Below are 267303 nucleotides of genomic sequence, written 5' to 3' on the forward strand. Positions count from 1 at the left end.
ATTTTTCTTGGACATTTCTTCCCTAACCTTAGCCTGTTCCCTGAAAACTTCGACCGTGCCCGAGCCGCGCGGCCTTGGCATCCTTTTTGACGGGAGGTCACTTTCCGTTGCCATGGCGACAGCTTGAAAGAATCGGCTGTTCATAAGTATGCGCTTTTCGAGCTGAGTTCTAGCGAGATCATTTTTACTTCTTTTCTAGTTGCTTGTTCGAATTTTCTATTCCAACCCTACTAAAAGGGAGCATGACTGAGCTTAAAATCTCCAATTTCAATCCTAGTCCTTGCCGATCGAAAAACGAGAACTGTGCTTCGGTGCACCAGATTTTGACTGTAACGTGAAGCAGCTCAGAATCGCTTTGTGTTTTGAAACCTTGTGGCATATTATAGTACAGCTATCATGGTTTCCGGCCTTCGACTCTATTCTTGGTTATCTTCCCCAAAAATGTCGTACTGCTTTGCCCGACCTGCCGGGAAATACTTATGTTTAATGTGTGCGGAATCATTAGACGACTGCGCCTCGGAATATCCGCACCAGTGTTAAAAGTTATGCGCTAACGGTTTTCTTCGGTTTAGGTTTCTATAAGCCCATTACCCTTTTCGCCGTTGTATCCTCTCGTTGGCAGCCGCCAACCCCTTTGTGCAACGCTCCAAAGCGTTAGTGATTGATAAAGAAGTCATGTGTTTGCCAGAAGTCTTCAGAAAGTGTTCGGGATGGGATTTCACTATTTTACGAGCGGTGAATCGCAGCACAATGTTTGAGAACTAAATATCGCCGTTTCGGTCTTTGCCAAGGCCGTGTGTTTTTCTTTCAGGGTTCTCAAGCATTTGAGGTGCACTGTTGAATCTGTTAACACTAAAATGATCGTTTAAACGTTTGTCTTTCAGGCATCGAACATAGCATGGAAAATGTCGCAAGCAATCGAAGATGGCTTCGATTTTTTTTCTCAGGGTTGAGAGGAACAAAAGGCTGTATGCAGGTTTCAACTATATGTTCTCAAGCTAGCTGCCTATCGTATGTTAATATCTCTCAAGTGGCAATATTAAGATTTTATAAAATGGCGATGCCTCTTGCTATCGAAAAGTTTTGTTTTTAATCTGCTCTCTGAAGCTGTTCAAGTTGAAACCTAGCTAAAAAAAAATGTTTAATGTTATGGCTTCTGTTAATTACTGTCTTTGTGACAATTGAAATCCACCGCACTGTGTTTTATTTACTGAAGCAAGACACTTCAGTTCTGCAACGTTCTCTAAGGATAGTTAAAAAAAGACCGGTTTAATCGTACAATCCTCGCGATGTGCGACATCTGAAATCAATTCGTGACTGTCATGAATCTTTGACTTTTTTTTTTTTTTTGGGGGGGGGGGGGGGCGGGGGGAGGCAGGGAACCAGCCTACCTGCTCATTCGCTGCACTTACCAATTAATCAGGGCTTTTGTTTCAGCTACACGGTAGAGCCAGATTCGTTGGGTACTGAACATTTAAAATGGAATCCAAAGGAAAAAAAATGTCCTTTTTTTAAGGTGAGCTTAGGAGTGGTGTCCGGAGGAATGGGTCAAAGGAGACGGATCTATAAATAAACTAACAATATAGCCACATAACAAGCCAGTATTGGCTAAATTGGCTAATATAAACATTGTGTAATCAATAGTCAAAAGTCATAAGCCGATCCTGAAAGGTCGTAAATCAATCCAGAACTCCAAAATCCAATCCAGTAGCCACATAACGAGCCAATATTGACTAAATTGCCTAAGTTATCTAAACATTGCGTAATCAAATGCCAAATCCCACACAAAAATTGAAAATAAAAATGAGGATCAAAAATGAAAGGTTTAACAAAAATCAATTAAAAAGAAAAATATGAAAAGAAGTAAAGCTATGAAAGTAATTATGAAAAATAAAGGAAAAGGCTTTCGCCTTACGGCACCTAACCAGTCTTAAGTGCCCGCAAAGTATGTTCTTTCCCGTGGTGTGGCTGCCTCCTATATTTTTATTTTTTTTACGGGTCAGACCGTGATGATTCGACGGGCAGCGTATGTGCAAAAATTGCTTTCTCACAACTTTAGAACATTTTTCTTAGGTGTGTGTGTGTGTGTGTGTGTGTGTGTGTGTGTGTGTGTGTGTGTGTGTGTGTGTGTGTGTGTGTGTGTGTGTGTGTGTGTGTGTGTGTGTGTGTGTGTGTGTGTGTGTGTGTGTGTGTGTGTGTGTGTGTGTGTGTGTGTGTGTCGAGGGGGGGGGTGCATTGCCCTATCACGTCCTTCGGATTGACGGTTGGATTGGACGGCGAAAATGTCCAATCTCCGTGCCCCAAACCTCGGGGCACGCACCTCGGCTGTCGGGGTCCCGCTTGGCGGTGATCAGTCACCGTTGCATATCCCCGGATCAGGGCCGTGTGTCTGGCTGCCTTTGCCTCTCACTCCCGAGGAGCTCCTCTCGCACAGACTGTGCCGATATCGCGCTCTAATAGTCCCGCCCGCGATGCCTCTTCCCGAGCCAAAGCCGCTGCTGCCCTGCGCTTCTTCCAGCTTTGCAAGAAGTTGGTGAAGCGAGCGTGGTTGCAATTTGCTTCCGGTTCGGTCGCAGTGCTGGCATCCCTTGTCCGCGAAACTTTATAGACCGCTTCCGCTGGCTGTGAGACGTGCTCTTTGGATATTCTGGGCAGATGAGTACTTAGGGTCGCGTTTTCTTTTTTCTTTTTTTGAAGGATATCTTAGCAGTAGTATAGTTTGGGGAAGGACTTCGTAAGTGCCGTTAGCGTAGCATGTCGTAATCAAAAGCTCCTCCTATACTATATAGCTCTATATCCCCTTTTTCCTCTCAACCTCCGATCTTTCCTTCTCCACACATTCCCTTTCGCCGGGGTGGCGCAGTGGTTACGGTGCTCGACATTTGTTCCTAAGGACGCGGGGTCGAATCCCGTCCTCGGCGGCCACTTTTCAGTGGAGGCGAAAAGTGAGGCGACCTTGTGCTGTGCGTTGTCGAACCCCAGGTGGTCGAAATTTCCGGATTCCTCTATTACGGCGTTTCTCATAGCCTGAGTCGCTTTGGGACGTTAAACCTCAGAAACCAAACCAAGCCAGACCTTTATTTCCTTCTTTCGACTCCTCCATCTTCACATATCCCCTCTTCCTTTCCATGGGTTAATAGCAGCCAACGGAAATCCTCGTCCCGCATTTCCTGCATCTCTTTCTCTCTCTCTCTATCCGAGCTAATCTTCGGCGATTAGTGAGTATTGTCGAGCATGTGCCCTTTCCGTCACCATGCAGTCCACAAGAGCTTGGTATATAGTGCAGTAGGAGAGAAAATATGTGAAGAGGTCGCGCCTTGCGCACTTTTGTTGTTTGGTTTGTGGGGTTTAACGTCCCAAAGCAACTCAGGCTATGAGAGACGCCGTAGTGGAGGACTCAGGAAATTTCGACCACCTGGGATTCTTTAACGTGCAATGACATCGCACAGCACACGGGTGCCTTGCTTTTCGCCTCCATCGAAAAGCTGCCGCCGAGGCCGGGATTTTCTTCTCATTAAGACTGTTTCTGACTCGGTCGACGTTCGTCCGACAGCAGTATAAACAACTGTTTCGGCAAAATTCCATTTAAAGTTTCCCGCGGCTCGATTCAGCACTCCGAAATTGCCGTTTGGAGCTGAACAGTGCATTAACGTTCAAAGTACCATCGACCATGTGAGTCACCGTAGGGGAGGGTTTCGCATTCATCGACCAAGCTGCGGCAGTTTAACGTGCACGTGCATCGCAAAGTACGCCGGTTCTTTGCTTTCGCTGCGTTCGAGAACGAACCTGTATTCTCGGCATGCGGTCGACTGAGCTGCCGCGCGGTGGGACTAACACATAGTGCGATTTATCTCGACGTTACTCCAAATGGCTCTGCGGAGTGAAAGTGGACATGAGCCACGGTTGTCGCCTCTGCCTTGTCGAAGAATGTGCTTGCACTTTTCCCGCGGTTTATTTAATTTAGTGAAGGCGATTGCGTCTTGTCAAGTTAGTACGTTGTAAGCGAAAACTTCGGGCGACCCTGCAGTCTAGCCGCCGTTATCGTGCCTTGCGTTCTTTCTACTGGCGGCGTTGTTACGGGGCGGCACAACCCATATATTTGCGGCGATAATCGGCCGATACGTCGGGGAACACGGCTCATTTGGTCGGCGAGACACGCGGGTCGAAGCGCGTAGCCACCACGGTTGACCGACCAGCCGACCAACAAGCGGAGGGGAGGCAAGGGGAAGAAACTGGGGGCATTTATTGACTCTCATCGAGCGACGGGCGCGCGGTCGCAGGGGGGCCTTCTGCCATCGGTCGCGGTGGTCTCTCGTTTGCGGCCCAGCAGCTTTCCCACATTGTGCGGGAAGGTGAAATGAGCACTGAAAGGGGATAAAGGGGGAATACGGGAGTAGGTAGGGGGATCGGGTCGGTTACAGAGGGCGAACACCTAGTGCATCTCAGCGGCGACCGAGTCGCGTTTCCGCATTCGTTGCGCGCACATGACCGCGCCGGTGTTCATGGTCGAGGGGAGAACCGCGATAAGTGTTTATGTTTCCCTCGAAAGCGCCCCTGTCCACTCCACTGGACCCGCAAACTTGGCTGCTTGCGGGTAGACTGATGCTGGTGGTCTTCGCTGCTTATACCGAGGTCGGGGCTTCGAGATTCGTGCTGGTCACGGACTGTTGTTCCGTCGCTGAAAACTACGAAAAAAACAAGGTATCACGCCGGTAGAATATTCGCGTTTACCTCGTAAACGCCGGCCCAGGCTTTCGCGGAGAACAGAATAAAGGAATGCAGAGCCCGACAGCTACAAGCTTGTTGACGCTGAGTCTGGGCTATAATTCGTAGCGCTGTTCCGTTTGACTCTCAGCCGTGCATTTTCTTGTGCCAAAGAAAGGGGGAACAAAAAAAAAATCGGCAGACACACTTAAATCTGATAAATGCTGGTAATGTGGTAGGTGTGTGTGCGTGTATACAAACTCGCTGCACATTGCAAAGGAATAAGAACACTTCCGCCACCCCATGCAACGCTGACCAGACACCAGCAAGTTATATAGAGACAGCTACAGACGGGGACCCTCCCCAAACCAAACTACATATCAAAATTCATAAAGATATGAATCCCTTCTGCAACGTTTGCGGCGTAAAGGACAACTTCGGCCTTATGATCTCGGCGGGCAGAGCCCATAAGCCTCCCACAGAACTCTTGCCTGATTCCTCTAATGAAGCTTGTGATAAGCTAAGGACCAACGATGACCCTGACATTCAGTTCAAGGCCGTCGAATGGGTCGGCATCGCCAAAAGTCTCCACGGCCTGCGGCACGCTAGCTAACTTCCCTCAATCCTTCACACTTATTTTCAATATAGTTTATCTGCATCAGCCAGCGTTTTCGGCTTAGGTTTAGGTTAATACACGTTCCCACGTGCCGCGCGGTTTGAAGGCACACAGTTGAGGGTGCATCTGTCGTCAGCTAGCTTCCAACATAACTAGCATATATATGCTGTATGCTATGAGAAATCGTGGAACACCACCCGGAGCGCTGTTCGGCAGACGCTTGCATCACAATCTCGATACGAAAATCGAAATATCTGGCGCCACATTGAGACTGACCACTGTCACGTTTATCAGACGCCGTGTATAGGACTGTCTGAAGTGGTGGTGGCGTCGGTCGCAGTTGGGTCTCAATGCATCGTGGTTGCTGAGCTTGCTATGCGCGTCACACAGCTGATGGATGACGTCATTCATTTTTCTTGCCACTTTTCTTGCTGTGCAGCTGCTGATGACGCATTGTTTAGCCATCCCACGTGCACTAACGCAGCCGGCTTTTCGCGTAATGGGAGAAGGAATGATTCCGCTTCAAAATGGCTCCCAGGCTTCTCGCAGTCTCAGAGTCAAAGAATCGGCCGGGGGATCGTTTTATCGTACCTACTCCTGTATGCATGAGTGTTCGCTCCGAAGCCTGATTACCGGGGATGAACAAGAGATGGCTCGTTCACTTGCACTGTTAATTCACGATCGAGTGAACGCAAGAGTTTTTGGTCTTTATACACTTCGACGATCGATACGGTAGCGCCATTTGGTTCACATAATGTTTCGCACGCAGCAGCCGCTGCAGAACATTTTCTAAATACTGCTGTGCTGCGCTGTACTTTGATCGTAGATATAGAATGGTTGCTCAGCTGTCGTTGAATTAATGCGCGGATTTTCTTTGCGATAAGAGCGTTTCGTTTTGCGTTGGTACTGTAATAAGTTATTGCTGCAAATTTTCGATTAACCTTCTGGCATTTTGAAACAGCTGCGCGGAAACTGAAAGTTCGCTCGTGTCTCTTGGCAGCAGTGGGTAGGGCTTTTGCTGGCCTATTAAAAAAAAAAAAAGAAAAAAAAAACAGAAAACTGTTTACATTGTAGCTACTACAACAGTTCTGATGGTGGTTATAGTGGTGATGCTTACAACATCTATATCCAGCACAACAGACAAGTGCGACTTTTTCCCTAAATGCATGACCTAGATAGAGCCGTCCCGTTATCCGAGTGGGCCTCGCTCTCTTGGCCTTCGTGAAGTAAAATCACGTAGGGCTCTGTTTACTCAAGCTGCTTCTGTCATTTCTGGTCATATTCGCTTCCTGTGCATAGCCGAGCCGGAAGAAATATGACCCTGTCGCTCTCGGAGACTTTGTTGAAGGACATAAACGGCAGTGTCTACTTCGCTAGTGGAAGTTTAGCACCATCAACCGCGTAGCACCCACACATGGAGGAAACAAGACCAAGAAAAATGGCGGCCCGGCGCTGGCAGTAAAGCGTCTAAACGGAGTGAGATAAGCCAGCGACAGTCGGACGACGGCGAATGCCCAGCCAAAGCGAACGTACCCGACGAACCCCAGCTATCAGCGACGACAGCATAGGCACGATGCCCTCGCAGACAAGTAGGCGCAGGAAACGAGAAAACCGCCTTGGCCAATTTGCATGGTGTCCGCCCAGCAACTGCTGATCGAGAGAGAGAGAAGTGCTCGCTGATCTCGGAAGCCCCCTCCCTAATTCGCTGCTGCTTGCTGCAGCTGCTCCTTTCCTCTGCCCCGCTGGCCTACGCGTTTGCTTTCTATTTTCCTTTTTCCTTTATTTGCTTCCTTCATAATCCTTGTTGCATTGTTTTGTTCATCTCTATTTTCCCTTTTTGTTCCCTTTTTATTCCCTCATTTCTTAGTTTACCCGCCGAGACGGCAGGCGAGACTCTCGGGTTCTTGTTCGGAGCTCCCTAGCTTTTCCCGAGCTCGCAAATCCCGGGGCGCACATTTATATTGGGGCGACTCGCTAGCGAGTCGCCGTTCTGCTTCTTCTCTTTTTTTTTTTTTTTTTAACTCCCTGCTCATTGCTGTTTGTTTCTCTGCAGCAGATGCGCAAGGGAAAAGTCGCTAGCTTCGCGGTGCCCTTTTTCCCCAAATGCTTCCCGTTAAAACGAACGCACGTACGAACACCGGCACTGGAACGCGCGCGAAAGCCGGGGCGCACGTGTGGAAGTCGTCGGCAGTTTCCAACGCCTCTTCTTCCTGTGTCTGCTTTGTCCTGTACTGGAAACGCAGAGAAAGTTGGGCCGCCACGCGTTGGCAGGCGGCAGTAAGGAATAAAAAGGAAGCGTGGAGGCGACGTATTGTTAGGGACTGTATAGTGGAACTGTCAGTGTCTGTTGCCGGAATCTCTCTCGTTGGAACGTAGAGAAAGCGCCCGCGCGACCGTGTTCGGGCCTTTGGGATCTCGGGAGTGAGGAGTAACGGAGCGATTCTCGCCTTCTCCTCCACGGAAGCAGCGCGCACAAAGGTGACCGTTCTTTGGGAACTGCCTTTTACCCTGACTACCTAGGATATCAGGTATCGTTGCGCCTAATTAATGGCGTAAACAACGGGAACGAGTGCTCTGCGAGCTATTTCTCCTCTCTTTACTGCTGTGCTCTCTTTTTCGTGGAAATCTGACAGGAACCGGCACCTGTTTAATGTATAACTTTCCCCAGAATAAACGCCGTGTTAATTTTCCACGCAGCTGTTACCATCTTTTGTTAACAGGAGAGCTGGGTGCTTAAGAGGTTTCGGGAAGGGCGGAGGATTTTCAGAGGTATGTTTTATTCATTGTGTAGTGTTTTAACCGGATCGAGATAGCGAATAAAAATCTAACTGCATACCTCGCTTATCCCTGGCAGGAGTGCGTTTCGTGAATATTTGTTCGCTTCCGCTTCATCGATTAACTGGCGCAGCCATTGGCCCATTGATCAGACGTTTCGCCCCTACTTCGCTGCAACCGCCTCAGCCTCACCGCGGCGAAGAAGAAGGGGGAAAAGCAAGCACCACTGGAGATGGCAAACTCGCAAGTCACGGGCGAATGACGGTAGATTGGCATTGCAGGATGGCCTAGCCGTATTCTCGGGACGGCGAAGCCTGGGAGTCTGACGTGGAAATATGGGAGGGAATACATCATGGCCTTCTGCCCGCGCGTGCGTCTCTCGGGCAAAAGAGGAAACGGGCTGCAGTGCTGTAGACAACAAGCAATAACAAGTGCGAGCACTTTGGAAAGTTTCGTTGGGCGCTAGACGTCCGGTTCCGCTCTGTGGTGGCGGCGCTGCGCTCGCCGGTCCCAGCCTGTCAGGCATGTCGAAATGGAGGTTAAATGGGGGCGCATAAAGCACGTCGCCGACTGGGTTTTGAAACCGAGCAAGGAAAAGAAAGCAGAGAAAGGGGGGGACGGAATGTCTGACAGCAGTTTTCCAAAAGGTTTTGAAACCTCCGCGAGTTTGATGGGTTCCGCCCTGTGGAGGCAGTCAAGCGATGTCGCGTTTTTATTTCTTTACACCTTTTTAATTTGTTTAGTACGCATCAGCGTCGTAGCTTGTATACCCCAAACTTTCTGCGGCTTGGCTGCGAAGGCGAAAACATACCGAGATAAAAGGCTGCACCTGTTCCAGTGATGGTAGTACATGGGGAGGAAAAGAAAGGAGGGAGCCGGAGTCGCTTAGAAATCTACGAGATATATAGACGGCAGACACTGGCGCCGCTTGTGCTACGGGAGAAAAGGTCATAAGTTTCAGCCTATAGAAAGGCCGTGCGACTTTCACTTTTGGACGCTGAGCGGTTTGTGACGGCCACAAAAAGATACGCTTTCCTTAAATTGGACAACCAATAAAAAGTTCTCTTTCTCTCCCTCCCGCTTTCGCTGTCAGCTATTCAGGGCACAGCTCGACTGTGCAAGCTTTTCGGTGCTCGGGCAATGTGGGACGTTACCGTCGCACCGACTGAAATTGAATTTGACTCGCCGAAGGTTGCACCCCCATATCGGTTACAATAGTTGTGTCGTGGAAGCCTTGAGAGCGCGGGATTTTCACAATCGCGGGGTGGCAGGCGACTACGCGCTTTGTGTAATCGCAGCTTTGTAACGCTACAGCTGTCATAAATAGCTACAGCCTGAAGAACCGTCTGTACTTTGTGTGAGCGATGCGCAGAGAAGACGATTCTGGGGAAACGAAAAACAGCTGTAATTAAATTTATGAAGAAATGCGCAAATACAGTTTGAGTAAACTGTGCGGGAAGTTGGCTCTTTGTATCGTCTTCGTGTTTTTTTTTTTTTGTTTATTTTGGTTGTTGTTTTTGTTTGCCGTCTCTCTCTCTCGTGTTCTTTCAGCACGACTTACGTCGGTGTTCACTAGCCAGCCTACTTGAAATCACTCTGTTCTACACTGCATCTTTAATGTCCTCAACAACAAGGAAATGTCACCCTGTTTCACATCTTCAGCGAACTGTCATGAAACTCGAAGCGAGAACGCTGCGTAAGCGGTTGTTTTTTTTTTTTTCTTTTTTTTTTATGTCGCAGCTTCGCACATGAAATGTTTCCATAGTGTTTGGTTTGGTTTGTGGGGTTTAACGTCCCAAAGCGACTCAGACTATGAGAGACGCCGTAGTGGAGGACTCCGGAAATTTCGACCACCTGGGGTTCTTTAACGTGCACTGACATCGCACAGCACACGGGCGCCTTGCTTTTCGCCTCTACCGAAAAGTAGCCGCCGAGGCCGGGATTCGATCCCGCGTCCTTGGGCGCAGTAGTCGAGCGCCGTAACCACTGCGCCACCCTGGCGGGGTTGTTTCCATAGTGTGGATGGGGGTGAGAAAGGGAGGGGAGGAGAGGTGGGTAAGTAAGTAAAGAGGGAGGTGGGTGGAAGGTGGCGGCAGTTACATAGGTAGTTGTGTAGCTAGAGAGTAAAACTGGGAGATGGCTTATAGGTACGGCTTCTGTAGTGTACAGCAGGCCACTGCCTTCTGGGATTTCATTTCACGTGTCGTCGCTATTTCTGCTGCCTCATGGGCATGCATGTAGGCTTTGTGGAAGGTGTAGTAGATGGGTAGCTGGTGCTGCTAGAGGCGAGTTAGGTTAGTGGGATTGTGGTGTGAACTGCTTTTGAAGGGTGAGGTCGGGAGCGGGTGAGGAGGGGAATCGTCGTGGCGGTGGATTGATGTAAATCCCCATAGCCAAGACAGAGTGGCGGTCAGGTGGCTTGCGCTTCCGAAGGGTGGATGCTCCGCCACCCTAGGGTACAATTTTCACATTGTGGCGCTGGCACGCCTTTTGCAGAGTATACGCGAATGATAATAATCGGAGGTGATGAGGATAACCGTGCTGTCATTTAACCTGCTGGGCTGGTTGCTATACACTTGGGCAAAAGTTTCAACCTGTCGTATTCGCACTTTCTGAGCGCGGTCGCTAATGTATTGTACCCTACAAAGAAAAAAAAAACGAAAAAAAAAAGAAACTGGAAACGTGCACAGCTGAGAGTCCTGCTTTGTCACAGCACTTATGAGTCTTTGAATTAGCGTTACGCCTACACGGAGCTGTCAGTTGTATTCCTAACAGTGCCTCTCATTCGTAAATATGGATTTTAGTTCCCTTTCGTTACCGTGTCTTCAAACCGCCGATGTATTTCTTTCTTTTTTTTTCTTTTGCGGCTTGCAACAAACGGGCGGCCATGCCGTAATACTGGAAAGCAGCACGCGACGTCGTCGATCGCTTTTCGGAACAGAGTTCGTTAAGGAAATGAAAGAAATAAAAATTCGCTCGGATCGTAAATGTGCCGAGGGAGCCAGTTGTGGCATATATAGTAGCCGAGCCCCCATTGGCTGCAGAGTAGGGCTACTCTAGAAATGAGTCTGTGCACGAAAATCTAATAAACTGGAAGGAGGTGGTGGAGAAATTAGATTGGACGAAAAACTTCAAGAGGCATAACGTACACAGCCACCAGACTGTATGGACGGCGGAGCGCATTTTTGACAAACGGAGGGGGCTGGAAAACGAAGCATCGTGTCGAGACGGGAAATGGCAGTCGCTGGGAGAGGTGTAAGAAGAATAGCAAAGAGACGACAAAAAAAAAAAAAAAAAAAAAAGGAAGCCCGCGGTAGACGGCAAATGGGTGCCCTGATCGTGGCGTGCAGATTCTACGGTGCAGAAAGGATGGGAGTTTTTCCGGCTCATTGAATTATGGCCATCTCTCCATTTTATTCTTCTCATCTCTTCCTATCCTTTTTCTTCATGTTTGCATTCATTTCCCTCGCTGGAAATATTTTTTTTTTCTTTCGGCTTCTTTGCAAAGTACGATCGACCGATAATATTCCACGACTGCTTTGGGTGTTTGCCTTTTGTGAGAAGCCATCCTCACCCCCCCCCCCCCCTTCCCCCTTCCCTCTTTATTTTTTTGTCACCATATCTCTCTGTTTGCTCGTTTTATTTTCCCACTGTATCCTACTGACGACGCCATTCGTTTGAATTACGAAGAATTACAAATTTTCCTTCTCTTTTCATCGCTTATTTTCGCGTGTTTTTTTCTACAATTCTTCAGTTTGTTCCCTTTTCTCAATCAACGAGTGTCGTGCTGTTCTCAGTCCTGCACTTTGTCCAAGTTCTTCTTTCCCGTGTTTTCCTTTTTGTCACTATTTTCTTTTTCTCAACATTTCCTCCCATCATTCAGTCGTTTGTTCTCTCGTCTCCGCTCGCGACTGACAAAACTTCTTTCATCTATTCATATTTTTTTCGTTTTCTTCCGTCGTCATCCGCGCTCTTTGCATCCTCCTCTTGGCATAGTTGGCATATCGACGCTGGGCATGTGTATAGCGCTGCTTCTTTTTGGTTTCGTTCATATTTTCATGCATTCTTTTTCCGTACATCCCACCTCGAATGCACGGCACAAAATCAAACGGACCCCGGTATAACTGCGAACAAGTATGCCTTTGAAATTCCATCGGCATATCCACGGCAGCATTTTGAGGAAGGCGGTGATGACAATGGCTGGTTTGTTTTTGTTTTCCCAACTATCGCTTTCGGCAAACGTTTTGAGAGAAAGAGACAGTGTTCTGATAAGTGAAGAGCGGTATACGTGTTGCATACAGCCAGGTTCCGAGGCACATCTTTTCGAAAGCGGGCGTCGTACGTCCACAGCTCGATGAGTTGATTATGAAAGATGCCGCTCCTTTTCGCCATTGTGGTACTGAGGCAAGTATTCTTTTTATTTATTTTTTTTTTCGAACCCGCCTGACCGGCTGCCTTTCGCTTTCTTTTTGGGAACGTCTTACTCGAAGCCACTTTCTTCTGCGTGACAGGAATAGTTTAGGCTTACTGAGAGTGTCGTTTGGAATTTCGGGGCCGCGAAAGAAGGCCTACGCGATGCTTCTGTAACACAGGCGTCGCGGAAAAGGGATGATTCGACAGAGGAAATGCGCGACTCACGCACTTTGAACGCGTTATCGTGCAAAAAAAAAAAGAAAAAAAACCATAAGAGAAAGAGAGAGAGAGAAATAGCCCCTCCCGCGAGTCAACAAAGTAACCAATCTGAAATGGCTGTTGAATCTTTCCATGTGCGCATCGAAAATATATATACTTCGAAAATAATTGCAATATTTTTCAGCAGTGCAATATAATGCCGTTACTGTTTACCTACAGTAATCGAAGACGTAATCAAATTAAAATTTCGTAGTATCCAATAAGTAGCTAGCAACGTAATGTAATTACTATCCAAACGTAACTTTCATACGTGTGTCTGGAATATAAATGGTTTGAAAGGCCGACTTTTGTTAACTCTCGCTATGCCTCGTCTGTAGGCAAGGCTTGCTTCACGCCGATCGTAAAGGATATAAGCAACCGCAAAGCCGTGCTTAATAAGGTTTCAATGCACCAAACAATAAGGCGGAAAGAAAGGGGGTTTTGGTTTCACGTTTATCTCATTATACGCGGCACAAAGGCCCGCTTCTAGCTCAACCTTACACATGGGGTAATATGTAGCCTGGATCCAATTTCTACTCCTATTAGACTACCCTGCCATCCGAAAGGGAAACAAACCAAAACAAAAAGAGGTAATATAGACGGTGCTTTCTTTCCATGCGTCATTAACTCTCTGCTTAATTATACATACCGCATTCGGGCTTGCATGTGGATGAACCAAAATTAAGGCATTAAGCCGTCTAAGGGCATAGGGTGGTGAACGGCCGGCTGGGCTGCTAGAAAACAACAACAAAATAATAGTGGTTAAGCTCAAAAAAACAACCGCGCCGCTTGACCGCGCACCGCAGCGCGCCTCGACGCCCTCCGTCCTCGGTTTGCTGCGTCCCGACGCTTTATACATGTTGCAACAATGGCGGTGCCAGCTGCGGGGCATTGAGGGGACCAATGGCAATGTTCGATGCGCCACGCGCTTGCCACAGCCGAAAGCAGTCACGTCTGCCACGAAAAAGAATTAAGGATAAGGCTCCTCAAACTGCCTTCCTAAGCCTAATATATATATGTCTGCGTTTGCTTTTGTCTCTCATCAACCATAGCAGCATGCATGGCGTAAACGAACGTACAACGCTTCTATTGGCATGTTTGCCTGAACTATAGCTGTTCACAAGAGCTTCGTCTGAAAAGTGAAGTAATTAGAAACGGCTGATTTCCGTGACGGCACCGGGTCCGCTCGTATGTTGTTTAACGCGCACACTGCGCGCGTGGATTTACACCTGATCTGCGGCTTAAAACCTTGGCCTGAGGGTTTTTTTACTATCGTGTGTTGTTAAACGCGCTTGCAGCACACGTTGACTTACGCCATGCTCTTCGGCTTAAAATATTGGCCGCAGGGTTTTGCGCCAGCAGCATTTAACGCCAGCGCAGCATGTTTTCGAAGTTGCGGCTGCTGTATACCCTACAATTGTGGTAGAACGCAGACAAGGATGGTAGATTAAAGGCGCGTGCAAGGCAGATGGATTAGGAAGCGCCGCAAGGTGTTTAAAGATTAAATGTCACAAAAATATGCAGCACTGCACAAAGTAAATTATATATTAAATGTTTACTCAGTAACCAGCATATATTATTTTTCCTGTACCTAAACGCGAATAATAGCCGAATCTTCAGAAAATTCATGATGATGCGCCGGTATTACTTGAAATGCTTCCATGTCGAAATATGAGACAGGAATGACCAGTGATTTGTTAACGCCAACTGAACTCGAATAGTATGCTCTAGGTTGTATTGCTTGCCGAGCTGGAACAAGTGAGTACAATCCCCAGCGCATTTTTTTATAGCTTCCGAATATTTCCCCAAGGAAAATCTATCGCTGGAGATGTCCCGTAGCACCGCTGTGGTGGCACACTGGTTACGGCGCTCGGCTACTGTGCTCAAGGATGCGGGATCGAATCCTGGCCGTGGTGGCCGCCTTTCCACTGAGACGAAAAGCTAGGCGCCCGTAGGCTGTGCGATGTCAGTGCACGTTAAAGAACCCCGGGTGGTCGAAATTTCTGGAGCCCTCCACTACGGCGTCCCTCATAGCCTGAGTCGCCTCGGGACGTTAAACCCCATAAACCAATCCAAACCTGATGCTCCGTAGTTTGTGTCACAGTGCATTGACAGCGGATGCTGTTTATGCAATGATGCCTGCGCCGCGGGAAAACGAATTCATGACGCGAAGACTGCATAAAAACACACGGCTAGCAGACGAAGCGACCGGCTCCGCTCCCGGATTTACTTTCAACTCCGCCACCAGTGGCGTGGCCGTCGCTTTGCACGGGGCGCATAGTGGAGAGGAAAGCGATACACCAAAATGGTGTTTAGAAGTTAATTTTTCTATTGCATGCCTATGAATCGCCTCAGGGCAGTGTGAGCTGAAAAACATAATAGGCCTAATGTAATAAAGCTTAGCAGAAACTACACTACGGAGAAACTTGACCCTGCGCGTTAGTTAAGTAGGCTAATGGAGTAATGGAGTTATACGAACCAAGGGACGTATAAGCTCGTATAATTAGTCGACAGGTTGACTTCTTAACGAAACTTTGTTACCGGCTTGATGTTTTTTTCTGCAACGTAATGTAATTTTCCTCGAGACCTGTTTTTACGACAATCGCGGCGCGCATTAAGATGCGATAAACAACAAGCTGCCGGAGAGAGAGGCGTCTAACATGAACGAAAAGAGGTGAAATAAAAATACTTTTAAAAAAAGTAAGCCTCCCAGTTAAGAAACTTCATATTCGAACCGGAACGACGCGAAGGACCATTTTTCTTAACGGCACGCGCCCGAAAACTTACCGTGTCGCAGCCCCTTGCATCGCTTCGTTTTCCCTTCATTGAGACATTCATATATAAAGCCGTAACTTTTACGACCGATAAGGAAGGCCACTTGCGAGAATCGCTACGTGACATAAAGACATTAGCGAAGCCAATGGTTTAAGGCACACGTTCATTTTTTTTTTTTTTTTCAGCTCTCGTAATTGCTGGCTCCCTTCATTGCATGCCTTTAGAGCGAGAAAATTGCGCCTATCGTTTCCATCGTTTATTTCTTTTTTTTTTTTTCATTTAGGGAATACGTAGTTTACCTCCTGCCCCTAAATGGCGGTGTATTTATGTACATTCGAGGGTTGGAACGTTTTCCCTCGTTTTGTTTGGTTCGAGACGCGGCGTTGCATAATTTTAAAACGCTGAGTGCACAGATAACATCAGTCGCAAGTACTCGTGAAGGACGCTGCCCATGTTTTTTTTTTTTGTTTTTTTTTTCTCTCCTAATTTTTGTTGGGGACGATGTAAAGAACTAGCGGCGTGGCAGCCTGGCGAGGAGTAAATTGAAGAAAATTCGATATAAGGGCGCTGCGTTGTTTATCGCGGTGGAAAAGCACTACTTGCGCGTGTGTGGAGGCCGTAAATCTCGCGTTTAAAAATATCGCCAATCGCGTATCGGCCCAAGTCGAACCCCCTGTAAATTTTTTTTCCAAGTCAAGCTTGTGCGTGGGGACGCTTACTGGCTGTCGTGAAGCTGGCCTGAAGTCGTACGGGGACAGAAAGCAAAAACGTATTTAATATGTTGTTTTCAAATGTGGCTTGAGCCTCGAGTGTTCTAGAACTCCTCGTTACTCATTTTGAGCTTGCTTGCACCGGTGGGCTATAGTGAACAAGCAATTACTCGCATCACCAGAATCGTCCGAACACCTTGTGACACAAGCACAAATGGGGAAGCTTGCTTGTTTATGTGCACGCGAGTGGAGGGGCGTGTACAGAGAGAGAGAGAGAGAGAGAGAGAGAAATAAAAGATGAACTTTAGCCACTATTTAATCTTAATTTTGCCACACGCTTCATGACTCTTGAACTAAGGAATCTAGAAACCACACTTTCCGCGACTTTTGCTAACATGCTACTAATTGTTTACTACCCCTAACACAGTGCAGGTAGTAACCGATATATGAAGACATTCAGGCAACGTTTCGGCAACATTTTTTACAAGTCAAAATCTAGTTCTTATTACTTAAGCTCGCCTGGATAGGTTAGTTACAGGGCTATCTTTTTGAACTAGTAACGGTTACTACCACTCCATTTACTAAACTTTAATTTCTAAGAATCTAGAAACATATTTGACAAGCACTTGCTAGGTTTGCCTTAGTAAGTAGCACGATCATTTTTTTTTTTTTTTTAAGAGTATAGATGTAGGGTACAGCGTATGCGAAGTTTCTTGACGCAGCACATGGTACTTCGAGATACCGCATTAAGAAACGGGGAAGCCAGAGAGGAGGCACGGCAAATCGGGAAAGGAAAAGACGAAACTTGTAGAGATTTAAGAGGCCGCTCGTCGCCTGCTCGGTCAACCAGCGAGATAACTGTGAACAGGATGTTTCTAATTCGCTCAGAGCCTTTGGCTTGGGTGGTCATAAACACCAAGGACATCCTCATGTATTCACTTTCCCGTGACGTGTCAATACGCCGTGGTGCACGCATTGAATGCTTTTGGCGCCTGGTGACTTCAGCTCGCCAAAATGCCACCGCAGCCCGTCTATACTAGACCACCCGTGATGTGGAGGCACGTTGCCTCCACATCACGGGTTGCCTGTAACCGTTCGACGAAGACAATATATTTCGTGTTCAGACACAAGCGGGCCCAACGTTTTGCTGAGTCGCCTTTCCAACCGCAGGTTTGGGCGCATTCGTGTCACTTTTTTCCCTGCACTTGTTTTCCGTCTCCTGTTTGTACAAGCGTTCCCCGAAACCATCGTCTCTAGCCTCCGCTTCGTTCCCGATGTTTTGTTTAAAAAAAAAAAAAAAGAGAGAGAGGGATATAAAGCACAACCACCATCCATCGCCCTCACGCTCGGGTTTTCCTTGCTGTTCTTTTTTTTCTTATCATTCGGCGAGAGGTCGGAAAGTGGGTGAGGTATCGTCGGAGCCTGCAGCGGGGACGCTTTTACGGCTTTTCCTTTTCTCATCCATCCTTTCGAGGCAAACGGAAAGCTGAGCCTCTCCTGCTGTTGCTGACCTGCGCGCACGTCGGCAATTCCGCATGCGCATCGCATATGAGGGCTATTTCGTTGCGTATTCCACGCTTGGCGCGTCGCAGTGCGCGGGTCGCGCTTTGTGGCGAACATTAAAAATTTAACGCGCTCGCCCTCTGGCGTCGTCGCATTTTGATGGCCGCCGCCTGTGTTCTTTCTCTCTTCATATCTTTTCCTTCTTCCTTTTGCTTATTTCCCGTGTTGTTGTTTTTTTTTTTTGTTTTGTTTTTTGGTCTGTCTAGACCTTTGTTTTAGCGCTCTGTTTGTTTTTTTACCTCAAACTGTTCGTCTTTGCGGTACGATTCCATTATGTCTCCCTGCTGTACCTTTCAGAATTGTTCCGCTTTCTTGTTGTCTTTTAGCTTTTTTCTTGACCGCTTCGTTTTCTTTATCTTTGATTTTATAATGCGAGTCTAGGCGCTTTGGATATGTGTATAATCTATTTACTTATTTTGTTCCTGAGATGTATCGCGCGCGAATGTGAGCTGGGCGCCGTTTGCTCTCGGCCGCCACGCCCCGACCGAGGTCTTCGCTGCTTGAAAAGCAGCGGCGGAAAGTGAACGACGTCGCGGCTACCTCACTGGTGTGGCAAAGAGCAGTCATGCGTGAATAGGATGGTGACGGCAATTTATTCGATTTGTCGCTGGAAACAAATTGAGGCTTGGGAAGAGAGGGTAGCGCTGCGAAATGCTGCCACGAAGTAATCCAAATGCAGCTGTCGTTTTGTTTTCTTTTTTTCTTTGTGGACGAGAAGGTAAAGCCATGCTTTTCCAATTCCTTCGTGGAATTCGGTAGCGTCAGAACCCATGTCTTCATCGCTTGCTGCGCTACCTTGTATAAAGTATAGTTGCGGCAAGTCGGTCCTCTATGTCATCTGTGTTGCCTGCTCTGCCTGTTGCAAACGGCGACAACGTGGAGGTCGAGACAGGGCTGGAAGCGGAAATAAGGCGGATACTATAGTCTGTACCACAAGATTTTTGCAGCATACGAAAAGCAGGGGAGCCCTGGCCCATTCAACATCATGCTCACTATAATAGGTAGTTGTGCCCCTAAGTGCCTCCTGCTACTGGGCTCCATAATAGATAATAGTGTTATTACTGTCGCCGCACCAATTCTTGCGGCGAGAGGCGCATATGAGCGCAGTTACCTGTTGTAGTGCGCATAACCCTGATTGGACCAGGTCTTCCCTGCCTTTCCCAGTGCTAAACAGCTTGTGAGACGAAATATATGCATGAGACTTTTCCACAGATCCAGCGAGAAGTTCAAGCACATTTATGCATGGCGGCAGTCTTTCATGAAGACTAATGGTTTGGTTTGGTTTGGTTTGTGGGGTTTTACGTCCCAAAGCGACTCAGGCTATGAGAGAAGCCGTAGTGGAGGACTCCGGAAATTTCGACCACCTGGGGTTCTTTAACGTGCACTGACATCGCTCAGCACACGGGCGCCTTGCTTTTCGCCTCCATCGAAAAGCGGCCGCCGAGGCCGGGATTCGATCCCGCGTCCTTGGGAACAGTAGTCGAGCGCCGTAACCACTGCGCCACCCCGGCGGGGCTCATGAAGACTAATTTTAATGCGTTAGATGATGTGATTGTCTCAGTTTGCTTGTTTTTGTTTGTTTCTTTAAGACGCGGTGCTCGCCCCACCGATGAAAGCTAGGAAGTTATCGCTTTTTCACTGTATTTCCCCTTCGCACGCATCACTTAATACTTCTCTAGAGTCGGCACTGTCGTTGCAGTTAAGGTAGTAAAAGTCGAAGCAGTCTAGGTGTCTTCGAAGCTTCTTTGCCGCGCCTGATGGAGTCAATAGCTCTCTTGTCTTCCGTGGAAGGCTTACCCGAACAGTCCTTATTTTGTGACAGCATCATTAGCCTAACTACCCACTTACAGATGTTCCGCCTACGACGGACAGAGAACAGGGGTGCCTTTGATTTTCAAATAGAGCGGCATACCTGTACGGCGCCTCCAGAACGCTAGCTTTAGGCGGTTATTCCTCTTTCTCTTGACGTCAGACGAATGCATCTCCCTCTTCTGGGACGTTCTGTGTAAGGGCCTATTTGAGTTTTGATGTCTATTCGCTGTTTCGTTTCGAGTAAGATCAGCGTCACGACAGAGCCGGACGAAAGCAAATTGCAAGCAATCACAGAAATCAAAAGGTAGCGGGTCCAGCCGTCGAGGTAACCATCGCCACCCGCCGTAGGCATTGGCTGATTACTGGCTTCTCCATGCATACGAAGCTGGAGTTCTGTCGCCAGTAAGTCACTGACGACGTCGCTTCACACGGACGCTTGAAGTCCGCGGCTTCGTCACCCTGGTATACAGTGACTTGTGCCGGAAAACCAATTGATCCTTAAGGAAGGATGGAGAATGAATAATGAATCATTTTAGAATACGTATCAAGTTCCTGCATCTCACAATGGAAATAGATTTGGGTCTTCCGGTATACTTGTGCAGAAAAAAAAACAAAAAAACTGAGAGGCATCAAATCGGCACGCTAGGCGTTGCTTTGATGGCTTCTAATCTATATACCATAGCGTTCGTTGGCGTCCTGTTTATTCGGTAGGGCAGGACCAAAAAATCTTACCTGTAGGTGATTTCGAAGGCTGTGAATGCATTAGGAACCACACGGTGTGTGTGGGTCAGAACCGAACCCCTTGGGATCTAAACTTTTGAAAAAGGCTGTACACGCCGGTGTTTGTGGACACACGGGCTGATTTGGGTAAATGCGTGGCGGACGCCAGGGAAATCAACTCAGGCGGGCTTTTATAGGAGTGCGCGCGCCTAACAATGCATGTAGCGGCATCGCCCGGGTAGACCATAGCCTCCTTTGTAGACACGCTTTCAGCGTGCAATCTAAGCGCTCCTTCGTGAGCGCGTAGATTGCGCCGAGGTGGCTGACGCCCTTGCTTGCTTGATTAGAAGGCGGCGACTTTAAATCCCATTCGAAACGTTGCGGTGAAAAGCAAAGCCTCGTAATAACGAGTTTTGAGTCGCTAATCTCTTCGCGCAAAAGCATGAGTAATGGGCTTCGACTCGAGTCGAGAAAAGCGCGCTTTGCGTGCCCTCCTCCTATCGCTCGTTTGCTTTTTTTTTTTTTTTTTTCCACGCTTTCGACAAAGTGCTTCAGTGTGGCAACTATGCGCAGTTCGGTTCTTTAAACCACGATTTGCGTGACTTCGCTCACTCCATCCCAGAGTGCTGTCAAATTTGTCATTCCATCTTTTCCGTCGAGAACCGTTTTTTCCATCCCAATAAAAGTTTTATTCGTTCATGTTTCCACCGGCTTTCGCCCACTATGCTGATCTGTGCAGAATGGTGCGCATCAGTATTTTCTTGGTTGCAATAATTAACGAATATTTCTGGAGTTCTGCTATCACGTTTCTTGTTTAGGCGAGAACGAAAAAAAAAAAAGCCGCCCTGCCGATGTCGGTGCGGTTTTCTTAATGAGAGCTTCGCCCACCGCAGTAATGTAGGGAATTACAGGAGCTTCTACTTTGGCTCAATTATGTACAGCGTTCGGCTGAAAATGTTGATTCGGCTACAATAATGAAATATTGCGCCGCTACGGGGTTTTATAATATTAATAAAATGCAGAAAGTGCGCTACTCCGTGTATATTTCTCTCCCTCTCAATTCTAACAAGGTAAGGCGTTTATATTTTCGCATTTTCACATGTCTCCTGGCAGAAAGTCTATATTTCGTCTCACAAGATGTTTTAAGCACTGGGAAATGCAGAGGCGCCTCGGTCCAATCAGGATCACGCGCATTACAATAGGCAATTGGGCTCCTACGCGCCTAAAGCCCCTCAAATTGGCGGTGGTAACAGTAGGAGCACAAGTATAGTACGCAGGGGCGAGAGGCACTTAGGAGAACAATTACAAGGGCTCTTCTACGTTTCGCAGTGCTGCAGATATCTTGTGAGACGAAGTATAAGTATCGCCGAGTCTGTATTTAGCTGTTTCGAATCGCACATCTTTCACTCCAGTGCATTTCGAGGGTGTAAACGCGTGGTGTTTTTTCGTGCTCTGAATTGATGAAGCGCTATCGAAGCTTGATTCACGTTTCGTGCAAAGTACTAGATAGGTCTAATACAAATCACGCGCTTAAATAACAATAATAGTGCTAAGCACCGACGCGCCGGCAAGCGTACGCTTCGCACATTAACAATCGAGATTTCCGCGTCCTTGGGTTTTAACGAGGTCGGATCATTACCGGGCTCAAATTATACGGTTTAATGTTTTCTCCTTCTTCGCTACTTAAACCTCGCCCTTGAATGCCGTGGTTCGAACAGAACTGTTGATGAAGAGGCGTTACAGTTTTCTATTTTTCCGAGTCGGAACAATCATGGTCCGTGTCGCTCGTTTTGTTCCGAAGTTCTACCGTGCCTTCCTCAGACTTCATCTTTTCTAAGAAGCTGAAGGGAGGACATGACCTGGAAAGACGTTCGATGCTTTACGGATTAGTTGATTACTAATCCGCTGGCAGGCGTGGCAGTTATTCTGCGTTGCGATTCGATTTCCCCTCACCAGGAAGTCCTCAAGGCTGGAATTGTTTTGCCTTGGGCACACAGGAAAAGGCACACAGGAGTGGAAAGTCTTGTAGTATTTGATTATCCGCCTATGACAGAGTTGGGACGTTGTTGATTGATGGCTCATCGATCACTGGAGTAAATTGCAAGGCTCGCGCAGATCACCGCTTACTGCGATTTTTTTTAATGTAATTTAGACAAAAATAGATTTGCTGCGCGTGTCCCGAGGTATGGAAATTAGCTGCACCGCAGAAAACGTGTTGGTTTAGCTTAGCCTTGTCTCACTGTATGTTATTTCCACACGCTGCGATGCTGTCGTGCGTAATGGCTGAAGTGGGCTAACGATATCCAAACATACATTACGGACCTAAGTGCACATTTTTACGCAATGCAAAAAGTAACAAGCAACGAAGAATGCTATGCGATCAATGATTTCTCTGAACTTGTGCAGGGCAGGCTGGCTCTTTTTGTCTAAGTTTTAATTTTTCTTAATTCGCTTGCTTCTTCTCTGTAGATCGCGAGTTCTTGCAGTTTACATCTCTCTCATGCCACAAGAGAATGTCACATTCGTTTTCGCATTAAACGGTTTTAACACAAGAGAGAGGAATGGTGCATACATGAACCCTACAGTTACCGACTAAGTCGAATTGTGGCGTAGGAAACCTCTTACTGGGTTCATGTAAGCCCCGCCGAGTCGGGTTGAGGGGTCGAGTCGGAGGTTGGCCGAAAACTGTTATTTTTATTGCGAAAGCAATACTACGCCAGTTCTAACCGCTTGTCGCTGTGTGCCGTGTCCGTGGTCCCCGATCCGGCGCTGCGGCTAACAGAAGATGATGATGACAATGATGATGATGATGATGAAGAACGCTCGGTCACCCGCTGCTAATGCTTTCGCTCCATATTCGGTTCCGCAGCGTTGAACCCTTCTCATTTTGTTTTCGTCTTCATCACTCTAATGGATAGAGAAGTGAGAAGAGATGGCGCACGGGACAGAGCGTTGACGGGAGTTGGGCGTCTTTATGCCATGTTCTACACATCTGGGACTCGTTTAACGCAACGGTTCTGGGTGTTGTCTGTAGGTGCTTCTCTAGTGCCTGACTTGCGTCATCTGCACATCTGCTTTATATTGCTGCTGACTGCCTTTCATAGTGGGCGAGTCACATCTGAAAGAAAAAACACCGCGTAGCTTTTATTTTCTCATTTATTCATTCATTCCAAATGCCTGCAGTGAACCAGAGGGCATTGCTTAGGATGGTGAATTTCTTTAACAGAAGCTACAAGGAGAATTCATCAGCAAAGCAATCTTAACTAAGTAAAGGAAAATATTAGTAACAATCCTAGCATATCTATATATATATATATATATATATATATATATATATATATATATATATATATATATATATATATCAAGTGCAGCAAAAAAGACTTGGAAATTTAAAAGCCATTAACCCAGAGAAATGTTAACAAACTTTCAGTGTATACTGCAGTTTTCTGTGCAAGGCTGCACCCGAATCCCACTCTGATAACAGTGGTGATCGGATTGACGCATTTTTTAGCAGCCTTGAAGTTCGTGCTTGCGAATATTTCATTACTAAACAACGGATTAATTCGAATTGGGGAATGTTGCTGGAGGTAGTCTTCATTGGTTCTATCTTATTTAATCTTATTTGTTGGAGCTGTGCGGTTTTATCTTTTTTTTTTTTTTTCACTCGGCGTTTGAACCTGTCGTGGTCCCCGTTTGTCCTATTTAATCCCTTTGTTCTTTCCTGTTCTTTTATTATATTAAATATTTATCGATCCTATGCTGTGTTGTTATTCCTCCTTCGAATGGTGGAATAAGCAAAGCTTCTTTCACAGTATTGCTTTCCTCATACGTCGCTTACAATCCGACAAGCTCGTGTATGCAGCAGAATTTGAATCCCCTTTATTCCTATCTGGTCTCTATAAATATGTACCCTGCTACCTTAACTGTCCTTCATTCGGCGCTGATATGGAACGCTGCCCTTCGCCCCATCGCTCTCACTTTCCAGCACTTTCCCCTTTCCCTACCTCGTGGTCCGCCTGGTCATTGCTTCCGAATTAGGGTATCCACGTTATTTTTGTAGCGATTTATACCAGATCCTTTGGTGCTGAATAGCGGTTACAAGCACCTCATACTCACCTGCAGGACCAAAAGTTAAAGGAGAACATCATCGACAGAAGTCTGTCTGGTTGAGTAAAAAAAAAAAAAAAACCCTCAAGGGTAATGAAAAGGGCAACGAACCGAGCTCTGGAAAGGGAAATGGGAAAGGTAGCGCTCAGAGCGCGAAAAGAGCAGTTTGGTTGGGAGAAATAGCTGAACCGAGTGTTGTCTCACTGGGAAAGAAGACTTGAAGACTTTGGACAAGAGATGTTAATCTGAGGTGGTGACCTCATTGGATAAATGACGACCTAGACGTCAGTGCGCCACTTGCAGAAAGCAGGTTAGTAAATTTGTTTGAATACGGTGATCCGACTGGCAGTAGACGTGCCCTGCCAGGTCATGACACAGCGGGCATTCGGGGATGTGCGCTCGACCCAGTGCGCCTCACCGGAAAGCAGCGACTCCGCACACGGACTCGTCGTATCATCGTGTAGTGCATATTTGTACTCCTTGCATGCTTCGGCGACGCCTCTCATAGCGCCAGGTTCGAGACCAAATGGTGCGCAAGAAAGGGAAACGGAGCATCGAGAGGAAAAGAAACATAGCGCTCGAGCAAACAGCCTGTAGCACGGGGTGACTCCTGTGGGGATCGGTTTGCTTCACTTCCCTATTTGCTCGTCAGGGGAGGCTGATGCACGTACTGCGAGCTGGGAGCGTATGCCCGGCGCATCAACATAGCCAAGACGGTATATCCAACTCTTGAAACACGAGCGGCAAAAGAAGCGCGGGAAGGGAGACGGAAGGAGTGAGTTCGGAGCGTTTCGGGTTCTTTGTGCTGGTCGTTTCCAGGGAAGCTCTAATGCTGAACCAAGGAAGGAAGCTCGGCTTGGCGCGCCCGGCCGGAGCCGGCAGCAGTCGCGCTGGTCTTTCCTGCCATGTTTGATCGGCTTCTCCACTAGGCTCTCTCTCTCTCTCTCTCTCGCAGCGTTTGATCTGGCGCTGCTGCATTCTTCTGATTGCTGTTCGCTCTCAGGCCCCCCACTAAATGTGTGCACTGCTGTCGGAGTTTGAACTTATGTCAAACCAGTTCGTGAACCGGATTCGCGAACTCTTGTTGGCTATTCTTGGCTGGCCCTTGCCACTTCGCTAGCCCGTCGCATTTAGACGGCGGCACGATATACCTGACGTTGGCCCTATGTAGGTTCCAGCCTCCGCTATTGTACGAGGGCTGCCTGTGTGTCTCCTAATTGATCGCGGCTCTCGCGTAAACAAGCAGCTCATACATTTCGTTTATCTTTCGTGGTTCTGCTGCCAAAGAAGGATGTATGTCGCTTTATTCGCATTTGATTCTCACCCTGAAACCGCCTATCCGTCTTCTAAATGGGCTTTTGTTTTGGCGCCGATACTGTTTATTCGTCCAGCGATGCGGCTGTGCGGATCGCACGAGAGCTGCTTATTCTTCTTCTCATACACTCTCCTGCCTGTTACCTCCTCTATCTTCCCCAAACCTTTGCATGTCCAGTTGATCCGGACGCTATGTTAATCATAACCATTCCTTGTCCTCTTGGCGTGTTGTCACTCAATTTCCTTATTACCCATACCCGACGTGTCTCCCGACGTGACGGGCCAGCTGACGTACTATCTGGTATTGGTGATCCTGTCTAGGTATGTTCTCGACGCTTGGCGCTGCGTCTTGATAAGGTTTTCGCGCCAAAGTAGCTGACAGACGCCGCATCCGCATGACGCAGCTGTGCACGCTTTCTCGGCAAACGGGACGCATATACCCCAACGTTATCTTGTGTCTCTGTTCCGTTGTTACTGCGGAGACTGCGCTGATTCGTTTACGTCTTCCTCTTCGATCTCACTGTAGCTGCGGATCTCTTGTACCCCGCTGTGCGAGCTCAATCAAGTTTCTGCCAGGCGCACTGTACGCCAGCGTGTGGCACCGCGTCGCGTTTGTTTGCGAGTCAGCTGAGCCGGCCCGATGAACTAGGGGAGTGGGACGGCGCTGCCGGCTTGGGGCTATATCTAAAAACGCTGCTGTTGCCGTTGGGGCGGGGAATGTAGACTCCTGGCGATGGGGCCGCGCTTCCAACTCGCGTGTGATTCACGGAAAGTCTGCTCCGCTCCGGTGATTCACTTTCCCGAGCGACGCCGGCTGTGCTCAAATCTGGTGCCCGTCTTCGCGTGCGTCTTAAGCAAACGCCTTGTGTAGAGCGCAAAAAAAGAAAACTTTAGGGAAAAGAGGAGAGTCTCGTGGACGCCAATCTCAAGTCGCCTGCGAAAAAAGAAAGAAACAAAGGAGATGTAAGAAGAACGTTTGGTGTCCTGGGGCTGAAAAAAAAAAATGTAAGAAATAAACGAGAAATGAGTGATAGACGAAAGGAGAGGAGGCGGAAAAGGGGTGAAAAGCAGCAGTGGAGCCGCCGCGCTTGGAGGGCGCAACGCAATCGGAAGCCAAGTCGACCTCAATTCCGCCCCGAGTTCCGCTCAATTGTTTCTGCTTCCGGGCTCCGGGAAAACGGTGTCCCTGATGCAATTTGCAGCTTCCCCTCGCAACGGGGAGAAGGGCTGAGCTTTAACAGCTCCGGGCCCGTCCTTTTTTCACCTTCTCTCTCTCTCTCTCTGTTTTGGTCTCCACTTGTCTGGTTTGCTCATTCATGCCCTCAATGCTTTTGTCATTCAATGTTTTATTCACATTTCGCTCCCTGGTTATACACCGTTCCATATTTATTCCATCCGCGTGCTCTGTCTGCTGCTTCATGTCTCTCCTGCATTTATGCGTTCTTCGTGTCATTGTTGTTTTTATTTATTTCATTTTTATCTGCGTTTATAGTTTACGCTCTCATGCGTGCCGCGCCTCCGGGAGCTACAGCTCTCTGCTGCAGCTGCGTCGTTCACGCTCATATGTTTCGCTTTTTTTTTTTTTTTTTCGGAGCTTTCTTGGATGTTCTCAGCGTGTGTGTGTGCGATTCCCCGGGGCTGCTTTCTGAGGAGGACAACAAACCTTCAGGCTGGGGTGAGGCGACTTCGTCATGCGTTGCTGTTGGGTTACACGAGGCGCCGCTGACTTGGTTAGCAGCATCGAGATCACATACGGGTCGTCGGCGAATACGTCTTCATCGCGAGATCCTCGTCTTCACCGGTGCCAGCCTGAAATTTCTTTTTTTTTTTTTTTTTTTTTTTTTTTTTTTTTTTCAGTGTTTGCCGTTTTTACAGGCCGTTTCCTGATATTCGGCGTAGCCTCGGTAAAATACGGCTGTATCCAGGTTCTGAAGACAAAAAACGTGGCAAGGATAAAGAGAGTCCGGTATTCAGGCGCGAATAAGGATGAAATAGGTAATTCGCGCAGACAAATACAACTGACAGGTTTTTATCGATTTACCATTTACAGTATATATATATATATATATATTTTTTTTTTTTTTTTTTTTTGTCTTCAAACACGTTTCCGCTGTGCTTCCTTGCTTTCATGTTTGTATTTTTCTTGAATTCATTTTGTAATTCTGCATGATTGCGGTTTTCTTCACTGCGAACAGCGGTTCTTTTTTTATTTGGAAACGATGTGACGCCAGTCTCACCAGGATAAGCCGGCAATGTGTTTTGCTTTGGTTGTATGCGCTTCTGCTGGTTTGCGCATCTGTCAGAGAGGGACGAATTACTGAAGACTCCACATGTAACTCATCTACTCAACTAGCTTCAAACCATACAGATGCGTGGCTTAGTAGCGGCGAGATATATTCGACCGAACGGCGCCTAGCTCCTTGCACGCCTGCACGAAGCATGCCGATGGGCTTCCAGGGTTATATACTTATGTGTCCTTTGCGTTATTCATCATCGTCCTCGGACTAATCCGGAGCTCTTCACTACAGCGCCTCTCATAAGCCATGTGCACATCTGGGAGGCTATGCCCCACAAACCAATCCTGCCTCAGCACACTATTTCTTGTTTTCCCTTTTTAGATCCACTCTGTCCCTCATAGCCAGAGGTATTCCTCTTTTCGGCACTCTTCCTGCATTTCGGGTCACTGATTCTCAAGATATTTCATTTTTCTAGCTCTTTAGCTGCTATAATAGCTGGCAGTTCACTTTCACGCGGTTGTCTGCCCCGCGCTACCTGCCAAGGTTGGTAGGTGATGCGGCTGAGAACGCGTCCATCTCTCTGCCACCTGCCTAAGGTGGCAGGTGGCCGAGAGATGGACGCGTTCTCAGTAGCGTTAGGCAGTCACTTCGAAAGCCCCCTGCTGAGCAAGAATGGGTACAAACGTCCTCCGAGTTTTTAGGCCCAAACCCAATTTCAGTAACTTGAGCCTGCAAACGTGTTTGATGTTACGGTATTTACATGGGAGTTCCATTTAGTGCGCTCTAACCAGCGGGGCTAAACAGATGTACAGGTGAACTGCCAGTGCTGTAAGCAGTCTTTCCCGAGCAGTTCACTTCAGACTACACTGCAGACAGGCGATTCCGTATTCATTTCCGGCTGTTTGACGTTTGCTGAAAAAAAAAAAAAATTAATTCTATGAAATATTGTTTGCTGCATCACCGCAGCCAACGCCCAAGCGTCCACGTTATATGTTCATAACCCTCCTGCAGTATTCTTTTTTATTCCGATGACAGTGGATAGCTCCCATATTACAAATCGCTTTGTCGTTGCTTTTTCTAAAGTGGATTAACTAAGCTTGTTGGTATGAAGAAACAGCGCAGGAAGGAAAAACGCGGAGGCACCACTCGTGTCGTCGTGTTGTTTCCTTCGCCCGTGCATTTCCTAGGCTACGCCTTCGCCCTGCTTTCGACCGGGACGCCTTTCTTCGCAGACTCGCAGTTTAGCCACTGTTCTTTCTTTTTCTTGTGAAAAACATTTTCCCGAGTTCCCGTTTAGCAAACCAGCCGTACCGAAAGGCTTTATTGATTCTACGGACTCGCATGTTTCGAGACCCGCTCGTTATTCGTTGTCTGCAGGCTCGTCTTCTTGTTTTTGTTTTTATCGTCTCCTCACATTTGCTTTGTCCTGCAAACCGCCAGCAAATTTGTTAGTCCGTTTGTAAATCGTTGCGATGGAAATGTTTTTCTATTACAGTCCATCGCACTCCAATCTTTTAGGTCGGTCGTGAGACGGCCCATCGCGCATCTGAGGCCAATATCGTCCCGCGCGAGATATATTGATTTATTTGTCACGCGAAAATCGCATCCCTGTCCGTCACTTTGTTGAAGACGCATTTTGTTTGTTTGTTTATTTGAAGGTTGGCTGTGTCGCGGACTTGTCAGGCTTCAGTGCACTTTCGTTGATGTTGTCGCATTGTATATGCAATGATTCTACTAGGCGATTTAGGTGGGTTTTAAGGCTTACGTCTGAAGATTTTATCACGAGTTGCGCTACAGTGGTTGAAGTGAAAAGATTTTTCTTTTTTTTTTTTTTTTTTTTTGATGAAGCGGCTTCGAAAAATCGTTATGGGACGTTTGTGGAGCGAGGCTTCGCTGTGTAGCCGAGATTTGAGGCTCTCTATGCGCCTTAGCGCATCGGCTTTTCCTGGGTAACCGTCTTCCTTCGTTTAAAAGCGGCAACCGCACGTGCTGAGAGGCCACTGCACACTGCCACGCCCGAAACGGAGCCCATCCACACGTCTTAGCGTCTTCCCAACGCCAAGACTGATATCTCTTCTTAGACCACATGTGACCGTGTCTTGTGTGTTTATTTCCCTCCCTGTGGACTTGAGGCATCGCATCGAGAAGAGAAAGGAATAGAAAGAGATAGAAGGGGGGGGGGGGGGTGCTGCTCCTTGCTTCAATCAATAGATAAGCGTGCGAAGTGGGGGAAGTGGAAGGAACTCTTGTTGCCCCCTCAATCGATATTGCGTGCGACCGCCGGCAACGACTTTGCGGTGCAGCTTTACGCCGTCGGCTGAATGCTCGACTGGACCAATCTTCTTTCCGCCGAGAGGACATCCTTCCACCCTCTTCATTTACGCCCTTCTCCTCCTTTTGGTGCATGTCTTCTCTTCTTCCTCGCGGATGGCGACAGCGCTATTGTTTCAGCGATGTCGCGTTGGGCCGGACATCGATTGAATCGGTGCCGATAGTGCTCGGCCCGTGAGGGACGGATGACTAATGGTGCACCCCTCTTTATCTTGTCCGTTGATGCGGCCCGGCCGACGGGCTGTATGTTCTTAGATCTACACACACCCCGCCCCCCTGTGCTTCCTCCCTGAAGCCCCAGCAGCCGCACCGTTGCCTCGTTTCCGGCCTTGAATGGTGGCATTCGGTAATGAGAAAGTCGCCACGTTATCCTATCTTGCTGTGTAGCGCTGCGTTGTACGTCCCCCTGCCTTGTCGGGCATGCTGCGGCTTGATGGCTTCATATAAGAGAGCCGTTCCGGTCGGGAAAGCGCTACTGCCATGCTTCTCGTTGTTGATGGCCTGGCAACGTTTCCATTCCGGCAACGTGTCTTGGATATTTAGCACGCATCTAAGTTCGTTTATTGATGCACTATATGCGTTGCGGGGTCGCGTAGCTCCTTCCCTGTCCTTCCTGCCCACTCCTGCTGCAAGGTTCATGCGGAACGGGCCGCCTGAATGTCGTGGCCAGACGAGACATACTGGTTCACGGGTGGTGTTCCCACTGTCATGGCTGCCGTTTTAAGCGATGAAGTTGACTTCTTTTGTGCAATGGAAAAGAAAACGCAAAATTGCGATAGACGGTCTTCACGGATGCTCTTTGCTATTACATTTAAAAAAGAAACATAGCCGTGGCTTAACTCAGTTGAAACCGATTAAGACTTGCGAACAAACTGTTATGGGCACTGTTTGGCATGGTTTAGCTTCGCGGATTAGCATTGAGAGGCTGCCACAGCATTTAGCAAGTTGTGCCTTCGGCCTGTCGCGGTGTCTCCGTGGTTAGGGCATTCGACTTCTGAACCCAGGGACACGGGATCGAATCCCGGCCGCGGCGGCAGCGTTTCGATGGAGCCGAGAAAGCGTCCGTGTGCTGTGCGCTGTGAGAACCCCAGGCGGTCTATATTTCCGGAGCCCTCCACTACGGCGTCTCTCATAGCCTAAGTCACTTTGGGTCGTTAAACCGCATAAACCCTAAAACATCATGAGCAACAAAGTGTGCCTTCCCCGGAATGAAGATTGGTTGATGGAGGCGAAACGAAGAGGCGTCCATGTGCTGTGCGATGTCAGCGCTCGTTAAAGATCCCCAGATGGTCGAAATTACTCCGTAGCCCTCCACTACGTCCACCTTCCTCCCTTCCCTTAAAGCGGCGTTGTGGTGTCCACCAGAGAAGTGTGTGACATATACTGCGCCTTTCCCTTCCCGTGAACCAATTATTATTATTATTATTATTTTTTTTTTTTTCATTACAAGTAAATGCGTACATTTTGAGGTTTTGTCGGTTCGAATCCCAACTTTATTACAAATCGAAACTAAATGGTATGACGCCACCCCGAACGCACAGCAATACGCGGTTGCATCACAATTTCAATACGGAATGGCATGGCATCTGCTTGTTGCCACTTCCTGCGTGCATATTCTCCGAGCAACACGCATGTGCCAACTAAGGCTTTCGCCTTATTACAGTACGTATAGCCCTAACTCACTTCTCAATGCATGTTAGAAAAATAAAAGCGGGACACTGAAGCTTCGCCGTAACAGTAAACGCGATAGCGCCTTTAAAAACCATCTTTTCATTTTGCGAATTTCTAATGACACTGCTGTTAACAGCATATAATAGGCGCTCTTTTTAAAATACTCCCAGCACACATCTGTACCGCAGAAGCGCAATATGATAGCGGGTTTTCCTGTGGGCGCCGCATGCTGGCGCTGATATTTCGCGTTACAACAATTGACCATATTATACTCGAATGTAATGGTATCCATCCGGAAATTGGTGCAGGCGCAATCACTGTTCCTGAAGCTCTGGGGTTTAGAGATAACAGTGGCCGGGTAAATAAACCGGCGGTGGAAACTAGCAAAAAACGACTGGAAGATTGGTGGCTTAAAAGCAGAAAAGTGACATAATGTTAGTAATGTAGGAATAAAATTTAATAAACAGAATGCTGGTTTAGTTAACCATTCTAAATCAATAATTAAGATATAGGGAGAAAAATGAGCATGATAGCTACTGCTACCACCCCACCCCGTTTCAAAGGGGACGCTCCTATATTCCATCCATTCCATCCATCCACAACAACGGAGAACAAAACGCCCACAACGGCTTTCCTGCGACACGGGCCCCTTAACGTTATCGCGTTAAAAACTGACAAACGGTTTAGCATGGAATATTGTGCTGTATGTAGCACAGTGGAACCCTTCGTAAGAGCTACCGCGCTCTTCGTGCCGAGTCGTCGTCGAACCCGTGTGGCCTTCATGCTAACTAGTGGAAGGAAGCACAACCTCTGCAGACACGTGTAGGTTGCAGTATGACGCTTGTTTGTAAAAGACGGCTATCAATAGAGCCGGAAAACTCCGGCCGTTCATACAGCAAGCGTCTGCATGAGACGCCAACGTCGTCCTCTTCATGCTCCACCTGAAAGCCAGGTGTCAAAATACAGATACGCAATAATTATTAATACCACCTATTTCGGGCTTTTTCGCAACTTTGTCAAAGGGGTGAGGACAACGGCTACCGAAGTCATGCAGAGTTCTAGAGCAGTGACCAGTGAAGCTGATTTGTTTGCAAACACTCGCCTTTTGGCTCAAACACTCGGTGGGAAGAACGAAAATGCGGGCTTTAAAATGCCGACGCTTCATAGTAGGTTTAAAGGACTGACCATCCGTATTTGGGCCCTGCCGTAGAGGTTCTCGAGGCGGCGGTGTTCTTTGAACCCCCGTTTCTGTTCCTCAGATAACATTCGTTCTCCGGCAGTCCTACATACAAACACACACGCAAAAAAATCTAAGGGGTACTTTGAATCACTAAACTGCGATGAGGCGAAAGCCATACCGCGCGGTGGTCCGAAGCCCTCCGCTACAGTACCTCTTTCTCTCTGTTTTCACTCCCTACTTTGGCAATTACGCGATAGCGAAAGCTACCAGCCAACATATAAAGCCCCGCTTTAACCGAGCCGTATGAACGTGCCTGCGTGGCCTAGGGATAACGTGAATGCAAGGGTTTTGGCAGGCTGATTGTGATATCACTCTCTCGTATGAAAGGAGAGACACGAGTTGGCAGCTCCTGCCAAACGTAATGTCAAGAAGCCCTACGTCCAGTTAGTGCTCAGCCATGTCCGCTGCCAGCTACCGCCACCCACGTAACGAAAGCATTACGGACGGGCGGACGGACGGACGGACACGATCCGCGAGCATGAACCACTAAAGGCCTTAAATCAACTAAAACGCGTGAGTGCATTAATTATATAAAAAAAAAGAAAATGAAAGAGAGTGCGCAGCACATGCCAAAAAGAAAGGAAAATGAAAAATCGGGGCGTCCCGTCCTCGGGCACGTTTGTAGCAAGCTAAGCCCATCCGTCCAAACCGACCGTGCCGATAAGGAACCAAATTGCGTTTCCCACAATATCTCCCCTAAATTCGCGACGACACACGTCAGTCGAACATCGCGCCAGAGAGGAGGCAAGCGAACGAGATGAAGCACTGCCGATAACGTCGTCCCAGTTTCCACTCGTGCCGCTGAAACCCTTCGATCGGGATGAACAACAAGATAAAAACATAAGCAGAAAAGTATCCCAACCTCGAAGTAGGAGGTGCCGCACGTACGCACGCGATGGGCTATGTTCCAAAAAACCGACGACGAGCCAGCCATCTGCCGCGGCTGCTTGCTTCTCCCGCGTACGGCCCTAAAGTTGATGCCTTGTCGATTCCGGCGAGCGGAGCGAAATCAGAATTGTCAAACCGTCCGGAAATGCTCAAAAAGAGCGCTGCTTATCCCCTTAAAACTCCGCCCTTCCGCTCGTGCTTCATTCTCTCTCTCTCTCTCTCTCTCTCTCTCTCTCTCTCTCTCTCTCTCTCTCTCTCTCTCTCTCTCTCTCTCTCTCTCTCTCTCTCTCTCTCTCTCTCTCTCTCTCTCTCTCTCTCTCTCAATATGTTTTTCTTCCTCTTTTTTCCTCTTTTCTTCGCAAAGCATGCAGAGCTGCAAACTGAATTGTGCGTTGCGGGTAAGGCGGTCGTGGCGTTCAGAGCGCGCAGGGCGAGATGAGGGGGTACGCATGTCAGCGGACGCCTGCTCGTCTTCGGCTATCAAAACCTGCGCCCGGATATTGGCTGCCGGCGTATACCTGAAAGTAAACAGATGGAAACAGAGGGCAGCGTCGTTTCTGTTCAGCTTTCCATCGTTTGAAGCGGCCGCACGTGCCGCTCCAGGCGCATGTGTTCGCGGTGAGCAAAGTTTTGACGCCCTGCGGTCAGGAAAACGGTGAGTAGGTGTGTAGAGAAAAAAAAAAACGGAAAAAAGAAAGACAGAGATAGTGACTGGGAGAAAATGGGGCTTGAGATGGGTGAGGGAGTGGCTGGAGAGCACGAGCAGTAACGTCGGTGGGTATCAGCGCGTTCGGAAAACTGCCACCACGAATCCAATCAAAACTGCCGTTGCCGCGCTGGCAGCGTTGGAGGTGGCGGTATTATCCGGTAGCTTCCTCTCTTATCGCAACGGTCTCGTTGAGTGTGTTTCCCATCCGACCGTAATCTTTTAGTATTCCCTTTCGTTTTTTTTTTCCGCCACTGCTCTTCATGCGGTCGCTTTTTATTCCTCCCAGAGAGCTCATTTGCTATATGCCCTTATTCGTCTCCTAGTAATCGCCGTGTAGGCTTCATTACTCTGTTTCGGAGGAACCTTCCTTTATTCGGCGTGTCTTTTTTTCTCTCTCTCTGTCTCTCTTTCTCTCTTCGCGCTTCATCTTCCCGTGTTTGGTGAGGCGTAATGCACTGCTCTTTCGATTACTGTTTTGCGCGCTCATAGGGGCGTTAAAATCAATTGGCGGTTTGGTTTAGTAGGACGCGTTAGTCTAGTGACACTACATGGATTTGGGGGATGACTGACTGAGTGTGACCTATGTGACGAGGTATAAATACATTTGTTCCGTGCGTGCGAAGCTTGTGCACGCAGTACGCCCGCATTTCGGAGGTGGTGCGCGATATCCGCCATGACTGTTCGTTACATGTAGCCATCATCTTGGTCGTTATCACCTACATGAAGTCGAAAATCGTTCGTCGTCACTTATTGGCTGTTGTAATTTCCACCGTTGATCGTTGGAACTTCACCATCGGGAGCGCATTTGTACAGCGTCTGTCGAAAAACGCTGGCTGGAACTTTTGTTCGATAGACCCACGTCCTGCAAGCGACTGGAGACGCAGGCCCAGCCTGACAACTATTATTGCAACTGTTAATACGCGGGATGTGGTTGTTCTCGGAAAGGAGAATGGGAGGTGTATTTGCTTCATGACACACTACACCGGTAAGAGCTAAATGCAGAGAGGTAGACAGCATCACGAACACAGGTTCCGTTCTAGCTAGCGGCGCGCTGACTTCCTCGCCGTTGTGATACGAGCTCCCGTCACAATATTTCGCTCGGAAGTCGCAGGCTAGCCCTTCTGAAAACCATTATAGAACGCGCGACGTGCGAGACTCGCACGTAACCGTTTGGAAGGGTTTGATACTTATCGTTGAGCCAATAAGATAACTTATCTGCCAGATGCACAGAACCCAGATCCTGCGCATGGTAAGGGAGGGCAGTATAGGTATGCGTGTTGTTCAGGACATGACAACGAGTTCTCGGGTGCGAGACGAGCCTAATTTTTCAGTCACCATCGCTCAATTCCATTCGTTCCACTAAATCGATCACGCATGCTCATTCCTACTTCGTTATCCCTTTAGTAAACTGATATCACCTCACCGCGCAGAAGTTCTTCCCGTTAAAGCGCATACCGCAGACTTTTGTCTATGTCTGAATACCGTCCCATCAACGTATCGCCGTCACCACCGCGGGCAATAGCAAACCCGACCAGTTTCTTAGCCGGCAAACGTGACGGCCACATTTGCTGTGGTTCTAGGCGTTACATAGGGCCTAACCTGTGAAAAGTCCGAGCAAAGGCTCGCCAAACCTCTTCTGACCTCCCGGCAAGTTTTATCCGCGCATGAGCACAGAAAATTCGGCCGTCTCTGCACGCCAGCTGATGTGTTTACCTGTACATTTTTAGCGAGCGCTTTTAAAACAAGACGGCGTGTCTAGTTTCCTCCCTTATGCAGGTTAAACCTGTCAGCGTCGGCCTGCAGCAGTATCGAAACGTTGCATCGCCTGTTCTACGCACTTTAGCGATGTCATTTTAACGCTAAGGTTCGGCTCCTTACTTTATCGTTCTTGTAGATTTCTTTCTTTTTATGAGGGGAGTCCTTCCTCGCCTGGCCGAAACTTTTCTCTCTTTTTTTCTGGGCGCGTTTAGTCTTCATTTTTGGTCCTAAATGTCATCTTGCAACAGCGCCCACTTCCCATATGGCCGCCCGTGAAACAAAAATCTCCGGGGAAGTTGCCGCGCTCGGGGTGCCATAAACCAGGCGCCAGCTCGACGCTCGTTTCCTCTGCTCTAAAGAGTCACGAGTGCTTCAGACGGAGGAGAAATGCATTAACGTGGCTTATAAAAAGAACTCTTGAACGACTCGCTGTGGTGCCGTCGCTTTGTTCCGCGCCATCGGTAGCCTCATTGATTGATGGTGTCGCGCCGTTAACTATAGGTCTCAGTTTTATCTGTTGGTGCAATACGGTGCAGATGTTTCAAACCCGTAAGAAAAAAAAAAAAAAAAAAAAAAGCCGTCGTCGTTTCTCGTCTCCACTACCGAAAACCTGATGGTTACGTACAGATAACTATCGGCAGCCTTGTCTATTGGTACATCTCGAATGTTTTACATTCACAGAGTAGTATAACTCTTGCAGTGATTCACACTATCGGTTTTTGTATGACGGCGCATTTCTAATGCCTGTTGGCTTGCTGGTCGCTTTCGTGTACGTGTACATGTGCGTTCAGGGGTGTGAGAGATGGTAAGAGGAGGGGGGGGGGGGGGGGGGGGGCACTGGTTAGCGCTGAGCCTCTGTCTTCAAGTTATGTACACTGAGTAATGCATTTCAACTTTGAATAGGCTGCTTTTATAAAACGGCAACAGTCGCAGTCCGCAAATATTTAAAGTAGTGGTGATGTGCGCGCAGCGATACCATCCCATTGCCGCTGCTGATTTTCCCCCTGAGAAGCATGCTTTTCTGCAATAAGACCACTGGTGCGGGGGAACAGGATATACAGGGGCGGTAGCAAGTCAGTCGGAACACAATCACTTAGTCCTTCCATCTCTACTTCCTCCCTCCTTCTCTCCTTCCGGTGGGTTGGGGCTTGTATTTTATTTATATTCCTTCAGCGCATTTTCCTTGTTCTTCGCTGCTATGACGACCTACTTCTAAACTGTTTTGTGAGGAGCAAATTTGAAAAGCTTGCTTTTCTTTCTCTAAGATTTAGGCGCCTTTCAATATATTACCTTAGAGTGGCGATAGCGGGCCGCGCGCGTTTTCCCGCGGCTTCATCGCTGCATCGAATTTTCGCGGTGCCGCAGTCGTTATCCGCCGCAGTGGTTTTGCAGACCTCAGACCACCAAAAGCGCGTTCGATCGATTAACGGAAAAGAGGCGCCCTATTGTGCAATCTATCCCCACCATGCTAGGATGGCGACGACTGCTACTTGGTGGCTAGAATGCTTTGCCGTCATTGTTTTCTCTCATCGCTCTCTCTCTCTCTCTCTCTAAAAGAAAAAAAGTAAACCTTATTAGTTTGTTCCTGTCCTGACATTTTCCTTGTCTGAGTGCACTTCCCTTTACTTGTATGTTCTCACTCACCATTAGTTTTTTTTTTTTTTTTTTTTTTGTAGCAGTTCGAGGAAAGAGGACCGTGTTCTTTATTTTTCTTTCGCCATCTTTTTCTTTCTCTTTTCTTCGTCTTTGTTTGCGGAGGGGGAATTGGGGGGTGCGTCTTTTCGCTTCCGCTAGTGAATAGCAGTCGTCAGGGGCTCTAAACAAAGCCTGCGCTGTTTTTGCCCGCTTGTTTATTTTCGCGCGTCACTTGTGCTCTTGCTTCTTAGCGTGCGCATCAGGCAGCCAGGATTAAATATCCTCAGCTTGTGCTTCTCCATTCTTCTTTTGTTCCTCTCCGTCTTCTGCCTCGCTGGCCGCCTGTTTCTTCCTTTTACTTTTCCTTATCGCATACGACATCTGCCGTTGACGGACCGTGTTCGGAAGGGCTTGCGAGGGAAATTTTGTTTCATTTTGTTCTTCTTATTAGTGGAAAAAATGATTTATCTTGCTCCCGTCTGGACTCGAATTGGTGTAGCATCAATAACCGTCAAGATAACTTACTGTTTGTGTCACAATGTACGAGAGGTCGCTTTTATTTTCTAGTGCTTCCGCTGTGCAACTGCCAAGACAGCCGTGTTGCACTTCAAGATTAATGGGATGCTGGACACAAGAAAAGAACGCCGCAGCTCTTCAAACGCTGGAACGTAAAATAATCCAACTAAACTACGATCTTGGTTGGGACAGCATTGCATCAGCTATTTCATTCGTTACCGCCTTTCTGCGCATCCTTGCAAAGCGCAAGTTCAGCAGCAAAGACAGTATTCACATCGTCTCTGCGAGCTCAGACTGTATTGTCTCTGTAATAACATTTTTAATGACGACAAACGCATGACGTATACAGCGTCAAGCATCGAGCAGCAACATATAATAACTAAAGGGTCGCTGTTGGGCCAAAATACGATCACTAATGCGCCGCTGGGCAGGGTTACAAGTATCTTTTCTACGTTCCTGGTGGACCATCGGTCGCGACTACCGAGAGCGAAGATCCGTACTCGACACCTCTTGCAACAGAGCCTCTTTAGAGCGAATGTACAACCTACTTTCGCCTGGGTCTGGCTCATTGACAACGTATGAACAGCGCGTATGGAGTGACTGAATGTTAGAGCAAGCACCCCCTTCCAAAAATTCAGGGTGCACTTTGATGATCTAACGTGCGCAGAGGCGAAAACCCATTGCGAAATTGTGACGTCATTGTGCGTGTGCAGTTGTGGTGGCTACTAGGTGTTGGTTGAGGTTTGCGCACGAGAACACTGCGCATGGGCAATGTGTGCATTTAAGATGTCTCAGAGCTTCCTAATTAACTAATTATCATTAACCATCTAGTTATCATTCACTGATTAACCTATTAGTTTGACTAATTAACTTATTACCGTGAACTAATGTTCATACAGCTACTGCTACACTGATTGATTAACTATCAGTACTGAAACCATCCTAATACTTCTGAAGATGATTGACAGCTGCTCCGGACGCACGGACACGCCAGCAACTCATGAGCCATAATAGGCTTTCGCCTTAAAATAGCGATGTATGAGCCTTAAAATAGCGATGTATGAAAATAGCGATGTTCGAGGTTATATGACTTTCATATAACCTCGAACATGGATTGCAGCTATTGCAATGACGTCGCACTGACGTACCACGGAGATTGTTCATATGATTACGATGCCTGTGAAAAGTCAAAGTGTGCGGGGTGCCGTCATTGCACTCGCCGCTTCTTCGGTGGCGAGCTACGGCTGTTGCGATACGCATCTCTTTCTCTCCTCTCAATCCTCCTCTGTCCACACGAGACAGCGGCGGTGGCTCAGCTAGAGCCAGTTAGCAGGCCCGTGCTGCATCTTCCCCTCTTTCTTGCGGTCGCGGCAACAATAGCACACTGGTATACGTTCTGATAAGCCATTGAAGAAGAGCGCGCTGCTAAGTCGCCGAGGCTTCCATCGCACAGAAGCGAGTGTCGGAAACGCTAGGCCTCTTCCGATGGTCCAGCGGATTTTGCGCGCCGTCGGGAAGCTCTCGCTAAGTATTGGGAACGCGACCGTACTTTCCTGGGCAGACTGCTAAAACGGCTGAACAGCGAGAAGCCAGATTGGCGGCTAAAAGCGATGCTTACCGTGCGCGAAAGCGCGCCAAAATCGAAGCGGCTTTACAAAAGAAAGTGTAACAGAGCTCTCCCTCGTTATAACCTGGTTTTAAGTATTGTTAAAGCTCCTCCGTTTTTCTGCACCTATTTCTGTAAGTTGCTTCGCGTGGCCTGTGGAAAAGGCCCCGCCCTCGCTTTTTCCGAATGCACCTGTCGGATACAGGCAGCCTTCGCGTCGCTAAGCACGTTTCCAGTTAGGTCTTCTGGGTTCGGTTGCTGCGGATCATTCTAGCTTGAAAAAACGCGGGGCTGCACAGGTCATCGGTCCTCCGTTTCTTTGTTTTCGTTTAATGTTGCTGTTTGTTTATATCGGCTCAGTGTGGGATGCTAAGAACAAAATAAAATTGTTTTAAAGAAGAGGATCATATGAACAGCGCGTATTGAGTGACTGGAGGTCAACGAAACGCGAGATGTTTGCGCGAGGGACAGGATTAGTATAACTAAGCCCCTGGTAGCGGGGAGACATTCCGGCGTTTCAGATTCCGCGCGTGCGCTTTGGAGGAGAAAGACCCAGAAGATTTCGCCCGAAGTCCCGGGTAGGGGGAGCTCAAAATGGAAAAAACAAACTGGTTCGTGTGACGGCGCCGCACGGCCTGGGAACGAAAAGAGGAAGACGGGGGATGAGGTATTACGAAAGGAGCTGATCCCCTGGAGGGACCTTCTGCTGGGCTCTGTTCCTAACGAGATGCGAATTGCTTATTATTTCTGGATCGACTGCTGGCGTCTGGCCGAGAAACGCGAAACGACTAGGCTGAAGGCCACGCCAGCGTGAAGTCTCTAAATCGCTTAAGGCGCTGCCTGCGTATGAAGGGAGATCTTATATTGCTCAACGCTACAGACCAATGGGGTGAGGCAGGGCAGAAGGAAAACAAAACAAAAATTTAGATGGGCTCAACGGTGCTGTACCGTATGTCGAGCGATATCCCTGTTTATATAAGGCACAGGGTATAGTTTCAATGTTTATTTCATTGTTCTCTTTCACACTGTAACAATTACGAACAGATCTTTGTGATCACTGTAGTAAACTGCCGCTATTTCAATGTTTATAAGGTAAATAATTGTAAATTTCTCTGAAAGGAAGGAAATGCGCAGTATATGTCACTCTGCTGTGTGGACACCTGAAACCACCTGAAGTTTAAATCAACCCGAAACCCTTCCACCGGTACGCCATGGCGCATCGCACAGAGCCTTTCTTTATCGCAAAAAAAAAAAAGAAAAAAATTGTTTTTATCCTGAGCCACAGCTTCGCGTTGGTAATCTCGCCAAACTCCACCAGAACAGCCCTTTCGTGGTACTCTCTTTTTGCTCCCTTACAAGCTTATTTGTGTTTAGAGTGTAATCTCGTCCAACTCCACCAGAAGGGCCCTTTCGTTGCAGTGGATGCGTGCACGTCGGTCGGCGCTCTGTCCACGCTTCTGCGTACCGGACACATTCGCCCATCTAGACCCCGAGGCTACGCATTTCGGTCTCGCTGCTTGCACTCCTCCCCTCTTTCTTCCTCTCACCCGCTCGTTCGGAAAACGCTTAGCGGACGAGAGCACAACGATTATGCACCAGCAGCACCGGAACGCGTGAGCTCCACTGGCGCAAAAGCGTCTGTTGTCCCTGTCTCTCTCGCTTTCAGCAATCGCTGTAGTTATTTCGGCGCGGCTTTGAGCGGGAGAGGAGGAAGGAGAGTGTGGGGAATGCCGCGCTCGCGGTCGGATTATGCATTCAGCCTTAGCACGCGTGAGCTTCGATTGTGCCGAGCTGAAGGCGCCTCTGGCGCTGGACGCTCATTAATTACGTCGTCGTTCCGCTCGCTGCATTGCGAGGGGGGTGGGCTTTCGCTCGCTGGAGCATCTCTGAAATGCGGGTGCCATCTTCCCCGACGACCGGGAGATGGATGGAGCTGCAAGAAAATGAGCTCGACGCCGAAGTTACGCTCGGGCATCCTCGCGGTTCTGGTCTGTTGCGAATGGCTCTGCCAGCTGGCTCTGCGCACTGGCTGCGCGTGGTGTCTCGAAGTTGAAACTCTGGCCTACGACTGAAAAGTGGGTGGGTGGTGGGGTGGAGCCGAATTGAGTATCTCCATTTTTGCGTCTTTCATGAGCTTCAGTGAAGCTGCGTGAATGGTTTTGGAACTAACGATGCGTCCCGTCGTGCTTGTGATTCATGGCGACGATGATGATGACGATGACAGTCGGCTGTTCGCAAAAGTGCGCAGAGAAGTTGTAAAGCGCATCCGCGGTCGCAGTAGGTCGAAATTAAGAACATTCAAAGGCACGCAACTTCGCGAATATTTCTTCAGCCAAGTTGGCTCGCTGATATTGGCTGAATCTTCTTGCATCAACGTATCAGTGAAACTTGCTCGACGCTGATGTGTATATTTGATGAAATGATGTTTGTCAAACTAGATTCCGCAGGCATGAGCACGAAACCGTGAGGGACACCGCGGCAACTGCTAGATAGATGGATTTATTGAAAGGAAAGGCAGAGAGGTTGGCCGGAATGATTAAAATGTGGTCTGATACTCTGCACTGGAGAAGGGGAAGGGGCGAAAAAAGAAGGTCATGATGGGTGACGATTTGGGAGAAGGCATGTGAAATATATATACAGGCACAGTAGCTTGCTTTACAAGCGCGAATCAAGTCTGGTGGTGCACAAAAAAAAACGGCAAAGAGCCCGCACTGCCTGGACACCCTTCCCCTTGTCCTGCCAAGCGCCCAGCAGCTGTTCCTCCGACAGAGGCCTCTTGTCCAAACGCTTCAAGGAAGCGGCTAGCACACTTCTTTCACACGCATACGCTGGGCACACGAATAATATATGATTCACAGTCTCAGGGATGCCACAAGTTGAACATTCCTGGTGAATCCACCTGTCCATTTAAATGCAAGTACCTGCGCGTGAAAGCCACGTTTAAACAACTGCAATCTGTATACAGTGCGTACATTTAAGAAAAAAAAACGCCATGGCGTTTGCGAGCATGGTAGATGAAGGTCAACTCTTTGCAGTTTACTCTGGTCTTCACCTAAATGTCGAAACATTTTGGTATTGCTTTCGACTCTAACTCGCTGTGCGCCTGTTAACGTTACCGCTGTGCGTTCTCTAGACTCTTTTCTATAGCTGCTCGCACTCTCTTCAGTTATATCTACCAAATGCCGTTTCGGAAAATTTCGGAGGTCAGTTAATCCATAATTCGACAGCACGCTTCTAGAGCGCGCACTCTTTCTCTCATGGTCAGTCACTCTCCTGAAAGCAGCCCATCGTTCAGCTCAGTCTGCGATGCAGACGTTATTATCGCCTCCAGCTGCTGCAAGCGTGTTGCGATGCAACGCATGAAAATATAAGTGGGAAGAAAGGGTTTGTTAACGAAGTCTGCGACGTGTAAGCAACTGTAATTCCCCTACTACATGAACAGCAGCAGCTGGTACTTTTTTTTTTTTTTTTTTTTTTGTCTCGCGGAATATTGCGGCGTATGCCATGGGAAATTGCCCGTTCTCCCCTAACGAAGCACCCTGCGGTTGTTGCAGCTCGATCATCTGCGAACTTAATCGCGTTGTCCTGGTTGCGTACCTTGGTGGCTGGAGGGCATCGCTTCTCTTTGCACGGCCGAGGCCGATGCAGTGATCACTCATGCGCACCAGCCTCGATGCTTTCCGGCCATCACGTCGAATGCGAGCTTCGTGGGCAAATTTGTGGGGTCGTGGGCTAACACTCGTTGATTATCATGGTAATGCAAGACTAAAACAGACTGGCGCAGCGTACTGTAACAATCCATGCGTGTACACTGTGTGTTTTTAGGTTTATGGAAGATGTTCTTGAGGGGGAAGGAAGGGACTTGGGGGGGACATAATGTGTGTTTTTTAATTGTCTGGGAAATAGGAATCAAAGCTTTTTTTTCTCGTGCCAAATTTTTTTTCTTGCACGGACATGGCGACCAAAGTAACAACAACAAAAAATATATCCAACTTTTTAATTTCCTTCCCAGAACGAACCAGTAACGATGATTATCGCACTGCTCGGAACATAGGGGTGCCAGGCCTAGGAAATATATCTTGGTAGTGTAGCTTGGTTGAAATTGCATGGGAACAGGTGGGCTTGCGACAACAGTTGAGGTACAAACATGATTAAGGTAGTGGTGTTCGTTACCACCGCTGCTGGTTCATGATTCTATATAAACAATATGAAAGAGAGTTTCGTGAAAGCAGTCAAAGTAATCTCTAGTACGAATTAGGGGGAATGGTCATAGAACTGCTGCTTTCGGGTTTATAATACGCTGCAGGTAGTGTGCTTTTAGCTGACAGCCAGACAGATTTACTAATTCTAGTGAATACCTAAGGATGCGAAGGTAACGCAGTAGGCTTTACTCCCAGTGCACTTAACTCACACTTTATTGCATTCAACGGTTGCAGTAATCAGCTCCCACACTTAAAGGCCGTAAGGTACCCAGGCTGACAGAATACAAAGATTTTGAGTTATATGTGAACGAAGGAAAGGTATACGTGTGTAAAGCAGTGAACGACTGTTGAGGCTGAAGTGCGAAGAAATGCTATGATACACTATGTTCTATACATGGCGCCAGTTTCACCGGCGAGGAACTATAGTAACCGCGGAGAGAATAACGTGCAGGACGATCAAGCAGAGTGGTCGAACTATTTTGCGAAATGACAATCACCGAGACTTGGCCCCCCTTCCTCGCCTTCCGTTCATAGGCAGGAAACGCTGTCGCTGAATATATCTGGTTCTCTTTGCAGCAGCGTGCTCGAGATAGATGGCTCGCGGTAGGAATGCGGTGTGTGAGAACAAGTCACAGCTAAGGTTCGCTAGCCCTGTAGCCTTGCCGTGTGTCGTCCGCATCGTGCAAATCATTGTGGCTTCTGAATGTGTCAATATAACGAAGAAGAAGAAGAAGAAGAAGAAGAACACCTAGCGCAGTGTAGCTTTCGCTATAAAATTTCTAGGTGTTACCTTTGATAACGATCTTTCATGGGCCTCACTCGTTCAACACTATACGATCAAAGTCTCCTCATACGTGTCTATAGTTTGTATGCTCTCAAGAACCAGATAAGGCTGATCTACAGATTCTTTATTAAGACTTGGAGGGCTACGGAGTAATGTCGACCACCTGGGGATCTTTAACGTGCGCTGACATCGCACAGCGCACGGACGCCTCTTCGTTTCGCCTCCATCGAAACGCAGCTTCCAAGGTCGGGTTCGAACCCGGGCATTCCGGACAGTAGTCGGGCGTCTTACCACTGTACCACCCCGGCGGGGCTGGCTTCTGAAAAGAAAATTTTTTTATGCCTTGGGAATCGACGAGCAACAGTAAAACTGCCAATGCGTTTGGGAGCTCTGGAGCATGGTATTCCTGAGAAGTGAGCGAGCAGTTTTGGGCAGTGCTGACTTCAATGAACTATACGCTTGCCCATCGAAGGCTGCTGTGTTCTTGGAAATCATATTATGGTTGCGTTGTTGGACATCGCATTAGCGGTTCTCTGGCACTCGTGTTGAGCGGCGAAGGCTTGGAGGCCCACTTGCGATCTCCGAGGCCTTCTCAGTGAATTCCTCGTCGCTTTTCAATTGGTTTCTCAATACCAATTGTTGCGGCACTGAACGGAAGAAAAAAGCGCAATATGTAGATAAAATTGTTTAATTTATTTGTTTTGACGCGTCGCTAATTCACACGAGGCTGCGTATGCAAACAAGCACAGTGTCGTAGAATGCAAACCGGGTTTCTTTCTTCTTGTCTGCCGCAGGTTGCCTGTCCATCCTCGAGCACGTTGCCGAGCCGCCTCTGGTGTCCAACTGCTCGGCGGCCGTGCTACGCTGCCGCCTGGACACCGCGGGCCCCAACATCGAAGTCTGGTGGACGTTCCACGGGGAGAACGCCTCCAAACTACCCAACGTCGTCCTTGTGCCGCCGCCCAGCCGCGAAGCCAAGGCGGCCTCACTCCACTCCTCGACTTCCGTCGCGCCTCCGCTGACGACGACACCGCTGACGACCACAGCGGCGCCAGTAACGAGCACACCGTCCAACGCGACAACAGCATCCGCGGCGGCGTCCAACGCTACCACTTCGGTTGCGCCGCACAACTCGACATCTTCCCCGCCTCCTAACGGGACTTCGACCGAACCGCCTTTGCTGCTGACAACGCCGGCTGGTGGCGACGTCTTCTCGGGGGAAGAGGCCGAGAACGTCACGACCGCGCCGGCGGGGACCACGCTGTCCGGCAGCAGCGGCGAAGCGGCGTCGTCTTCCGAGGTCGAGGCTTCGTCTCCGTCGACAGTCGAGGACGAGGAGCAGTCCTCTGTGTGGACGCTGCAGCTCAACTGTCCCACGCTCGAGCACGCCGGAAGCTACGCCTGCTACGCGCTCTCGCGAAACGCCAGCGAGTTCATCTACAAGAAGGAAGCGTCCCTCGACGTCTATGGTGAGTCCTGTCTCCCTATCTTCGTTCCTCCTCAACAGCGTAGGTTTGCTTAAAAGGTGACGGCGTATTCTGAAGTGTCTTGAAGCGAAAGCTTCACTACGCCACCTATGGTCAAGGTCAGCGGGGGCTTCCATTTGGCCTTCATTTGACCCTCAAGGAGCAGGAGGACACGAGCTGTTGGAGGTTTAAATGTCCACGGAGGAAAATATGACTGATACTATAACATTTCCTTTCCTTATAAACCAACACATAACCGTCAGCGGGAGCTAGCCTTTGACCTTCATGAAGCCACATGGAAGTTTGGCTTTAAATACTTTCTCCTCCTATCCCCAAAATATCGGCCGCTTGACCTTCAAAAAGGTGACGTGACCTTCACCTGATAAATTGTGGGTGTCCATCTAAAAGTATACTGCGCCTTCCTTTTTCCAAAACCTGGATTATAGAAAAAAAATTCATTTCGATGGAGGCGAAACGAAGTGGCGTCCGTGTTCTGTGCGATGTCAGCGCACGTTAAAGATCCCCAGGTGGTCGAAATTACTCCGTAGCCCTCCACTACGGCTCCTCTTTCTCTCTTTCCACTTTCATTCCCACCTTCCTTCCTTCCCTTACGGCGCGGTTCGGGTGTCCACAGAGCAAGTGTGACAGTTACTGCGCCTTTTTCTTCCTGTGAACCAATTTATTTAGAAAAAAAATTCAGGGGGAGCACTTCAAGGGGCCTTTTTGGCCGCCACGCTGCGATCTTTGGAATGCCACTGATTCCTTGAGAGAGAAAAGAGAGACTGCCGGACACAATTGCATTGCCATCATTGTCACTTTCATCACTGTCACTATCCTCATCATCACTAAATGCCTTTAACCGTCTCTGCGAAACATTTAAGAAAAATAGTGATAGTCAGAGACAAACCGCGCAGAAGACACACACTGGCAAGCACTTGTGTCTGTGTCGTCTTTCTCGTGGTTAGTGTGCGCACAAACGTTTTACGAGATCGAGATGTACCAATTCGTTCGAAGAGAATCTTCAGTGCCAGCGTAATTAGGCAGATTCACATTCCAGAAGGCTTGTGCAACTCGTAGTTGGCTCGAGCTAATTGATTAAGGGTAAATGTACCTCGTGGAGGCATGTGCGCAGTTGTCTCAGTGCGGAAACGCTTCTTCGAGGGGGTGGGGTTGCTGTGGGACCACGAAAGTAACTATAAAAGTGTTGACAATGGACAAGCGGTATATCGTTGAACGTTGCGGCTTTCCGGGCCAAACTGCTTTCCACTCCTTCTTCAAACTTTCTCCTGCGCCATCCATCCCGCTTTTTCTATAGATATGTGTTGTGGCATTGGCATCGAAGCTGATAATGTTTCGATAGACCTCCTTATTTCGCTCTCGGGATGGCGAACGTGACACATTTTCATATACAACCTCCATGACATAGGAAGAGTGCACTGAAAAATTTACTGCTGCAGCAAGGCATCATCATCATCAGCCTGACTATACCCAGTGCAGGGCGAAGGCCTCTCCCACATTTCTCCAATTAACCCGGTTCTGTGCTAGCTGCATCTACTTGACCCCTGTGAACTTCTTAACCTCATCCGCCCACCTAACTTTCTGCCGCCCCCTGCTACACTTTCCTTCCATTGGAATCCAGTTTATTGCCCTAAGCGACCATCGGTTATCCTCTCTTGGCACTACATGTCCTGCACATGCCCATTTCTTCTTCTTGATTTCCACTAGAATATCAGTAACTTGAGTTATTTCTCTGACCACTCTGCACGCGTCCTATCTCTTAATGTTACCCCTGCCATTTTTCGTTCCATAGCCTTTTGGGTTATCCTCAACTTAAGTAGAACCCTCTTGGTTAGCCTCCACGTTTCAGCCCCATAGGTGAGTACAGGCAAGACGCAACTGTTGTATACTTTCCTCTTGAGCGATGCCGGTAAGCAGATCTAGGCATAGCAGCTAGGCATAGCCTGTATCAATACTAAGGCCAATACCGCGAATTTGCTGTTGTTGTTTTTTCGTTTGCACCCTTCACTGTTCCTATTCTTACTGACACGCCGGTGCAGTGGCGGTAACACTAGAGAGCACTTAGGCCACGTCATTGGCGATATGTTTACGACAGGCTCGAGAACGGGAAGGCCTCGCCGAACTTGTATACGCGCTGTCCGCTGTCACCTAATTCTGGAGATACAGAACTCAAGAAGCGTGCACTCTTGGCACCTGCGAACAGGCTGAAGGAGTGCAGTCTGAACACGCATGAAACAGGCACAGGCCCGAGGGAATGCTGCCGCATAATATATACGCCCGCATGACGGCGCTGCTTCATGACGTGCGGCGAGTCGCAATTACCTCTCGTAAGTGCTTTGCGCAACTGCCTGCACGCATGCTTTCATATTTGCCCCTAACTCTCTGCCCCTTCACCGCAACCTGCGCGAGAAACTTGCTTGCGGGTGTTAAGGCCGGCGTGGAAGAGCAGAGGGCGGGAAGATGCTCACGTTAGCGGCCGTCGGTGTCGGTCCAGCCACCAAACCCGACGACGTCGTCTCCGACGGCCCCCCGCGCCCAACAGCACCCTTGGGGATCGTTGGTGCCCCGGAGTCCGTTGGCGCCTCGGCGCCTTCTGTCCTTCCTCGTCCTCAACAGCCCCTCCTCTTCCTCTCGTTCCCCTCTTCTTCCCGTCCCTACCGTGTGGCGCCACAGCACTTGCGCGCAGTGTTCTCTCATTGCAGCGCTTCAGGGGAGCTGTACGGTTTGTGTGGTTGGCTTTCGTCATGCGTGCTTATACGTTGGGGTAGAGGTATTCGAGTCAAAGGAAGGCGGGAGAGAACACTTTATTAGCGCGCTGTCGATGAATACTGCTAAGTATGTCAGAGAAGCGTGCTTTGAGTTTCTTTCTAAATAGATATTTAAATGCGCGCTCGATCCTGTTTATTGCTATTCTAAAAAAACCCGCTACAGAAATAAAGGTAAACATCATCCCCGAGCGTTTTCAGTTAATCATTTCATTTTTCGGTTTTGTACCTCGTTGTTGGCGCCTAATGGGAAGTATTATAAACAGCCAGACGACGTTGGCTATCTTATGTTAAGTGCATGTCTCATACTTGAAGTAAAAAAAAAAATGGCGATGAAAAAGAGAACTTGTGTCTGTTGTAAATGGTTACGTCGAATGACATGAATTGAAAAGTTAATAAAACTGTGCATAATAAAATATGGAAAACAAACAGGGTCACGCATGCGCCCTCGTTCCATTATCTTGCAGAGGAACCAGTGCGACCGAAAAAGCTGTTGTTGGAATGGCCAGAACTCGAGAGTTCCGGTCGATTCTGGACATCCGAGCAACCTGCAGCTTTTTTGCTCGCATTATTTTGCAATATGCCGGAACGCGGGCGCGTCGTGACCCACCTTGTTCCTAATTTCTCGCTCTGTGTAGTTTCATTAACTTTTCAGTTCGCGTCAGGGGACGTGGTCGCTTATAGTCTGACTAAGCTTGGTGCCGTCCTTGGCAAGACTGACGCACTACACAGGACTGCATCAGCCTTGCCAAGGATGGCACCAGGCTTAGTCGGCCTTTGTGAACTATGGAATGAGCGCACGGGAAATTATGCATGTTTTAGCTTCTCTGTAGGTATATGCATGTTTCAGCTTATCTGCACTGCAGTCATGCTGCGAAGTAAAACAGAATTGTAACGCCTTGCCCATTCAGCCTTACACAGATGTGTAAGCGAAAGCTCTTAAACAGTGCTGAGATTGCCTCGCTGGGACATTGCAAGATTACTAGGGGCGAGCGATACGAAGAGAGTATGTTTATTTGCATGAGTCCTTTGTGACAAGCTACCATTCTAATTTGTCATACAACCTAACGCCTCGCAAGGGTTCCAGGTATACGCAATCTGAATTCATCCACCCTTGTTTCATATGTGGCCACTTTTTAGCATAGGCCTTATTGAATTGTCTTTCATTAAGCTGCAGATGAGCGAGGAAGTATTCTGCTACGATTTACTTTACGACCGGGACGTAGTTTCGCCCCCTTGGAACAGTGCCCGTATGAAAACATGTTTTGTTTAAATTTGCTCGGGCGACTCTACGTCTGGAGTGCTCGCTCGTCGGCGCCATTCTTAACGCCCAGGGCCTCAGAGATCACCGACGTCTTGTCATCTACTATACACCCTATTACATAACTGAACAGTAGATGCACAGGAATTGCTTTTGGTCTCTGTCAAAAAAAAAAAAAATATATATGCTTATATTGTTCGAAGTATTCACCTGAATGCTTGACGTTATTAACACACATGGCCTCAGAAATCACCGACGTCTTGCCATCCACTATACGCGCTGCTACACAACTGAACGAAATATGCGCCGGAATCGCTCTCCGTCTGTCTCAATAAATAAAACAAAATTATTCCTATAATATTCGATTTATTCACCTGAATGCTTAACTTTATTAAACTGATGCCATTCCTTACGCGCACGAGTTCCCCTTCGCAGGCAGCTATCTTTTTGTGGCATATCTGCCTTTTAGTCGGCGTTGACGCCTCGGCTGTTCTGCGCATGCGCTTAACCAGGGAGGAGATTTTGGTACCAGCGGACCTAGGGCGCAGCTCTTCAACGCGCGCCACACATACCACCAGGAATCTGTGACCTTGTTGCTAAAATGCGCCTCGTCTGTGCGAAAAATAGAGACTTGCTGAATCATTAATACTTTTTCACTCTACACGCTCGACTTTAACAAATTTTCGCTTTCTTTACGACACCCCGCGCACATTCGTCCCCCACGCCTTGCCGACATCTCATGGTGGAAGGACCGCTTGTTTCTCTTGGTGCTCTTGCAGTTGTTGGTTGCGCCTTGTGTTCCAAACTTCGTGGAGAGTTTTCTTCGTGAACAGAAGCTATCAGAGGACCGTGCCGTAGCCTCGACTGCGCTGCACGGGTGTTTTGAGACGGGAGCGTCGGGAGGGCGGGTGCGCGCGCACGTGGGGAGACGGGTCATTCTGGCTGGCGATACCACGCCATATTTATGGGCCCCGGGTGGTGTGGCTACGGTGTAAATCTCGTGCGCGTGCTTAGCAGGGCACCCTCTAGGGAAAAGCCGTCCGTAAGCCTCGATGCGTTCGCCCATCGCCCTAGATCACCCGCTGACAGCGTCGGGTCTTCTTCCAGAAGCGAAGACTAAAGCAGAAGCGCCTTTTAATTTCAACCCATCTCGCGCGCTTGGTAACGTACAACGCGGTACTTGGCACTTGGGTCGTCCGGTCAGAGGCACAGAGCGCCCTGTGTTTTAAGGGGAACGGCAGATTAAACGGGACAAAGACTTTAAGTTGACGAAATGCTGCATCAGTTGATAGAAATAAGTCAGAGACAGTGAGGGCTATAGTGAGTATTCTAAACAGCTCAGATAAGATTAAATAACGGGAATAATTTAAAGATTTCCTAACATATATTTTTTACCTTCCTCTCATCCTCTTGAGTGGCTAACGGGTTGAAACAAAGGGACTCACAATACAAGTGAATGCCGTTTACCACCTCCTCTGTGCACTGGTGAGGCCGTCTTGTGAATGACACCCGCATGTAGCCTTGTATCTACACACAATAGTCTAGAAGCTCTCTTTTGACGCGGACGTGAACGCGCGCGCGTAAGTGCGCGAGCAAGCGTGTGATATAGGAAATGGGTCCCAAGTGGAAGCGCAGTTTTCTCCACCAGTCTGCCGCGTGTTGCACGCGCCATGGTGCAGTAAGCGAGATGGGAAGCAAAACGCCCACGCGAGAAGACGTGAAAGAAACGGCGCTGTTGCGAGATAGTGAGCCGTGCGTAGCGACGTCTTTTCCACACAGCGCATTTCCCCTTTTCCCTCCCTTTGTATATGCATATGAAATGTGCGCAACGGTACCGTAAACCGGTACCGTATATCCAGCAGAAAAACAGTTTTCGCCCATAAAGGATGAGCGCCGCCGCTGACTGTAATCAAGATGAGTGTTGCCGTCTCGCCGTCTCCGGAACTCCGCGTTTTCGCCTTTCGTTCGCGGCTCTATCTGTATATATATTTTTTTTTCTTCTGTTCAACTATCTGGTTAGCATCATCCTGGCGTAGCGCAACTTGGCGGTTTGCGGAGACAGGCTCGGCCCAGTGCGGATTCAGCCAGCCGTCTCGCGCGCTCCGTCGTTCCCGTCTGTTTCCTCTAAACGTCCCCGTTCTCCTCCCGCTCCATCGGTCTACTCCAGCGAGCAAAAAGACCCCCCCCCCCCCCCCCCCCCCCCCCCGAGGCAGACTGGAGCACAGCGCCATCTGGCGGTGACTAACCAAGAAGAGGCGCTCGTTGAAAAAATGGGCTACCCCGCTCATTCGCGGGTTTTCGGTGACATGTTTCTTTTGCTTGGGCCATTAAGCTGCCGACGTTTGCTCCCGCGCTGCGCCTTTGTGTCTTTTCTTTTCTCTGGCGCCCGCGGCCTTGGTCCCTCGTGTGTGCCCCCGAGTCCTTTGTTCCCTACGCGGCAGATTTAGCTCGGGCCAATCTATTAGGAACAGAGGGGTAGTTATCTGTCCACCCCTTTTATCTGCCTCCAACATTTCTTTGCCTCATCTTCCTCTTTTACTCACATGGCCCTGTCTGCGCTCTGCTGCTCTTACACGTTCCGTTGTGGTTGCCGCCACCTAGAAAAAGCATTTTTTGTCGCCCCTTCTCTAAGCTGCGCGTTCTGCGTTAGACAAGAAAAGAAAAAAAAAAACAAGAGCAAGACGAGCGAACATCGGCACCCCGAATTGAGCAAGAACCTCGGAGGGCTTTATTTGCTTGGACATTCATTCGTCTTGCCTCCCGGCGGGCCTGTAGAAAAGATAGACACGTGTTACGCAAGCGCGCGTTTGGCTGTCTCCGTTGCGAATGCGCTGGTGTTGATGTTGGAAGCGTATCTCGTCCCATACATAGGTCGTGTTAGAATAGTCAGCCTTTCTGCCGCGACGGCTGTATGGGGTCTATCCCGGGGGCAAAACTACGTCTCGATCGTGTGGTAAACCATAGCACAATACTTCCTCATTCATCCGCTACTCAATGGGAGACCGTTTTGTTAAGCCTATTCTGCGAAATGGGAGCGTATAAGTACCATGTCGGATGTTTTCATGTAGTACATGGCATGTGTGGTCATGTAGAGGTAGATGCTCTGAGTTTGGAGATTACGAAAACTGGGTGATTCCGGTAAGGTACTGCGCTTTTTCAGTTTATATTTTATTTTATTTATTTATTTTTTATTTTTTTTTAGCCCTCTGCCCTCTTGCGCCGCGAAATGTCCAGGTCATCGAGTTTTTTGGTGTTCTGTGTCCGCCCTCGAGTTTTTTGGTGTTCTGTGTCCGCCCTTCAAAGAAAAAAAAAAAGAGGGGGGGGGGGGGGGGGGGGGGCTACATTATTTTCGTTAAAACAGTGTTAAAACGCTTAGCGCCGCGACTTGTATTTTTTGAAAGAGTAACTCGTTTTAGCCGTGCCGCAGTGCCTCGAGGGATAAGTAGCTCTTCTATTGAGCCGAGATATTCCGGGTTTTTCGATGGAGTCAATGCACATTAAAGAAACCCGAATGGTCGAAGATATCCGGCGACCTCCACTACGGCGCCCTTCGTTGCCCGAGTCGCTTTGAGGCGTCAAACCCCACGCACCATATCAATGCGTCCGGCTTTAACAATTTGATCCGAGGTTTCCTTCTAGCTGCCAGGCAGAGCTCGATTAATTAGAGCACATTGATGCATGACCTGGACTATGGTTAGCCGGCAAGTTCGGTACGATGGGCGCTATGCTTACATGTAACACTAAGTAGCAGGACTGCCGAACGCAGCACTTTTGTTAATACATATTGACTGTTCTACTACAACGACTGCTCTTGGTAATAAAAATTAATGCTATTTAAATTTGACCGCTGATCTCTCATATAGGAAGCCGTCGAGCTGTGTGACACGAAAGCGGTCGTAATGCTTGCCGTGCCAGACGTCTCTCAGACCTTGCCTCATCCGGGGTGAAGGCGGAAATTACGCGTGTCGAGAATCTGCGAACGACAGCAAAGGCGCCTGGAGGGTCGGAAACGGACCCACGACCTTTCCGTGAAGCACGTGGGTAGCTTTCAGGGCCCAAGCCAGGGGACGGAGTGCCGGATGTCTGGACGATGAGGATCACCTTTCGTCATAAGTGTCATCCTTGGCGATGAGAGATGCCATCCTTGACAGCCACACAGTGCACGTCTCGTTGTCACCTTCGTCGGATCGAATGCTTTTTTTATTTCTTCAGACACGGCGACGGGATTCTTTCTCTCTTTATATTCGGCTTCCCTTCCACGTCGCCACCGGCGGTCACGTCTCTAAGCGATGAAGACGGGCCTCGTCAGTGTCATTTTCCCGTTTCTTTTCATTAAGAATATTTTTTTTTTCAGGAAGTTTTAAGTGAATTGATTATTCCCGTGACGCGCTAATCGTTATGTTGCTCCTGGAACAGCAGCACCTGTCGTCACATTAGCAGCATACCTTCTTATTTTCTCGCTCTTTCCTTCTAGCGAATATTTTTTCTCCACCCACGTTTTCCTCGCTCCGTTTCATGTAACGTAATCGCATTGTTATCCTCGGCTCTGCGCTTTTCTTCTTTCTCTAGCCTTCGCTCGCTTCTGACGCCGTCGCCAAGAACCGGTGACCCGTCGACCTCTCCTCTGCGCCCCTTCTTTGAGACGTCAGTCAAGTCACGTCCAAAAGCGGCAGCTTTCAGCCGAGCCTCCTCAATTTCTAATGGCACATTCTTTCCCCGCACGAATTTCTCCCTAGACGTATATATCCACCCACCAGGGGAGGCGCCGCATTGCGCCGCAACCGGGCGAAGAATACGCGCGCGCGTACTTTATGTTCTCGCGCATTTGACCCCGGAAATTGGCTTTCGTTCGTCTTTGCATAATGGAATTTTAAGCAGAGTGCACGTGCTCCCTCCCCTTGCCGTTACGTTTTGCTCTTTCCCTCTGCTTGTCCTAGCTATTCGTCGCACCACTTTGCAGTTCTGTTTTTGTGTCTTTAAGTTTTGCTCTTTCCCTCTTCTTGTCCCTAGCTATTCGTCGCACCACTTTGCAGTTCTGTTTTTGTGTCTGTTTCTCCTGGGAGTTGCTTTCTTTTTCCGTCTTCACGCGCCTTTGCCGATGTCTGTATTTTAAGGAATGGCGACGTATTTTCTTTCTTTCAAGGCGGAAGAGACTGCTTCCCTTGACGTCACTGTGTTTCCCAGCGAGCCTGGGGAAAACGCTCCGTTTCTCCCCTGACATTCTTTTACACCGTATGTACGGGTGTGGGTAGATATGCGTGGGGGAAGGGAGAAGGGGCGTAGAATGCAGAAAATTAAACGTTTCGCGAATGACTTCGTCCTCGAGCGAAAATAGGGCGATTGGTGTTACAGGAGTTGCTCATGCCTGAAAAACGTTAGGCATGACGCGAATTTGTCGTCGCGCGAAGACAGCGCGTTCGCCACTACCTCTGTGGCCGGAAATTGGACTCGGTGAATTTTTAAGCGCGGGCCGCTTTTCTTTTGCTTCTGTTATCTTTTTCGACTGCCGGCTTTCTCGTTCCCACCAGTTGCGCCTAGTAGCTGTTGTCGCTGAATTCGCGGGGATATTCTCTTCCCTCTTCCCACTTTGAGCGCGAAACTTGTTCCAGTCTGCTACACCGACACGCAGTCGGCTTTCTCGCGCTAGTTGAGGCCTACTTTCAAACGCATATGCACCTATGTTCTATATGCAAATAAGTAGTATTCTGAAGTTCCGCCATCACTGATGACTCCTCACTCTGCGTAATCCTTTTATGTTTTCCTTTTCCACCATTCCATTCATTCTCGATCATCGCTTGCGTTTTTATTACGATCATTTTTTTTTTTTTTTTTTTTTGCGTTTGCTTGCGCATGGTATTATCTTCTCTGCATTGCACTGTCTTGTATCGCATTCAGCCCGCCACTCGTTCTGTTGTCTGCGTTCAGACCTTGGCTTGGCTTTGATTGTCGCATTTCTAGCCCCGTTCGTTCCGCGGCCTCCAGTCCGTTTGCACCGCAGTGTTTGCGTTTCCGGGGGCTACGCTGCATTAAAAATATTATAACGCATGCACGACCGCAAGCGTAAATCGACTGCCGTTACTTTATTACCTTATATTGTACGGCGCAAATTCCTAGCTATAGAGACCAAAAATGTTTTTTTTTTTTTTATTTATTATTGCTCGTACCCTTCAGCACGTACCCTTCTTTCTGTAATCCATCTTTCGTTCTTTCCTTCTTTACCTGTCCCTCCCTTGCTTCGTCTTTCCCTCATTTACCCTTCGCGTTTTTTTTTTATTTATTTCGTTATTTTATCACTACTTTCTTTACTCATTTAGTCGGTTGATTTCCTTTGTTCTTTTTGTTTTCTTTCTTTTTCCCACCGCCTCTGGGATTCTGGATTCGGAGAGCTGAAGAATTCCTCTCCGACGTCCCGCTGCCCCTCTAATCTGTCGGCCGTCTCCGGTGTGCTGATATATGCCATGTTTGCCTACGTGCTTCGCTCGCAATTATTGCTTTCGGCCCCGGGGGGGGGGTCGTTTTCTCTCTGCGTCGAAGTATGCGTCTCTTGATCGTACGTGCGCCTGGGCATGCGCAGTCGGCACTGCTGCTGTCTCAAGTGCTTGCGAATGCCGCTTTCGATCCTTGTCTCGCTGCCTGAAGCTCGCCGTAACGTATTTGCGAGTGAACAGGTTAATGAAATTTGACGAGCGCCTTCAAGGGCCCCCGGCTGCGTTTCTCAATTAATTCGCCGTTGGGGGCTCGCACCTAATAACGTTTCAGGCGATGTAACGCGATGAAACGGCTGAGACGAAAGAAAAAAGTATATATGTAAAAAAGTAGAGCCTAGGCATCAAGACGGTAGCCGATCGGTTGGCCAAATGTCATGTAATTAGGTCTAGGTGCGGCGGCCCCGATTAATTTTTTTTCTTGTTGGCGATGCTGTATCGTCAAATTGGGTTCATGAGGAGCACTTGTACATTTTTGTTTTTAAAACGAAATTGACTCCACTTTTTCATTGCGGTGGAATTGAAAGATGTGCGAACACTAGGCGTTAAAGCACGCCAGAGTGGCGTTCGAGTTTACGAGGCATGTCGTAAGTTACTGGCGTGACGAAGTGTTGAACGTAACAGAAAAGAAAAAAAAAAAAAACAGGAAGGACTCCTTGATATTATGTAGATTTTTTTTGCAGAATTTATCTTTGCCTGACAATCGGATGATTGCTCAAGGTTTTGGCCGTTCTTATGATTGGCTGTGCGGTCTGCCCGGGTTTAAATTATGCACGATGTTTCACCTGAGACCCTCAGTAGTTTTTAAACACAGAGTTTTTTATTTAGAAGAGCGTTTTCATTGGCATAGATTTGACAGCACGGCAGTGCAAAAAAAAAAGAAAAAAAAAACAATACAGCTAAGGCGTGTTAAATATAGCGGGTTGTCTAGGTAGTTTTGAATAGTTAACTTTTAAACGATTACGGTTGGTTCATACGGCTCGGTTAGCGTGATTTTATATGCCGAGTGGTGGACTACCTAAAAGCTATCGCTTATTACCCGTAAAGGCACAGCTTAATATCAAACTTTTTTTTTTTTTTCGCAAAACTGCTTCGTGCAAATTCTTTTTTATTAATGCACATTATTGCTTGAAGACTAAGCTCTTGTCTAAGAAGGAACGCACTGTCACACCCAGCACCGACCTGCTAACAAACCAAGTGCACCAGGTTTATTTTCCAGTCCGCAAGTGTGCACCAGCTCGACTGGGATCTGCCGCGAGTCGGCGCTGTGTCCGAGCCCTTCTAGACCCACCGTTGCGCGCAGTGTTCGATCTTCGTCGAACGCAGCCTCGGCATGCTCCGATGAGCTGTCTTGTCATACTCTACGCAACCCATCCACTTTTGTCAGGGGCTGCGTGTCCCCAAAACTGCGCGATTTAAAGTTCTTCCGCGCGAGACGAGCAAGACCGGAATCGTCAAAATCAAACCGGAAAATCAGACCGACGCTGATGCCTGCTTCCCCACGTGTACAACCTGTCATGGTTGCAGTAGTCCGTGACGTTCCTAGCTGTTCCCTTCCTGCTCGGCCCTTGTCTTTCCGCTGCTTTCTTCGCGGGTTTTCCAGTTGGGCGACCTGGTCGTTTCTTTTGCTTGTGGGCGAGGTTGCGCAGCGGGGACAATCTTTTCTCCCTGATCACCTCGTTTTCGCTTCATTGCCTTTTAAAGCGCTCCCCGTACTTCTCCCGCCCATCTTTTGCCATTGTCTATGTTGTTACAGCCCAATAATCGAGTTTCTCGATACAGAATACCTTTTGTCTTGTGCCAATTTTAATGTCCGTGATGGTTTCGACTTCTCTTGTGCCCTGGCAGCAGCCGGCGTTTCACTTGTTTTGCTTTATTTTGCCTTTTTTGTGCTTTGTCTCCTGGTACATTCTGTTTTCTGTTGAACTTAGCTTTCTTTACAGGAATTCCTTTCTTTTCATTTCGTTATTTTTCCTTTTTTTTTTTCACGAAATCGATAATTTAAATTGCATTCTATCACTCTCATCCTCGCCTAGTTTTTTTTTTTTTTTCTGTGCGTCGCTTTTGACTCTCGAATATTGGTCCATTGCTTATGCTGTTTTTCCCGCGGTAATTCACTCTTCCGTCGCCCTTTTCCCCGCGAATTTACTACTTTTGCAAGCGTGTGTTTGCTTTCAGGGACTTCTTATCTCTCCGCCTTCCAGTCTCTTTTAGTCTCTTTGTCCTCAGCGCTGCGGCCTTAGCAAAGAATACTTTAGTTCAGGTTCAATTATTTTTGAGTCAGTTTCGACCTTTCTTTCCATTTCGGTGTCGTTGCAGCACATGTGTTAGGTGCGATTGCCTTTCAGGAGCCATTAGGAGTCGGTGCTAGTCTGAGTAGCAGAGACAGTAGGGCGTTTCACGCTTCAAAGCTTTGTAAAAATAAGGACAGTTTCTATCACCCTCCGAGGGTCAAGGGAGGGGCTAAAAATGCTATGCATGTCGAGGAACTCTTCCGCAAGAGATCATGTTTACGAAATCAGATTTTGCGCGATTAAAGAAGTGCACTGAAACGGGATTCAGAAGCAGTGTACTATATACTTTTACACATGTGCTTAGTAGCGCCGTGAGTGGCAATAGGCTTTCAGTTCCTTATCCCAAGGCTGCGGATTCGATCCCTGCCACAGCGGTTACATGTCAGTTAAAGGGCCACTGTCCAGGGAAGGCCCTTTTAAGCAAAGGAGCCCAGTGTTTCGATCAGGTACGGGAGATAGTCTGTGCAAAATGCTACAGTGACACGCGCGCCGCAAAGCAACGAAAATACAAATCAAAGCTCTCTCATGCTGTCCTTTGGGAAGCCAGCTTCCCCGTTTCCTGCGCTGGCCCGACGGGCCACAATAATGACGTACGTACCGCGAACGATGTCCATTGGTCCGTCTCGCTGACTGACGGGAGAAGAATGGGCGTCTACCGCTCGCTGCGCGCTTTTCCCTCGCCACGGCCAGACTGAATCCAGCGGCGCGCGCTCCCTCGGCCGTTTTTTTTTTTTTTTTTTTTTTTTTTTTTTGCGCTCGCGGAGAGCCATGCCCCACCTCCCGCCAAACGCGGAGGAGGAAGGGGAATTTGTATTGCGGAGGCTAGACGGCCTCGGGTAGGAGAGTGAAAAACCTTTGCGAGGGAACGAAAGGAGAGAGGCATGACAGAATCGGGTGATTGCGGTGGCTGTAACTGCGTTATTAGTTACTCTTTTCAAAAACATTTTGCGGCCTTGTGTTCTAGGGGCGAAGTCTCACAGTCACCGGGGAAGAAAATATTTTCGACCGGAGGGTGGACAGTGGGCCTTTAAGGCGCAATACAAAAATGACCAAGTGCTGTGTTACGTTAGCGCACGTTAAAGAGTTCCAAGCAGGCTTGATTTATTCGGAACGCTCGTCTACGGCTTCCCTCGTAGCAGTTGCGTTGCTACAGGACATTAAACCCTGCAGTTCACAAACTACGCGGTTAGCATCAATCGTCTGGACCGATGAGGTTACGTTTGTCTCTGGGCTAATGACTAACTCAAACGTGTTCTCTTCGAATCTCTCCCCGTAGCGATCGTTTACCTCCTCTGCTAAGTCTCTATTCCCTAATCATTCGCTCGCACTTTGTTCGCGAAGATACTTGGATTTCCATGTCGGGCTTGTATGCTAACTGTGGGAAGGGCCTTACCAGTTGCACTAAAGAATACCTTTCCCGTCTCACATTTAGCCTGCGGCTTCTGCGAGCGTCATCTGGTAATTGGTTGCGTTATCAAGTTACTCCTTCTGCTATACACGCTTCTCTGCACTCGTCTTTGTCCACCCAGCCTCGATGGGGCCCTGGTTGCTTGCTTTCTTTGCCACAGCCGTTGCTTTCTTGGGTTGCCAGCACTCGCCTTGCTGCTAGCTAGATCAGAGCGTTTATAGTGTTATTTTTTTTTTCCTGTAACCATGGCACTTTCAATTAATGAAATACTTGTGACCACCAGTTCTTGCTTTTTTAAGGCGAAAGGAATTTCTAGGCTCATGGAACGAAATCCCGTGCGCGAGAGTTCCGCGCGAAATCTATCATATTTCGCGAGATTCCGCGAGATATGTCCTTGTCTTGCGTTCTGCCATCTGCAATGCCACACTTGAACGCGCGCCAGGAGCGATAATGTACCATCCAAATTCACCCTTGCCGGAAAAAGTGTCAAAGGTACTCCGCTTTCCCTTTACTCTAAACGAATTATAATTATGTGTAGCACTGCAACGAACGCCGATAAGAGGCAGACGATGAGGAGCAAATGATAGGAAAAAAAAAGGGGGGTAAGCTTACGGCATTCTCTTTTTAAGGGACGTCTAAGAGACCTTTTAATTTTTTTCTTGAAGGCCACGTTTTGCGACTGCGACTCAGTGTAAAACGAGATAAATTTATTTATACCTAAGGAACTACTTCCGGTCGTGTGGCATCTTGCGAAGAGCATGCATTAAATTACAATTCCGACAGGATGGAACCGAAAGTAAAACGGCATTTATTTCAACTGTAACTCTTGAACTTGCGACAAAGACGACACTTCTGTATTCACGACAAAACCGTCCGAGCATGAGTGCTTTTCTTTTCCTTTATTCTAACGGCTCTCCTGAGCGCCCATACGACTGCGCTGGTGCGAAGTACCTGCAGTACGCCTGCCGTTTGCAAACGCTCTTCAAGTTCCGCCTATAAGCACCAGCGGAATGTCCAACGCTCAGGCTTTCGCTTGATCCTCGCTGCTCGGATTCTCGTGACACGAGCCTCGCTTTAAAAACAACGAAGAGAGGGACGTGGGGTCAACTTCATGCTATCTCGGAATGGCGCTGACTGAAAAATGAATCGCCTTGAATACAATAATGCCCGCGCGTTCTCCGGAAATACAAGAGCGTCCGTGGCCTCCGGGGAAAGAGCGGCGAATTATAAGGTTTTTCTTTTTTTCCTGAATTATTTAGTGAATGAAAGTGCCGATGAGGCCGCGGGGGACACTGGAGACGGGGGTCCCCAGTGCCCTGTGCGGTACTTCGAGGATGCGAGCAGTAAAACTCCAGGTCGCGTTGCATTTCGCCCTGTTCTCCGATGCCCTGTTCCGATGCTGCGTAAGAATATTCAGCGCGAGCTGGAAAGCTGTCTATCTTCACTTATGAATGAGGCTGCCTTGGCGAAGATTTGCGAGCGCCCGTCTTCTGGAAGAAAGAAAAGCTGCGTACTTTTTTCAGCGCGATGTTCTCGTTGCACGCCTTTGCGATATGCATGAAGTGAACAATAAAGATGCTTGTTTTGCTCGAGAGCTGTAAATAAAATAAAAGTGTTTCACCACCACCACCGCCGTAAATAAAACATTTCATTTCTCCGGCTCTCGGGAAATTCCATGCGATCTGACCGAGCACGCAAGTTTTTGATCTACTGTAAACATGGCAATTCACGTCAATTTCAACGATCGAGTCTGATGTGAAATGTGGCAGAATTACAGACGCACCGCGTGTGCATTTGGCAAGAGCTTTCCTGCAGAACATCGCTGCAGGCTCTTGTGCGCTGAATGCGTCGAGTAATGCCGTAGCTAGCGCTAATGCACTGCGAACTACGTATACCCACTGGTGAGAACGCTCTGGGACTTCCGTTTCGACCGGCCGCTGCCGCTTCGCCAGTCACCAAGCCACAAATCGCCAATAAGTGCGGTTACGGTCGTCTATTTGACCACCTTCACAGCGACGGTTTAGAAGGGCAGCTAACTCGTACTGGTCTCCGTAGTGGGGGTGGTATGACGTCTGGCTCCTCCATTGTTGGGGCTAAGGTAAGATCGGATAAGCCTAAAACAGACGATTTCTTTGTTCGCGAGAAATTCACAGCTTTGGCTCTCCGCAACGCGTTAAATTTTTTCGGCTATTTTTAGGGTCAGGGGAGTTCAGGGCATTCTCTTCACCTCCTTGGATGTCTCAAAAACCTCAGTCACGTGACACTTTTTTTAGTCGGCGTTCTTTTTTTTTATATTATTTACCATGGCAGCGTTGTATGGTTGCTAGTCGCAGTATACAGGTAGCATTGTTTCTAAGGCGAAACCCTTTCTAGGCTCATGGAACAAAATCCCATGCGTGAGAGTTATGCGCGAGATTTGCGCGCGAGATTTCCGCGCGAGATCTGTGCGCGTGATCTGTCATATTCCGCGAGATTCCACGAGACTAGTTCTCATCTAGCATTCCTGCCATCTGCAATGCCACACTTAAACGTGAGCCAAGGAACGCGCCACGCGACAGGATTAGCTGATTGATTGATAAATTGATTGATTGATTGATTGATTGATTGATCGATCGATCGATCGATCGATTGATTGATTGATTGATTGATTGATTGATTGATTGATTGATTGATTGATTGATTGATTGATTGATTGATTGATTGATTGATTGGGAGGGAGGGAAATGCACGGTTACTGTCTCACTTGTTTTCTGTGGACAACTCAACCGCGACGTAAGGGAAGGAAGGAAGGTGGGAGTGAAAGTGGAAAGAGAGAAAGAGGAGCCTTAGTGGAGGGCTACGGAGTAATTTCGACCACCTGGGGCCTTTAACGTGCGCTGACATCGCACAGCACACGGATGCCTCTTCGTTTCGACCACGCGACAGGAGCGAAGGTGTGCCGTCCAAGGAAGGAAGGAAGGGAAAACTTATTTTTGGGCGGTTTTTGGGGCTTCTTACGAGGTGTCTACTTGTTGCACCCCCAGGAGTCTTCTCCGTCGACCTCGTCCGCTTCTACCCAATGGTCGGTTGCCCTCAGTCCAGGGCTCCGCTGGCCACTGCCGCCCGTTGAGCTCGCTGTACCAGACCTCGCCGGTGTTCGCAGCGGTTGCTGGACAGCGGAGTCTCCCATTTCTCCGCACTCGTGTTTCGCATTTTGGGGACCATGTCTATGTTTTGACAGGCCTATGTGATGTGATATAGTGCGGGTTTTTCGTCGCACCAGGGACATCTGTCCGCGTATATGGCAGGGTGCATTTTGTTCAGTATGTGTAGGTTTGGGTATGAACCTGTCTGTAATTGTCTCCAAATGACAGCTTCCTCTCTGTTGAGAGAACTGTGCCGTGGGGAATTTCGCATTCTTCTTCCTCTATAGTTGCTGGCAAAATTTCCGTGGACTCGTCAGATGCTGGGAAAGTAGTGTATGATCGAGCTATCCCTGTCAGCCTCTTGATTCCCTGCCACCCCCATGTGCCCCGGTACCCACATAATTTTGTGTCTGGTCTTGTTTTCTTCGTCTTTTTTAATTTTTTCGCCCGCGTCAAGGAGTATACGGAGCGCGTGACGACCTATCCTACCATTCATGTAATTTCGACAGGCTGTTTGAGAGTCCGTGAGTATCGTTAGCCACCTCCCGGTTCTATAGCCCTCTGTCACCACTAGAGCAAAGGCTACTTCCTCAACCTCTGCTACTGTGCAGTGTCGCATAGAGGCGCTGGTCACTTCGCGTAGAGGCAAATCGACCACCGTGGCCACTGCAATTTTGTTGTGTCCTCCCCTCAAGGACGCGTCTGCATACACGGTTGCGTCTAGAGATGCGTATGTTTTCTGAATAAATTCAGCTTTTGCTTCTCTTTTGCCTCGGTGGAAGTTGGGTCTATGTTTCCCGGGATTGGAGCTACCCTGAGGGACTTGCGAAGTTCGCCGGAGATCGTTTCCGTCCTCGCTATTTCTCGCATCTGCTCGCGGTATCCGAGTCTCTGTAAGAGCGCTCTTCCAGTCGTTGTCTGCAGCAGCCTGAGTTTTTGCGACTCAAGCTGCGCCTAGCGTAGCTCTTCGAAGGTGTTTTGCAATCCGAGAGCCATGAGTTTTTCTGTCAACGTGTTGCGTGGTAGTCGGAGCGCTGACTTATACGCTTTGCGTAGCAGAGCGTCCGCTTGTTGTATTTCGCTTTTGTTGAGGTACTAGTAGGGTAGCCTGTAATTCGACTCACTACCAGGTTTCTGACTAGTTTTAATGTGTCCTCTTCGCGCGTGCCATGCGGCCTGTTGGTGATGCGGGTGATCATGCGTGTTACTTGTAGCATTACAACTCACACTTGCCGGAGAAAGCGTGACAGATACTGCGCCTTTCTTTTCCTGTAAACCAATCATAATTATATATAGCACTGCAACAAACGTCAATAAGAAGCGAACGATCAGAGGCAAATGATAAGAGAGGTAGGGTAGGCTTTTGCCATTCTCTTGCTGTGCGATGTCAGTGCACGTTAATGAACCCCAGGTGGTCGAAATTTCCGGAGTCTTCCACTACGGTGTCTCTCAAAGCCTGAGTCGTTTTGGGATGTTAAACTCCACAAACCAACCAAACCAATCAATCTTAAGAGACGAGACCACCTAATTTTGTTATTGTTTAAAGTATAATTATTTGAGCTTTACAATAGCGAGACGCATGCCGGAACAGCTAGATATTTGCTGCGGATGTGCAGCAGCAGCTGTGCGTCCCCCGCCTGTCCATTGCGCATGTGGAGTAGATATCAGGCTGGCACGATATAGGCTTACGCAAGTGCTCTCCGCCTGTTTAAAATTATCTCATAAAGCGATACAGTTAAAACCCGTTCTGGAGCAACCATCGCTCTGCGAACGTAAAAGACGTGGGAAAGAGCTCACCTGACCGCGGTGTGGTTATACACTGGTTGAATGTACTCTTTCTGAAACTTAACGTGCAGTTTCCACAACTGCGACACGCTTGTTGTTAACATGACCCTACTAGTTCAAACCAGAACTTTAATTAACAGCGTGTGGGACGAGTTGGTGCATAATACCCAACGTAGACAAACACGACGAGAGAAACACAACACAGGCGCCTGTGTTGCGTTTCTCTCGTCGTGTTTGTCTACGTTGCGCGCCGCAGTTCTGGGAAGCACTTTGATTTCAGCGCAGACTGAGGCCGGCTTGCATTCTGGTAAAAGTGAGGCTCAAAACACGCTCAACTATGCAGACCGTGTTAGTGCAGTGTCCTTACTCAATGGAAGCTGGCCAAAACTTTCCAGACGGTCTCGAACTTCTCGTGTTTGCTCTGTAACTTTCTCATTCAGTGCGTGAATTTGTCTTTGGTTTTCGTCTTTTTTTTTTTTTTTTTGCGCCTCCGAAAGTATGAAGCTATGCTAACTCGCCTAGCTTTTGATTCTACTCGTGTTAGTTTACCTAGTTACTTGCCACAGCGAGTCCTTGTACGCCTAATGACTCACGTGTGCCGTGTTGAAACGCCTGGGCAAACACTGCTGAAATTCAAGCTCTTGAACGGGCCAGTATTGTATTCTTTGAATTGCAGCCACTGCATAAAAGGTGATGAAACCGCTGACATCGCAATAACTTGCAGTCACATTCATTCGGGGTACAAAAGAATTGTCGTTGCCCTAATTTTGTCGAGTTTTCGCGCCTATTCCGATGCCAGTCGCTTTGTGTAAATGAGTGACGATGTCGCGGAGGCTCATACGACCTGTCAACAATTTTTATGTCGCATCGAACAGAACATATGCGCCCCACTGTCAGAAATAGTGTTCAGCAGACCTACAACACGTTACATAACATTTTGCATCTTTTTCACAAGGAAGGTACACAGGGTTCAGCATTTTCCACATGACGACATCTCCACTCTGGCGCACCAGGCATGATCAATCGCAGCAACGCTGCGTGCCGTTGCGCATATGGCAGTGTAAGCGGCCTGCTTGGAGTAGCGTAAGCGAGGTCGACTAATGACGCGCAGGTATCTAGCATGTGAAGAACCGAGTGGTACCGAGAAGAACCGAGGTGTGAAGAACTGTGAAGCTACACCCCCATCTCTCCAAATTCCCTTATTCCCGAAACAGTGGCCGAAAGCCGTCCTTTTCGTTCCACTGAATGCTTTACAATCATCATTATAGTGAGCTGCGTGAAACTTGATCGATGTTACCGATGGTACGTAGGGCATATTACGAATTCGCTGATGATGGTCGTGTGATAGCCACGTCATTTTGGGAAAATGGCGCTGTCTACGCACGACGTACTCTCAACAGATGGCGATACAAAACGGCCCTTTCATCTCCTTTCAGCTCAACTGTTCTTACCTATGCGAACAACACATCGTTGAATGATTGCTTATAGCTACAATACATTTCTTTTTCTTTGGGGTGACGCTACTGAATATTGATTGCTTTCCCCTGCGGCATTCAGACACAAACATTCTGCAGACCGCCTTTGTATCCATGACCAGAACCCTTTCCCCATCCCTTGAGATTTCGCAAAACATTCAGCGTGTGGGACAACCACGTTGGAAATCTCGAGAACTTTCTAATCTCTGAAATGGATCGGCTGGCTGTAAGCATCGCACGACGGAATGGGGGAGCCAGAGGTAGTGGCCTCTGCCCGTCTCGCTTCTGGAAGGCGAGCAAGAATCATTGCAAACAAAGCAGGGTAAAGCGAATGCCTTCTTGCACCACAGAGACCGCGCGGCCGTGTTTGTGTGTTTGCGTGGAGGTTCATAGAAGCCGGACGACAGCGATCCCCTGGACGAGCGGCGTTGCTAACGGCCGCCCAAGAAAAGTCATGAGCGTTTACGTTGTTTTATTTGTTGTCGTTTTTATTTCGTCTTCATTCTGCCTTCCCGCTTCGTAATGGTTCTTCCCGTCGCCCCAGTGATCAGGGGCAAAGCAAACAGACGTTGCATGAGATAAAGGTTCGTCTCTGCGTTCTTTTCCCCACCCACCCCTCCACTCGCGATGTGCACCATCGTTTATATTTTCCGGTGTTAGGGCGCTTGTGCAACCACCCTTACGCCTGAGGGGTCGTCATCATTCCTAAAGTTCGCGGAGGCGTGGCTTTGTCATACCGCAGCGCCCGTTGTCTCTCCCCCCCTTGACTTCCACAGCGTGGGAGAGGGAGAGTGCGAACGACGAGCCACGGCGAAAAATGAGGGGGAAAAGGGGGAGGGGGGGGGGCACACAGGCCGCATGGTGTTCGCCTTCCAGTGGAAGAAACTAATTTGAAATATAAAAAAAGTGTCGAGAAATATGAGAAAGAAACAAAAACTAAGCATGTTCCAACGCAGCGTTCTCTTCCCAGAAGCTAAACCAAGAAATTCGATGATTCTGGGCTGGACGGGTGAGAGGGAGTGCATGAGGGGAAAAAGAGTCCATCTTTGCTTCTTTGTATCGTGCTACCATTTTAGTTTTCGGGAAGTTTCGTTGTCTCTTTTTTAATATTTCTGTTTTCTTTAGTATGTGTGACGCGAAATGAGGCATAGCTGCGCTGGACATCTGGCCTCGTAATGCATTTTCCGCTACGACCTAATGGTTCCAGCGTGCGCGGCGTGAGCGTGCGGTCGTGCGTTTAGAATGTGCGAGAACGGTAGCCTAGTGCTCCCCCCCCCCCCCCCCCCCTCTTTCTTTCTTCACTGATTTTCGCCACAAGGTGCTTGAAACTTTGCTTCCTGCTCACCCGGCGTCTCTGCTCCTTTATTCTTCTTCATTTCCCTTTCGGTTCGTTTCGCTTCAACCTGTCTTTTCTCTGTCTCGTTTCCGGCCACAGTTTTAAAGATTGTTACCATTCCTGGTCGCTGATGCGCTCTTTCAAAAATCACTTTTTTTTTTCTCGCTTTAATTGACCCTCATTTATCACAGGCGCAATGTCGCGCTCACGCTGAATTCTTTCCTCGCCTTTCCTTGGATTGCCACCTAATGATTCTCTCTCTCTCTTATTCTTTCTCTCTCCCTTTTTTAGTGACCTCACACATCCACTGTCCGCGGTGAATTTTCTTTTTTTCGTACATCCTGTGAAGCAAGCTTTCCTGCGCACATATCCTTGATGAGGGAAAGCATCATCCTTGCTGAAAAAGCTTTAGTTCTCGTTTGCTCCGCTCTTTTCTTTTTTTCTCCGGTTTTTCCTCTTGCTTGATGAATGACTATTGCCGCTGAGCGGTTTTTAATCGCTTGAAGCCTGCCCACTTTTTAACTGCTTATTTACTTATTTGCAACACGTCTTTTAGGTTGGCGGTTTTATAGCCTCTCACTGCAGTTCGTAGGATTCGGAAGAAATGTCGGCTGCTTGTCGTTCGCGTGTACCAGGACTCTGAGTAACTGTTAGAACTCCCGCTTGGGTTTTACGAATAGATGGACATAGTTCACTTCCTGTGTTTGTCTACTTCTTAAAGCCCCGGGGGTATTAAATGAGAGAAGGGAGGGGGATGCCGATGTGACGGCTGAACGTTTGCTTCAGGTTCTTGTATACGCTTGCAGTAGCACCTTTATACCTGCTATTGAGATAATTAATTAGTCCTATACAGGTTTTTCTTAAGGTATTGTAGCAGCCATGAGCCTTGAGCGCTGAAGATTATGCATTAGAAACCATTGAATATCATCACACAAAAAAGAGCGCATCCCGTCATGAACGAACGGGGCTTACTAGAAACTGCCTGAATTCTTGCCTACTGCAAGCATGGGCTTATAATATCCTTATTGGCCTTAGGCGAACTCACTAAGCTTGTAGCCATACTCTAACATCCGCTATAAACTATGCGTTTGAGGCATAGTTAGCACTTTGTTGTTCACCCGGATAAACTCGCTTATGTAGCCGCTGCGGCAATTAGAAGTAGTCAAAGTTGGCATACAAATTCACACAGAGGCGGGCCCTTCAAAGCCAACGGGAGGCTTGTTGGACTTGGCCCAAAAGTAAATCTATTTCACATGCATTGTGATATTCAGATACGTACAGATACAGATGCAGCTTGGAAGAATAAGTATCAAGGTGCTGAGGAAATCAACGAAACAAAATTCTGTAGGAAATTTACTGACTAGATGCAGAAGACAAATCAAATTAAAAGAAAGAAGTAGGAGTACAATAATGATAATTTCATTTCATTGTAAAGTAGCTTGAAAAAGAAAACTCCTTTTATTCGTTTGACTTTGGTTGCGTGTCTTGTTAGGAGCGCGGTTTCCTCGTAACCGCTTAGATCAACGCACACTATTGGAAGCCGCGGTCTGCTACTGAAGACCATTATTAATCGTAAAAAAAATTCTTGGCTCAGTAGAGGCATGGCCTGACGTCAGAGCCTGTGGACGTAATTGACAAGAGCAAAAATCGTGTCACCGCTAATAATTGAGCCACTATCCTCCCGTTCCCTATCCGAACGCATAAACTAGTACTCTACGCCGGGCTCGCGAGAACGATTCCGTAATGCCGCTTGTCTAGCGTAAAGCCGCCGGAGGGCGATGACAAAGAGGACAGCAGCAGCAGTAAGCAAAAAAAGAGAGAGAGAGAGAGAGAGATTAAAATGAACCAATTTTTAAAAAGCTGTTCCCGAGTATTACAGGTTATGGAGGGCAACGAATGTGTTTCGAGACCTGCGCTTGTAGAATTTAAAACAAATTAAAGACAATGAATCTCCCTTTTGAGACGCGTGGCGAGGTTGACAAAATGCAGTAAAAAAAGTCCCGAGCTTCGAAATATTCTTGATTTGTAGCGAAAAATGTGTTAGAAACGACAAAGGTCGAAATAAACGAACACGCAGCCACAAAATCAGCAACAGTAAGATAAATGATTTCGCATCACTGCCCTAAATAAACTTATATGCAACTTTTGATTTTTTTTTTTTTTTACGCTGTGTTCCGGACAAAGTGGAACCAGCGGTGAATTCTTCTATAAGTTGTTAAATATCGAGCTTTCACTATTGTCTATCTCGCCAGTCTCCCCAATCAAGAATAACAAACCGCACTTGACAAAAGGATAGTCAGTTACTACTACTGAGCAACGCACTATGACAAACGAGCTTAGCAGTCGTGCTTTGGAACTCGTTTAACTCTCGTAATTAAATTACTAGAACAAAAGACGGAAGTTCTTTTTTTTTTTTTTTTTTGAGCATAGAAGCTTTATCTACAGAAAATAACTGACTTGTAATTCTTTAGTGACAACTTTTTGCTGTTCATTGTTTCCGCAATGTGAAGTTACATTCTTTATAAAGATGCCTGAATTCTTTATTCTGCTATGCTCCTCTTACCCTTCTGGTACATTCTCGCAACCATAGTTATTGTGCATCGTGCGGCTTCATGTATCCGTCGATCCATTTGATTCTTCCTTTGCTTAAACGTGTTGCTAGTATGTGGATGTTTTCTTACCGTAAAACTGTATTTTAATTACATATAGTACCAATAATGACATTTGTAATGCGTTTTCATCCTGTATGTAATTGCTGCATTGCATTCTTATTTAGTCATTTGCGCGATGTCCTATTACTGTAACTTGCTCCCTGGCCTCCTCCTGTGCATAATCAAGATAACCACACACACATGATGCACTAAACCTGATTTTATTTGAAATCAGTTAGTAGTAAAGAAACACCGGGAGTGAATGAATTGAAAGGCGGTAGACAAACGATAGTGCTTTTGGTGTGCACTATAAGGCCGCTTCGTTTTTAGCACAGTAGCGTTGAGGAGCTCACGCTGCAGAAAATTCGTCGAAATTAATGACTTGAGATTCTGAAAATGAAGTCGACAAATCAGCGGAGGGCCCAAATGAAGTCAATCTTGGCGAGAATGTTCCTGTACTGCGGGTACTTCAGAAAATATAAATAATTCAATTGCACCACTTTACCTAGTGGTGCAATTTAATTATTTCTGATGCTAGGAATCGAACTCACGTCCTGTACGAATCAAACGAGTGCGCTACACAAATGCGCACTCCAAGCGCGTGAGGGGAGGGCCTAAAAATGCTGTCGTGCGTGAAGTAGCAGCATGTGCCTTAGTTCTGCAGTGGCGTACATAACAATAAGAAGAAAATAAGAAAATTACGCTATCGCGTTTCACTCGTAAGGCGAAATTTATGCGACCTCCTTTGTTTCAGTTATTTTTTCTGACCTTGTTGCACCTCTTGACGCCGCGCCCCATCATTAATCGTCAACCTAACAAAACCTCCCGCGGCGCCTTAGTCCGGCTTCTGCGCCTCCGTCTGAGCTTTCGTGAGACCTGGGTGCGAGTTGAGCCGCAGTCCGGATGCGCCGCGGTGTCAAGACTGGCATGGATTAGCGAACCGTCGGGCCCTTTTAATCTCTCTGGGAATCCCCCGCGGCTTTGGATGTGCGAGGCTCAGGGTCGGTGACTTTGGGCTCCAGTACTGCGAAGACTGATGACGCAGCGGATTGTGGCGGACGGGTTGGCAGCCGTGTTCGCTCGAGGCCAGCTTCTTGGGTTAGGCTTGGGTTGCGTTAAAGGGGTTGGGAAAGGAGTTTGGAGGAAGCGAAGGGGGTTGGACGGGCAGCGGTCGACAGAGTTTCGGGGAAAAGATGACTCCGCTGTTTGTTGGTCAGAATAAAAGAGCACGCGTGGGCATAGAAGGGAAAAGTAGATTGCAGGTATATATCTATCAAGCAGTAATTAGGTGCGACTACTGCAAGACATGTGCATAGAAGTGTCGGTATTCGGTTTGCCCTGTCCCCTTCTATGTCTGCTCCTTCATTTTCTTAAAATGTTGTTTAGTTGATATTTTTAACCGAACATTCGCGGCCACTGAGCCTGGTTGGCCCTCTGTAAGCTAGTGGTAACAAATACGGCAAACGATTTTAAAGATAAGTTAGCTTTTTAATGTGGCCCAAATGAGCTTTGGCCAGTACTTCTCGCCGCACTGCAAATGAGCTCTCCAGTGTTCCGGTACATATAAAGAGGAACGGTAAAAAAACGACAAGAACGGGCAGTTGGGGAATAAAAAAAAAAAAAAAAAGAACGTATGGAAGTGGCTTTTTGTCTCGTACGAGTCCTATAGCAAGGCGGACTGGCTGATGGATGTGCGGTATCGTGGAACGTCCATCCACGGAGGACGCATTGCTGAAACGCGGCAAGAAAAATAATGCTGGTTCTGGCAGTGTCGCGACCGCGTTCGTGACGGATTATTTCCGCGAGGAGGACTAGCGCATTTTTTTTTTTTTTTTTTTTTTCAGGGAACGGCTGTTGCCTGCAGTTGACTTGTCGCGCGTGTGAGGCTTACTTGTTGGACAGGCTAAATAGAGAAAGCGCAGGCAGATCAGGGGTGAAGCGAGTCTTTTGCATCACTTATCTCTTCGCACTACCGCATTGCTACTGAGTGTGTTTTTCTCAACAAACGAACAGGAACTGCATCTGTGATCTGGAAAGCAAACAACCGCTTTGCGAGGCTTGCAAATGATATATATGTGCTCGCTACACTTCACGACATTGAAAGCGCCGGCACTCATCTTCATTAACAAAATACGCTTTCAATGTGGCATATGCAGTATCTTGAAGGTGACTGAAGCCAGGCGGTTAATGTTATCCTGTAGATTCAGTACCTCGAAGATGCTTCGTCCCACATGGTTAACCTCAAGAGGACACCGACGTCAAGTTGTTTCAGCACCCGTGTCGACAGGGTACCACATTCTTATTACCACATTAAGGGATCACTGTCGCCAAAAGCGGATATTCAGGTAAGCCAGAAAAGGACAAACAACTGAAAACAGGCGTCGCTATAACGGGCCGATGTCGCGAGTAAAACAAAATGTATGAAGGACATTTCTATTTGCCTTCAAGAGCATGATGCGGCAGCGTTGAAGGATCCCATATAGCTTGAGTATTCTCGTTAGCTTGCGTGTGTACTTTGCTTATCGCTTAATCACTTAATCCCTTAATCTGTGCCCCGTTTATCGCACACTTATTCAACAGCATAAAATCATGGGTTGCCACAGTACGTGAAAGACACCCTACGTAGATATAAGTAGGGCATAAAATCAGGGGGGTCTCGGGGCAGTCCAAGACCCCCCACCAGTATTAAAGAGGGGTCTGAGTTCCCCTGCGCTCGAACGCATGAAAACGAAGTAGCTGCCATTTTTTATTTTTGTCAGTGGTTTTTTAGATCATTTCTTCTCTATTGTTTCCGCAATTTCGCGGCGAACTTTGATAAGAACAATGAACATATTTTCCGAAACCTAAGACAGAGAACAGTAATTTTTCCCCTTTGTAGAAAATGGTGTGCGAAGCAGGCTACCAGTCGCTTTCTTTCCCTGTCCCTTTCTATTTCTCTTTCCACCTGTACTGGAATCACTAGAGACCCCATTCCGATGAAGCCAGACTTAAGCACTGGATATAAGTCCCCACTTCAACCAAACCGTACGAACGTTCCTGCGTGGGCGAGGACGATATTTTCTGAAGAATGAGGCTCTTAAGACTGTCTCTTTCATCGACACAGATTTTTTGGGACCCCCATCTCGGAGGCTACGCTGTACCGCATTGCACCTTCAACGAGTTTCAAACCGTCCTTTTCAGTAAGGACGTCACGAGTTCTGGGGCCGACCGGTGGGAAAAAATTTTTAATCCAGTTTTCGTGGCGATAAATGCGTATTTTGCCGCCAGACAAGGAGTCTAAAAAAAAATAATAATAAATAAACAGGTACTAAATTTCTATGGAGAACAGTAAGTTTACGAAGTTTTCCCGAGTGCGTGAAGTGAACACACTGCTGTTTTATCGCACCGAGCAGATATATTAAAACTTGCATTTGGTGGATGATGGACTTAGTTGCGTGCCTGTGTGCACTAAGATACAACAAAACGCATTGTTTCATCTCAAGAAGGGTTGGTCGCGCACCCTGACATGCGTATAACTTTCAATTTCCTTGCGTAAAGCTCAGTTTCCTTGCGCTCCTCCTCCCCTACAGCTTTCAGTGACAGAAAAAAAAAAGGGGGGAGAAATGAGGTGGCCGTACCCCGTGAAAAAAAAAAAAAAAAAGGGGGGGAGAGAAAGAAAACTCTAAACAAGGCGGAAGAACACACCCTCCTCCGGTTACAAGCAGACACTCTCTTTACACCATTTAAACTCCACCAGTGGTACCCCTCACTTTACACGCCAGAGTGGAGAAATGGAGAAATAGCTACGTCTTTCCACGTGGTGTGAGCATGCCAATTAAATCCCTTTATTGATAAACTTCCTAATCCCAATTTGGAGCAGTGGGAGGCCATTCTGCACAGCAAGGACCCCGACCAACAACGAAGACTGGTTCGCAGGGCCCACGCTGCGGCGCAGGCCACTCGGCTGCCGGAATAGGCGAACCACCCACTACTCCGAGAATTCCCATGCAAATAATAAAGTTTTCAATCAATCAATCAATTAACTGTGCCCAAGATACAGCAAAAAACTTCTGTCGTAACAACAGGTTTTTGTGTAGTATTGTAGTTTTTCTTTTTTTCATGCATATTTCGGTTGTTACAGTAAAGTCGATGAAAATATATAGAAAATTATGGCATTACTTGAAGTTCGTGGTCAGAAATGGTTCTTAAAAATCTTGCGTGAAAAAATTTTAGACGTGTTTTCAGTCTCGGCAGGTATCATCTCGCTGCGCCAGGTAACGAGCTAGGCTGCATCGTTTTCCCTGTTCCTTTTATGTTACGGGTGGAAGTCCCGGCGGCGTCCACGTTATAGAAACTCCTCGCGCCCGCTTAGCACGTGTCGCAAGGCGAAGTGCAACGAAGAGGACAACCTTATCTTTGCACGCAGACGGCTCTCTGACTTCGCCCGCCAGCGCGCTCTCAATTTCGGCTCGTCTCTTCACGTCGTCTTCCCGAACCTCGACGGGAGACTCGGCCTGACAGAGAGTGCGGCCGCTAGAGCGGGTGAACACACATATGCTCTCTCACGTCGAGCCGCCTGCCGCGTACTTTCTCTTAGCTTTCTCTTTCCATTCTCTCCGCCTCCACTGCGTCGGAGGGAGGCAGGCACACACAGCGAGCGCGGTTGCATGGAGTGACGACGGTGAAGGTCTTCAACGTCGGCGACTTTGTGGAGGAGGAGGGACTCGGCACTTCGTGTGTCGATGCGGAGTGGGCTGGGGAAAAGAAAAAAAAAGAGAGAGAGAGAAAAGAGACCGTAAGAGGCAAAACCCATTCACCGCTTTTCCCGCTGCCCCCCTTCCGACTGCCTACGGCACAGCTCCCATCTTTCACAGCGCGGCGACGCTTCTGCCTGCGAAGAGCTGCAATGGAGGCCGCTGAGCTGCGGAGACAAAAGAGGCTCATTAGGAGGCAGAGGAGGTCCGCTGACAGTCACGATGTCGGGAGCTGCAGCAGCCCTGGGAGCGCTCGTTAAAGCCTCCTCGGCGTGTATGTGCTCCCACCGCCCTCTCCTTCTTTCTCTCGCCCTTTTGCCATGCCCTGAATATCTGCCACGCACGCAGCGCCTCGCTTCTTTCACTTTTCGTTCCGCTTCCCCCGTGTTTGTACTCGTTTTTATTTTCTTGGTCTGGCCGTAAGCTTAAATGCACGGCTGTGTTGGTGCGAAGAAAGGAATATAGGCTTTCCTGTCCGTCCGTCTCTTTGGAGACCTTGCTCCGTTCCGTAGACCCCCCCCCCCCCCCCTTCTTCCCCACTTTTTGTTTGGCTTATTTTCGCGCGAGCTTTTTAGGAAGCGCCGCCGTTGGCCCGTGAGAAAGCTGAAGTTAAGCACTGTCTCCCGCCAAGCGAGCGGAATCAGAGAGGACTCCTCTAAGGAAAAAGCTCGCGCGGGTGAAATTGACGGCTCTGGAGTCGACGTTGGACCGACGCTGGTCGAGGGGCGTTGTCGAGTAAAGGGAATTCGTTTGGAAAAACAGCTGCTCCTATGCAAGTTGGCTCCAGCTTTCAAAAGTGGCAACATGCGCATGCGTTTTATAGGGACGCTGCTGGAGAGACGCTGAAGGTAATCAAGTGGGCAACTAGAAATTATGGAGGTTTAACTATTCTAAACCAAGTATAAAGAGAACTGATCATGGGCTGTTGAGGGGCCTTGGTTCGCAAGCCGTGCCAACGTCTCGACAAGGGGACTAATCTTCGTCTGTGCAGTACGCCACTTTTGATTGAGGAAAAAAAAAAGAGAGGGAGGGAGGGTATAGAGGAGTAGGGTAAGGAACGAAACATTGTTTCCTTGGGTACGAATTTCTATAAACCTGGAGGCGGTCCCTTCGTTAGAAAATAAAGAGGCGGCAGCAGCACAGGAAAAAAAAAAAAAAAATACGAGCTGCAATGCGAGGGTGATGATGAGTCAGCATTTAGAGCAGGTCCGATGCTAACAGATGTATCTTGAAAGGGAACAGGCAGTCTACAAGGACCTGATAAGCAATGCAGCTGCAGCAGAATAGTTGCCAAGACAACTGACAACTCTTGACAGCTCTTAATCAGCGTTACTAGTCATGACAATCAGCAACACGGCATAGTGTGCATACGGCAGTGCTGTCGCCTAAACCCTTAAGTGTATCTAAGCGTCATCTAATGTTCCTGCTTTCTCCTTTCTTTGTGTACGGCCCGCTTGCCGGGTCGAACTTTCGGTGGCTTCAACATCTGTGTGAATGGAAAGTTGGTCGCTATAAAGCGATGAGCGGCGACGAACCATTTGGGAGGTGAAACGAAACCAGCCCGCCGCCTCAGTCACCATTTGTAAGCAATGCGAGTAAGCGGAGTCACCTTCATTGGCGTCCGCGTCATCTGCATCATCGTCGCCATGGTGATTAGCACGGCCCGTCGCGCGTGACCATCGATGCCGCTATAGCGCCGCCCCACGCAGCGCAATGAGCGATGCTGATGGCAGGCGATAAAGCTGGCGATGTCAGGCAAACACGCTTGCCTCGCGTAGCATAGTAAGGCGCATTGGTTAGGGTTTAGGGAAAGATAAATTGCATGAAGGCCGTATTAACTGCGCTTGATTTGGCAGCCTAATTTTACATTTTAGAAATTATTTATTTGAAGCTATAGCTCCGCGGCCTAGTTTGGTTATGTACACCTTTCGTCTGGTTTACAGCCATATATACAACCGTATCGAGTATGTTTTAAGCGCTGGACAATTCCTCAGTACCGGTGGCAGTATGGGCTTCTCAACGGAGAAACTTGATGATTTCGCCACTGCTCAATGCAGTGATCACCGACGGCCAGATATGAACTCTACATACACTGTGCTGCTTACTAACTAGCTAGTGAGAACGAGCGGTTTGTAACCATTTGGTTCGGTCTTCATTTCTATTTATTCTTCTCGAGTGCAGAATATCTTGCAGATTCTTACTCGTTAAGCGGGAACCAAGATTAAGTAGCATTTTCATGGACTTTCTCACCTTATTTCTGTGATGGCTCGGGATCATTCAGACAGTTCTTTATTGGTGACTCCATGAGCAGCGCTCTTAAGCGTGCAGTAGGCTCATGCAGTAACTAAGTGTAGTAGACCCTTAGTAGTAGCTGGGAAGGCCTCCGCGAGGCTAAATTAAGTAGCATCGCCTCCCGTTTGAAGTAATTCATCAATTCGGCATTACCCTTACTTGCCTCACGACAAACTCGCTGGTCAGCCCACTTGGAAAAGTGAAAACGGCAGTGGGGCGGTTAGTCCGGCCGACAGGTGTCCCCTGTATCAGTCCGGGCGACAGGTGACAGAAATTAATATTGAAAAATATTATTGAAGTGAAGAAGAAATGAACGTAATGATACGGGCCCACATGACTGTTACCCGTAGAATTTTTTTTTTTTCTTGAAAAGTGCGAACGCACGCTGTCTTAGATCCACTTAAAAGACTCTCGTGCCAAAGGCGCGCTCCACCTGTGTGCAGCCTGAAGCCCTGCTCCGATGCACACGCGAGTACTAAACTGCACAGCGGTGCGAAATTGAAACCGCGGACGATTAGTCAGCGTAACTGCTGCGTGCGCCGCTTACAAATTAAATAAATAAGCCCGAGAACAGTCTATGCGTCTCGCACCTGCTGCTGCTGCTGCTTCTAAGCCACGGCTCACCGAACGTGTAGTGCGGCTTGGGCCTCTCCCAAGTATCTCAGAATGGCCTGCTTCAAGATCATTGACTACCTCACTCTCTCAGCGCATCTCTATCGCCAAGAAAACCAGAGCCAGGGGTAGGGGGGAATGGGGAGTAAGCGAGCAGCAACGCAATTTTACGGAACCCAGCCCTGCGAACGAAAGCTGTAGTATTGCCGTTTCTGATGCTTTTTCCTGCCTTGTTGCTGAGCTTTGTGTTTCGTCGTTCTTTTCTGCCTTTCTTGCTTCCCATCCTTCCTTTTTTTCTTGCTGCTATTCGCATTGGAACTTCTCCGGAGCGAGCGGAACTGGTGTATTAGCACCGCCTGAGGCAACGGGATGCCCGAAGAACATTTGCTTAAATGCCTCGGGGCCGAGTAATTGAAGCTTTATTCCTTCCATCAGCCGACGTGTTCTCTCTCGAGCGCGCTGTTCTTGTTCTCGGCAAGTTACACACTCTCCGCCTCGACGCGAGGGGAACCTAGCCGAAATTGGAAGTAGCGGCGCGGAACAAAAAGAAAGGAGAAAAAGCATGCCGAATAGTGTGGCGCCAGGTCTTTGCGAACGGTTTTTTGCGCGAGTCGTCATCTTGGCTCGCTTTTTTGAAACGGAGGAGACGGTGAGGGCTCTCTCTCTATGCGCGCGCCCGGCGCCTTCTAGCGTGGGCCCGCGATCACTTCACTCCTCCCCCGGTCTCTTTTCCTCTTCCTTGGAGTGCTCGTTCGTTTTTAAGCTCGCGTTTCACCGCAGCAGATCGCATTGCTCCATTATTATGGGGCATCTCCATTGCGACGGTTGGGAGCAGCTTCGCAAACCCTGCCTTCTTGATGCTCATGTGCGCGCCGGTGACGTTTATGTGTTTGTGGCAGACAGAGAGATGGGGGAAGAGAAAAGAAAAGATTCGGAGCAGCTGCCATCTTACTGGAGGCGGCGCTGTCAAGCTCTCCTCTAGTCTTGAATTTGAATTTTCTTCGTCTCCCCGCGTCGCGTCTTCCGGCTCTGCGTTAGAAGAGAGAAGCGAAGAAGAGCCAGAGTGTGTGAGGCTGCGTGCGATGGATCTTCTTTTGGCAGGTCGATATGGAGCCGATGAAGAAGGGATGGGAGCGCGTTGCCGTTTGGAGCAGCTGGTGTCGTTTACCTCTTTCCGCAGTCCTCCTTGCGTGTGCGACGGCGGTGAAGTGTCTGGGCCAAGCAGCATCTCCCATTCCACCAATCCTTATCCCTGATTTTTTTTTTTCGCCTGAAAGTGTATTTAAGAAAGTACCTATAAACCGGAACTCTCTTAAGTTTTTGTCGGGAAAACGTTCAATACTAACAGCCTGCGCTACTGGAAAGCACCATGCGATTGTTGGTATTCAAGAGAGTCCGTATGAAAGGGAAAGCGAGGTTGAATGGTCAGCATGACATGTTGAGGAAGACCAGCCCTCATATGCTGTGTGGTTCTGCCTTGTATATGTCATTGCCTCTCCCTCTCTCTCTGTCTCTCTTTTTTTGGCTGACCGAAATCTTCGTCTGTGTACATGTTAGTGTGACTAACCAACCTTTCTTTTCTTCCACTTCGGGGACGCATTGGACGCCGAACGCGAGGACACGGGTTCTCCGACCGTTGCAGAATTTCGATAGAGATGAAATGATATATGGGGAGGTTTCGGTGTGATTTGCAGAAGGTTGGTAAAAAATGTATTGTCTTAAATTACAACTGAGCGATGTAGGTCTCACTCCTCTATGCTACTGGACGGATCCTCGTTCACTTGCAAACTCGCGTCGTATCCTACAACCTAACAAAGTGCTCGTGGTATAGAATTATACTCGCGTGCGTTCTGCAGCTCAAAAGTGAATTAGATGGCGGCTCTGTGTTTATATTGTAATTCAAAGTGCTCTTTTTTGTTGTTGTTGTTGTTGTTGTTGTTGATGATGATGATGCTAAATCGAGGTTTGTTTTTTTTTTTTGCTTTGCTTTGCTTTGCTTGACAAGGCACGTATGTCTCTGATGGCTGCTTGGACGCAGCTTTTCTTCGCATGATTTTGAGCAACGAGTTTATGTATTTTCATAACAGTCGTATCCGAACCAAATAAACGGATTTCATTGCATTAAGTTTAGTTTTGGTGGTTCCAGTTTAATCGAATAATGTTTGATGTCGCATTGAACTGTTCATGATGGGCACTTCTAAATAGTCGCATATCTCACGTGGCTGAAAAGACATACCGTCTTTGTCGAAAGTTGAGAGCTCAGAAGACTTGCTTGTGCCTCACAGTGTGGCTTCTGATGCATTCCCAGTCTTCCGAAACTCCTGGGAGTAAGATTTTTTTTTTTTTTTTTTTGTCCTACCTTCTCAATCGAGGGCTTCCATAAATGCTAAAGGAGCGCCACTATACGGCTTAAAAGCAGATCCCATGGGTTCTAAACTTTTGACAAAGACTGTACACGAGCCAGATTTTTTCTTTCAGCGCAGCAAACGATGCAGTACAAGAACTTTTTTAGTAGGTACATACGTGATGTTGCACTGGGTCAGATTGCCTCTTGCGCCAGCGTCTTTCAGTGCCGCGGAACTGCGGGTAATCCCAAAAGCAGGACACGCGAAAAGAATACAACCCCGGGAGCTCCGGGATCCTGGTTCTAATCTTTCGGGGCATTGGACGCGTGCGGCCTGTTCGGTACAGGCCAGCGACGAAAAAGGAGCCTGATCGGTTCCCTCCCCCCCCCCCCTCCTCCCCCCCCTTTTTTTTTTCCACGAGATTGGGCAACCATTCTCGCCGCCGCCTCGCTTGCCCTCCTTTCCACCCCCCCTTCTCAAGCGTCTCGTTCCACTGCGATAACATGCTCCCAAATTGGGAATTAGCGTTCGCTTTGTGTATGTGCGCGCTTTGGGGGGTGTTCATTCTCTATTTTTTTATTATTCGCTCTGTTTTCAGCATTCCCCTTTCCCCACTCCCCAAATCCCTTTCGACTTTCTAGCCTGATTTCACGGATTATTTCTCTTTCCTTCTTTCTCAGCTTACTTTTTCTATCTTTCTTTATTTCCCTCTCTTTTCTATTCCTTTCGGAGCACTCTTGTTTGATAACATCCTCCGTGATGGTTCGTATTATTAATAGGCCTTTAGCATCCTCGGTCTCCCCGCGCTGGAAGGGGTCTGTTTCGCATTAACTGAAACAAGCGGGCCCGCTTCCAATATTGTTAATACACGATAACGCTGATGTATATACCGTGTTATACGATACTTGCTTCGTGTGCAGCCGCTTTCCCCGGAGAGGCATTTCGCTCGGCAGCTTTCCTTTTTTCTTTTTTTCGGAAAGGTGGGGGGGGGGGGGGGGGGGGGGGAGGCATCGGCTTCTATGTGTGCGTTCGACGGCAGGGAGCCCACGTACGTCGCTATCGGCGGGTTCGCTGTTTCAGCGACGGCGCCCAGCCGCACTTAACGGGAGATAAAGGAAGGCGGCTGTTCGGAGGCGCGTAAGGTAGGCGCCATTGCGTTGCATCACCATCAACAACACTCGGCGCTGCGTCGGCATCCGGCGTTTTTACCTCACCATGCGTGAGCAGACAGGGATGGGAAACGGAGGGGCTTGGGAGATGTGGGGAGATAGGGATTCACTGGAACCAGCGTAAGGATATGAATAAGGCATATCTTCATAATATCCCCACCGTGAGTCGCATTTCAAGGAGAGCTGCACGCGATCGTGTTTCTTCTTGCACTTCTTCGATGTCTAGTCTCCCCTTACGTAATTGTGCGGCGCCGGGGAGTCTGATTGTTTCGAACATGCGACGGTCATGAATTCACCTCTGTACGCCTTGCCCATATCCGACGGTCGGCACACTCTTTCAAGCACGCTCGCCCCAACATCGAGCGATAAGGATGCGCGCAGCTCTCTCGTTATTAAGGCTTAATGACGGCCCTGCCAGACACGTTATACGCGCTTATAGATGGTTATTGTTTCAAGAGGGTTTCAGTCGGAGCTGCGATCCTTACCGAATTCATCCGTATTAATTTAGCGCGGCCCGCGCAGTTCCTTTAATGTGCGCCGATATCTTACATCGACTATAAAGGTTGTGGATTTTACGCGTTTTTCTGCGGCTTTTACCGATGCTGGACTGTGTGCGGCTGTTAATTTCGGAAGCCTTTACCGAAGCAACGTGCTTACCACAAGTAACAGCCGTCCCACACGTAAGCGTTAGCAAGCAACTGAGAGCACCAGGCGCTCTTGCAATTACCCATGTGGTTATAGCGCGCGGGCGGGCAGTATCCAGAGTGTATCAGATTAGGAGAACGAGAGAGGGAGGAGCGCTCCGAAAATTGCGCACTTTAATTGGATAAAAATTCTAGCGAGCACAATGTTTCTTCTTCTAACGAAAAAATTAATTCTATTTCGCTACTCCATATAATTCCCATTCATATCAGTGCAATTTTGAAGGCGATTGATCCACTTTTGAAAGCAGTCTTGAAATGCTTCTTTCGTTCGCTCTTCCAGTACCGCGCGGGGTGTATTTTCAACTGACGTAGCTTTTTCCCTAGCACGTTGACCTTGAATTTGGAGAATAGTATCCGCTCGTAGGTAGACCTCAAAGTAGTGTGTAAAGCGGAGGCTGCACAGAAGAAAAAATCCGAGAACACTTTGGCGACTAAGGTGACGAAAGGCGAAAGCCTGAGTGCTGCATTCTGCTACGTGATTTTACCGGGTGCGCTGCATTAATTAGTAATTGATTGCGCGACTGACACATATAGCTTAATTAATTAGACATTCATTGATCATTGATTGGCATCTGGTTATATAAGAAGGCATTTATTAGCAATCATTAATTTTGCAAATGTCACTAATTAGCAACTACTATTTAATTAGTAATTAATTCAGTATTATTTAATTAGTCATTGATTAATAGTTGATCATCGATTAACATACGTCCATACACGGTGACATTAATAGGTAATAATTACGCAACTATCACTATTTATTAAATAATAAATAATTAGTTGTTAATTAGTAATTGATTATTGGTAAGCATATGGCTATATAAGACACGCATTCGCGAATAATGTGGTGGTTATTGGTCGAGACCTCTATGACGTCATCCCGTCTCGACCAATCAGAGCCGCCGCAAAAGCGTGACACTTTTGCTGACAACAACGATGAGGCAATAAAAAAAATAGCGGTCGTTCACACGTTAAAGTGCGTTGATTTTTCGTTTACAGTGTCGATCAGCTGTACATTTCGCTTATGCAACTGCAGCTTTCACGTTGCATATATGGCGTAGTCGTCGACCGTTTAAAAGCATTGCAGCGCCGCCTAGCATACATAAAGCCTATATTTAACCAAGCCGTATGAATGTGCCTGCGTGGCCTAGGGATAATGTGAATGCAAGGATATTCTTATTCTGTATTCTGTGGCATTTCGGCTGGCTGATTCTGATGTTACCATCATATACGAAAGTAGGGACCCGAGTTGACAGCTCCTGTCAAACGTAATGTCAGGCAGCCGTATGTCTGGTCAGTGCGTGGCCATGTCAGCTGTCAGCTACCGCCTGCAAAGCGCAATTCTCGTGATTTTTCGCTCACAACGGCAACGTCGACGCCAAATTTCTGGCGGACAGGGCCTTTAACGCCGACGTGTTATTAAGAGCTTTAGTTTACCGTGATCCGCGATCCGCCACCGTGACCCTCTACCGCGCGTGGGCGGGGTGCATAAGCTGATTGGTGCCGACGCGGCAGGTCTATGTGCCGCCATCCGGTATGTGGCGCCATCTATCGGCGTCAATGGGATCTGGGCATGCGCAGTGGAACGCGCGTTGGAGGATCACGGCAGCAGATCGCGGATCACGGTAAGCTAAAACTCTGTAATGTTACGAGCATGTAGTCTGGTAAGTGACAAACACCGGGTCCCATGCACACCCCTTATTAAGCATCGTGACCGTAAAAAGAAAAAAAAATTACAAAGATGCCTCTGGCAGGTGGTAGTTGGCATGTGACATTGCCGCGAATGTGATTGGTCTACTGGTTGTGTGACGTCACGAGGTAAGATCGGATATTCGAGTTGGAAGGTGGTATCAACTCGGGCGGCTCTTTTGACATGGAGGAGGGAGATGAGACTCGAAAAGACCGGAACCCTTGCACATCCCCGTTCGGAGCCTTGCAGTCTCGACAAAATCGCGAGCATATACCTCTGGGAGGTGACATTTGGGAGAGTCCACTTCTATAACCACGAAGGAATCGTGGTCCCTTTGCGTTCGAAACCTTCACCTGAAAGAAGTGTAGACAGCTACAGGCCATCCTACAACGTCTAGGTCACCGGAAATTGACACTGCACAATTCAGAAACAGGAATTAATGCATGTGTCCATTTCTCTACACATGCGATAGCAAATCATGTATCATGGTATAGAAGACTAATGCTCTCTCCTGTATGAAAAATGAATCTCATTGATCGTCTGTGTTTGTGTTTTTTTGTTGCTGTTGCTCCACTGTGTGGCTTGCTTGCATGCTTCCGTTCTTTCTTCCTTTCTTTCTTTTTCTCTTTATTTTCTTTCATTTCGCTGTTACTCTCTCTCTCGCTCTTTCTTTTTTTTTCTTCCTTGCTTCCTTGCTTTCTTTCTTCATTTCTTTTCCTCGCTTTAGAGCGATGCTTATTCCGCCCTACTACCCGGCGGTAATCTCTTCGTTTGAACTTAATACAGTACAGAGGGCTGTTGTGGCAGCGCTGAAAATGGACTACGTTGTTTTTTTCGTTATGGGGATGATTTCGTTACTGGTCGTTTTCTCAAGGAGAGGTTCAAGACACGCTGATCTCTTCAAACTTTCTGTGTTGACGTCGTTTTCTTTTTCTCGGCAATCTCAGACGCACTCTGGAATGTTCGTCGACGATGACTGTTCGTGCTTTTAAACCATTTCATACACCGTTCTACCTCCATCCGGAGGACATGCAGTAGGTTTCCTTCCTTTTTTTTTTTATGGATAGTTGGTAGTACTTGTCCATGCTATGGTCACGGCTGGCGAGTACACCCTGCCGTGCTGACTTGTTTTGTTGTGTATATTTTTTTACACCGGGCGTAGGGTGGGGGGGGGGGGGGGGGACTCAAGCCAAAAGGACACGCGATAAAGCTTCCGCTCTGTGTTGTTCGAACCGTGCGAGCAACCAATGGCTGAGCTCGAGCTAAGCCATCAACGTTTCCACGTTAGAGAACCGAAAAGTACAAATAAATAAAACGGAGATCAAAAGCGTACATGTGAGCAAGTTAGTCTCATGAAAAAAGAAAAAAAAAGACAAAAATATGGTAATGGACAAAGCGGCAAGGGAGGCATTCCTCTGCGACGAGTTATAAAAGGCAACAATAAAACGAAGAGACGGAACATTAGGGGCGCGAAAGGGACAGTGCTGTGTCGTGGTCGCCAGCAGCTCAGTGCATACATGACCCAAGAGGTGGCGCAAACGTTTGTCCTTTTGTGTTCCTTTCGTATTAACTCCCCGCCGCGGTTCGCGTGATCCCAAGTTTAAACACACGCACTTTTTTTTTTTATTCCTTCATCTTTCTTCCTCTCAAGCTCTGCATGTTCGTTCATTCGGTACCGGCAAGTTCGTCCTCCTTTGTTTGCCTCTCCGCAGTTTTCTGGTCGTGGACGGTTTCCAACGGCCAACATTATGCCCATCTTTCTTCGCGCTATTTGATGCGCTTAGAGCTCACGCGCGTGCACCTCTCTCTCTCTCTCGATTCTAGCCCGGAACGATCCAGCGTTTTTTATTCTTTTTTCTCTCTCTCCACTTTTCAACGGAGCCCTTTGTTTCGGTGCGGCGCGTATTCGAGGGTCGTCCTGCCTTCCTACTCTTCGTTTTTGTTTGAGCCACGTAACAGCGTCCCCGCCACCGTGTACGTGCATCGTGCGCGCTTGTGGTTTCGCCGTCCTGCATGTGCGTGTTCGTGCGCGCGTACCGCTGTTTGTGAATGCCTTTATTCTCGCCTCTGGCGACATGCACCCGTCCGAGCACGCACATGTGCGCTTACGGGTGAAGCATCTGCAAGGAGCAGCCGACCGCGGCGTGCTGACGGGTACGCGCAAGCAGCGGCCGGATCGGAACTGAAAAGAAAAAGTGAAGCGAAGCGTACTCGCAACTGAGGTTTTCTGTAGATGCCTCCGTTTCTCATTGCTTTCTCTTTTTTTTTTTGTTCTTTTTTTTTCTTTTCCAGTCGCTGCTCACTAGTAACGTTGCCGCTGCTGGTGTTATTTCCATCGGCTCACTTGTGCGCGTGTCTTTGGCGTTCTCATATCGCGAATGGGAATCGCGGCTCTTGGGGAAAGCTGTGGGTGGGCTCGGCGGGGCGTGCAAATCCGGTTTTTGCGCCCGGCGGCTTTTCCTTATTTAATTACGCGTCGCGCTCTCTCGTGCCCTCCTTCTTCTTACTCACCTCCGATAGAGATAGGGGGGTGAAAAAAAAAAATATTTTTTTGGTGAACCAGAAGCGAACGATGCCAGAGGATGTGGAGAAGGATTGGAGGGCAGGGTGCCAGGGCGAGTCGCGGAATCCGGAGTGAATGGGCTTGCACAGAGCGAGTGACCTGTTTGGCGCGGAACATAAATAGGATATATTTGTGATGCACGATAATTTTTGTTTTGGATTATTGGGATAATAGTCGTGATGAATTTTATAATAATGTGAAATTTTGAGTAGATATAAATCAATAATAAGCTGCAAGACATGTTGCTTTTAATGTAATTGTTTGTACCGTCTTGCACCTGCTTGGCAGGGGACAGCGGCAAAGCGATTCACTGCTACTTCTGGTCAAAGGGTTAGTGACGTTAGTTGCTCGGGGCACCTTGTGATGACCTGTAACACGAACTGTAATATTTCGTTGTCACACAGTATTACTCGTAAGAGACCTGTGCTGCCATCCACCCATTGCGCATGCGCCGATCGCGCCGAAAGCGCGAGCGCAGATTTCCAAAAGGGCGTATCGACAGCTAGAATGCATTTGGCCTAATTGGACTCATTTCTGCATGCTCACTGTCAGCAATAAAGCAAAATAAGCACTGTTGTGTGTAAAGAGGGGCTGCAAAAATGTGGGTAATGGGATGAAGTCGGATACATACTCAGTAACTAAATGTCCCTCAAGGGAAAGTCTGAAACCGGTGGCGTCAACTTACCATCACGAAACTGGCTCTGCAGGAACAGACCGTGCGTTCAGGTGGCGGATTCAGTCCGCAATCTACTGTGATACGCGCTCTCCTAATCCGATCCAGCAATCACATGGTTACGCGCCGTACCTCTCTCACCTCTATTCCGCCTCCACCCGTCATATCTCATCTGTCACCTCCTATCCTCTTTTCGTGTTCTCTATCATTCCTCCTGGATTTCTTTCTCTCCACTTGGCCGCCTACCTACTCAGGCAAGACGGACGAACAGAGAAATTTTGTAGCGAAGGCTACATTATGCTAGCCTTGAGCATTTCGCCGGTTCCTGAAAAGGGGTGGCCTGTTTGAAAGAGCGCCAACCGGGGTCTCTCCTTTCATGTGGGAGGTTGACATCAGAATCAGCCTGCCATGATACTTGAATTTACGCTACCCCTATGCCACGCAGGTATGTTCATAAAAGGCGTGGAAGTGGGTTCTGCATAGAACGCCGGCGTACTTTGATGCGTTCAACGGAACGCTGGTTGAGTTCGATGCAACGCTCGGTCGCCTGCAGCCGAAGCTTTCGCTCCACATTCGGTTCAGCAGCGTTGAACCCCTATATATGTTTTTCCAAAATACGAATGCCCCGCCGGGATGGTGCAGTGGTAAGACGCCCGACTACTGTGCCGGAGTTCCCGGGTTCGAACCCGACCACGGCGGCTGCGTTTCGATGGAGGCGAAACGAAGTGGCGTCCGTGTGCTGTGCGATGTCAGCGCACGTTAAAGATCTCCAGGTGGTCGAAATTATTCCGTAGCCCTCCACTACGGCTCCCCTTTCTCTCTTTCTACTTTCACTCCCACCTTCATCCCTTCCCTTACGGCGCTGTTCAGGTGTCCACAGAGCAAGTGTGACAGATACTGCGCCTTTCCCTTCCTGTGAACCAATTATCATTATCATTATCCAAAATACGATTCTTAGCCGGAGTGGTGCAGTGGTAAGACGCCCGACTACTGTGCCGGAGTTCCCGGGATCGAATCCTGGCCTCGGCGGCTGCGTTTCGATGGAGGCGAAACAAAGAGGCGTCCGTGTGCTGTGCGATGTTGTTGTTGTTGTTGTGGCTGTAGGAAGAATGAAAAGAAAATGCACGGGCCTGCTACTGGCTCTGTAGCTGAGCCACCTCCGCTGCCTCGTGCAGATAGAAGAGGATATAAAGAAAGAAAAGCAAGAGGGAAAGAAAGGCGCGCGCCGCAACAACAGCCGTCGTCCACCACCAGCGGTGGCGTGTGCAATGACGGCCTACAACAGATAAAAATTCGGTGCCAGGCCAGCCCCCGCCGCAAGCAGCGGTGACCCACCTGCACCAGCCCCATCAGGGCAGAGCGCTGTGCGATGTCAACGCACGTTAAAGATCCCCAGGTGGTCGAAATTACTCTGTAGCCCTCCACTACGGCCCCCCTTTCTCTCTATCCACTTTCACTCCCACCTTCATCCCTTCCCTTACGGCGCGGTTCAGGTGTCCACAGAGCAAGTGTGACAGTTACTGCGCCTTTCCCTTCCTATGAACCAATCAACCAATCAAGCTTACTCGATCGTTATAATAAAACAGCCAACTTGTCATAACAAAGGTACTCATTCGATACTGTTACACCATAGTGGTGTAAGCGTGCACAGGAACACAACAGATTATTTCGAAATAATTTGTTCGGTTTGGTTTATATGGTTGAACATCTCAAATGCGGGCCAACGCAATACAATAGCGAATGTGTCTGGTGCGGAGACACTGCTACACTATACCACACAACATGGGGATGTAGGGCTAGCCCCATAATGCCTAAAATAGATAGCCCTAGTCCTGAGCACTAGGAGGACCTTCTCGCCGACTCGGACGCACAGCATCAGCTCATGCTGGTGCAGCGGGCCAGAGCCGCTGCTGAGGCCAACGGACTCCTGGGCGGAGGACTGCCGACTACTGCTCTTTCCTAACCCACTACCCCTAACCCCAATTTCCCCAATAAAGTTTATCAATCAATCAAACAACATATCAAATCGACTCAGGCTATAAGGGATGCTATAGTGGAAGGCTCCGGAAATTTCGACCACCTGGGGTTCTTTAACGCGCACTGACATCGCGCAGAACACAGACGTCTTTCCTTTCGGCTCCATCGAAAAGCGACCGCCACTGACGGGATTTGATCCCGCGTCGCTGAATTCCGCAGTCGAGCGCCGTGAGCAGTGAGCAGCCGCGGCGGGGTTCTTTAATTAATTGAACAAATAGGTGCAGGTGACCGACTAGATCAGCATTGAAAGAATCACCAGTCACTGGAAACGCGCCTCAGGCAGCGAAAAAGAATCCTGTGCTCTTAAACTTGCTTTGATACATTACATGTGTATTTTTCTCTTTTTTCTGTACCTACATTTCTACCGATCTGTCGTTTTTGTATGCACCTGGGTTATTTATCTACTTGCTCTTATTTTAGCATTTTGTGTTTAATAGCGGATCTGTATTGTTTTTGTTAAAGCCCGTAAGTGCACTTACGGTATCCTGATTCAATAAAGAAATAAATAAAGCAACATTATCAGCAAGCTTCTTCGTTCTATTTTATAATAACTGTAAGAAAAAAGAAACATTTATCCACGTACTTCTAATTAAAAATGATATTCAATAACCGATCACTTGCATGGTATCAATACTGCTAGACCCATTGATCAACTAAAAATGTGTTTTGAAGCGACAAATAACATTTCTGTTTACAATAGACTGTAAGCCACTTTTCCAAAGCTCTGTGATGGATGTGTGACCATATGAATCATGAACTTCACATGCGCTGTTGGCGTCCTATGATATGCGTTAACGGCATTCTGTTGAGTATGATTATACTGCTTCCTCGTTAAGAAAACCAACGTTTGCGCTAAGCGGGGTCCGCGTGAGCGGCGCTCTTTCGTTCCAGTGTCGCGGTTGACGCCGGCGCTTGACTCCATGCCTTGACCGGGTGCGCTGCGGCAGTCCGCTTAATTAATGGTCAACTCCGATGTTTTTTCATCATTTTGTGTTTTTAGTTGAATTACATTCCTCGGTATGTCCTGACTCCAACACACAAAAAAAAAAAAAAACCGTTTTTCGAAATTTCAATTAGAAGTATTTTTAGAAAAGAAAAACAGCAAATCGAAACCGAAACTGCTTTCACGGCCAGAAACGACGTCCCTGTTGACGAAATGATGACGTCATACTCAGTATCAGAAAAACACTCGTACGTGCGTTGGATGGTGAAAATAAAGTATGGAAATCGTGACGCGCACTGCATAAAATGTCTGAGGTAGTTCAATATAAGCCTCACAATTTCATATTCACGCGGGAAGTGGACAGAAAACCGTTATACTGTTTGTGACGTCAGAAACTCAGTGTTGCCCGCAGCAATACTCTCAACTTAGGCCATGAAAACGGCATATTTTAAAGCCGTTTTGCGCGTGAACGGATTATTGTACGGCGCCCAAATTTTGTAGAATGCGTCAGGACGGAGAGGAGAACCTATGGTAAAATTTTTATTAGAATATTCGAATGTGAAAAAACCTCCGGACTTGCCCTTTAAGCGGGCTTCTCGGCCGATCCCCGTCAGCTCATCGCGCGTGTCGCGCCACAGAGCAACGACCGTTGCCGTCATCGTCATTGCCCGTGTGCACACGAGCCGTTCAAGGGCCCGGGGCGTGTTCTCTTTTGGCACCGTAATTATTTCATTCGTTATGAGCCGGCGCCTTACCGACATCGGTGGCCTGCAGAATAAAAATTAAAAAAAAAATCCCTTGATCGCATACGTTTATTTCGGTGTCATTGTCGGCCGTGGCCAGCTTCCCGCTAGTCATCAGTGCTACTTGCACTGTGAAGAATGTCTAAAAGTTGTGCCCAAAATATGATGAGTATAGGAGCTCTTCAGCCCGGTAGAGACGCACCGAGAACGTTTAGACCGAAACATTTAGATTTTTGTGTCGGTTAGGGCCCTTTTCAGTTGCGGTCCCCTGGTTTTGAGGTGAATATTATCCTTTACTGCGTTTAAAATATCTCATCGCTGAGAAAACGTGCGCTGATTTGCAACAGTGGTATGCGATAAATTATTTCTGAAAAGCATGGGTAGCGGATCATGAGGCTTGCAGGTCACACAGTCCGGTTAGGTTAGGTATAGCCTAGTGTGGCATTGGCAAATGTTTCTGCATTGCTACTGCCATGTTCGCTTTTTCTCTGGTGAGCGTTGCGCAAAGGTTATCGAGGCGTCAGTATCAAACAGCAGATCCAAGTATATCACTCGAGAACGCAGTCCGAGAGTTTCGCCTGGATGTTCTTGGTCATATGGTAAACGCTATTCTGCTCGCTATCTGCAATCGTTCCGACAGAAGCGAACCCAGAGCTGTACTGACACATTCATTGCGTGATGACACAAATACCTCTTGGATGAGGGAACTCCACAATCTTGCAGTGGAACTGCCGGGGGTACCATAGGAAGCGAGCTCTATTACAGCTACATATAGACCAAAAAACGGAGAAACCCATAGCTATTATGATACAAAAAACCGGTAAAAGCCTGACCAAATTATTAGGCTACCAAAGCCTTAGCAGCGACACAGGATACAAATCCAGAATCACAACATTCGTAAAAAGAAACATAGCCGCCACCAACCACAAAATCACGTCTCGTGATATAGAAGCGGTCTTAACAAAACTCATTACCGCAAGGAAAGATCAAAGGAGCATCTTCCTCTTAAACATATACTGCTCACCGAGGCAAAAGAAAGTTAGGGTCCAAGCTCTATTTCGCAAGGCTTTGGAGGCGGCAGGAAACAACCCCCTAGTAATAGCGGGGGATTTCAATGCCACCCACCAAAAATGGGGCCACGTTAGGCAAGACCGTAAAGGTAGACAATTATGGGAGGGTATACAAACGTTACGGCTAACACTGCATACCGATCCCAGCGTGCCCACACGCACGGGCAATAGCGTCAGTAGGGACACCACCCCCGACCTAATTCTAAGTAAAAACATAGACACAGTGAGCTGGAAAAATACTGAGCAAAACTTAGGGAGCGATCACTTTATCATAACGCTCACGCTAGGCTAAGGAGTCAAAATTAGACGACTTAAACAACCAAAAATTACAGAATGGGAGGGACAAGTTCAGGCAGATAAGAGGAACCAAGGTAGTCGGATGCATCACCGACATAGACAATTTGTTCGAAACACTTAAGAAACAGGCGGAAAAAACATCAACCACCCTAGAGGAAGAGGATGCACCACCAAGTCTTGGTAGTAAACTTCTAAACATGTCGAATAAAAAACATGACCTGGAAAAGAGGCTCAAGGCACAAATATGGAACCGTAATATCAGGAGAGAGCTAGCCCGGCACAACAGAGAAATAGAAATACACGCCATAAAATTAAAAAAAAAAAAAAACGTGTGGCAGATGCGATTACATGGAACGAGGCATGAGCATTTCCAAAACATGGAATATCCTCAGACATCTGCTGGACCCGGACAAATCAAAGATGCAGGCAATTATAAACCAAATCAAAGTTAAACACGCGTTCGAGGGATCGGACGACCAGCTAATTAACAAATCGAAGCATATTTTGGCCGAGCAGAGACCGAGACGTTACCAACGGGACAACCCAACCTAGACTTAGACGCTCCCATCACGAAGGCTGAAGTCCAAGCTGAGATGGGCTTAAAACGAGATCGGCCCTAGGCCTCGACGGGATTACACAGTCCTTAGAAACCTAGATGATGAATCAATCACGGCCTTAACGGAATACACGAATAAGATGTGGGAGGACGGAAAACTACCACAAGCGTGGAAAAGAGCTATCTTAGTTCTCATAACCAAACCAGGCAAACCACAGAAATTAGAAAACCTGAGACCCATCTCGCTAACCTCTTGCGTGGGAAAGCTGATGGAACACGTAATACAAACAAGACTCACTAGGTACATGGAATAAGAGAACCTCTAGCCACATGAGATGGTGGGCTTCAGCCCAGGCTTAAGCACACAGGACGTGATGCTGAGACTTAGATATATCATAAATCAGGGTTCTTCAGACACAAAGACTATTTTCTGTCTGGACCTGGCCAAAGCATTCGACAATGTCAAACATAAGGCAATACTCGAGGGACTCCAAGAGACCGGGATTGGCGAAAAAACGTACAATTACATCAAAGACTTCCTCTCAGACAGGGAAATAACCATGAGTTTCCAGAACGTCAAATACCTTACAGTCACACTAGGAAGCAAGGGAACACACCAATGTTCCGTCCTTCCCCCTTTCTTTTTAACACAGTGATGAGGGGATTACCCCCATTACTAAACTAGATACGAGACCTAAAATTCTGCATGTAAGCGGATGATATAAATCTCTGGGTAAATAAGGGCAGCGACGCAGGGATAGAAAGTAAACTACTAACCGCCGCGGACGAGGTAGTCAAGTACGCTGTCGAAAGAGGCCTATCCTGCCCGCCTATATACAACCCGAAAAATAAGAAGGGTAAAGCAGACATAAAGATAAATGTAGGAAACTCCTCTGTACCTCAAGTATAGGAAATCAGAATATTAGGAATGGTCCTTCAAGCGAAAGGCCAGAACACAGACACCATAAAGAAACTGGAGAATTACGCGGCACAAGTCACGGGCATCTTCAGAAAAGTAGCGCTCAAAGGCCACGGTCTCAAGAACGCAGTTTACTGAGGATGACACAGGCTTACGTTATCAGCCGTATATGTTATGCCACACCTTTCCTCAACATCAAGAAAGCTGAACGTGACACAGTGGACACTACAATTAGGAAATGCGCCAAGCGAGTACTAGGTGGACACCTAGTACTCGCTTCCGTATCCACCTCCGTATCCGCTTCCCGCTTCCCCCGCCCCGCTTCCCGCTTCTGCTTCCCGCTTCCCCCCCGCTTCCGTACCCGCTTCCGTATCCACCTCGATGGAGAAGCTGGAAAAAATGGGGATACACAACACATGTCAAGAGCTAACTGAGGCGGTCCGCATCCAACGAACTATAATAAAGAACGTAGAGAACATAGATCAAAAGCTATTGCAAAAAAAAAGAAAAATGAAACACAAGGCAGCCGAAGACGTAGCATATGTCGACGCATCGTACGGAAGGCATGGAGCGGCAGTGTCGGTGGTAGTAGATGGAAATGGCTTACCAAAAATTGCGGCCTCAACACGCACTCATAACACGAGCACAGCTGAAGAGGTTTCAATAGCGCTCGCTTGCGTTGGCACGCAGGCAAAAGTAGTCATGCGACAGCAAAGTGGCTGTCTGGAATTTCGGAAAAGGAAGGGTTTCGGAGAAGGACAAAACCATCCCCCTTGCTAACCCCATTAATCGAACAGTCTCCATCATATGGATACCTGCACATGAATCTGTCCCTGGCAACAAAGCTGCACACTTGCTAGCCCGAGATCTCTACCACCGGGCGGCAGTGGAACAGCCCGACTGCAGGGGAATAAAAGATTGTGCCATAACATACAATGAAATCACTCAATGCTACAAATTAAATCGAAAGGGCTACCCACCCCCGGATCGGTCTATCTCTAACAATGAGGCGCGCATTTGGAGGCGGTTGCAAGCCTTGCTAAATAACTCGGGGGACGAATTGCAAAGAATGATTGATGACCTAGACAGGAAAAGTAAAAAAGTAGGCTTGAAAATCAATATGCAGAAGACTAAGGTAATGCTCATTAGCCTAGGGAAGGAACAGCAGTTTACGTTAGGTAGCTAAGCACTGAAAGTAGTAGGCCAATATATCTATTTAGGACAGGCAGTAGCCGCAGATTCGGACCATTAAAGGGAAATAACAAGGAGAATAAGGCTAGGATGGAGCGCATTTGGTAAGCACTCCCAGAGTATTACTAGCAGCTTACCGGTATCGCTCAAGAGGAAAGTGTACAACAGTTCCATCTTAACCTGTTCTCAACTATGGGGCTGAAGCCTCGAAGCTAGCAAAGAGGGCCTTACTTAAGTTGAGGACAACGCAGAGGGCTATGAAAAGAAAAATGGTAGGGATAACGTTAAGAGATAGGAAACGTGCAGAGTGGGTCGGAGAAATAACTTAAGTCACTGACATTCTAATGGAAATCAAGAAGAAGAAATGGGCATGGGCAGGACATGTAGCACGAAGAAAGGATAACCGGTGGTCGCTTAGGGCAACAAACTGGATTCCAAGGGAAGGGAAGCGTAGCAGGGGGCGGCAGAAAATTAGATGGGCGGATGAGGCTAAGAAATTCGCAGGGGTCATGTGGATGCAACTCGCACAGGACCGGAATAATTGGAGGAATATGGGAGAGGCCTTCGCCCTGCAGTCGGTATAGTCAGGCTGAGGATGATGATGATGACAAGCCGGAAAATACACCTGCCCGGTCTGGATCTTCCTGACACAGACCGGGGAGTAAGAAGGTTCGAAATGTAAAAATTGCGGCCAAAAAGGCACACTAGATCACATTAGTTGACAATGCGCCGACTCCCCAGGCGCCGGCATGAAGATTAACATAGTAGAGAAGCCTGGGAGGTTTGGCTGCGGAGCGGAGATCCCGCCGTTCAGCAGCAGGCCATCTGCCTGGCGGCTGAGGCCGTGAAGAACTCCTGTACCTTCACTAATCCTCAGTCTGAGGAGCTCCTCCCGACCCCCCCCCCCCCCCGCCCCCTTAACCTGCGTGCCGGGGGCGGGAAACGGAGAGCCCCTTTTTGATGGAAAATAAAAGTTTGCATTCATTCATCTGTCGTGCAGCGTACCTTCTAGGCAGTAGCAGTTGTCTCCCTCTTCTTTCTCTCTCTCCTTTTCTCACTCTCTACAACGATGTTAATGGCGGCGTTTCCATATTTCAATGTCGCAGTGCCGGTGAGCGTGGAGGTGTCGCAAAGCGTGGTAGAGGCGACGGTCAACTCCTCCGTGACGCTGTCATGCCTCGCTACGGGCCACCCGAAGGTCACCACTCTGCTCTGGTCCCGGGCTTCGGACGACGAGGACGATTCGGCCGCCGGCAACGCCACCACGAGCGCCGAGGACAACCGTCTGCTCGAGAGCACAAACGTCACGCAGGTAGGGTCACTCTACACGCAGTGGCTTTAACGATGATGATGGTGATGATGATGATTTATTGCCTCTACCCTTCGTCGTATCGGGCGGGCACCGTGTTGGTGCCGCAGTCGTTAAAAAAAAACGCAGGGTGTTAATCAGTGCCCTCTCGTGGAAACAAAGCGAACGAGTCGCCACTTCTCTTGCAACCCACTCGAATTCAAACCTCCAAAAAGCGCTATTATTCTTGTTGATTTAATTAAAAACTGCTGCTAGCTTGGAGGCCAGGCTTTCACAGTTTTTCTTGCCGCTCGAAATACGCCATTTCAGGGTGGTGTACGTAGAATTTATTGACCGATAAATTTAGGCTTTTCACTTTGCTGCAGAGCATAACAGTGTAGCTAATAGAGGTCTCCTTTTTTTTTTTTATGGAAAGAAGAGGTGGGAAGGGGGGGAGCAGTTTCAGAGAATCGCGCATGCACCAGCAAAAAAGTTTAGTCTGTTTGGCACGAAAGTGTAAGAATAAAAAATCTGAGATAAATTCGTTATGTCAGAAACGAAGATTCAAGGTTACGGACCCCTTCACGTTGTACTTTCAAACCAGCAGAAAAAAAGAAATCAATTTTTCTCTAGAAGTGTTTCGGACCGCGGGAAGTCTGGGAGTAACCTGGATGCGCTGCTGGTGTGCACGGAATCGTTCACATGTTTACAGAGGCTCGGAGAGCAGCGGGTCTCCTCACCAACGGCGCTTAAGAGCCAGCCCGTATGGGGCACTCATCTTTTTGCGCATTAAAATGAGGTGAAATGACATCATCATTTCGCTCAGAGCTGTCGCTTGCAACAGCGATATCTAGTACCGAAGTGTCGCGTGAGCACCACCAATGCTGAGCAGGCTCGGAGGGAGACGAAGGGTTCCCCTCCGATCGCCATGATTGCTCCGCTTTTACAGGTTTCGTGCGAAGTTAAAAAATACTCGCTCTTAAGCTGAGGAAAGAAACTTTCCGAAACTGAAGTACAATCCTTTTGTGACGTTTTGGATGGCATCACTTGCTTGGAAGAGGCTCGCTTAACCCACACAGTCATTTCGCATCGTTGTTCAAATGCGAAACATTTTATTGGGCACCATAGAGAAAGAACTAAGAAAGAGTCCTAAACGTCTTAATAAGCTCGCAATGGAGGCAACTAATACAAAATTGATACAGCCAAGAAAGGTACAATAGCATCGTACTAATTAATAGATAAATGTTACCGGGGATAATGCAATCGTGCAGTAATCCAACAGGCACAATGGAGCAACGTCGAAGTATGCCTAAAGGAATGGATTATTCGTTTTAAACAAAATGTTCTACACATTTTAGACGTGAATGACAGCACAAGTAAGAAAAGTGGATATGACAATTCATTCGGAAGCTAACTTACTTTAATCGACACTCCTGTCCAGATGGCAGGAGGGCGTTCACGCTCGGTCCCAAGACCTGTGCGAACGTTTCTCCAATTACGGAAACTTCAGACTCAGAGTGCGTGGCCGGCCTGCAACTAGGACCCGCCTTGACGCAATTCCTCGTTACTCCCCTTAGCGTTTGTGTCGCGCGTGTCTCCTGCTCTGCTCGCTGCGTGGCGCTCTAAGCCTGACTTCTCCCCTGCTTCGGCGCGCGCACAGGTGTCCGAGGTCCAGTACCGGGCGCAGCTGACGCTTGAGTCCCTCCAGAGGCGGGACAATGGCACCTACGTCTGCTACGCGGGCAACGAGTACAACATGACCATGGCGCTGCAGGATGTACTCGTCCTGGGTGCGTATTAAGTGTTAACAGAGTGAGTGAGTGAGTGAGTGAGTGAGTGAGTGAGTGAGTGAGTGAGTGAGTGAGTGAGTGAGTGAGTGAGTGAGTGAGTGAGTGAGTGAGTGAGTGAGTGAGTGAGAGTGAGTGAGTGAGTGAGTGAGTGAGTGAGTGAGTGAGTGAGTGAGTGAGTGAGTGAGTGAGTGAGTGAGTGAGTGAGTGAGTGAGTGAGTGAGTGAGTGAGTGAGAGTGAGTGAGTGAGTGAGTGAGTGAGTGAGTGAGTGAGTGAGTGAGTGAGTGAGTGAGTGAGTGAGTGAGTGAGTGAGTGAGTGAGTGAGTGGAGCGAGCGAGCGAGCGAGCGAGCGTTTTTGTGCTCTAAGCACGTGCACATCCTGAGACGCAGAATGCACCGAAGGCCACACCGTGCACGCGACGGTGAAGCAGCACGCCGGAAAGCCGAAGAATGATCGTGTAACAGCTTGCTACTAAAGGTTATTGGAGCAAAACACCAAGTCATATCACTGCCCTTCCGTGGCACATATGATAAATTCGATCAATTAGTCTGTGCTGTCTATTGCTCCTTTCCTGAGATGGGCATTTTCAGATTCACCATTAGAATAACGAACCACCACTGAATTGACCAGAGTTGTTTTCTTCCTCCTGCGCAATAGCCGACGTCATCGTATGCTCATTCTTCTTTGACTGAATGCAGACAGTACTTATTAATGCGACACACAAGAAAACCAGACACAGGCCACAGTCAACACCGGCTGTGCTGGCTTGCTTTGTGTTCCTGAACCGCTTTTAACTAGAGCTGCTTGAATTCAGTAAATGCGCTGACTAGACCGTCTCATAATTCCGGTTTTTCTCTTCTAGCGCGCGCTAGTTACGGCGCGTTCTTCCTATTCGCTGTGCGCGCTAAAATGATTTTTTTTTTTCTGTTGTTGCTTGCCTGAGGCGGTTTGTGGGACACTGTAAAAGTTTGCCTTGGAAATACAAATCGGAAACTAAACTGACCGTCGTCGCTATGCAAGCTTAATTGTTTTTGTTTTTTTTTTTGTTTTTTTTTTCTGGGAAATGCGTATAAATAGAATTTGCTGAATTTTTAAGTGCGATACCGGTGTTTTTTTCTCGTCCATGGTCTAGTTACTACTGCTCGTTAAATGCATGCGTGGGGAAGAAAAAAAAATTCGAAGAAAATGAATATGCGAAATCGTGATATTCCCTTTCAGAGCTTCGTTTCATATGTCAGGAAAAAAAAATAAACGCTAAGCTGGAAAGGTTTTGTGTCGAACAATCTTTGTTTGCATTTGTACTGTTCAGAATGGTTTAATTATTAAACCTAAGCTATGCACTAAACTTAGGATGTTATCAAAACGAAATATCCGAGTCATATTCCTCGGGACATTTTTGCCCGCCCAGTAATTTTGTTCTTTGCTTTGCATTGTGCAGTGCTATATTTAGTTCTGTACATGTTTGCAAATGACTCTATTTCAAAGGTGAGCCTCGGCCCACATCACTTTACACAGCTACGCGCGTTGCCGTGCGCTCCTCCGCCAAGCCAAGCCCCCGGTGCATTTTATTATTATTATTTCTTTGTCTGGCGTCCGTTTAGGATTCTTTGCGGAGGCTAACTTTCCACTCTCGGCACAACGCTTTGATGCCGAGTCTGAAAAAAAAAATAATAAAAGACTGTAGTTGCTGCCGGTGCGTGCCCAGCCGCGGACCGTCAGGCTTCATTGCTCCTGCAGACATCAAGTTGGGCTTTGCCTCACATGGCTTGATGTTGCGGAGGAGCACCCTTTCCGGGAGCAGGAATGACGAGCTAGCAAGCGAGCGAGGGGGTAAGAGGTGGGTTTCTGTATGTGTATGTAGTAGTGTGCGCGAGAGGGAATGTTCCTGAGCAGGACTTGCTCGCCTGGGCTCGGCCGGCTGGTCGGCAGACATTCTCGGAATGCCGCCGCTGCTCCGGCGACGTTCGCGGACCATAAAGCCCCCGGCGTCTGCGGCGTCTCGGTACAGTCTCTCTTGGCTCCCGAAATCCCCGCTCACAGTGCAGCCATTGCAACGCTCACTGTCTCTTCCTCGCCGAAAATAGGAAGGAGGGCGTGTGGGGCGTGTTGAGCGTGTGGAACAAGGTTGTTAAAGGGGGGGGGGGGGGGGGGGGGTTAGGTGCTGCTCCTCGCTGATGAAGAAAAGATGAGAGTGCAGAGAAAAGGGGCTTGGGATGAAGGAGGACATAAAAAAGAAACAGGTGGAACGACATAGTTCGTAAGCCTGCGCCATGCCACTGCGGAAACGACCTCTTGACGCAATGCGTTGCTGTTGTTGCGGCTGCAAACGCAAAGAGCGTGGTTCCGGCGGATGCTTCGACTTCTGTGCTCTGCCCTTTACCACCGCTTCTCTCTAGCAAGGATGTTGCGGGGAAAACGAGTGGATTAGGTCGAGCATCGAGTGGGCCGAAAGAATACCCCCTCCCCACTCGCCTGCTCGCACCGTGACGTACAAAAAAAAATCTGGTGCGGGCCGGGCCGTCTGTTCTGTTGCGTTTGCCTCCTGGCGTGCGTGCTTCAAGGCTGTTTGCGAAACAGCGCCCAACAGCGCTGCTGTCAAAACGCTCTGTTTTGTGTGTGTGTGTGTGTGTGTGTGTGTGTGTGTGTGTGTGTGTGTGTGTGTGTGTGTGTGTGTGTGTGTGTGTGTGTGTGTGTGTGTGTGTGTGTGTGTGTGTGTGTGTGTGTGTGTGTGTGTGTGTGTGTGTGTGTGTGTGTGTGTGTGCGTGCGTGCGTGCGTGCGTGCGCGTGCGCCAGTGTGTATTCGCGTATAGTGCGTGTCGCAATGCGTACATTCCGTGTGGTGCGACCGTTTTATTTATTTTTGTTTCTTCGGTGATGCGACTCGAGACTCTGCTAGGAGATCCAACTCACGCCATACGATAAATTTTAATGTGCCAAAAAGAATTCAAGAAAAAAAAAAGCCCTTCATGCTCTTAAAGCTCACCACACTGAAAGTAAGAGCGTCGCGGTGGTCTCGATGCCCAGTAGTAAAGGTGTGTTGCGACACCCGAAAGCAAACTTTTCGGTAGTATATGGCTCGCATAGAAACGGCAAACTTTTGTTCTGAAACTTATTTCTGTCTTTCTCCGCCATGAAAGTGCACCTCTTTCTTGAATTCTGAGAAACTGTGCGCACTCTGCTTTGAGGGAACTGTGAGGAATCTTTACGACATGGATCAATCGTGCAGTTTCACTCATGCGACAGTTCAGTTTTGCAGTGAATATGTGTAGAGACATGTGATGGCGTTGTTTCTGCAGTTTCTTCCTCTAGAAATTTACAGTACGCCCAAGCTTTAGCGCTGTTTAGTTCGTGTAAATGAGCTGCGTGTAGCCTCGAAATTAAAATCTTGCATCTATGAGCGTGGAGCCATATCTGTACTCCTATTCGCTCGGACTGTAGACCTGCGCCTACCCGATTGTAGCCTCTATCTCGAAGGCGAGCCCCCAAGCTTGCAGCGGGGTCATAATTGTTTTTCCTAGCTTGTTTTGGGGCTACGGATATAGACAACTGTTCTCCTCCTTTTTCTTTTGTATCTGCATTGCAACTTCATGACCCCTTTGAAGAAGTCTCTGCCTTTAGATTATTGCCTTTTGATTGCAGAGTCTATTTTTACTATAAATTAACGAACTTTTTCTAAGCTAAATAGGCCGAAAAGTGAGATGTGTCAACCCCAGTGGCCAGCTTGAAAAACAAAGGCGTGATCCCGGATTCGCTATTGATCATGACGTCACAAGTCTGAATCGAAACGAGGCAAATGCGTCTTGATGGTCTATTTCCTCAAAAATAAAAGGTTTTTTTTTTTTTTATGCTATACCAAACAAGAAACGTCAGCAAAGTACCAGAATCGGTTTTTACTCTGACGAAAGGTTGGAAGGAGTTACCCTCGGTCGTCGCCTACCACGCCAGTCCATGCCGCCACTCTTATTTCCACGAAGCAAGCGCTCATCTTGCCCTTCTCTCGATCTTCTCATCGCAGAGCCCCCCGAAGTGAACCTCTCGTCGCTGAAGGCCGAGGACGCGCGCACGGCGAAGTTGAGCTGGCGCGTGCGCCACTCGGGCAACCAGCCGGTATCGCGCTACCACCTCCAGGTGCGCAACTACTCCACCGAGGCCGACTGGCTGGACGTGCACAACGCCGTGCCGCCCAACATGACCTCCTACCTGGTGCACTACCTGGCGCCGGGAGCCACGTACGGCTTCCGGCTCGCCGCCGTCAACTCGGTGGGCAACGGGCCCTGGGAGCAGCGCAATATCACAATGCCGCCTGACGGTAGGTGGCTTCGCCGAGCGCCGTTTTTTTTTTTTTTTTTGGCATCTGGAGACTGTTTGACCATGTAGTCTTCATTTACTGCACTGCATGCCAGCCGTGACTTAGTTTGTGGTTCGTTTCTCTTAGAGAAAAAAAAGTGTTGTGCAGACACGTATGCCACAGCAAACAAAGCGAAATGAGTTCGTCTTTCCTCGCAACGTAGGTCAAGGTCACACTTTGTTGTATCATTCCTGTGTGCATTTCGTGAAGCCCTGCCACACATTTCAGTATGTGGAAATATTCCACCTTTGCTGAATTGTCAATATTCTTCTCATCGCGCTATATCTGCACCTTTGTTTTGGTGCTGTATCAGTTGTGCTGTTTTGTGCATCACAGAACTAGATTTGCTTTCTTGCTAAATTTCATTCGGAAAACAGTCAATGAAAGCAGTCAAAACATTTTGAATGAACCAATGCCAGCCTCTCATTCTGCTCTGTGACACGAGTTCAGGCTTTCTTTTCATCAAGTTATCATCATTCACAAAAGTAGAAAAATAAACTGTGAATCATTACGACTTCTTCACTCATATTTTTTTTACCGCTCTATACAGCCATCATTTTTCGGCACCCTTCTAGTCATGGTCAGTTTTTACACTGTTGTACCAGCAAAATACTGTTTTGTTGGTCTTGCGGGTGTAGAGGCACCTCACAAACCATATTACCAGCACACTTTTTCATTCTACAATGAACATCTTTTGAAAATTCATAGAGAGAGTAATGGAGGAAAACCTGCTGCATATCTTTCCACCTAGTTCCACCTAAAATAAGCCAAGTGCACCTACTAGCAACGACCAATGAGACTCTGGTGTTTGCGTGGCGGAGGCCAAGTCATGACAACGGGGCCAACATCAGCCAGTACCACCTGGAATTGTATCGTCCTGGCCAGACACACCGCAACCAGACAACGCTCTCGGCCGAGCCACAGAATCGGCTCAAGCACATGTACGTCTATGTGGGCCTCACACCGGGAGAACAGTACATCTTTCAGGTGAGCAATATTGGCAGCATATTGGGAATTGACTACCAGTCCCATCATGCTAAAATATTGAACCATTGCTGGGTACTTTGTGGATTGGTGCATAGAATCATTATCTTAAGTATTCCACCTCATAGAAGCTGAGCACCAGATGAGGAGAAAACTTGTAGTTGTTGGAAAGCTAGTGGGTACACTTGGGAGCACACCTAGCACTGCTTGCATACTAGCATGAATTGCTCAAGCCACTAAGCCACCACAGCACTATAGGCTCATCTATAGAAATTGCAGTGGTAATAATTGCTAAGTGAAATGAGCCAGCTCCGAAACATCGGGTTTTTGCAAAATAATAAAGTGATGGTTGGAGAAATTTCAAGTTTCACTTAGTTATCAACCCAACCAGACAGGCAAATCGTCGAAATGTTTAGCTTTTGTAATAATTGCTACACGTCACAGTAGGCACCTCCCCTAACGAATTAGCTAGAAATTGAAAACACTTTTCACTTTTCATTCACTTTGTGCTTGTAAAATAAACTCTAGCAACCCTGTTTAGAATGAACTTCTGTGTTCAGATGTGTGTGAGCATGTTGCGGTGGTTTTTCTCCTTGCTTCAGATGCGTGCATGCAACATCATTGGCTGTGGAAACTGGTCTGAGCAACTGGATGTCAGCACAGCCGACGGAAGTAAGTGTATTGGCAGTTCCTTTTTTGCCTTCTCTACTTTTGTTAAAAAATTATAATGGCACTAGTATAGCAATCTTAACTTCTAGGCACGCTTTGGGCAACTAAATTGCCCCTTTATGCTTGGAGAGTTGCCACGCATGTATCAAATACACACATCAGGTGCATAACTTTGAATATCTACGGTATGGGGTGAGCCTCATAGATTTCATTTCACTATCTGCACCATGACTTAAGGGTCGAAACTAAAGTCAAGGTGGGTTCTGAAGCTTCAATATGTGTAGAGCACCTCTTCTGCTTTTGTTTCGATGCTTGTTTATGCTGTCCCTGAAAGCACTGATTGAGGGGTTGCACATCCGTATATGCAATACATGAAGGGCAGGAAAAATATTTGAAGAGCAAATGCCCAGGCAAATGATGGCAAACGAAGAAAACAAGAACTGCCTCATTACAAGTTTCGGTTGCAGTGAATGAGCTCTTGAAGTTTCTTTTATCACTTCGTACAGTCATCGCCGTGCCTGACTAAAAACTTCCACTGAGTCATGGGGTGCAGTATGAATGCCACAGCGTAAACTGAAGAGTTTCAGGTTACACAATTTTTCCATATATGACTAGCGCTCTACGTATATGACATTGTATTTTACCTCAGTAGCTCTAAAATATTATTGTGTATAAGCTTGCACTTACTAGCATAAGTTCAAGATGCTGTAAACGTGTATTGCTCTATATTCCATGCTTTCAGTTTTGTGCAATGTATGTGTTAGAAAAATCTGCCATTCCTCTTTGGATGCTATCTTCAAATTAACCCCAGCTGACTACATTAATCTTAAAAGAAAAAAAAATATATTTACATAGTACAGTAATAGAAAACCGACCATTCATGGTCAGACACGTGATTTTAGCATTGGCGCCAAATGTATGAAACTTTGCCGCATGTAAAAAGTGGCGCCATTTTTTTTTCATTGTAGGATGACTCAAAAATCAGTGCTGAATAAAATATTTTCACCAATAAATAGGTTATTCTTAATTCTTGAGTGAAATCATCATTTTGTATTAGAGAATACGCATATTCTTTATATTTTTTTATTACTGAATTTCGGCACTACCGACTGACACTGAAATGACGTTTCTTGTCGTGGAAAGTTGGCAATCTCGAGTCCCCTTCCAAAATACTGGCAATCGCTACATTAGCAGCGTATTCTCTCTTCATGGCGTAAATCTCCAATGTGCAACCTTTTCACAGTGGCTGGCGCACCACAAAATGTGACCATGTACTGCTTTGCGAACACGGAGATGAACATGACTTATGGCATCATCACTTGGCACCCACCCGAGGACGCTCGTGGCACCATTCTTGGCTACAAGGTAGGCCACACCGTTTTCCAGTTCTCCTCGAGTTGTGCCTTTGTTGAAGCTTGATCTGCTGCATGTTTTATTGAGAATGCTCGTCTCTGATTATTGCAGTGTGGCAATGATTGATTTTTGCTAGAGAGACACCTGACAGCATTTCACTGTTAAAGCACGCTTGCCTTTGCTCCCTCCTTTGCTCCCTCCTTTGCTGCCACTGTTGATGCTGAAATGTCAGAATATTTTCTCGCAAGATGGCTATATAATGGGTTTAGATGCAGTGTAGATAAACCTGATGGCAAGGCCAAGAGAAACATTTTGCCACCGTGAAGATTGGACAATTAGTCGTACACACCAAATAGGCGTGCCTACCTGGAGGCCAGCTAGCAGAACCAAAAGCTTATGAATGCAGAGATGATGGAGTACTCTGAATAAAGTAAGCTTGAAGATTAACTTATGGTGCTGCTGCATTTTGTAGATATGTTAGGAACGGAACCTACATCATGTAAACATGAAGACTTTTACTATTTTTTAACACCTTTTACTCTGACTCCTGGGATAGTGTAAAGTTATGATATTCGAAATTTACTGTCTTTGTGATAACAAATTATTCACGTGACCAAATTTTATAAGTTATGTGCTATATGTTAAAAATGTTGTAACATCATCAGCCTATATGGCTTGCAAAATAGCTCGTAAATGATTGTATGATTCCTATTCAAGAGTTATGCGTGCGTAATCCAAGAGAATAAAAAATATATGTCAATTGGCTTTGTTGCACTTTAAATCCATGCAGGTTCCTTTTTAGTTTTTTCTCAAGGGCCCGATGGACTACAGCTTCTTCATATCTTTTTTTTGCCTCATAACTCTGACAATGTTCACAAATGGCGTTACAGTTTCTTTCATACTCCTGTTTGCCAGGTCCTTTTGGAAGGGCATGCATTTTTCCGGCGTGAGACAGGTGTGTTTGACACCGAGCGGCTCAAGGAGCCCCACGAGGTCAACTCGACCACACTCAAGTACACCATCACCATCAAGCCCAACACTAACTACACCGTACGCATCTGCACCGTCAACAAGGCCGGCTGCGGGAACCTGAGTGGCGTCACAGCACGCTCTACATGCACGTCTCCTGCTATAGGTATGCACTCAGAAATAATTAATACTGGGCTTTATTTGCACCCCTTTTATTGAGAAATTTAGGCGACTGCAGCAAATGAGTGAGACAGACATATGTTCAGATGTAGACTCAGTTTAGTTTGATATTAAACATAGTAAATGCTTCTTTGTGTAACATAACAAAAAAAAGACTGAACGCTCTTCATACATCGTCACTCTTTGAGCTTACTAATATATAGACAGGTGAAAAATGATGAACTTATTATACCACTGCAATATGACAATCCTGTGTTGCAAAAATTAATTAAAGGTCACTCTAGTTCATTAAATAGTCATTCCACTGATAATCTACTTCACCAATCTGTCCTGGTGATGTATAAGCGCTCTACAGAAACCATTCATTTCTGAAACATTCAGGGTCATTTGAAGTTGCATAATGTGTGAGGGCTTCTCTCAAATAACAGCTGGAGTTCAAAATCAATGCACCGATCATATGCCATATTTGTTCAGTGTTCTTTTTCTTTTCTTTCTTTTTTTTTTCGTTTTTTCCACAGGACCAGCTCAGCTGCCCAAATTCAACCTCCAGAAAATGGAACGTGAAAAGCGTCATAGGCAGCTCAAACTTCATCTCAAGCGGGTGTCAGAGCGAAATGGGAACATTCTGTGAGTATATTTCTTGAAAAAGTCATCTTGCATGCCCTTATTTTTTTTACTACTACCTCTTAGCTGCAACCTTCCTGGAACCTTGATGCAAGAAGCCATTGGTGATTCCTTTGTCATTACTGCACCAGAAGTTTAGAAAAAATGGTTTTGATTATAATGCCAGATTTTTCTACACTGGTTCAGTGGCCTTGTATTTTATCTATGCATTACTGAAATCGGAAGACTAATTGATACTGAAAGAAATCGTACCTTATTATATCTCTTGTATTACATGACATGCCTATTGTTTTTCTATCTCAGTGTACATCATGTAATAGACATGTATATAACCAGCACATCAATTCATGCATTCTTAATTAAGATGATTTGCTGCAGTTCCAGCTAAGATTATGACTTTTCTACTGTGTGGCATTGTTTGTTCACCTCAGTGAATATTAGCATTGGAATGAGTAAAGCCATTAGCTCTTCTGGCACAAATCTGCGAGAGCTATTTTTTAAAAGCTTAAAATAAGTCCTTTGTTCCTGAAGTGTTCATGAGCAATTACAGGTTTGAAATTATTTCAAGTAGCCTTGCACATCTCTCAAACCTGGCGATTGGCTGAGGACATTACCCCACATTGTACAGTACACGGGCATTTGTTTACATTTTCCTAATGCGTGTACAGGGTCGCTTAGTATGAAAGCGAACAACGTTTGAGCATTCAGTGAATGATTAGTCCGTAATGATGCATGACAAACACTTTTTCCTGCTTTAATTTTTATTGCCATACAATATCCAAAAGTTACTTTCGACTTTAGCAGAGAAATAACAAAGTCGTATCTTTGTGCAAACTGATTGCTGCCTTTCATATTGAGCAACGCCGTATATGAGCTTTCAGTGGTGTGCACTTCACCTTTTTCATTGTTTTCTAGTGACCCTTCATTGCACATTTCATGATGAACATCCCCAAACAAGAAAAGCAAACATAATACTTGCTTACTGCTAATATTCTTTCTTTCTAATGGCTGAACATTCAACTTTTGATTGCGACTCCTTCTTGCAGATGTTATAGGGTGATTGTGGTGAAGCTTGCACGTGGAGAGACACTCGAGTCTTTGCCTAAGGATCAGCGACAGCTGAACATCACTTCGTACCACGAGGTTCATCGTGTCAGCAGCAACGGAGCCTACATTGCCGAGGCTATCAGCAGGTATTGTGCATGTCGGCAGACTTATTAGTGGTCGTTACAACTGTGCACTTACCTCTCACGTAGTTAGGCTGATTATTAGAGCTAAGCAGCAACAGTGGATTCATTGATGAATAATACTAAGATTTTGCTGGGATCCATGTAATTTTTTTCTTAGTACCTATATTGTGGTCCTTTCACAATAAACATGATGAATTCTTTGCATACTTTTTAGGATATCTTAGGACCTTAGATGGTGTGTATTAGGTGTATTAGGTCAGGAGAATTGCGAATTTTCGATACAGTGTATCAAAGGGTCTCGGTAAACCAAAAATTGATTTTGCTTCAGCCATCACATATTCTTATTTTCTGTTTGCTGTGATATCTCCAGCTTTTGTCACATCCATAGCTTCTGTTTGGATATTGTGCTGAAAAAGAGCTTATTGACTTGCAGCATTTATAACTGGCTACATCTGATTATTATGGCCATATTACATTTTCTTTTTAATTTATAAGGTTTGCTCTGTAGAGTTCACATTGTGCTGTTCGAAAAGTACATGCAGTGACTTTTTTTTTTTTTTTGCTTTTGTCATTTGCACGCTCATGTGAGTACACACATACATATGCACACTGAAGGTCATTAAAGCCCGCTATTGCTTTTATATGTTTTCTGACAATAAGGATATTTATGGTGTCAGCAATTCATTAAATTGTAAAACAGCTGCAGCAAGACAGTTAATTGCGAGATGTAAGTGTGACGTCCTGAGCATGCTCCTTGTTCTTTCTGCCCAAAGCGAGGATTTCGTGGAAGAGGTTATCCTTGGTGACGAAAGGAACCACGTGTGCTCTGCTGACTCTGTGAGAAGCACCACGGATGACTCGCGCATGCAGCGGAGAGCCACCGACCTCAACATCACCGAGCCGCCTACGCCTGCAGTCGAAGTCGAATATGTGCGTGATGGAACGCTGGCCGCCAACACGAACTACACCGGCTTTGTTCAAGTTCACGTTCGGGGTTCAAATGGGACACTCCTGTCTCAGCAGAGCCCGTATTTTGCCCCCGTAGAGACAGGTAAGGGCTCATAGCTTAACTTGTTTGATTCCTTCCTTCCTCACAGCTGCCTGAAACCCTCAGCATGGCCGTGCAGCTTACCTAAGTCAAGATTTCTTTTCCTTACTTATTTGGTCATGCAAGCACAGCTTCTATACTTGGAAGTATAGTGGGATACAAAAAGGGAGAATGTAGAAGTGACAGTGAACATACCTTAGAAGCAGGTTGGACTTGTATATATGTATATGTCACAGTTTTCTTTCTGAATCCCCTCCTTCCTTAACATTTTTTAGCACTTTGCAGTGAATGTACAAGTCCCCCGATTGTGGAAAAGGATGAGTTTGCACGAAGACATATTTTTGGTTGTCTCTTTATCAAAATTGAAAATGCTTTTGGAAGGAAAAATAATTGGAAAACTGTATAATTATTGAGTATAAAGTTTGAGCGAATACTCAAACTTTGTTCCCTTTGATGTTGCAGGGACCTGTATATGTGGGTGTGGCCAACAAATATAAATGGCTGTGTAGTCTGCAAAACATTGTTACTGCAACACCGATGGGCAACAAAGATCCTATTACTGTAGTGTTTATCATGAGATGTCATTATTTGAATAGGTATTTGAAGAGTACGCAACGTTTCCACCATTCCCGTCTAATTTCGGTTTTTTATTGTCATGTTTCTGCTATGCATATGCAGTAAAATCTCGTTAATTCTATCCTATTAATTCCGCAAAGCCTGCAATTGCCCAAATATACCTCTCCAAACCTGAAATGCACCGAATAGGCGTGCGCGCAATGGCGGAGTGTGACGAGAGTCGGAAGTCGTCCGTTACCTAGATATACCTCAGCAACATAGTTTCAGTTTCGCTCTTGGGATAAACCTTTCTCGCTACGGTAAATGTCATCCTGCCACTGTTATCAGGCATGCAGCGGCTAGTCACAGTGTTTCAGAGACAGCTTTGGGATGATGGTTTATATAAACTGCAAAGAGCTGAACTGTCAGGCCAGTTTTGTTTTCGCATATCATTCGTAGCTACTGCGTGAGGTCTTGACTGTCTCATGCGCAATACTGCCACATGTAATTCCTACATGTTCAAACTTGGTTTATATAGCTCTGTTTACTTGGTTGTTATTTATGCTCTATTTATATTATTAGTTTTGCAGGAAAAAGGTGGTCATAAGCGACTAAAGCATGTCCAGAAATGTGACCTGTAAACTATACTTCTTAAGGACAGAAGCATATGAAGACTGTTCTTTTTATAATATATGCAAATTTATGATTAGGACGGGCAGAACAAATATATACTATTCGCAATGTTCACATCGAATTTCATTAAACCTCCAACTTTCGATTGTCTTTGCAAGGTACAGTGATTTAAGTAGTACACAAATTTATAAACATTTAGATAAAAGAAAATTTAGGAATTCTAACATAAATGCATATGTGTTATATGCTGCGCAGCTCATATATAACTTTCTTTTTGTTTTATTTCTTCATGTAGGCACAGACCGAAACACCATCACAGCCGAAAGCCCCGCTGCCATCGTGTTTGGTGTGATTTGTGGCCTTGTTCTGGTGGCTTTGATGATGGTCATCATTGTCTGCATCATGAAGTAAGAACATCGCTATATTTGTAGGGTCACTAGTAGGTTGGCTGCAGTCACCTTTAGCGGCATATACTTTTGTTGATGTTCTAGGATTTATTGCCCAATATTCAGATGCACAGAGGAGATAATTGATGGTCTTTTTCAAAACGGTCATATGGGAATTTGTCTCACATACTGATGGGAACAATGGTTATGACAGTGATTGCAATTTTAGCTGCAACTAAGCAGCACTTTGTACTGGCCGCATTGAGTATGCATCTGAATCATAGCACTTATACATGGTAAAGGGTTGCCTTGCACATTACACTACAGTTTAATGTAAATCATAAACTCTATGACTGTTTCATGCATGAAGCCATTGACACAAACTTCTCGGAAGGTAGGGACACAGAATGTTATCACTGGCATCTTGAGCACAGGCTTCTTTGACATTGTGAGCTGCCTCATCAAAGCTTAACTGAAGATGAACTGGAAGCTATATTGAAATATGCATCATTTTGCTTTTGGGAACCATGAATGTAATCTGGTTTATATTGCCAAATATGCTGAGTTTACCATCGTAGTGATCTTCACGGCTACAGTATGGAGTGATATGCCATGTTCTTTACTCGGTGTGCTGTCTTCAAAGCTCTCTTGGTCCACATGCCTTGATCCATGCATCATGTGCATGTCAGTGACATCACGTGTGATGCAGTTTGTTTCAGAAAGGCAAAACGTCAAGCTGAAAGTTCTGCTGCTGCAAGTCACTTTCTAGCACATACTTGCACACCTTCAGTAGAAAAATAAAAATTACAATACTAGAATCTTGCATAATAATGTGCTAAACCTTTTTGTACTTTCTTAGTTCGAGGTTCTTGCTAAGATGAGATGTAGTTTGGGGTGTTGGCTCTGTTGCCAGACAAATAGTATCTGTCTTATAGGGAAGCTCTCAATATTGGCCTCAAGGGGACACCTCAGACAACTTGAAGCTGACCAATATAATCTGGTTACCGTATTATCATGACAGAGTGCTTTGCATTATTTTGACAGTGTAGTCACTAAAAACAGTACTTTAAATGCTATGAAAGGTACGAAATGAAACAAATAAAATGCAAGAGTTATCGAAACAATGACAGTTGCAAACAATATGGAAATCCATATTGTTTGCACCCCGTGCTAGCATGGTAGAAGCCAAAGTAGAACCAGTTTCTAAAAGTCCAGAGAGGCGAAATTTCAACAACTCCTTCACCGGATGCAGAGATCTATTACAAGAAGTCATTTTAACTCACAAGCTAAGTATGAATAATGGCGCCAAGCCCTCTAAGGTCAGACTGCACCAACATCCAGCTCCAAATTTCTCAGCAATGAATTCACCTTTTATACTTCCTCTCAAATGTGAACTGTGTCAAAGCAGTTGAATTTTACTGAAATTTAAAGTAGTGAAGCATTTCTCCGAGTGTCCCTTTAACATGCACAACTTTTGCACTTCTGTGTGGCCGCCGTTAGACACTCATGCTCCCAACTCTTTTTCATCCACAGGAAGAAAAATGGCCAGCTGTATGAGGACCAAGGTGAGCGGCTGGGTCTCACCGCGTTTCTTCGGAGAACCATTCAGAAGAATGGCCATGTTCCCCGAGCGAAAAGTGAACACATGCTCTTTGCTAAGCATGCTCTGGCTTGCCTGTCTGGCGGTGGTTGCTAACTGCATGTGGATGAAAACTTTCCTATGTTGCTTGTCTGCAATCCAACCTCCTATATCAAAAACGTGTACACTCCCCTTGGAGTGTACACTCCCAAGGGGTGTACACTCCCTTTGGGGTGTGCACTGCCTGTGGGGTATATACTCACTCCCTGTTCATTCTTTTTGTTTCTTCTAAAACGCTTAGAAAGCATGGACTCTCTTTCCATCAGCATTGCAAAATAACTAACATGATCACCACATATCACCAGTGCATGTGCTTCTCGTTCTGTGTTGCCTGTGCCATGCGTCGTTGCTCTCTCGTGATCGGTGTAGATGGTAGTACTTCTGTTGTGAGGCGCAAATGTAGTGAAAGTGTTATGACCAGACCTGATATGGCTTCATGGACAAGTGAAGCAGAAATATCATAATGCAAAATGGAAACAGACAAACAGTGATGGTTACATTCTGTAGCATTCATTGAACAAATTGCCATCAAGGCCACCTCTGCTGATATTTATCCCTCAGTGAATGGGGCTGAAACGTGGAGGCTAACCAAGAGGGTTCTACTTAAGTTGAGGACAACTCGAAGGGCTATGGAACGAAAAATGGTAGGGGTAACATTAAGAGATAGGAAGCATGCAGAGTAGGTCAAAGAAATAACTCAAGTTACTGACATTCTAGTGGAAATTAAGAAGAAGAAATGGGCATGGGCAGGACATGTAGTATGAAGAGAGGATAACCAATGGTCGCTTAGGGTAACAAACTGGATTCCAAGGGAAGGAAAGCGTAGCAGGGGGCGGCAGAAAGTTAGGTGGCAGATGAGGTTAAGAAGTTCGCAGGGGTCAAGTGGATACAGCTAGCACAGAACCGAGTTAATTGGAGAAATATGGGAGAGGCCTTCGCCTTGCAGTGGGTACAGTCAGGCTGATGATGATGATGATGATGAACCAAAATGTTGCAGTTTTCGGATTCTTCTTTGTGTTGCATCACGCTCGCTTCATTTGTACACAGAAGCGCGTATGTAAGCACAGATTATCGAGGATCAAAACTAGCAAAATCGTAGCAAACTGCCAGTTACTGCAGTAACTGGTAGTTGCCATTAGAGGGTAAAAGTGTAATTAAATTAGGAATTTTCGAAGGTTGAGCATATTTATCTCTCGAGTTCTGATATCACCCATTTGTATGGTAACTTGCTGGACCCTACTGTCTTGTTGTTTCCTTAAAAGAAGCAAGAGTTCTTTCTTTTTGCTTGAGTATGCTCGGGATTGGGCCTCCTGCACTAGTACTGACTGTTTCCCAAAAATTCTTACCCTGTGCATGTTCATTAATACATTAATTATAACAAGCCCGGGACTTCAAGGCACACTACTGATTCATTTCTTTTTCTTCCCAGCTGCACTCGATTTTAAGCATCAGCTTGCGATCTAAATTGGTACACTGCATAGTGGTACCACCTATATTCTCAAACTATTTTTGTACCCTCTCATAAATGGCATTTTTATATTTTGCATATCATATGATACAATATATTATGTATGTTGCATTATATAATATTTCTAGGGCTTATTACAAACTAAACTTCTAATATTGCATCTCCTGACACAGTGAACAAACATACTTTATGACTTCATGCACTGGATTCACAGTCTTCATTCACTTCAGTCATCTATGACTGATATTCTGTGAACCTAGGAATGCTCTCTAAACCCACTATCCAGCAGATTCTGCTTATACTGCATGGCTAGCTGTTCTATCATGCTTTCTTCAACGAAGAAGCCCACAGCTTTTCCAAACTAATCGTTTCTGCTCCTCCGAAGCTATACAAACACATCACTAATTGCATCCCTCGTGCATGCAACAGCTAAAATGGTTGATCTGGAATAGCACACGAACAGTTGAGCTCACTCTTACCCTGCACTCGGCTCGTTAAGACTTGAAATATTTCAAAGGGACGATGGCCACGCACATTTTGCATAACTATAACCCTGGTGTCATTTCAGGAGGCAGTTTCATGAATTCTCCCAACTCGATCCCCATCTCGGCGGACAATTTGCCAACAGCCTTCGTGAAACGTCACTGTGACAGCGACCTGCTTTTTCAGAGTGAATTTGAGGTTTGTATTTCTGATCAGTGTTTGGATGTGGAGACATATTTATCCATGGTTCATCCGTGCGAGATCAAGTGTACATCATGTGTTGATGTAAAAAGAACAAGAAATCGAGGGCACTCTGGAGTGGCCTTGTTTGCGCTTTCTACACCTGGCGTTCAAGACTTTTATACCACGAGTCATCCTTGTATTATTTGCTGGCGTTGTAAATCTAATGTACTAAAATGGGATTAATGCAGTATAATGTGGAGGGTAATGTATTTTGAAGCAGATGTGTTTTCATTTGCCTCAATGCCTCCTCATTATATATATATATATATATATATATATATATCCAAAAGTTCTTTGCTCATGTATTTGGCTCACAACAACAGAAATTGATGAATGCGTGACTGCCTCCACAGATGTTGCCCGAGAAATTCAAGGACAGAACGACATATGCATCGGACGCTCCGGAGAACATGCATAAAAACCGCTACCCGGACATCAAAGCTTGTGAGTCTACTAATTGTTTCCACCGTTCTTCCCCAAATGAATATACACACCTCATTTTCATGTATTGTGCAGTGTGAGTAGTTCCTGGTTGCTGCTTACATAGATTTCCTGATGCTCTCCTACAGTTGACCAGACAAGAGTCAAGCTCTCCCCCGTCGACGGCATTCCCGGCTCGGACTACATCAACGCAAACTTCGTTGAGGTAATGCAGCTCTTTCTGAGCTCCGGAATCGATGTGCTCTGACCTTTGTGACATAGCCGGGGTTAATAAGGTGTGAATGAGGCATATAGCAAAGAGGAGCTGCTTGGACTGTGTGCTAAGTGGTGTGATTAGTAATGTGTTGTAAAATTTTTGTGAATCTAAGTGTGGAGAATGCATAACAAGGGAGAGCTGTTAAGACTGTGTGCTAAGTTATGCGATTAATTGCCCGTATAAATTGTTCGTTCAGGTTAGGCTTGCAAAGGCTAGGTAATGTTTCGTGCATGTTACCAGTGAGATCGAATTATGTGTTGCCTCTGATTTCATGCTGTGTGATCTCATCATCCCTGCAGGGCTTTGGTGGGAAGAAGACCTTCATCTGTGCACAGGGTCCGCTGGATCGGACAGTGACTGATTTCTGGAGGATGATCTGGGAGCACCGTGTTACAGTTATCGTCATGCTGACTGGAATAGAAGAAAATGGAAAGGTAGCTAGAATCTTCTTTGCAAAAATAAATTATCGATTGGTCTTGTTTGCTCGTAATAAGAGGTTACTACTTCTGAAAGCAAGGCTTATCATCAGGCATGTTTGACTTATACGCCGCATATTATGGTTAATTACACTACATTGGTGTCCTGAACAATTGAGTTCTTCATTTATTGTGAACTTTGGTTTCCGTATGATGCAGTGCTGCTTTGTTATTTCTTTCTTTAAATGCCACTTATTGTTCACTCTGTGCTTTCTCTCTTTTTATTTTTAAAACAGGTGAAATGCGCCCAGTATTGGTCCGATGAAGGAATCAAGGAAATTGAGAAACAGTACACCGTCAGAGTCATCACAGCGAAAAGATACTCGGACTATGTTGTGCGCAGGTTCTTTGTCGAGCACACTGAGGTACTTCTTTTTTTCCTGCATACATGTTTATTCCTTATTCACACTGAGTGCCCATTCTTTATTTTTCAGCATAAAATTGCATTTTTGTTTTTGGTAAAATTTTTAAGTCTCGACCTGAGGCCAAGAAGTCACACTAATAAACGAAGTTTGCACACTAGTGAACGTAAGTTTGACTTCATAGTGCGCTGAAATTTTGTAAATCAGTCTGTAGAGGCACTGTGTCATTGACTTTCTTGAGAAATGGCTGAACATAGTTGTACTTTTTTTTTTGACGTTTGAACTTTATGAATTCAGGTTGGCATGAATTATTAAACAACATGTCAAACTTATATGCAGAGTTTGGTTATGCTGTTCATTTGTGTGAACTGGGTCAGAAGCCAAGCGTAGAAGTAAAAAAAAAAAGAAGTACAACAGCCTGCTGAAGTCCCAAGCATGTTGATCCCTCAGACCTCTGTCTGTCCTAAGTTGCAGACATTCTGAAGATCAGGTTAAAAACTACTCCAATTTGCAATCTTCATGCATGAACAAACCTCACATGGACTAAAAAGTTTTGCATTACATTTTTGTAAAACCTCAGCTAACAATGTACCCTTGAGGACAACCTTGCATACATGCCTCGGTATTAATATAATAGATTCTGCATTCTAATGAATACTTGATTTTAGACTCAGATTCAGTGCAGCCAAACAGTACCATGGCTAATATGTATCTGCAATAACTATACTTCTTTTTCTGTGAACTCACTCGCTTATTGAATGCATATGTCAGCCCAATGACAAAGTAATTAGAATAGTCTTGCTTTAGAAGACTGCTGACAACTGCCTGAGCACACAGGAATAGCATCACTATTCTTCCCAAGAGCATGTATGGTTGTCTACAATTGCCACTCTGTAAGGCTTTCTTTTTGGTTCCACTTACATCAGGATGGCATCACAGAGGAGCGGGAGATTCTGCAGTTCCACTTCACGATGTGGAAAGACTTCCTGGCTCCTGACCAGCCTTCATGGCTACTCCGGTTCATCAAGCGTGTCAACGAACACTACGTCTCAGACAGAGGGCCACTTCTCGTTCACTGCAGGTATTGGTCTGGCTTTTGTTGGCTGCAAAAAGTACATTCCTCCAGCAGAATTACTGGATCAGTCACGCAACGAGAGTTCTCATAAAAAGATTAAAGAGAAACCTGGGTCATGGGCAAAATTTTCACGTGCCAGATTTTTATTTGTCATAATTGTTTAGGTTATTTTTTTTTGTGTACTGCTGCATTTCCTAATCCATTCAATGAAAATGCATCACAGCAGAAAAGTGGCTTTATGCTGGCCTCAACTAAGCAAAAGCACAAGGATGGGAGCTGTGAAGAATGTTCTAGCTGTGAACCAAGCAGTCAAAACATGTCTAATGTTGAATTCCAGTAGCAGATCGCGAGCTTTTGGTCAGATCACAAATGGAGCGCATCGCTCCGGCGCAGATCCCCTCCTTCATATTTTCCATTGGAATGTGTTCGCTCCCATGGGAGCATGTTCTGCAGTGGACATAAGCCAATCAGCGCACAGAACTGGTTCTCGTGGCTCTGCCCTCTGCAATGTAGGCCATCACCTTCGCTCTGTTGCAAGTACATTTTTGCAACTGTTGTCAAAATAAGCATATCTAATAGCATGAATATTTGTGTTTCTGATAATGCGTAATCAAATCTTGACTCAAAGGTAACGCATTTCTTTGAAGTGGCAGAGTACCGTTTGAAAAAGCTGCTGACACCGAGAGCAGGGCTACGGCATCTCAAGTGAAGGGAATGCAAGTTTTTCCTACCTGCAAAATTGTGGGGCTCGCTCGTTATAACACAAAAAACGTAAAGGATACTTAGAAACACTGTTCTTACATCAGTTGTAATGCGGAACCATTTACGAGATCCGAATACGAAAAAATGTGCTTCGAATGTCTATGTTGTCATGGCTAGCTGTGGGGTTTCATAGTCTTGCTGCCGCCGAAGTGTGCAGGAACAACATTGAGAATCATGCATACAGCTTATGTGACATATGCTTTATAAGGTTAACATGAAAGAAAAGCTTACAACAGATAGGAGATAGGTTATTCGATCTTATGCTGTAGCAGCTTGTTTTGAAACTGGTAGCCACTGCTCGTCTATACAGCGTCACTGCAATGGCTGTCCTCTGCGATATGCCTGATTTTGGTGGTGCCCGCTCCTTGCTCAATTTTGATGCAGCCCGCTGCGCAAGATTATTCACCGCAGTGATTTCACAGTGAAAGTTCACTCCTTGGAGGTTGCAAGCAGGTGCAGCATTCATGTAATCCACAGCTGCTCGGACCACCGTGCAACGATGATGAAGCGAGGATGCGCTGGACGTACCAGGGAGCAGAAGCGGAAACATGAGACGCAGTGCACGAGCTTCTGGCCAAATCCACCGATTTCGGTGGAGCCAATATCGCTACTCCACAAAGCGATCTGGGATCCGCGCCTGATCCCAATCTGCCATTGGAACAGATAGTTCTCGCTCCCATTCTGCCATTTGAATACTACTGCCCCAAACGGAGGAGAAAAACTGATCCAGATCTGCCATTGGAATTCAACATAAGCCAGCCTGTGTAAACACTGTCTTACAAGCGTGCACTCATGGTCACTCTGGGATGCTTAGGTGACCATTTACCTACATAAAGGGACTCCTTTGATGAAATTGTTACCAAAATGAGCTACATTCGTCCTTGTTGCAAAACACACACATTCACTATCACCAAGTCTACAGGCTGAGCACATGTAGTGGCTAGAGTTATTTTTTTTATTTTGTTGTTTTTTCATTTGCTTGATGATGCTTTTGATCAAAGAAGAGGTGTTAAAATGAGAAATGATACTCTCTAGATTAAATTTCTCTAAAAAAGAAGCATATCTTGGCTCTCAAATAATAACACAAGAGTGCAAGGGGGGTTCAGCAGTAGTACTGATCGCAGTTCTGACTATATTTTTTCTTAGCCTTTATGATTGCGCCTAATTTTTGTCTCTGCAAAGTTGAGTAGTTACCTAGGAAGACTTGCACTGCTCTTATGGTCAACTGCTAAGCTCTGCTTTTCTTTTTGCAGTGCTGGTGTTGGGAGAACGGGAACCTTTGTGGCCATCGACTCTTTGCTAGAGGAGTTGGAAAAGACGGAGGAAGTGGACATCTTCAGCTGGGTGGCTAGCCTTCGCAAGCAGAGAAACTTCCTTGTCCAGTCACTGGTATGCAAAGCTCTGTCCTGCTGTGATGCCTAAGGCAGTTTGCAATGCTTCTGTATAGGCATGCAATCTGGGTAATATTGCGGTCGTTGATGGAGGCGAAATGAAGAAAGGTCCCTGTGCTGTGCGATGTCAGTGCACGATAAAGATCCCCGTGCGGTCATTACTCCGGAGCCCTCCACTATGGCACCCCTTTCTCTCTTTCCGCTTTCACTCCCACCTTCCTCCCTTTCCTTAGGGCATGGTTCAGGTGTCCACAGAACAAGTGTGACAGCTACTGTGCCTCTCCTTTCCTGTGAACCGATTATTATTATTATTATTATTATTATTATTATTATTATTATTATTATTATTATTATTATTATTATTATTATTATTATTATAAGTAACTTCAGGCTTTGCACCACATATATATTGCATCTTCGCTTGATATTTGTTTTTTTTGTACATACAATTCAAGCATGTAACTATGGCACCTTTATTTTTATTTGCAGTTGAATGTTTAGAATCCCTTAATCAACCATCTGAAGTATTGACTTTCTTTTCCTAACAATTTCTCATAATGTTCGAAGAAATATAGAGCTCATTCTTACAGAGCGAATGCCGTTTTTCTATCTCAACTTCAAAATTACTTTATACAGCTGAGAGTATACCTATCTGACAGAACATTGGCCAAGTCCAAGTTAGCAATTTGTTTTCTTGCATACAGGCTAATGCATGCACACATGGTGCAGTTAAAGTGGAAGCAGTAAATAAAGTCAGTATATAAGTGTTTTATGGATAGCAATTCTCACTATGATCTTTAATCTTTAATCTGTAACTTATTTTAACCCTCTCTACCCCCCCCTCTTTTTTTTCTAACCTTTTGCAGAAGCAGTACATTTTCATTTACCGCGCTCTCTTGGAGCACGCACAGTTTGGGGACACGGAGATTGAGATCCAGCACCTTAGGGACCACTACCTTCAACTGAAGGAGAAGTTGGGGAACTCTGAAAAGTCGGGAATGGTTCTGGAATTTGAGGTAAAACTGCATGATGTTCTTTCTATTTTAATTACTGCATATTTTAAGTCCTCTTGCTTCAGAATTCAGACACGATGTGTAATTTGCCTCTCTCTCTTTTTTTTTTTGTCTCCCTAGAAATTAGGTGATGTTATTGAAGACCCCAAGACATGTTGTGTGGGGATGATGGACATGAATGTAGCAAAGAATAGATATGATTTTATTGTACCATGTAAGTTCACACTGCACGATTTTCTCATTTGTGCACATCCTGCTTTGGGTATTAAAAATTATGCGACATGATACGAAGGCATAGCCTGTCAATTAAAGTAACATCTCCTGCTCTGAAACAATTACTTGCCTATATGTGCGTTATGTGTCGCACAAATGAAATGTTAGATTTTGCAATATGAAATACTAGCTTCTTTTATACGTGTGTAGTATTACTGTTCGGTAACGATGTAACTGTGAAATGATTTCTCTACGATGGATATACTAGCTAACCACTGCATTTGTGCTCAATTATCTATGCACTGTTAGCTGTTTACCTTGCATATTTCACCCTTCTTGCTACTCTTTTTTGTTTCCTGTCGCATCTTTAGGTGCACACTTCTCCGTGTGCTTTTGAATGTTTTGTCATCGTTTTACGGAGCAAGCTGCTAACTAATCCTTTCTGTTTTGCAGATGATTGTAACAGAGTTATTTTGCCTGTGTCACCCTCGCGAGACCATTCATCGTACATTAATGCCTCATTTGTTCAGGTATGTTGATCTTCATTCTCATGGTTCAATTCATTCTCAGGAAATAGTATTTGCGTGAACACAACTTTGAACAGAATGTTTGCAGCTTTTGCTTAGCCATGGTTAAAAACCGGCTTTTGAAGAGGTTCCATCCTCACCTACAACTCTAGTAAAGTTGTTAGTGGGCATTCTTTCTCCCTGTACACTACCAAACCGCGCTCAGCTATCGGAGCCCTGCAACTTATTCCTCTGGCCTTTGATGCTCTCACAGGGTTACGACAGATCGCTGTCTTTCATCATCACGCAAGACCCCCTGGACTGTTCTGTTGTGGAGTTCTGGCGCATGATCAAGGAACAGTGTATCTCCACCATTGTTATGCTCTCCGAGCTCGGCGAGGGACAGGTAGGCACATGCTGCTTTTTTGTGTTTGCCAAACTGAGCTATGATGTCATAAGCATCACCAGCCTGACTGAACCCATTGACCCATCCTCGGGCATCTGCAGCCTCCTAATCTCCACAAACTTCCTAATCTCATCTACCCTGCACCTAACTATCTAACTTTTTACCTTGCTACACTTGACTTGTCTTTACCTTGCCTTCGCCTTGGCATTACATGTCCTCTCTATGCCTATTTCTTTTTTGTGATCTCGACTAGAATGTCATTAGCTTGCACTTGTTCCCTTACTGGTTACTGGTTGGCAGTATTTCAATGCCAGTAAATAAACCGTGTTTGACAGCTTATAACGTTTAAGCAGTTGACATTGCCAGAGCGCATCCTGTTGGAAATAATTTCAGCACCTTTCCTCAGAGATATAACCTCTCCAACCTGCCTGGCCCTTTTTGTCATGCAGACTAAATGCCAGCAGTACTGGCCGTCTGAAGGGGAGCTCATGTGTGACTACGTCAAGGTCAAGTTTGTGTCACAGGACATTGGCAACTACTTCATCAAACGAGAGTTTGATGTCATCAATGTTAAGGTAACCTGGCTTTCTTTGATCTCCTAATTACATTCACTTTACTCGTACTGTCATGTAGCATCAAAACGCCATCTGCCACCATAGAAACTGCTAGTTATATTACTTGCTACATTCTTTAACCTGCCTTATGAAAAGAAAATACACATATAGTGAACCTATCTTTGTATAGGTGGTCTGTTTATGAACAATTTATTAACATATGATACTTGTCTTATTACATGCCAGCAACATTTCCAAAAGTCAACTCTCGCTAGTTGAAACTTTGAAGGGAACACAAGAAATTTGCAAATTTTCTCAATTATTTAAGAGCCCCTTTTAATAGTTGGAATCTAATTCAATAAGATCACTGCGTCATCTCTAATTAGGCAAATTTAAATCAAGAAAGGTCCATTTTACCGGTCAGTTTATGGATTTTTATTCATCTTTAGATCAATTATTAGCACTCTGTTTATTTACAAATTAATCTCTCATCTCTTTAATTTCTACAGAATAAATTTGTTTGTGTTGAATGAACTTGGAGCAGGAGTGAACACAGCGCTTATGTTTGTTCCGCTTGCAGTCTGGAGATGGCCATCGGGCGACGCAGTTCCAGTACCTGGGTTGGGTTGGGCAGCCAGTCATTGACGCTGACAGCACGTCCAGCATCATTTCGCTCATAGAGTGCGCACAGCAGTGCCAAGCTCAACATCCGACGGGGGGACCTGTCACAGTCCACTGCAGGTACGTTATCAGGAGCATCCAGTGCCGGTCTGTTCAATCATGTGCTTTCTCTCCTACTATTGTGTCGTCACTTTTGCCACAAGTCATTATCAGAGAAGACTACTGCTAACCGCTGGTGCTGTAGGCGTAACAGTAAGAGATTCGAAGCATGCAGAGTGAGTCAGAGAAACAGCTAGAGTTAATGGCATTCTAATAGAAATCAAAAGGAAATGTGCATGGACAGTGCATGTGGTGCGTAGAGAGGACAACCGATCAAAAAGGGTAACAAATTGGATTCCAAGGGAAGGAAAGCTTAGCAGGGGGTGGCAGAAAGTTAGGTGGGCGGACAAGGTTAGGAAGTTCGCAGGGGTCAAGTGAATGCAACTAGCACAGGACTAGGTTAATTGGAGTAATACAGGAAAGGCATTTGCCTTGCAGAGGGTATAGTCCGCCTGATGATGAGGATTTACGCATTATGCGAATGCAGTTTTCTGCGGGGGAAAAAAAAATCATTTCAGAGTGCATTTACTACCTTAGGCAAAACATAGTGGTCAGCTAAACTTTTTCCAGATTTCAATTGATAATGTAGCAGGTGTATTACTGGCAAACGTACACTTGTTTAATGTATGGTGTGTTGACTGAAGAATGGCACAGTTTCATAAGGATTTTAAGGTGAATTTTCACAATGACGAGCACAAAAAGAAAACATTGCAAGATCCCTTCAATATATTACCTCGTACGTCTGACACTCCCAAAACAAAAAATGGAAGGCTATTTTTCGTGACATTTTTTGTCTGCTTCACAGTGAGGTCAGTAAAGTGTTTCCTTATTTTATCCATTGTTCCTAAAAAAGTAGAATTCAGTTCCACTGAGGAAAAAATAGCGTCGTGGAGCTCTAAACTAATGCTAAAAACTCAGTACAAGTGTGCTAAGCAAGCTTTGGTTAGTGGTTAGTGCACAGTTCTTTTTAACGATGGTGGGAACCAGTTATTGTGGTCATGCAAACAATTAACAACATAGTTACACACATCAGTGCACTATCATAATCACCTGCAGGGGAGGAATATAGACTGCACAGAGGGAAATCAGGGATGAGTTGTGCTCTTGCTTACTTTGTCCACCTTAAGTGTCTTACCACAGTAGTAAAATCATGCAAGTTCGATTTGGTTTATGGTTTGTGTGTGTGTGTGTGTGTGTGTGTGTGTGTGTGTGTGTGTGTGTGTGTGTGTGTGTGTGTGTGTGTGTGTGTGTGTGTGTGTGTGTGTGTGTGTGTGTGTGTGTGTGTGTGTGTGTGTGTGTGTGTGTGTGTGTGTGTGTGTGTGTGTGTGTGTGTGCAAACTTCACGAAGAGACGAGTAGCGAAACATAATTTGCATTACTCTCACAGCTGGTTTATTATGGAATAAAACCGCGTAATTTTGCTTCTGAGCGAAAGCAAGAGCACAAACAAACCAACACCGATAATTGATAAAAGGCGTTCTGACTTCTTTATCAAATAAAATGGGGTACTTTTACGTCTGGATGAAAACGAGAAGTGCAGCAACAAAAAACATCTCTCGTAACAAATAAAAAGCTTGCAAACTGTTTTAATGTGCGAATCTTTCTTTGAATTCCAATATCTTTTGGCATTGTAAGTGTTCAACAGAGACATTGCCCTTCCGATGATGCTCTCAGTGACATGGCTATCTGGGCTAAAGAAATAACTCTTTCGTTACGATGCCTATTAAAATCTATCACTGGTGATCAGTGCATTAAATTGTCGATTTTGGCATGTTGGGATCGTTTCTCATACACGAAGCGCACCTATAGTGCTAAATCGAGGCACGGAATTTGTAGAAAAAAATCTGCCACTTGTGTTAATGCAGTATATTAACATCAATTTTTTTTTTTTTGTTAGACTTCTAGTAAGTCAAATATCGAATCATATTGTCGGCTTTGTTACCTATATACAGTGTTGAGTGTTGATAATTACCCGAAAATGGTGCCTGCTATTCATTAGTGAGCTTTGATTCTGAGTTCTGGTGGATTTATTTCACGGAAGCGCATTCCTGAAGGTCTGCCGCATGTCCAGCATGTATACCTGGCCTTTACAGGCAGTTTGCAGCAGTTTTGCCTTGTGTCTCACCGCATGAAACGAGAAATGAGGCTGTTTCCACTTGCAGTTTTTTTTTATGTAGCTGAAGAATGCTGTTGTACATAGTTTATTTTTTTTTAAACACTGTTCCTGGGTCATTGCTCTTCAAAATGTATATTCTAAATTTTTTTTGGCGATTAATAATGCATCTATAGATATTGTGCCCTTTTTATCTTGTTTTTATCAACTCGTCACAAAAATCACGATTTTCTGATTTTTGTATGTTTTCTAATAACGTTTTTGCTTTGGAACTTGGGTTTATGGAAAGAGCATTTCATTATGTGCAATTTTGTATGCTGCAATATGTGCTGCAGTATTATTTGTAATTGCAAAAAAAAGATATCTTTCGCGACTTATGAAAAACGGTCATTTGCTTGCGGGAACGAATGAGTTAAGAGACTTACCTTGATGATGGCAGCAGAGTGGCATTGGTGATGCTAACCTCAGGCCGTCTGCTTTCTTTTTTTTTCTAACCTTGTTCTCGCTTCGATTTGCAGTGGCGGTGGAGACAGGAGTAGTGTATTTGTGACACTGAGTGTCCTGATTCAGCAGTTGAAGGCTGAAGAAAGGGTGGACGTCTTTCAGGCAGCGCGCTACACTCGTTCCCAAAGGCACTGCATGTTGCAGACACCCGTGAGTATCTCCCGCATGCCATCTGCTCTTAGAGAAACGTTTCTGTCGTCTGCTATCACTTTTCAGATGTGCAGCCGCTGACGTATGGCAGTTGCGAGTAATATGCTGCCAACGATGCAAAAAATGAAGGCCTTCTACGTAAATTTGTGATAGTGCTGAGACAGGTCTAAAAGCACCAACAAAAATGTCCAAAATGTGTGTCGGTAGGCTATGGTGGAACTGGAAAGAGCTTGCCTCATAATAGGAAGTTCAAGCAGTGCACGAAGAAAAAACAAGGATGTTAATTTTAATTTGGCATTTAAAATCATACGAGATCAAGTACCTGCCGTGAAGCCTTAGGATTAGCGGAGCATATCTCTCTATATGACCGCATCTTGGTAAAATATTAGTTATATTTTAGGCAGGACAATACAGTGGATCACTGAGCTAGTTGGTCAAGCATGATGCAGACAGCAGAGCAGACGACAGAAAAGAAACACATGCGGACAAGGATAATGCAACGATACATCGTTGTTGTCTGTGTGTGTGTTTCTTCTGCATCGTTGTCTCTTTTGCTGCATTCTCCACCATATTTTAGCTGCATGGCGTTTTTCCATTTAGCATCTGTCATATTACATTTTTGCGGTGGAAATCAATGCTTCCTTTGCATCACCAGTGGAGTGCTTCAAGCTTTTGCCACTGGATGGCATCACAGTGAAGTTCCCCCCCCCCCCCCCCCCTTCCACTCAGTAGGCTTGGAGAATAGTGTGTTTTACCTTATTATTGCATAGTTTTAATGATGATTCATTTTTGGATTTCCCATGCAGAACCAGTACGAGTTTCTCTACCGGGGCCTGTTGACGTACATCGAGTCGCACAACCTGTGCAACATGGGTGACACTCAGCTATGAGGGCTGCACATGCTAGGATGTTCCAAGGTCCACCTCCACCACGAGGCACGCACGAGTAACTGCGACTGCGAGCCACACGTGCATGCGCCCCGCCCAAAGGGCATGCCCCTGCGACACTGAGGTGTCCAGCACCCTGCCAGCCGGCCTGGCAGGAAAGTGATGGAAGGTGGCATTTCGTCTTAACGCTTTTCTACCACCGCACCAGTGCGAACGAGGAGACGCACTCATGCGTACGCACTCAGCGGGACATGCGGGACATTTTGTACCACTAGGAAACAAGGATGGAAATGGACACATCATTTTCAATCTATTTTATTTTTTTCCCCACAAAGAAGCCCGTGAAACAACGCAAGTGGTGTTGGAACTTGGCACAGGTGTTTTTTCTACCGTGATAAAGTGGAGCGCAGCGGACATTCTGCTGCTCAAGGAGGAAGGCAAAGCAGTGTGTATGCAGAGAGGACTAGTAGGCTGGCCTGCTTTGACAAATGAAAAGCGAAGGATGAGAATGTTCCAGCTTGCAGCATGATCTGGGGGGCATTGTGCTCTCAGAGAACATGTTTCAGTTTTTTGCTATTGCTGTAAGGTTAAGAAGAAAACAAGACATGTGGCGAGAAACAAATTAAGTGAGCTTCTTTACTGTCACGAAGAAGAATCTGGAAGTTTCGAAGCAAGCCTGTGAAATGGGCGCCATGAACGAGTGTATTGATAGCAATCCATCTGCCGCAAGACATTGTGCTGAATCTCTGAAGCCTTTTAAGAGCGTCCTCTCTGCAGGAAAAGCTTCCTTCTTCTTGGAAGAGACAGTTACGGTGGCCCCTTGAAGTGCGTGTCTCACCTCCAAAGCAGGGAGGATGTGAACATCTAGCAGAAGCAGCAGCACCCATGTTAGCAACACTGACTTTCCTCGAGCGGACCTTGGACACCCACTGTGCCGGTCTCGTCTGCTTTTACGGTGTTCGAACTGCATACGTGCGGCGTGAGCATCTTCCTCCATCCACAATGTTTAGAGCAAAGTGACATTGCAGCGTTCGCGCGGACCGCCTTTTATGCCTCTTTGGCTGTACGTGTGCCTCGAACGCTTTGCCCACGGACTCAACTACGAAGTGTGTGCCGTCTAGGTTTACCCTAGTCTAGGTTACGGGCCTCGGCTGCAAATGCCTGGGCTAGGTTTCTAGGTGACCTAGTTCAGGTTGTGTTGATTCGGCCCAGGTCGGGCCTTAGGTGATGTTGCTGTAAGCATCGTTGTTTGTTTTTGTAGACTATTACATAATGTCATACATGACAAGGAAGCGCAGGCACGACGAACTGTTTTTGCTACAAGACTTTTGTTACTCCTGTATTAGATTCTTTTTTTCTACTCTAATCCAGACTCCGTGTGAGTGTGTTTCTAAAGAAGTATGTGTGAAAATGTTTTAGCCTGACCGGTTGTTGCAACTCGTCATGTCCGCCTGACATTTCTGTCATTTTCATTGCTGTCTCTGTCCTCATTGCACTTTCCTTTTGTGTTTGTTATTTTGCCTTTTGCCGAAACATTGTTGCAACTCTATATAATGTCATTTGGGCTTATTTTTGTTTGTTGATTTCTTTTTTAACCAGAGAGCACTATTTGCCTGAAGAGCTAAGGTAGTGTGCTTTTATTTGTCCTTCTCTTTTTATTTGTGCCGAGGGTCACATGTGGTCACAGATCTTTTTCATTCCTTGGAACTTGAATTGTCATAAAATCCTTGCTGAGTATAACTCTGTGAAGCTGTATGTCATTAGTCACTGGCATGGTGGAAGGCTCCCTTGATGGATTCCTCTTTTAGTGGAAGATGAAAAATTATTTATACTTCAGTAGCGTATAGTATAATGCTGGATTTGGTGTTAATTTCATCTTGGATGTCCCCTAAGATTGATCAGAGCAATCCAAGACATGCAATCTTAATCTCATTTTCTTCTTAATGTATTCCTTTATACAGTAATGGCATGGCTTGGCTGAATATGTGTTTAGGTCCTAACGACACCTTGTTTACAACATTATACCAATCTGAAGTGATATGTTTCCTGAAAGCTTAGGAGAATACTTGCCAGCAATACTTTTTTGTGTGCACGCCTTTTGGACATTGCCCTCATGGGCAAACCAGACATCCAGGGCTGGCGCTGGCAAGCTTTTTAACATGCTGGGCAAAGTTGTACTAGTCACATGCTTTTCCAAGATCGATCAATTGTCGCACCTTGCCTCTTGTCAAGGAGCTGTCTTTCTATCTTCTGATTGTCATCCAGGCTCACAAAGCTTGTACACTTAACTGGAAGATAACCAATGCCATATCCGTACAGTGCTTGAACCATTTTGTACACAGCGTGAACTTGTGTTCTCCGAGCCTGCCTGCCCGAAAGTTTGATCATGTTTGTTCTTGGTGAGACGACTTAAGCAGCCTGAAGTTCGAATGATCTAGTTTGCAAGAATAGCAGAATTGAGTATAATGGTAACACTCTCAACCTTGAAAGTATGGACTGTCTTAAGTCAGCCCTTGCAATACTTTGCACATCCGCTGTCTCGTTCGTCAACTTAAGTGGATGAGAAAACGCATCATGTGATGAGTGCCAGTGTTGTTTGGCATTATTTTGGTCATTCATGCTCGACAGTCCTCTTCTGTGGCAATTACTTTTTTGTTCTTCTGATGAACGTGCTGTGCCAAGACTTGGTTTACCTCAGGGCACTGGATGCCGGCAAGAAATGATCACATGTTCATTGGACCTGTACCCTTTGGAATTGCGTGACTTCTGCTGCAGTCATGTGTAACATAAACAGAAAAAAAAAAATGAAAACTTTGAGCATTGCGTGTGTATTTCTGACACTCCATGGCAATGGCTGGTTTGTTGCTCCACTCACTGTTTCACACAGAACACAAGATCGTACTGATAACTACTATAAAGCTATAAAGACCAAAATACCTAATGATGCCCACTGTTAGAAAATAGGTTTGCATGTTTTTATTGGGCTCTCAGCAAAGCTGTTAGCACATAGATGGACTTGAATTTTTTTCAATGCGATTGGCTTTTGATCAGCGTCGCTAACCGGTGAGATTTGCCACCATATTTAGAAAATCGTGTTAAATTTAAGAAATGCAGGCTTTTTTTTTTAATTATTATTAGTACACAAATGACTACACCAGACAAAATCTGGTGATTCCTAGGGTCAAACCTCAATGAAGATATCGTGCAAGAGATGAAGCAGCACTGCCAAGACTTCCTTAGTCCTTCTCAGTGACTTTTGAAAGAAGTGGAAATGCGTCTTTCTGTTAATCAAACGATTTTCCATGGCATGAGTGGACTTCACCCTTCACAAGCCTTGTATCAAATTGCAACTTCCACTTTACCGCATACTCAACTGACGAATACCACCAGGACATTATATAGGTGCAAAACGGCAGATTGCTATGCTGAATTTGGTGGGAAGGCCGTCAGACTTCCAAAGTATTCTGGAAAATTCTGGATCATAGTTTTCAAATATGGAAATGCTGTGGTTGAACATTAAGCTCTACCAGAAATAAGCATTCTATGCACTGGCTTGCCCTTCATGCCCAGTGTCCAATGTTGCGATAAAAGGAGCCTTCAGTCGAGTCGTGTGTGAAGACGAAGTACAGGGGGTCAAAATTTTCAGAGCCCTTCACTATACAGTCTCTCATAACCTCAGTCACTTTGTGACATTAAACCCTACAAACCAAACCAAACCAGAAACAAGATATTGTTGAAAACTGGATGCGATTATATGGGTTCGCATGACATTAGCCTTTAGGGAGACGTGGCTTGTGAAATTCACTATCGCCGATGATATGCTACATAGCAAGTTTCCGGTAAGAGCTAATGATGTACAAAGTAATGATTAGAAGTGAATGACATACAGTTTTATTTTAGTAAGACAAGTGATGGCTGTTTGATTGTTGGTCATTTTTATTAATTTTAAGGCAATTTTAGGTTATGAATAAATTTTGGTGAGGTTCTGGTTGCGCGACTATTTTCCAATCTGGCAACACTGGTCCTGATTACAGCTAGAGCAGTGTGCAAGAAATTCTTAATGTGATGTAAAAATTCTAGAAGAAAGCTTATGCTGTAGTTTTATATAGGCCCTTAATAAGAATAAAGAATGAACACGGAGAGATCTCGCCTATCATATGCAAAGGCTGAAGCTGATTTAGCATATCTTGTGGAATAGAGTATGTCTTGAATAGATTACTTTGCCTTCTTTAATTATTTTTTAGTTAACCTTCAACTTAACTCATGACTGTCATATGATGAGTTAGGAGTGGAAGCTGGACTTGTCAATTTAAATTCAAAAACACTTATAAAAACATGCCAAATTCAGTTTTCGAAACTCGATTCAGCTGATGAATGTCAGTATTTATAAATACTAGTATATTCTTGGCATGCAAGGCATAGCTAGCTGGCTGTTTGGTAAAAGTTGCAATCAGTTATAGCTAAAAATTAACTATCGCACAATTTGAGATATTACGTACCACTGCTTTATATGCCCCCGTAGATCGGGAAGCACCACCTTCTTACTGCCTGCTAGCCAAGCACTGTTTGTTCTCAACCATTACGCTGTTAAAGCAGTTAAGGGTAGAACAAGCAAACATTTTGTCAAGTGGACTTGTCTTTGCCTTGAAAGTGCAGACATGAGGTGTTCACAGGTGCCCAGTTCAAAGTCGCCTCCAAGACAACATTTTTGCATTTCCCTGTCCCTCACCCTACTGCTTCGGGACATCAACCTCATAAACAAAACTAAACCATTAAATCACTGAAAAAAGTCAATGGCTCATAAAAAATGTTTGCCAAAGAAAAAAAAAACGGAAGTGCACTCTGACGTAACACAAAGAAAGCCTGCTGCGCTTTCAGCAAATCAAAATCAAGAAGTAGCAGCACAGTTGCAAAAAAAATTCAGCTGAATTTGTCTTAAAAACTTATGGCAGCAATCATGTTGTTGAACATGGCAGTTGAAAATTGGAAGCAAGCCTAAAGACATTTTCACATATTTCTTAAGGCTACAAATTCCTGAATTTAGAAACTTTTTTTTTTTTTTAGATCGGTGACTATTCTCAACTGATGACTTCAGAGCTGCTCGTCTGACATTTAGTAGTTAGTCTGCTATAATTCAATATTGCTGGAGAGCAGTTGAGGCTTATGCATGCTTGTAACTGCATGGAAGGATTAGACTTGCAAATTCTGTCAACTATGTTCAACTGTTTTGCTGATTAGATGTTAAAGTGATGTTCACATTAACAGCTACTTTATTTCTTCTTTCAGATAAATGTTAACACACATTTCTCCCATAGTCATACTAAATGTTAGCACATTATTACCACTTCTACAGCTAAAGGCTAGGTTAGGCAGCTCCATTGAATGTAATCTAAAGTTCCTTAAAGGGCCACTGTCCAGGGAAGGCCCTTTTAAGAAAAGGAGCCCAGTGTTTCGATCAGGTACCGGAGATAGTCTGTGCAAAATTCTACAGCGACACGCGCACCGCAAAGCATCGAAAATACAATTCAGAGCTCCCTCATGCTCTCCTTTGAGAAGCCAGCTTCACCGCTCCCTGCGCTGGCCCGACGGGCCCCGATAATGACGTACGTACCGGGAACGACGTCCATTGGTCCGTCTAGCTGACTGACGGGAGAAGGATGGGTGTCTACCGCTCGCAGCGCGTTTTTCCCTCGCCACGGCCAGACTGAATCCAGCGGCGCGCGCTCCCTCGACCGTTTTTTTTTTTTTTTTCGCGCTCGCGGAGAGCCACGCCCCACCTCCCGCCAAACGCGGAGGAGGAAGGGGAATTTGTATTGCGGAGGCTAGACGACCTCGGGCAGGAGAGTGAAAAACCTTTGCGAGGGAACGGAAGGAGAGAGGCAGGATAGAATCGGGTGATTGCGGTGGCTGTAACTGCGTTATTAGTTACTCTTTTCAAAAACATTTTGCGGCCTTGCGTTCCAGGGGCGAAGTCTCACAGTCACCGGGGAAGAAAATATTTTCGACCGGAGGGTAGACAGTGGGCCTTTAACATATGCGCATATATTGCTAAGGAGGATATGTGGCAGTAGGTTAAAGGATCTTTGTTATTTATGCAGGAACTGCAACAAAATTTTCTGCAGATGCAGATATACGCAAGTTTTTATGTTGAATTTGTAAATGCATTTTACTATAAGCTAATAACCATGCATAGTTATAGTTCTTGACTGTAATTACAAATATACACCCCAGCTTGTAGAGACATCCATATGTTAATTAGAGAAAGTGAGCCAATTCTTATATGTTTTCATGTTCATACATAAAGCGTTATATATCATAGATATAAACAAGTCTGAAAGTGACAGTCACACTAATTCCTTTTTTTACAAAAAAGTTGTATACCAAAACTATTCTTGTTGTGCATATAAACAAAAATCTAATAAACCAGTAGATGTATGAACTCAAGAATTTTGACGAGATGACCTGATATCATAAAGAACACTGCCTTTCCCACAATAGCAGCATGAAATGTTTATTACCATAAAGCTGGTCGACGCTTTTCGATAGAGGTGAAAAGCTAGGTGCCCGTGTGCTGTGCGATGTCGGTGCACGTTAAAGAACCCCAGGTGGTCAAAATTTCCGGAGTCCTCCACTACGGCATCTCTCATACCTGAGTCGTTTTGGGACGTTAAACCCCAAAAGCCAACCATAAAGCCGGTCGTGATTACCATATGCATATATAGTTTGCGTTTTTGACTTTGAACTTCCCAGGCCAAGCCTGCAATCCAGTGATGCTATTTCCTTCGCCCGCACGTCATGGCGAACACACTCTCATTCTCTCGGGGAGCCCTCATCTTGCCCCTCCTGGCCTCCTTCCCCTGGCGCTGTGGCGGAGAGGGCGGGGGTGAGAGAACGACCCTCCTTCCCCTTCCCCTCTCATCTCGGCGGACAGCAGCTTCGCATCGAGAGAGACGACGCCGCATCGCCGGTGGTGGTGGTGAAAAACATTTATTAGATAATATTTACATGAGAGAGAGAGAAAAAAAAAGTCGGAGGCAGGCCTTAAGGGCCAGCCTCTTACAAAGTTTAGGAGGGGCCCCTAGTCCGGGACTCCTGTGGCTTCCGCGGCAGCTCGGGCACTAGCCACGAGAGCACGTTGGCTCTCCAAGGTAGAGCAGCCGAGCAGGGCAGCCTCCCAACTCTCTCGGGTGGGTGAAGGGAAAGGGGAGTAAGCGGGGTTAGAGGGGCAAGCCCACACCATATGGTACACATCTGAAAATGCGCACCCACAGTGCGGGCATTCGCCATTAAAAGCCGGATTGAAATATTGCAGTACTGCCGGGCACAGAACTGTATTGGTGTATAGACGAAGGAGCCAGCGCTCCTCAGTTTTAGTTAGTCCTTTAGCGGGGGGGGGGGGGGGGGGGGTGAAAAAGACAGTGTCGAGTTTTGTACAAGTCAGCAATTTCCTTGTAGGTAATGGCCGGATTGGGTTCCAGTTCCTCAAGCGGGTTCCAGGTGGTTAAGCGCGCGGGCTGAGGCGTCTGCGGCCTCGTTCCCCTCGAGTCCCGCATGTGCCGGGGCCCAGATGACGACACGTGTGTCCGGGCGATCCCGGTACTCGCATCTGCGGAGGATTTCGGCGGCGCGTTGCGAAATGCGCCCTTGCTCTAAATTTCGACAAGCTCCCCGGGAGTCAGTGATGATAACCCTGGAGTCATGCTCTGCAGCGGCCAGCGCTATGGCGACCTCCTCTGCGTGTGTGATGTTTGGGGCGCGGAAAGTGAGTCCCTGAATGTATGTGTTCTGGTGGATGACCGCGGCCGTGTACCACCCTCCATGGTGTGGGCCAGCAGCATCCGTGTAGAGGACTCCGTGACGAGAGCCGTAGCGCTCTTTTAGTTTCGCCGCACGCGCTATGCGACGCCCCTCGTGAGTCTCCTTTGTCATGTTTTGTGGCAGAGGTCGAACCTTGAGCGCGTAGCGCCAGTCCTCTGGAACTTCGGTTCGTTCCTCTGTTCGCGCATTGTAAGCAATGTGCAGGCGGTCTAGGAGGCGTTTGCCTGCAGGTGATTTGCTTAACCGCAAGTATTGGTTGCTTAAGTGCGCCTCCTGCAACTCTGAAAACGTGTTGGTCATTCCTAGAACAATGAACCTTTGATTGGACGTCGTTATGGGGAGGTCGAGGGCGCGCTTATAAATTTTGCGAAGGATCACCTCTAGGGCACTCTCATCGCATTTCCGCAAGTGGAGGTAGGGTGCCGCATAGAGTATCCGGCTGGTCACGAATGCATTGGCCAGCCTCAGGGCGTCTTTGCATCGTAACCCCCCCCCCCCCCCCCCCCCCCGCTTGTTAGATACCCGACGGACCATGCGGCCCACCTGGTCTCCAATCTTGCGGAGCTTCTGCAAGGTTGTGTCAATCTTGCGATTGCAGTGAATAAAGAGTCCCAACACTCTTATCTCATTTCGTTCAGGGATGGGGCCGCTAGCAAGGGCAAGGGCAATTTTAGTGGTACACTTCGGGTTGGGCCGGAGGTGTACGAATTCTTATTTGGTCGGAGAGCATTCCAGGCCACAGCGACGAGCATATCTGTCCACGATAGTCGCCGCTTGTTGCAGGTTGGCCTCGATCTGCCCTAGCGACCCATGTGTTGCCCAGAGCGTGATGTCGTCGGCATACAGAGCATGCCTGATGCCTGGGACATCATTAAGCAATGGGGGGAGGTGAGCCATGGCGAGGTTAAAGAGGAGGGGAGAGAGGACCGCTCCCTGTGGAGTTCCTCGCGTACCCAAAGGGTAAGGGCCATGCTCCTGGTCTTGGATACGTATATAGGTTTGCCGATCAGTGAGGAACTGTCGGATGTACCTAAACGTGTTGTGTCCACAGTTTGTCTGCGACAAAAGTGTGAGGATGATGTCGTGGGTTACATTGTCGAAGGCCCCTTTGAGGTCCAAGGCGAGGACCACCTTGTAGCTACTGGGGTATTTGACCGGAGCCAAGACTTCTTTGTGAAGTTGGAGCAGGACGTCCTGCGCGGACCGGTGTGTGCGGAAACCGCACATTGTGTCCGCAAAGGCGGGTTTAAGCTCTAGATATTGAGAGAGTCGGTCCCTGACCATGGTTTCCATCAACTTCCCCACACAAGAATTCAATGAAATGGGTCGAAGGTTTTCGATGTTGATGGCTTTTCCGGGTTTCGGTATGAAGGTGACTAATGCGGTTTTCCAATCCATTGGGAGAGGTGTGCCCCCTTCCCATATGGCGTTGAAATAGTGTAGAAGGCTCAGGTATGCCGAGTCCGGGAGGTTAGCAAGGAGCTTAACCGTCACTCTGTCCCGTCCGGGGGCTGTGCCACGTTTCATTTTTGCCAGTGCCGCTTTTAGGTCGTGGAGCTGGAATGGTCTATCCAGCTCCTCATTCTCAGAGCCTGCATATGAGTATGCCGACCCGCGGGAGTCCTGGATGCTACAGAGATATTTGTCTCTCAGCGTTGTAGCCAATTTAGTGGTGTCCCCATTGAAAGCGTGAATAGCTCTCTGAAGGTGTTTCTGGGTTTCGTTGCGTGTTTGGTTCGGATCAATCAATGCGCGGAACAGGCGCCATGTGCTCCGATTCGACATTTGTCGAGCTGCGGTGTTGCAGCGGTCTACCCAATTTGAGTCAGCGAGTTGGGCCGCATACTCGGCTGCCTCTTGGGTGAGTGCCGCTATTCTAATTTTGAGTTTGCGGTTATGCTTCTGCCGGCGCCATCGGCGGATGAGGCTATGCCGGGCCTCCCAGAGGTGCAAGAGGTGGTTGTCCACCGCTGGCGCTGCCTCCGAGAGTTGAACCTGTTGTTCAACCTTATGAAGCTGGGCCACCAAATTTTGAGACCAGGATTCATAGCCCTGTTGGGCTATAGGCTCAGAGTTATTATACTCCGATCGGAAACGTGTCCAGTCTGGGAGTTTAGCTTTTTGGTGGGAGCGTGTAAGAGGCTTAGTGCGGAGTGTTGTGATGAGGATGCAGTGGTCGCTCCCAAGTGTTTCCTCGGTGTTGTGCCACTCCGCATATCTTATGTTTTTGGTAAATGTAAGGTCTGGGCATGTGTCCCGTGTCACTGAGTTACCTATCCGAGTGGGCAGAGCGGGATCCGTGTGGAGGGTTAGGCCCAACGTGGAAATAAGCTCCGCCAGCTTTCGTCCGCGTTTCTCCTCCCTACGGTAGCCCCAAAGAGTACTGGGTGCATTGAAATCCCCAGCTATTATGAGGGGTTCCCTTCCTGCCACTTTGAGGGCTTTGCTAAATATGTCGGTGTATGTTACATTGGGAAGTTTAGGTGAACTGTATATGTTGAGTACGTGTAGTGAAGGATCCTGTTTCCTAAGCGGAAGGAGGGTCACCATAACGTATGAACAGGCCGTAGTGCAGTCCAAATCGACCAGGGTAGCCGCAAAATTTTTGTTGACGCAGAGGGCAGTCTGCGCATCCCGCTGATAGACCGTATAATTGGTCAGTGTGGCACCCTCTCCCGGCTCCTGGAGGGCTACCACCGCGGGCATTTCTGGGAGTGTTGTTAAGTGTAACCGAAGGGCGGCCCGCTTAGTGTGTGCACGGAAACCCCTACAGTTCCACTGAAGAATTGTGGTTGAGACCGAATTTTTGTGCGAGTACCGGCGTTTACTATTGTCGCCCGCCATGTTGCTCACTTAAATTTTGCGACACACCCTGGAGGAGAGGGGAGCCGTCAGGGTTTGCCCCACGGTCCACTGCCGTATGTAGGGCCTCGTTTTCCATCGATGAGTCCTCGTCCTCCGAGGGTGTTTGAATTCTGGCGATTTTGCTGTGCGCGGCGTTGGTTGAGATGCGCTTAACGGACCTCGGCTTGCGGGTCTTGCTGATAGGTTTAGCAGGCGGTTTTGGAAGCTGAGCTGCTATGAGGCTCGGGATCCCATCTACTATGGCTTTAAGGGCAGCTGTGAATTGTGCCTCTTGGGCATTGAAACGTGCCGCGATCTGGGCTTCTATGGCGCTCAACCTCGCCTCTATAGTGCACTGATCTGGCCGCAGAGCCGCTTGCCCCGAAGGGATGGTTTCCCCCGTCTCGGCCGTCCGAGAGGTAGGGGGTGGAACGGATTTTGTCTGGCTTTGTTCTGTCAAAGCCAGTTTGCGGGTTAAGCTTTCTACTTGTTCGCGTAAGGCCGCGATTTCAAGTTGCTCTTGTGATTTGGATGGCATTTTGGGTGGGGGTGGGGGGTTCAGAGGGGGGGGGGGCTACCTGGCCCGTACTGCTCACCTGTGATCCTTGCTGCACTCGGTCTGCCCAAGATTGCTCGTTCCCCGGTTTGGATGCCTTGTTGGCGGCACCCGCTCGTCCTTGAGCAGGTGGAGGTGGACCCTGCTTCCCATCTGTCACCTTGGAGGTAGGTCCACGATGATTTGGCCCGTGTCGGGCCTGCTCCTTTTCCCCTGCGCCTGGTGGCGGGTCCTGGGATTGGGGCGGCGAGTTGGACGGGGGGACGTCGTCTGTGCGTTCCCCATCGCGTTTCGGTTTCTTCTTTGCTCTTGATTTTTTTCTTCTTTTTCTTGCCTTTGTTTTTGGGCCCTGGTGGGGCCGGGGTCGAAAGTGCGGGTTTACGGTATCTGGCCTTACACGCGCGGTCCCCGGTGACATGAGGGCCGGCGCATAACGAGCATCTCGGCGTGCACTCATGCGGTGCGCGCACACCGTCGACGAGTTTAGCGGCCGAGCCACAAAGTCCGCATGCTTCAGTGTTTGGGCCTGGGCACGCATCCTGTCGATGTCCGATGGCACCACACAGTGTACATGCAGGCACAGTTCTTTTATAGGTTTGAACCGGAATAAGTAATGCATCATAGTGCACGTACTTCGGCTTCACTTTGCCGGCGAAGGTAAGCCGCGCTTTGTTCGAAGCGCCCAGTTTCCTTAAGTGTAGGATTTCTCCATCCCGCCAATGGAGGCTCTCACGGAGCATGGCTTCGGTATCAGTGCTTCGGATGGTGACTACCCCGTAGCAGGTGTTGCGATCATCCGAACGGAGGTGTCCGACGAGAGGCACCACACCGTATGGCAAGTTTATGGCGAAATCACCTATGACCCCATCGGCAATCTTCGGGTGTGAGGTGTAAATGAGGACGATGTTCTGATCGCTTACCGGAACAACAGTGATGGCGCGAGCCGCGGCCGTCCCGAGGTGGGCGACGAACGCTCGTCCGAGGCTGTTTTCCGGAAAAAGGGTTGCGAAGGAGACTCGTGTTCTGGGCTTCACGACCACGACGAAGTCCGTGTCTGCAGGTTTCGGTAGCGGAAGCGGTCTCCAGGACACCAACCGCTTTGGCGTGATGTTGTCGCGCCGAGAGTCAATGGCGCCCGTGACCGCGGAGGCCGCGTCGGCGGTGGGCGCCAGTAGGGCATTGCCGCCCCTCGCTCGGCGAGCGACCGCGGCAGTAAGCGCGGCGCTCTTGAGGATTTGGTGCGACTCCGGCGTGCCGCTTGTAGCAGGAATGGTAGACCACACCATGCTCTCGGGGTCGTAGCCTCGAATCTCAGGTTGCGAGTCCGCCATGGTTGTAGCGCCGCCCGATGCCCTGGAGCCGCCGCGGCAGCGCGAGGTTCGCCAGACGCAGACGCTTTTCCAGGAAACTGGGGCCCCGCTCGGGGCGATGGGCCGTGACTTGCGGCGAGAGGCGCGGGAGCTTTCGCGAAACGCGTCTGCTCCCGATGCGTGCTCGGAGGGAACTCCGCGTCGCCGGAGCGCGCGGATGCTGCTACGACACCGACGGTGTGAATTGGGCGTTCCCAATAAACAGCTTGGCCCGCTGGCTATGTATGCCTCGGTGTGTCGTTCTTCACGACAACGGGTGTGGTCGGTTCTCAGAGCGGAGCCGGAGCCCCGTGAGAAACCCACAAAATGGCGCACCAACGTGGGGCCCCACTGGCAGTCCAGTTTGGGAGGCTAGCTAGCTCACGAAGAGTTTTCAACTAGCAATAGTCGCTCCTCAGTCAAGACTTCATAGGATACGACCCTGCCTCTGCGCAAAGACACATATGCCCGAAGTGTTCCACACTAGCTGCAGAAGTGGATGTTCGCCACCTGCTATGGACTTGTGCAGGGACAAGTGCATCAAGGACACAGATTCTGCGCGAAGTGGGACTAACCACAAGGGAAGAGGACTTTTCTAAATGGCTCACCGACAACGCTAAGAGCGGGAGCCTGCTCCGGTTCCTCACGGAAAACCATTTACATGAGTTCCTATAATATGCCTTATTGCAAGCTTGCGTACAAAAAAAAAATAAAGAAAAAGTTCACGAAGAATGGTGGGATTCCACGCAGTAAGTCGCCGCAGCGCGCGGATGCTGCTACGACACCGAAGATGTGAATTGGACGTTCCCAATAAACAGCTTGGCCCGCTGGCTATATGCCTCGGTGTGATCGTTCTTCACGACCACGGGTGTGGTCAGAGCTAGCGGTGTGGCCTCGGTTTTTAGAGCGGAGCCGAAGCCCTATGAGAACCTCACAAAATGGCGCACCAACGTGGGGCCCCACTGGCAGTCCAGTTTGGGAGGCTAGCTCACGAAGAATGGTGGAATTGCACGCAGTACGTCGTCCGAAGTCGGCTGGGCGATCCTGACCGGTATGAGAAGCCTAGCCCGATGGCAGGGGCGTCCAACTATTGCCATACGCTAGTGAAATCGTAGGTGTGGTCTGCCGAACGAGTCATTCTCAAGGAGATCCTGAGCTACTCGTCAAGCTACTGCCAGTTGCCGACGCTACATTTTACACCCGCTCGGGAAAGCCGGCCCGTTGGTACAGCTCACGGTAAAGTGCCTATGTCCACCTCCGCCCAGAACCGCCGATGCGGTAAGTCAGTTTTGCCCGTTGGCTCAAAACCGCACAGTCTGTACGGCGGAGAATGCGGGTGAGAGCGCTGCTGAAGCGCGCCGAGCTCAAAGTTCACCAGCTGAGGAAAGTCGAGAGGCAAGTTGACTGGAGCGGCGTCGCATGGATATGCGGTAGGTCACTAGCTCGTATTCGGCAGGTCAGTTCACGAGCAGCCAGATGTCGTTCGGAAAGGGAGCGTGAAATATGGCCGCCTGTGCGATGTCACTAGGAGCCGTGGTACACCAGCTTGAGGAAGGAGGTCGCATCGGTGAGCGCATGGGTACACGCTCGCCCGAAATGCGCCGCTGACTAGCCTGTCATCATCATTACTGTCGTCTTCACGCTACATGAGAATTAAGATGCGCTACTCACGAGAGCTCCTCAATACTACCAGTTGCGAAACTTCCCAGCTGTTGCGGAAAGTTCCAGTGCATATGTATCTCGTAAGAGTGGGGACGCCCACTCGAGCTTGCGTTCAGCATTCAAGAGCTGTCAGGGGTACGTGTTATGCCCGAGAATTCGGCCATAAATCGTCCCGGAGAGTAGGCGCATTCGGAGAGCGCCGTTGGAGAACCGGATGTGGTTTTTCGAGAATGCGACAGCGGGCCGAGGCATGTTGACAGGGGACAAATGAGCACGGATCCTTACCTTCCCGACATAGAAAGGCGCGTCTTCTACAAGTAAATTGAAGTCAAACGCTTTTGTCGGCAACCGGAACGGGCGTCCTTTGATCTCCGACACCCCTCCTCTGAACTGGACCACAGCGGCAGGGCAAACCAGGAGCCGCGGCACGCCGTCTTGTTGTGACCCAGCAGCGGGAGATCGCTACTGTTGACTCAAAGATGTTGCTTGCGTCAACGCGTGATCATTAAACTGGCTTAGACCAGGGTGTAGTTCTCTCAGGGTGCCCTATCGCCTGACCAGCGCCGTTGCAGAAAGACTACGTTTTGAGATTGGAAACTTGTGGACAATGGGCCGGGTCAGCGGGGCGAAATGGAGCAGCTGCACTCGTCGTACGTGTTGTGATTTCACTGCGGAAGCTTGCTTCCTTAATTGCTCTCAGGGAGGCGGCGGTGAATTCAAATTTGGAGCTGCTGCACGCGCCGCTCGAAGGCCATTACGACGTATACTGGTTTGGACAGGGCTTTGTGCTGCTGAGTATTGTCGCAGCCGCGGAGCAGATGGGGGCAGAAGGGCGCGGTGGGTACGATCAGGATAGAGCCCCCGGCGAAACCGAACTTGACAGAGTGACACCTAGCGTCAGGCCGCGAGAGGCGCCGGCGCAAACTGTGTTGACCCTTGTACCGCCGCGTGCGAGTTCTTTGCTAGACCTTGCCAAAGCCGAGTAAATACTGCGGCAGAGCGTAGGGTAGTTGTCGCAGCAGCGGAGCAGACAAGGGCGGAAGAGCGCAGTGGGTACTATCAGGATAGAGCCACCGGCGAGACCGAACCTGACAGAGTGGCAACCATGCGTGAGGCCACGAGAGGCGCTGGCGAAAACTGGGTTGACCCTTGTACCGCCGCGCACGATTTCTTTGTCAGACCTCGCCAAAGTAGACCGCGAAGCTACTGCGGCAGAGCAGAGCTACATTGCCGCTGTGACGGGGCGAAGAACACAGTGGGTACGATCAGGATCAGGCCCACGGCGAAACTGCGCCTGACAGAGTGGCACCCAGCGCCAGGCTGCGAGATGCGCCGGCGGAAACAGTGTTGACCCTTGTACCGTCCCTAAAAATATGTACCGCCGCGCGCGAATCCTTTGCTAGACCTCGGGAAGGAAAACCGCAAAACTACTGCAGCAGAGAAGAGTTACACTGCGGCTGTAGCGGAGCAGACGGGGGCGGAAGAGCACAGTGGGTACGATCAGGATCAGGCCACCGGCGAAACTGAACTTGACAGAGTGGCACCCATAGCTAGGCCGCGAGATGCGGCTGCGGAAACTGTGTTGACCCTTGTACCACAGAGCAGGAATTCTGCGCTAGATTCCGCGATGGTAAACCTGGAAACTATCGCAGCAGAGGAAGCTGTGACCGACACGGTACGAGTGGTGCGTCCAGAGAAAGGAGAGTGCATCGCGGAGTATGAAGGCAGAAAGCGGGAGGTGCAGACCGCAGACTGGAAAGCTCGAGTGTCGGCAGTAACGCAAGCGATAGTTGAAACAGGAGAGGCAGTGGTCAACGGATTAGCAGACCACACTGCCGACCCGAATGGAAGTGTTGACCCGGCGATGACCTGTGATGCGACGGGCAGCGTATAGCGCCAGGTGCAGAAGCATTCGTAGCTCAAGTTGTGCGTGCTGAGCTGCTGAGGTAAACTACCGTTGACTTTGTAGTTGGGGCCGCGCTGATTAACGACCCTTGCGGCAAAGAATGCATAGGTGCAGTCACTTTACCGGCTCAGGCAGGCAGCGCGGGCGCAGAAGGAGTTAGCAACTCACATGATGAGAGTGCGACGGAATGCGAAGAGGCCCAGAATGAGCAACCTGTCAGTGCTCTATTGGGAGATACTGAGATACATGTGAGCGAAGACGCAAATTTCACAAACTGCGAAGGTGCATCACCGTGTCAGGATGACGAGCTAGCGGGCAGAACTTGTGTGCAGTTCGCGCTGGCGGAGAAGCGTCGCGCAGAGGTGCTCAGGCTTGAGAATGGCTTCGTGCGCGCGAATCGCTTTAATGTGGAGCATTGCCGAAAAAGTAAGTGTTCGCAGTACTCTTCCGAAGTGCCTACGGAGAGAGGACGCCATTGGCGAAAACGAAAGGACCGGCAGGTAGGCAGCAGCGCGAGAACGAAGGGTGGAGCGCAAGTCAGGCTGATAAGTAGGCGGAACAAACCTGTTGGGGCAATCGGCACGGATTGCGTTGAACCGACTGACAGCCCTCCATCGATAGGGGTTATAGGCACCCGGCGCCTAGGTTGACGTACTGCCGGTGGTTTGAGCGTAAATGGTCTCAGATAGGGAAGCAAACCTATCTGTGGGTATTGTTTGTTTTGTAACAAAGGTGTTTTTTTTTTCCTATGTATATATTGCAACATGAAATCGTTTGCTGTGTTCTTGCTATGCTCCAAACTTGCTGTGTTCTTGCTGTGTTCCAAACTCTGTCTGCATGAATGCAGGGTGTCTAGGGCCCAGTCAGGTGACTACGCGTGTCACCTTTAGCCCTCTTCACCCAGACAGTTTTGTCTAAATCAAAATAAACTCAAACTCAAACTCAAGTTGAAAAGCGAATGGTTTTGTACTGCGGTTGTTTAGTTGTTTTCTTTTGTGCATGGATTAAGCTGCATTGTTTCCTCGCTTGTGTAAACTGTGAACGGTTTTCTTTTGGGGAAATAAAAGCCAAAAATCTTCAAAAAAAGGGCAAAAAAGAAAGAAAACAAGAACGCAATGTGAAATTTCAAATTCAGCGTACAAACCAGGTTCGTCGTGCCACTTTCCGCCCATGTGCTTTCGTAGTGACGGCTAGGTAGCCGTTTTGAATTCTCTATTAACTTATTTTATTTTTTTAATTTTGTGTGTGTGTGGGGGGGGGGGGGGTAGAAATTCTGCTAAGACTCAGCGCTTGGCATATCTCAGAGGCTGGCTGTGTGCTTCCTAGCTGAGGTGGGGGCTCGGTGCAGATTTGAGGGCCATGACCAGCTATGCAGAGTACCCTGGCTGACGACATTGCCCCTTGGACTCGGAGAGCGACGCACATTCGTGGTGCACCCATCGGCTGCAACTACCTGGTAGCGTCTCCTTGGCGGTGGTCGAGCTGTTATGCTCGAGAAATCGGCCATAAATCGTCCCGCAGAGTAGGCGCATTCGGAGAGCGCCGTTGGAGAACCGGATGTGGTTTTTTTGAGAATGCGACAGCGGGCCGAGGCGTGTTGACGGGGGACATCAGGACAAAGGAGCACGGATCCTTATCTTCCCGACATAGAAAGGCCTGTCTTCTACAAGTAAATTGAAGTTAAGCGCTCTTGTCGGCAATCGGAACGGGCGTCCTTTGATCTCCGACACCCCTCCTCTGAACAATGGACTACAGCGGCGGGGCGAACCAGGAGCCGCGGCACGCTGTCGTGTTGTGACCCAGCAGCGGCAGATTGTTGACTCAAAGATGCTGCTTGTGTCAACACGTGATCATAAAGAAATAGTGGCTTAGACCAAGGTATAGTTCTCTCAGGCTCCAGTTTAGATGGGTGCCCTATCGCCTGGCCGGCGCCGTTGCAGAAAGACTACGTTTTGTGACTGGAAACTTGTGGACAATGGGCCGGGTCAGCGGGGCGATATGGAGCAGCTGCACTCGTCGTATTGTGATTTCACTGCGGAAGCTTGCTTCCTTAATTTATCTCAGGGAGGCGGCGGTGAGTTCAAAGGAGCTGCTGCACGCGCTTCTCGAAGGCCATTACGACGTATACTGGTTTGCACAGGGCTTTGTGCTGCTGAGTACGTGTGCACCATCGCTTGGCCGGAGCCATTGAAGATGCCCGGAACCAGATGGGACATCATCGCATCACAGAGAGCCACGGAGACGGCCTGGCTATTCTGCAGCGGTCTACAGCATTCCCTGTACAAGTGCGAGGAGGTGTGTGTAAGTGTGCGCGTTTGTGCGTGAGGTGCTGGTGGAACAATTGGGCGGAGCCAAAGAAGCCGTGGGTGGAGCCAAAAGAAGCGGCTTAACGCCCATTGGACGTTTGGGAAGCTGCGGGTTCCACAGTTGGACTGGAAAGTGATTTAAGCGGCCTCCGAGGGCTGCTTTAGTGTGACTCACCTGTGCTCTCAGTTCATTAAGAGCTACTTCGCTCCCTTTCACGTGCTTGCACGTTTGTGTTTTGTAAATATGTAAAATAAATCTTCAGTTTGCTGTTCTCCTAATCTACTCCTGCCGTCTTCTGCCTTCCTCTACGCCTTGCGGTGAAGCCCTATAGGCCCCGGTCCTCCGATCATATCAGGGGTTAGTAGGAGGGTTCATTTATTTATTTTTTGTCGTAAGAGGGCCTCAAGCCTTATTGAAGAGACAGAACCCCGCGACTATTCAGGCCAAATTGCGCTGTGAGGTCACTTATAATGTGGTTGGCGTTGAATTAACTCTAGTGTAGCTGGTATTGCTACGAGTGAGTGAGACTTCCTGCTGGTCTGTGATTAAGCTTAGCTATAATACGTGCTAGGTAATGACGCCTCAAAGGAGGAGATAAAAGCCGTTATTGGCAAAGGAGCGAGCGCCGATATCGGAATATAAAGCCCGTGAATATGCGAGATCGCATAACTACCGGAATGTGCACTGCCACGCCATTTCCTTAGCTCTGCGCACGAACACAAAGGTCCAGGCAAATGTCGACGACTAGGCAAATCGATTGCGCGAGATTATGGCCAATGCCAATGAGAAGGCGAACCGCAGCCACGGTAAGAACATTGCAAGTCCTATGGCTGGCTATGCTTACGCACTCAGCGACGTGAACGCGAGATCGCGACGAGTCGTGCGCCCAGATGGGTGGGACCGGTAGAGGTTGCTGAGATTGCTTCGCGGCTGCAAGCTGAAAGGCCGGGAGGGCGAGGAGATACCAGTGCACTCTGACCTCTCCCGACGCCGTCTGGGATTTCCCGAACTCAAGTACGCCGGTTCAACCCTGGTTGGAGAAGAACCCTGAAGAACCCGGCCCGTGTAGATACGCAGGCCGGAGTGGTTCCTGTACGCGGAGGGACGGAACCTGCTGCCCTGATTTACGACCTGCGGGGAGTCGGCGCGATCGCGGTCATAGGCGACCAGCGCACTGCGGGCTTGCCGGCGGCCCGTGACCGGATGGCGGGCCAGCGGACCTCGCCCCCTCTTCATCCCCGTGACGGCAGCGGCGAGGACTTGTGCGGCCTGCACGCGGAGCCAGCCCGACGCGAGGGCGGCCGTCCCTGCTTTGGCCGCCTGTCCCGCGGCATGGACCTGCTGAGAGATCAGCCGTGCAGTTTCAAAGGGGACAACGGCGCCCAGGTGGAGGTCATGATTAAGGGAGGAAGGGAGTGGGAATTAAACACTTCCCTCGCCCGCATGACATGGCGAACGGCCCCTCCTTCCTCTTCTCCTCTCATCTCGGCGGACAGCAGGGCCCGCATTCCGAGTTTGCGTCGTTATCGAAGTGTCTCACGTGACCTCGAGTCATCTGATCGGTCGAAACGCCGGAACTGAGTGCTGCCAATACGGAACCGGATGAGGTGGCATCATATTCCGGGGTTTCCATCAATCAGATTACTCTAGGTCGGGGAGAAAGCGACACTTTCGATAACTACGCAAACTCGGAATACGGGCCCAGCTTCGCATCGAGAGAGACGACGCCGCGTCGCCGGAGCGCGCGGATATGCTGCTACGACACCAATAAACAGCTTGGCCCGCTGGCTATGTATGCCTCGGTGTGTCGTTCTTCACGGCCACGGCTGTGGTCAGAGCTAGCAGCGGGGCGTCCGGTTCTGAGAGCAGAGCCCGAGTCCCGTGAGAATCCCCACAAACTACAGCCCAAAACTGTCGTCAAGTGTAGGAGTCGCAAAGCACAGTGAAAAACAGGAGAAGCGATGCACACAAGCTCCGGAAGCGTACTGTGGCCATCTGTGTTTCGCATTCGTGTGCTGCTCATTCGGAATGGGTCGAAACTAATTAGCTAAAATTCCATCTCTCTAATTGCGTGCGGCATTGTCAAATTCATTTAACATTTCCAGCAAAGTGCGCTCTCTTCTAACGTGAAAGCAGCAAGCGAAATCAGTCCTGAGAAACAACTGCGATTACTAGTACTGTTAAACAATACGAATTTAACTGACTACAGAAAAGAAGCTACTTAATTCCGCGGACCGCAGCGGTAATCTAGCCTGCGGATCCCGGTTCTTTTTGTTGAGCAGACTGTTGTGACAGTGCACTGCACAGCAGTAATGACTTCCTGCTTTTCGCGAAAACGAAGGGAGAGATGTCATTCCGAACAGTTGAATAATAATTCGAGCGACGCACGTTTCGGCACATGATTAACGTGTTGCCGCAACTCCTACCCTCGCGCCTCAAAACTTGAGGTTGGGAGCCCTGTTCACCTATTCACCAAGGCAGGAGCCACTAATTACGAGCGGCAGAATGTCGGGAGTGCTTTTTGCTCTGAAGGCGCCGGAAGGGTGGTTGAAAGAAATCAAAAATAATTATTTTTGCGCTCTTCTTGTCACATGATGTTTCTAGCCAATCAAATTTAAGTGCCCAGTTCTCCCGGTTACCGTCAAAACAGTCGCAGCCAGCTGAGCGTCGCCGTCTGCTGCTTTGCATTTCTACGATCGTTCCTACTGCTTCTAGCTTGCAAAGGAAGCGTGAAAATGCATTTGCACTACCCATCCCAGTACACCGAAGAAGAAGAAATGCTGCAAAAGAAATACCAGAAGCTAAAACGCAAGGTACGTGCATTTCAGGGGGATCTTGTGGACATGTTGCTTTCGATGTATACTGTTGTCGATCAGAAACGTCATTTCGTCGATTGCTCGCTGTACGTTTTTAAAACTGAATCGAATACTGATGGAATAGCGGCAGATCATGACGGGTGCCAAACAGCGAAGCAATATGGGCGGTGCTGTTACGGAGCTGAGGTTTTTAAAGTCATTATTTTAACTGTAAATATGCGCAAAACTCATCTGCACATTAGGGGTACGGCGGCATAAAAGTCGTTTCAGACGACTACCTGTCGTGTTCGTTAAAAGTGTGTCTGTGCAACTGCACTTCCGTGAAATTGCTAGGAAGCAAATTTCACCTGTTGCCAGAAGGACTTTGGTGTTATAACGCGACAGCATGACAAGACACACGCGAGCGTTGGGTTAAACTCGTTTATCGCTATTTTGCCCTCCATGTCATGCCTGTGAAAATTCCAAGAAGCTTGTTTTATGGCTTTACAGTGCGGATTACGAACAGAAGTCGAGGTGGACCTTTCGATCACCTGGCGAACTGGGTTACTGCCTAAATGTTAGTGCAGGCGCTGAAAACACTGAGGCTCCGGACGCCTTTATTGTCGCTAAACTGTACTAGAAGGGGCAGTGGGCTTACTCCCCAGCCGAGCCCGCGCTAGCTGTGGCGCCGCAAATGTCAGAGAATATTGTTTCTCCGAGTGGCCGCATCGCGGCGCCGAAATCAAGTTCACTTTCCTGAAGAAATGGATGGTCGCCTGGGCTGAAACACATGGTCACCTCACTGAACTACAGTCCGGACTCCGACACGGTCGACGACTGGACGACAACCTATTCACCCTGACCCAGTGCATCAAAATTGCACGGCAGGAGTCACTGGGACTCATTGGATGCTTTCTAGACGTGGCAAAGGCATACGACAGTGTCGCTCATAAACCTTTGCTGCGTCGAATGAAGGAGTTGGGTATGCCAGAGGAGTGGACTAACCTGCTAGACCGCCTATATACAGGCAGCACAGTGGGGGTCAGCCTTCATGGCAGCACATCGCAACCAGTCGCTGTCCGACGGGGCCTAAAGCAGGGATGTCTCCTATCCCCGCTCATGTACATGCTGTACACGTCAGAAGTAGAACAATTGCTACTCGATTCTAGTATAGGCTTCCCGCTCCCCGTCATATGGGCAGATCTCCCGGAAATGTGGACGACGTTGCCAGGGCTAGCATTTGCGGACAATATTGTGTTGATGGCTGAAACCGAGGCACAGCTGCAGTGGCTGGTAACAGTGTGTGCAGAACATCTAGCTACACTGGGACTGTCCTTCAACCCCACCAAATCAGCTGTGCTCCGGTTCTCGGGCCCGTCCGACGCCAACCCTGCAATGCAACTGCCCAACGAAGACAACATACCGCAAGCAACCCAGTATTGGTACTTGGGAGTACAGCTGTGCATGGAAGGTGACATATACGTAGCACATGAGAAATACCTAAAACTGAAAAACACCCGGGCAACTAGTATCCTATGCCGACAATGCCTGTGGGGCTGCAACCGATATGTGTTGGTGCGTGACCTATGGAAGGGGGTGCATGTGCCAGGCCTGACCTTTGCCAACGCCATCGTGTGCCTCTCCGCCCCCAAAAGAGATTGGCTTGCCATGGTTGAGTTGCTGTTGAGGCGATTCAGGGCGACATGGGATGGTCGACCTTTGAAGCCCGCGAAGCCCACCGCAAAATCGCATATGAAGCACGCCTACGCACCATGATAGACATCCGCTGGGCACAGAAGGTGTTCCGCTATGTGCGCCTAAAGGGCATCCGCACGCAATGGTGTACCCGTGTACAGTCCCTGTGCCAGAAATACGGCTTCTGATCGAAAGGTACTGCCGAGGCCGCCGAGTGCAAAACTGCCATACGGACGCAAGTACACCAAGCGGAGAACACCATGTAGAATGCTTCAGTACAGAAGAAGACGACACTGATGCTGTACCTAGAACACTAAAGAAGCAGTATCGACGGAGCCGCTCTACGACAACAACGCCGGTAGCACGCTTCTATTCGAGGCACGGGCGGGAGCACTCCGCACTTCGACCTACCGCTGCTGCTTTGACCCCTGCCCAGAAGCGCAGGTGGCGATGTGCAGGGCATGCGGGAGCGCAGACGAGACGGTGGAGCACATCATTCTCTGTTGTGCGAAACTATCGCCCCAGACAACAGAGGACACCACACTACTGCGCGCACTGAGTTTTGAATCGGCTGAACGTGGACAGCACAGTGGCACAATTCGCACGACGAAAGCCCGGCTTCGTATGTGGTGGACAGTAGTTAGACGCTGATAGTGTTCATAGCAGCTCTACCCTACCCTTTCTCATTTCTCTTACCTTTTTAGTTTCTCTATTTCACCCTCCTAGGGCACATTACTGAGCCTACCTGATACCAAGGTGCAGCCACAACTCATCATCATCATCATCACCACCTGTAGAGCTTGGCTATGCCGACCGTGTTGAAACTTGTATACGCATGCTGTTATCACGTTTTCCTAAACGTCCTGCTGTTCACGTTTTGTCTATGAAATTTTATTTTTCAGTAAAATGAAGAAAAGGCACGTGCAACGAATGTGACGAAGACTTCATGTAAATTTGTTTAGCATGCTTCAGTGTCGACAAAACCATTACTACGCATCAGGGAATATATATTTAGGAAGGGTTACATTCACGTCGAGGGCGCCCCAAATATATTATTTGCAGTACCTAGAAACCGAGAGTTGCGGAAAGAATGGGAGAAGAATGTGCGCCGCTGTCCTAGTTGCTAGAAAGCTGACGTTACCCTGGCCCTCCCAGCCTTCATGCAACCAGCTCAGCAGCAAAGCTCTTTGCCAGCACAAGCATTTGTGTCTGACCATAACATGTCGTTTGCAGTTATAATTGGTTAATATTTTATATTGCAAGGTATGTTGGGTGTCGATGAGTGATGAAAATAGGAAGCAAAGATTGTATATGGCAGTTCCCCACAATGCTATCGCCAGGGGCCGATGACTTTCAGCTCGCTTGGTTAACACATCTTCTTGAGAAGGGAGGGGGGAGACTGCTGTACCCGTCGAGTTTGCTCTCGGCTTTGCCAGCAAGCTTTAAAACCTGTTCACTAAATGCTTCAGTTGCGATTAACTGCTGACTGTCAACGTCCAGTATGTGCTTACAGTTGTGAAAGCAAGACAGGGCCAAAATGACTGTTTAGCTCGCTCATGCGCATACCTATTTTTATGCCAGGATCACTAGCTTTTATGTAATCGCTCAACTGTGCTTTTATGTGAAAGGGATAAACTCCAAAAAGATGGATAAGGGAGAAAATGCAAATTACCCTCGCTGACTTGTTGCTCATGATGTGAATGAATAAGTGCTTGTAAGTGCATATATTTGAAATAATCTTTTCGAGGTCTGCAAATGAATTACTTTTGCTAGGCCCCTCTTTTCACAGTGCACATATAAATCAGCTGAACCAATTCTAGGAAGGGGTGAAAGAAGGTAAAATAGAAGCATGTACATTCAGCTAGGTTTCACTGCACACTGGATTAGTTGACAGATATTTAAATTTTGTTATCCAGGAGAACATTCAAGGGATGGTGCATGTGCTAAAAAGTTTTGTTGACAACAAGGACTAGCATATATTTCGTCATTCAATTAGAGCTAAAACCTGTAATGAAAGTGTCGCAAATGGTACATAGTACCGTACTGTTGCGCGTTGTATTTCGAACTGACGTTCAAGAAGTTAAATATAAAAGGCTGCGTGAGCTCTGGCTAACTACGTGATCGGTGTCGTCACACTCAAAACCACAAAGTTCAGCAGCACACAAAAGTCGAAGCAGAAACATGCAAAAAAATAACATTTTGATACTAGGTGCTTCCATCAAGCCATACATATCACTGCATGTCGTGCCACATCTCGCCCTGCCTGTGACATCAAGTTACGCTAAATAAAGAATGTCATTGCATATCAATCATGTACCGACAGTCCGTCAGCCGTTAGCTTCATCAAAGTAGGTACAAGAATTAAAGCAATGCGTACATAACTGTGCGCCGCAGGCTGGACCAGCAAGAAACTACAGTGAAGTCACTTGTGGCGCCACCTCTTGCACTTGACATGAACAGCGTCAGGGAACCGGCAACAGTGAGCTCACTGCCCTCTTCTAGAACACTTTAATTTTCGCCCTTTAAAAGGGAGGGACCTTTATCGTTCCACAGAAAACACAGAGTAAACATAAAATCACAGCTTTTGCATACCCTCTTTTCAAGCAGCAGAAACCACAAGAATAATGGTGTGATTTAAAAATTTAGCCAGATTGCCTCTGCGCGGGAGAGGACGGTTTTCTCATGTGGTGCAAGTATTTAGCCACCTTGCAACATGTGGTCGTTGAGTAGAACTGAAGCTATTTTTACTGAAGATTGTATAATTTATTTTCGAGCAGTTAAGGTTGACGACTGAGTCAATATAAACCAGGTTTTTCGCTCCTTATCAGGTCAATCAAGACATTGATGCATGTGTTGATGGCTTTCTGTGCACATCATTTTTTTGTTGTCATTTTAGTCTGGTGTGATTTGTTTGGTGATGTTGCTCAAACAGATGTTTGCTCGCATCCAGATTGATGCTATGAAGTGTGAAATTTGTTTTTACTTTATTGTGTTCCCTCCATGTAATGACCGCCAAGCCCGGGTTATTAGTCTCAACAAGCAATAATAAATAATATTTGTTGGACCTGGCAGTGCACAAGCAAGGGTTGGTAGAAATGAAGGTAGGGCTACGCCAGTCCAATGGAAAACAAAGTGATTCTCAGTTGAATTTATAGTGCATATTAGATTAGACCGTATCTTTTGATGACATGCCGACTATCCCTGCTTGAAATCATCATCATCCTCAGCCTGACTATACCCACTGTCAGAATGACCGAGGAAGAAATGCTTCTCTGTATATTTGCTCTATGAGCATCATGGTAAAGCTCTAAGAAAGTTGCCTTTGCGGAGATGAATAAGGTAGATAACCTACACCAGGTCTCAGTAAATGAGGGGTGAGAGATGGGGCCGTGAATCCTTCATCCCACACAAGCTCACTGTAACTACACGATGTGCGGTTTCGAAGTGGCCCGTTTTTAAAGCTGGGGAATAAATGCACGATATGCCTTATTCAAACCTCGTGTCAGTAATTCGAAAACTGTTTGAAAACTTGAGAACTCAGTTTATTTTAGATAATTTTGTGCATGCATTATGGTTTATGGGACAAATTAGGTAGGATGTTCAATTTGCTGTTGAACGCTATTGACTATTCTTCGCATTTGTTACGTACGATTTCAGATTTTTCCTGCCTGTAGTTTTTGAGCCTACAAATCAAATATTTGGTAATGTGCACTGACAGTGTTGTTAGGATACATGCTAGTAGTGCTTTTATTGTGTTTACAGAAAAAGGCACTCCAGCAGAATAAAACACCTAAACCGGAACCACCCCCAGTCCAGACCACACTGCGAAAAGGTCTGACTGCATTGTTCTTTTGCTGCTAGTGGCATTCGCAGAAAGAAAGCAGATGAGAAAGTGAAATCTTAAGATGTGCACACCCTTTTCATTGCATTTGTGATATTGCAGCTTTCATACATTACTTTAAGCAAATGAAATGACTGGTTGATCATAGTTGCCATTCTTATGCCTTCATGATCTGCCATCTTTCTTTCTGGTGCTGAGACTGCAGTTGCATTTAGAACATTCCACTTTATTTTAAATGCTAGAGATTTTTCTGATGTTTTCTTTTGCATTTCCTTTTTATTCCAGGCCAGGACCAAGGTAAGCTTCAATTACACATATTCTTGTGCTGAAAATTTTATTGCTATTCTGTGGGGAGTGCATGTCTGCAACCTCTGCTTCCAACCATGCATCTAACTTCTTTTTTTTTCCACACTTAGTGTCAGAATCCAAACCAGATGCTAAAGAAGTGGCCAAGAAGTTACTGAAATCTGGGGTACGTACATACAGTTTATAGTCTTATGTAGACCAATAACAGAGACCACTAAATGAGTCTGAACGCCATATGACCCACAGGACACTATGGTTTCTGTCGATATGATGCCTAAGTAGTCAGTTATGGAGAATCATTTACTTAATAGTATGCATGCATATTTGCTAGCACTGAAAGCCTGCTTATTAGCCAGTTGGCGCAAAACTTGCCGAAAAGAAACATTGCCATCAAAACGTCTACATATTTGATTTTATTTACTAGTAATGTATTTTGTGCAGCAGTGTGGTTTTGCAGTTTTTGCACGATGAAATAAATTATATGAATGTGTGCTTTTCTGATATTTTTAGCTCGATGGTATATAGTGCTTAACACACCAAATGAATTGGGCTATGATTAACACCATAGTGGAGGGTTCTGGAAGTTTCGTCCACGTGGGGTACATTGCACAGTGCATGGGTGGCTTGCTTTTCTCCTCCATCTTTTTGTTCACTCGGGAATTAGTGAAGAGCAGTTAATGTAAATGAGAATGCAGAGTAAAGAGTTCATCCAAAGTTTCTTTTGAACTTAAGAAAGGATGAAACTTCGCAAAGAAAGGACAAAACATGCCCGCTCGTGGTGTTTCATTATTTGTTCTTCTTCATATTCAAGATAAAGACCACCTGTAGTGCAGCTTGGCAAAATAATATGTGTTCATAATTTATCATGCCTTTAAAGGCCCAGAAGGCATTAGATAGAGGAGAGTGATGTAAGGCACGAGCTGGCGCACTGTCACCAAACGTGACAGGAGTGCAAATTCTGAGCAGCTTCTTTGTGTACATTATCTACCAGTCTTACATTAGTGAATCCTTTACTATAGAAGCCAACAACGTTGGGCAGCACAAGGCTTATACTTTTTGTATGCTCTTCAAGACACGCTGGCAAAAATCACATTTTGGGTGCAAGTACATAGCTGCACTTAGTAAAAGAAATTGGGGGGGGGGGGGGGGGGATAGAGTGAGGTGCCTGGAGAGACATTTCCAGCAAGAGCACTGACAAGACTGAGGGAGGGAGAGCAGGAGAGAGTTCGATTTTGTGAGGGGAACCTGGTCCCCCTTTGTTTGAGGGTGTTATTGCTGTTTTTGCTTCATTGACGGGATAGTGGTTTAATATGGCTATAGCATAACTATTTGCTCATGACAAAAATTTTTTTGCTGTGGCTGATGCCAACATTTCTGCACAGTAATATTTTTGCACTACTGGATAAGCTTCACAGACTGCGTAAATTTCAAGAGCCCAGCAGTGTGCTGCATTGAGCGTTGTATGTCCTGTTTCTCCATATCCTGGTACTGAATGCTGCTTTTCTCACCATGCTTGAATGCAGGCTATCAGTGCCATCAAAGTTGAAAACAAGGAGCGGCATGGTTTTAAGCGGTCTAAAGCGTCTGAACGCAAGCGCAGCCTCAATGACCGCCCTGGAGGCATTGGCTACCAACCCTATGCAGCCAACCACCCCACAGAAGACGACTCAGAGGCTACTGTGAGTTATGCATGCTCCCCATTGTTGCTACAGCGAGTCTCTAGTCTGGCCAACCATTGAGAGGAATTGTGGGCTGAAAACGTTAGGCGCAGCTTGGAATACTAGCATCCTTGCACTCACTGTTTGCCAGTCTAGCGAATTTCGCTTTGTGTCGAGAAAAAAAAAAGTGCAGGTTCACATTTCACTCTAGTAGTATGAGCTTGGTAGGGCTTTGTATTTTGTGGTACCATACTGTGGTTATGCAGTGAAATGTCATGATCACACAGTTAAGCAATACTGATGCTTGAAAGGTTATAAGAAGGCACAAAGTTTTATGTATGCAGAAAGTTCTTAGAGGCCTGTACGTTTCATCTTCATAGCTATAAAATGCATTCATTCTAGTGCAGTAAATAATGGCTCAAGAGATCTTGTGGTTAGCAGCCTTAGGTCTTGGTTAGGCATGTCGGAAACCATGCAAAATTTGATTACAGCTGTACATTTCCTAGGTTGCCAGTTGTTTATGTGGAAATAACATGATGTACACAATGATGAAAACTACTCTTAGCATATAGTTTAATTATAATGGTCGTAACAACCCATCAGCTTTGGAAAAGGTTCCTGTAAGTGTGTTTGATATGTTTACATGCTTTTGTTGGCTTAAAAAGCTTTTGCATTTGTGCACAACCTTCACAACTCATCTCATTTGCCTTTATCACTTCTGCATAGTTCTTTTTGGTCCTTGGTCTCGTAATTTTTCATAGACGATGCAATTTCTTGCATCCTGCTCTGGTTATGTTTCTCATGGCATTTGCCTCATTGGTGTATATGCTATGCCTGCCACTGTCTCTCAGTGTGGCCTAACGAGTAAAATGGAAGTTAACTGCCAGTGTCGCTAATTAGACAGAGGGTCACACATGACATAAGACACCATGGCCTTGGTTCTCACTGATAGCAAATTGTCTTTTCTTCTTTCTGTCAAGTGACATACTGCAATTTCTAAACATTTCTCAATTGCTTTTTCTTTTCAGTTAAAGGAAGCATCCCTATATGCTTTGCTCTCTTTCGAAAACCAATAAGTGCTTTTGCATGCTTGCATGTGTGCGCGTGTCAAAACGCAGCTGTGCTTTGTCTTGCTCATGCAAAGCATGTAAAGTTCATTTGATTCATGAACTAACTTTCCAGAACTAAAACATTTGACATTTTGCAGTGCTTTTGTTTCATGCATGCTAAGAATGCTCACTTACTGAAAAAACATTTGCTTTCATATGAGAGCGGTTTTCATTCCATCTTTTTTTTTTTTTCACTAGTCTTTTGAAGTGCGAGAGAAGTTCTAAATAAAGTGCTGCTTGTCTTTGGCACAGGGTTCAGCAGCCTCAACCTCACGACCAGCTGTGAAGTCCTTGTATGAGAGTTTTGTGAGTGGAGGTAATTTGGATGAAGATGACCCAAAACACTTGGAAGCTTCGAGGGACTCGGGACCTGAGAAACCGCGGCAGAAGAACACGCTCTACGTTCATGGAGCCGGTGTGAGTGAGGATCTTTTACGGGGAGCATTTGCACCTTTTGGAGCCCTCTTAAATATCTCCATGGAGCTTGACAAAAAGTGAGTATAACATTGTTTACTTTCATTGTTTATTTGATGTACCTTGTTTCCAATGGGCTCTTTGATTTGACCAGCTACATTAGCAGCTGCTTTGTCTTATTTGCAGTGATATTCGTATGCCTTACTTCTGACGCCTGCATTATTCCTTCGTATGTAATCATTGATGTTGGTGGAAACATTAGACCTAAATTGTTCATGCAACATTGGTTAATGAGATATCAAATGTTGAGAAGAGTAAATGTGGTCTAGTACTCACATGTTATACCTCTGACAGTTCCCTTTTACAACCTCTTTCTTCCTACACATTATTCTTTGTCTTTAGATACTATCTGTTTCAACCTTTTTTTTTTCCCCAAGGTTTTAAGGGGTTTAACTCTGTTGACAGGCTGGTAGTTGCACAAATCTACTTTTCTGCCCTCTAAGACTAGCATTATATGAAACACCTATTCAATGAATATAAGAGTATACTACTCCAATATAAAACCATAATGCTAACTCATTGTTTGACTTGACATTACACCTAATAGCTTGGCTTGATTTAGCTTTTCTTGATGTAACCGTAGCACCAACTTAATATCAGTCATAGCGCCTTGCTGCAGAACTTTTGCCCAGACCTGCCTAGTGATGCATGGCAAATTCATTTGTTGGCTTCAGTGTCTCTCTGGCTGTGTATCATCGTCAGCCAGACTATAGCCACTGCAGGGCAAAAGACCCTCCCATATTCCTCTAATCAACCTAGTCCTGTGCTGGTTGAATCCACTTGACACCTGCAAACTTCTGTGTAAATCACCCTTTAATGTTGCCATTGGTTCTTTCTATTTTTCTATAAAAAAAAAATCTTTCTCGCACTGCCCATCAGATTCTTGGAATTAGTTTATTTTTGTTTATGGAATTTAATGTCCCAGAGCGACTCAGGCTGTGATGTATGCCGTAGTGGTAGGTATGAGACCATATGACATGGCCTGTTTGGTAGGGGCTGCCAGCTTGGGTAGCTTTCTGAGATGGGAGTGTGAAATTGGAAATTGAACCCTCCGGGTGCTTAGCAACCACCAGTCACTAATTGCATTGGCGTGTTGGGTGGCATTAACTGCCGGGGCACCATACTGAGTATTCCTCTTACCATAGCCGGTAAAGTGGGGCTGTGTCAGGTGGTCTTTAGTATGATATGGTAGCCTAGGGGCTGTATGCTATTGGGCATGTGTGCAATAATAGGCGCACCCATTAAATGATTAGCGACTGAACGAGCAGCAAACTGCATGCACACAAGCAAGGATCTGTAAGGAGAGCCTCAGATAGGGTCCATTAACACTTTTGCTTCATAAAAATATTGGAGCGTGCCCTCAGTCTTTTTGTTATCATCTATGCCAACATTGGCTTTAATTATGCTGCAACTGATATTGAATAGTCGGGAGCTTCTGTGGGCTCTCTGTAGGTTTTGTGACTGCTTGCTTAGCACTTAGCTTTAGCATGAAATTAGCGCTATGCATAGCAATGCAGTGTCAGGTACTGTATCACTCAGTGCAGACTGCAAAATTTGCATAGATTCACGTACAGTTGTCTGTCATAACGTGATGCTTGTCTTTTATGTCCAGCTGCGGCTTTGTGACCTTTGAGAAGATCGAATCTGCAGAAAAGGCTGTCGGGGAGGTGAGTGGATGTGTGCAATTTTTTTTAGAGCCATGCATTTGAGTATTGGTGAAAGCTTGCATACTTTAGGCACCTAAGCTACAAAGAAATATATGGGTTGTGATACTATGATCTTATTGTATAGCAACCTATTTGCTGGTTTGGTTTGGAAAGTTTAACATCCCGAGTTATAAGCAACTTGGGCTATGAGAGATGCCATAGTGGAGGGCTCCGGAATTTTCGACCGCCTTGGATTCTTTAATGTGCACTGACTTCACACAGCACACGGGCACTTTGCTTTTTGCCTCTATCGAAAAGCGGCCACCGAGGCTGAGTTTCGAACCTGCATCCTTGGGCACAGTAGACAAGCGCCGTAACCACTGCACCATCATGGTGGCTATTGTAAGCTATTTGCATTTGGTGAATTTGGACATTTCTAGTATTGGAATTTGTATGAAGTAGTTAAGCACTGCAGTGTGTGAGTTGTTGCAAAAAGTCTTGTCTTTCTGTGTAGATGAATGGTGCCACTGTGTCGGGAATCAAACTGCGTGTGTCTTTTGCCCGGAGGCAACCTCTGATTCCTCAGCAGTCTGACGGTTCACCTGCAACTTGGACTAGTATGGGTGAGGCAGAAATTTATCTTTACCTGGATTTTAGTTGAGTAGTTCCTCCACTGTCGAGCACAAATAGTACGGCATGCTAGGCATGCTACCTGTACACAGCTGTGGATCATTATTTTGCTACAGAAACTGGTATTGTGGATGTCCCTTGCATTTGTCTCATTTTACCTTGCACATTATGTAGGTTTGGCAAGTGGTTCCTGGGATATGGAATCAAATATGGCATACATTTAACTTTGTGGAGCTGAATGCCATTCCTGTTTGCCATGGCAGTTTATAATGAGGATGGTGGTGTTACTGAAAGAAAATAAGGTGCAAGAGCCAACATCAGCCTTACCGTTAACAGAAAAATTGTGTATAGCCTGCTAAGGTAATATATGTATAGCCTATGTTCTCTACACTTGAATTCCTGACTTTGTAAATTAATTCGGACACCACTGGGAAACTTGTTTTCCTTTACTTACCGGTGCTATTGTAAACGCGCAGTAAACAGCTAATGCTAAGTTCTTCTGGTAAACTCTTGTCATCTTGAAAAGGCTTTTTTAAAACAGCTTGGATTATATAGTTTTAGTCCTTGCATTCTTCTTGAGGCAGTGTAATGGCAGATAACCTTCTGATAACCTTTGTTGTTCATTTTGTATATTAATGATATGTGCTATTTGCCTCTTTCACCGAAACTGGTCATGTACGCTGATGATACAAATATTTTTTTCTCCGCAAAAACCGTAACCCAATTGAACACTGTCATAAATAGTTATTTGATCAAACTTGAAGAGTGGTTGCATAAAAACAGATTAACCTTGAATGTTAAAAAGACTAAATATATTATTTTCAAGCCTTATAACAAAGCCTGTGACACTGAGCTAGTCCTAAACTTTCAAGGTACAGCGTTGCAGCGTGCAACTTCAGAAAAATTTTTAGGCGTCTGGTTTGAAGAAACCATGTCATGGAACACACATATTAGCAAGTTGGCGATAGAATTAGGCAAAAAAGTTGGCTGTCTCTATAAGCTGAGAGAATTACTTCCAGTGAGGCTCAAAAAAGCAATATATTTTGCTAATTTCTACTCTCGTCTTTCATATTGCATTTTAGTTTGGGGAGTTACAACCTTCCATAATTATAATAAACTCGAGCGGCTACAAAAAAAGGTGCTACAAATTTTTGAAAACTTTTATGGAAACCCTAGCCAGCTATCTACTGATCCCTTGTTTACTAAACATAGTATGCTTAAAGCAACTAAATTATATGATTACAAACTGTCTCTTTATATGCATAAACGTAACCTTCCCAATGATACGCACCGTCCCTTGCATGCTTACAGCTTACGCAGGGAACTAACGCCAGTGCCACATACACGAACAAATTATGGCCGGGCCACTCTTGACTACCGCATACCATCACTTTATAATAAGCTTAAAGCCCACATTGACTTTACTGCCCCGCTTAACACATTTAGACACGAATTAACAAATTTTATGATGAGGCAATGAATAAATACTGCGATGTTCATATTCATTTCTGATATCTGATGTGTGTATAATTCTTTTGATTTTGATATCATGTACATATTCATTTTTGACTGTGTTGTGAAATCCTCTGCGAGATGCTGCCTGTAGGCCCCCAGGGCCCAGTCAAGCTGTCTGCGACAGCTTTTTCCCTGGGGGCCCCCAACTTGTAGGTTGGAAATAAAGTGGATTTGGATTTGGAATGTTTCCAGGCATTGAGCATGTACAGTAAAACCATGAAAGAAAGCGAATATTGCAAATTATTGGCCATGTCACACTCTTCCTAAATATTTTCATCGAACGCATGAAATTCTTGATTTATGCATCTGACTCGGTTTGCCATAGAGCACACATATTGAAGTACCGAGCAGCATTGTGCCCACACAGATTGCAGGTCATGCCTGAGCGCAGGAATGATTCGAGGGGATGGGAAGGTCTTCATACCATAGTTGACATGTTATCTGGCGCCTGCCAACAGTGCCATTTGGTTGGCAGGTGGTCATCCTCCTCCTGCACCTCTTGCATAGGTCGATAGCACCCTGGAGCTAGCGGCATGATTGGTTTCAGCCTTCTTGTAGCCATTCTCAGCTCACGTCAACTGTCATGGATATGGGGAAAACGATGATAATCCTTATAGGATACTTCAGTTAAATGTTACTATTCTTTTATTGCAGCTATTTGAATATTGTAATTTGTGAGTGACTATCATCACATCTGGGTGTTGTAGAATATGCTTAAAGTTTCATATGTTAAACTCTTGTTTGTTCTTTTCTTTCTCTTTTTCCCTTTCAGCAGCCAATTACAGCCAGAAAGGTGGAAATGCGGACACCAGGAAGGCCGTTCTCTACAATGATCTTGATTTATTCTAAGCTGTTCATTGTTTACCCTTATGTAAATATAAATATAGCCTTGCAAACAGTTCACTCACTATTCTGTTCTGTGTCTTTGCTCTATGTATATTGCAAGCTGATTTTTGCTCTCCATTACTCTGTGCAGGGAAGCAAGCATGGTAGCCTTTTCGGATTTCTTTTTGTGTGCTTTACGTCGGCTCTAGGGAGGGCATTGTTGTTTTTTTTCCTGTCTAACACATCTGTCTACCTAATTGTGATCCGTACATCTTTTACCATTTTAATGCTCTCATTGCATGCAAAGATGCCGGCTCATCTGTGCAAGCGTGAAAAAATATCCAAAGTGAGTCAGCTGAGTTGTCTTTTTAACGAACTGCTTTGAGCTCTGTCAGCATGAGAATTCGGGCGCCAAATGAATTTCCTATTTGGATTTGGGGTGTGACAGGTGGGTACAGTGGCCTCCGTGTGTGGCTTCTGGGTAGAACAGATCTGGACATGATGGCTGTGTCTTTGTGCTCTTTCTTTCTGGCTCTCTTCTGGGTTGCCACTGCATGTGATGCTGTAGGTCAAAGCACCATGAGCGGTTATAACATTCATATGTCATCAACTGCTTATGATGCAGTTGTTGACCCCTAGGCTAGTCTAGTGGACACTTTAGGCTTCATATAATGTAACTGGTTTCTTAGGGGAATAAACGGCGACTACAGTATTAGTTTCAGGGACCGTTTCTTAATAGATGGGTAAAATGGAAATATTTTACCTGTACCCTGAGATGTGCCTGTGCAGTGTTTGTAGTCCGAGAAACGGAACCTGCTGCACACGGAAGTGCACCTTCCACAACACCTCAGTGGGCCTGCCTGCTTAGACATAGCTGAAATTTTCTTGCACACCTCTCGCAGTTTAGCTCTCTTTGGAGCTGTAAGTGAGCAAGTTACTAATAAACTGAATGGCATCACTGGGGGCTTTTTTTGGCAACTTCTAACATGAAATCTGTGTTTACCTTATGAGTGTGGGTGACGATTCCGCTCTGGTAACTATAGTTACTGCCACCACTTGATTTGACTGCAGGGCTGGCCAGGTTGTGCATGCTCAGAATAGAAAATAGAGATTCTCAGAAGGATTGAGTGGGTTGTGTCATCTGACTTGGCGTGAGTTGGCGAATGGCAGAGGGGGATCCTGGGGGATCGCAGTCTCAAACGCCATTCATGCGTAAATTATATACGCATTTCACAACGGCATTCAATCTTGGGTGTTCGCAAAATGCTGGAGATTATTGCTGTTCTGGTGTGCCGCAACAGCCCATACTGTTCCTGAAGCTCGAGAGGAGAACCGCCCATGAAATGTCACTGCTTCCGACGCAAGCGGTGCCGATAAGCGCAGGAGTGAAGTGCGGGTCGCAGCAGTGCGCAGATTACTGTTTTTCATTTTGTAGAAGTACCTGCTTGAAATTTGTATTCGACTACGCATGGCAGATTGTGGACGAAAATAATTGGTTTGAGATCTTCGCGCTTCTCAATCGGTGTTTACTGTATACATTTCAAAGGTAAGCGCAAAAAGATTCTGATGCTGTACCATGCATGCGAATATTATTTTTTCGAATAATAAAAAGTGATGGCTTAATTTTTCATTAGCACCCCTGCACCAGCTTTCAGCACGACGGCAAACGGCAAACTGACAATTAAATATTTCTCTTTGGTTCCTCTCCGTTGCCTTGGGGGCCATGTGCTAACTGCTGTTATCCGTATAACATGTTCCGTAGAAGGCAACAACATTGGTGTCTATGCTAGTCATCTGTACATAGTTCGATATGAGCCTCAAGGCAAACTATCGAACCCCACCTGACGCAGTTCTACACAAAAATAGAGCACATTTCTCCTCCTCCTAACCCATACCTCCTGTTTTGAATTTATGACGGCACCGATTAGTTGGCTTCTGGGCATAGGTTTAGCGTTATATGTAGCACTAAACGATAGAAAAGAGCCGGCCTGCGGCAGAGATCAGGCTCCAATGGAGGAGGCGCGGACGTTCGCAACTCCTGCATACAGCCGGCCACGAGCACGTAGCTCAGCACATTCACCACCATCGGCAGTCGGTCCCTGCGACCGACCGGGGCACTGAGCCGAAAAAGCAGGGTTGAGAAAGAGGTACAGCCTTAGTCAGAAGTAACTGCGCCACATATAGTTTACTTTTCAGCCGCATAGTGAATCGGCATCTGTAATGACCAAAAGGCCTCGATGACGATCCGCTCACTTTTTAGACAAGTTTCAGTGTGCCTCTACAATGCTGAAAGCGTCGCCACGTGGCCAGAGCCCTAGCGTGCAACCTGGAGACTTTTGACCAAGGATGCACTTTCTTTAGGGCCAAACAGCATTGCTGTCACAATACGTCGCAACAGTATTCTATAGAGTTCCCTATCTCATTCAAGGAGCTAGATGTGCATTGAATGGGGTGTCACCGCATATCGATCGAATGTGATGAGCAGTCGCTTTTTAAGCCAGAAGTTTTCGAAGTATTTCTTTGTTTCGGACAGCGGAATTATAGGGTGCGTGCAAATCTGGAGATTGAATACGCTACAACCTCTTCATGCATGAATTCGGATGTATGTAATTATATGTGATTAATGTTTCAAATACGCATTGACAGTATATTAAGCAAGCTCCAGAATGGGGATCGTTGCGTTCCTAGAAGATGATTTTGCACAGCAGCGCCAACACGCCTGCCGCTTCGTTTTGTAGAGTACAAAACCGCAGTAGGCGTAAGGCAGACCCAGCTGTTGGAAAGGAATTTCCAATTGGCGCCTCTTCACCGGTGCGGCGGCTGACCTGACCAAATCTGTAAAGGCAAATATATAGCAGTGGAACCCGGCAGCGCAAACGCGTGAACGAATCCTTCGGCCCATGTGTCTTTATTTTGTTCTTGTTCTTCTTTGTGCCATATTTTTCTATCTGTACGTGAGGAATTATGTGATTTCTATAGGCCACGTTGATATCTACGCAGTGAATAACTAAATGCGCATTTATTCACATTAAGGATTATGCTTCTTAATCAACTGTCCACAACTTTGAAATAGATCAGCAAAGTCGATTTAAAAAATATGTATCACTCGCAGAAGGAAAAAAAAATGTCAACGCCATCGGCATACATCTAATTTTTAGAGCGAAGATCTACTCCGCTGTCAAAAAAAAAAAAAAAAAAAATCTGGCGCGAACAGTTGACTTTTAAGCGGCACAACGGTGGTGTGTCCGTGACGTCATACCCCGCATCGCTGGCCTCCCCGCTGCTGGTGCGATGTGCGGAGCCGGCGGTGCTGTCTCGCCTCGCAGAACCATGGATGTCCAGTAATGTCTAAACCTAACACAGCAACTGTGTCTAACCATGCTTAACTGAGCTTCCGCTCGGAAAGAGAGAGAAACAACTTTTAATGCCAAAAGAGTAATCATTAAGGCATGTCGGCTTGGCGTGGCCCCCAGGTGGGGGCGAAGCTCTGGGCCCACGAGACAAGCGCCATGCTGTGTCTTCTTGTCTGAGCGCGTAATAAGTTGGTCCCAGCTCTCCTCGGAGGGAGGGGGTGGTCTTCCCCTACATCCTCAAAGGGTGTGTGCCAACGCGGCCGTTACTGCACAGTCGCAATTGGGGCAAATGGGGTCGTAGTCCCCGTCTGTACTCAGTGCCAATCTCGGCATAACTATTTCAGCTTTGTTGAACCACAGCTGAGTTTTTAAATTACGAATATACGAAATGGAGTTAAGAAACATAATAAAGCACAGAGGGCATACCTGACGCTTTACGTACGCCTCTTGTCTGTCGACAATCTAGAAGCCCTGTGTTGGTAGAGATAAAATGATCAGTCTTCTGAGAGAGTAGGGGTCCAGTTACGAAAAAAAAACAAAAACGACGGAGGTTCAGCCTTACTTGGACTTGGTTATAAAGAGTGAAATCACCCGCCACGATTTTCGCGTGTTGCCTCCAAAATATTCCATGCCGTTAAATGTCCGACTACTGTGCCGGAGTACCCGGGTTCGATCCCAACCGCCGGCGGCTGCGTTTCGATGGAGGCGAAACGAAGAGGCGTCCATGTGCTGTGCGATGTCAGCGCACGTGGTTGAATTACTCCGCAGCCCTCCATTACGGCTTCTCTTTCTCTCTTTACACTCTAACTCCCACCTTCCTCCATTCCATTACGCGAGGTTCAGGTGTCCACAGAGCAAGTGTGACAGATTTTTGCCGGTGTACTTGCACAGGCGAGACCATAAAGATGATGCTGCCGCGCGGTGGTGGTGGTGGTGGTGGTGAAAATCCTTATTTTGTGGAGCCTCGAAATACTAGATACAAGGGCTGGGCCGGCTCCTGATCACGGGTGGTGGCCGGCAGGCCGTGTCTGACGGCAACCGCTTCAGTCCAGTCGACCAGTCTCCTATGTGAGCGCGATCAGCTTGCGGACACGCAAACGTTAGACGATTTTGTTAGGCTATGAACCTCTGGACGAATATTTTCATACTAAGAGTTAGAAAAAATGAACTAAGGCCTTAAATCTGTGCAACAGTGTTCTGCAGATCACGCGGTTTCGAGACGCCATGTTGTGGGTAAAGTGTCAAGACAGATTTGAGCCCGCCGGGGTGGTGCAGTGGTTACGGCGCTCGACCACTGTTCCCAAGGGTGCCGGATCGCATCCCGGCCTCGGCGGCCGCTTTTCGGTGGAGGCGAAAAGCTAGGCGCCCGTGTGCTGTGCGATGTCAGTGCACGTTAAGAACCCCAGGTGGTCGAAATTTCCGGAGTCCTCAACTACGGCGTCTCTCATAGCCTGAGAGAGAGAGAGCAAAACTTTTTATTTATTCCAGCGGATGAAGAGGCTCCGGCCCTCCGTCGCTTGGGATGGATGGCGGGTGCCCCGCTTCAGACGCAGGCCGGCAGACGTTGTTGGCCGGCGGCGTCCCAGGCCAGCTGGATGGCGGCTTAATTTGCTGGAGCTCAGGGTCCGAGCAGCGCAGCATATGGTCTCCCAGAGTTGCGGCGTCAGATTTAGACCCCTCCCGGGAGAAAAGGGGCAGTCCCAGAGGATGTGTTCGAGGGTCCCTCTCGAGTCACAGTTTGCACACAATTCAGATCTTTCTCCTGGGAGCATATGGATCACCAGGAGCGGGTGCGGAAATGTCCCAGTCTGAAGGCGACGCCAGGCGACGGCCTGCCTGAAATTTAGGGTAGGGGCTGGCGCAGCAGCCACCCGTCTACTGAGTCTATAATGCTGCAGAATTTCTGTGTAAGATTTGGCACACTCTATGGTCCCCGCTCCAAGTCCCCCCTCTCTGCCGCCGGCTCGGTGGTAGAGCCCTCGAGCCATGGCATGGGCGGATTCGTTGCCGGGAACGCCAGTGTGCGATGGAGTCCAAATCAGCTGTATAGTTCGCGAGATTGGTGATTGCTGTAATATTCGAATTGCCTGGGGAGCAATCAACCCACGACTGTAATTTCTTATGGCAGTTTTGCTGTCGCAGATCACGAAACGCGCCTTTGTCTGGGCGCAGGCTAGAGCTACAGCCACTTCCTCAGCTGCCTCAGGAGATCTAGTTTTCAGGGTGACCGCGGTGATCGGTCTACCCGACCTATTCGATACCGTTGCAACCATAAAGGGGCTTGCCCCTCCGGCAGCATCTACAAAGGCTAGTTCCTCCGGCGGCAAGCGGCTAAATTTTTTACTGAGCATTTGAGCTCTTTTTTCCCGACGCTCCGTATGGTGTTCGGGATGCATGTTTTTTTGGCAGCGGAGGTATCCATAGCCTGTCCCGTACAGCCATGTCTATTTCAGATTTTGTCCTAGCGCCTCCCCAAGTGTCGATGCCCAGTCGCTTTGGGACGTTAAACCCCACAAAACTAAACCGAACCAAGACAAATATTGAGACTTCTAAAGCAAGAAGCCAGAAATTGTTAGTCTCCTTTGAGTTGAACGCTATCGCGCCACGAAAATTAAAGCTCGAGCTTGTCGCAGTAGTCCTCCTTTTCACTGTAGTTTTGGCGAGTCTTTGTTCACGACACAAAGGGTCGACATAAACATAATCCCAACGCTGCTAGCCTGGAGGTAAAGTCATCTATCACACAATTACTACTTTTATTTAAAACGGGGGGAGCGGGTGGGGAAAGATTATGTCATTCGAACATTTCTTGCTACGTTTGTTTAAAACGAGTGCTACTTTTGCATAGAGAAGAGGAGGATAAGAATCCTCCCTGCGGCGCTCGTGTTTCCACGCAGCTCGAGCCACCAGCTTCGCCATCTGCAAGGCCCGTCTCCTTCCCTAGCAGCTCTACTTCTAGGATCAGAGCTTATCGTCTCTATCGGAGTGCAGCTGTAAGTATTACCACATATAATTTTGCCGCATTTTTAGCTGAAGGTCGACACGGAACGTGCCGAGGAAAATAACATGAGACAGGTTGTTTTGAGCGGAGAGCTGACCTTCATTCCGTCTTTAAGCTCCGTGTAGTTTCCCAGAGTGCCTTTTATCTGGTCTGCAGCTTTGAAGAGGCTTATCTTTCATCGTATAACAAAGTTTCTTGCCGCTATAAATACCATCACTGCAGCTTGCAGTAACGAAATCATTCGCACTTATCTTGTGCCTTGCCTGAAAGTAAGCGTGGTATTGAGAATTCTCCCTGTACGTGTAGTACCAGGCTTTATTGCTCCCATATCGCGTGCGCCCTCTCATGGGGCGCGGTTCAACGTTAATAATGGCTTGAGGAGGCCAGGAGGCCATATTGTCGAAAGTTGGCCGGATTTGAAACGCTGCAGCATTGAATATACTTCGTCTATGACGGATCCGAAAACCGTGGCGCAATATAACGTTCAGCTCACTAATAAGTTCAACAACGTTTTCCTATTCGCTTTCGAAAACGCCCTCAATCCGGAATATGGCGTCACGAAGCAGCGTAGTCTTTAACAACGTTCAGTATTGGCAAAGACAGCCCGCAGTTTTTTTTTTTTTTTTTTTTTGCATGTTCAAAAACCTAGAATGTATGCGTTAGTGTAGCTGTATACTTTTATTTATGCAGAGCGTCCAAGCGCGCATTCGTAAAGGTCATGGTGAGAAGGCTGGTCCTGCTCCTCTGGAAGGATGTGTACATCCGCCGGTTCTGGCGTAACCTTATAGCAACCATCATGCAAACTGTGTTCGCGCTGATAGTCCTCTACTCGATCAAGACTGACATCTTGGACGAGGCCGAGCTGCAAGCCGGTGATGTCTACAGCTCTACAGGGCAGCGGCCGCTGACGACATCACAGGCAGCGACGACACAGAAACCAGAGGAGCCCGCGCATACCGGTAGTGAGCATCAGCCCGAGCCTCAGGGCTTGCGACCGACCAAGAAGCCTAAGCCCCAACCTAAGCCCAGTCCCAAACCTAAGCCTCGGCGGTCGCGGGTGTTCACGGTCATGCCTGAGATGTCTTTTCCACCGCGACATCCTCTCGACGCCTGGCGGTCCGGACCCGGCGTGACAGTGGAGGAGCTCTGCTTCGTCGCTGCAACGCCAGCCTTTGAAACCGTTGCGAGGAAGGCTGCAAAGATGCTTAACATCTCGAAGGTATCTGGCCAGGTTACCCATGGACGACCTTTCATCACGCTGCATGTAACGAGTGTCCTTAGAGTCCTACACTTTTTGTCATTACTTACAGCTTTTGTCAAAAGTACAGAGTCCAGAGGGATTCGCTCCAGGGTCTCGCTTTGTTCGTTTTTCGTCGGTAGCGTTTCAGACCGCTAGGTGAGGCAAGCACTCACCCATTGGAAAATTTGCACTATGCTCGGAGTCATACAGATTGTGAAAGACTATGGAGCTTAAAACAATGTTTCGCTTTTTTACACTGTTAACTATAGAACACGATGTAAAGGTGATCGTGTCGGCCGAGCTGGACAAACTCCACAAACGCAGCATTTTTTTTTTTTTTTTGTAGGTGGGAAGCGACCCCGGTAAGAGAGCAGTCAAGGGTCGAAATAAATCTAAGTTTGCTGCTCCTCACTGCTCAAAACATGGGCTCTATATGAACTCTACGGTCGAGAAAGATATAATCAAGGTCATAGCTGTCGCCTTCAATCCGTGACAGAATCCGCAACTCTGTTCTCTGCGGGTATTTTCCTGTGTTAATGTGAAGTCCATGATTAACGCAAGGATTATGACTTTCCTGATAAAGCCTTCATATGCAGCAGTGTTTGTAGTCTGGTAACGGGCACGCGTGATGAGCTCTCGTTTTATTGACAGGATACTCTCATCAGCAAATTAGGATTAGGCATTTGAAGTAACCAAGAGGAAATGAACAGTCATTTAACAATGCCACCCAGACTGTCTAGATCTCTCACATTTCCTCATATTTACACGACTGACAGAGCTGGTCGGCGTCTCCGTTGTGGTGGGTGCGACTCGAGCGTGAGTCGAACTTGCAAACAGTTACGTCCGTTGATGATTGAAATACTGTAGCTACGTTCCTATACAGGCTTAGTTGCCTATAAGCGTGTCTTACTCTATTCAGGCATTCTTTTTCGAAGGAGTAGAGCTCTTAATAGCGGCAGAATGCACAGGCATCTGCCACAACTTATCCTGATGCAGAACTGGAGTGACCTGCGTGGTATCCTTGCAGGTCGTCAAACTGAAGACAAAGCGCGAAGTGACGGCGCACTTTAACAAGATGGAGCGACCCTCTGATGGTCAACCTTTCCCGGGGAGGATTATCGCTATTGTATTCAACGTGGCGTCGTATCAGGATGCAGCGCTCTTGCCAGACCAGTTCGCATTTGAGAATGACCCGGAAAAAAGCATAATGGAAGACGGTCCATGGGAGTTGGACTACGAGGTATGAATGTGTTCAACACTTTGCAGCTCTCTGTTTCGCTTGCTACGCAAGCTCATCCACATTGCCCAGTGCTGCATACGGTGGAATCTCGAGATGTTGATGCGATTCTCAGGAGAATCGAGAATGAAAATGTATCATTTGAAAATCATAATATCCAAAACAGGCCTCCAATGACCGCGAATAAAACCCACTTAGCGCGGAACATACTTCAGTTACCGCCCTTTGGATAACTGTCATTTTGCTCTTATCTCGCAATGTTCAGAAGCAAGCTTATCTGAATCTGGCAGAAACGAGTCGCTGCACCAGCGACAGAGTCAGAAATCCTTGAAGAGGGTCTAATATTTCGCGCTCTTCCAAATTTGCCGAAAGCGCCACTCCTGCAGGAGATCTTGGCAAAAGATAAACACGGAGTTATATTTTCAGCCCGTAGCATCTCGGCAGGTTAACCACTGCAGGCTGCGACAGCACTGGAGCGAAACTGAAGCACCCGGTGCGAAAATTTGAAAATTAGTAAATTATTAACGACAAAATGTGTGTCTGTGTGTGTGTGTGTGGGGGGGGGGGGTCATTACGGGTGCTAACAGTGCTGAAAGATCGCCCGCTAGCTTTATCGTTACTGCAGCTGCTATCACCTACGTGCCCCATCGAGCCCTTCTCCGCTGTTTCTGGATAGGAAATTCGAAACGACGCCATATTGTCTGACATATATTTATGATTGCATTATTTAAACCCTATAAAATATAGTATGAGCCGCGCGAAAATACATTGGGCCTAGACGGCGTTGGCAAAAAAAAAAAAGATAAAAAGAAATCTATTATGACGAAAAGCATATTAGCGTGACCGCAACGAGATTTCACTGTGTAAAGAGGTTTGTTCACTTTGGCGAAGGCCGACTATACGTCTACCCTCTTTCATAATGCTCCACGTCAGTGGGACCTCAGTCGCCTTCTCAAATAAATAGCCAGCTCTCATGTTTTTCAGCGCACAATTTGATGGCGGTTGCAAGTAGATATTCAGTTATCGCTTTCAAAATGATATCACTAGATTAATGATCCTTGCCATACATTCAGTGGGGTGATTTTACAACTTCTTAAGTAGCACGTATTTATCAACGACAATTCTCTGCCAATAATTGCATTACGATTCCTCTTAATAACATAGGCGGTATTATAAGCGCCGTCTCGCTTGAGCGTAAGTGAATCCCGGAAAACGGCTTTTTTTTCTGCAATGGTATATAGTAATAGTCCAATGCTTAGAAGGACTTAATATATCGCTTCTTTGCGCGCGCGCGCGCGTGTGTGTGTGTGTGTGTGTGTGTGTGTGTGTGTGTGTGTGTGTGTGTGTGTGTGTGTGTGTGTGTGTGTGTGTGTGTGTGTGTGTGTGTGTGTGTGTGTGTGTGTGTGTGTGTGTGTGTGTGTGTGTGCGTGCGTGCGTGCGTGCGTGCGCGCGTGTGTAACGCCTTTCATCCTCTTCGATCGCTCAGGTTCGCGTCAACGGTGTGAAGTTCGACGTCAACGTTCATTACCGCCGCTTCCTGGTGATGCCTGGGGCGCTCAAACTACACACGTTCAGCGAGACGAATTACCTGCTACCCATCCAGTACGCTGTCGATACAGCCTACCTGGAGGCCGTCAGTGAGGCGCGGAAGAGGCCGATCGATTACGAGGTGCGTTACGGTCCTCGATGCTTCACAAGCGGCCGCCCCCTGCTGGGCTGGTCACATGCTATGCCCCTTTTTATCGGGAATCGTACAATGCCGCTTTCTTTTAGAGAATTATACAGTAAACAAATCAAGGCAAAAAGTAAACAATACAAGCCAACGTGTAGCATATATTACATCGCTATAGGTGGCACATGTACATGCATAATCGAAGACATGAGTGTTTGAAAATTAGGAGGACGCTTAAGCTTTATCCTAAGAGTAGTCATGATAGCGTCACTGCCTCACTTCTTATGTTCGTACCTCAGCACCCCGCCTTCTCTTCATCCGTATAGCGTTCTGATATCGAGCGTTCTTCTCCGCCTTCTCTGCATCCGTCTTACGGAGTCTTCCTGGTTGTCGAACACTACCATCACTACAACACATGCCCTCAAACACGCATCCAGCTAGTACAGTGTCAGACGATGATGCAGCACTTGTATGGGCCCCACATGTTCCACAAACACGTGTTCAAACTCAGAGATGCCCGCACGAGATTATTCGTCTATTACGCGCTGTTTACGCTCATTAATCACCAATCATTAATGAATCAGTCAACCAGTCACACTGCCAACCACCACCAATCAACCAGCACTAATATATCACACACACTCCTTACAAGGCGTCCATAATTTTTCCGGCACATTTTTCGAATCGTCCTTGAAAGCTCCCTCTCAAAATGGGGTACGGACACGGCTTGACACAAGCCCAGTGCGCTTTGCGTAAAGCAGGGGCCCGACCAGCATAAGGGTATCATGCTAGTGCAGACGCATGACTAAGACCCTAACGTCCCTGCCTTCTGGTGGCTAAAAACAGTGACACTCGCGTTGTTGGCAGTTTTAACTTGTGCTCAGAAAATTGAAATGGGAAGACTTAAGGGTGAAAGCGAGTGGAGAACTTCTCAGCTATACTCGATTCGCTGATGGCTTTGCCTTGCTATGTAACCCAAGGGCCAAATCTCAAAGCATTATTGGGGGCCAAGATAGGCGAGACAAAGAGATGGGTCTAAAAAGTATCACGAACATAATAAATAATGTTCTACAACATTGAAATGAAAACGGATTACGATAGGTAGCGAGACTTGAAAATCGGTGTACACTTATTGTAGGTAATGACCGCAGACAGGGGGGGAGTGTACGTGTCAGTCACTATTCGGGTTATTAATAGCCGTTTACCAGTATCCTTCAAAACGAAAGTAGTTAACCGTATCCTACTGGTGATAACTTATTGACCAGTAATGTAGATGCTAAGGAAAGAGGCTGAACTTAGAATACTGACAGCGGTGGCCTTGTGGTAGAGCATCCGCCTCGCATTCGGGAGGTACCGGGTTCGATCCCGGGTGCCGCCGGTTACCCACCGGTTTTTAAATGGGTACAAGCTTTCCCCCGGCCTGGTGCTCGGCTCTTCTGGGGTGAAATGCTTGGGAAAAGGGGCCACATAATGGGCTGTTGCAGCGCAAGGCGGACTTATTGTTGTCCGATGGCGGAACGAATCACTGCCACATCGGCGCAACTATTTGGGCCGTGACCTATGGGGAGCAAGTTGATATATTCAACTTAGGAGAGGAAGACAGCAGGCTTGGCAAGCAAACAAAAATGAGTTGCTTGTATCTTAGTCGAAAAAAAAAAAAAGCATTGGCAGACACGCATTACAAGGGCGTGGCCACTCAACGGAAGTACGCCTCGTTTGAGCGTTCGCCAATAACCGATGGTCGCCAAACATAACATAAAAAAACAACAGGGGGTGGAAAGTTAGGTTAATGGACAAATTGGGTTAGGAAGTTCGAGGGGCCGTGAGAGCACGTTCTCAAAGAAGTTGGGCTGATAACGTTTTTGTACTATCCTGTACATATATATGCATTGAGTACACTGATGAGGTGTATAAACTGATTTTCGATCCATATTACGGATACATACACTCCTGTACGCTGTCATGACGCTGGAACATTAAGGGCACTTGTCAGCATTCATAAGTTAGAGCCGCATTGTTTTCCACGCGTGAGAGTAGCCTAAAGAGCGGTTCCATAATTTAGCGCTACTGAGTACCAGGGAGATCCGCCACTGTTCCCATAACGCCTGTCCGCAGGTTACGTTGCAGCGCTTCCCGTACCCGCAGCTCTACCCAGAGGACTTTGCGACCACGTACGCCCGCGTGGTCATCCGCTTCGTGATCGCCTTCTGGCTTCCTTTCACGCTCTGCGTCGTGCAAATCGTCGACGAGAGGGTGCGTTCACATTGGCGCTCTGCAAGGCGCGCTCATACTACATATTCTGGCAGCGTAAACTGGTTAAACGAAGGGCTTTCAGTATATAGTCGCGCTCAGGTTTATAATGGTGGTTTTGTTGACGCCCAAAGCTACCTCTAAACTTTGGTCCGGGTCACCAGATAATGACATCGACCAAATTGGGCCAAAGTTATCATATAAGTTGCGCCCAGTTCGATAGTCATGCCCAAATGCAGCTGTAAAATTTGGTCCGGGTAATCGAAAAATTGCCCTCGGCCAAATTAAGCAAAAATTGACATCTGAGCATAATGGACCGGGTACAGCTAGATGGTCTCAACTAAATTTGGCCCGGCCGGTTGACCCAAAACTGACATATAAGATGCTAAAATGCACCAAGTGGACCGTGCTTGAACGCGATTTATCGGAGGAGAGGGAGGGGGGGGGGGGGGGGGGGGCTTTAAAACGCTTCCTTTTTTACACAGTGCATTTATAATGCCTTCCTTTCTTGAAGTAAGGTCCCGCTGCGATGGCTCAGGTGCATGGTTGCTGGGGCCGAGTGCGCGGGTGTGATCCTTGCCACGGCGGCCGCGTTCCAATCGAGGTGGAACGCAAGGCGCCTTTATACGTCGCGATGTCATTGGGCGTCAAAGAACCACTGGCGGCCAAAATTAATCCAGAGGCCTGATTGCGGCGCTTAGTCATAGCCCAGGCTGCTCAGGGACGTTAAACTCCATATTGCATACACTATATATAATAAAGTACAGTTCAACAAGGACAGAGTACATCATAGAAGATTTGTTGCAAGAAAAGCTTTATTGGGGCTACAACTGGGGCTACAACTGGGGCTAGCAGATATCCCGTGTAATTCTGTGTTTTCATCGTCCTTTCGTTTTTTTGCTCTGCTTTCAAGGATCCTAGAAGTGATTGTAAAAATTTGAGGCATATTGTAAAAAACCGTGTAATTTAAAAATACTGCGATACGTGAGCCTCGGCTGTTGACACACAGCGGCACCAGCGGAAACATATACGCGCAGAGCTTTTCGAAAATGTTTCGCTTCACGGATACCCTCATGGAGGCAGCCGTTCATTAACAGTTGGCGAGTGCTTCGAATATGATTGTGCCGTCATTTTGATGTGATTTTTTTTTTAAACTCTGCGCTAAGCTTGTATTATCAAGTCTGACAATTTTCTGTGGGCGCTCTACCCGCTAGTTGTTTCTGCGTAATCCCATAAACTTCACCAGAAGTCTGACATGGGGGCACGTGCACTAAGTGTGGTCGCAAATAGTCTTTCAAAGCAAGACAACCCAACATTAACCGAAGTGATCAAACGCCATGCTAATAGAATGAGAGCGAACAGTGCACTATAACATACTGAGGTACCTCCGGCCGCCAGTAGTAAAGAGTGCCTGCGGATGCTCCGAGCCTTTGGTTTTAGCCTCGGCTGTACGCTAATGCCCTCTGTGAACCCAGTGTTGGTCTGAATGCATTTTGGATATATGTGCTACCGGCAGAAAAAGCAAACTGACCATGAAAACTGGTTTAGAATCTTTTTACAGCGCATTACTTTCACTGCGAAGGTTCTCTACTGACGAGTACGTGTACGTGGTCTTCGTCAACATTGCCCGCTCTGCACACTCAAAGAGCAGAGAGGACACTGATTCACTGGTGGGGTCAGCCAAGGCCTACTTCGCTAAGAAGCCGGGGTACATGACCAACTATCAAAATTAAGAAAAACAAAAGGGCATGTTACAACTTACATTAGCTGGCTTGATGCGCGTCTTGTAGGTGAGTGGCATGCGCGAGCTGATGCGAGCGTACGGCATCGGGGACGCGCTGTACTGGCTGTCGCACTACCTAAGCCTGGTGGCCGCAGTGGCCATGATGGGCGCCTTCGGGCTGGTCGTGCTGTACGGCACGCTCACTAACGACGCCGGCGACCGGTTCATCGCGGCCACCAACCCGGCGCTGGTCTACCTGGTCATCCTGTGCTTCGGCAGCGCAATGGCAGTGCATGCCATGCTCATTTCGCTCTTGTTTAGCAGCAGTGAGTACATATATGTTTTTCTGATGGTGATCGGGGCCGTTCTATTCTCGTGTGAATGTTACGCGCTTTGTTATTGGGAGTTGCAATTCATCATAAGATCTATTCCTCACAAAACAAGGAGTGAATGTCACAATCACTCTGAATATAAAGAATGTATGGATGAAGTGCACGAAACTGAGAGAGAAAGAGGGAACACATGTTGACCACGGTGTTTCGGGTTGTTTATAACCTTCAGTGAAAGAAGGACTAGGAAGTTGACAATGATAGGACAATGGCTTATAGGAGCCAGAAGTATTTTTCTTTATGTGTTTAAGCCCCTGGTCGAAAAATGTGCCAAAAAAAGGCCGGAAACAGAGGAGGACGCACCGCTCAGAAAATTTCAGGGGTGTGATTGCTACATAGTACCTCTCCCCCCCCCCCCCCCACCCTCCCCACACACACACTTCCCTTAGCCTATGCCCCTGATGAGCGAGGACCACAGCCATGATTTGTTACGCATCTCGCGCAACTATAAACAGTGCTTTTAGGCTTTGAGTGTCGTCGACTTCTGTAGCCACGGCAACGGCGCGGAGAAGGAAATATTGAAGCAATAGCTTCACTACGCCAGGTAAAGGCAAGGTCACTGTGTGCTTCCGATGACCTTCAGGTAGCTTCAAGGTCAACTTGTAACTTAAGCCACAAACACATTGGGTAGCTATGTTCCCACCAAAGGGTAAGGTCAAAAGGAAGGTCAAAAAGCCAACTGGAGCGGGAAGTAGCGTAACGTCTTACCAGCTGCGTGGCGAGACACATGATCGCTGATGTCAATCTCGAGTACATATAGAAGCGCCGGAGCCGCGCCATGGACTCAGAGGCAGAGCAACTGAGCTGCCATGCTAGTTATGATCGTCGTTGGCTGCACCTGACGATCGGGAGGACATTGCGTTGCGAGCTGAAAGTTTGTGGAAGAGGAGGGGCTAAAGCCAAAACTGTGGCAGAAACGCTTAAACAACAGAGCGTCTTGCGTAACGCCTCCACGACGATGCTGCAAGGCGTGAGCGACGCAGCCCAGATGGCCGCGGCACCACCGCTTCTGTGTCAACGCTTAACACTTGTTTAAACCGTTAAACCGAAGCTAAACCATAACAAAATTTTTAATTGGCTTTTTATGCTCCTAGGCGGCACTATTTTAGTTGCGAGTACCATTTGGACGGTCCTCAGGCTTCAGCATCGCGCCTAATCCCGAACGGCGCGTCATCTCCAGCGTGCATAGAAACTACCCACTTTTTGCTTTAATTCCTAGCTCAGGTGAAGAGCATCACACTCGGTCAGGATAGTGTCCCTGTACAGAAGATCGATTAAGCTTCAATTACGGGAGACGGGCCCGGTCACAGCTTCCGAAATCTTGCGCGTAGACTCGAGGAACTCCATTCTGCAAAAAAAAAAAAAAAAAAAAAAAAAAAAAAAAAAAAAAACATGCCATGATTTATCTTGAACAATATGCGACGTTTTCTCATATTTGCAATGTGTGTGATTTATATGTTTTCACCAATAAAATTGAGGGGCCGTACCCAGGAGGACGACGTTTGATGCAGAAAAATTGAAGCATGAAAATTCTTCCTGTCGTCGTAAACGTATTCCACATGAGGTGATACATCATTGTATTCTTTTTGGGCATTGATATCGGTACGTCGTCATGAGAACTTTGCTCTTCTGCAGTGAAAGCGAGATGTGTTTGTGGGACACCTTCCGCGAGTTAACGGAAGAGGTTGAGGCCGGATGCGGGGTGCAAATCGTAGCATATGACTGCGCGTCTCTCGCCGATGGTGATGTAAAGGAATGATATGGTAGCTGTCGCAGGGGAGGGTGAGGTTGTAGCCTCGGTTCTATTCGAGATGGAATTCGGAAATGCTGGAAGAAGACTTAAAAAAATACACCAAGCTCATATTCAGCACAAGTATCGTTGAGTCGTAGCGTATCGTATCGTATCGTAAGTATCGTAGCGTAAATGTAATTGTTTTTTTTTATACCTTTCGTCAGTGCTCCTCCCTTTAAAAACGTTAGCCGTAGTTGTGCAGTGACAAGATGCTTGCACCTGCAGCTCGCATGGCCGGTCTTCTGTCCTCGGTGCACTGGTTTCTTAGCTTGATCCTGCCCTACGCATTCCTGCAAAACCCGTATGGCTTCGGATACTACCTCACGTCAAAACTGAGCAAGTTGCTCTCCTCCGTTCTTCCCGGGATGTTCCTCCACTGGTGCTGGATGGTCATCGAGCGCTTGGAGAGATTCCGTGAGTGCCTTGCACGAGAAGCTTCTCGCAGCATATCCGTTTCTGGAGCGTAGCATCGTATACGCGGGTGCTATACTGTACCTCTTTCCCCGATGGGTTACTGGTATATTTTCGATTCAAGATGCACAAAAGAAACTATTTAAAAATGTCATTAAGATCAGTTTCCTTGCTGATGCTTTGCTGCAAGCACTTACCCAGCATATGACTGACGGCGCAGTGAAAGCTTAGTAATGGTTGGTTTCTAAAATTTCCAGAAGCGTTTTCATGCCTCAGTAGACGATTGAGTCAGTGTACATTAAATTGCACCTGGTGTCGACAGGAAATCTGATGCAGTACTTCTGATTCAGTACGGAGACACCGCTAACTGCATCTGTAGGCTATTGAAACCGGTACTTCGCCTCTCTGACGCGGTATTCATCGCAGGGAACGGAGGGGGACTGAGCAATTTTGCTAGTGCGGAACTGACGCCAGACAACGTCACCATTGCCCAGCTGATCGTCGTAAGTATCGGATCGAGCTTGCTCATCATGTTCTTCACCTGGTACATCGACAACGTGACCACCTGCAATGGAACCAAAGTGGCCAAGTCGTACACGTTCCTGTTCGAGGTACGGAACCATTCACTAATATGGCAATAGGGCAAGTTCTTCGGAAATTCAGTCAAGCTTGGGCATTTTGTATTCGGATATAGAACACATAAATTATCTTCCTGACAATCCTGTGTAAAATTTCTGCGCTGTCGCGTTGTATATCGAACTACAATTTCACCTGTTCTCGTTATATCGAACTGAATGTAGCGCCCCCATTAAGAGAAGAGACACTTGAGGCCTCAAGTGGCTTTTCTTATAATGGCGCTTTTCAATTGCTTTTTTTCCATTAAATGTATTGCGACAACAAACTGCACTTCATATTTAATGCGGCTACTTTTTTTTTTTTTTTGACGACTGCATAAGACGTGTTGGAATAAACAGCAGCTAGTTTTTAGAGACGACTGGTGAAGGGAAATGCCATACAAATGCATTCTAATTCTAAATATCTGTTATACCTTTGCTTTTATATTGTGATATCGAAGTATATTGTGGTATCGAAGGCTCAATAAATTTAACTATTTCGCAATCTGTCACAAAATAGTTTGCTTCAAGTGTATTCAGCCCAGCTTCTGGTTGCAGTTTAGCAATCCTGTATTTTGTTTTATTTTTGTATTTTGCTTAGTTACAACAGCACAAAAGACGACGGACGAAAAGCTAAGGCCAGGAAAAAGAAAGTTCTTCAGAACTTGTTTTCTTTCCTGGTTGCTTTGTGTTCTTTAAGTCGTTGTACCGTTGCAGTTACGTTCAGTACGCATAGACGAGGCTGTGTGCTGTCGGCGGTGATAAAGCTTTTGTTCATTGAAAACATTTTCCTTCCCCGGACAAAGATAGGTCTTTATTCCAGTACCATAGCCATTTGCTACGCCACGTGCGTTTATTTCTCTAGGCTTGAGCCTGGGCAGCCGTCTCCAAGTGCGCAGGCTTCCAGTTCGAGATTTTCGGGATTGCCTGCATGCTTTGGAAATGATATGTAGGATGATATATTGTCACGTTGGCAAGAAGGCGTGCGAAGGCCGCAGAGCCGGTAACACAAAGAGCCCGGTGTTGGCAAAGTCCAGGGACGTACGGTCCGAGCGCGAGAGGGGGAACTTCGTCGTCTTCTGCTCCTCTTCCTTGTCTTCATCACACTGGCATCAATATTTGGGGGCCGCAAACGGGTGTACGCTTTGGCTTATAGCTTTTTCGCGCAGTAGCCTAGCTTTCTTCACATCATGTAAAGAAGTGATAATGAGATTCTTGTGAGCTTCTGATGAGTCGTTATCTATTGGAGATTCGGCAAGTGTATGGCCAACTGTTTGATCACGTCATTTGCAAAGCTGCACGCTGGTCCCGCCAGTTTCAATATACGGCCACCCGTGTGCCGAAAGCTGAAGTTAGACGAACGTCACGTCTCAATGCTGCACTCGGATGAACTGCCTTGCACAGCTGTGTGATATTATAAAGATAGTTCCGGCGGAGGAACACAAGCTGCAGAACGATTTTAATCGCTGACTTCGACTTTGAGAGCCACTTACATCGCCTAATCCATTTAAACTGACCTTATGGAAGATTCGATCGCTTTTCTGCTCCGAATTGCTGTGCGATAAAAATCTGAGCTGCTCAGTATTTTGACTTCGCTCTGCCTATATTCTTGCGCTAGCAAGCATACGCTTCATGTCAGAATCACCTCGCGAGGAAGATAATACGCACCAGAATGTTTGGGCTCTAATATCGACGACACTGTAAATCTGCAAAAAATCTCCCTCATTGACTGATGATTGACTGACCTTTACTTGTTTCCGGAACTACGCGTACCGTAGGGCTTGAACTGGACGTCTTGTGTGGATCAGGTGGAAGGAGCTTTCTTTTTGCGATGAAGCTATCATTCTCACTTCATCGACGTATGCAAGAACTTAAGGAGAGTCAAAGAAGGGAACACCCCTCCCTAAAATAATTGGTATTCTAATCTGTACAACTAGCGAATAAATTGCTCCCCGAATGAAGTATATTGCACCTTGTAGAATTCCCATACATATCCTCGTCTAGCACTAATGTCCCCGCAAACAGCACTCATCGTTGGAATGTCCCTGTTGCTCGTACAGGGCACGTACTGGAGCTCGCCCTCGTTAACGCCACCAGCCGCTGTGAACACCAAGTGCAAACACTACGAGGAAGAACCGGCGAACGCTGTGCCCATAGTGTCCATCAATGGTGTGTCAAAGGTACGCGACCCGTAAAGTGGGTGGGGTCATTAAGGATTAGTTGCTTTTAGCCGTGTTGCTGACTAGCGGAATACCCTGCAATTATGACTATGGTCAAGCGGCTTTATATTGAATTGTTATTGAATGAAACGTACACCACCCTCAAGGTATCTTCTAAACGCACTGGTGCAATGTTATGGTTAGTTTAACTATTTGTGCGGATCAGCTTTAAAGCTAGGGTTTGTCTGATGGTCGCTTGTTTACAAAAAGAAAAAAAAAACGTGCCAATTGTTTTGTTTAGTGTTCTTGAAACTGTGTGAAACAATTTTGTAATGCTTGAGCAATCGATTAATACTTCAGGACAGCTGAAGACAGCCTGTATGTTTACGTTTGCGCAGAGATATGACAACTACTGGGTCTTGAATGACATCAGCCTCAACATATTCAGCAAGCAAATCACCGTGCTGCTGGCACCTTCCGGAACCGGGAAGACCACCGTGATACAACTCATGACAGGTGATGCTACACCGGCCTACATTTTCATCACAGTGGTTGGTGGTGTAACCCGCACGTGACCCTAACTACGGAGTCAGGACAGCAAGCGACGTGGCCCTGCTAACCTAACTTTCGCGCAGAACCTTGGGATAGAACTTAAGAACGAAAGAAGCAAGGTGTTATCGCGTGTCACCGTATGTGGGGAGGATTTAAGCTGCTCTTCTAAAGGATCGACACGCCGACACAGCTACCCCACAAAGCAAAGGTTTCGTCGAAGGCCCTTTTCCCAAGTATTTTATCTCGGAGAAAGTTTCTTGTTGGGGGAATCTTGTATCCGCTGGAAACACAAGGCACCGGGAATCGAATCAAGCACCTCCCACATACAAAGCAAACAGTGAGATCACTAGGCCGCCATGGTTACCGTGCAGTCTGAAGGGGGCCAACGCAAATCACATCAGTTCATGCAATAGGTCGCTTTGTGAAGGTATCCGTGGTAAGCGCTCCTGGATTCATGCTTATAGGACCGTGTGTGTACGCTTAAGTGTTCAAGCCGAAGCAGGGTGTGCCCAAGGTAGTCACAACAATTAACTAGGCCACTATACAGTGGTAGTCCCAGAAAGTCGGAACTTGCTCAGGCTTTGTCAAGAACATGGAGGATAAAGGGTTTGGTTCCTTGCCTGCGTACATGTTGTGTTATGCATTATCCTTAGGCACAAAATTGGTAGGATGTAAAACGATGTTACAAGAGTACCACTACGCGTTGCTACACTGCACTACACTACACTTTATTGCACTGTTCGGTACACTATAAGCTACACAAAACACTACACTAGACTTCGTTACACTGCACTGCTCCACACCAATATCACCAATCCAATATCCCGCACGTGGATATTAAGGAGGGCCAGGAGGAGAGCGATGCGCCCTTTTGCTGTGCGATCACAGGAGGCCGAAAAAATCCGGTGTGAACTTGCGGTGTCCCTCCTAGTGCATTTCATTTGTGACGTCGAACCATGCATACTATTACTCGTTAAATTTGTCCCCTAAATAACTAAAATATCTACAAGACACACTTCGCTTTGAAGGTACGCTAAAGAGAATTTGAAATCTTTTTTTTTTTTTATCGTGTGAACTTGATCTACCTGCTCCTAGCATTTGAGTAAACGGAATTATTGCCTTGTGTTGCCAGTCTTTCTACGAAATCGGGTAAGGCGTTCCGACTCCACTCTACTTTTTGAATTCACCTCAGAAAGCTGGAGGACTCAAGTATAGGCAATCGCGTGGTGGTTTGCTGCTCCGCCGTCGGCGGAGTAATACACGAGTGGCCGTGTGAGCATAGCCCGCTTGCTTTGGTCATATTATTTCGGTGATATGACCTCTGAACCACAAATAAGTAGGGTTTCTATCAAAATATTTGCGTCAAGTGCAAAAATTTTAACCGAAATTACTTTGGCTATCATAACGAAGTGTTTTTGGCCACCGCAGATTGATGAGGTTGAGTTTCACGAAAGTAAATAGCGCACGCCTTTTTATTTCTGAAAGCTTAATTTGCGGGTAGACTGTCTGCGACTAAGGCTATATAATCACGGAAACTCAAAGGAACAAAGGAACTATGTATGAAGAGCGAGAACATAATTTTGCAAAATTTTCTGTAATGCGGCGTTAGCGAACTTCGAACAATGTCTCGTTGTTTTATTGATTTGCTCTGTCTTTTCTGCGTGACCTACACCAGGCTGCCTCGAGCCGGACGAAGGCTCCATCTCTGTGGGAACCTTCGACGTCACGTATAACGCTGACGAAGCCAGGAGACTGATCTCCTACTCCCCCAGCGATACCGTACTGTTCGGCGACCTCACCGTGGAGGAGCACCTCATGTTCTTCGGGACGGTGGGTGCTTCTAGTCTGCTTGTCACTTGTCCATCACTCCATTTGAATACTTGCTTTCAATAAAGAAATAGGGAATACGCATTATTTATGCTACGCCCACCACAAATCTTTCAATCTTATACGCATTACGAAATCCGAACCAATTTCAAAGCAAGTGTCATTCATTAATTTTCAGATTGTGCACTTTCATGTGTTGCATAGGCATATACATGATAACGTGAAAAGTATTTGTGTTCCTTTAGAGCTATGCTAAGACCTTTTCACATCTCTTAATACATTATGAATACCGTGAGAATGGGTAATTGTTTCTTAGTTAGGCCGTACGCAACCATTAGGATTGTATATGGCACGAGCTCATCTGCATATGATATTTATCCTTTTTTGACGCTATTTTGCTTGAGCTGAATTTGTGCGCAACACACTTTTCATAACAATGATGATCACCGTCATTACCTCGACATGTACATTAATAAAGCTTACTTACTGTGGTGCCCTATATGAGCTAACTTTGCAGCTAGAATTCGCTGAGAAACTGGTTAAAATGACTACATAAAAAAGCAAACTACATTTTTACCGGGCTAGACAAACGATTGTAGTTGCAGGCACACCGCTTCTGTAAGCAGACGGCGACCTGAGGGAATCGCTTGTACTCCTCTTGCTGCAAAATGCAGTTTATAACGAATAATTGTCAGCAATGAAACGGCACTGTATTTCTGACACACACACACACACACACACACACACACACACACACACACACACACACACACACACACACACACACACACACACACACACACACACACACACACACACACACACACACACACACACACACACACACACACACACACACACACACACACACACACACACACACACACACACACACACACACACACACACACACACACACACACACACACACACACACACACACACACACACACACACACACACACACACACACACACACACACACACACACACACACACACACACACACACACACACACACACACACACACACACACACACACACACACACACACACACACACACACACACACACACACACACACACACACACACACACACACACACACACACACACACACACACACACACACACACACACACACACACACACACACACACACACACACACACACACACACACACACACACACACACACACACACACACACACACACACACACACACACACACACACACACACACACACACACACACACACACACACACACACACACACACACACACACACACACACACACACACACACACACACACACACACACACACACACACACACACACACACACACACACACACACACACACACACACACACACACACACACACACACACACACACACACACACACACACACACACACACACACACACACACACACACACACACACACACACACACACACACACACACACACACACACACACACGCACGCACGCACGCACGCGCACACGCACACGCGCGCGCACGCACGCATGCACGCACACACGCACGCACACGCACGCACACACGTACACACACGCACACATGATCGCTTCTGGCTACAACAAAGTGAGTTCCACATTCATGTGTTCTTTGTTGGGCGGTATGTATTTCGTTTGCGGCATAAAATGTAGTTAATTAGAACGTTCCTTTTTAGACTGCACAGTCGATCTGATCTCTCGTAAATGTGATATCGAGGCTGCTGACAGTTTTGGAATGGACATCACTTTCAAGGTGTGGTTGGATCTGAGTTAAGCTGGGGATGAATGGCTTGTTTTTCTTTCATCTTATTTATGTACAGCCTTCATCAAAAGTTTGCAGCCCAGAGGGTTTGCTTTTATGCGTGTAATATGACTTCTGTAATATTCGTGAAAGTCTTAGACATTGGAGTGGGTAGGATGAGAAATCTTCTTGCTTTCAGTAAGTATGGAAACATAGAAATGCATTACGAGCCGCATAGTATCGCTGAAAAGTAGACCCTTGGGTTGTAAACTTTTGATAAAGGCTGTACGTATCATTTCAAGCTTATTGATTGACAAACTGAGTTATTGACAGTTGATTGAATCAAATGTACTGAGAAAGAAGCGGTAAGGGTTTTATTTTTTCAATGTGATCGATTGAAAAATTGATTGAATGGTTGACAGATTGAATCAAATGTATTAATCGGAACCAGTAAGGTTTTTCGGCGTGTTGAATGCGCGCAGGCCAGAGGTATACCAAGGGACCAGATTCGTACGGAAGTGGGCCGCCTCATACGAGACATCGGGCTGGTCAAGCACCGCTCATCGCGCGTCGACGATCTCGCAATTGGACCGCAGCGACTCCTCGGCGCCGCCATCGCGATGATGCCATATGCAGACGTGAGCGTGGTGCCGGATTTCGCTGTTTTGCCACCCCTTTTCCTAACGCCGGCTCACTACTTATATACTTCTGAAACCGACGTCATCACGCCCGTAATTGTGCGATCTACCCTCCCCTCCTCTAGCATATTTTATTCCTTGGTCGACCCCACTATAAAAACAGAAGAAACCCGAGGTCCACAAACATTCTCTTTACTGGGGTTGCAATAGCTAGACACTGAAAGCGCCGATGTCATTAAAGAGGCGAGGCAATCAAGACCCCGTGCTGTGTACGAACGGTATTTGGAAAATCGGACAGCCTGTATCTAAGACGCAGCTAGGCAACTCATCAATAGAAATGGTGGAAAACAAAAGCCAGCCAGTACTGATCGGTGTTTCCTGTCTTGTATAAAAATGAGCGTCACAGAGGTGTGACCAATATACGTGGTTAATGGCGGTTTTCTACAACATGCTCTGTATGAAAGCGCGCAGTTTTAAACTTCCATACAATATCTTTCCAGAAACCTTTTCGCCATCTGCGCAGAGCACTACCGCCAAGCACAATGCATTTTTGTTTCAATATTCGTTTGTTTCTCGAACCTGTGAGTTAGGCAGAAAAGAAATCTAAAGCTAACACCGTCGACACTGTTGCGATAAATTATTCGAAAGACTGTTTAGAAATAGTGCGCTCTACAATTTTCACATTTACTACAATTTACCACTGCACCACCCGCCGGGGTGGTGCAGTGGTAAGACGCCCGTCTACTGTGCCGGAGTACCCGGGCTCGAACCCGGCCTCGGCGGTTGCGTTTCGATGGAGGCGAAACGGAGTGGCTTCCTTGTGCTGTGCGATGCCAGTGCACGTTAAGAACCCCAGGTAGTTGAAGTTTCCGGAGTCCTCCACTACGGCGTCTCTCATAGCTTTAGTCGCTTTGGGACGTTAAATCCCACAAACCAAACCAAACCAAACCAATTTTCACATGGCCGGCAATACGTCATGTTCGCGGCTCAACATTAGTGTAGCTAATACTGTTGTTTTGGTTACAAACGAAATAGTAACAAACCAGGGAACTGATGGAACTGATAATAATGCAGGTGCAGCTGATACTTCTTGACGAGCCAACGCGCAAGTTGGACACGCGTAGCCGGCGCGATCTGTGGGAGGTGCTGTTCAAGGTGCGCCGATACCGGGGCATCTTCGTCACCACCAGCGATTTCGCCGAGGCCGAGGCCCTGGCAGACCGCATCGTCGTGTTGCACCGCGCCGCGCTGCTCTGTGTCGGAACTCCGGAGTACATCAAGAGTCAGTTTGGCATGGGCTACCTGGTTCGTGTACAGATTCGGTTACATTACGAGTTCTTGAGCTAAACCCGGCAATAATGCCTGAAAGCAGGTTTTTTGACATTTTCGCTATAGCAGCAACAATTTTGCGAGCGTTAGACAACCGGTTAGTCGAGTTTACTGGGAAGTACGGGAGATAAATTTTAATAGCTACATTTGCCATGGATGGATGGATGGATGAATGGATGGAATATAGGAGCGTCCCCTTTGAAACGGGGTGGTAGCAGTAGCTATCATGCTCATTTTTTTCCATATATCTTAATTATTGATTTAGAATGGTTAACTAAACCATCATTCTATTTATTAAATTTTTGTTCCTACATTACTAACATTATGTCACTTCTCTGCTTTTAAGCCACCAATCTTCCAGTCGTTTTTTGCTAGCTTCCACCGCCGGTTTATTCACCCGGCCACTGGTATCTCCAAACCCCAGGGACTTAGGAACAGTGACTGCGCTTGCATTAACTTCCGGATGGATACCATTACATTCGAGTATAATATGGTCAATTGTTTCACTGCAGTTACCACATACAGCACATGCGTCATCTTCATTGTTAAATTTCGTTTTGTAGCTGAGTGTTCTAAGGTACCGTGATCTAACTTCAAAAAGTAGGGCACTGCCTCTTGAGTTATCAAAGAAAGCTTCCTTCCTGATCTGCCTTTTCCACTTTCGGTATAATTCCACACTGTTTCTTTTCCATCGAATTTATCCAATTTTTACTTTCCGTGTTTTTCACCTGTTGCTTAACGCTCTTTATTTCTTCGTCCTTGTGACCAGCATACTTATTGGTTAGTTTCCTAGTTCGTTTCCTCCATTGTGAGTCAACGCTTTTTAAGTGTAGGTATTTAAATACATTCGCTGCCCATCTGTTACTGTCCAATTTCCTCAGGCGTTCCTCATATAATATTTTACTCTGAGCTTCCCATACTTCGAAAGATGCCCAGCCCACAGAGATTGCACACCAACAGAGCGCCCTCTACCGGCACAGAAAAGATCCGCCTCCTCAACTTCTACTAACGCTCAGACGTGGCTACTTTTTTCTGTCGACGGCAGTTTTCCCCTGTTAATTATCATGCATACTTCTGCCAGATTTTCGAACTTCCTTGCTTCATCTATTCCGCTTGAAACCGCGTCTCTGTGTCTGTTTTCATAGCAAGTGCGTGCTAGCATCCATGGGCTCACCTTTCAGCGGGTACAGCCAACATCACTTAGACTGAAGCGGCCCTGGTGGGGCCCTCGTTCGACCAGTGGCTGGCAGTTTTCTTCGCTCTTTACAACAGGAGTCCTGTGACTGATATGTGAACAGAACTTAGTACAATAAAGTGAGCTAAGTGAGATAGTCTAGACCCTTTTGACGTCACAATGGCATGGGATGTATCCGGTCCCTTTGACCTCACAGAAAATGGGCAGTGGTTTAGCTATGGTTAAACCGGTTTAGACAAGCGATAGCTCAGTTTTGCAAAGATTAGCGTGGTCTAGCATTTCTTTTGCGTTCTACTACACGAAGCCTTTAGCATTTTATCAATAAGTTCAATTTTTGTCACATTTAAGAAATTAACGGCGATTAAGATTACTATTAGTCCAGCGCAATTACGCTCGATGGAAGTTATAAACGATATATGACGATGTTGTAGCGTAAAGTTGAATTTTAGTCACAAGTTACGAATTAATTGTGTAGCGCTATTAGTATTGTAATTAGTTGTGCTATACTTGAGATAAGTTATCCTACATGATATGAAACTTGTATTGCTGTTATACTTGGTTGTTGTGTTAATAGTGGATACAATATTTAGCTCTACTTTAAGAGTGTTATTAGTATAGATTTTGTGCCGCTTTTTCTTGCACTGTTATGCATATCTGTATTCCGCCCCCCTTACACATTGCCTTCTTAGATGCCTGTAAAATACTGTAAATAAATAAAATAAGCTACACAACTATATATCACTTACGTTGCTGTGGCTTGACTGGAAGGTTTGACTCTGAGGCTGAGCTGAAGCTAGGTCACACAACCGCAGTTCGCCGGTGCTCCACTTCTGCAATAAGTAGAGCTCTCCATCTAAGAAATAACGTCTGCTTGCGATGTCTTAAATACCATCTCCGCAGCTCCAATTGCAGAAGGAACCCAAGTACAAGTCCGCGCCCGTTGAAGCCCTGATCCGCAAATACGCGCCACTCGCGGAGAAGACGGAGGAAAACGCTTCGAGCGTTGTCTTCTTCCTGACTGGCAGCTCTGAGACCATGTCCAACATTGTCCGCGACGTCCTTTTGGACCTCGAGAACAACAAGAGTCGCCATGGCATCGCCAGGATAGGCGTTAAGGTGACGGCTCTAGAGGATATTCTGCAAGGGTGAGAACCTCTCTTATTCCAGCGAGAGCCTTATGACGTGTCCATGTGCTTGTTGGCTGATGATGGAACTAGACTGATGGAACATGGCGGAAGCGAGCCCCATTACGCCATGAGCTCTCAGGCCTGAGCTCATGACTGATGATTTGGTAAGAGCGAGACGCTATAGTACAAGGGACAGTCATTTACCATCTTGTGGTAAGATAGCATCAGGTTAAATAGTGATCGTTAAGTTAGTGCAACAAAATGAAGGGGAAAGTGTACGGCCCTGATGACCGCCATCATGTCACTCACCATCAAACTGCAAGCCTGTATGAGACTGAGAGGTGAAACGAAAAAAGTAGGCGACGCAGCTGAAAGGACAAGTGTCGCGCTACCGGGCTGCACTGACGCGATGATGACGTCAAACCAAGACGAGCGCTTTCGATCAAACTTTGACTACAGTCCTAGCTTTCGCCAAATTAGCTTTTCTTATGCAAAAATGAAGCAGTGATGAGTTTTACGATTCGAAGCTCCTGTAAGTGCGGTTGAGGAAGCAGACACAACCAGGTATACCATATGTTGGTGACGTCATGTACACTGGAAGGTGGAGAAACGAGGAAAACGCTAGAGTAGAATTAAATTCTAGACCAATCGTGCTTTAATGACTATCAGGGAATGCCATTGAGTAATGATTACGAGTTACGGCTAAGACTGTGAGCCACTGGTATCTGAGGTCATAGTGCATTAGATTACTGATGACTATACTTATCCGCTTAAGCCACGCCGCGGGGGCTCGGTGGCTGGACACTCGAATGCTGAACCCAATGGCGCGGGATGGAATTCCGGCATCGGCGGGTGCCTTTCGATGGAGGTGAAAAGCAAGGTGAACTACATGCCCGCCTAAATACTTTGTGATAGCATATACCTGCTAGGTGACATGTGAGAGTTATGTGCCATGGGGGCCGCCGAACTTCGAGCCATGTTTGCCGCTGCCAATCAGTGCATGACCATGCCACTAGCCAAACTACCTGTCAGTTGCATGTTCGTGGTTTTCTTGCTATAGACGCCGTCGTGGCTTCCGGCTTTTGTTGTAATGGACATGAAACCCTTTCCTATTCGCAACCTGCATAAGTTTTTCTCCATTGTATAGTAACGTTGACTCCATCCGAATTCTTTCCCGCACAGGATGAACTTATGCTGTCGGGAAATATGTGCGCATTAACCGCAGGGTTGAGGAAGGAGTTTGTGTGTAATTTCCTCCAAACTATTTCTTGTTTCGTTAGGGATTTGTTTTTGGGTGGGTATACTCTGCTCGAGAGTTTGAAGTCTTGTGTAAGGTCGATGTGATCAATTCTTTCATTTCGAGATCCTCGCCATTAGGTCTCACAGCGCGGCCGACAAAACCTTATCTTATGGGATTGCTCAGAGAACCCACCTTCCAAGGCTTTCATACAGCTCCCTCACTTGATTTCTGGGAGGAAGTCCTGCGCAACGCGAACCGCGTTATGGAATTGGGTGCCGTAAACCGCGCTGAAAAAGTTGCCGCAAGTCACCAGCTGATGGCCACTTGGCTCTACCACTAAGACTCAATAACTCGACTTCCGACAATAGATTTCTCTCCCTGTCTCTGTGTCTCCATCCCACCGAGCCATGTGCACACGTGCGCTTTTAAGTATACGATTTACATACACAGTTGTGGAGCCGAGTTCTGCAGTGTTGACACAGAAAAGAGTTAAAATTCGGCATGTGCAAGGGAGTGGGATACATTTGGACTCTAGAACTTGTGTTTCGCAAAACAGCGCGTCTTTTCGTGATGTCAATGACTTGTACAATTTTCGACACGAGCCTCAATTCTCGCTCATATCGTAGTATCAGCGAGAGACGCTCCACGCCGGCTGGTTCTCCAGATGCCAGCATGTTTGATCCGGCGAAAACGGTCCCTGTTCGCGGAGCAGCATTGAACATCGCGCCTTCCGGGAATGCCTCTCCGTCCCAAGGTGAGCAATCTGCAAACAAAGATCGCATCTACTGGCGACGCAGAGTTCACGGTGGTATTCTCGCCTCCCGTTTGGAATTCTTAAGAAAATGCCCCGCCGCGGTGGTATAATGTTCAAGATGCCCGACCGTACCGGAGTACCCGGATCGATCCCGACCGCCGGCGGCTGCATTTCGACGGAGGCGAAACGGAGAGGCGTCCGTGTGCGGTGCGATGTCAGAGCACGTTAAAGATCACCAGGTTGTCGAAATTACTCCGTAGCCCTCCATTACGGCACCTTTTTTTCTCAGCTTTGACTACTACCTACCTCCCTTCCTTTCGGCGCGTTTGAGATGCTCATGGAAACGTGTGACACGTGCTGCGCCTTTCCTTTCCGTAAACCAGTTATTATTGCTTAAGATACATTATAGAAGGAAGCCTCCTTTGCAGCCCTTTACGCCCTAATTCTTTTCCTCACCTAAATTCAATGCAGAGATATACGTGGAGACGAGCAAGTCGTCGCTGTGCTCATAGGATGCTTGTTTAGTACGTTTTTAGAGCGCACTATCGGCTTTATATAGTATCTGTGTGCTGTGTGATTTGAGTGTACGTTAAAAAAAAAAAAAAAGAACCCAGGAGGCCGAAACAGCCTCCACTACGGCGTCCCGCGCATAGCTGATGTCGCTTTGTGACGTTTAATTCTATATATACTCCATACTATACGTTATATAGTCTGAGGACCCTCACCCATCTTAACTTAATCAATGGCGATAACATTTTAGAGCGCAGCTTTTTGGCGCCCATTCGTGCAGTTCGCGTCATCGTCGTCGCCGTCGTTGTCCCTCGTAACCAGCTCGCAGCCAGGGCAGCGCGCGCTTCTGCCGCCACCGTTCGCCACTAACGTAATCGTCGGCATTTTTTTTTTTTGTTGAGAAAGCAATACTATTCTAGGTTTCGAGCCTTCAACGTAGCGCGGCCGGTAGCCACGTCTTACCCACGTGACGCTGTGACTTCACACCCCACGTGACACTAGGGTGAGAGCTAGGCTTCCAACTCAAGCGGCTGGCAGGAGCTGCCAACTTGGGTCTCTTGTTTCACAAAGGACGGTTATGTCAGAATCAGCCTGCTAGGACCCTGGCATTCACGTTACCCCTATAGGCCACTAGGGCACGTTCATATGGGTTGGTTAAAGCGGGGCTGTATATGGTGGGCTGAGAAAGAAGAAAAAGAGAAGAATAACGCTCGGTAATCCGCAGCTAATGCTTTCGCTCAATATTTGGTTCAACAGCAATGAGCCCTTGTAATTTTATTTACTGAAGACAGTTTCTATTTCATTATTTTTCAATTCCTAAGAACGTCTTAATCAGAGGACGACCATGGTGCTAATGGAACGAATGAAGGAACACATCACTCTAGTAGTAGTAGTAGAAGACTTTATTGAAGCGCAACGCTAGGGCGTCTAATACATCGATGGCCTGCAGGACGAGCAGGCGCTGTTATTCACCCTCAGTACCAAGCCAGTCCACCCAGGTCCAGAGAGTATGGGAGGGGGTGGAAAAGAAACCCGATTGCAATGCAACAGGGTAGGAAAATAGGCAGTGGGAAAGGTTGGCATAAGGGGAAGGGCAGTTTGGGCATGAAGGATCACGGCGGAATTTATAGATATAGCCGTGCAGGGGTTATGAGTGTATTAAGCTGTATCTGCCGAAGGACGTGAGCCTCCCGTACGGAAAGATTAGGATGAAGGTCGGGGTACAGCTTGTGGTCTAAACGAGCAGCATTGTAATACATTCTGATGATGGCGCGAAGAGACAGCCTCGACCCACCCTCCAAGGACTTGGGCCAGGAGATGAACGATGCCCGGCTATGGGTTTCACGGGCGAGCTGGTTAGCCAGCTCATTGCCATCAATCTCCGAGTGTCCGGGAATCCGTTGGAGCCAGACGGGGCAGGGCTGCTGTGAAAAACGTGCGGCCTCGATCTCCGTGGACAGATGAGTTGTGAGATGTTTAGATTGAATGGCACGGATAGCCGCCTGGGAGTCAGTGTAGGTAATATACAGAGGCACAGGTGGGATAGAGTGGAAACTTTGAATGGCACGAATGATGGAGAGGATCTCAGGCGAGATAATATCCAGAGGATGGAGAAAGAGGCCGCTGGTGTGAGTGACAGGGGTAGATAGACGAGGATGAAAGAGGACCTGGCTTTCGGACCCGCGAGGAGCCACATAAGAAGCATCTGTGTAAGCAAATCAAGCGCAGCTAGGAGCACTCGCGCCGAGAGCAAAGCGACGCCCAGTTCTTGGTTGCTCGAATACTTTACCTTGTGAGTGGAGAAAGGCGATCGGTTTTGCTTGAAAAAGCTGTCCCTTTGCAGTCTTTTCCGCATAACTATCAGAGTGCATACACCAGAAAGGCGCTGGTCCAAAGTTTGATCTCCGAAGCAGGACAAGCAGGTTTGCTATCGTAAAAGCTTTTGCATTGCGATGCGATATGGCGGCACTTGACTGGGCGCTAATGCAAGTTTCCTCAGTGAACATGCGCAAGCGCCATTTTGCTCCTAAACGTACTGCCTTACGAAGCCGCGTCCGGGGCGCAAACTGGTGTAGACCTCATCTTCGTGAGTTAGCTTGGGCAAGCTTTCTTTTGGCTGCCACTGCATGTATAGCATAAAGGTATTGGGGAAGCACATTTAAAGAGCTATTCGAAGTTGTTATAGTATTGTATATGTTGTATTGTGTTATAGTATTGTACATGTACTGTACATAGGTGTGTATAGCGATGCTCGATTGTGCCCTATTCCTGCCAGGACCTTTTTTAGCCGGCAGTATTGTATAGATAAATAAATATTGGTTTAGCCACGTAACCTTGCACTTTGGCGTAAAATATGTAGCAGTGGCAGTTTAGTTGAATTAAACTCAGATTGCAAAGTGGGGAGGAGGATTCTCCTTTCCGAATTCAGTGACGAGTAGGGAAATAAAATTATGCGAGGGAACAAAGACAGTTGATTGGCTGCGACGGGTTGCCTGACGGCTTGGGAATCTACGGTGAAAGCGAAGGAATGTTTCACCGGAAGGAGGTTACCACGGGAAGATCCCACTTGGTGGATACCGGAGAAGGGGTTGGTTATGACAAGGGCGGAGGAGCAATCTGAGCAACTTATGCAACCTGAAGGATATTCCACCATATAATGCACGGCTTATGGCTAAACCCAAGCAATAATAGTTTCATCAATGTCAGAATCACCCAGTCTGGATCCTTGCATTCGGTCAGGCGCGTTACTCCCAGGTCACATAGGCTTGTTCATAGGGCTCTGTTAAAGCCGGCCTTTATATGCCTACTTATCGTGCCATACCCTTAAAGGCGGAGCTTACGTGCCCTCCATAATTTTTCTCCACACTGTGTAACGCGTCGCCTATACAGGGCGGAACCAGGGAGACATCGCCCTGCGAATGCTGCGTGACCGGAGCCGCGATGAGCCGACGTTTGTGGCCACCATGCGCGGGCTCTTTCACAAGCGGTTGCTCGGGTGGTCGCGCCTGATCGCGCTGCGTTCGACGCGCTGGCTTCTGCCCAGCGCGCTGCTCTTGCTGGGCGGATACTGCGAGAGCACGCTGCTCGCCGACGTCCCCAGCATGCGCACCGCGCTCGTCTACGACGTCTCCAGCATCGTGGGCGAGTCGGCCGTCGGCTTCTGCGGTGCCACCCCGGGCGGAAGTCTTAGGGTAAGCGGGCGCAGGCTGGTTCCAAGACGAGCAATCTATGGACGATTCTCTTCCGTTCATTGGATTTTACCACCCTCTGAGTGGCTCCAAGGCGTTTGGGGTGAAATGCGGGCGAAGTCTGGAGCAGAAGCTCCAGTGTTCGTCTTTGCCAGTACCGTCTTTGCCAAAAGCAACCGAGCAGCGCAGCCGGCCGGCGGAGCAGGCACGGGGCCGAGCTGTGGCGCTACTATCGCTGGCCGCTGCTCTCCGGCGGCGAGTGTAAGCTGAGTGACGTAGGCATGCTCTCCTTCTTGGATAAAAAGTAATACCGGTTTCCATTGGGCGAACAGGAGCACTTTTAACTGCACTAAAAGTGCTCTCGCGAGTTTAGGCGCCTACCAGTGGTCGAACAGGAGCAGTAGCGTTGTGTTCCATTGGCAGAGGAGGCGCGCTTTTTGGGTCCCGAGAGCAAGCGAGAGCAGTCCTTGGTGCACCGTCGGCAGCGGCGGAGTACAGAGAGAACGGAGAAAGTCACATGACCTTTTTGACGTTGGGACGGGATATGGGCAACGCGAGCGCGGGAAAAGTTTGAACACATGACGCCTGACGTCACGCGCTCTCCCTTGCTACGCTGCTCTCCGATCAGCGTGAAAGTTCCATTAGGGAGACGAGAACGCGTGTCCCCAGTGCTCTCGTGCGCTGCTCTGGCTGCTCGTTGCTCTTGCTCCTGTTCGCCCAATGAAAACCGGTATAAGCGAGTGCGGTACTTGATTCGGCGCCTTCGGAACACTGAGGAAGGGCGCTCCGCATCACTCGCTCAGCGCTTCTTGTTGGTTGGCACTGTGAAGCTGCGCTCTTCCTTAGAATGTCTTCGTGTTTCTATCGGTATAGTGTTCCCGCAGTTGCAACGAATGGACAAATATATGCTTTTGTAATCGTTTCGAGAAAGTAAGACGAGGAATTGATTTCGAAAACTCTATGCGCTTTTCCTGCAGGTCTATAGTCGTCTATTGTGACCACGACCGGATTTGCTGCGCAGCTAAGGTGAAGGAGAGAATAATAAAAATTTCCAGCTGTTTCAAGTGCCCCTCTTGCTGCATACCTTATTTCCCGCTGTTTGGTAACGTACAAAATGTGCATAGTATTTTCCACGTTGCTAATTGCGCTCTTTCGTTAGCCTTCGGCCAAACTCTTTGTTTAATGAGCGAACTGGATCAACAAAATGTCATTCTCGCACCTCAAACATACGTCGCCCATTTTCTCAATAAGTACGGCTGTTTCCTTCTTTTATTTTATGAGGGAACACCATGCGACCAACCAATATGTGCTGGAAGTGGAGAAATCCGAACACGCGGCATTTGGACTGCCAACTGTTTGTCACTCGCTATTAATTACCTAACGATTTGATTGGTAGAGTAGTGCCCGCTGGCAGAGTGGTGCATCAGTAACTTGATGAATAAGTTGCTGGAATGAAACTTTCAAGTGCAGCGCAAGATCAAGCTAGCAAACCTGACACTACCGCCTTTGCTGAACTCCCTGACCGCAGAAAGGTGAAGCTTCGGAGGGAATTTCAATGCTAGTGAAAGAAACCTTTCGTAGGCATCCTTCGCAACAGCAAGGCTTTCTTGGGGGATCATATGCTAATGAACATTTACATCACTAATTCGCTATTGCTAAATATTTTTGAGGCAGTTGCAATCTCTGCACAGATTTTCGGCATTCAGTTTGGCGGTGAAATCGCAAAACCCGTTACGCACTTCTGTGCTTTACCAAGCGGCGGCAAATGCGACATTAACGGATTCGCCTCATTACATGGACAGGAATAGCCGAACTTGAAACAGCGGAAAATATTGCCTTGGTTTTGTTCCTCTCTAGCTCCGCGAAGCGTTATCATCGAAGACTAGGAATTGCGGGAAAAACCAAACCGAGATTTATATCGTGTTCTGTCTCACTGTGTTAACATTCCAAACGAGACAAAAACAACCACTTTCCAAATACCTTCATCTACGGGAGCCATGCACTGGGATACAACACGCAAGAAAGGCGTTCTAACGAAGAGCGCAGCTTCACGACGCCAGCCTAAAATCAGCGTTGAGCGAGTTTTGTTGTGCACAGCGCCCTCCATGACTAGCACAGCTTTATAAAGACACGAAATCGAACGCTACACATGTTACCCGCTTACATTTTATCATCCCAAGAATGATAGCGAGGGAGCAGCCTTACGTCAGCGAACTTACACTCGCAGCCAGGGACCGGCGGCCACCGACGGCGACCGCCACGCCGCCGCTCGGCCCGGCGCTTGCTCCGCTGGCCGGCTGGGCTGCTCGGTTACTTTTGGCAAAGACGGTACGTCAACGTGCTTTTGGCGTGCGCCAGTACAGCTAACTTGTTTTCCGAGTGAATGGCCCAGCTCTATTTTTTCGGACAGAGACCAGGGCTATGTAATAACGTATTTCATCGTCAACGGGTTCGGTAAATGCAGGAATTCCTGATACACCAACTCTGTCCCTTGATGGCGGCTGCCAGCGTCCATCTACAGAGCATCGATGTGATGGATGTAAAGTCTCAGTTACTCGCTGTGGCCAACGATGACATCGGAGACTACGTCTTCCACTACCAAATGGGCGTTGTCTCCGAAGACTCGGAGCCAAGGTATGAATTTCACATTCTTTGATCCGTCGCCACGTTTCGAACTCACCCCAATTGGCTATTGTGTCACTCGTGACCTTCTTCGTTTAGCTAAGAAGCCTCGGTCAATACCTCGACTTTCCAGGTCCCCGCCAGACGGCATGACGTCACACCGGTGATAACGGGTCTGCGAGCTGCTTTTAGAGGCTTGGCATGCAAAGGAAGGGATGCTCACACCGGCTGTATTCGCGTCTTTCGGCACTCCAACCTTGTATAGTAACAGGATAGACGACTTTGTTAGCATGTCAAGCTGGGTCATCGATCTTTTATGCGCTGATTATAGTTCTTGTGCTATTACTGTTAGATTGTTATTAGCTTTCTTCTTACCTCCAACATGAATCGCCAAACACCATCAGGTGCTGTCGTCTTTTGTATATTTTTTTATATTTGATCTTTTTCGGTTTTGATTTTTTCTTGTTGTTTTGTTGCTACCTTCTTACGACGCGAGCAGCGCATGCAAGTAACGATGATCTACGTAGCGAGTGCGCTTAGTAAAGCGTCTACTTTATAGTGGGATAAAACTTTTAGAAGCATCAGTTTATAACTGACTGGCTCACGAGTGGCAGTGTGGCGTTCTGTATAATGAATTACAACACTAAACAAAATCAACGTTTGGTTGTTTCACTACGTCAAACAAGCCAGAGGTATTAAAGCTTTGGAGCTTATAATTTGTTTAGTGACAGTATGGCATTTTCTGTAGGCGAGAAGACAGCTTTAACAGTAGCCTGTTCTCTGGGCGGTGTTGCTAAAGAAGGAGAGAGAAGCATCACCCACGCTTTCGTACGACAAAATGAAATGAATGGTCGTACGACCATTCATTCATTTATTCATTCATTCATTCATTCATTCATTCATTCATTCATTCATTCATTCATTCATTCATTCATTTAGATCGTTAAATAGTTTTCAGGGCTCATTGAAGTTAGCGACTGTCACTCCGGCAGCGCCTTCTTTAGGTTTGGTAAAGAAAACCTTCTCAACTACTTGCTGTCTCCCCACGCCGCACCCCCCCCCCCCCCCCCCCCCCTTCCCCCAAGAGGATTTTCTTTCGCGTTTTCGCCCTCTCTGCGTACTGAAGACACCGATTCGTGCTCGGGAAACGGGGCATTCTGAACTTCTGCTGTAGTCTTCATGAGCCGGTTGGATCCCTATACGAAAGTCATTTAATTTGTAGGCGATGGAAAGCAAATGCAGATTTGAGGAAAAAAAAAAAAAAAAAACCTATGACTTTCTGGATTGTTGTAGTCTTCAGGAGCCCATTTTTATCCCCATACAAAAATAATTTAATTTGTTGGTGAGTGAAAGAAAATGTGGATTGAGGGAAGACAAAAAATTCTATAACTTCCTTTCTGGATTGTTGGCATCTGTCGAACATTATTACAGCCGTAGTTTGTAGTGTCTAAAAAGCGGGTGTGGGCGCGCAGGTTGATGGTGTGGTTCAATGGCCAGAACCCGCACGCGGCGTTGCTGGCCCTCAACCTATTGAACAACGCGGTGCTTCGCAACATCACCGGGGACCCAGACGCCTTCATCCGGCTCACGAACACGCCAGATAACTTCGAGGTGAGCTGGCTGGCATGCGAGCCTTGCGTATGAACGCGGACACCGCGGGCTGTCCTTGTGGAGAGGCTTGTTTCGATAGCCAAGTGGTGTGGTGAAGGTAAGGGAAGACGACGTATGGCAATATGGCTGGTAAAAACAACCGACCAATCAGCCATGGGTAGTCAGTTGATGCATATGCGGGAATAGTGTGGACAGCTGTGTTAAACATGGGCTTTCCATGTGAGTGCATCATGATGAATTGACGGATGTGTTACAACAACCTACCTTCCCCATTACTACTGCTGTATATGTAGTTTATTGTCTGGGGTTGGAATTAAGCAATTGATATTAAGCTAATTAGTATAAAAAGCAATAATTCATACAAGGCTCTGACAATTCGTGGTCGTAGTTATCTACGCTTCAAATAAAAAAACAATTGAATGCGGTTGGTTTAGACAATGGACGAGTTAAGCTCGGACCTCAATACTTCCGCCATCTTGCCCAGTGTGGCCAGACTTCGCGGCGCGCCCTGTCGTTCTTTATTGTTGAGAATAAGCGGATCACTAGGGTATCATTTCCAAGGACGTTAAATCTGCGGATAATCAAGTAACGTTAAATCAGTGTTGGTCACCACTGGTGAACGGCATTAGTAGCAAATGCCCACGCGAAACAGCACTTGCGTCCGTAACGCACAAACGCCAGCTAGTTCGGGTTTAATCTACTCGGAAAACTGCTGGACCGAGTAGATGAGTACAAATAGTGGCCCGAGAGGGGTATACTCAGCCCCCTCCCCCAAATCTAGCTATCACCCCGTCTCCACACCTCCACCGCTCAGCACGCTAAATTATCTTGGTCTCCTCTCGAGGAAGTAAAAAACCCGATGGTGTGCCTACCTCATAACCTCGAAGATGGCAATGGTATTACAGGCAGTTCTCTTTCTGCCACAGCTGATAAAAGATTACAGCACATCGGGCGATATCTTAAGCATCCCTCCTGTGATAAATTTATCTGCATACAAGGAATTATGAAGCCTGGCATCGTTTACTGAGCGTCTTTGACGCTGCGGCATCGGGCACTGCGTTTTTTTCTTTAGCGCTTTTGAGGACAATATTTAATTTCCGCGCTTTACGCAGGAGCAGACTTTCCCCTGATTGAAACAGCGTTTCATAAAAGGCGATATATTGCGCTCAACCCGCCAGGAACACGTCAGACGCCAGACGAAAGTCTGGATAGACTGCTTCAGACAGCCCATTTTCAGACGACAGTGTGGAGACGCTATGACATGCATGGGACCGAAGTAGACTTGTTATGTCGGTAACTCACGAACATGGAAAATAGAAGCTGGATATATGTTTAATTTCAATTAACTGCTCACACCTATAGGTGACGGCGTCAAGGTCTATCTGTCGACATACTGGATGTCGGCAGATAGACCTGCCGCGTCGGGACCAATCAGCTTGTGCGCCCCGCCCATGCGCGGTAGAGGGTCATGGTGGCGGATCGTGGATCACGGTAAGCTGAATCTCTCTAGTAACTGCTTCGAGTGAGTGGAAAAGCATATCGTCAACAGCTGAAACTGGTGAGCATAAGATTCAGAAAGAATGGGTTGTTTTTGGCTAAAACAGGCTCCGCTAGGGTAAATGCGACTTTTGGCTACTTGTACGTTTTACTCTTAATTCATCGTTTCCATCTGCGGCTCCATTTGCATCCTCGTTCGTGTATGTGCACTTAAATAATCTCTTAATCACTCATTCCACATATTATGTCGCATTTATACCACATTTTCATTAGCGTGCACAGTAGTATGAGCTGCCGCGTTATGCCACACAGGGAAATAAATGAAACCTCGCTTTAATCAAGCCCTGCAAACGTGCCTGCGTGGCTTCCGGATAGCTTGTGTCACTCTTACCATGTCACGTGGCCTCATGACGTCATAAACCCGCCGACCAATAAGTGTTCGGCCATATGTCACCTGCAAACTACCGACTTCCAGTGGCTTGATCCGGTCTTGATTCGGTCTTTTCTTGAGTAGAACATCTCGTGCTAGAGCCCTGAATGAAACAACAGCAGCAGATCTCAGTACATGACACGCAAGTCTCACCAGTTACATAATATCAAGGCTATAAAAAAGTGCGTCAGCGTTATGTGTGTGCTATTAAACGCCCCTCACGATGCCAAGGAAGAAAATAACTTATGTTAGTCCAGTTGGCTTATCTTTTCTGTCCGCAGAGAGTTTATAGGTGTGAATTAGGGTAAGATAATGTCCACTTCCCAAGCGCGCGGAATGGGTTTTGTATCAGTCCTGGTGGCTGTATACAGCACAAATGATTCTTTCTCGCCGCCTAAAGCTGCACTCATTAGTGAGGTGCGAAAAACTTCATATCAGGGCTTTCATCAGAGGCGATGTGCCCGCAGGGAGTGGAGACTGTCGACACGCTGCTGAACTTCTTTCGGGAGTTCGACCTGTCCAGGGCGCGACGGGACAGCGCGGGTTACGTGGTGCACGCGGTTCTGGTGCGCGTTCTGTGCGCCGTGTTCGTGCCCACCGCGCTGTGCTACCACGCGGCCCACTTCGTGCTTCCAGTGCTAGATGAGCGCATGACTGGCGCCAAGCACCTGCAGCTCATGACGGGTCTCGCGGGCGCCGTCTACTGGCTCGGCCACTTGCTCTTCGACGCGTGCCTGAGCGTTGCGCACGCCGCGGCTTTCACCGCCGCCGCCACCGTCTTCCGCACTTACCTCAGCTGGTCGTACATCTGTGAGTGGCCGGCTTCTCTACAATTTACATTTGCTGGTGGTTTAGCTGCGGTTAAACCTATAGTGTCCATGCGAATTCTTCTTTTTTTGTCCCTGTCCTCGGGATTCATGCTGTAGCAATGGCCTGGCGCGCCTGCGCACTCCTCTTTGTATACTGTCACAATGTGACGTCAGTTGTCACGTGACATTGCTATGACCTTGAAATTTGGCCTTTGGCCTTGACGTTTGTTATCATGGGGTGCGACACCATAGCGACACCACAAGTTCTTCGTGGTTTGAGCTCTGGCTCATTTGAATGTCATATTCCTGTGAACGGAGACCTTGGCTCACACCGCGTACTGAAGCTGTCGCTTCAATAATATCTACTGGCTCAGGAGATTGCGTCTGTAGAAACGGGCGTACATAAAACAATGACACTGATTGCAGTCAGTCTAGAACAAGATGTTGGCGCGCCTTCTGCGTGCCCTTGCCGCAGCTAGATGTGGATCTGTTGGTTCAACTGGCGGAGGGTGTAGAAAAACTCTGAAACAACACCAATGACAGAGGCCAGTGCCTTAAACTTCGGGAGTACCTTTTTATACGCGTACCTCAGCGCTAATGGTCTGTGAGGGTCTTTGAGGTGTTTATTTTTCTGGAAAACGTAATGGGAGTGTAAACAGGGATGTTCAGTTTCTTGTGCTGATTTAAAATGTCTAATTGCATCTTCATTAAATCAATTATTTCTCAAAATATTGCCAATTTACAGCTAATTTCTTGAAAAGACAATAGTTACTCATCACAAAATAATTGACATTTCATTAAAATATATATATATAGGTACTATAAGGAATTCATTGTTTAAACTACTTTTTGTATGAAGACAATATATGTTTATTTACAGCGGATCGATGTAGACTGTTGATAGGACAAGTTAAAGTTTCCTTTTCTGTTAAGAAGGCTGCGGTAGCCCAATCATCATGTGCGCATGCGATGTGTAGACCTATATATGGTTAACTACACGGAAAATAAAACCAGATGTTAGTAGCGTTCGTGTTTGTGTCCCTTCCTCCGTCCTCGTCCTTTTGCGCTACCTTTTATTCTAAAACGTTTACAGGCAGTTGAGATTAGAATGCTCTAAAAGTTTAAAGCTTAAATTTTAAGACATCTCGCAACTTGGCATGTATCAGTGGTCCAGCAGTGTGCTGCAAGAAATATTATTGCTTTATCCGCTCAAGATGATCTGATGTTATTCTTGCTAAGATGGAAACAATAGAAAATGGACAAAGACAAAGTATAAGTTGGAGTTAAAACGTATACGCGAAGAACTTTATAGATAGATAGAATATGAACCGTAAGGTTCGAAGTCAATATTACCAATATATTGATTTTTTTTGTTGTTATACTTTGGCCCGGTGAACCCCTATTCTCCCTGTGAGCGCCGCCTATAGCTAAATTCACATTCTTTAATGCCTGGGCACACAATACAATGACGGTACAACCTTGGCGTCTTATTTGAACAGACACTTAGCACCCATTCTCGGCGAACTCAGACTCACGTAGTCCGCAAACAGCGGCGAACCTGAGGCTGTACATGACACAGAGCCTGAGGGCAAAACTGAAGCCAAACTCAAGGCCGTGCCTCAAGGCGAAATTACCCGAAACCATCCGGACCTCTCAGTTCGAAGGGTATTTAGGTTTTAAAAAAAATAGCCCTGACCTTTGTTCGAAGCAGGAGTCATCACCACGCGTGGACAGAATAGCATCATTTCCCAACAGCTAACTGTATTTCATGCCAGTGCGTTTGTATAAAATTTTCATCTTCCATCGTTAATTTTGCACCTACAAATCACAACGCGGGATGTTTTACTGGGAGAGAAGCGACTGATAGAGGCTTCTTTTGCAATTGTTGAAAGTTGTCGGTGACTGAGCCATGTATACGCTGCCCGGGTCGATAGATGAAGGCGGCGGTCCGTTCAGCTGCCAGAGAACCTGGTCAAAGTTCGATTGCAGCAGCCGCCACCTTTGAGGTGTCCTAGAATGTGCTGCGCTCCCAGTAATGATTTCCATGTTTAACCTGTCTCCGAAGATGATACCAAGCACTTTTTACAACCTTTAGTTGTAAAAACATTTAGCTACGTTAGGCTGAGCTCTTATGTGCGCCCATTGTTCAATTGCTTTATAAACTTCCTTCTCTGAATCCTTACCGTTGCAGTTGGCATCTACCTGATTTTTGTTATGTACGGTGTGCTGTCTGCGAGCATGGCTTACCTGGCCTCGTTTTGGTTCGACAACGCGGTTAAGGCATTCTACACCATCGCCACTGTTTACCTTTTCGGCGGTAAGTATACCCGCCCAACATACTGGTGACATCCAGGGACGCCGAATTCATGTTTGAACTCTTGTACATACTACACCATGCGCACGCTATGTCGTCGAAGATGTCGGGAGGAAAACGTGCTAAAGGCATACTTAGCGGGCACCTTCGGGAGAAGTTGAGTAGTTCTCTGAAAGCGGCACAGATATATATTACACTTAATCGACTTAGCTGCAACGCGAGTACGTGACAAGATGGTGTCAGGCCTACAAATATTTCCCGGTGCTGATCGCACTGATGATCTTGTCCTGGATTTCAAAGGCACAAAGCTAAGGCTTTTACGAATGGGATGCGTAATACGTATGGCGCTAAATGGTTTCCGAAAAACGAACGAACGCACAAACAAACAAAACAGGTGCTTACCAGATTTTTTAGACCGCGTGTTGCATGTTGGGGCATGGCATACAATGCGCTAAGCCTCAAATCGGCAAACTTAGCATCAGTTTTATATACTGCAGCGACTCGAATAGTGCTGACCTATACCAATCTCAGCAGATACCTGGCACTGACAGGTCTTGGCATTCTGTAGCCTAGACGTAATAGCTACTGTACGAGTAAGTGGTTGCCTTCAGAAAAACCAAGGGGGGAGGGGTTGGTGTATAAACCCCATAAGGTTGGGTCTGTGTAGGAATACCACTGCCACTGCCTGCAAGGTCAGCGTAGAAGGCGCCCTGGGACCATTTTGCTTCTTTCGAGAGGCATGCAAAATACATATTCACCGCAAACGTCTCTGTTGTGATTCGTTAATGTGCAGTAATAGCGCTTGAAAGCATGTTCCCCTTTTGCGAATTGTCACGCTAATCGAGAGGACAACGTGGCAGGGCTTCTCGGCAAGCCTCTTCTTCACGCTAAGGAGGGTCATGCATCATGGCCCTCTTAATGGCGTATTGACGTGTGCAGGCGTGGTCGGCGCCTTGCTGGCCATCGCGGTGGACCTGCTGCTGTTCCCGTCGAGCTCTCCCGCCCTGCTGGCGTGGATCAAGATCCTGATGAGCGTGCCCATACGCTGGCTGCCCACGTATATCGTCACCCGAGCAGTGGTGAGTGCTATCTCCTCGAAGCTCAGAGAAGTACAGCGGAGTCGAGTGTAATGCGAGTGCAAATTCAGGTATCCCGGGAAATGAGGTTGTGACACGCGCTGATGGAAATTGGGACTTAGAGATTAAATGGGGCCTTCACTCAGCAGTTGTTCACACAGTGGGATGTGACAGTCAACTCGATGACGTTAAAGGCATGTTCTCCAGAAAATCCAGTATTCTGAGCAAAGAATTTAAGAATCTCCGATTGCGGCGCGGTGGGTATTGAAATAGATGGACGTATGTATGTATGTATGTATGTATGTATGTATGTATGTATGTATGTATGTATGTATGTATGTATGTATGTATGTATGTATGTATGTATGTATGTATGTATGTATGTATGTATGTATGTATGTATGTATGTATGTATGTATGTATGTATGTATGTATGTATGTATGTATGTATGTATGTATGTATGTATGTATGTATGTATGTATGTATGTATGTATGTATGTATGTATGTATGTATGTATGTATGTATGTATGTATGTATGTATGTATGTATGCGTGTATGTATGTATGTATGTATGTATGTATGTATGTATGTATGTATGTATGTATGTATGCGTGTATGTGTGTATGTATGTGTGTATGTATGTATGTATGTATGCGTGTATGTGTGTATGTATGTGTATGTATGTATGTATGTATGTATGTATGTATGTATGTATGTATTTATGTATGTATGTATGTATGTATGTATGTATGTATGTATGTATGTATGTATGTATGTATGTATGTATGTATGTATGTGTGTATGTATGTATGTATGTATGTATGTATGTATGTATGTATGTATGTATGTATGTATGTATGTATGTATGTATGTATGTATGTATGTATGTATGTATGTATGTATGTATGTATGTATGTATGTATGTATGTATGTATGTAAGCTGGCCGTGTAGGCGGATGGATGGGTAGACGGGCGGACGGGACCGACGCACGGAAGGATGAACCGTCTCTCCCTCTTTCCTTCCCTTTAAATGCAGGTAGAGGATTTTCATTTCTACACTGTACCGGCTGCTAGCCATGGCAGTTCGGGCTTCGCTGGGCTACTACCTGCCACGGTATTATACGGCGCGTAATACTGCAACGGGTGCTTGAGCGCTGCGCTCTCATAGAGGCACAAATCGAGGGATTAGTGGTAAAGGGAGTAGCTAAGTGCAACGAGAATATGCAGTAGAGTCATCGACAGTGTTGCGTCATAATCAGTTAAGGCGAAGCTTAGGTGCCTTCCTCTGAAAAAAAAAAAAACAAAAAAACAGCGCGAACGCTAGTCAAGAATAGACGAACACAGCGCTGACTAGGAAATTACGATTTTCTGCTTATTCAATCAGAAGAATACTAATAATAAACACACGCAAAAAAAATATAAGAGATCAAGAAATGGAAAAAGAAGGACAAAGGGAAAGCAGAAATGAAAACAAAGAGAATGCTTACAACAAGCATACAGTGTACAATCGGTAGAGATTAATTGTCCTCCAAAATTTCATCAGTTTTTGTACTAGTACTGCCGCAGGAGTGCTGACACGCATTTCCCTGTACAGAGATGTTCCAACAACTAACCTGCCGTTACGTCCTGGAGGTACCTCCCTAATTTTTGCCACTTGAAATCTGTAAAGATCGACCGTAGGAGCAAGTACTGTAGAACATTGGCCCTCATCATGGCACTGTACTGCACTGTAGATTTGTACTGCAAACGTAAAAAAGAACGCGAGTATCAACTGTCTATATGCTTACAGCCATCTTTATGTGTGTTTTGAAGAGGGAAGCAGATGGCTGGTATGAAGAGGAATATATACTTATGCGTATGAACAGTGGAATATGAAATACCGGTTCAAAATCAACGCGAATCTGAACGTGTATAGGTAGCGTCATCAATAAGATGCTGTTATTCTGCATGTTGTCATGTAGCTGTTTTTATTGGCGACACAAGATATAATGAATATATTGCTTCTAGGTGCCTTAATAAAGTCAGTTCAGATTTCCTATAACCAATTCTTTACGCCCTCGGTCAGCGTCTACGGATTCTACAATGTCGTAGAAGCTGTGTACATGAATTAGCGCCGATCGATAGCGTCCCTGGGCCGCGGTCACTGTCGGCAGCGAACTGAGCTTCCCAGTTATTACGCACAAGGTTCAGGATGACCGCAGAAAATTATCGAGACACCTTGTCTGCTGCATTTTCGAACATTCATTTTCTCGATGTGATTCCTTTCAGGAAGTGTACGTTCGGCAGTATTTTATTTTTTGATCACTGGGGGCACCCTGATCTGATCGGCTGTGGTCGTGATTTACCCGCAGACTAAGTTGATCCTGCTTCAAAAGGAGAACCTAATCTGCGTGGAAGGTGGTCTCCTGCTGAAGCGTTACTGTGAGAAGGACTTCCTGCAGTTCACGCAAAGCCTGGAGGCATGCTGTTCGCGCTACGTGGGACACCGTAAGTATAGATGCTGGCGCCATCTATCGCACTAAAAGGACGCTGTCTAGCACTAAAAAGACTGAATGATGATAAAGCTTCATTCATAAATAGGAATTCGTAGGCAGCTTCAAACATACGTTGAACGCTCGGACTCTGTTAACATGCTGGACGTAATAAAAGGCGTTATAAGACGCCCCCTGACGGTCTGCCTTAATAGCATCGTGCCCACCATGGCTTGCACATGAAGGTCCACTTAGTGCCTCTTTCGCGTTAGCGCCGCTTCAAGAACCGAATAGTTGTGGCAAGCCTGTGTGTTGCACTCACAGTTAATTGCTTCATCCTTTTGCAAAATATGGCGGTCGCCTGTGCGACATGATTATCGGTACAATGGAACAGATCGTTCCGTTTCTATTTGGAAAATCACACACATAGTTATGCTTGCATGATCATCAATCTATAGAGAACCTGGTAGACTCTTGAAAGGCATAGGTAGATTCAGACGGCTGCCACTGCTACGAAAGTACGCTGCTGTAAAGGAAAGTATGCGCATACACGCGCACGTACGCACGCACGCACGCACGAACGTGCGCGCGCACACACACACACACACACACACACACACACACACACACACACACACACACACACACACACACACACACACACACACACACGCACACACGCACACACGCACACGCACACACGCACACGCACACGCACACGCACACGCACACACACACACACACACGCACACACACACACACACACACACACACACACACACACACACACACACACACACACACACACACACACACACACACACACACACACACACACACACACACACACACACACACACACACACACACACACACACACAGGCTTCTAAAGCGTTTTGCCTACAAAGAAGCTGTTTCAGCAGCTCTGCAACCTGTTCTTATGCGCCGAGGTACTCAACACCACCAACGCCGTGCATGCGTCAGGTTCGCATCGAGTTTCCTATCAGGCCATTAGCTTAGCCCTCTCCCCCTGCACATACACGCAGTCTGAGATTACAGATGGCGAATTTTTATTGGTCATAAAGTGACCGCGTGATTTAGATTTTTTTCCTATGACAGACAAAACTGTATCGCGCCCACGATCCGTTGAGTACTATCGCTTTAATAATTACTTTGTCGCTCTCAGAACATGAGCTAGTTTAAGCGCAGTTATCGAATCTGGCGTCTGGCCGCAGGTGGTAGCATGGTCCAGCCCTTTAGCGTGGGCCTCTACACGGGATTCTTCGAAGTGTGCGCGCTGTTCCTGGAGACTTGTTTTTGCTTCTCCGCTGCTGGCTTCCTGGACTCCACCCTGTTTCAGCGCCTCTGGTTCCGCTCCCAGAGACAAGAGACCGCCCCGAGCTTCTGGTACCCGCAGTTCGACTCCGAAATCGACGTCGACGTGGGCAAGGAGGCTAAGCTGGTCGACGACATCTGCCAGCAGCGCGGCTTCAGCCAGCAGGCGTTGGTCGTCCGCGGCCTCAGCAAAGCGTACGGCTTCTTCCAGGCACGCATCGCCGTCGATGGCGTCAGCTTCACCGTGCACCGCGGCGAGTGCTTCGGTCTCGTCGGTGTCCAGGGCACTGGAAAGTCCTCGCTGCTCGGTATGCTGGGCGGTGAGCTGTTTCCCACCGCCGGCGACGCGTACATGTCTGACGGCTTGTCTCTCACCCGCGACTATCACCAGTGGATGCACGGTGTCGGCTACGTTCCCTACGGCTGGGGCCTCCTAGACCTGCTAACGGGCCGCGAGACCATCTGCGTGTTCGCCGTGCTGCGAGGGGTACAAGACGTGCCTCGAATCACGGCCTGCCTGCTGCGACTAGTTGAGCTGGCCGAACCCGACGCGCCCGTCGCTTCCTACGGCCCTGGCGCCAAGACACAGTTGTCCCTGGCGTTGGCATTGATGGCGCTCCCCAAGCTCTACCTGCTCGACCTACCCGAGCTGGACACCTCGTCGCGCGTCGTCGTGCGTCGCGTCCTGGAACTGCTGCGGCCCACGAGCAGTGTAGTGCTTGCCTGCGAACACCTGCATCACTTCGAGGGCGTGTGCGACCGCATCGCCATCCTGGTCGCGGGTCGCATTGAGTGCATCGGCTCGGTGAAAGAGTTGCGTGAAAAGTACTGCCGCGGCATCACCATCACCGTGTACACGTTTCCCGACCGCAAGTACGACCTGAACCACCAACGTGTCATTGCCATCAGCATGACGGACAATTTTCAGACGTGCGAGCTTGTGCGCTGTTACGAGGGCCTGCTCGAGTTCCACATCTCCGAGCCTCCACCCGGTGGCTTCTGCGAGGTGTTCGACCGGCTAATCGCTATGAAGCGCAGGCTCAAGTTTCACCTCTTCTACGCCAGTGACACCACCATACACCAGATATTCGCTAGCCTGGGCCGCAAACACGCCGGCCTGCAAGCTCGCGAGTGATGCGTGCGGATTGCCGTGAAATAAAAGCACGCCATACAATAGCGCAATTAAAAGAATTTGTACTGCTGCATCGGAGGAAGAATATGACATAGCATACTCCACTTGACTTTCTGCATGGACATGTTCCAATAGTTTTGTGAATGTTTTTACGATGCACTTCTGGTTCGCTTCTACGAGCGCACCAGCACTGCTACCTTTTAATGTTAATCGCTTTCTTCGCTCATGTTCTCTTAGCATAATTGTACATGAATTAATTTTTGAGATGGTTACCTTAGAGTTCGCGACTAATTCACCCAAATGCTTACAGGTTGGTACCACATTGATCTCCGTCACTGCTTGCCGGAACATGTCTGAAAAACTGTTGTAGTATAGCCGTTCCGCGTCAAAACACACTTCTTGAATTAAACGTTCGCTTTCAACACTGCGGAATATTACTCTGAAGTAAGGCTTATGGCGGTTTTAGGACACTGTATTTCCTAAGGTGGGCGCTGTAAACTTCAGGCGTGTACTTAATAAAAAAAAATTGATTTAGCCTTGTTAGTCCTAGATGTAGGAAAATCTAGGGTTGGTTACTTTTCTTGTTACTCACCATTGCCCCGCTGCTGTGGTGCAGTGGTTAAGTGCTCGAGTGCTGTGCCTAAGAATGCGGGATCGGATACTGGCCGCGGCGACTGCGTTTCGATGCAGGAAAATGGTAAAGCGCCCGTGTGCTGTGCGATGTCGGTGATGATTTCCGGGGCCCTCCGCTACGGCGTCATTCATGACATGAGTCTCTTTCGGACGTTGAAGCCACACAAACCAAACCATTACTGTCGTTACTATCACCATTCTCAACGAAATACACCTTGATTGTTATCGCTGATGTGATCCTCACGCTAGACAAGAATTGCGATCTGTTTCTCCCGAGCCCTGCGTGGAAAAAGAAAACGAACGTGGACTGCTGGTTTGTGCGCTCGGCAAGGAATCGGAGGGATAGTGGTTCGATTCCCGATGTTTTTTTCCCCCCTTAATGGCGCACTTCTAATTAAAGGTCAAAAGCGGTGAGACACTATACGATTGGTGCATGAGCTTTGCTTATAGTCACGCATTGTCCTCTGGCTCATTGAAGATCAAAGGTGAGCTACCGCTCACCTTGGTTCGAGGTGGGGTATAGTGACGCTTCGCCTCAAAAAGAAATTTATTTCACGTATTTATCCGAACACAGAGGTGGCATATACGGGAAACAAGAAATTCTTACGGTGTAGGGCTGATGAAAGTGTGGCCAAACAAAATCCGTAATGTGCTTCAAGCAATGCCGTGTATATGAGGTTATTTTCATGTAATGTTTCTTATTATCGGATTTTTACACGCGTTTGTTTCATAACAAGTGATTTCCACTGACTTATGCAGTGTTAGCGGTATATTTTTGGATTCTGTATTGCTTTCTACTTGCCCCTTCGTATTTTGACCGAATGTTCACTAATTGCTTTTTTCCTTTCTGCTGGACCCGTCTTAGCAAGTAAAGTCGCGGGTGAAGGAGCGCTCCTGCTTCGTGGATAGAAAACTTCGCTAATTGAGACAACTTGAAGGGGATGACCGATTCGGAGCGAAATGCGTGCGGGAGGGGTGATGTAGGGCGCGAGATAAATTGAACTCTAAAAACACTTCTGAAACAAGCACATACTTGCGATCCGGTGGTGGTTGTGGAAAGCATTTATTGCAAACGGAGAGGCTGCTTGGAGAGCCACCCCTAGTGGGCCGCCCCCCTTACAATACTGGAGTCCCTTATTCCGGGACTCCATTGGTCTGGGCCGCCACACGAGCTCGCTGGACCAGCGCTTGTTGTGCGGCTAGATCCAGGCAGCCGAGCAGGGCCGCCTCACAGTCCTCTCGGGTAGGGGAAGGGGTTATGGGTAAAAGAGAAGGATTTAGCTGGCATGTCCAGATCATGTGAAAGGTGTCAGCCACCTCTCCACAGAAAGGGCAGAGGCCAGAAAAGGAAGGGTCGAAATGTTTGAGTACTGCCGGGCACAGTAGAGTGTTAGTAAAAAGTCTAAGAAATATTCTTTTGACCGCTTTCCCTAGCCCCTTGAGAGGAGCCGCATACTGACGGTGCGCGTCCCGGTAATAGGCACAGGTTTCTTGAAAAGTTAAGAGGGGATAAGTGTCCTGGTCCAGATCGGTAGGGTCTACGCCGAAAGCCCGGTTAGTGAGTGCGCGGGCGGCCGAGTTGGCGGCCTCATTCCCTGGTAGGCTCTGGTGGCCTGGAGTCCAAATGAGAAATCGGGTCTGGGGATCCTGATCCCATGCTGCTCTCCGAAGTATTCTTTGTGCTGTAGGCGTTATCCAGCCCAGCTCATAATTCCGACAGGCCCCTCGCGAGTCGGATAGGATGAATTTAGATTGAGGGTGGTAGGCAGCCAGGGCGATTGCTACCTCCTCCGCGTGGGTTGCGCTAGGGGCCTTAAAAGTGGGGCCATCCACCTGTCTTTCCTCGTGAAAGACTGCAGCCGTGTACCATCCTCCCCTGGAATGGTGCGGGCCCGCAACATCCACATGGAAAAGATTGTGTTTAGAGCCATAATGGCGGTGCAGGAGGCGACAAGCTAGGGTTGTTAGTCCAAATTCCCTTTTCAATCGCAATAATGTTCGCGTTGTACGAGTAGCATGAATGAATAAATCTAGTGGCTGGACTCTGAACAATTCTAAGGAATTTGTTAGGTATGCTTGGTTAGGGCTCTATATGGGCGCTTCATATTCAAGCTTAGACCGGACAAGTGATTTGTAAGCTAGTAATTTTAGGTTACGTGGCGCATGGCGCAGATGACGTTATAGGAATCGAAGACTTCTGTTAGCAAATATTATATTAGTGATATGCGCGTTCCTGGTTAGATCGTTTCTTAAGATTACGCCCAGGTATTTGTAAGATTCAGTTAATTCAGTCCCAGCGTGTGAAATAACGAAGAAACATGAGAGGATGATGTTTGCGATTAATTAATACCAGTTTGCATTTACTGGGGTTAAATTCCATTAGCCATTCGTTACACCAACCCTGTATAAATTTAAGTAGTTTTGCAGAGCTATTTGATCGGAGGGGTTATGAATTGCGCGATAGATAACACAGTCATCGGAGAACATATGAACGTTACTGGAGACATACGTGGGTAGGTCGTTAATAGATATATATTAAAGATAGTAGAGGGCCAAGGATTGACCCTTGCAGGACACCTGATATTACTGGTAGGAAACTAGAGGCTTCATTGTTAACATAAACAAATTGGATGCGATTAGTTAAAAATAATTTTTTCCATTGCAGTACGTTGTGGTGAACCAGAAAGCTTTAGCAGTAAGCGATTGTGAGGTACTTTGTCAAAGGATTTCGCAAAGTCTAAGAAGATAGTCAGTTTGAAGGTTAGAGTCAAGATTAACATGTAAGTAATAGAGAAAAATATCTAGTTGCGTTTCGCTGGATAGACCCTTATGGAAACCGTGCTGAGAAGGATAAAAAAAAAAATGATTAGTGTCAAAAAAATTCAATGTGTGAGAATAGATGACCTGTTCCATGATTTTGCATGATACGCTGGCTAATGAAATGGGGCGGTAGTTAAGAGGTGATTCTTTATTACCTGATTTGAAGACTGGAACGACTTTCCCCACCTTACAATCGTTGGGTATGCGTCCTGTGGGCAGTGATTGTGAAAACAGTGGCAACAGATATGCTGAGAAAATATGCCGAGCATTTTTTAACAGTTTGGTGGTGATTTCATGAGTGCCTGCAGAAGATGACTTAATATTTTCTATCACACAAGATATTCCATGCGCAGAAAATATAATGGAAAGCACAAATGTCCAAGGGTAAGCAGTTATGACAGATGGTGGCATATCGGCTTCATATGACTGATGAGAATGCGGTGTTGAACATATCGGCACATTTGATGACGCTTGCCTCCTCTCTAAATGCATTGGGAAGTGTGGTGATTGGCGAATGGTGATTAAGCAGTCGCCAGAACAATCTCGGGTTATTTGTTAGTATCTTTGGCATGTTAGTGAAAAGATGTGCTTTTGGCGTTATGAATGCACGTAAAATAAATATCCCCGGCCGCGTAGTACTTTTTCCATGCGTATGTGCTCGGGTTTCGTTTTGCTGAGCGGAAAGGTCACTTTTTCTTTTTTTTTTCCCCCAGTGTTTTCAGTGACTTCGAGAACCATGACTTATTCCGATTGACATGGAATGTGATGATGGGAATGTGCCCATTCGTTAGTTTTGTAATTTTGGTTCTGAAGGCCAGCCAGTTGTCTTCAACTAATCGATCATAGCTGTCTGGAAGTAAAAAAAAAAAAAGCGTGCAGTTGATGGTTAATTCCAGTGTAGTTGCCTTTGTCATAAATGCGGATCGTTTTACTGTATATTTTGTGAGATTCTGGTGTGAAAGTGAATGTTGCGTGAAGAACTTCGCGGTCGCTTATTTCGCGGAGATTAGTGAGCGATGACAAACTTTCATGTTGATTTGTGAGCATAAAATCCAAGACGTTAGAAGGTCCACATGTGACGCGTGTGGGTTCTGTTACTAACTGGGTAAGATTGGAATTTAGAGAAACATCAATGAAGGCTGTTATTTCTGCGTTTCCTGTTGTGATTAGGTTCTGCCAGTCAATAGTCCGGAAATTGAAATTGCCAAAATGAAGTATGCGTGCGTTAGGGTGTTTAATAGCGAGTTGATTTAGGCTGTCGTTAAGGCTACAAGAAAACGTTTTATTGTTGTGGAACTATGTACGCACCAAAATAAAACACCACAGCAAGCTTAGACTATATGGATTAACACCACCCACCTGTGCATTGATGCCACTAAAACATCTGTTCGACTCCTGTACTGTAATTCTTTTTCTGATTTTTTTTTTCAGTTGCCTTCACTGTAATTATTTCCTGCCTTCAGTGAGTCTATGTTACCTTTAGGTTGCGTTCACTGACATATGACGATGGTTACACTAAGCAATTACCCTCACCGTAATTGTTTCTTGCCTTTAGTGAGTGCATGTTACCTTTAAGTTGTATTCAGAGACATCTTTCAGCAACAATCGCCGTTTACAGCGAGTGTATGTTACCTTTAGGTTGCGTTCAGAGACATCTTTCAGCAACAATCGCCTTTTAGCTCGCTGAGAGCGTCGTCTACTCCAGTGCGCCTACGGGATATAGTTTGGCAATACGCACCCCGGACAGCTCATAGGCTCACTGTTGACACACCGTCGATCGGCTTTCTACACTCAAAGTATTTCACGCGAGGCGAAAGTCATCCAAGGTCAGCTGCTGGCGAACACCGCTGTGTTCGCGCTAATACAGAGAGCACAAAACAGTTGAAGTGTGCTTATCATTTTGGTTGCTTACAATTTACGCCCAAGAAATTAGGATAACGTTTGAAGAGAGAGAGAGAGTTTAATGGAATAGCGTGGGTGATTTCCTCAGTCTAGGATACCATTGGCCTGGGCTGTCTCCCGGGCTCTGGTGAGCAGGCTGCGCTGCTCAGAGCGACCCGTACGGGCCAGCTCTGCCTCTCACTCCGCTTGGCTGAGTGATCGAGCTTTATATTTCTCTAATTGCTCTTTGCAGTTCCGTATAGACGTAACTTGCGGACACACACGCGCGCACACATTCACATCACGTGGGCCCACTAGTTGGTGCTGACACTTTAGGGGTTACGCTTGCAGGAACGCCCCAAACTAGACGCGGAAGTCGCCTTCTAGCCTCAGCATTCCAGCCCTAGCAGTCAGAGCTTTGAACCCGAACCCATGATGCGAAAAGTCGCCACTGCGGCGGGTTCGGATCTGAGGGGACAAACACGAGTTGCGTACTCCAAGCTAGCTTTATTCTGCCCGGGTACACGGTAAAATACAGCACTGAAATGCAACTCCCGCAGCGAGCGAACGTCCCGCTCGCATACGGGGTTGAAAGAGTAAGCCACTGAAAGGGGAAGCACTCGCGGAAAGGTGAGATGAATGTTCTGTTCACCTGGCGTGGCTTCGCGCTCATTGCCCGCGGCGGTGTCTACGATGACCGGACGGCTCAAGCGACGGCAGCGGTCTCCTCGGCAGAACGTCCGAGCCACACGCGTGTGCGATCACCCGCGGGAAGATAAAGAATTACGGGAGGCGCGCTCGTCTCAGACTGTGGATCATGTTTGGAGAAATAGGCCTGAAAACCGCGACGGCGTCGCTGCAGGAGATTGGGAGGCAGTGGGGGTTCACTGTGTGCCCTTTTCTCACCATGCTCACTAACAGCGGGAGTGTGATATCGCGTGATAACTACGTGGGGCAGTAAAAGCCCTGTTTGCATGGATCGACAGCGGAGGGTCGAGTTGAGGAGTTGAGTGTACTTGACCCTATCGGGTCTACATGGACTCGACCCGACGAGCGCAGAACCGGCTCTGGACGAGCGGTGATTACGGCGACACTACGCGCCGAGGCGAGAAAATAGAAGGCGGCACCCGATTCCGGCTTTTTCTCCCGCGCATTTGTAGCGTTTTTCGTACTGTTCTCCTTTCCCACAATGCCCCGACGCAACCCGACAGCGTTTACATGCTTCCTGAAGCGGGGTCAAGTCCAGTCAATACACTTCTTGCGCGGGAGTTAACTGGACTCGGCCCGTCGTCTCCTTGACCCGACCCGACGTGGTTTACATGAACCCGGTAACCGGTTTTCGACCCGATAATTAAACTCAACTCGCTCCTGTCGGGTCCATGTAAACGCCGCTACAGTGGGACTGAAGATTCATGAGTATCCTTAGAGACTACACACTCGCCCGGCCTCATCCAGTGACGTAGGTCACGCACCACACTCACCACAGGGTCAGCGCCTTTTGGGGCGAGGGTACTGAATTTCACAGTGTGACACTGCGCGAATTACATCAATTACAAATATCACTCGTTGAAAGGGACCCTTAATTTTTGATAATGCAAATAACCTTGCAGCGACGCAATGGTACGGTGAAAATATATTTGAAAATATTTTGCACCGCCCGAATGGTGGCAAATTGAGGTGCAGGCGCGTCCTCGGAGATTCCGCAGTCTCGCGGTCCCCAGAGAGATAGATCCGGATGGCGGTGCACCAGCCAGCACAAAATGACCGTACAGGAGAGTGGCTTTAAAATCTGGTCGAATAATAGTGTTAAAACCGCCAGGATAGAACGAGAAACCGCATAAGCTATTGGCTGTGGATAACACGAACACCTGTCGAAAGTTGTTATATTTCGGTTCTATAGTTTCGCCCAAACCGATACCGCTGGCTCTGCCCTGTTGTGGTGTTTATCCCTCGATTTTTCGTTTACCATGGGGATATGCGAACAAGCTTGCAACCGTGTAGTGACCGACATTCATACTACGTGTGGGAGGCGGTCCTGACAGGTGAAAAGCATAGCACAAAATACAAGTGAGTCCGGCTAGTACGCGAGTTGACTTCTACCGGCATTCCAATCTGATCTGCTCTACAATCCTCCCACTCAACTTCAATTTAAAAGTAAAAGTTGCATCATCACTATCGTCGTCGTCGAAGTACGACCCTCCAAACATACGCTGCACGTTTATAGACAGCAGCTCTGATTTCCTTCCGACCTACTGTAGCGTCATCAACGACATTCCGAAATGTAAAATTAAAGTTGTAATTTCTCAAGTTACATTGCTGCCAATCATCTACTGATCTGATCTGATCTATTGGCCTACTGATGTTCGTTTAGAGCATCGGGAAGGATGTGTATGATTGCTATGACGTCTATTTCGGCACCTCCCCCCCCCCCCCCCCCTCAACTCTTATGAGGTATATACAATTTTGTGGCGGACTCCGGTATAAAGCGAGAGTAAACCGAAGATTAAGAGGAGCCCGAGCAACAAATCCCACCAGCATTCCTTCGTTCTCACCCATAGTTTCTCTCGCTATGTGCGCCCCTACATGCACCATCAAAAACAACATTGAGCACATGTATGCAATATCAGCAGAGCATGTTCTTCCTAGCTAAGACTCACAATGAAGATAGGTGTGCTCAATTCATGGCTTGATTCGAGCGTCTACTGCATGCTTTGTTTCACTCATGGTGCTCCTCTGATAACAATGAAGTGTTCAAAAAGTTGTCGTCACGTGAAGATACTATCAGCTGCGTTCACACAATCTGTAATGCGTGCGACCAACACATCACGTGGTACTTGTACATGCCATGGCCAGCCCAGGAAAAGAAACCTAGCAGTCGAGCTATAACTGATAAGACGCCAGCACGAAACAGTGAGGAATCAGAAAGGTTGGCTTCCAAAGATACCAAATGTTTCAGCAGGGACGTTTGCCGATTAAGATACAAGATAGCAGCACGTGCTTCGTCTGGGATAGGCGAGATTTGCCGAGACTAGGCCTAACCACAGCAGAATGCAACGCAGCAGCCGAAGCACAGCTTTCCCGACCCTGCCCAGGTTACGCTAATTGATTCCGAACGTTTCAACTCCTCCCAGGACTAACCAGACTAGCAGAGCATTGCTCGCCTCTTTTCTCAGTCCCTGCAGTTGCGAACTGTGACGTGTGTTCAAACCTTGAAAATGCCGAGGCCTCGGGAATCTACGCCATGCTGCAATGGCGTCCACTGCAATCGGCAATCGACAGCGTTGTGCAAGAAGGTCATCCGAACATCGCCAACCACTGCTGGTTACTGTTTTCATGGCATTCTAAACTGCATCAGCTGCACTTTCTGCCAATCTCCGCAGTGGGATGTCATCGGCGCCGCACCGTGGGTCAGCCAGCTTCAGTTCTGCGTGCGAGATCAAAGTTCTTCACCCGCAGGCGCCAAAATGGTAAGTGGGATTGTCAGTTAATGGCCCTTACGTCGCCATATATGGCAATGTTGTCCCCCGCTTGGTATAATATTATCAGAATCTGGAACGCATTGGGCGCTCTTTTGAACACCCCTTAACAAGGTGTTTTTATTAAATCTTTATAGCGCACAGTGTATGTAAGCTGGAATTAGCAAAAAAAAAAAAAAAAAAAAAAAAAAACCAACTATACCCACGTTATGTTTGTGGAGCGTTAGCGTGTATGTAGTACCAGCAGTTATCAGTGTATATAGAAGCTTCAGCTGATCGTCTTTGCATTAAAGGTTAAAGCAAGGCGGCCGTGTGCTGTGCGATGTCAGTGCACGTTAAAGAACCCCAGGTGGCCGAAATTTCCGGAGTCCTCCACTACGGCGTCTCTCATAGCCTGAGCCGCTTTGGGACGCTAAACCTCTCAAACCAAACCAAACCAAAAGTTAACGACGTTCTCATTTAACTTATCCCATCTGATTTACTTAAAAAACACGACAAAATAAAATGTTTTATTCAAAATGACGTCGTGGTAACCTACGAATACCATCTGAAATGTTCATGTATTTAAGCCACTGCTGGTGACCTGTCATTCATGACCCGATGGAACTTTCCGAAAGTACTCGTCGCCATTCTGATTTTAGTTATTTACGTATATTTCGTGTCCTTTATCTGCGGACACTATCTGTCGTAAGTAGACGTATTCCGTTAATACATCCAGCACCTCGCCACTATCAATCCGGCATAATGCTGTGTAACTCCATTAACCACAGATATTTTTTGGCAATGGCGATAATTCCTCGAAATGACGAGCTCGAATGTCTCTACGATGCACGTGTTGATTTTAGCATCATGCATTGCATCAGGGGATACCAACACATTAGAATGATATTTTCTTAATGCACGTGCTCTCAGCTCGCCAACGTGCGGCGCCATTTCCCGCGTGCCACCCATTTGCACACGTTAAGAATTTTGCCACGTTTCTAATAAAATAATACCTCTATGGTGCCGTGTGACTTTCGCAATGCTGTTATTGTAGGAGACAATACAAAATTTTGCTTAACTGGTATGTCTGAAAGTGGATACACTATGAGCTAACACTTAAAGCAAAGGGATCTGCTCTGAATATTTTTCTTTAATTTATTTAATAGCACTGGCAGTTCATTAATAATCCTTTAATTTCTTAATATATGATCTCCCACACACTTTTCAGCATACGGTTGCATAAAAATATAAAGTGAAGCTCTATGCAAGCTGTGCGGAGCAGCCTGCCCAACTTGTGTGGCTGCAGATCGGAGGGTCCTGGGTTGTTCGACTCCCGTCTCAGAAGAGCCACCCGAGAGTGTAGCTCCTGCATGTGTTGTGATCTCGAGCTGGCACACGTCCGGCCGTGCACACGGTGCATGTCACCTGCAAGAGGCATATTCGTGATTTTTCGTTCGCACCAGCGACACTGTCGACGCTGAATTTTCTGTATAGCGGTGTGCTGAACGCTACCACAAAATGCATGAGAGCACTGCAGAGATGTGCATTGGAGAAATTCGAATACATGTGCGCTGTCTGGGCTTCTGGAGTGTCCTGACTGTAGAAATAGCCATGATCATGACATGGACATATAGAAGTCATGGACTCTATTATTGTGCACATTGGATCCAATGTGATCCAATGTGCAATTGGATCCGGAGATCCAATGTGATCTCCGATTTCACCGACTCATGACTGAACTGTAATGACTCTGATGACATAATGTTTATATACCACTTATCATTACATAAATATTCATGATTTATAACTGATCTTAATGTGACGCCAATTAAATATAATATATTGGTTCACAGGAAGGGAAAGGCGCAGTACCTGTCACTTATTTCTGTGGACACCTGAACCGCGCCGTAAGGCAAGGGAGGTAGGTGGGAGATAAAGTGGAAAGAGAGAAAGAGGAGCCGTAGTGGAGGGCTTCGGAGTAATTTCGACCACCTGGGATCTTTAACGTACAGTTGGGTCACCGCCGCTTGCAGCGGGGGGCTAGCTTGGCACCGAAGTTTTATCTGTTGTAGGCCGTCATTGCATACGCCACCGCTGGTGGTGGACGACGGCTGTTAATTGTTACGGCGCGCGTCTTTCTTTCCCTCTTCCTTTTATTCCTTCTCTGTTTTCTCTTCTGTCTGCACGAGGCAGCGGAGGTGGCTCAGCCAGCAGAGCCAGTAGCAGGCCCGTGCATTTTCTTTTCCTTCTTCCTACAGCCACAACAACAACTGCAACAACACTGACATCGCACAGCACACGGACGCCTCTTCGTTTTGCCTCCATCGAAGCGCAGCCGCCGATATCGGGATCAAACCCGGGTGCTCCGGCACAGTAGTCGGGCGTCTTACCACTGCACCACCCCGGCGGGGCTCTGTTGACACCTGAACTGCGCCGTAAGGGAAGAGAGGAATATTAGAGTGAAAGTAGAAAGAGAGAAAGGGGAGCTGTAGTGGAAGGCTCCGGAGTAATTTCGACCATCTGGGGGTTTTTAACGTGCACTGACATCGCAAAACATACGCACGTCACTTCGTTTCCCCTCCATCGAAACTCGGCCGCCGCGGTCGGGTTCGAACTTGCTGAAAGCATGATAATTCCTCCTGCCCTCTGCAAGGGCTAGGACTTCCACGATTGTAACGAGGTCATAGTATACGGCTTAAAAGCAAACCCTCTGTGCTCTAAACTTTTGACAAAGGTTGTACATATCTTGCCAGTACTCGCCTATGGGATGGAAACTTGGAGGCTAGTGAGGACACCTGAAATTAATTGAGGACCGCAAAACAAATTATGAGAAGAAAAATCAGGGGTGTAAAATTCACTAAAGAGCAGAGTGGGTCAGAGAACAAACGTGAGAACAGTAATAATTGTGTTACAGGAAGAAAAAGGCGCTGTATCTGTCACACTTATTCCTGTGGACACCTGAATCACCCCGTAAGGGAAGGGAAGCAGCGGGAGTGAAAGCGGAAAGAGAGAAAAGGATGCCGTAGCAGCGGGCTCCGGAGTAATTTCGACCACCTGGGATCTTTAACGATCTTTAACTTGCACTGGAATCGCACAGCACACCGAATCCACTCCGTTTTTCCTCCATTGAAACGCAGCCGCCGACGGTCGGGACCGAACCTGGGTACTCCAGCACAGTAGTCGGGCATAACCGCTGCACTACCGCGGCGGGGTTCGAGTTAATCACGTCCTAACCGAAATCGATGAAATGACGTAGACAAGACATGTTATGAGATGATAACGGATTGTCCGTTAAGCTAACGGAGTGGATTTCTACGAAAGCTAGCTTAGCGATTGACATCAGGAGATTTGGTGGGCTGATGAGGTCAGGAATGAAAAGAATTCCGGCTGGCGCAACACAGATCTTATCGTAACTGAGCAGGAAACGCTTTTTTCCTCCAAGTTTGTAACCTGGGTAATGGTGATCATTGCGGTTGTTATCATGATGGTAATTTGACTGCTATGGTTATAATGACGACATGCCAGGTAACGACACTGTGTCTTCTTCGTAGGAATACCGCGACATCTCGGCAATGTGCACAGCGGCCCAAATGGAGATCCTCGAGTTTGAGCTGCGAGCCCGTACCATCCGCTCCCTTATGTCAGCCAAGGCAAATGGCGTCGCTCCCAAGACTTCAGACGACCCGGCATTGGATGTCACTATGTCAGTCTGGGAAAAAGACACGCAGCTCTTGCGTGGCGCCCTGAGATTAGAGCAGGCTTCCCTATATACGGCTCTGCTTACGCAGGAAGCACTGTTGCCCGCAGCTTGACAAACGCTGTAGCAGTGCTTCGCCGTGTCCCCAGTAGGGCCTCCGGCGTTGGGCCAGTTCAATGGCCGTCATTTCATCAGGGTGAGGATTGTTGTCAGTGACCTGATTTACTCGCAGTATTGGTCGGTTGGTATAGCACCTCGATTTCAATGATGTCCAGATCAGCCGGTTTCGACAAATCACGCCCTCTCCCACGACACTCTTTCTTCTATTGGCTAGCCATCCTGATTTGTTATCATGTGCAGTGACAGAAGGAGAAAACCGTGTCTCTAGCGAAAAACAGCAGAAAAGACTGAACAAAATATTTGAAGGTGGTTTTCGCAGGATCATGCGCGACACTAGCTCTTGCTGTGACGTAAGCCACCACCGTTTATGGTCACCGCATTTGAAGCCGTGATTCTGAGTCTTCAGCGCTACCCGGCACGTAGTGGCAGTCGCGCGAACTGTGTTATAATATTTTGTTCACTTTTTTTTTTTAAGCGAGAGCTCCACTAAGCCAGGTTGCCAAGCTTTCAGCATGGAAGCGAATTTCACCTTGAAAAAGAAAAATTCTAGAGGGCAATTTGGACCACTAAAGTGCGATGAGTTTAAAGCCATTATAGTGTGGTGGATCGCCGCCCTCCACTACGGCACCTCTATCTCTTTCTCGTCTTTCACTCCCACCTTCCTCTCTTCCTTTAGAGCGTGGTACATGTGTGCCCCGCCCGCTCCCGCCGGGGTGGTGCAGTGGTAAGACGCCCGACTACTGTGCCGGAGTACCCGGGTTCGATCCCGACCTCGGCGGCTGCGTTTCGGTGGAGGCGAAACGAAGAGGCGTCCGTGTGCTGTGCGATGTCGATCCCCAGGTGGTCGAAATTACTCCGTAGCCCTCCACTACGACTCCTCTTTCTTTCTTTCCACTTTCACTCCCACCTTTCTCCCTTCCCTTGCGGCGCGGTTGAGGTGTCCACAGAAAAGTGAGACAGTTACCGCACCTTTCCCTTCCTATAAATAAATCAATAAGTGCCCCGCCGGGGTGGTGCAGCGGTAAGACGCCCGACTACTGTGCCGGAGTTCCCGGGCTCGAACCCGACCGCGGCGGCTGCGTTTCGATGGAGGCGAAACGAAGTGGCGTCCGTGTGCTGTGCGATGTCAGCGCGCGTTAAAGATCCCCAGGTGGTCAACATTACTCTGTAGCCCTCCACTACGGCTCCTCTTTCTCTCTTTCTACTTTCATTCCCACCTTCCTCTCTTCACTTACGGCCCTGTTCAGGCGTCCACAGAGCAAGTGTGACAGATATCTGCGCCTTTAACTTGCTGTGAGCCAATTATTATGATACATGTGTCCGCGGAAAATTGTGAAAGATACAGCGCCTTTTCTATCCTGTAAATTTGGATCCCAGCACACAGGTCCGTCTCCGGCAACGAGGCGGCCCATGATTTAGCCCGAGATCTCTACTTCCGGGCAAACGCGGAGCCGCCCGACAGCCAGGAGATGGACGAACGTTTGCAAACCTATAAATAAATCATCGAAAATTATAGATTAGGAAGACTTCTGATGCCGCCACCGGATCCTAGCTTAAATAATAAAGAGGCCATAGACTGGCGGCGATTACAAGCCGGAAATTTCCCAAACCCTGTCTGGTCGTTTCACACCCAGATAGATGAGAGGAAAAAATGATAAATGTAAAGCCTGCGAAGCGAGGAGGACCCTCGACCATATACTTTGGGAATGCCCTAAGTCCCCGGGCGCTAGTAGACTCTACTGCGAAGCGACCATATACTTTGGAAATGCCCTAAGTATCCGGGTGCTAGGGACAACCTTAAACGTAGAGAATCTTGGGAGATCCTACAGCGAAGCGAAGTCCCCGCTGACCAGCAAAGAGCCGTCCGCCTGGCGGCTGAGACCGCGAATAACCAATGTATATTCGCCAGTCCTTAGTCGCGGAGGTTCCAATCCCTGTTCCTCAGGCCTGCGTGCGGGGGCCCCCTTACTCGGTGGAAAATAGTTTTAATCATCATCACGTCTGCCAGAGGCAAGATCGTCATTTTTCTTACACAACGCCGAAAGCCCGTAGGCGAACGCCGTGTCAGGATCTTTTGCTGAACAAGGCATTTAAAAATGCGCTATTTAACATTTAACAACTATTGCACCAGCGGCGCTTTTCGGTTTCCCTGTGAATTTTGTTCTTCATATTAGTTGTTCTGTTTCCGAGAGCGGCCCACGAACCCTTAGTGAAGTGAGCACAACGTTCTTAGATTAGAGACTCTATCTAAAAACGTTGGTATGTATGATATATGTCTATCACAAGAACACATGTAATCGATTTAGTTTCTGCGTAGTCAGCACTGACTCAATGTAAACTTACCTAATTTGTCCCTGCACTGAACCGCACGTTAAGTTGTCTTATTTATTCACTGCAGTATAAAAGTGATTAATACAGTGTCTGCTATTATAACTAGGATAAGCTGTGCTCCAGTCTGTGTGACCAGGGAAAGTTTCTTGATGGTTCTGTAAACTCGCCCCTGAAATGTTTTCCATTATGATTTGGATCGTCACGAGCTAAATTCCTCTCATTACACTCACAAACACGTGTCCAGATGCAGCGGCGCAGTGGTTATAGGGCACTCGACCTACTGTTCCCAAGCATGCGAGATGGAACCCAGGTCGGAGCGGCCGCTTTTCGATGGAGGCGGAAAGCAAGGCGCCCGTGCCCTGTGCGATGTTAGTACGCCTTAAAGAACCCCATGTGGACGAAATTTCGGTAGCCCTCCACTACGGCGTCTCTCATAGCCGGAGTCGCTTTAGGACGTCTAACCCCATAAACCAACCAACCAACCAACCTGATATCACGGCGTAAGTTGTGTGCTGCGGCTACGACGAAAAAATTGCACACAGTGTTGTGAGCGCCGATCCAACATGCGGTCCTTTGTCAGTGCGGTGTGTTGTGTTTGTGCGGAAGCGGCGATCATGTAAAGTGCATCACAGTGGGCATGCTTGTGGTCTTTTGTGTTCGTGTTCTTGTACTATTGCAGAGAATAAACTTCGTTCAGGGTTTCGGCAACTTTCCTCCCGTCTATTTCTTTCCTAACCACCTCTGCCCGCTGCTAGTAGGAGGCATAGCAATGGTGACAAGTCAAACATTAAGTCGTTACAAACGTCAATCACAATTACAATTGCTTATGAAGTTCTCCAATTCGACACCGAGAACGGTAATGCTCCAAAGGAGCATTATCGAAGATTGTGTGAAGGAACGGGCACACGTCTTTTTAAGTATGAGCGCAAGAGCAATCGAAGTATTAACGGGGCGTTGCCATACAGCCGTGATTAGCAGTCGCTGCCTTAGTTATTACCATACAGTCATCAGCTGCCTCATTATGTGCAAGACTATACGCGACATACAAAAACGTTGCTGTAACCAAGCCTCTGGTACAGTCGTAAGTATAGGCTACCATTTCATCTAAAGGAACACCCGAAAAAGTATAAAGCTTACCTTTAAGAAAAAACGTACGAATACGTCTGCGTGTCCTAGAGGTATGCGTATTTAGCTCGGGATTCAAGGGTCCGGTTCCCATTGCAGGGCAGCTATCTTTCACAACGCCGCAGCTACTGCAGATGTAGCGTATAAGTAGTAGTTTGTCTTATGGTCTCCCTCCTGACTTTACACAACGTGCCGTCGACCTGTCAGCATTGTGCGTGCGTGCGTGCGTGCGTGCGTGTGTGTGTGTGTGTGTGTGTGTGTGTGTGTGTGTGCGTGCGTGCGTGCGTGCGTGCGTGCGTGCGTGTGTGTGTGTGTGTGCGTGCGTGCGTGCGTGCGTGCGTGTGTGTGTGTGTGTGTGTGTGTGTGTGTGTGTGTGTGTGTGTGTGTGTGTGTGTGTGTGTGTGTGTGTGTGTGTGTGTGTGTGTGTGTGTGTGTGTGTGTGTGTGTGTGTGTGTGTGTGTGTGTGTGTGTGTGTGTGTGTGTGTGTGTGTGTGTGTGTGTGTGTGTGTGTGTGTGTGTGTGTGTGTGTGTGTGTGTGTGTGTGTGTGTGTGTGTGTGTGTGTGTGTGTGTGTGTGTGTGTGTGTGTGTGTGTGTGTGTGTGTGTGTGTGTGTGTGTGTGTGTGTGTGTGTGTGTGTGTGTGTGTGTGTGTGTGTGTGTGTGTGTGTGTGTGTGTGTGTGTGTGTGTGTGTGTGTGTGTGTGTGTGTGTGTGTGTGTGTGTGTGTGTGTGTGTGTGTGTGTGTGTGTGTGTGTGTGTGTGTGTGTGTGTGTGTGTGTGTGTGTGTGTGTGTGTGTGTGTGTGTGTGTGTGTGTGTGTGTGTGTGTGTGTGTGTGTGTGTGTGTGTGTGTGTGTGTGTGTGTGTGTGTGTGTGTGTGTGTGTGTGTGTGTGTGTGTGTGTGTGTGTGTGTGTGTGTGTGTGTGTGTGTGTGTGTGTGTGTGTGTGTGTGTGTGTGTGTGTGTGTGTGTGTGTGTGTGTGTGTGTGTGTGTGTGTGTGTGTGTGTGTGTGTGTGTGTGTGTGTGTTCTATTTTGGCCTTTCCTCAGTGCCAGCTGGCCAGTCCGAGCGATAGCTGTGAGGCTTCTGTGGTCAATAAGAAAGAGACTGTCACGATACAAGTGTAATGGTAAAACTACCGTTGCTATGGTTTTCACGAGTTTTGTGCCGAGACTCGCTTGATTTTATTGCCGAGCTAAACATGCAGAAATTCTTTTCGGAGGATAGCATTGCCTATTTGCCTATTTAAGTTTTATGACCAGGAGACTAAGCTGGTGAAGCACGTATTAGAACGAAGATGCGGAGTGTGTAGCTCCCAGTATCGATGAAATGTGCACTGTCGAATATTTCTATCCATGCACTGATCTCTTGGTTACCCGCAAGGAAACAATTTCGCAAGAGAACGGTCGCCTCCTAGTCCACCCGGGAGGAGGCGACCTTGCTCGGATCCTCTTAAACGCGGGGCTTGAGTGTTTGCTACACTTTACTTTTCGTTTCTCTAATCACTCGCCGTCTTCACGATATAGCTTCTTTTACTTCTTCAAGCCGGAACCGTATGTTCCGGTGTATAAGACGTGGTTTTTGTCTCAATTTTATATCGCTGCGTTTTATGTAGTGGAGTGGCTGATAAACAAGGAAAAATATGTAGCACTATCTTTCGCCGTTCCCACAAGAACTAAAAAAGTAAAATGATATAAGAAACGGAAAAGTTTAACCATTTTTGAAATGCTGGGACAAGGTCGCGTTGGTTCAAAACACCGGTCACGTGAAGAAGCACTGTCAGGGGGCTGGCAAAAAATATCTGATGCTCTGCCTTTAAATATCTCGGCCTTTGTAGCAGCCAATCACTTGATAACTGGGATGCTGATAACTTAAAGTGGATGTGACTCGTGGCGATTCCAACCAAAGACTATGCTATCTCTTTCTGCCTTTGCTGCAGACAATCACTTGATAACTGGGACGCTGATAACTTAAAGTGGATGAGACACGTGGCGATTCCGACCAAAGATTATACTATCTACATTGTGCGCCTGCGCGTTGAATTTGAAGCGATTTATACTAGGCCTAACAGGCTGCAAAGACGCGGTGGGCGGCCAACCAAGCATCATCTTTCGAAACGTTTTCTCATCAAATTGTCCAAAACAGACATTAATTGACCATGTTAATGCAATCATAACTGCTAACTCAAATACAGCATTCTTAACTAGCTACAGTTTCGCCTTCTAGATGTAATCGAAGCCCAACAACAAGTTCTTGCCAGCTGATCTTCTGACCACCGGCGCCAAGAGCAGGTCTCCTCTTCTATGGCGGACGGAAGAACTTACGCCAACGTGTAGTCTCGGCCTGTTTGGATGTGTGTTCTCATCTGCGAAATTGGACGCATAACTTGTTCGCAGCCGGCGCAAACGCAGTAAGTGGGATGGCGATCGGCCAATTTTGCCCCCTTTCTTCGCGAATGTTGCATTCATCGAACTTTTAGGCCGTTCGGAACATAAATACCTGTAAATACTTCTTGTTAACCTGGAGGACATGCGAAAATCTAGGAGCGGAAGGTGCAGGCAACACCAAGTCGTATGTCTAAGGGTGTTAACCGCACGCCTTTGACATGCGCAAACGAAGGCAGTGTCGCTATTTCAGAAATTGCTGCATTCATCTGTGAGCGAAATGATCATCTTACCGCATAGGGTCTATTTCGTGCGCGAGAGCTGTAATGTATACAAAAGGCTGTGACGGGATAAGGAGTTCGAATAACGTTATTACAGGAGACCAGAATGTTTCGTAACGAGTAATAGGTATTCTTGTTGAAGGGTGCCCCGGGTGCCCCGGGTGCCCCGCCGCGGTGGCTCAGAGCTAGGGCGCTTAAATACTGAACCCAAGGATGCAGGATCGAATTCAGACCGCTACGGTCGCTTTTTGATGGAGGCAAAAAAAAAAAAAAAAAAAAAAAACAAGGCGCCCGTGTACTATGCGATGTCAGCACACTTTAAAAACCGCCGGTGGTCGAAATTTCTGAAGTCTTCTACTATGGCGTCTCTCATATTCGGAGTCGCTTTGAGACTAATTATAAATCCTACAATTCCGAAGGAACCAAATCATGCGAGACGTTCAGTTTTCCAAGTCACGCAAGGCTATTCAACTTCCCGGTGCCCGAGCAAATCCGAATTTCCAGAACTTCAGAATTTTTAGAATTTCCCCCGCGTGCAGTGTTCCCTCTTCTAAATATATACATAATTGCGATAACCACATAATGCAGCGATTTTGGCGATTTTTAATAAACGGCCGGACTGTGCGGTGGACGCGGTTCTGGTTGCGCTTGCCTCAGCTTTGTTCGTCAATTTACAGTCGCCCCTTAACGCACTACCTGTGCATTAACTGCCTCAGTTAATGCCCGTTAAAGAAGGCGTTTGGAGAGCGGTCACAAGTGGTTTCAGTGTACGTTCCGCGTGACAGAGTGCGTGCGAAGTACTCCTTGGTGTACAGTGGCCGCTATTCTTTTTTTTTCTTGTTTTTTTTTTTTTTTTTTTTTTTTTTTTTTTTTTTTTTTTGCGCAGCATCGCGAAACGCGGCCTGTGTACCTGAAAGATATTCACCGCCAGCTCCGGCTTTCACTGCCGAAACTATGTGCTGGCGCTGTGAAAAAAAAAAAGAAAAAAAAAAGGAAAAAAACGTCCGGGACGTCACGAGGATGTTCCGTTATCGCATCAAGGATACTTGTCACCGCATGATTTCGCACTGAGTGGTTGTGTCAAGAAGTGCTCGGCATTCCTTTAATCGGCTTTCGAGCCGCGCATCGCAAAGCCGTTTTTTTTTTATTATTGTGAACAATGACCGAGATAATTTGCCTCTTTTAAAAATCTTTATACGCTTTCTTACCTACTTGGCGTCACCACTTAATTATAATTAATTATTAAGGCTTCCAACTTTAAATTTCAATGAGACAAATATGAACATCTGTTCCCGGACTATTTGGTTCATGCTTTCGGGAGGAGGAGGAATAACTTTATTTGGTGTCCGGCAGGGTTTAACGCGACTGGGCCTAGTTTGAAATCTGGGCCCGTATTCCGCGTTTGCGTCGTTATCGAAAGTCGCTATCTCCCCGACTTCAAGGCAGCTGATTGGTGGAAACACCGACACATAATGTTGACACCTCTTCCGGTTCCGTAGTGGCAACATCCGGTTCCGGCGTTTTGTCCAATCAGATGACTCGAAGTCACGTGAGCTAGCGACACATCGACAACGACGCAAACTCGGAATACGGGCCCTGGTCTCTTCGCCGCCACGAGGACCTGCTGGACGGCCCCGAGTTGGTCGTTGAGGCTGGAGCTGCGCAGAGCGAAGGACCACCTCGGCGAGAGGGTTTCGGAATTAACGCCAGTCAATTGTGCCTTGCAATCCCAAAGTGCGTGTTGAAGTGTTGCTATGTTTGTCTTGCAGAGCTTGCATGTGTTGGTGGCATGTATTTCGGAGTAAATCCTGTAGTACTGCAGTGGGTTAAGGTATGTACTCGTTTGTAATTGCCTCCTGGCGACTGCCCGAGCTCTGCATAGTTTACTGCTAGGCAGAGGGAAGGTCCGGCGGGCCAGATAAGCTTTGGTTAAGTCATTAAAGCTCGTCAGCCTCTCTCTCTCCCCGTGTCTACGTCATGACTTTCTCCGGCACGGTATGCGAGACCTCGTGCGACGGAGTGAGCGACTTTGTGAGATTCGTGAGATGCGTAGAGGCGTTCACCATATGTTCCGGGAACCAAACTAGCTCGGCCTTGTTCGGTGAGAGTTCATTATTCGACAGGTTTCCGCGGATATTCTCCCCTTGGCGTAATTCTTTATGGCCATGTGCGAGTCGCTTTCAACGACCCCGCAATCGGGATCAGTTATGGCTAATACTTCGGCCACTTCAGCGTGTCAGGACTTTACGCTGATGGAGCGGACAAGCGTTCCGGCAACGTCGATGACCGCGACAGCGTATCGTCGATCGTCTTGATTCTCGGCAGCGTACGTAAACGAAGCGCGTTTCCCTCGCTTTTCCTTAGTTCCGCAGCAGGCCCGTGGCTCTGACTTGTCTTCTGCCTTGATTATACGTCGGGTGTACGTTTATCTGTACTTGTGCGTTCTTGACGTTCCGCGGGATAATTTCTTTCTACCCGTGTTGACGGTTGTAGCCAATGCCAAGCCGCTCGAGTATGTGTCGTCCAGCCGCGGTGGTCGTTAGTCTTTCTAGCTGCGTTACGTGCTGCGCTTTTGCAGGCTTGTCCAACGTGTCGTGGAATCCTAATTGTAGCAGGAGCTCTATGCTAGTGGAATCTGGACTCTCCGTATAATTATGTCTATATTGTTCTTCTCCGCCTTGTACCAATTGTGAAAGGCATCCATGTAGGTTATGTGGCATATGACAAAAGAATGCACGAGTCGTATCAGGCTCTCTCCACTCATGCCACTTCTCCTATCGGTGACTCTTTTTTATAATCTCATAGGTAGTGTTCTCTAGACGTACTCGATGACGCGTCTGTGACTCGGTAACGATGGTAGTGAGCGGTGGAAGAGCGGCCAAACGCTCAAGTTTGGCTATAGGAGTGTGCTTAGGTAGGCCGGTAATAGTGCGTAGTGTTGCGCGATGAAGGCGTTCTACCCTAGCGAAGTCAGTCTTCGACAGTTAGAGGACGGGTGTGCCGTAGAGGATTTTTCCGACCGCCGCTGCTCGGGCCATCGCACGGTAGGCATGTTGCCGCGCACTGCCGTGCCGGTTGGACAGGCGACGAATAGTGTGTTACAGTGCTGGCCAAAGGCGTTGTAGCTGATGAACCCATCTCTGGGGACTGCTCCAGCTTGAGATGGGCAGGCCAAGAATGCGGATTTACCCATTTGAGGAGGTGATGGTGTTGTTTCCGATGTGAAGATGGATCTGCATACTGGGGTTGGTTTTATGTTTTCCGTCGATACTAATCAATTCTGTTTTATGTAGTGCGAGTTCGAGGCCAATTTTGGTTAGTGTATCTTCAAGACAAAGAAGGGCCGCCTGAAGTTCAGTCTGAATAGAATATTTGTCTACGTAATCCGCTGCCTGAGTCCAGACGGTAATATCATCGGCATATATAGCGAATCTTGCGCTTGTGCTGATTTCCAGATTCTCGGCGACGTGTGTCATGGCCAAGTTGAACAATATGGGTCCGAGAATGGAGCCCTGAGGTACACCCCTATCCAAGTGATAGATTTTGGGCACCCATCCCGGAGCTTTGCCATGTAGCTGAATGGGTCTAGATGTAAAAAAAATTGCGGATCCAGATTTGGGCACGAGTACTAGGAAAGCTTTTTGCGAGTTCCTCCAGGATAACCTCATGGCGAACATTGTCAAAGGCTTTGTGTATATCGACAGCCAGGAGATAGTCAGGTAGCGCTTTACGATGAGCTCTATTCAGAACTCTTCGCAAAAGCCAATGGCAGTCATGCGTTCCGAGGTTAGGGCGGAAGCCGGCTTGAGCTGGATGAAATCCAGGACTGACGTATTCAATGTAGTGACTAATTCGGGTATGCAGCAGGCGCTCGATGAGTTTACAGAGATGTGAAGTCAGGGCGATTGGATGCAAATTACTAGGAAGTCGAGGGTTTTTGCCAGGTTTAGGGATAGGAAGAATAAGAGAAAGCTTGATATTATTCGGTGCCGTTCCGGCCTCCCAGTCGAGAAGGGCATCCTGGGCTGCCGAGTCGAGATTGCGAAGCTCCTGCCAACTGACTCGGTCATGCCCGGGTGTGGCGCGAGCTCGACCTCTTCCGAGGGCTGCTTGCAGTTCTCCCTTTAAGAATGGGCGATCCTGGTCTGGATCAGGGTTTCTGACTGGGAAAATGGAAACTGCTGGTGGAGGCGTTAGGCTGGCGTGTGGGAAAAAGGTGCGTATAACTTCATCTTCAACATCAGCCGGGTTGCCATTGAGAAGGAGATCGGCGAGAGGTGGGGCCCCGCGTGCCTTGCCATTTAGGCCACGAAAGATGCGCCAAAGTTGTGATATGCCCGGTACTTGTCCAAGACGGTCGCATGTAGAGTGCCAAGCCTCACTTTGCAGGTGAAGCTGGTTTGCCCGGATAAGCTTGAATTGTCGTCGAAGAAGCACGAGATCTTTGTGACGTTTACCGCGTGTCCGAAAACGTTGCGTGCTTGAGGTGATCTGCGCGACGACAAAGGTTAGCCTGGTGAGCATCAATGCCAACTGTGGAATCGTCACAGGATATATTCGAGAGCTTGAGTGCGGGCAGGAAGGATTCAATATCCAAGCAGGGGATCGTAGTATTAGCACGAAACTTGTCCCAGTTGAAAAACGAACGTGTTGTCCGAACGCGAAGACATTTACGATTGAGAGTGAGCAAGATCTTTTGGAAGTAATTCATGTGCCGGTAATTAAATGCCTTCGACAATAGTGTGTTCCAAAAGTAACGATTGCAAATAGTTATTTGGTGGGTTAAGTTGTTTACTCAAATGTGTGCTCTTTGCAGATGCTATTCTTGCTATATTCAGCGGGTAAAAAATGGTGATTTCATCGTGCACAGATGCACACCAGCCGATTACGGCAGGGACTGATTTACACAAATTATTACTACCTAGCAGATGAGAACCACGGCAGCAGCACGATTTGTGAGCTTGCCATTTTCCTCGCTTGCTTTTTCATCTCCTAGCTGCGTCTTCCGGCGCAGCAGCGCCGCGCTGTCGGCGGTCGCGTTACTGCTAAAGAATTGGCCGGATGTAGCGACGTCATCTACCAGAGCCAAGACACTACGGTAGGCGGAGCGAAGAGAGGAAGTCGGGATGAATCAGCTTAAAGATGGAATACGGCCTATACCCTTTAACGTTTCAAATTTACTAAGGCTATGAGGGGTTGCCGCACCTGAGGGCTCTGGAGAATTTCAACTACACCAGTTTCTTTAATGTGCACTGGCATCGCACAGCAAGCAGGGGCCTTGCGTTTCGCGTTTCTTGGAACGCAGCCGCCGCGCCCAGGATCGAACCCTGGTCTCTTGGGTCAGTAGTCGAGCGCCCCAATCACTGAGCTACCGCAGCGGGGAGCTTGAAGAAACGAATCCATAGATTCTCGAAGTACGCGCGCCCCTACAGCCGTCGTCCACCGCCTGAGCGGTGACGGGTGCAATGACGGCCTACAACAGATTAAAATTGGTGGCCGAGTTCTAGAACAGTAGTGCCACGAAAATCTGAGCGTTTATCTATTACACTTATCACACCCTTCTGGGCGCTGCACATTCGAGGTACAGAAACTACAACTTCGAAACGCCTCTCAGAAGGTGCCAATCTGTGAGCCTCTGTCCGGACTTTAATTAGTTATAGGCATGGCTCAGTAAGTCCTGGACGCGTACTTCCGATCTCTCAGCAGCAAGGTCTAACAACATCTTTCTCCTTCCTGGTCGTATGTGAGATAGTTAGACTGTGATTCCGGCTGAATACACTTTCTGAACGCTACTTAAAAGGCAGCACAGATCCATGGATAGCGTGAAATTATTTCGGCGCAGTTAATTGCCTTGTGTCATCCTTACCGGACCCTAACATAACATGTCGCCTCCTGGCTGGGTTCGTCGTTAGTTTTACGATTCCTTAGATTAAATATCTTCCACAATGCAACCTCGCCTTTGGAAGTGTTGTCGCACGCGGGTACTCCGGCACAGTAATCGAGCATCTTAACCACTGCACCACCGCGGCAGGGAGCCTGAAATTGGAAAATGGGTTGTGGTCAACATTACCAGGAACACTATAAATACGCACCCTAAAAACGAAGGCTAAAATATACGGCATGAAACCAATATCATCCTTATCGTGTTACGTGCAAGGCCAAGTCTTGTAGACGGCGTTTAAATAAAGCAATGTTTAAGCTACGATCATAGGCTTTCGAAAAATAGCTTGGTTTAGTTACCCAAACGTTTGTCCATCCCAACCAAATTACTCATAGTTGTTTCGGCGAAGCTATCGCTCTAAACCTATGGGGGGTACTTAAGCTCCGCGTTTAAGGGCTCGCGGCCGCAGCTCATTTTTAGTTGCCACGCTCACACACGTGTGGTTTAAGCTAGCTCTAATCCTTTAAATTGGGCCTCTAATAACTCGCCCATTCTTATTAACGCGAAACCGTTACTTCGCTATGTTCACAGATTTCTGTCTGCAGACAGTGTCCGCAAGCCATGTCAGCAAGCCATGTCCGCAAACCGTGTCCGCAAACTGTGTCCGCAAACCGTGTCCGCAAACCGTGTCCGCATACCGTGTCCGCAGACCACGTCCTTAAAATCGTGTCCGCAGCAGTCGCGGGTAATTGGGAAGTGGTAGAGGTTAACAGAGGTCAATCGATAGAGGCTGACGTAATGTTGCTGCAGAAAAACATGTTGATCCATTACAAACAGTGCTTTTGCACGCCCTAATCGGGTTAAGCGCACTTAAACCCCTGTTAATTTACGCGACAGAGTTTACACCTCATTCCGCCTAAAAAGGCGCAGTTGCCGTTACCTGTCATCGCTCCAAAAGTCGCCAAACGTGTTCGTATATTATACATACGCTATCGCGTCGACTCTTAAGCCTGGTCAAAGCGTCCTCTGAGGCTCTTTCTTTGAACTCCAGGACCTTATTTTCCAGCGTATGATATTTCATTGATTGCATGGCTTCGGGGCTTGTCTTAATCCAAGGTGCTAACTTAGCGTCCAACGATGGCGTCAGCCGTGCGCATTAAAGGTTTTCAAGCACGGTTCTCATGTGTCAGGAATCAGTTTCGACACCCGGTCGCTAAGTTTACAACGATAAAACTTAATGTATGTGGTAATCTTGTGTCACCTTGTGTTCAGAGAGGTATATATAAAAAAACGAGAGTTGCTTGGCTGAAAAACACGTAACTTGTGCCTCGGTGCCCTTGAAGGGTCAAACCGCTCTTCTTTCTGCCCTCACGACTCCATTTCTTGGCCCAAGCTTCTCTGTCTTTCCGCCCACCGTTAAGTGGCGAATACCGTCCCAGACAGCACAGACCATGGGAAGAATATTTGTGTTGTGGAATTTCCGACCCTTGATAGGTTGTCGTACAAGCATTAAGTATATCATGCTCTCAATCTATCACGCTTCCGCTTGCTCCTTGGTGGCGCGTATGGTGACGTCCGTGCTCTCTGCAGGTCACCACCTTCGGCGAGTGGGCGTCGAATTCCTGGAAAGGCACAACGTGGCACTTTCCTCCATCGTTGCCTAAGACTTCGAAACAAGTAAGTGCATTCCTAGGCGGCACAAACCATCATCACAATATTGGCACTATACGTTGATAATGCACTGGATCTTTGTTGGGTCGGACATTCTCAACAGAGTACCAACATTAGGACGATAGATTGCGCTCCCTTGGTTACGTCATACAAACACATGCACAATACCGAAATTCATAAAATGTGTGATTCTGCGTTGAAAGGTCAGAAATTGTGAAAACTGCTTCCGGTGAAACACTACCAGCAACTTCTAGAAACGCACACGCAAATGAAGCGCTAAAACATGTCGCGTAAAATAAAGTGCAGAGAGTATCGAGATTCAAAGAGGAGAAGGTTGCGGAATGCGTTCTGTCATCTAACGCAACGGCTGGCCCCGAAGAGAACGTTTGGACACCGGACATGATAGGATTCATTACACCTACCGTACAAACATTAAAACGTCCTTCCTTCAGCTTCTGATTAGGTCCTGGATTACATATTGTTACGTGGCGACAAGTTAAGAAGACTGCACAACATGGCGACAGGGTGATAGATGATTTGATTGGCCTAACCCGAGTGCTCCTCTCGAGCTACTGCCGATCTTCTTCACAACCCTTACCGGGGTCACCGAGCGATCGTCCTGATCGGTTCGTTGAAGTCGGTGGTGACGTGACGGCGAGGATGTTAAAGAAAAGATAGAAGAGCATGATTTGCTTCCCACTACGATGACGCTTGGGTGATCCGCCTCCGCTGGAATTCCTCAACTATCCTTCACCAAAACATCCATGGGATCAATTGCGCGAGGCCGCGTCTGGCGGCTGGGCGAGTATTGTGTGTTCGTGTACTTCGGTTCGGTCCTTCCATTCTTAAGTCTTGTCTCGGCAATGGTTGGTTCGTCTGTGCGCCTTGTCTTCAGATCCGGGGTGGGGGCGGGCCGGCGGCAGTTGCATCTGGTCGGGTCTGGGCAAGAAGGGCTGGGGCGAAGCTGCGCGGCGATATCAACGGGATCTCGGCCGATGGTCCCGGCGAACGGATAGCGTTGACGCTCGAAGATGATAGTGACATATATCATACCTCCAACCAAAATGTTACGTGGCAATAAGAAAGACTGCATAACATGGCGACAGGGTGAAAGATGATTTAATGGTTTACCTATAGCGCGGGGCCCCTCTCGAGCCACTGCCGATTTTCTTCGCGACAATATATTTGCGGCTTGTCTTGGGTGACTGTTTTAGCATAAATACCTTTATGTCAGCGCCCAGGGTTGACCTTAGCCGGAATCGCCGGGCATTCGTTTTATTTCGTAGTGGGTCAGCTCTATTTACCTGTATAGCCGTGATGCATTCTCTAGTTCAAGGTGAGCGGTCTGTAACAAGTGGAAGCTAATTGATAGCGTTTTCGAGTATAAAGACACAAGAATCGCGAAGTGTCCAGAGGCCACATTACTCGATCACATCACAAAACCTCTCACAAAGTTTCCAATTAGCCCTGCTCCTATTGGTCAATATGCCCACCGGTAAAGGTCAACGAATAGAAACATAGAGAGTTGACAGCTTTTGCTATGCGATGGTTGCGTGCTTGGGCTTTAGGTTTCCTGGTCTATTGACAACAGGCGCCACCTGCTCGCCACCAGTGGCTAGCATAGAAAATTAGGGATATTTTGTTATTTATTTGAAATACCCTAAAGGCCCAATAGGGCATTACATAGGGGGGGGGGGTGTGGAAGCAAATCAGGGTAGAACAAAAACAGATTAACAGATGATGTTATGGTGGTATGTGAGGGAAGTATATAACTAGTCATAGTAATCTTTATACAAAACTAGGAAAAATAGTCGGGCAAGCAATATTTCAACATAATAAGAGAACTGTAGAAACATAAAAATGTGCAGCGATTTCAGCAAAAGGGAAAAACATGCACATCGCGCATGACAGACACTACAAAGCTGGAACTAAAACCAGAAAAAAAGATAATAAATGAAACATTTGAGATCTCACTGACTCAGAAACACAGATTACACCGAAAGAATCAAGGAAAGGAAGCTCTATACAGGGAACGACAAAACCGTGCAAATTGATTACGATGCGTCTGAAGAAGCTAGCAATGCTGCTTGAAACTCTGATAAATCAGTCAAAACAGCGATATTTGACGCCAACTCATTCCATTCATTTATTGCCTAAGAGAGTGGTGAATATTGGTACTTTTTTGTTCGTGCGAACAGTGGGAGGATTTTGTTGGCATGGTCAAGCCGGGATGAGACGTGAGGAGCAGGAAAAAGATGGGAGCGAGCAAATTTCGAATTGCTGTAGTATAATGTGTGAAGAAATTATAATCTCGCAAACTTCCTTCTGAAAGCGAGCGATGGTAGGTTTAAAACTTCTTTAATTGATGATACGCTCTGAAATCTTGAGTAGGATGATGTAATGAATCTTGCTGCTTTATTTTGGACGGATTCAAGAAGATTCGAAAGGGAGTCCTGGTGAAGATGCCATATGACGGAAGCATATTCTAAGGTTGGCCTTATCAGTGTAGTGTAAGCTTGATGTCTTGCGTTAGATTTTGCGAGGTGTAAACGGCGCCTTAGCATGCCAAGTTTTCTGAAAGCTTTGCCGGTGATGAGGTCTATATGAGCATTCCAAGAGAGATTAAAATGCAAATGAACACCCAGATATTTTATAGAAGAAACAGATTCAACAGCTTTACCGTTGATTGTGTACACGCTAAGTAACGGTCCTGGAACACACAAAAATCTTATATGTTTAGTATTTTCTTCATTAATTTCCATTTGCCAGGTACGGCACCATTCAGTTAGCCTGTTTAGATCGGACTGGAGCGTATGTGCATCTTCCGCGTTAGATATTGTTTTATAGATTACGCAGTCGTCTGCAAAACGGCGAATTGATGAGTTGATGTTACTTGCTAAGTCATTTATGTAAATTAAAAAGAGCAAAGGCCCGAGAACTGTCCTTTGTGGGACACCTGATTTTACACGTGCAGGGTTAGAGATGCAATCATTTATCTTAACTGATTGGAAACGATTAGTCAAGAATTCAGCGATCCATCTGGCCGTGTTATCATCAAGCTGCAGATTTTTAGTTTTTAACAGTAAACGTTTGTGAGGAACACGTTCAAAGGCTTTTGAAAAATCGACAAAAATTGCGTCTGTGTCAACGGACATATGTAGCGCATGATGTAGGTCAGTAACTAATACAAATAACTGCGTTTGACATGATCTTTTGTACCGGAAACCATGCTGGTTTTCTAGAAGCAGATTATTTAAGTTTAAATGGTTCATATTGTGAGAAAACAAGATGTGTTCTAATAGTTTGGAGCATATTGATGTCAGGGAAATGGGTCTGTAGTTATAGTAGGATCAGAACGAGCTCCTGCCTTATGTATAGGAATGATGTGAGCGATCTTCCAGTCGTCCGGGACGCATCCTGAATGTGACTGCTGAAATAGCAGCGGCAAAAGAAATGCTGATTTATGGCACGTTAGTTTGAGAAGTTTGGAGGTGATGCCATTTTGAGAAGAATGAAAAGTATAGACTGATGCTGCATGAAAACGGTGGCAATCATAGTGGACCTTCCCTCCTTGTTAACATATTTGACCTAGAATATATTTTAGGCGCGTACAGCAGCTACATCTCGCTGTAATATAAAATCAATGTGATCCATAATTGTATGAAATTCTTGTGCTAATTTTGAGTGTTCACTGCTGCGTTGCATGTGGTTGCAGCTGTGGAATGTTGAAGCGCAATTTCTCCTGTTGCATGTTATAATGTTCTGCGTAAGGAATGAGAGAGGGAGACAAAAAAAAGTTTAATTACAATAGAAATTTTGCATTGCCGATATTCTGGTATAGGGTTACCGAAGTCACATTCTTAGCTACCCGAGGTGAAAGAGACTTGCCGCGCTGGTCCATGATTAATAGAGAAACTGAATGGCAAGGAGAGAAGAACAGAGATTGTTCCAGATTAGCTTTGGTTTCGTATATATTAGGGTTGAATACGTCGTAAGGAACGGGCAGGCATGAGGTATATTAAGTCGTCGAGCCGGAAAATTTGAAATTAGGTGGGGATGACGGATTTAACTGGGCCAGAAAAAGCTTTGCAGCTGTTGTTATAGAGAGGGTTTACGTGGGTCGATTAAGTAGCGATGTCTCCTGTCAAATCGACGCGGGGCCTATGACGCTCCGGTTTCGGAACCAAACGCCGTTCAGCTAGCTCGGACAATGCCTGCAGCCGCCGAGATCAAGCAAGCTGTTTGTTTAGATGTCCCAATTATGCGTTGATTTCCCTCAGCCGCGCGCAGGCAGCACATGCCAGAGGGGCCAAATGGGCAGCTGTGCGGTCGTTCTGCTTCGTCCTTCGTGGCTGCGTACTTCTTTTCGGATGGTAGGGGGGTGTTTCCTGCCTTTCTGGGAGTCTAAGTGGGCGCATGATTTTATTTTTGTCACTCCGTCTTCGATCCATGACTCTCTCCGATTGCCAGCCCCGCAACCTGCGAAGGGGACTGAGGGGAAAGAAGGGTTGCTCTCATGGTGAAGCAGCTGCCGACGACAGTTTCTCATTCGCGCTCTTCGCCGCTGCTCGTAGGTTCCTCAGGCGGGGAAGATGAGTGGCGGCTGCTAGAGTGATCTGGTGAGGAGGTGAGCCGCTTCCGGAGGATGCAAGGATCATGCCGATTCGCACAAGATGACGAACAAGGGATACCAGCCGCACGGTTGGGAAGATCGGGGGTGAGTAGATGCTGTTTCTTATTGTCTGGGATATCAGCGGGACTCAAAAGTCCACTTTGGTGGGACTATATGCCAGGATGAAGTTTAGTGACAGTCTCATGTTTACCGTGTCTGATTTAACAAAAATGCTATCCTTAGGATTTGCAAGTATAGCTTGCATTAAATTAGTGTATATCGCATAGCCGGAGGAGTACGAGGGGGTCGTTATCTGGAGTATTTCTAAGATAACACACGTCGAGTGCTCTGGATCATCTTGTAATTTGGACTGTGAGATATCGATGAATGCGATGGTGTATACTTCCGAAGCGTTGCGAAAATTATCTTGAAAGTTTTTCCTGAGCTCGCATTATAAAGCAAAATATTCTACTAAAATCAATTGGCTGTATTCTCGAAGAAAACATTAGATGTGGTTTAGCTTGTAGCTAAACCCGCAGTTACGCGATAGCGATTTGAACGGCTACGCTTAGGTTCGGCTTGAAAGTAAAGACATGACTTTTGCACATAGTAGTTTACTCTATGGTTTCAGCTTTATTTATACCATAGAGGGCACTTTGAGCACTAAACTGCGATGAGGCGAAAGCCTCTATCGCGCGGTGGTCTGAAGCCTTCCACTACGGCACCTGTTTTTTCACTCCCACCTTCACGATGACGCGATAGCGTAAGCTACCAGCCAACATATAAAGCCCCGCTTTAACCGAGCCGTATGAACGTGCCTGCGGGGCCTAGGGATAACGTGAATGCAAGGGTTTTGGCTGATTGTGATATTGTAACAGTTTTTACACAGAAGGACTACTGTAGCCGCTGAGCGAGGGCATCGAGAGAGCAGAGAACGAGGCCACCAGGATGATGATGATGATGATCGCCTCAGACAAAATGGCACATACCCACGGCGGGGGATTGGCCAGGGTGCATTGTAGATTGAAAATATATATGTTCAAGGACTGGAGTATTCAGATAAATATGGATATTTACTAGAGTTTGGAAAAAATAAAAAGGAAAAGAAAAGGTAATGAATGCGTACCTAGCATAGGAATCTACCTGTTGAAATTATGTGATCATGAATAGAATCGCACACTGGTTTTAAGGCATATCCCTTGACGCCTGCCACGAAGGAGAGGAGAACTGGAATGGTTAGTGGAAGGCCTAATCTCGAATGGGGAGTTGCTATCTAAATTTTTCGGAGAGATGCGAGCCTCTGGCAGAAGAGAAAAAAATGATCTATGGATTCAATTTCTTTGCAAGACTCACAGAGGTTAGTAGCGGACAGCCCCAAACGACGTAAATACAGATTTAGTTTCGGTAATCTGCAGCGCAAGAGAGTCATCACTTCGCATAGCCTTGAAACACACATGCGGCCACGCCGAGGCCATCTGAGGTGTTGGTAATCTGGTGCAGAAAGGAGAGTCTTGTTATTGAGGTGATGGAGACGTTGGAAATTTTGAAATTGTGCTAAAGTTAAGTAAACGATATTAGGTATGAGTGGAACAAGAGGTCCAGTAAGAGCGGATTTTGCTAAAAAATCTGCGCTTTTATTATATGTAATACCACAGTGGTCAGAGACCCGTGTTGAAAACGCAAATCTGAAATGTGAGGAGGAAGAAAAAAATAAAGGGAACGGCGAAACGGAGTGTCCTTCGAATTTTCGAGCGATGACAGCACGGATAGGCTGTCAGAAAGAAAAATAACCTTAGGAATATTACTAGAGATTTTAGTCAAGGCCAACCTAGTGACCAGAAACTAAGCAGCGAAAATTGGCGTGAATCAATAACTCCAGTCAAGAGCCTGAGAGTATATGCCAATAGCTGCTTTTTCATCCTGCTGAGACACATCTGTAAAAATGGCAATACAGCTCGGAAAATTGTCTTGGTAATCCTCTATAAGGGCATTTAATACATTGGCAGACAAATGCTTAGCATTCCCTGGCAGGGTGTCATCAAATGAGATTTTAGTATCAGGCCGCCGGTAGTTAACTTGTACTAAAGAGGTTAATGATACTGAACGTTTCGACAGCAGGGAATTAGTAAACACAACCTGAGGGAGCTTATACTTAGGCCAAATATTATCAAAGAAGTATGATGGGGATCGAAGTACATGTGGGGTTAGCCACTCCAGGGACAGGCTCCAAAGACCTTAAATATGTTCGCACAGTTAGAAGCGTAAACCGCGAATTTAGATTTGATATCCGAGCTTCCGAGTATACCAAAGCATTGGCCACTGATTTGGGCAGACCTAAACAAAGGCGCAGAGCTCGTCGTTTCAGAACAAACAGGGGTTCAAGCTTGTACCTTGGGCACCCAAAACCGAGAATGGAGCCGAATTCAAGTATTGATCGTATGTAGGTCTTACAAAGCAAGAGCAGAGTGCCCCGACGCATACCATATTTCTTATTGCTGATTTTTATGAACCGGCCAAGGGCACGTTCGCCTTTAAGCACGTGGCTTCTAATTTGAGGCCTCCAGTCTAACTGTGGGTCGTATAATACACCCAAATATTTAATAGAATCAACCTGCGGGATTAGGATATAATGATAAGGCAAGGAAATGTTAACGGGGGTTGTCTGTGGGAATACTAGGACGGCACATTTGTTGACATTTAAAGTTAGCCTTAGGCTGTCCAGCCAGACCTCCAAGACATTTAGATAATCTTGCAACAAATAATATAGGTTGTGAATATTTGTGGCAGAAGCAAAAAAGGCTGTATCGTCTGCATGCACATAAACTTTGACGGCCGGGTAAATAGGAATGTCACGCATTAGTATATTGAACAATAGCGGCGACAGGACTGCTCTCTACGGAATTATTGCATCCTTTGTGCAGAAGAATGATCTATCCTTTAAAAATTTCTTAATTCACCCAAAGATGTACAACGGAGTATTTATACCAGCTATCTTATGAAGCAAAACCCTGTATTTTACGCTGTTTTACGCCTCGGCAATATCTAAAGTAACTAGAGCAGAAACCTCTTTTTGCCTCATGGCAACTCTAATACGGCTCTCCAAGTTTACGTGTGCGTTCCGAATCGAGCATCCCTGTCGGAATCCAATCTGAGCCTCGCTAAAGCCTTGGAAGGATAGAACATGATCCGTGAGACGAGAGCAGACTATCCGTACTATAAACTTAACTAAATTTGAAGTGATAGCAATCGACCGAATGTTGTCGAGATCAAACCCTTTCCCCTGGTCTTTCAGTAGTAAAATTATTTTCGATGTTTTCCAAGCTTGTGGAATCCAAGCTTTTTACAAAGACCAATTCACAATCTGCAATAGGTCCGAGGCAAAGTCTTTGAATAGTATTTTCAGCATGGCAACTGATATTCTGTCAAATAAAGGGGCAGCCGATTGCAGGCAATTAACTACAGACATTAATACAGATATAGTTACCTCAGTGAAGTTTGTACCAAACTGCAATCGGGCTGAAGAAAAGGTAGTGCAAGCTTGAAAGCGCGCCGCAAGGCCTCGGGCAATTGATTCCAATTGATCTAATTCATCTTTTTTAGACAAAACAGTGGACTGGGTGGTGTGAAAGGAGGGCAAAACTAATTTGTACGTTCCATGTATCTATAGAGAGATTTCCGGTTGACTGGGTTAGACAAATATGTGTTCAGATTCGCATTATATTCCTCCTTAACCTTTGACATTGTTCTTTTAACCGAAGCTGCATAGAATTTGTAATTAATCCAGTTGTTTGGGCAGAGATTATGAGCTAGGCGCTTCCATGCGGCTTTCCTCAGACGATAGGCCTTTTCACATTCTTCATTCCACCAGCTCGAATGAGTCTTGTTTTTAATGGCAGACTGAACAGTAAACTCTGATTGATGAGTTGCGTCTAAAATTGAAGACAATACTTCAGGACCGCGATTCAATTTATCAGAAGGGGCAGATGACCTGAAGGCCTCTCCTAGACATTTCTTGAACAGGGTAATGTTGAAAATTTTACTCGATGTACCAATTGACCTAATCTGATTTGATGCAATGTTGAAAGTGATAGGGTAGTGGTCACTTGACGTACCGAAGTTTGTTGTAGACCACGATGATACTCCAATACCATTTTGTAGCTAATGTTAATCAATAGCTGAATGAGAATTTGCTCTTATATAAGTATAGGTGCGACTATAACATTTAACATCATTTCCAGAGTACCAAGACCAAAGCAACCGCCCACTATAATCTATTCTGAAACCCCATATGATATGATGGGAATTGAAGTCCCCAGCCAAAACTACGTTTGAAATGATTGTCAGCAAAAGTTCTAAACAATCTGTCCTACGGACACCTTTTGGAAAGTAGATATTTACAATTATGATCGGAACACACTGCGAGACAATTAACTCAACGGCAAGTATCTCACAATCAGGGCCATTAAATTCATGAACCACTTTAGCACGATTAACTAGATTTGTTGAAATCAATGTTAAGAAGCCTCCGCCCCTGCGGTGTGGGCGATCAGCTCTAAAAACACGGTAATATTTAACTGTGAAAGGACGATTAGAAGAGAGCCAAGTTTATTGCAGTTAGATATAACAGGGGTAATTTTAAGAATAAGGTGCTGCAGGTTGTCGAAAGAAGATAAGATACAGCGACAATTCCACTGGAGTAGAGAGATTCCCGCCATGATTATTGCTTTAAAAATGAGGCAGCAACAACCTCTTTCAACACATCCGTTTTCTTTGCAATTCCTTGAGTACCTTTCTTCGATTTGACATGCGGATGGTCCGGTTTATTAGGAGAAGAGGAAGCACGACGCTTCTGAGATGGGCAGGCCATCTCAACGTCTGACTGACATGCGGTAGAAATAGTGACTGGGTCAGTATCGTTTGCATCCACAGGCGTGGACGCAGAAGAGGAGGTAGGTTGAATGTTATCTATTGTTTTATAGGAAATAGAGCAGGTAGGCGGGGTTAGAGTATCTAAGAACGAAGATGCAGCCTGCGCGGAAATTACTTGCTGCAAAGCATCGCTGAATGTATTAATCAAACGATCAAGTATCCCAGCAACAGCTTTCTCTACTACAGCAACAACCGACTTTGTTAAGCTTGCTTAAACATCAGGAGTTGAGGTGCGGACAACATTAGCGTATGCATCTGTTTTTTTTTTTTTTTTTTTTTTGCTACTAGGGCATAAGCTTCACCGCGCGAGCACCTGTTGCGTTGAATAATGTCTAGGACACTCTGCTCATCGGCCCTCTTTAGACAAGTGGGTTCATCAGCTGTGTTACTGCATTGGCAAAGGCAGCAGTTAATAGACTAAGAAGTGCACTGATCTGTAACATGATCACCGCTGCAAACGCGGAAGCGCGTTGCCGACTTGCACGATTTGGCACTGTGCCCAAAAGGCCAGCATTTTTTGCATTGTAATGGCCGAGGATGCAAAGGGTCAACATGGTATATAATTGGCCAAACTTTAATTTCACTACCAACACCGGCCTCAAGAAGGCTTTCAAGAATCTCTGCTGGCGTAGCGGAGGAATCAACCCCGCGGATTATTCCCTTCACGCATGCAAGCTGTTCTTGAATAAATGCATCCACAGGCAATGAGGCAAATGTAGTACAATGCAGTAAGTCAGCAACGCAGTCCAAGTCATCAGATTTGCATACCAAATGCTCGCACCTCCAAAATCTGCAGGTATCGGCTGGTTGCAGCTTTCAGTTGATCTTGGATTAGACGAGGGTATTTTATTTTAATTAATCCATCTCCAACAGGAATAAGTGCCATGGGGATATGTTTGACACCATTTGCAGAAAAGCATTTTATAGGTAGGTTATCTGCCGGCAAACTGGCCAACCAGTTTGCCGGACCTGAGTGCGGCAACGACAATGTCATGACCGTAGCCCTAGCTAGGCATGGGACCTAAACCATAAAGGGGAAATCTGGCAAAATCCCCCACTCGCGGAACGGCTTCACCAGTTCACAATCAGAAGGGTCCAAGACAGGCAGAGGACCAAGCCGCAGTGGGTCAGGCAACAGGAAAAGAGTCGCAGAATCGCAGAGCGGAGACGCACAGGTAAGCTCCGAGTTCGAGCCATTGTTTCCAGTATCCAGGCCACCAGAAAAGAGGCCTACACTTCAATGTTGTATACGTCTACTTCTTCCGATTGCGCTCCTTCTTCTTCTACCTCTAATGCACGTGTCAATATAACCCTTCCATATGAAACGAGAGGCCCGAGTTGGCAGCCCCTGCCAAACGTAATGTCATGAAGCCCTACGTCCAGTTGTGCTCAGCTATGGCAGCTGCCAGCTACCGCCTCCCACGACTTCTTCTTCGTCTTCGTCCTCTTCTTCTTTTTTAATTCTTTCTTCGCTCTTCGGACAGACACAGGACAGGCGCGGCGAAATCACGAGACTGTGGCCAATGTAGCTCTCGCTACAAAAACACTTCGAGGCAACTTTGGAGCATCATAAGATACCTTTATGGACGTATTTATAGGAAAGGTCGAAGATATCGACATAATAATTTATGACCTCTGATGCTTGTTTAGGGCTCACAATGGGTATTCAAGTCTATGGCGGCATATCGGCCTGGTGCGTTTTTGAAAATAAACGGCAGAACACTGCTGAGGGAGGTTCTTCAGGTATATTGATTTTTCTGGTGCTCTTATACAGTATGTGAAAGATTTCGTAGAATTTGTCCCAAATTTCTGGGCATGAGGTAGTGGTAAGTGGTGGGTCAGTGTACAACGACCCAGGCTGTACATGTTACGATGTGGCGGTCACGTGCAATGAAGTAACACCTGCTCTGGCCTGAACTCACATTGGCGCGCCCCGCCGGAGTGGCGCAGTGGTTACGGCGCTCGAATAATGTTCCCAAGGACGCGGGATCGAATCCCGGCCTCGGCGCCCGTGTGCTGTTCGATGTCAGTGCACGTTAAAGAACCCCAGGTGGTCAAAATTTCCGGAGTCCTCCATTACGGCGTCTCTCATAGCCTGAGTTGCTTTGGGAAGTTGAACCCAACAAAACAAAACAAACAAAATCACATCGGTGCCATCTGTTAGCGTCAAGGGGATCTGGGCATGCGCAGTAGAACCTGCGGTGGTGGATCACTGTAGCGAATCGTGGATCACGGTAAACTAAAGCTGGAAAATTTTAGTTAGTCCAACAACGCGCTCGCAAGGCAAAGCGACTGACGATGCAGGTAGGGGGAGAACTAGCGGGCCAAGGCGATGACCTCTTATGGCAGTGCATGGAGCCATGAAGTAGGGGTAGCATTGGCAACCGTGGTTTTGAAGTATGGTGTCAACGCGTAGGCGACATGGGAGAAGCGAAAGGTTGCGTTCTCGCGTGCTTGATTCTTCCCACACCAAGGCTGGTTCACAGGCGACTAGCGCAGATCGCGCGACTCGATTCGTCACGGAGGAGGAGATCCACGACAAGCACATGAGCGACGCCAAGTTTTCATATCTGCATGCGACTCGCTTCCAGGTGTCTCTCGCTCCGAACGAGACTTGACGAGAGAGATTCGGTTTTGGCGCCTTTTCGAGCTTTTTCGTCTGCTGCCCTGTACTCGGTTGTCAGTTCGGTCTCCGGAAGCATGGATATGTACGATTATCTGAGGAAGAAGAAATAATCGTCATGCTGATGTAGCTGCTGTGGCATCGCAAAATGCTTTAGTTCAGCGAAAACGGAAGCTGCGGTGCTGGGTGCGGCCTTGTTTGCGATCCCGCGAAATTGTAGGCCAGGTGAATCGTCTCATTCCCGAACTACGAGCGCTTGACGAAGACTACGACCGCGAGTGAGTGTGCCTCATTTTCACAACTTGACATCCGTGTTTCACCACGCATCAATTTTATCTCGCTATTTTTATTAGTTTCATCACAATGCCACCTCGAACTTTTGACACGTTGCAGGAGCTGCTGAAAAGCGAAATTGCTAAGCAGGATACGAATTTCAGGCACGCGTTCGAGCCATCCGCTTAGGCAAAAAAATTGATGAAAACAAAAAACGAATTTTCGAGAGTTAACGCAATCTTAACCGTTTGAATGGGACGTACGTAACCAATATTGCGTCTTAAATAAATTTTTTATTTCACTGCGAGCGAATCAATTTAATTTTTTTCTGCCTAGTTTGCCCTCCTAACGACTGTCGTCGGTGTGCAATATTGGGAATATGACTGTCGGCTGTTTCTTTGAAACTTAATCACGCTTTGCTGGCACGAAGACTGTGGTAGTCTCTACTGTATTGGCTGTAGTTCATACGGCTTATGCCGCCTTACAGTTTTGTTCTGAAAACTTCGTTTGTTATGTGTTTCTGCTAAGGTGCTATCGTAAACAGCATGTTAGTATATGACATGCAGATGCACAGTCATGTGTATGTAAGTTGTGATAGACGAACAGTCACTCAATCTACATGGCACAAGCTCGAAGTTGTCACTTAATTATACGAATCTTTTAGAGATAATGGAAAATCCACCTAGTTATTTACGTGACTGCAATAATCATAATTTTGACAAATACCAATATGAATTTTCGTGGTTGGTTTGTTGGTTTGTGGGGTTTAACGTCCCAAAGCAACCCAGGCTATGAGAGACGCCGTAGTGGAGGACTCCGGAAATTTCGACCACATGGGGTTCTTTAACGTGCACTGACATCGCACAGCACACGGGCGCCTTGCTTTTCGCCTCCATCGAAAAGTGGCCGCCGACGCCGGGATTTTCGTGGCCACTCCACACGCACCACAAGAATTGAGTCAAAACTTACTCTTGTTCTAAATTGTGCTTTACTTAGAGTCAGCGATGTTTTGGTGCCTTCGGTTGTTCCCTCATTTCTGATTATATGCACTTCCTCTTTCTTAGGTTCTTTGCTGCAGGCCGCACACTGGGAAGCCTGTCGTACGATGTTTTGGTGGGCAGATCTACTGCCTGCACAATTTCAACTGATGTGTGCAAGGCATTGTGGCAAATTTTGAAGACGTTGTACCTGGCCAGCCCAAAGACAGCTGATGAGTGGATCAGGGTAAGTCAGCATGTTCAAAAACTCTACATGTAACAATGAAGCCTTAACTACAACATTATGTGCATAGGAATATTTTTTATTCATGTATTTTTGTGGATTTAAATTTAGGGTACATAACGTATTAACATAATTGTTTTTCATGCATTCAGTAAAAGTGCAACCTTTTATTCATTAAACAGATTGGGGCAGAGTTTAAAGCGTGGTGTAATTTTCCACATTGCATTGGGGCCATTGACGGCAAACACATCCACATCGAGTGCCCGTCTAGCTCTGAAGTCTTGACCGCGATTATAAGGGTGACTTCAGCAAAGCACTCCTTGCTGTCAGCGATGCCCAATATAAGAAAAATTGCCCCTTTTCATTGCGCGAATGTTTTTTCCGCAGTTATGAAATATAAAGGCACCAATTGGCAGAGCAAGGAGTGAATGGCACCATATATATCCTCATTATATGTAGTCATGCTGGTGGTGATATGACCTTGTGCGTTATCATGCACACAAGGCACTTACACTGAACGAAGAATGCTGAACGATACGGCATGAAAACCCCTCTTGTTTACTGGCTTACGAGCATGGAGTGAGTCTCGTAGAGGACGGTAAAAAAAAAAAAAAAGAGATACATGAATGTGCACTGGCCCGTAACGTACTTACGCAGGCGTCAAGGGGGTTTTTTAGGGGCCACTCTGGAGAATTGGCATGGGGGTCAGTGATTTCCGCACGTGGATCTCGTTTCTTAAGCTTTTCGTAACAGTGTCACGGACTTGGTCTCAAGCAGAGCACGGAGGAGGGAAGAAGGAAGATGAAGAAGCGTTGGTTTCTGGGGGCTAACAGACTTCACCTGGTCCGGCTGCCACAGCACTGTAAATAAACACCCCCTTTCTTATTTCACCGTAACAATATCATTGATTTCATGACTTTGCTGTCTTACTGTCAGCGCCTAACGATGGCGTCAGGCATACGCTGTGAGAGGGAAGGAGAGGATTTCATGTCTTTTGTTCTTCGTGGAACGAATGTGTTTTGACACCAGGTTACTAAGTCTATAGCACTAGAACTCTGCACAAGCGTTAAACTTCAGCTTGTGATTTGGTTTATCAGGTGTAACGTGTCAAAGCGATTCAAATAATTAAGGATGGTACAGTCGAAGACTGCGGATAATTTCGATCAGCTAGGTTTTTTTTTTAACATTCACTGATATCGCATAGTGCACGTCAACCGGTGTTCCGCCTCCATACAAACACAAGCCGCAGCCGGGTTCACTACCAGGTCCCCTGGCTCTGAAGTCGATTGACTAACCACTGAGTCACCGCCGCGGGGAGTTTGATTAATCTGCCGTACCAGTCTTGCACGACTTAGTGCAGATTACTAGCAGATTTAGTATAAGCTAAGGAATCTATTGTCAGAGAAAGAATGTTAGCGACAACGGACCAGGAAGAGGAGGACACACACGTATGCGCTCATTAACTTCATTTTGTAATACAGCCGATCCGCGCCTTGTATACAAAGACCAAAAGTGCGCATGAGCACGGTTATCAGAGCTCAAGCATCCAAGGAACGGCATCTCACATTGAACACAATTAACCCTGTGACACTGAATGTGTGGGGCGGGGCAAATGCAAAGGAACACGAGGCACACATGAAGCCCAGATAAAACGATATTGAATGGAGCCAACAAAAATTATGGCTGAAAGCGAAAATGAATGCATGAGACCAATAACAAAAACAACAAAACAGCGCGGGCTCAGTCTAAAAGCCAAGGCTGTAAATGTCAGCGAAGATAAAGGCGCTAAAATAGGAAAAAGGATGGAAAACATGAACAACAACTAAAATACGCTGAATGAAAAAACTGAAATCTAGTCAGACAAAACCCAAATAGGCAAGTAAAAGGACACTGACAAAAAGGTCGTACGCCCAGCAAACTGAAAAACAGGACGGGCTAAAGAAACAAACCACAGATGCTTCAAACCTTATGGCAATAAAACGATGAGGCAAAGACAGAATAGCTCGAATAAAAATTACGGCAGGCGAATGCGGAACTAATCAACAGAGGCGAAGACTAGCGTTCATTCTCTGACAATGAATAACCAACTTGCCCAGCAGCATACCCTGTTTAAGGAATCTACTTTTCTACAACGGTAATGTGGTGGTATTATCGGCATATAATATATATCCAACAAATGTAAGACATGATGGCAAATCTTTAACGTTAATTAGAAACAGTGACGGTCTAAATATGGAACACTGAGGAACTCCAATGTTAGTAGTCTTTGCTTGCCAAAGGTCAGAAATGAAAAAGTATTTTGATACGCCTGTGTGAATAGTTACGAATTTGTGCTGCTCCAATGTGCTCCCAGGAGGTCAATATCTGAGCGAGTACGTGTTTGGATTTTTATTGACCGAATTTTTCATGCCATTTCAATTTGGGATCGAATGATGCAGCTGCAAACTTTCCTCACTCTATAGGCGCCTTAATATGTGCTGCAGGTACGGATTCGCCCCACAGCAATTATTCACAACACTCATTGTAAAGCAGTCTGGTTACGGTGCCCCTGTCACAACAGTCGTTTAAGATCCCCGCGTTCGCTCTGACTCACTTATTTCCGCTTCGGAGCTAGTTCATCGCACTCGTGGCATTGTTGCATTGGTTTGGTTTGGTAAAACTATTTCCCACAGTAGGGGTCCTGTTGCATTCATTCTCGGAACTATTTCGGGCCACCAAATATACATCTGCGACCGCGGTGACCGTGACCGTCGCCACGCGTTCCTTACAGACACTTTTGGAACACAATACAGTGTTTTTAAAGGCATATTTCCTTATATCAAGAAAATGCAATCAGTATATGATGTGAACGAGAAAGGCCAAAAAACCCTGGTAAATTGCTATTATAGTAAGAGTTGTATCGTAGACTTCCCCTGTAGCTAATCCGAAAGCCTGTTGGCGATCATGTGTCGCGACGTAGTGCAATCTTTATTGGTGGGACGCGCAGTCGGACATCGCCATCAAACATTAGAATCTCAGTGCGCCTCTCTGTAGACGTTATGCAGTGCCAAGAAAGATGCAGCAGTATTTCTGGTCCTCAGCGTAGAAGCGGCAAAAATTCATGCTAGCGCTTGCTCTTCTAGAGTTTCGTGGATAACCCTGTGTGCAGTTGTCCAATCAGGAAGAGCTTGAAAAATATTTTGCTTTGAAATTTTGAATTTTTACATCAACATAAAGACTTATTTCTGCAGAAGACAAAGAATGTTCGATCTGTCTTCAAAGAACGTTGTTGCGGAAGAATCAAATAAGCGAAAGTGCTTTGTATAACAATTGGTTGTCACGTGCTCCCCTCCGCAACCTGATGACGCCTGTGGTGACGTCCACGTTCTTTGCAGGTCATGACCTTGTCAGAGTACAGACTGGACTCAAGGAGAAAGACACAGCGGATATCCCATGGCTTCGACACAGGTGAGTACATTGTTGGCTTCCTGAAATGTTTATTTTTTTTTTCGCGCTAGGAAAGGTCGAAAATTGGCAATGCGTCTTTTGGTGTGGCGGGACCAGGGACATCCATGAACACATACACAAGTGGAAAGCTGAACGATCTGGCATAAAAATATGGCTTGCTTTATGGGATTATGCGAGAAAAAGTAATAATTGAAGAGTAAAGTCGAAACTAAGAACATCTACGAATGTGTTTTGGGGACTCTTCAAATGGCGGCCAGGCTAGTATCATATATTTTTGCAGTTTGAACGTCAGAACCTCGTTTTTTCATGTATCGATAATTTTTCCTTAATTTCAAGCCTTTTCGGCTTTTCTTAAGTCAAGATTTTAGCCCTACGTAGTTGTCCTTAGCGCTAAGCGATGGCGTTAGCTGCGCACTTTCGAGAGTAGCCTCGCCGTTTTCGTTTCATTCATTTGCATAAATACCCCTTTACCTATGCTATGTTTGCGAGTGCTTGGAAGCGTGCTATGGAATAAATGGACTGGATCGCCCTTATGGATGGCATATAGGAGCGTCCCCTTTGAAACGGGGTGGTAGCAGTAACTATGATGCTCATTTTTCTTCGTATATCTTAATTGCTGGTTTAGATTATTTAACTATACCATCATTCTATTTCTTGAATTTTTGTTTCTGCATTACTAACATTATGTCACTTTTCTGCTTTTAAGCCACCAATCTTCCAGTCATTTTTTGCTAGCTTCCACCGCCGGTTTATTCACCCGGTCACTGGTATTTCTAAACCCCAGAGCTTCAGGAAGAGTGACTGCGCCTGCATCGAATTCCGGATGGATACCATTACAATCGAGTATAATATGGTCAATTGTTTCACTGGAGTTACCACATATAGCACGCGCATCATCTTCATTGTTAAATTTCTTTTTCTAGCTGCGTGTTCTAAGGCATCCTGATCTAGCTTCAAACAGTAGGGCACTGCCTCTTGAGTTATCAAAGAAAGCTTCCTTCCTGATCTGCCTTTTCCACTTTCGGTATAATTCCACACTCTGTTTCTTTTCCATTGAATTTATCCAATTTTTACCTTCTGTGTTTTTCACCTGTTGCTTACCGCTCTTTATTTCTTCGTCCTTGTGACCAGCATACTTACTGGTTAGTTTCCTAGTTCTTTTCCTCCATTGTGAGTCAACGCTTTTTAAGTATAGATATCTAAATACTTTAGCTGCCCATCTGTTACTGTCCAATTTCCTCAGGCGTTCCTCATAATATTTTACTCTCAGCTTCCCGTTCTTCGAGAGGTGCCCAGCCCATATCTACCTGTACCGCCTCATTTGTGGTTTTGCCGTGAGCACCTAGTGCTAATCGTCCAACGGCTCTCTGATTTATTTCTAATGTAGACTGTACCTCTTAGATAAGGCACAAAACCGCATTTCAGAAAGTAAGCCCAGGCACCATAATTCCTTTCCAAATACCCCTGAAACCCTCATCCCTGTTGTATCCCCACAATGCCCTATGCTTCATTATCCCGGCATTTCTTCGCCCTTTGGTCTCAAGTGATTGCTCATGCGTTCCAATGTATGCCAATCCTTCGTTTACCCATACCCCGAGATATTTATATTCTGCTACACTGGGTATTTCGTGGCCTTGTAGTTTAAGACCCTGATCAGCTGAGCCGTTGAAAATCATCAGACCCGACTTAACTGCGCTAAAACTGAAGCCTAGAGCATCCCCTTCGTCTCCGCAATACTGAATCAGAGTTTGCAATTTTTCCACACTCTCAGCTAGCAGCACAGTATCGTCTGCATACATCAAACCGGGGAGGCGCTGCTCTACCGCCTTTCCAGCTAACCTATATGACCGGTTAAAACTTAGGTTACCTTCTTGTATCCTCTGTTCCAGGTTTATCATATAAACCATGAACAGCAGCGGTGATAGAGGACAGCCTTATCTTAATCCTTTGCATACTTTGACATCTTCCGTACTTCTTATACCTTCCCGTGTAATTTCTACTTTGTTATCCCGGTATATTTCCTGTAGGAACTCTGTTATCCCATAACCGATACCTTCTTCTTTAATATGTTCCACAGGAGTTGCCTGTTTACGTTGTCGTACGCCCGTGTATGTCCAGGAAGGCCAAACACAAAGGTCTATTTTCCACTCTAGATATTTCGATGCATTGGGTAAGCAAGACCAGGCGGTTATCTAAGCACCTACCATTTATAAAGCCATTCTGAAGTTCTCCGAGTATCTTGTTACTTTCTACCCATGCTTGCACCATTTAATTTCACCGCCTGCATGGCCAACCAGTACATATCAAATGTTATGGTAATCGGCCTGTAGTATTTTATGTGCATCCTTTCTCCTTTCCCTTTAAAAATCAAATCTATTTTACTCTGCCGCCAGCTGTCCGGAATTTGCTTATTCGTTATGGCTGTTTCCAAAGCTTTTAACGACGTTTCCTTACTTCTTGGACCAAGTTCATTAATCAGCTTGATCGGAATTCCATCTATTCCTGTAGATGTGTTTTTAGGAATATTGTTTCTGCCTTTTTCCAGGTTAGATTGGTCAGTTCTAAGCTGCTTTGTATTCTGTTATCTTCTGTTGCTTCGTGATTTGCGGAAATTACCCTATCGTCGCTCTTAAATGACTCGGCTATAACTGATGTGATGTAGTTCACTGCGTTGTCTCCCTCTAAACAATTTCCCTCGTTATCTTGAATCCGGTCCTGCTTTCTTTGCTTCGTTTTACCTAGCCAGCTTATATGGTCCCAAAATTTTCTTGGTTCGCCTCTAGAGGCATCGTGTATGCCAGCCATCCACGAATCGGCGGACTGCTTTATTTTATTTTGGACGAGGGCCTGTACATCAAGTTTCGTTTGTTGATATGATTCCCATTTTTGGTCGATTTCCTCCTGAGATACCTCTGTTTTCTTTGCCTCTAGGTGTTTCCTTAAAGCAGCCCGCCGTTGTTCAGTGGCTTCCCTGAGTTCCTTATTCCACCAGCTCCGTGCCTTCCTCTTTCCATTCCAGCGGTTTGCTACTTTAACCTTCTTAATTTTCCTCCTTATGAGTATTTCTACCATTTCAAAATCCCAGTCTTCCATGAGGCTTTTCTCTATTGCTTCCTCTAAGTCTGCTGCTATCTGCGCTATTTGATCGTCGCTTAATTTTGCGTTTACTTTTTGTCTAAGTTCCATTTCTTTTTTTCATCACGGGCCCCATCTGCAGTACGTTTACGATCACTTCCCAGACTACACTCCACTTCTTCGTCTATTTCCATTTTTGTGACCTTGATATAAACAGTAGTCAATGGTCGTCTGCCTGTTGCGGAATTCCCACGTGATTTGTCATTCGCATTTTGTTTCTCTATTTACTATAACTAGGTCGTGTCGCTCACAGAAATATAGCATTAGTTTCCCGTTACAATCCATGTATCCATCCAGATCGTCTATGTGGCCGCTGATGTCCCCCAGCAGAATATTATCGGCCCCGTCTTTGAACTGGCTTATATCGTCACTGAGACATTCAACAAGATCCTTGCTTTCTTGTCTGCATTGGTGTCCTGTTCCTAAATAAACTACCCCTAGTCATGCCCTTATGCCGGTAATTGTTCCTGATACCCAGATATGTTCCTTTCTTAATTTGCAACCGCCCTCTAGTGCGTACGAAGCTTTTACGAGGGCTGATATATTTCAGATAAGCAATGTTGTGTCGTTAATGAGGCCTGGTTATCATGAGAGTGGTTGTTTAGTACGGAAAGTCTGCGTAATCTGTGCTGCCATAGCGTTAGTTAAGCTCCCTAAAACGGCGGTTACTAACCGCTCAACCATTTGAGCCATAGAAGTGTACACAGCAGTCATTACAGACTCGGAAATTGACGCCTCTACTGGCACTCCTGAACAGGCCGACACGCATGCGTGGCCGTGCGATCCCCCTTTAATTTCCGCTGTTTTCTGTGTTTCGAGATTTCCAGGACAGGAAAAGTAGAAAGGTAGGCTTAAAAATCAATATGCAGAAGACTAAGGTAATGTTCAGCAGCCTCGGGAAGGAACAGCAGTTTACGTTAGGTAACGAAGCACTGGAAGTAGTAGGCGAATATGTATACTTAGGACAGCTATAGCAACCGCAGATCCAGACCATGAAAAGAAAATAAATAACTAGAAGAATAAGATTGGGATGGAGCGCATTTGTCAAGCACTCGCAGATTATGGTTAGCAGCTTACCAGTATCGCTCAAGAGGAAAGTATGCAACAGTTACATCTTACCTGTACTCACCTATGGGGCTGAAACGTGGAGGCTAACCAAGATGGTTCTGCTTAAATTGCGGACAAGTCAGAGGGCTATGGAACGAAAATTGGTAGGGGTAACATTAAGAGATAGGAAGCGTGCAGAGTGGGTCACAGAAATAACTGAAGTTACTGACATTCTAGTGGAAATTAAGAAGAGGAAATGGGCATGAGCAGGACATGTAGTACGAAGAGAGGATAACCGGTGGTCGCTTAGGGTAACAAACTAGATTCCAAGGGAAGGAAAGCGTAGCAGGGGGCGGCAGAAAGTTAGGTGGGCGGATGAGATTAAGAAGTTCGCAGGGGTCAAGTAGATTAAGTTAGCACAGAACCGGGTGAATTGGAGAAATATGGGAGGGTCCTTCATCCTGCAGTGGGTATAGTCAGGCTGATGATGATGATACATACATCCAATGAGCGATGCGTGCATCTCTTCCGGCAGTCTATGAATACAGCAGAGCAGTGAAGGAGTTTGTGGTAGAAATTACTGATCGAATTCCAGTGTCATTTATGAAAAGCCCCCTTCTAGTTTCTGCGCGTCTGCGGTACCGTGAGCGGAGCACCATGGAGCGTCACAATCCTCCTGCCACAGCGTCCAGCAGCGGATAGCTCCTGCGCACTTCCCTCTTCCAATCCTACGGTCAGCGATGCTACCCTCATTCCAGACAAAGCAAGTCGCTAGCTTCTTTTGGCAGTGGCGGGACCTACATAGGTCTGGTGCTATTTAGTGTAGTTAGGGGGCCTGTAGTGTAATATAAAATTTCGTTCACGACTTCTGTCGTTATAGCGCTGCGCAGATCCTCATCGAAGTCTCATTCTTCAGTTTGAATTATGCGGTCCAACTTCTCCATCTTTTATCTCATGGAACGGTAATGGTTCTATATTACTCCTAAAATTTTATCGAAGGCGGTCATGTTGAGCACCGGCTCGTCCACTCGTGCTTCACATCTGCTGAACTTCAAAAATTTATGATCCACTAGAACTGAAAAAATGTCGGGTCAAGGTAGCCAATTTTGCTCCATGGCCGGTAGTCGGCGGAGCCAACGCAGCGGACGCATGCGGTAGAAGATTGACGCTTGCAAATTTGGAAGTTTTTGCCAAAGAATTAGGGTCTACCTCTTTTATGATTATCAGTAGAAGTAGGTGGTAAGATAGTTAGAGAGGATACCGATAAGCTGTCTAAGGAGACGAAAGATTTGATTAAGAAACGCCAGAGTATGAAAGCTTCCAATACAATAGACCAGATCGAATTGGCCGAGATATCAAAGCTAATCAATAAGCGCAAGGTGGCTGATATAAGGAAGTATAACATGGAGAAAATTGAGCATGCTGTAAAGAACGGGGTGAAGCCTTAAAGCGGTAACGAAGAAATTGGGCATAGGCAAAAACCAGATGTATGCGATAAGGGACAAGGCGGGCAACGTCATCACGAATATGGACAAGATAGTGAAAGTAGCAGAGGAGTTCTATACAGTTCTCTACAGCAGCCAAAGTAGTCAGGACCGTAACGAGATTGGCGGCAGGGAAAAACAGTCAGACGTTCCACCAGTGACGAAGGACGACGTCAACAAAGCATTAGAAACTATGAAAATCGGGAAATCAGCTGGAGAGGATCAGATAACTACAGATTTGCTAAAAGACGGGGGGGGGGGGGGGGATATCGTGCTAGAAAAACTGGCCACCCTGTATACGCAGTGCCTGGTGTCATCGATGGTACTGGAACCATGGAAGAATGCAAACATTATCCTCATTCATAAGAAAGGGGACTCATGGAACTTAAACATTACAGACCAGTCAGCTTACTGTCTGTTACGTATAAGGTATTTACTAAGGTAATCGCTAATAGAATCAGGACAACCTTAGACTGCAATCAAGCAAAGGATCAAGCAGGTTTTCGGAACGGTACTCTACTATCGATCATATCCATACCATCAATCAGGTGATAGAAACATGCTCGGAATATAACCAGCCCTTATACATAGCATTCATTGATTACGAAAAAGCATTTGACTCAGTTGAAACATCGGCGGTGATGCAGGCATATCAGGGGGTAGACGAGCCGTACGTGAAAGTGCTGGAAGATATATATAGTGGCTGCACAGGAACCATAGTTCTGCATAAAAAAGTAACAAAATTCCCATAAAGGCAGGTGTTAGGCAAGGAGACACGATCTCCCCAGTACTATTCACAGCTTGCTTAAAGGAAGTATGCAGAGACTCTGAATGGGAGCAGTTAGAGATAAGGGTAGATGGAGAATACCTCAGTATTCTGCGATTTGCTGATGACATTGCCTTGCTGAGCAACTCGGGGGATGAACTGCAAATAATGATTGATGACCTAGACAGGAAAATTAGAAAGGCAGGCTTAAAAATCAATATGCAGAAGACTAAGGTAATGTTCAGCAGCCTCAGGACGGAACAGCAGTTTACATTAGGTAGCGACGTACTGGAAGTAGTAGGCGAATATGTCTACATAGGACAGGTAGTAACCGCAGATCCGGACCATGAAAACGAAATAACTAGAAGAATAAGATTGGGATGGAGCGCATTTGGCAAGCACTCGCAGATTATGACTAGCAGCTTACCAGTGCCTTGTGTCATCGACGGTACTGGAACCATGGAAGAATGGAAACATTATCCTCATTCGTAAGAAAGGGGACTCTAAGGACCTTAAAAATCACAGACCAATCAGGTTACTGTCTGATAACTATAAGGTATGTACTAAGGTAATCGCTAATAGAATCAGAACAACATTAGACTGCAGTTAGGCACAGGATCAAGCAGGGTATTGGAAACTGTACTCTATTATCGCTCATATCCATACCATCAACCAGGGAATAGAAAAATGTCCTGAATATAATCAGCCCTTATACACAGCATTCATTGATTACGAAAAAGCATTTGACTCAGTTGAAACCTCGGCGGTGATGCAGGCATTGCGAAATCAGGGTGTGGACGAGCCGTACGTAAATGTGGTGGAAGATATATGTATATAGTGGCTGCACAGCAACCATAGTTCTGCATAAAGAAAGTAACAATTCCCATGAAGAAAGGAAGTATTCAGATAGTTGGAATGGGAGCAGTCAGGGATAAGGGTAGATGGAGAATGCCTCAGTAATCTGCGATTTGCAGATGACATTGCCTTACTAAGTAACTCGGGGAATGAACTGCAAATAATGATTAGGACTAGCAGCTTACCGGTATCGCTCAAGAGGAAAGTATACAACAGTTACATCTTACCTGTACTCACCTAAGGGGCTGAACGTGAAGGCTAAACAAGAGGGTTCTACTTAAGTTGAGGACCACCCAGAGGGCTATGGAACGAAAAATGGTAGGGGTAACATTAAGAGATAGGAAGCGTGCAAGTCGGTCAGAGAAATAACTCAAGCTACTGACATTCTAGTGGAAATCAAGAAGAAGAAATGGGCATGGGCAGGACATATAGTGCGAATAGAGGATAACGGATGGTCTCTTAGGGTAACAAACTGGATTCCAAGGGAAGGAAAGCGTAGCAAAGGGCGACAGAAAGTTAGGTGGGCGGGTAAGATTAAGAAGTTAGCAGGGGTCAAGTGAATGCAGCTAGCAGAGAACTGGGTTAATTGGAGAAATATGGGAGAGGCCTTCGCCCTGCAGTGGGTATAGTCAGGCTGATGAAAATGACAATACATACATACAATGAGCAATGCGTGTCTTACATCTCTTCCGGCAGTATATGAATACAGCGGAGCAGTGAAGACGTTTGTAGTAGAAATTACTGATCGAATTCCGGTGTCATTTCAGAAAAGCCCCCTTCTAGTTTCTGCGCGTCTGCGGTACCGTAGGTGGAGCAGCATGGAGCGCCACAATCCTCCTGCCACAGCGTCCAGCAGCGGATAGCTCCTGCGCACTTCCCTGTTCCAATCCTACGGTCAGCGATGCTACCCTCATTCCAGACAAAGCAAGTCGCTAGCTTCTTTTGGCAGTGGCGGGACCTACATAGGTCTGGTGCTATTTAGTGTAGTTAGGGGGCCTGTAGTGTAATATGAAATTTCGTTCACGACTTCTGTCGTTATAGCGCTGCGCAGAACCTCATCGGAGTCTCATTCTTCAGTTTGAATTATGCGGTCTAACCTCTCCATCTCATATCTCATGGAACGGTAACGGTTCGATATTACTCCTGAAAATTTCACCGAACGCAGACATATTGAGCGCCGGCTCGACCCCTCGTGCTTCAAATCTGTTTTACTTCAAAAATTCATGATTCACTAGAACTGAAAAAATGTCTGGTCAAGGTAGCCAATTTTGCTCTAAGGCCGGTAGCCGGCGGAGTCAACGCAGCGGACGCATGCAAATTTCAATATTGTTGCTAAAGAATTAGGGTTTGTCTCTTTTACGATTTTCAATTCCTGACCTCGCAAAAAATGCATTCGAAAACGTGTGTTGATCTGCGTGTTAGAAAGCGTGACGGTGCACAGAGCATGGCCTACTGGCTCTCTTTTGAAAGTTCGTTATCTGCGTGTTAGAAAGCGTGACGGTGCACAGAGCATGGCCTAGGCTCTCTTTTGAAAGTTCGTTTTTAGATCTTTTAATTGCGCATGTTGTAATTTGTGTAGAAATGCTACCTCACTACCAACTTCACTATCTTTTTCTTGCGTTTGTTTTGAAACTGAAACGCAGGAGGAGAAATGGAATCAAATGGAAGGCGATCCACCTGAAGGGCAAATGGAACTCTCGGAATGCCTTTCTGGTCAAAGGCAATGTAGGTAGAGTAAGGAAGAGTTTATTTGAAGGAAAAAAAAAAGTGCTAGCTGCTACTTCGGAGTAGAGAATGATCCAACGACTCTTAAAAGTTGGCTGTAAAAATTAACAGGGATAATAGCCCTGTCGAAGTTTCACGGCGAACCACACAAGAACACAGCCAGTCTGAGTCTCCACAAGCGAGCACGAGCAGCGCAGCGGCACTTCGTCGTCCTTATCCTCGTCTTCGTGATATTCTCACCTACTTAATCCTCGTCTTCGTATATCCTTGTGTAGTTCACTACAATAACAATTATGAATACTTAAATAAGGTTTACACCAGAATCTCCTGACATCCGCCAATGCATGCGGCCTTAAAAAAGTATAGTTTGCAGTCAACCATATCGTCCGGCTAGAAAATATTTGGAGAAGCATGCGTACACATATATCACTATCTTGCATTCGTTTTTGATATTGATAAAGTTACGGTACCACCTGCACTTATTTATTTAAACGTACTGCAGGACCTTCTCGGTTCATTACAGGAGTGTGTCCAATACAAACATGTGACCGAAAAGAATAAAAAAAATAGAAATACACAAGTATTCGAACATTAATCAAAACTGGAGACAATTAAATAGAAAAGTCTAATTTCCGGATATAAGCAATAAAATATTCCACGGACGCACACATGACTGCACCTTTGGGCAATTTATTCCAATAAGAGATGGCATTAGGGAACAAGGAGTACTTATAGATATTTACACAGCTTGTAGGTTGAAGGGTTATATTACTATGGTTAGTTATAGATGAGTGTTTGAAAGCAGGTTGCATTTACTGTTAGCGTGTTATATTAAAGTGGCCTTGAAATAGCTTGTACAAAAACTTTAATATTGAAATTATTCTTCGGTAAGATAGTGTTCGTAAATTTGCTTGAATGAGTAGGCTTTTCTACTTATGAGTAGCGTTCTCATAGCAGTAGTTTCTGCTACTTAACGTTTGCATGTCAGAATGCCTAAGTGCCTGAAAAATTCTTGACTGACCAGGCGCACCGCTCTACAGGTACTTCAATGAAGAGAGTAGTCTCAAGTCCAATGTGCACTCAGTATACGTAGAAGACCTTGCAAATGCACACGCATCATTCAGCGCATGGTAGTATGCTGGATGATGAGGTGTAGATACAACTGCAAACAACAGCAAACAAGACAACGATTTGGTAAGACAGAAGTAAACTTCAATTTTCACCACCAGAAAACAGGATTTGTTTTTTCGTTCGAAAGTGGATTGCAGATCGGCCCACCCAGTATCTAAACAAAGCTGTGACGCCTTTAGGACAAAGGCATAAAATCCTGTCTCGTATAAACAAACTATAAGAAGCCTCCAAATATTGAAATACACGCAAAGTACTCTCACGAAACGCTGGCGATTCGATAGAACATGCCTTGTGCACATTAATTGGTCGGTTGTACATTCTTGTCTAAATTTTTGATGCACTGTGTATGTGTCTATGTGACTATATAACCTCTGACACGGCTGCATTCAGGGCGGAAACAGGGTTTTCGCTCTTCAAGTAGTGCCTAGCGAACATCGCTTGTAAATAGCCACTACGTGGAAATAAATGAGCTCTCCCTCGAGCGCAAGAGAATCATAGTTACAGTCGATATGTTCTAAATTCTAAGCGTACTGCCCCCAAATTATAGCGTGAAGAGAGGGAGATGAAGACCGGTATTGCTATGCAGTATCAGGGCCCAATTACACTGACTGCAACAAACATTATATTGTGTCTTCTTTGTTATGGGTACATGGTTCAAGAAAAACAATGACCCGTGATTATCCAAAGCCTTTAGAATTATACACTCAGTGCGCAGGCAGAAAGCTATTATTTCAAACAACCTTTGTGTACCTTCGCGATATTTCTCAGCTCTCGACGCCTCTTTAATGAGGCCTTGTCGTCCATGATCTGCGCAGGTCATATCTCCAGGGTACAGGAGGGTCGGAGGTGCCGGATACCCGAGCTTGTTCACAGCTGCGTTTGAAGCACTAGACGGCGATGCTCACCGCTACTTATAACCTGTAGTAAGCAATTCACTCCTATTCCAGCATATTTTGGAGGTCCACAGCGACTGCTGTATGACTGGCAGCAGCCTGAAAATGGGGTTAGTAAGTACGCATTCTCCCATACTGTGAGCGCGTGCGAAGCATGCCCACAAACTTTTACAGCGTAGCCAGGCTTGTTACTCTAACGAAACGGTTATATTTGCTATGTCAGTAAGAAATTGAATTGTGCTGAGCTGTCCTGCAGTGAAAAACTGGGATTACAGAAAGTCGGTGAAATAAAGCGAATGCCACATATAGCTCGATAAAGTAATTTTAAAGAAGGAATGAGTGTTCTATTACAGTTCGAACAGAAAACAAGGAAACTTGCCAGCGTGAAGACACGCCGAACGAGGGGACATTAGGCGGCCTGACATCAAGTCAGGCCGCGCTGCTTGCAGACTACTAATTGTGCCTGGAAGTTTGTTACATTCGCACAGGTAAAATTTAGGGGGTCCAGAGGACCAAAATTTGGTGGTGCGGCCAGACATATTCTGGGTCACATGCTGGCCAAGTACGAAGGCTTGCAGAGTGGAGTACCCATATCAGTAAACTTCGTTCGGTGCCCGGATAACGCTCCTCGGTTTCAGCTCGACTTGACCGCAAGGTCGGCGACAATATGAGCTAAAAGCATTTCATACCTGAAAAGAAAGACGGCGTCATAATTCGGAAGCCGTTGTGTGGAAAATATGCAGCTGCAGTTGCTTTGGAAGTGTCCACACAACGACGTGAGAGTAGTTATGATTCTGGTAAGCTGCAGGACATCACGAAGGCATGACAATGTCGCGGATGTATGTTTGCATACGCTTGAACGGCGCCAGTGATTCGAAATCGGGATGACGCATGCGTCTGAGCAATAGCCAGCCAACCGAAAACTTTTAGGCGCATGGCGGTTTCTTTGCCGCGCTGATTATAAAATATTAGAAAGTGAGACACATGCTGTAATTAAAGCCTCTGGATAACGTACGCTGTCTGGTGCTTTGTAACGTAAATCGATAGCGCACAGTACA

General features: G+C 46.9%; 3 protein-coding genes and 2 pseudogenes across 5 annotated transcripts; 3 read left to right on the forward strand and 2 right to left on the reverse strand.

The window, feature by feature from the left end:
• The first annotated feature begins 42532 nt into the window (after nt 1-42532).
• On the forward strand, nt 42533-130476 carry LOC146182322 (tyrosine-protein phosphatase 69D-like). The gene is made up of 29 exons (XM_084575929.1): nt 42533-42638; nt 46142-46816; nt 97060-97265; nt 98902-99031; nt 103046-103339; nt 104130-104365; nt 104965-105034; nt 106275-106396; nt 107300-107519; nt 108052-108160; nt 109204-109350; nt 110121-110398; nt 111879-111990; nt 113503-113534; nt 115645-115757; nt 116156-116246; nt 116372-116448; nt 116799-116933; nt 117212-117340; nt 118264-118418; nt 120428-120563; nt 121432-121581; nt 121699-121792; nt 122245-122321; nt 122572-122703; nt 123153-123278; nt 123838-123998; nt 126608-126743; nt 127550-130476. The coding sequence occupies exons 1-29, from the start codon at nt 42533-42535 to the stop codon at nt 127631-127633; spliced, it is 4533 nt and encodes a 1510-aa protein (XP_084432055.1). The 3' UTR covers nt 127634-130476.
• A 4232-nt stretch (nt 130477-134708) lies between these two features.
• LOC146182323 (uncharacterized) lies at nt 134709-135559 on the reverse strand (annotated as a pseudogene).
• Nucleotides 135560-140504: 4945 nt separating this feature from the next.
• LOC146182324 (U4 spliceosomal RNA) lies at nt 140505-140657 on the reverse strand (annotated as a pseudogene).
• Nucleotides 140658-148718: 8061 nt separating this feature from the next.
• LOC146182325 (negative elongation factor E-like) lies at nt 148719-162649 on the forward strand. Of its 3 annotated transcripts, none has more exons than XM_084577421.1 (9): nt 148719-148885; nt 154325-154394; nt 154689-154700; nt 154820-154875; nt 156233-156388; nt 157729-157970; nt 159563-159617; nt 160111-160219; nt 162514-162649. In XM_084577421.1, exons 1-9 carry the CDS (start codon nt 148808-148810, stop codon nt 162588-162590), a joined length of 855 nt encoding a protein of 284 aa, XP_084433547.1. In that variant the 5' UTR covers nt 148719-148807; the 3' UTR covers nt 162591-162649. The 3 variants fall into 3 exon arrangements, with proteins under 3 accessions (XP_084433547.1, XP_084433548.1, XP_084433549.1); XM_084577422.1 differs by having other exon boundaries at nt 162517-162649; XM_084577423.1 differs by lacking the exon at nt 154689-154700.
• Nucleotides 162650-169635: 6986 nt separating this feature from the next.
• LOC146182326 (phospholipid-transporting ATPase ABCA3-like) lies at nt 169636-212368 on the forward strand. The gene is made up of 22 exons (XM_084575930.1): nt 169636-170136; nt 171185-171397; nt 172881-173063; nt 175182-175319; nt 177107-177365; nt 179446-179634; nt 180058-180242; nt 182306-182425; nt 182803-182920; nt 184632-184786; nt 187030-187185; nt 188260-188490; nt 190610-190854; nt 192703-192830; nt 196230-196531; nt 198993-199162; nt 200623-200761; nt 203156-203498; nt 205689-205814; nt 206751-206890; nt 209241-209376; nt 210596-212368. The coding sequence occupies exons 1-22, from the start codon at nt 169636-169638 to the stop codon at nt 211828-211830; spliced, it is 5412 nt and encodes a 1803-aa protein (XP_084432056.1). The 3' UTR covers nt 211831-212368.
• Nucleotides 212369-267303: the final 54935 nt, after the last annotated feature.

This window comes from Amblyomma maculatum, chromosome 8 (assembly GCF_055883805.1).
Source record: "Amblyomma maculatum isolate TAMU_Amacu chromosome 8, ASM5588380v1, whole genome shotgun sequence".
In the NCBI taxonomy this organism is placed as follows: Eukaryota; Metazoa; Arthropoda; class Arachnida; order Ixodida; family Ixodidae; genus Amblyomma; species Amblyomma maculatum.

Coding starts and splice junctions, on each gene's coding strand:
- LOC146182325 (XM_084577421.1), top strand. CDS start 148,808: ATGCATTTGCACTACCCATCCCAGTACACCGAAGAAGAAGAAATGCTG. Junction 148,886..154,324: donor ACCAGAAGCTAAAACGCAAG/GTACGTGCATTT, acceptor TTGTGTTTACAG/AAAAAGGCACTCCAGCAGAA. Junction 160,220..162,513: donor TGCAACTTGGACTAGTATGG/GTGAGGCAGAAA, acceptor TTTCCCTTTCAG/CAGCCAATTACAGCCAGAAA.
- LOC146182322 (XM_084575929.1), top strand. CDS start 42,533: ATGCGTCCCGTCGTGCTTGTGATTCATGGCGACGATGATGATGACGAT. Junction 104,366..104,964: donor GAGAACAGTACATCTTTCAG/GTGAGCAATATT, acceptor TCCTTGCTTCAG/ATGCGTGCATGCAACATCAT. Junction 126,744..127,549: donor ACTGCATGTTGCAGACACCC/GTGAGTATCTCC, acceptor TTTCCCATGCAG/AACCAGTACGAGTTTCTCTA.
- LOC146182326 (XM_084575930.1), top strand. CDS start 169,636: ATGGTGAGAAGGCTGGTCCTGCTCCTCTGGAAGGATGTGTACATCCGC. Junction 188,491..190,609: donor AGTTTGGCATGGGCTACCTG/GTTCGTGTACAG, acceptor CCATCTCCGCAG/CTCCAATTGCAGAAGGAACC. Junction 190,855..192,702: donor CTAGAGGATATTCTGCAAGG/GTGAGAACCTCT, acceptor CTCATATCGTAG/TATCAGCGAGAGACGCTCCA.